Source organism: Salmo salar, chromosome ssa13 (assembly GCF_905237065.1).
Source record: "Salmo salar chromosome ssa13, Ssal_v3.1, whole genome shotgun sequence".
Lineage (NCBI taxonomy): Eukaryota > Metazoa > Chordata > Actinopteri > Salmoniformes > Salmonidae > Salmo > Salmo salar.
In genome coordinates, this window is record NC_059454.1 from 57341242 (window position 1) to 57629599 (window position 288358).

The following is a 288358-nucleotide window of genomic DNA, read 5'->3' on the forward strand; positions in this document are numbered from 1 at the left end:
CTACCTAATACACACATTTCTAAAGGGATGGAATAAGAATATGTACATATAAATATATGGATGAATGATGGCTGAGCGGCATAGGCAAGATGCAATAGATAGTATAGAATATAGTATAGAATACAGTATATACATATGAGATGAGTAATGCAAGATATGTAAACATTATTAAAATGGCATTATTAAAGTAACTAGTGTTCCATTTATTAAAATGGCCAATGATTTCAAGTCTGTATATAGGTAGAAGCCTCTCTGTGCTAGTGATGGCTGTTTAACAGTCTGATGGCCTTGACATAAAAGTGTTTTTTCAGTCTCGGTCCCAGCTTTGATGCACCTGTTCTGACCTCGCCTTCTGGATGATAGTGGGGTGAACAGGCAGTGGCTTGGGGAGTTGTTGTCCATGATGATCTTTTTGGCCTTCCTGTGACATCAGGTGCTGTAGGTGTCCTGGAGGGCAAACCCCGATGCAATGCAAGAAGTGTAAAAAGTTTGGCCATGTGTCAAGTGTTTGCAGATAGAAGGAATATGTTATTGAAGAGTCTGTGAATGTAAAATGTTGCAACTGTGGTGGAGATCATATTTCCGAATTCCCTGAGGGGCCTGTTAGGGTGAAACATGTTGAAGTGTCAAGGATCAGGGCTGTACAGCAAATCTCTTATGTGGAGCAGGTGAAGAGCGTTGAAGTGGCAAGAGGCCACAGTTCTGAAGAAGATATGGTGGTGGATGCACCACAACCAGTTGCCAGTGCAGTGGCAGGTAGCCTAGTGGTTAGAGCATTGGCCCAGCAACCGAAAGGTTGCTGGATCAAATCCCTGAGCTGACAAGGTAAATATCTGTTGTTCTGAGCAAGGCAGTTAACCCACTTTTCTCTGGGCAGCGAAGATGTGGATGTTGATTATGGCAGCCCCCTGCACCTCTCTGATTCAGAGGGGTTGGGTTAAATGCAGAGGATGCATTCAGTTGTACAACTGACCAATGTTATACGTCAATCAAGTGATCTGGATACACTTACTGTGAAGGTGGATATTGTAGTATTTATAGCCACAGTTATTAATTGTTCTGCACAAGTGTCCAAGAAGTCGGACATCATTATATCTGCAGCCGAGAAGTTTTTGGGCCTCCAAGACTTAACGGCAGAGGACTGCAAGGACCACTGTCGCCAGGAAAGGTCCCACCATCACAGGATCCTTCTGAGCCTGTAAAGGGAGCTGATTAAAACAGAAAAGTAGTCGGATTTAGTTTAATTAACATTTCGTTTGTATGGAATTTGTATTTTATTTATTTTTTACCGTGCACATTTTCATTTTTAGATCCTTATTATCCACCTGTTCAGTAGGTGGCGGAATGCACTTATAATTGTTGCGAATGCCATTATACCAAAGAAGAAGACTCACATGGTGAGATTGTAGACTCCTAAATTGATAGTGCAGTTTTTTTAGGTGATTTTACAGCTAACTAACTACTTTACATGCTGATAGTGTCTTTGGTATTATTGTGTGTAGCTCGTTTGCTAGCCAGCTAGCCACCCCATAGAGAGAGCATTGCATTGTGGATTTTGTAGTCGACTTGATCTGCAACAGAAATCTACAATGATTTTCCAACTTTATTATAACACCAAAATAAAACATTTGTTCACAAAAAATATTGTTCTCACATATTAGTGTTATTTAACACTGTAAATTAAAGAAATGAGGGATTTGGGTGGATTTTTCCTTTTAAGTATCAAAAGTAAATGTAATTGCTAAAATATACTTAACTATTAAAACAAACTAAAAGTAAATCATCTCAAATTCCTTATATTAAGCAAACCAGACGGTACGATTTTCTTGTTTTTTTATTTATTGATAGCCAGGAGCACAAAGCATTTGTGTTTAGTGAGTCCAAAAATGAAGAGGCCTTCAACGCTCTTTTAAGGTTGTTACTACTGAATAGTGTCTTTTCCAGGTGCGTAGGAGTCTACATAAGAATACTGGAAGAGATGGAGACCCACACACTGTCGAAAAAAATGAATAAATCCCAGAATAAGGCTTGAATGCAAAATATAAATGTTTATTAAAACATCATGGTGCTCCAAACAAAATTATGGTGCATAAATGAAATGTGAAAACAAAACAAATGTTTTGGCCTCAGGCCATTATCAGTATGAATGTCGGCACACACACTCCTTGCTTCTATTTCAAGGATAATTGCATGTCCCATGATCAAGCAATAAAACACATCAGAAAATCTAGGAATCAGTGCCTAGTAGAATAGAACGCATGATCTAGATTATATACAAAATATATAAAAGTGGATAGAGAAATATCAATTATTACTTTTACAAAAACCATGTGAACATTTCCTCAGAATAAATAACACAGGATTGTAAGAATAGGGAGCTAGAGATACCACTAGATGGAGTGCCTGATGGGTGAATAATTTTTAAATAGAACATCCACCTGCATTCTGTCTGGAGAAGACTAAGTTCAAGATTACCACCCCTATGTAAATGTTTTATCTGCTGTATAGCCCAGAAGAACATGGAATGTGCAATAGGGATTTTAGGGTCATTTCTCCTTATAGCACTCTTGTGTTCTATAATATGTGTTCTCATCTGTCTACTGGTTTTGCCCACATATTGCTTATTGCATGGACAGGAGAGAAGGTACAGTTGAAGTCGGAAGTTTACATACACTTAGGTTGGAGTCATTAAAACTCGTTTTTCAACCACTCCACAAATTTCTTGTTAATTAACAAACTATAGTTTTGGCAAGTCGGTTAGGACATCTACTTTGTGCATGACACAAGTAATTTTTCCAACAATTGTTTAATGACAGATTATTTCACTTATAATTCACTGTATCACAAATCCAGTGGGCCAGGAGTTTACATACACTAAGTTGACTGTGCCTTTAAACAGCTTGGAAAATTCCAGAAAATGTTGTCATGGCTTTAGAAGCTTCTGATAGGCTAATTGACATCATTTGAGTCAATTGGAGATGTACCTGTGGATGTATTTCAAGACCTACCGTCAAACTCAGTGCCTCTTTGCTTGACATCATGGGAAAATCTAAAGAAATCAGCCAAGACCTCAGAAAAAAATGGTAGACCTCCACAAGTCTAGTTCATACTTGGAAGCAATTTCCAAACGCCTGAAGGTACCACGTTCATCTGTACAAATAATAGTACGCAAGTATAAACACCATGGGACCACGCAGCTGTCATACCGCTCAGGAAGGAGATGCGTTCTGTCTCCTAGAGATGAATGTTCTTTGGTGCGAAAAGTGCAAATCAATCCCAGAACAACAGCAAAGGACCTTGTGAAGATGCTGGAGGAAACAGGTACAAAAGTATCTATATCCACAGTAAAACAAGTCCTATATCGACATAACATGAAAGGCTGCTCAGCAAGGAAGAAGCCACTGCTCCAAAACCGCCATTAAAAAAGCCAGACTACGGTGTGCAACTGCACATGGGGACAAAGATTGTACTTTTTGGAGAAATGTCCTCTGGTCTGATGAAACAAAAATAGAACTGTTTGGCCATAATGACCATCATTATGTTTGGAGGAAAAAGGGGGAGGCTTGCAAGCCGAAGAACACCATCCCAACCGTGAAGCACAGGGGTGGCAACATCATGTTGTGGGGGTGCTTTGCTGCAGGAGGGACTGGTGCACTTCACAAAATAGATGGCCTCATGAGGAAGGAAAATTATGTGAATATATTGAAGCAACATCTCAAGACATCAGTCAGGATGTTAAAGCTTGGTCGCAAATGGGTCTTCCAAATGGACAATGACCCCAAGCATACTTCCAAAGTTGTGGCAAAATGGCTTAAGGACAACAAAGTCAAGGTATTGGAGTGGCCATCACAAAGCCCTGACCTCAACCCTATAGAAAAGTTGTTGGCAGAACTGAAAAAGTGTGTGCGAGCAAGGAGACCTATAAACCTGACTCAGTTACACCAGCTCTGTCAGGAGGAATGGGCCAAAATTCACCCAACTTATTGTGGGAAGTTTGTTGAAGGTTACCTGAAACGTTTGACTCAAGTTAAACAATTTAAAGTCAAAGCTACCAAATACTTATTGAGTGTATGTAAACTTCTGACCCACTGGGAATGTGATGAAAAATAAATAATTCTCTCTACTATTATTCTGACATTTCACACTCTAAAAATAAAGTGGTGATCCTAGCTGACCTAAGACAGGGAATTTTTACCAGGATAAAATGTCAGGAATTGTGAAAAACTGAGTTTAAATGTATTTGGCTAAGGTGTATGTAAACTTCCGATTTCAACTGTATGTATGCCATATCGCTGCCCACCTGCCCTGTAATCTCTGTTCTAGATGCTCCTACTGATCTCTCCCTTGAACCTGTATCTCCCTGGACCTGGACCACACTCACTGCCTCAGCATATGACACCCTTCTCTCCACTCTCACTTGTTGCACCTCCACTGCCTGCTTCAATGCCTCACACCCACTATATGCCACACTATGAGCACCCTCACAGCTGCAGCACTTTGGTTGTACACCATCCCCACACTTCCCATACTCATTCTCTTTACAGGCTGTTGCTACATGCCCAAACTTCTGGCAGTTATAACATCTTAAATGCTTCGGTACATATGCCCTCACATAATAACTCATATATCCTATGGTTACTTTATTTGGCAGTAGCCGGTCCTTGCAGTGTAACAGAATAGATGGGCTATCTACTCTAACTCCACACCTTGTTGCTTGCAATCTTTGACCATTCACTAGAACGACTCCTCTCCAGTTGTCTCTTACCTCTTTAGTGCTAACACTCACAGGCACTCCTGTTATGACCCCTTTAATCCACTGCTTCCCTGTTTGATCAGTCCAGCTGCTCAACACCACCTTACACTTCCCTATTTGCTTCACTCTGAAAGCTTTTTCCCTCTGCTCCATATCCTTACAGAACACCAACAATCTCCAATCTCTTACACTTTAGCATTGACAACTTCCCCAACCAACTATTTTATCACAGCCGTCAACCTTATCGGACTCATAGCCCCAGCTCCCCCTTCCTCCCTAAATTTCAGAATCACTTTATCCTCCTCCTCACCTCCATGCTCCCCTTGCGACTTATCTTGCCCTCTCTACCTCCAAACAGTCTCTAGTTTTGGAAACTGTTTGCTCACCTCAAACGTATTTTTCGGCCTTCATAGACCCCTCGCTCGCCTTCAAACCCCGACTCTCTTTCTTTTCTCTTTCTTACCCACTCCTTTATTTGTACCACTATGCTCCATACCTGCTTCACTTTCTTCTCCATAACTATCTCTCACCCAGTCACAGCACAGCCGTGCCGCCGACACACCGAGTAAAGTTTGATTGTTTGTTTATCAACGATAAACAGCCACAGCTTTCAGCCTCTCCCTCACTTCCGTCCTTTTTCGCCGATTGTGGTTTATTTTGTGTATATATTTATTATTTATACATCAGCTCCATTCAAGCAAGACAGCAAAACGGTCACAGATGCTGTCATGAAGGGCGCCGAGTGACGGAAAATCCTATCGCCTGAAATCCAATTTGTAGCAAACAATACTAGGCTCTCCCAACAACGGGCCTGCAGCCCAATTCAATGCCGTGTTTAAGACATCTCGGAATCTCCGAGTTACAATTAGTGTCAATTTTTTTTGCCTAGAGCTTCCTATTCCTGCCTAAGGCACGAAACAGAAGATCCATTTTGACACACTCCAGCATGTCACGTTTTTTTGTTGTTTCGCCCACCAAGCAAGGACTTGTGTATGGAGGTCAATGAGCGTTGAATTTGGTCAACCAAAAAATGAATGGCTTATTTGCTACGTGAGGTTTATTTGATCGAATAGAAGATGCATAATGCTTAAGTTGTTGAGTGTACTTGTGTAAGTATAACATGTGACATCCCAGCAACTTGAAGAAAAAACACTTTATATTGGATATGTCTTGAGATGGCTATGCATATTCATGATATGAGGAAAGTAGCATAGCATCAATCTCCAGTGAATACTGGCAGTTGACGTCAACAACCACCACTGAATATTCAAAAAGGATTACAATAATAAGATATATCCACCAATCTAAAGAAAGGATAGGAGGGAGCTAGACAGCCTGCCGCTTTGTGGATGACTCCCATTGTTAGGGTGGAGAGACATGTACGTCTTGTCAGTATATCCATAATCTTTGTTGTAGATGATGTCCCACAAGCCATCTTGTCACTTTTCAAAGTGTGTTGCATTATTATATAACAATTGTCTGACTTGCGTCTACATGTCGACCACATGAAGTTCGATCAAAGGTCATGGAGTTTTGACTGCAATTTTCTGCAGTTGCTCTTCACCAACTTCATCCTGCAGCCATCACCTGCATTGTGGGAGGCTCTATTGTCAACCAATCATGGTGTTTTTGTTTGACCCACAAGAACGTGACCAAAAAAGTGCCTGAAACAGGAACCAACTTTGACGCAGTTCTACAATGGATATGTACAACGTAATGTGATATGAATCTCGCTCACCAATTGATTGTACAATATTGGAGACATGTTTATTTCTACATAATAAAGACAAACTTTTTTAAACAATGGCAACACTGCTATTTTGCACTGAGCCTTGCTGTTGGAAAACCCCATCAGTGTCCGGTTGTCGCAGAAGCACCTCCCCCAATTTCACTCCTCAACTTTTGTCTTGTCTGTTGTTTTCGCCTTACCACGCAAACGAGCCCAATACCAAACCAATCAGGTGGGTGTTCGACGAAACGAATCTTCGGACGTCATTAATCACGTGCTTCTGATAAAGCGATACAGGCATCTGCACACTGCTTTGAAGTAAACTGCTGAGCGATTTCGACGAAAGCATCCGAGGTCCGGTATCAAACGTAACGTCTCTAGAAAATAGATGTTGTGGTAGGGGCCAATGACGTCACCAGACCGGGGCTTTTGCGAATGATTTTGTCTCAGCCATAAATGTGAACTCATGGCTGTCAACGATTGTGTGACACCTTCATATTATGGTATTCCAGTAAAAGAAGAACTTACAAATTTAGGCATAACCATTACAAAGGATCAGAAGACTAGAGGCTTACTCAATTTTAACCCTCTTATTTAAAAAAAAACAGAAGAAGCTAAATCAATGGCTACAGAGGGACTTATATTTAAAAGGAAGAGTCCTAATAACCAAGGCTGAAGGTATCTCTAAACTAACATATGGCGCTCTATCTTTATATCTTGACAGTAAAATAAGCAAGGAGATAGACCAGATGCTTTTCAACTTTCTGTGGAGAAACCGTACCCATTACATTAGGAAAACTATTGTAATGAACACTTATGAGAATGGTGGGCTGAATTTTCTGGACTTTACTACCTTAAATAATACTATTAAGATAATTGGATAAAACAATTCCTAAGAAGACCCACTTCTATGTGGAATTTTATTCCTCATCATGTCTATTCCACTTTTGGTGGCCTTAACTTCATGTTGGTTTGCAATTATAATATTGACAAAGTTCCAGTGAACCTTTCTGCTTTCCATCGGTAGGTTTTCTTGTCATGGTCCTTAATTTATAAGCATAATTTTTCTCCGCACAGATATTATATATGGAATAATCAGGATATATTGTATAAAAATACTTCTTTGTTTTTAGAATATTGGTTCCGAAAGAATATCCTATTGGTGAGCCAACTGGTAAATAATATCCTATTGGTGAGCCAACTGGTAAATAATATCCTATTATTGAGCCAACTGGTAAATGCAGAGGGTCTTTTACTCAGTTATAAGGAATTCTTATCACTTTACAAGGTCCCTGTAACACCTAAAGATTTTGCAATTGTTTTAGATGCCATTCCCTCAGGTGGTGCTTTATTATTCAGGAACCTGACCCTCAGAGCCTACCTTCCGTTGACCTTGTTGACTCATCAGTAGGAAAGATTTGTTTCTCTTTTGGTCCATTCAACAACAGAGCGATACGAACCTTGTTTCAGCAGGATGTTGTATCTATATCTTATGTCATGCCTTATTGGAATGGATTTATTGATAATATCTGTTGGAAAAAAGTTTGGATGTTGCCACACACATACCTACTTGTTAACAAAATTAAGGAAGTTTCCTTTAAAATGATTCATAAATATTATCCTGCCAACCACTATATGAAGAAGTTTAAGGAAAACATCAACTCAAATTGCTCCTTTTGTAATGACCACCCAGAAACAGTGTTGTATCTTTTTTGGCATTGTATTCATGTAAGAAAACTGTGGCAAGACATCAGTAGATTTATAATTGAACACATTTATAAAGATCTTACACTATTGTGGAGAGATGTACTGCTTGGATTCTTTACCTACGATAGAAATAAGCTGAAATGTTTTTATGTAATTAATTTCATTATTATTTTGGCAAAATTTCATATTCACAAATGTAAATTTACAAACAAAAAAACACATTTTCTTACCTTACAAAAAGAAATTGAACTATATTTTAAGACAATTAAATACTCTACTAACAAAAAAGCTGTTAGAATAATAAGTGTATGTATGTCCCTTAAGGTCCTTGAGTAATGTGATATTGTACCCCCTAGCCCAATTGTCCATTGTATATTATTCATATATACTTGTGTTCCCACATGTATTGTATTGATTTGTTGTTAATAAAAAAATAAAAGATTTTGTCTCAGCCCCGAATGATATTGTCTCTCAGCCCCGAGTCTTTTGCCCTGCTGAGATGATGCAAAACAAACTAGCCTAAACTGCATTACACTGACTACTCCAATCATGAACCCTGTTCTTCCTGGCCTTTTTAGTGCTGCCTCAAACCAGCATTTATGTGCACGGTGGCACTTTAGGAGACAGAGTCAAAGTGGTTTTCCAACGTCATTTTTGATTCGTCCAAAGAAATTATATTTCGCCGCACACTGGCGACTATTCAATCTCTGAGGGAGAGATTGCTTTGCCGTTTGATGAGTTCATGTGTACATTGCAGGTTAATATTACTCACAGAGAATATATGAAGGTTTGCAAAGCAATTCCACTTCCTTTACTTGGACTTATTAAGAACACTGTGTTATATTATGAGCTTATTCCCTCTTTTCCAAATTTCCAAATTAATAACTTGAATCTTGAATAAAAAATTCAACAATATGTGGATACGGTTGGTGATTATAATTCAATATATTGCTATGGAAGTGACCAACCCATGCTATGGTCAAACACGACTACCTTTTACCTTAATTGTCCAGTTATCCCTAAGGTAAAGAAACACATTTTAAAATTTTTTTTTTACATCTACCCTGTTAATGATTGTGTTTTTTGTTCCTCTGATTCAGAATCTATAGAGCATATCTTTTTTTTAATGCTGCCATTCTAGTAAACTATGGATTGAAATTCATGGTTGTGTATAAAATCTCCAGAATTACCTATGTTTACCTTTGATGATGTAAAATGGCATTATACTTATCGTTGTAATTCCAATCCTAACTATTTTATTAACATTATTATTCTCTTGGCCAGATATTATATTCACAAATGCAAATGCAGTTAGGGACTAACGTTACCCAGTTTAGCTAGGAGTGCTGTTAACATTAGCTACCTAGTACATATTATGAGCAGGGGTTTGACAGTAATTTATGAGCTATCTAGACACTGAACTCTGTTCTCCATCCACAAGTATCACTAACTAACCAATTACTGTCTAATCAAGTAACGTCACTGTCCAAATATGTTAGAGTAAGTCAATAGATTTTGTGTGTGTGTTTACAATACAATTATTTAGCATCTAGCTACATAGATGGGTTGGCTGACAACATCACGAAAATGATGTGCACGCTTCCATGAGGCAGAAGTCACCCTGTTGTGATTCTGGATTGCCAGGTTGCTAGCAAGAATGATTAACTGCCATGTGAGGAATCTTAAATGGCTAATTTCAGCATGTTTCATCGTTATTGATACCATGTCTTGTTTTGACTGATTTCATGTCAATGTAAATATGGCTAAAATGTGCTAGCTAACCAACAACTGTAATTATGTATTTGAGACAAGTGGTCATAATGCAAATGTATTTGTTTGCAATAAACATAGGAGATGAAATATAGTTACATGTTGTCAACTATCTAAACCAACCTCATCTGTTTTGCCCCATGGTTGAACGCATGTCGATTTTGTTGCTAAAGCAACAGAGAGAACATGGGTATCGTTGTTAGTGAAGGGTGAGACAGTTTAGTTTAAATCAGGCTTAATATTGAGTGAACTGCTAATATCATTAATTTGGGGGTATTGTCGGACGGGGCCACAGTGTCTCCCAACCCCTCCTGTCTCAGCCTCCGGTATTTATGCTGCAGTAGTTTATGTGTCGGGGGGCTAGGGTCAGTCTTATATCTGGAGTATTTCTCCTGTCTTATCCGATGTCCTGTGTGAATTTAAGTATACTCTCTCTAATTATCTTTCTCTCTTTTCCCCTCTTTCTTTCTTTCTTTCTTTCTTTCTTTCTTTCTTTCTTTCTTTCTTTCTTTCTTTCTTTCTTTCTTTCTTTCTTTCTTTCTTTCTTTCTTTCTTTCTTTCTCTCGGAGGACCTGAGCCCTAGGATCATGCCTCAGGACTACCTGGCCTGATGACTCCTTGCTGTCCCCAGTCCACCTGGCCGTGCTGCTGCTCCAGTTTCAACTGTTCTGCCTGCGGCTATGGAACCCTGACCTGTTCACCGGACGTGCTACCTGTCCCAGACTGCTGTTTTCAACTCTCTAGAGACAGCAGGAGCGGTAGAGATACTCTGAATGATCTGCTATGAAAAGCCAACTGACATTTACTCCTGTGGTGCTGACCTGTTGCACCCTCGACAATCACTGTGATTATTATTATTTGACCCTGCTGGTAATCTATGAACACTTGAACATCTTGGCCATGTTCTGCTATAATCTCCACCTGGCACAGCCAGAGGACTGGCCACCCCTCATAGCCTGGTTCCTCTCTAGGTTTCTTCCTAGGTTCTGGCCTTTCTAGGGAGTTTTTCCTAGCCACCGTGCTTCTACACCTGCATTGCTTGCTGTTTGGGGTTTTAAGCTGGGTTTCTGTACAGCACTTTGTGACATCAGCTGATGTAAGAAGGGCTTTATAAATACATTTGATTTGATTTGATTAAAGAATAGAAATTATCCCAGATTTGACCTTTAGCTCAATTCAGGTAAACATTATTTGCCTGTTGCTCAAATCAAATTGTATTAGTCACATGTGCCGAATATGCTGAATGCAGTTAAATGCAGTTAAAAAAATACAGATAAGAAAAATAAATAAAAGTAACAAGTAATTAAAGAGCAGCAGTAAAATAACAATAGCGAGACTATATACAGGGGGGTACCAGTACAGAGTCAATGTGCGGGAGCACCGGTTAGTTGAGGTAATATGTACATGTTGCGTGTGTGTGTATGCCCATATTGCTTCTGTGTGTTTTTGTCTCTTCAGAATACTCCATATTGCTACGGCACTGATACTATGCCATCTCTGTAATAATATAGGAGATCCAGGAAAGCAGAACTTCAGACAGCAAGGAAGAGAGAGGAGCAGACAGGACAGAGAGAACACAGGCGAGGGGAGGCCCACACAAGACAAACATGTTATATTCCTCTCCAGCCAGAAGAAGTAGTTCTTGCTAAACATTACCTCTCAAAAAAAGAAAGATGCCACTTCTGACATGTCCTGTGTGTATAAACAGTTAGACCCTGAAACATTTGTGTCACTGTCCCTCCCCTAACCCGAACGACGCTGGCCCAATTGTGCGCCACCTAATGGGACACCCGCCTAATAGGACTCCCGATCGCGTCCGGTTGTGATACAGCCCGTGATCGAACCAGGGTCTGTAGTGACGCCTCTAGCACTGTGATGCAGTGCCTTAGACCGCTGCGCCACTCGGGAGCCTAAAATCCTAGTACTGTGTAATATAACTCGCAAACATTGTTACTATTTAGTTGGAGAAAGAATTGTATGCTGGTATGTACATGTGTAAAATTGTGAAGTGTTGTTACTCGCGGGGGGTTGGAGGAGGTGTTTTTGTGTAATTAAATAGGTAGAATTATTGTCCTGTAGCTAATTGACCTTGGAATCTGTGATTTATTACCACAAATATAATAAAATAATTATTTCCAAGCGCGTTTGGTGCCTGCATTTGTAAATATCTGCAAAGGTGATCTGCCCCACTCCCCCTACAGTTATAATACAAGCCTACTGCTAATGTGAGTATATGCAGTTCCAACATAATCCAAAAAAATGGCAACCTAAAATCCCAATCCCAACAACTAGAACATTATTTCATGCGAAACATTAATTTGTGGTCTAGGCTGCCATCCTTTGGATTGTTTTGGAACTGCACAGGGCGCGCAGCATGACAAACTCACATTATTAATTAGCAGTAATGTGACCAACATCAACATGCGGTAGGTACACAGAACGCACCGCAGCCTTTCAAAAAAACAAAAAAGGTTAAATTGATAGACACCTTCATAGAGTTAGGATCCCCACAGGGCATATTTCCTGTTACAGCTCTTGTTTTCTTGAAGACAGAGTGGACTACCTGTGCTAATTACCTATCTATGTCTCCAAACACCTGTGTGGAAATGGAAGATAGACGCCACAAACGTGTTGTCACTGAAAAGTACTGTGGCTGCAACTGTGTTAAAACACAGTACAGTAAGTGTGAATTTTGCATTTGTGAAATTATTATTATTTTGACCTTTATTTAACTAGGCAAGTCAGTTAAGAACAAATTCTTATTTTTCAATCACGGCCTAGGAACAGTGGGTTAACTGCCTTGTGATATGAAAGTAGAGGGATATGATGTTTTAGGTACTATGAAAGTAGGGGGATTTAGAACCGTACCGCAATTGAGAATAAATTCACGTACAGACCCTGGTTCAATCACGGGCTGTATCACAACCGGACGCGAACGGGAGTCCCATTAGGCGGGTGTCCCATTAGGTGGAGCACAATTGGGCCAGCGTCGTTCGGGTTAGGGGAGGGACAGTGACAGAAACATTTCAGGGTCTAACCGTTTGGCTTCGAGCCAATTCACCCTTTGAACAGAACATGTAGGTTAGTCCAAGGTCCTTGGACTAACGAGTAAGGTTAGGCTCCTTTAGTCCAATATTAGGTTATATTTTCCCAGGCTGTTGGCCTGTTGTAAGATTAGATAGGGTCAAATAGTAGACTGGGGTGGTGGGTTTGATGACCGTAGAACTAGATGACAAGGTATATTTTTGTTTTGTGTTGTATCAAAAAGTGATTTATAATCCAGTCCAGTTGGTGGCGGTAATGCAACGTTAATATTGGATGCCAACCACTGTTAAACCCCACTGAAGAAGAAGTAGCTCAGCCACTGATTTATCAATGAGCCAGATTTTTTACCGGATGTATAAATCTGAAGCCTCCGGTTGGCATTTCCACTCGCCGACAAATATGGTGATAAAAGGAAGCCCAGTGGGAGAAGATGGAACGAGATGGATTTTGGTCGACAGTCTTCACATTGATGAAACATTTGATCTCAATAGAGTTTTCTTTTCCCAAAACTATAATCGTGTTACGAACAGAGTGGACTAAGTTTTGTAGACATTACCCTTTGCCAAAGTTGCGTTGTCTAGGAGCGCAATGTCGAATGAGTTATTGCACACGCGCACTTCACAGAATAGGCGTTCGCTCCTGGAAATATGCAAATACATGCTAGAGCGCGCCAATAGGATCTCGGTAGCTCGTGCTTGCCTCTCCCCTTCAAACTTGCTTGTTCTGCCCACTATGATTAATTTGATCCCATTGGAAACGACAGGCTGTGGTCTATCTTGGGTTAGTTATCTTTGGATAAATTGCAATATGGCGACGCCCATGCACATAGTTATTGCTCGTCGGCAAGCGTAAGTTTGGTTATTGCTAACATGCTTAGGTCTTTTGGTATACTTACTTGATTCAGCGTATTTAGTGATCACGGTGTTAAGACCGAGTTCCGAATAGCTAGCTAACAATACTGGCCTGACGTAACGCTATCTAGCTAACGTTACTTGGCTACAACATTTTTCATTTGTTTGAGATTATGTAGGCAATAATGACGTACCAAGTTAACAAACAAAATAATTACATTTCATATAGTATACATTTATTTGTCTAACAAGCATGCATTTCCTCCATCTGCATGTTTTATAGCCGCTACATAAGTTAGCTAGCGCTAGGTAACTATCTAACTTAACGTTACTACTGAATTGTAACTGCGTCTGGGGAACAGGCACAGTGCTTGAGCCAGCAACTACTAGTGCCACATTCTCTATATTTCTTAACAGGCCGTAGACACTCAGATCCAGTCAGGGAGGTTACTCTATTCCGAAAAAGTATAATGTGCACTTAACCCAATATGACCACGGTAACCATTTGCCCAAGAAACAGCTGGCATTATCCAGCTATTTCAGTATTGATACTCATGTCAATGTCTTTTTCCCCTGTTCAATTTATTTATTTAACCAGGAAAAGCCCATTGTGACCCAGCGTCTCTTTTTCAAGGGAGACCTGGCCAAGAAGGCAGCAACAATCAATACATTTACAGAATCAAAACGTAGAACAACATGATCCAGTCTAAGAACAGTCTCCCATCAATATTTTAAATAAATTCAGTGGCACTAACATTTCCTGCAATTCTATCCATTTTGTATATTTAAACAATGTATTCTCAACATAGATCTTTCTAATATTTCTACTACTGTACATTGCATTTTAGTTACACTGTTTATGCACACCACATATGTATATACTGGATTCTTGACATAGCTCACTAATATAACTACTGTTGTACATATCATTCTTAGTATATCTTGTGTAAAGTCATCCGGTGTCAAATGTGTAGATTGAATTTAGATTACTGTTAGTGTTCTTTTATTTTTTTTTAATTGGATTCGTTCAGACATTTCTTGATTTCTTATTTAAATTGTTTGATTATTGTGCACTGTTTGACATTTTACTGTGTTGTTAGGAGTGAGTAAAAAAGCAATTCGCTGCACCTGGCACATCTGCTAAACTGTACGAAATTTGATTTTCATATAGGGAGGCAAATAAACAACATGTTCGGTGTCAGAAATGTTTGGAGTTTGGACACTGGACATATGAGTGCATTGGTAAACGAAAATACCTTCACAGGCCATCAAGGACAACAGAAATGAAAAAGAAACTGAAAGAAAATGAAAATAAACAGGTCAATACCACAGGGTAAGTCAACCATAAAGTATTTATTTGTTTTGGGTGAGTGCTGTATAGCGAAGTCAGCTTGACAGTGGATCACTTTTTTGTTCTGAGGATGTTTTAAACACTGGAAAGTCACCTGGATCGTGTCCAATAGAGGGAGGTGCGGAGGATGATGTTGCTGGGTGGGGGGGGGTACTATGTACTGCAATAGCCTTGCAAGCCACCCTGTTCTCGCAAGCATACAGGAATGGTTCGCTGCATGGATACAGTGGTAATCGGTTTGGAATTTATGAGGCTAGTACTGTAATCCAACCTCATAATTGTCTAGCACTGCCATCAAGAGGTGTTACAGTAGAACTCATCAATGGGAGGCCATATCCTCTGTAAAGTGGTATTAATGTGTTGCCAAGTTCCTTTTCACTTTTAATTCCCCCTGGTTGGTTTTGAATAATCTTTGGAATTTTCTCAGCCATGACATGTTACTATTTTCATCTGTATTCAGACCAGGAAAGGAGGACTCCAGTGAGAAAAAAATTAAGAAGAAAAGGTAACTGTCACAGGTTACTTTTCAGCTCTAACCCCATAAAATGGTTCTAACATTGGTGGTTGCAGATATAACTTAAGTGGGTAGAGCGAAGTACTTTTTATTATTAGAGATCTAGGCTGTGCCTGACATTGCCTGCACTATGCCTTCTGCAATGTACTCACTTATTCTGCCTATGCAATGGTTTTGTATGTTGTGCTACTTGCTTTCAGGTCAAAGGATTCAAGTGGTAGTAGCAGCAGTGATTCTGACAGCTCTTCCAGTGACTCATCGTCTGACAGTAGTGACTCCTCAAGCTCTTCGTCGGATGACAGTGATGACAGTTCTAGCTCCTCTTCCTCTAGCAGCTCAAGCAGCTCGGGTTCCGATTCATCTGAAGGCAGTGACTCGGATCAAGGTCCTCCCAAGAAGAAAAAGAAGAAGAAATGAAGACTGAGCTGTATTGTGTTCCACCATGACATTAACCTGAGCTAAACTCTGAACCTGTATCTGTTAAGGAGCTGTCTTAAAAATGATATGGTGTAAATTGTAATCAACAAGCAGTGAGGCATTTTGTATTTAGCATTTGTCAGAATGTGTTTTCTCTCCCCTGCATTAAACCCCCCTGTACAGTCAGTGGAAAGGTGTGGCCATATCTCAAGTTGGTCTCTCAACAAGTTAGGAAATTAATCTAGATTAAAATTGAGGAATGCGTGTGCTTTTTACATGCTGTAGTTCCTCACTTTCTACTAATGTTTTTGAGTGACTCCATACATGTACAGCTATGTGTCTACTGTTATGACTTTTGCTACTGAAAGATATGTAATAAATATTTTTGGGGTGGGGCTGCTGCAGCTGTGGACACATTTACCCATTCATTTTTCTTTTCATATTCTTTCCAGTACGATTCCAGAAACATTACCAGCCCAGTATAGCTTGGCTTTGGTTGTAGTGTGAATTGTGAAGCGTGTTATTGATTTTGGCATTCTTTTGATATGTTGTTATTGACTGTTGATAAACTGCCATTTTAAGGACATTTGTATGGTCTCTGTTTTGTTAGGCACAGCCCAAATGTGATCATGCCAATGTATCTGCCTGCCTGTAAGTTGGTTATGCTTTAAACTTTTTTTTTAACCTAGTGTCACAGCATTGAATCATTTAAGAATAAAAGTCAGTTGCAAGTGTATTTACCTGTTGGTGTTTTTCTTTACTTTTTCTGTCCAGATGGAACAAAGTCAACCATTATAGCACTTGAGTACCTTGAAAGTGTAGCAAATTGTATGCGTTGGTGTTAAGTGGGGTGGAACTACTGTGAGGCCATCGAAGGTGTGCCTGGGCGTGGTGCTTGAGATAGAGAAGTGTTTTAGGGGTGTGCTTCCCGATGGAAGGTCCAGGTAGTGTAGAGGGTAGAAAATGGATCTCTTGGCGTAACGGCTAAGGTGTTGGGTTGATAGTCGATGGGCCTGAGTTCAAGTCCCAGTTGAAGCTACCCCCAAATTTGCTACAATACAGTGCATTCGGAAAGTATTCAGACCCTTTTACTTTCTCCACATTTTGTTACGTTACAGCCTTATTCTAAAATTGATGAAATAATTGTTTTTCCTCGTCAATCTACACACAATAACCCATAATTACAAAATTGAGCTCAGGTGCATCCTGTTTCCATTGATCATCCTTGAGCTGTTTCTACAACTTGATTGGAGTCCACCTGTGGTAAACTCAATTGATTGGACATGATTTGGAATGGCACACACCTGTCTATATAAGGTCCCACAGTTGACAGTGCATGTCAGCAAAACCAAGCCATGAGGTTGAAGCACTTCAAATCAAACCTTATTTGGCACATCCACCGAATACAATAAGTGTAGACCTTAACCAACAGTGCGATTCAAGAAGAGTTAAGGAAATATTTACCAAATAAACTAGAAGCTGTTATGGAGCTTTTCAGTCCTAGACTTGTCCGTACAGCTCCGAGACAGGATTGTGTCGAGGCACAGATCTGGGGAAGGGTACCAAAGCAATTATGCAGAATTGATGGTCCCAAAGAAAACAGTACCTCCATTATTCTCAAATGGAAGAATTTTGGAACCACCAAGACTTCCTAGAGCTGGCTGCCTGGCCAAACTGAGCAATTGGGGGGTAAGGTTCCTTGGTCAGGGAGGTGACCAAGAACCCGATGGTCACTCTGACAGAGATCCGCTGTGGCGATGGGAGAACCTTCCAGAAGGACGACCATCTCTGCAACACTCCACCAATCAGGCCTTTTTGGTAGAATGGCCAGACGGAAGCCACACCACAGTAAAAAGCACATGACTGCCCGCTTGGAGTTTTCCAAAAGGCACCTAAAGGACTCAGACCATGAGAAACAAGATTGAACTCTTTGGCCTGAATGCCAAGCATCACGTCTGGAGGAAACCTGGCACCATCCTTACGGTGAAGCATGGTTGTGGCAGCATCATGCTGTGGGGATATTTTTCAGCGGCAGGGACTGGGAGACTAGTCGGGATCGAGGGAAAGATGAACAGAGCAAAGTACAGAGAGATCCTTGATGAAAACCTGCTCAGGACCTCAGACTGGGGTGAAGGTTCACCTTCCAACAGGACAATGACCCTATGCACACAGCCAAGACAACTTAGGAGTGGCTTTGGGGAAAGTCTCAATGTCCTCGAGTGGCCCAGCCAGAGCCTGGACTTGAACTAGATAGAACATCTCTGGAGAGATGCTCCCCATCCAACCTGACAGAGCTTGAGAGGATCTGTAGAGAACAGGGAGAAACTCCCCAAATACAGGTGTGCCAAGCTTGTAGCGTCATACCCAAGAAGACTTGGGGCTGTAATCGCTGTCAAAGGGAATTCAGCAAAGTACTGAGTAAAGGGTCTGAATACTTAGGTAAATGTTTTTTGTTCTTTAAAAAAATATACATTTCCAGAAACCTTTTTATTTGTATATATTTATCATTATAGATTGTTACGTTACAGCCTTATTATCAATGTGGAAAAAGTCAAGGGGTCTGAATACTTTCCGACTGCACTGTATATTGCAGCCTTAGCACAATACCTTGCAACCTTTTTTCAAGGGGGTCAGACCTCAATAAAATGGCTACAGTGCTATAAGGTGTTGGTTGCAGGGACCTGGGCAAAGCTACTTAATCTGTGTCCTGTGTTTGAGTCCTGATCATGCCATCCCAGGCCCAGTTTTCTAAAGGTTATCTATCAGGATTTTGCCTATTGGAGAGGATTAAATGAATAGGAATAGAACCAGAGTCCCCATTCAAGTCAATTTATTAGCAGTGGGGGCCAAAAGGTCAGAAAAACAGGCGTCAACATAATGAAGTTTATGACCTGGGTCAAATTATGAAATTCCTTGAATGCATTCAGAATAACTTCCTTTTAACAATTTTATTGCAAAATGTCACATTTCTGTATTTAAATACACAACAAAATATTACTTTCCAAGATACTGTAGGATTCATGATCGGAACCTTAAGAATACACGTGATCAAGTTTAGGGAACCGAAGTCATCACAGCTGCTTTCTTGCATGTATCCACTCATCTCTGCCTAGCTAGCCACCTTGCTAGCTTTGTTGTAAAATGATAGAGAAAATAATGACGAATAATTTTCTGCTGTCACAGCTATACTTGATAGAGAGGATGTAGTCTTTTCATGCTTGAAGTATTTTAACTATTATTGTAACATTTTTGTCGGGTCCATTTTTTTTTTTTTTAACTGGAAAGTGGAAAAGACAAAGAGAAAGGGCTTTCCAATAGCTAGAATGGTTTGGGCCTAAAAAGAAGAGAAGAGGTAAGTGGATTTAACAAAATGTTAACTAAAATCTTTATTGTTATGTAGCTACTAGTTAGCGGTTATGGTAACAATTCCTGTGCATTGTAATTTAGCTATTTATCGTGTGTATATTAAAGATAGATGGCCAGTAATATCGAGCAAGTGGTAGTTAGACTAGTTGGCAACGGAATAACTAGTTAACATTGTACGTTAGGCAATGCTAGCTATCTAGCTAGCTATCCATGGTGACACCCCATTGAAAGTTTCCGTACCGTCGACAATTTGTTATTAAATTAACGTTAGTTGACAGAATTAAGTCGTTTGCCGACCTTGGCTTAGTGGAAAAGTTAGCTGATAGGTCAGTTAGCATGGAAGCTTGGGTGGCTAACTAGCTGGCGACCTGTATCATGAGTAGTCTCAGCCAAAATCTCTGGTCATACTGAACACTATCACAGGTGCTTATTTGGAAGTCGTTGAACATGTGATTTTTACAAAATAACAAGTTTGGCAGCAATGTATCCGAAATACATGGGTACTGTAGCAAGCTAGCTTGCGTCTTATTTTTTGTGGGACTGTTTACAACAGGGGTTTTCAAACTGGGGTCCGCGGCCCCCTATGGGTCCGCGGAGGTATTACAGTGGGCCCTTGAATTATTCTTTTTTTTTGGGGGGGGGGCTGTATTTTAATAATTATTTTATACCGTCGTGGATACCATTTTTGTGTTGTTGTGTCCAGTATGACGGAAGTTCTCGGTAGTTTCACGAGTCAATGCTAACTAGCATTAGCGCAATGACTGGGAGTCTTCAGGAACAGTTGGCATGCTGGCATGCTATCTGTTCCTGTTCATCCGACTGGGGAATTAAATAAAGGGTTTCATCGTCACACTATCCCTTTTAATATGGAGGAAATTAGCCATTGGAGATGATTCGTTTTTTTTCTGTATTGAAAATTCTTAGGCGGGCCAATGTCTTTTTATTTTAATTAACCTTTATTTAACTAGGCAAGTCAGTTAATAATTTGTTCTAATTTACAAGGACGGCCTACCAAAAGGCCTCCTGCGGGGCTGGGATTAAAAATATAGGACAAAACGCACCACAACGAGAGACCTAAGACAACAATAGCATGGCAGCAACACACGATAACACAGCATGGAAGAACAATTTGTCAACTTAAACTACCAAAACCAGATGAAAAGCAAGCAGAAAAGATATTGAACTATATATATATATTTTTTTTAATAATGCCATCTTTGAGAACTAACAATCAAATAAAAGCTAGACAGTCCGGGAGAATAGCAAATTCAGAAAACCGGGCATTCAGGACACATGCCCATTTCATGTTTGAGCAGAGGAATACAGTATTATCCATGGAAAGTACATAGAATTGCAGGAAATTTGCTTGAAACCCTTAATTCTCTCTGTGCTAAACTGTGACATTTCTGGAAATTTGCTTAAATTATACCACCAAGATGCTTTTCTAGCTGCTAGACTTAGAATTTCCTCTTCCAATGAACTGTGGGATGGTCAAGCTAATGAAACAGTCTACCAAATCTATTCATTTTAAAATGTTGATTATTTATATTTGCCATTACCATTCACCTTTGTTGCTAAAATATGATGTGGGTCCTGGAGTCACCGGTTTGCCTGGGCGGGGTTCTCTGGGCAAGAAAAGTTTGAAACCCCTGGTGACATCTAATGCTTTGACTCTGTCGTTGCAACCTAGGCTCAAAAAACCTAGCACTCATCATTAGCCTACTTATTTTGGCCTGTAAAAACAAACCGCAGCCAGAAGGAAATCTGAAATTGCCCAGGTTCAGAACCCTCTGTCTTAATTAACCTCTGGGTGTTGATACACACTAATTGTCTTTGAGGATATTTTTCTAAAATGTTATATCAAACCAGACCAATGTATGACGGCATGCATCCCATAGTAGTCAAGTGTTTATTTATTTATACTGAACAAAAAAATATTACCGCAACAATTTCAGATTTTACTGAGTTACATTTCATAGAAGGGAATCAGTCAATTTGAAATAAATAAATGAGGTCCTAATCTATGGATTTCACATAACAGGGCAGGGGCCCACCCACTTGGGAGCCAGGCCCAGCCAATCAGAATGAGGTTTTTACCCACAAAAAATCTTTATTACAGATATAAATACTCATCAGAACATTAGCTGTGTTGGACAGTTGCATGCTCTGTCAGCTTGAGACATCAATGGAATTGTGTTGAGTGACACAACTGCACATTTTAGTGGCCTTTTATTGTCCCCAGCACAAGGTGCACCTGTGTAATGATCATCCTGTTTTTTTTCAGGTTCTTGATATACCACACCTGTCAGGTGGGTAGATTATCTTGGCAAAGGAGAAATGCTCACTAACAGGGATGTAAACACATTTTTAAGAGAAATAATATTTTTGTACATATGGGAAAATTCTGGCATCTTTTATTTCAGCTCATGAAACATGGGAACAACACTTTACATGTTGTTTTTATTTTTGTTCCGTATAGTTAGCCCTAGTAGTATTTTTTTTTTTTGATAGCGTTAAGTTGGTGCCCTTTACATGAGCACTACTGTAACAATAAGCATGTTAGAATTTCTTCGGCGTGAACACCATTGTCTTCCCTTATGTCCCATTTTTTAATAAAAAATACTAAATAGAGCTAAATAGCTGTATTTTTCTCCATCCACAGTTGACTTGCTGGGTCTAGGACTCCATTTTAGGTGCTACAGTGAGGAAGGGGCAGCTCAAGTCTTGGTACTTGCTACATAACTACCAATTTCTCTGAGGCATGGCCTCTGCTGGCAAGCATAATAAGTGCTACAGTACAGACATATGCCTCTGTGTGAAGTCTTCCCAACTTCCTGTTTAGGTTTCTCTATGGCTTCAGCTAGCCTAACTGTTTCCTCCAAGGCCAACTGCTCAAGAATGTGGTTTTACAGCCGAGTTATGACATAAATATTTAGGCTATTGTTTAATGTGGTGGTGATGCAAGGATTATGCAATCTTAGTACAGTTTTTGTTTTTACAAATGTACAAGCAATGAATGTAGCCTAAATGTGGTTATTTGCGTCTTGCAAGACAATGCAGTGGACAATTTATTCATCCAAGATGGCAAAAACTAGTCTACCATAAATGTAGCCTTTTTTTCTTTATTTTTTTACAATGCTGTAAGTGGTGGGTTTCAGGTTGTAAATAAGCTATTGCACACAAGGATTGATGAAACCCCTGTCTCTAAAGCAGTCTGACTAGACTAGTAGTTAAACACTTGTTTTTGAATACCAGTTGTTCCTGCCAAAACCAGCACCTGGACGCACTGCTGTGCACACGGTTTATTTTTAGTCAGACTAGATCTCTGTAAGTGTTCGTATTTATTTCGCTAACACAATCTAGCCTGGTCAATTGTTTTTTTACCGCATACTGTAGTCATAGGAGGGTAGTTTAAGGCCCTTACATCGCTTATGGCAAGCTCTTGATGAAACTAATAAGCCATCAGCTGCTTCCTCAGGGCTCTTGGGTCAAAGCAAAAATATATGCTGCGCACCAGCCCGTTGCAGCATTTGTTCCTTTTTGACTCTGGATACAATTATCTTGTATGACAGCATATCATGCAGGCTATTTTATTGAATGCATAGCCTTCTACAACATGGGTCTCCAACCCTCTTCCTGGAGAGCTATCCTCCTCTAGGTTTTTGCTTCAAACCCAGTTGTAACTAACCTGGTTCAGTTTTATCAACCAGCTAGTTATTAGAATCAGGTGTGCCAGATTAGGGTTGGAGTGAACCTACAGGACGGTAGCTCGCCCAGAACAAGGTCGGAGAGCCCTCGTCTACATCATATAGCCTAGTAGGCCTACAACTTTGTTCTAATGTGACACTGTCCTTTTTGTTTTTATTTGGCAAAACAAGAAATTAGATGTTTATAGGCTGACAGAGGAGTGAAAGTGTCTGTTTTTAATGTCTAAATACCATAGAGGTACAGTACTAGGCTTGGTGAGCCTTATTTAGGTTTCTATTTGTAGTTCAAGTCCAATAGATATGCAAGTGTTCCAAATATAGCCTCTTCAACGGGTTGGTGAGTAAGTAGTCTATGTCTGATGGGACAGGGAAACTGCCTACTGAATTATCCAGGAATTTCCATGTTGTCTCTGGCTAGATGAGGCTTGTTTGAGCTGTTGGTTCTTGTCATTTCACTAAACAATAAAACACACATTTTGTAAAGACTCCTGCTTAGTTTGTTCATCCAATAACATGTTTGGTGTGAAGCCTGTAATTTCTTCAAAATGTATTTTAAAGCGAAAATGGGTACATTAGCCAAACTTATCCTTGCCTTAGGCCTAATAATAAAACAAATTACTATTATGATTTAACGCTAGGAAGTTACAGCTAAAATGAGACTGCATATTTGACTTAACTAGGCTAGCCTTTATCATTATGTTAGCGAGAAGGAGCTTGACCATGTGACACATAGGCAAGGGGTTATTTGAAAGGTTAAAAAGTTAGCTTACTTTTGTTCCTCTAACCGTTATTCGATATAGACTAGGCCTACTTTTTATTCCTTGAATGTAAAGGCCAATTGACTCCCCAAACTCCTGACGGTTCACCTTCATTTTCACATATTTAAAGCATCTGAAATAATATTTCCCAAGCTGTCTTAATGGATTTGCTCATGTCATAAAAGTCCATTTAGGGCTAGTGTTTCCATATGAAGAGTGGCACACATCCTGCTGCTCACAGCTGTTGTCATCGCTAACGTCACTAACAAAATGCTGTTCTGGGAATTTCTTTTTTTATGGGGCCTTGACGATGAGCAATGGAGTTGGCAAGAGCACAAACAGATCTGGGATCAGGCCAAAGTGGACTAGGTGTCGGCTATAGGCCTAAACTCACATTGCATTCAATTGGCCTACTGCTCTATTGACAAGTCTTTGAATCTTGTATGGTAGACTACTCATTCAGTGGTGTTTAATTCAGCTATTTTGTTAGGGTTTGGTTTCTGCCACTGCCATTCAAGTAGTTGGGCTATACCACTTCTGGGCAATAGACTATGTCATCATATTGCTGATAAAAAAATATCTGTCTGGGAAATGCCTTTAGTGACTTGAGTAGGGCTTCCCCTGTTCCCATCTCTAGTAGAAAACAGGCTCTGTCCCTTTAAAGAAATTGCTGCTAGTTTACCCAGTGCTCCAGGGCATAGTGGGGGAGGGAGGTTGTTGACGGGGAGACAGGCTCTGGTTGGCTCTGGCGTCCTCAGAGTGGCTCATGACATCACAAGGAGGAGAGGCTCAGTGGCATAAAATAACATCTCCTTTTATGGAACTAGGTGGACTATTCCATTTTCCGGAAGAGGTTGCTATTCTCTTTATTGTAGACACTTTTTCCTTATTTTTCTTCTCTAAAGTGTGAGACAGTAAGTTTATTGTTCCACTATTTTAGGCCCGGGCCTGTTTTTCTCCTGCCTATTCATATTCCTTCTATTCATATTCCCTTTATTGTCTTTTTACTCTACTGATCTTGTTTAGATTAATTTGTTTAGAGAAGGCTTTGTGATGTAAAGGGTACTTGCCCAAGCACAGTGATAGAATAGAATGTCTCTTGTTCACTTTGAAAATGATGTCCTAATTACCACTGTTCCAAAGATCCTTAAGCTCCTGTCAGTACTATTTTGCCTTGCGGCAGTACAACGGGTTTGTTCCAATTATAATATCTCACCTCCAAGAGTGTACGACACATTGTGCACTCATGCGTGCAACCCCCTATCACACACACAAAGAGCCTCCTCTCAACTTCACCTATTGTCCCCTGCCTTTAGCACACCCGCTGTTCGGCAGGGTGGTATCTCCCGTGAACGAACAGTAACCTCCCCTCCCTGAGTCAAATGTATCTCTACTCCAAGGAAATAATGTAATGTCGATGCTGTAGATCAGGAAACCCAGTTTTGACAACGCCTGTCATCATTAAAGGAGTACTACCAGAGAGCAGGCCGGCAGAGTATGACAACCCTTCTGAATCCCATGGAGTTTCACTGAATCCCCTTTCCAATGTTTAAGTGCTTTGGGCCATGGCCTCTCTGTCAGGGTAAGCAACACAACTACTTGGTTTCTCTTGTTGGTGTTCTGGCTACGTTTCCTGTGAATAGCGTTAGCCTAACTGTCGTACTAGTCAGACTGTCACCAAACTTCATTAACAAATCGTGGTAGTTGGGGTTATGATGGAAGTGTGGAAATGTATTTTTCCCAAAGAAGCAAGGTCCTACTTTCATGGTGTTCAGACACTTATATCTACCTCTTCAGTTTTTTCTTAGTCTTTTCTTAGTCTATCTGTTAGTCATATAAAAGTGAGGTCAGGAAGCCTTGATTACCAGTTCAGTATGGCTCTCTCCCCCCCGTCCCCTCACCAGTTAACATTTAAACTCCCTAGACTCAGACTTTGCACTCTTTAGTAATAGAGAGCAATGGTAATGGCGGATCTTTGTAAGTACTAACTCCGCCATGGCTCGTCGGCCAAAGCCTTTGGGGAAATTCATGTTTTTTGGGATAAACACCGAAAAGAATCTCCGTGGTAAAGACAGGCTTAGAAGATCTTGTGTTTTGTTCTGAGATGATCTTCATCAGCTCAAGTAATTTTTAAAAACTTTGAAGCATTTATGTAATCAAAACAAGCACATAACCTTTATGAACTATGAAGCCTTTATGTTAACTGACTGTTATCTTATAGCAGAAAACGTATAAGATCTCCTAAGCCTGTGTTAACCTCAGACCTTATTTTTGGTGCTTATCCCAAAACCCCATTTCCTCCATAGGAATGGCTGAATGAACTTGAGGTAACTGATTTCCGTTTTCTTAGGACTACAAGCTGGCGATCTCTATTTGCACAGTTAGGTACTAAGGTTGGTATGAAAACACATTGCTTGACTGGTAGCCTTGCCCGCAACCGTTCTTTTCTCCAAATTTGTTTGGTAGTACAGTTTATCTTTGTACCAGTGCTAAAATGTGAGTCAGTGACCATTTCAAGATAAAACACAATTGGGCAGGTATGGTGTTTTATATTTCATAGTTGGGTGATTCTCACGAAACGGGCGCTAGACCAAAACATTTATCTTGGATCACTTTCCATAATCCTCTTGGATCACTAAGATTAGGACCTGTTAAAAAACTGTACTAAGCTCTATTAGAGATTCAGTAACCAAATGCATCAAACTGTCATTTGTTAATCCCAGAATACCCCTTATTTTAGTATAAGTACTGTAATTATGTGAATGCATTTAAGTCAAAAGTGGATTTATTGGAAAATTCCTCCCAAAAACTATCTTTTGGTATTAGTTACATTAGTCCATTGTTGATATAGTCAACAATGGACTAATGAAACAAATACCAAAAGAGAGTTTTTAGGTGCAGTCTTCCATCCGATTTGGACCAAACATGAGGAATCCAAAGAAGTGGTCAAAAGCCACCCTAACCCCACGCCAATCCCACACCAATATCGAGTCTATAGTATCAGTTCCCTACGTTTGACAAGTAGTATGGAGCTGCGGCTCTGAGTATTGTTTCTTTATCTTATGTAAGGTATTCTCAGTGAATTTGGTGACATTTTTTTCCAGTTCAGAGAATTAGTAATTGTAGTTGTTGGGTTTATGTCCCGTCCTACATCTTGATATTAACAGGTTCTGACCACTAGATGGCACTATTCCTGCTATTAGGATACTTTTTTTAAGAACTCCCCCATTGTTAACCAATATTTAATTTGGCTGAACTGTCCCTTTAGCAATGTGGGGAGGATTCTTTATAAAATAATCCCCTAATAGCAGGAACAGTACCATCTAGTGGTCAGAACCTGATAATATCAGAATGTAGGATGGGACATTCATCCAACAACTTCAATTACTAATTTCTCAGAAATTGTGGGGGGGAAATTCAATGAGAATACATTACATAGGATGAAGAAACTATACTCGAGTCGCAGCTCCATACTAATTGTCAAACATAGAAAACTAATACTATATAGGGTAAGCAAACCCTTTAAGCCCACTTCCATCTTTGGATTCAAATGAAAAACTACACTGAACAAAAATATAAATGAAACATGCAACAATTTCAAAGATACAGTTCATGTAAGGAAATCAGTCAATTGTGATCTGGTGTGATCATTTGCCTCATGCAATGCGACACATCTCCTTTGATTGTGGCCTGTGGAATTGTCCCACTCCTCTTCAATAGCGGTGCGACGTTGCTGGATATTGGTGGGAACTGGAACACGAGGTCGTACACGTCGATCCAGAGCTTCCCAAACATGCTCAATGGGTGACATGTCTGAGTATGCAGGCCATGGAAGAACTGGAACATTTTCAGCTTCTAAAAATTTTGTACAGATCCTTGCGACATGGAGCCGTGCATTATCATGCTGAAACATGAAGTGATGGCGGCGGCAGTTCAATGGCACGACAATGGGACTCGTCACGGTATCTCTGTGCCTTCAAATTGCCATCGGAAAATGCAGTTGTTCGTTGTCTGTAGCTTATGCCTGCCCATACCATAACCCCACCGCCACCATGGGGCACTGTTCACAAAGTTGACATCAGCAAACCGCTCGCCCACACAACACCATAGACGCTATCTGCTTGGGTTTCATCCGTGAAGAGCACACCTCTCCAGTGTGGCAGTGGCCATCGAAGGTGATTATTTGCCGACTGAAGTCGGTTACGATGACAAACTGTATCAAGACCCCGGTGAGGATGACGAGCATGCAGATGAGCTTCCCTGAGATGCTTTCTAACAGTTTGTGCAGAAATTTTGGTTGTGCAAACCCAAGTTTTTGTCAGTTGTCCGGGTCGCTGATGTGACGATCCCATAGGTGAAGAAGCCGGATGTGGAGGTCCTGGGTTAAACGTGGTCTGCGGTTGTGAGGCCGGTTGGACGTACTGCCAAATTCTCTAAAACGACGTTGGAGACGGCTTATGGTAGAGATGAACATTCAATTATCAGGCAACAGCTCTGGTGAACATTCCTGCAGTTAGCGTGCCCATTGCACGCTCCCTCAACTTGAGACATCTGTGGCATTGTGTTGTGTGACAACTGCACATTTTAGTGTCCTTTTATTGTCCCCAGCACAAGGTGCAACTGTGTAACGATCATGCTGTTTAATCAGCTTCTTGATATGCCACACCTGTCGGGTGGATGGATTACCTTGGCAAAAGAGGAATGTTCACGAACAGGAATGTGAACAAATGTGTGCACAAAATGTAAGAGAAATAAGGTTTTTGTGCACAAGGAAAATTTTGGGGATCTTTTTATTTCAGCTCATGAAACCTGGGGCGTTGCGTTTTATTTTTGTTCAGTATAAATAAAAACTAAACCTTTTCTGTTAATCAGATTTTGTATTACGTTATTGACAATTATGTGTAAGTGCCCACTAATGGCCAATTTTCAAAGCTGCAAAAAAATGTTGGTGTTGAGGCTACCCTACACATTTTTCCAGCTATTTTTTTTGTACCTTCTCAGGTAAGTGATCAAACTTCATCTAAAATGAAGAGATGAATGTGCTGATATGTGCACATGCTATTTCATGAGCTTTCATTACTATTTCTTGCCAATTGAAAATATGACGTTTTCATGCTAGCAGTTATGCTTGCATGTCAGTCTCATAGTAACAATAACTTGGTGAACTATAACCAGATAATAGATTTCAGACATTCACAGATTACATTTTTGAATGGATTCTTATTTTACTGTTAAATTAACCTTGCATTGCTATACATGCCATTTTTGTAAATTTGACTGTCTCAGTTGGGCTTAAAGGGTACAGTGTCACAAAAAGCACTCCCTCTACAGAATGTAAATGACAACAAGCAATGTTGTTCAATATGATCCGTACTATCTTGTAGTCTATAGTGTATATTCATACCCTAAACCATTGGTTTCCAAATATTTTACAAGTAGACTGTTCTATTCTCTTTTTCACTATAAATCCCTGTTCCAATTAAGCCCAGTATGCTCCTATTAAGCCCCGTTTGCGTTGAAACACATGGGGATAGTATGTTGAGATCCCTAATATTCAATGAACATGAGCATGAATGTTATTTTTCTTCAGATTTTAAGTTGATTAAAACACACAAACTACAGTTATGCATATTGTGCATCTAGCCATGGTGGCTTTACCAACATTAGGAACAGTTAGAAACCTCTGTACTCTAGGACATTTGGAGTGGACAGGTAGTCGTTGATGCAGAGAGAGAGAAAAATAAGGTCAGGGTTGAAGGATGTCAGGGATGGAAGACCTACAAGTGGTGGATAAAAATGGAAACCAATGAGGGACAAGAAGATGACTATTGGGTGACTACTCATGGACTTTTGTGTGGGGGCATTGTCATCTTGTCGTTCAATCATCCAGGTGATTCTGTTTGTTGGTCCACCACCTGTACATTTTTAATACACAGTACACGGGGAGATTTGAAACTGTCTTCAGATAGGCTTAAAGGAAGACTAGTTGAATTAACCAAAATAGCAGTGCGACAAATGTGAATAATCTTTCAGATAATTCATTGAATCTGTGTGTTATGGTCTTTGTTGCATGGCTTCTTATCCTCAGAGGGCCGTTGTGTTCTAACCAAGCAATAACACACCTGATTCAACTAATCATGTCTTGATTGAAGTCTATGATTTAGTTGAATCCGGTGTGTACTGGTCGGCAAGAACAAAAGCCTAAATCCACATTGATCTCTGTGCATATAATTGGACACCCCTTTGTTGTAATATAATTTTAAGAAATGTCAGTTTTGAACATTTTGGAAATAAATGTAAAATGATTATTTAAGAGGTGGGCTTATTTGGAACACCCATGGGCTTAAAAGGGTACATCCTGAACCCATTATGTCCAGTCTGGACTTTTATTTGATCAAATATGTTTTTTCTTATTAAAACGCAGGTAAAGTCATAACTTCACATGAGATTAATCTTTAATTTTATATCCACTATTCTTACATAAATTAGGACAGTATGTGTTCAGAATGTCTAAACTTTGGTGGGCTTAATAGGCACACCCTATTCATTGTTAGGGTGGGATTGGCGTGGGAGGTTCAGTTGGGTGGCATTTAACCATTTCTTTAGATTCCTTGTGTCTAACTCATTGTTAGCAAATAGTTTGGTCCAAATCGGATGTTAGTTACTATAATTATTCAATATTATATGAATTCTCTAAATAAAAATGGCCAATTTGGGTGCACTCAATTATCTGAAATTGTATTTAAACAAAATGAATGTTGCAGGAATGCTAATCTTATCTGTTTCTAACAATTTCATAGCAATCTAAGATGGTGGGTGTTGAATCCTTTTTCTTGTTTTTGAGGTGGAACGACCCAAAAGGGACGTTCTTATAAAAATAATATATTTTTTCCCAAGGTCTTTACAGGTAGTATTGGGATGTGGATATGTGTGGTTCTAAAGTATTTAAGATGCATTTCTAAATTGAATGGGATCCTATGGACAAATGGCATAACATGATATGCCTATAAAGTATCAAAATGTTATGGACATGGACCAAAAACTGTCTTGGGATATCAAACAGTATAGGTAAGTGCTAAAACATGTCAAAATGGGGATTATCTTCATTTTAAGCAGTGGAAAACACAAACTCCAGATTGCGGATTTAAGTAAATGAAATGGGGTTTTTACACCCTGTATTTCTTGACAAATCCTACTTAATCAAATAACAGATGTTAAAAAAAAAAATACCAATGCAGTGGGTGTAAGCAGTGGTCCTAGTGAATAATTTGAGTCACCAGAGCAGCACACCCATTGACTATACGTTAGAATTAGTTTATCATTACTGAAACGGACCTAACACTATGGTAATGGGACGTGTGATTAGGTAATGAGGCCATTAGCTCAATCTGTAGACAGCCATTATGATTTAGCAAACAATTGACCATATCTACAAAGCCCATTCATGCCTCTGTGTTGGTAAATTAATGGTTCTCTGGGTTTTTCCTAATTTGAGTTTTTTTGTCATTATAGTAATGAGAAGGTCAAGTGTGGAAAAGTGGGAGTTTTGAGAAAAAATATCCTGATTCAGAAGGCATGTAAGTGATGAAATTAAATGAACTTGTGGTCATGTAAGGATTACTCCTCTAGATGATGCATCATGCATGGCTGAATAACTTTGTTTAAAAAATGATTGGAGATGTTACAGGAACTTGAAAGTGTTACGTGATGAGAAATGTCCACAGGGTTTTTACATAATAAATAATATAGTTTAATGTGAACTTCAACTAGTTAAATGATGTCAATCTTTGTCTTATTGTGAATATGTACCCATAAAACATTGATAGACGATGCTATTGGCCCCTATTGGCCAACCATTTTTTTTGTAAAACATTTTTGTGGAAAAAGTAAGAAACTGCTAAAACGGCACTTAGGCTATAGTGCGAAATCGAATGCAACTGGACGAATCATAACCAATGATAGTGTTAGTGTTGCAGGCAAATCTTTTCCAATATTCCTTTCTGGCTGAGGAGCTTCAGCATGGAGCAGGTTGGTGTCTTTGTGGCTCGCTGTGATGGAGCAGTGACCGTTTGAGGAACGGGCTGTCTTACCGTAGTGACATCTACCGTCTTCAGAACGGGATACATTTTTTTAAATTAGCCTTATAATGTAATGTAAAAATAAATAATATTGTTGGTTTTGACTATCATTAAGCTGTGATTGAAAATAGCCTATACCTAGGCTTAAGCTCGGTCTGTCTGGGAGTGGTCTAAGTGGGGAGGGGAAAACTGAAAACTAGCTGTTATTGGCAGAGAGGTTTGGAACGCTCTTTCTTATTGGTTTATTAATAACTCATTTACCTCATGGTGATATCACCATGGAAGGCCAATACTCCATCCCATGAAAATGGGCCTACATTTCAGGCGGTCTTTGTAAACTGCTCTTACACTAAAAGGGCGTTATCATTTTCACAATATTATTCCGACATCATAGTGTGGAAATATATGTAAAACAGGAAAATCACATTGTTGACTGCACTGAGAGCTTTTATGATAGGCGAGAGGGGTGTTCTCCAATGGTGGAATGGGGACCGAGTGAAAAAGTTTGTCCCCCACTGGGCTAAACCATCATCTGCCCTAGATTTGTATGCTTTATAGACAAACTAGAGCAACGTATTTTGTCTTATTCAAATAAGTGAGTTTTTATTTGAAGTATAATTGTATAAAATAACCCGAGAATATAATCCGGACGCATTTTGGTAATGAGAATATGGGGGTGGAAATGTTTAATTATTTAAAATAAGACACTTTGGCATAATGTAGCAGAAAAATGATACTGGATTGTTGCAGATGCACCATGGCTTTCTAACTAAATTTCTACTGCCATGGTTAAAACTTGTTTCATGAGAATCACCCAGTTGTTTGGTAGCATTGTCTTCAGCTTTAGTAATGTAGATCAGAGCCAGCTGGTAGGGCATATGGCTACAGTGCCTTGTTCACAGCATAGGCCCAGTTTCAATTTATGCATGGTTGAGTCAGTTATTGCTAGGCCTCATTCTAGTTTCACATATTTTGTTAAATGGCTCGGTAGCGGTGCGTAGTCTACTGTTAACACTTGACTACCGGTATGTATGCACAGGTGCCATTGACACTCATAATAGAGTTGTTGTTGATGCTCTTCTGATTTTCTCTAAAGGCGTCCACATGCTTCCCATCTGAAACAGTTCGGAACAGTTTGCACATCTTATAACGATATATTGTGACCTGTTTTTTTACATTTTTGTATTCAAGTTTTTTTGGAGCTGTTCATGCGCATACATTTTTTTTTTCTTGAGGCAAGCCAAAGTTGGTATCAGAATAATACGCCCCTTCGTCAGTGGTCAGTAGTAGGGATTATTCAATAAAGTCTTTGTTGTCATTAAACGAGACAACTCGTTTTCAAGCAATATTTTTAATTGAGAAATACTGCACCAAACATCTTAGATGTAAAATTAAGCGAACTAAGATCTCCTCAGCAAAAACGTCAATTAATGACAGATTTCTTGAGTGATCTTAAATGAATTCTGACTATTTTGAGGAAGTATATACTTGCTACGGCATCTCAAAATGCTTTTTTCCCCCCTCATTTTTGAAGCGTAGCTCTTTTAAGGGAGTATGCGAGCACACCCATTCGGTTCGCCTAACCGCTAGTCGAACTGAAGTATGCTGACGCCTTAAGCCCCCACTTGCCTCATAATACACAGCGGTGATTAGAACGGATTAATGATTAATGGTGAGGGGAGCGTTTAGAGGGCCAGGACATAAACAAAGCTGAGTGATCAAATCTATTGACTAAATAGCCCATTCACACATTTACTCAAGGCCCATCCCGCTCATTTGCATCTACAAATTCAAATGACAGCCCTCCCTCACCATCAGTTTCTGAACTATTTTAGTTAGGTTTGCCTACTTGTTATGTGAAGGTCTTTTGTAGGATTTCTTGTTTTCCTACAATTTGCCAATCTCCTATTTCTCACTATTCAAACCGTATGCTGAAAGGCCACGTGATGGGGTCGAATGTGTTAATAAGCGTGAGCGGTGTAAATGGAGTTGTAATGGTGGCCACATTAAAAAAAAAAAATTCAGTTAAATGACCGTATCATACCAGTTGTGACTGGCATTTCCTGTTCCTGGTTAATGGAAGGTAGAAAACCATCTGCTTTCAGTGATGACTCAACCCTGTAGCTTATAGTGTATTCAGCAGTCAGGGATTTGCCATATGCCCTATATAGCCTAGTCTAATCAGGAAACAGTTAAACAGCACACATGTGCTGTGCCCTGTGTTGAGGGAAGGTCGGGGGACAGGCCAGGTTAATTTTACTCTTTCAACACACCTTAACTTGTTGTTATACCTTTAATAGCAACAGAGAGGGGTAGGCCTGTATGTCAAAGTGCTGGCTTATTTTTGAGGAACTACCACCTAACCTTTCACTTCATGGAGATCTCCATTAATAGAACCCACTTTTCAGGTGACCTCTTATGACATTGAGCACATTTCCCTCTTAGTACATATGCCTAGTTTTGTTTAAAAAAATCTTGTTGACAGTTCACTGTGAACAGTAGTTAGACCTATTCTCAATCGCTGTTCACTCTACAACATGGATGCCAATCACTAGAGATGGAATACAAGGGCAATGGCTTTGTTTTTGAAGCCACAATAATAGAACTCATGATTAGAAGGACACACGGTACCAGTCAAAAGTGTGGGCACACCTAATCAATCCAGGGTTTTTCTTTTCTTTTTACTACATTGTAGAATAATAGTGAAGACATCAAACTATGAAATAACACATATGGAATCATGTAGTAACCAAATAAGTTAAACATCTATATTTTCTATTTACGATTCTTCAAAGTAGCCACCCTTTGCCTTGATGACCGCTTTGCACACTCTTGGCATTCTCTCAACCAGCTTCATGAGGTAGTCACCTGGAATGTATTTCAATGAACAGGTGTGCCTTGTTAAGTTAATTTGTGGAATTTCTTTCCTTCTTAATGCTTTTGAGCCAATCAGTTGTGTTGTGACAAGGTAGGGGTGGTATACAGAAGACAGACCTATTTGGTAAAATACCATGTCCATATTATGGCAAGAACAACTCAAATAAGGAAAGACAAAACGACAGTCCATAATTTAAGACCTGAAGGTCAGTCAATCCGGAAAATTTCAATAACTTATAAAGTTTCTTCAAGTGCAGCTGCTAAAACCATCAAGCGCTATGATGAAAATGGCTTTCATGAGGACCACCACAGGAAAGAGAGACCCAGAGTTACCTCTGCTGCAGAGGATAAGTTCATTAGTTAAATGCACCTCAGATTGCAGCCCAAATAAATGCTTCACAGAGTTCAAGTAACAGACACATCTCAACATCAACTGTTCAGAGGAGACTGCGTGAATCAGGCCTTCATGGTCGAATTGCTGCAAAGAAACCACTACTAAAGGACACCAATAAGAAGAAGAGACTTGCTTGGGCCAAGAAACACGAGCAATAGATATTAGACCGGTGGGAATCTGTCCTTTGGTCTGATGAGTCTAATTTGAGATTTCTGGCTTCAACCACCGTGTCTTTGTGAGACGCAGAGTAGGTGAAGGGATGATCTCAGCATGTGTGGTTCCCACCATGAAGCATGAAGGTGACGCTGTGGTGGTGCTTTGCTGGTGACACTGTGATTTATTCAAGGCACACTTAACCAGCATGGCTGCCACAGCATTCTGCAGCGATACGCCATCCCATCTGGTTTGTGCTTAGTGGGACTATCGTTTGTTTTTCAACAGGACAATGACCCAAAACACACCTCCAGGCTGGCTAAGGACTATTTAACCAAGGAGAGTGATGGAGTGCTGCATCAGATGACCTGGCCTCCACAATCACCTGACCTCAACCCAATTGAAATGGTTTAGGATGAGTTGGACCTTAGAATGAAGGAAAAGCAGCCAGCAAGTGCTCAGCATATGTGGGAACTCCTTCAAGACTGTTGGAAAAGCATCCCTCATGAAGCTGGCTGAGAGAATGCCAGGAGGGTGTAAAGCTGTCAAGGCAAAGGGTGGCAACTACTAAAAATGATTTATCAAAATAGTTGAACCTGCTTTTTTTTGTAATCACTGTTCTGGCTTTCCAAGTTTGTCTATAAAAATGCATTTTTCGTTATAAATTTAACCAGAACCATGCTTAATGCACATTCATGTCGCAGGAGTTATAGAAAATGAACACGGGTCTCATAAACACGGGTCTCATAAACACGGGTCTCATAAACAATCTCTCAAGTACAAGCCCATATGCTAGTGAGTAGCCAACTAATCTTTATAGGAATCTTTATATTTCAAGTTTAGCGAACTTGGATCTATTTGCTAGCTAACAAGGCAGAACAGTTGAATTGTTTTGAACAAACCTTTGTGTCCGTCTCCAACTGTTTGAACAGCGTGCTAGCCTGTCCACTTTGTTCAGATGTTGAAATCAAGTGGCCTACCTTATTTCTCGGAATGAGAACATGTAGCCAAAGCCTAATATAATTGTGTTTTATGCTTATTGCAAATGTTTAAAACAGACTAGACAGCTAGTATAAGTCTTTGGCTAAAATGCTGCTAGCGGTACCTGGTACCACAATGCTGCGCGTGACAAACTGAGCATACATTTTCCGGAATCAATGTTTGTTGATAATCCTATTTTAGGAGTGTCTGCTCTGCAGGCAATTTGAGCAGTTGAGACATTAATAGGGTATTATTATAAAGATTAACTTCTCTTTTACAATAAAATGTCTCAATGTGTTTCGGTGTCCATATGACCGATTCTGTTGGACCAAAACTCAAATGCTAATAGTGAGTTGGAACCGCTTGTCAGGGAAGAAGTGATCTCTCATCTTTGTGGCACGGGGAGGTGTGTGTGTAAACCAAGAGGAAGATGCGATGTGAGAGGTTTTGATGTGTTTCAATGGGCTTATTTTTTTACCTAAGCTTGTCGCCTGCCTTCCCTCCTTTGGGACAATAACTCCCTTTTGTTAGAGCTGAGACATGAGCATCTCATCATTATATACAGATCTCTGTTGTAAATGGGAAGGCACACACAGCATAGGAGCATCAAAGGAGACAAGACCAAAAAGACAACACGAGAACAAGCAAACATGAACGCTCATAAAAACAAGAAGAAAAGAAACATTTTGTTACGTGATTTTTACTATACAAGCATTTGGTATATCGTGCAAAAACGTACATTTGAATTAATATAATTCATTCTATATGTCGCCCAGCCCTACTTGCAGTGATTCTTTAGAGGGTGTTAATTTATACTATGTTGATGGTCCTGTTGGCAGATTGCCTCCGGTCCACATAGCGCCTAAAAGCTTGTCACATGCCATCAGAAATATTAGCGACTATATTACAATAAATGACACACTGTATTCATTAGATGGAGAAAAAAAAACATGAAATTACGATTTGTGGTCTTGTTATTGGCTTGATAATTTTGAGGGTGGGATATGTTCTGTAGAAAAGTGGGTAGTTAGAAGGCAGTGAATAGGCCTACCTATTACTAGATATCCTAGCTGTTCATATGCTAATTTCATTTATTCCATTGACTTAACTGTGCTATCTCTGTCCCACAGTTTTTCCAGGCATAGGCCTACAATCAGTAGCTTTTGATCACCCATTCATTATAACGCTTTAGACTTGCGGGGGTGTGTAGATGTTCTTGTCCCTCCCCTTTTAAGCCATTGAAAAATGCCCTCCTCCTAAGTTGTTTTTATCTTTTTTTGTGTACTCTGCAGTATCACTTGGTGTTTTTTAATGTAGACCGAAGTATTTGGAAGCTGCTATTTTCTCTTCTCCACGCTTAGTGACTGTGTCTCTGTTGTTAGCAACATGAACCGTGAAGACCGGAATGTGCTCCGTATGAAAGAAAGAGAAAGGCGAAATCAAGAAATCCAGCAGGGAGGAGAGGCCTTTCCAGCTCACTCCCCTCTCTTTCCTGAACCTTATAAAGTTGTAAGTTTATTTTGTTATTCATTTTGTTTTGCTTCTGTCATTAAGTTACCTCTTAGAGTTTATACTTGCTTCTCCAATAAGTATTCCCATTATGCTATGATTGATTTGCAGGATTCATTGATAACTATTTTTAAACCCAGAGAACTGCTTACGTGTTTTTATATCTGAACAGTGGCAGGGAGAGTTGGAGGTAAGTGCACTGTTTAGAGGAATTGCATTAGCTGCAGTTAATGTGGGCTCAGGTCTGTTGCTGGCTGCTCAGGAGGAATTTAGGCCCCGGGCCTCGCTATCTGAGGCTTCATGCCCACCCTGTCCTCGCTGCAGATTGTCTCCTCTGTCCCTTTAGCTTATCTGGTCCTTCCTTAGTCCTTCTCACAATGAGCCTGAGGTAAGTGCATAACCGCTAGTCATTTTGTCCCATCAAATTGCTATATCATTGTGGGCAGTAAACAGCCCACAGCTAAAGGGGACCTGCATTCATATGCAGTCTTGACAACTTTAGGATGCTTGTATGGCACTCTCCCCTATCATAGATAGCGGTTGAGTAGTAGACCTAACCCTTACTGATGTTGATGCTTACCAGGCCTCTGTAGTCAACTAAACAACAGAAAGTAGTTGGTTTAGGGATGCACATTTTCTATGAGCACTGATGTGGGCAAGAGCCAGATCTCCCATCCCACCAACTCGATTATAAGGATTTCAGCCCTTGGCTCAGTCTAATCTTTGCCACTAACCAGATATAAGCAGAGGTAAGTGGCTCCTCTCTTAGCTTATCAATCAACGGATGATTTTGAACGTGTCCAGACATGTAGCGAATGAAAAGGGGTGAGAGGTGAGTTCTACATGGAAAGCCAAGTTGTCTCTTGCCCCCACAGAGTGAAAGGTAATCAGGGGGCTTTGATAAAGAATAGGACCCAGGGAAGTCGCCCTCCCACCACCAGCCATGGCAGCCATGTTGTGTTCCGCAGCTCTCAGAGCCCTGAGTCCACTGTGTGTTTTTAGAGAAGCCACCGTTTGTTTACTCATGCAGTTACAAAATGGGTCATGTAATGTAGAAATGTGAAACATCAACTGGATAACTAAAACTCAATCTTCTCATGTAGGCAGTAGAATGCCTCTTTGTGATTGGTTTCCAGAGAGTTATGTAACATCAGTCCTGACCAATAGTATTCATAGTCCAATAACATTTGTTTACTATGTCTTCCTGTAAATTCCACGGCTGTTTATTTAAAAGCGCCACTAAACAAAGCTGCTACTGAACTTTTACTATTATAGCAGCGTAGTAACATTGGTACACGGGTTCCACAGATGCAGTTCATCTTTCCCCAGGCAGAAAAATGCTGATCTTAAATGGCTTTTGTAGTATAATGACTCCAATATGCACTTCATGTATTTTTATGGCGTTTCCATTTTTTTAGTATTGCTCTCCACTTTACTGTGTATTATATCATTTTGAAGTTCTCTCCTGATAACATTGTAAATGTAGTTTAAAACTGGTGCATGAATTGTGAAAGATGGGGTTAGGCGTTACCTTTTTTGCTCAATTTGCTACCGAGAGCCCTTCTATCAAAGTGTAGGCCTTGCATGGCGGCACACTTATGCATTGTACACACACAACACAACATATTGCAAGACAAACCCAATTACTAGAGTGAATGGGCTCTGATGGATTTTCTCTGCTTTCCATCCAGACCAGCAAAGCTTTGTATGGCACATATTCTACATTTCCTGCTACAGATAACAGATGGTTCCCCACCCCACGCGGGTATCTGTCAGAAAGAATCGGTTTGGGGGCCCCCATGTGAAATTGGATAGGCTACACACACTGTGGTTTACCTCTTGTCATCTGTAGCGGGAGCCCCTCCGAGTGATTGATTTAACCTCTTTAGTGGAGCCATGGAAGGCCCTTATCACCCCATGCAGATGGCCTCACTGGTCAGGAGGGGAGTTTGAATAAGCCAATCGTCTCTCTTGTGTGATTAGTTGAGGGGGCCGCCCTCTCAATATTGTTTCAACTTTAAGCTTCATATCAGAGGGCTAATAGTATCATTTTTCTAACAAAAATACATTGTCAATGTTTCTTTAATGTTATAAGAAACATTCAAGTCTCTTCTTTTTTTAAAATATATTTCAGGAATTTTCACCAGAATAAATACAAAGTTTGTGTAGCATATTTAATTAATGTATTAGAGTAAAAGCAATTAATTCAAGTGCTTAACTGCTGTCCTGAAGGTGACCCTCTGTTTCTTTCTTTCTCACTCTCTCTTTGTCTGTGCAGTCCAGCAAAGAAGATAAACTGTCCAGTCGTATCCAGAGTATGCTTGGAAACTACGACGAGATGAAGGAACCTATTGGAGACACAATTCCAAAACTCGGTGGCAAACCCTCAGGCTCGTCGTCCTCCGAGGAGAAGTCTGGCCAGTCTCTGTTTGGGGACCAGCGTGGCGGTGGCAGTGGCCAGAACAGTAAATGGACTCCAGTAGGCCCAGCGGCCAGCACCTCGTCCTCCCAGTCCTCTAAGAGATCCAGCCTCCAGGGCAGCCACAGCGGTAGCAGGAGTAGCGGTAGCAGCAGCAGTAGCCAAAGACACGAGCGGGAACACAAGAAGTCCAGCAAGCATGGCTCAGAACACTCCAAGTCCCACACGTCTAGCCCAGCCAAGGGTTCCCTGAGCTCCAGTCACTCCCGGTCACTGGGTGCTGAGCACCACGGCAAGGAGCGCTATCGCTCCAAGTCCCCACGTGAGCGCGAGGCCAATTGGGACTCCCCGTCGCGTGTGCACACATCTTTCACCAGCGGCCCGCATTCCAGCCAGGCCTTCCCCCCTTCGCTCATGTCCAAGCCCAGCTCCATGCTACAGAAGCCTACAGCCTACGTGCGCCCCATGGATGGCCAGGAGACGGTGGAGCCCAAGACCTCGTCAGCGATGTACAGTGGCCAGTCCCACAGCAGCACCATGGGGGAGATGAAGTCCAACGGCAAGGCGTCGCTCTCCAAGCTCAAGATCCCTTCGCAGCCTGTTGAGGTAAAACCACAGAACTAGAATGAGTTCAACGGAATCTCAATTCTAGAGATTCTATAGAATAAAACTTAGTGACTTAGTCACTAACAAGATGAAATATGACACACTAACGTTTGTTGTTTATGAGCCTTTTTTTCTTCTTCTAACAATGGTACAATCGTTAATGTTTGTAGGGTCCCATGACTGGGGATGCGAATTGTGTTGATGAGATTTTAAAGGTAAGATTTCTTATTTTTTTTTCAGAGGATATCATGTACTGTAAGCTGAGTAAGAAATGTATTTTTTCTTCCAGTCATTGAGGTCTTACTCAACTTCACTTTTTCCATTTTTCCCTCCAGGAAATGACTCAGTCCTGGCCTCCTCCGTTGACAGCCATTCACACCCCCTGCAAAACAGAGCCTTCAAAGTTTCCATTCCCCTCCAAGGTCAGACAGCAGAGCATGCCTTAGTGACGTACAGAGGCTGAGGATAGAAATTGTCATATTTTACTATCTCTTGCAAAGTCATCTGTTCAGCCGGCACAATTTTTAGACGAGTCATTGGTACAATAAGATACAATTTTTTTATTTTTATGGATGTCTGAATAGCATTTGTTAGGCCTACATAAACAGTACCAGTCAAAAGTTTGGACACATCTACTCATTCCAGGGTTTTTCTTTTTTCTTATTATTTTCTACGTTGTAGAATAATAGTGAAGACATAACTATGAAATAACACATATGGAATCATGTAGTAGCTAAAAAAGTGTTAAACAAATCAAAACATATTTATTCTTTAGTCACCCTTTGCCTTGATGAGCCAAGCAGTTGTGTTGTGACAAGGTAGGGGTGGTATACAGAAGATAGCCCTATTTGGTAAAAGACCAAGTCCGTATTATGGGAAGAACAGCTCAAATAAGCAAAGACAAATGACAGTCCATCATTATTTAAGACAGGAAGGTCAGTCAATCTGGCATCTCAACATCAACTGTTCAGAGGAGACTGTGTGAATCAGGCCTTCATGGTTGAATTGCTGCAAAGAAACCACTACTAAAGGACACCAATAAGAAGAAGAGACTTGCTTGGGCCAAGACACATGAGCAATGGACATTAGACCGGTGGAAATCTGTCCTTTGGTCTGATGAGGCCAAATTTGAGATTTTTCTGGTTCCAACCACCGTGTCTTTGTGAGACGCAGAGTAGGTAAACGGATGATCTCAGCATGTGTGGTTCCCACCGTGAAGCATGGAGGAGGAGGTGTGGGGGTGCTTTGCTGGTGACCCTGTCTATGATTTATTTAGAATTGAAGGCACACTTAACCAGCATGGCTTCCACAGCATTCTGCAGCAATACGCTATCCCATCTGGTTTGTGCTTAGTGGGACTATCATTTGTTTCTCAAACAGGAAAATGACCCAAAACACACCTCCAGGCTGGCTAAGGGCTATTTAACCAAGGAGAGTGATGGAGTGCTGCATCAGATGACCTGGCCTCCACAATCACCTGAATTCAACCCAATTGAGATGGTTTAGGATGAGTTAGACCGCAGATTGAAGGAAAAGGAGACAACAAGTGCTCAGCATATATGGGAACTCTTTCAAAACTGTTGACAATGCATTCCTCATGAAGCTGGTTGAGAGAATGCCAAGAGTGTTCAAAGCTGTCATCAAGGCAGCTTGGTTTCTTGGTTTCTACAGGATTCCATATGTGTTATTTCATAGTTTTGATGTCTTCACTATTATTCTACAATGTAGAAAATAGTAAGAATAAAGAAAAACCCTGGAATGAGTAGGTGTGTCCAAACTTTTGAATGGTACTGTTTATGTAGGCCTAACAAATGCTATTCAGACATCCATAAAAACAAATGTGTATCTTATTGTACCAATGACTAGTCAAAAAATTGTTCCAGCTGAACAGATGACTTTGCAAGAGAGAGTGTGAATAGTACAACAAAGCAATATGTATTTTCAGTGAAATATTGGAATAAAGAAAATGCCATATAGTTGAACACTACCACAATCAAAAAGTAGCTGTTTTGTAATAATGAGCAGTGTGGTTGAATTTATAAGGGCATGTAATGTCTCTGTATAAACAAAAAATATCTTGACTATCTTTTTAGGACACTCAGCACGCAAGTTTTCCTGGTGCACACAGTAAGTATTTCCCAGCACTTTACATTCAAGTCTCACACATTTTCAACCTCTGGATGCAGGTTGATTTCACCATTGTCATAATGGTAATGAGTTCTCTTCTCACCCTTCCTCACCTCCAGAGAGACCAACCAAGACGTCGAGCAGTCACCAGTCCAAGGCAGCGCCGTGCGATGGAGATCAGGCCAAGTGAGTGTCCCTTCACCCTGTAAATCTCTAAGAACGTTATTGCTAGCTGCTTAATGATCGTGACACAGTTGACAGAGTATCCACAAACGTTGAGGGACACAGGATAGGAGCCATATTGCTTAGTTCTCCCTGTAGTTGTTTGTGTGGTAATGAAGCCATATGTGTTGTTAATGTGTAACTTCCACGGCCTTGTAATGTTCCAGTAATGTTTTGCTGGAAGATGACCTGAAGCTCAGCAGTGATGAGGACAGTGATGGAGAACAGGACTCGGCCAAAAACGCCTCCAGAAACGCATCAGCAAGGTAGTGGCCTTACTGGTCTCTCAGACTGCGACTCATTGGAGCTCAAGTTCTTGATACGATTCACCCCCCTCAGAACTGAAAATAAATGCTATAAGAATAGCTAGCTATTTCCATGTGTAACTACTAACTCAGGATGCCTTCACATGAACGGCCCTGGCCTACTGTCCACTAACATACTGCTTATCCCTGTCTCTTTCCCACAGTAACAACAGTAATAACAGCGAGGGAGCGGTGCACTCGCGGGACGACTCCAGCAGTCACAGTGGCTCAGAGAGCAGTTCAGGGTCGGACAGCGAGAGCGAGAGCAGCTCCACGGATAGCGAGGCCAATGAGCCCCCTCGCCCGGCATCACCAGAGGTAGGCCTAGTTTTCCTTTTGATCTACCATCTTCTGGACCAGTTATTACATTATTGTATTATAACCAAGGGTTGTCACTTGTCAGTACCGCTTACCTTCTTGCACCTGACCTGATAAGGCATGCAGAATATGATGTCATAGATCCCAGTCCCAATTTCTACACTTCTCCCCACAGCCTGAACCAGCCACAGCCAATAAATGGCAGTTGGACAACTGGTTTAAGAAAGCCAAGCAGTTCTCCCCGGCCTCCCCAGTGGACAGTAATGTACCCACCAAGTACAAGAAGGAGGGGCGGGACCAGAGCTCAGGCCGTGGCTACAGTGGGCAGGGTGGGTCTAAAGACTCAGGGGCGCCCACGCCTAGCAGGGACCTGAGGGCAGCACAGAAGGGCTCAGAGAGCGGCCGTGGCCGGCAGAAATCTCCCGCTCAAAGCGAGGGTGGCCCGGGCCAGCGCAGAACAGTGGGTAAAAAACAGCCGAAAAAGTCTGAGAAGCCCCCGGTGGTGGAGGAGCCAAAGGGGGGGCTGAGGGTTGAGAGTGAACCCGCTCCTGAGATCCCTCCCCATCGGCCCAAGGCCGCCACCAAGGGCTCCCGCAAACCAAACATCAAGAAGGAGCCCAAGTCCTCACCCAGACCGGCTGTGGACAAGCGAAAGAGCAAGGCGCCCACCAAGACTTCCCAGAAGTCTCGGGAGTTTGTGGACACGGACTCTTCCTCCTCAGAATCAGAGGAGAACGACAGCATCCCCTCGTCGTCTCAGACCCCCAAGTACACAGAGAGCATCAGGACTCCAGTGTGTGTGTTCTCTCCTATGGAAGAGAAGGAATTGCTCTCTCCTCTCAGCGATCCGGATGACCGCTTTCCCATCAGGCAGCAGCAGGTGCTCATGGTGAAGATCGACCTGAGCTTGCTCTCCCGCGTTCCTGGACGGCCCTACAAAGACCTGCTAGAGCCCAAAGTAGAGAGGGACTGCTCCCTGGACAGAGACAAGGACTTCCAGAAGCAGCCCTCTGAGAAGAGCTCCGGTAAGGGCAAGAGGAAACACAAGGTATGGCCTGCCACAGCACACTGCTATTCATGCCATGTTAGGACTTCTCTATTCACATTGGTGAAAAAGATTGTTATGACAAGGTCTGTTACATTTTCAATCCAGCAGTTTTTATCTCAATATCAAATAATTTCACAAAGTCCCTCTTTAACGAGGACCGATATCTGTACTTTTAAAGCGAACTCTGGGGTAAAAAAGAAATTGCAAAAGAACTCAGTTCTTTGTATTCACACTGCCCTTGCATTTGAATGTGGACTCAATGCTTTTGCCAGTTCACTATTTCACCTATTTCGTGGTCTGAGTATGGTTTGCATTGACATTGCTGTGTTTAGAAAGGAACCAATATCTTTTTCCAACATTCACGCAATGCACTCTGGGTTTTTACAAAGTGCAGGACAAGCCCTTCCATCAGAATGTGTTATCAGACAGCTAGATATACCTACATACATATTGTGCACGGTGGGGGCATTGTCATGCTGAAACAGGAAAGGGCCTTCCCCAAACTGTTGTGACAAAGTTGGAAGCACAGAATTGTCTAGAATGTCATTATATACATAGGGGCAGGTAGCGTTCTCCTGGCATCCGCCAAACCCAGATTCATCCATCGGACTGGCAGATGGTGAAGCGTCACTCCAGAGAACGCGTTTCTTCTGCTCCAAAGTCCAATGGCGGTGAGCTTTACGCCACTCCAGCCAACGCTTGGCATTGCACATGGTGATCTTAGACTTGTGTTCGGCTGCTCGGCCATGGAAAACCATTTCATGAAGCTCCAGACTAACAGTTCTTGTGCTGATGTTGCTTCCAGAGGCAGTTAGGAACTCTGTACTGAGTGTTGCAACCAAGGACAGACAATTTTTACACGCTTCAGCAGTTGGCGGTCCCGTTCTGTGAGCTTGTGTGGCCTACCACTTTGCGGCTGAGCTGTTGTTGCTCTTAGACGTTTCCACTTCACAATAACAGCACTTACAGTTGACCTGGGCAGCCCTAGCAGGGAAGAAATTTGACCAACTGACTTGTTGGAAAGGTGGCATCCTATGACAATGCCACGTTGAAAGTCACTGAGCTCTTCAGTAAGGCCATTATACTGCCAATTTTTGTCTATGAAGATTGCATGGCTGTGTGCTTGATTTTATACACCTGTTAGCAACGGGTGTATAGCCGGATCAACTAACTTGAAGGGGTGTCCACATCATTTTGTGTGTGCATATATAGTGTAGATTGCATTTAGTAAAAGTGACATTTCACAATTTTTCTACTTCATAGTCATCTCCAGCACCACCCTAACTAACATCAACATACGTGAAAATGGCGCATTTCTATGTTTTCTAGTAAAAAAAGAGAGGAGGATTCCAATCAGTGTGCATCATGTTATTTTAACCAATTATGAGTAGGAATTGCCTACTAATTGTCTATTAATTGGTTGATGATGTCACAGGAAGATAAGTGTTTCCGATATCTTTTTTACTACAAAACATAAAAATGTGCCATTTTCACACGTTGGGGTGATGCTGGATATGAGGTTGAATTATTTATTTGATATCCTTTAAAGCGGTAATATGTAACCTTTTGGGCGACCCTACCAAATTCACATACAAATGTGAGTTATAGATCTGCCATTCTCGTTTGAAAGCAAGTCTAAGTCGCAGTAGATCTTTTCTATGTGCAGTATTTCTATGCTTCCCGTAATGTTTCGTTTTTGAGTCTTTTACTTTTGGTTTTCTACACCAGCTTCAAACAGCTGAAAATCATTGGTAACAGAATAAATAGCAGATTAAATAATGCTTTAATTGAATGTAGGTTTGTGGTTAGTGCTATCCGGGCTCCTTCGGACGTCCATACCTTATATCCTAACCTTAACCCTTACCTAATCTTAACTCTTACCTTAACATTTACAATGGTTAACTTCAATAGGATAACGTCAGAGTTGGGATGTCCCAAGGATTCCGGATTGCAAGGACCTTGATTTTGTACCCTATGTTGTGATTCTCACCAAATGTTGTCGTCTCAAAGTATTCAAATCAGATAAACTGTTTATGAAGCTCTCTTAACCTATAGATCACATATTGCAACAAATAATCTGAACATTGTACCAGTACAAAACATATTTTTGCATTTCTGTGCGTCCTTGAAAATCGCTCATCTTTATCCAAAAACGCCACGTTCTTTTTCTCCATGAACCTGCACATCATCTCTCTTTTGTGGCACAATGTCAGGGGTTATGGCAGGGGAAAAGGTGTTGCAGTAGTCAAGTGTGTGGTGCAGGAATAATGACAAGGGAACCTGGTGAGCTTTGTGATCACATTGCCCTAAAAAAGGGAACCGGACTGCAGTCAAGCGAGTCAAACTCAGACCACCTCTCAAGATGGTCTCAGTTTGCTTCGGGGGCTCTTTTGAGGGGTCTGAGTTACTTTGCAGTGTTCACACTGCACAAAAAATTAAGCGAACTGCACTGAGTTCACAAATTAGCTGAAAGGGACCAAGTATAAAAACACCCATAGGTACCTTACTCTTACTGTTTAATTTTACCATTTTAATTGAAAGCAAAAATAGTTTCTTAGCAAAGACCAACTTCTTAAGCAATAATTTTGCCAGGACTGTTTGGGAGTGGTCTGAGTGGGAAAAGGAAAACTGAAAATTAGCCTAATTGGCAGAGGTTTGGAACTCGATCTTATTGATCTAACTAACTAACCGCATGGTGATGTCACCATGTAAGGCCAAAACCAGTCAAATAATATATGGAGACTGTTTAGTGACACAAATAAGTGATTTAAATACATGTAATAAAAATGAGATCAGGATTTCTTTATCTCTGATATTGGATAGACACTTCGGAACAAACTTCTAGTGAATCTGTTATTCAATGTGTTTGTATGGGCTAATGGCAGTAAGGCCAAATAATTTTTATACTTATATATTTTTATACGTTATACAAGGGATCTTACAATTCCAAAACAATCCCCCTCCCCGGCTTAGAGTCTTATGGGTTAAGCTTGAATGTCAATACGTTTTGGCCATCTTCCGAATGTTTATGAGCTATAGAATAGAATGTGATATTTCATGTTCAGTTGATACCCAGTCAAATACCAAGGACCCCATTCCTTACAAGCCTTTCAAATGCACCCACAATAAATCATCCTTTTCCCTCCCCTGTTATTCACTTTAGAATGATGACGAGAGCGCCAAGCCTGATAGCAAGAAGTCCAGACTTGAAGACAAATCCTCATCTCATCACAAGAACAGCAGCAAAGAGTGAGTGACTTTTTATTCAAACCATACCATCACATGCTTAACTTCTGCAACCCAACATGAACATTGAATGTTAACATTTGAAAACCACCCACACCAGGTCTAAGAGGGCAATGGAAGCCAAGGTGAAGGAAGAGCCGGTACCCTCTCCCTCCATATCAGGGTCAGGAGGGCTGCAGAGAACACCCAAGGCAGAGCACCAGAGCCGCAAGCGGACGGTCAGCCAGTCTTCCACCTCCCTGTCCAGCGGAGCCAGCAGCGGCAAGGAGGGAGGCCACAGCACCAAGAGCAGCTCCACCTCCAAACACAGGAAGGGCGAGGACAAGCAGGGCAGGAGCAGCCGGGAGGGCAAGGTATGTGGCTGTGTCAGTCTAGTCTGCCTGTCCGTCTATGTGGGCTGCACACCGTCATGCTCTACTTATGACACCATTATATCCAAACACACACACACACACACTACTAGGGTGCCCTTTACCAGCTGCACTGAGCATTATTCTGGCTCAAGTGTCACACAAAATGTCCACCGACTGCAAATACATTTGGGAAGGACACACATATAACATTTGTAGCTCACCATTTTCACCACTGCATGATTTGTTATTCCCATCATATCGTCACATAAAATAGCCCACATAGGAATAGGATTATAAACGTTGTCTCTCCGCAGGAGAAATCCTCAAAGGGCTCTGATAACAAGCTTGCTGTGCCACGGCTCTCCTCGGACGGCTCAAAGTCCCTGAGATCAAAACTGCTGTTTGAGGACAGGTAAGAAGAGCCTCGTCTCCACTGTGGATAACCCACTGCCAGTCAGCATGTAGAGCTGCAGGGATAGGGTTGCCTGGGATATGGGGAATTGGTGTGCCAGTGTAAAACAGAGATGCCATACATTACCAGTTTAAAAGCTCAGTGGGAAGGGTCCGTCCACTTGCTGTGGCGAAGAAACCTCGCGCATATTTTGGAGAGTATTGGGAACATTTGTATGTTATTTTTCTAAGTTTGGGCGTACAGGAAATGAATGCAAAAACTGACTGGTGAACCTGTTCTTTTTCAGGGTTCACTCCGCGGATCACTACTTACAACAGGCCAAGAAACTGAAACACAATGCAGATGCACTGGTAAGAAACGGTTGTGTTAGCTCTGTGAAACCAAGAGCATGTAGAGGTGAAAATGCTCTTCGGTTGATGAAATGTAATTTCCTTATTTTATAATATCAATTTTACCAAGACAAATATGACTATTCACGTTCTGAATTGTTCAGTGGGTTCTTTCTCTAACTCAGCGTTATATCCAAAAAGTCGAATTTCGTAACCTAATACATCCGATAATAAGCACCGAGCTCTGACATAGCGGTGCGGGTTTCTTGTAACAACTTTTGAAGGTTTTGCAATTTGTGGTCGTCATCTTCAACATTGTTTCTGTTGGTCGCAAAAAGCAAAATTAGCATGACACGAGCTGAATTAAATGTGAAAGGCTTTGAAAATAAAAAGCTTGGTAAACGCTCAGTGGTCCGTTGACATTTCAGAGAGATGCATGTTTTTGTGAGAAATTTTCAAACAGGAATGTCGAATTAATATTAAAAGTGTGTATACTAAAATATGATGACTCAAAATCGATATCCATCTTACCTCTATATTGTTTTCTGTCCTACGAATTCGAGAAGAAAGCTGACGAGTTAAACGGGAAAGCCTGTCAGGTAGCCCAGAATCCAGCCTAGCTGACACGATGCAATTTTCCTGATTTTTATTTTATTTTTAAATAATTTTTAATAATTTTTTACCACTTTTTTTTCACTGTAATTCTGGCCATCCTATAAGGTTAAACACTCCAATAGCTTTTGAATGGATTATGATAGAGACATGAAGTTGGGACCATTGGTTTTCCTTGAGGATTATCGACACGATTAACATAATTGACCCATTGATCAAAAGATGCGTTTTTCTTTGGACACCTTAGAGCAGGGGCATTCAACTCTTAACCTACAAGGTCCGGAGCCTGCTGGTTTTTGTTCTACCTGATAAGTAATTGCACCCACCTGGTGTCCCAGGTCCAAGTCAGTCCCTGATTAGAGGGAAAAAAGCAAAGGGAACTGGCTTTGAGATCCAGAGTTGAATATGAGGGCCTAGAGTATGACAACTGTTTTGCACGAAAAGCTAGGGAATTTAGTCATTTATTTTGGACACACTCGCTGAACAGCTTAATGGTTTTACTGTTCAGTGCTTTTGCATCATCTTTTTGGGTCCTCTGGCTACGGAAAGTGGAGCAGCTAGATGAGCTATAATTGTCCACACTTGGTATCAATAATTCACCTGGGGATTATCATCAGATACACTTAGGTATCTCACTGTTCTTATTGGGAGACTGGATCCTGTCTAGCCCTATTCTAAAGTATCCAGGGAAACCATCAAATATTTGTATTAGAAATCTACATAATACTCATGACATTTTAAGTCTGCCATGTTTATTACAACATTGCTTTCACCACAAGCATTGGTCATGAAGCGTTCCCCTTGCTACTAACTGTCTACTCGATTAGTGAGAGAGAATCAGTTGCATAAGAACCGGTTTTCCTAATGTGTGTTGCTGCTGTGTGCAGATGGACCGGTTTGAGAAGGCTGTGTACTACCTGGATGCTGTGGTGTCCTTTATTGAGTGTGGAAACGCACTGGAGAAGAGTGCTCAGGAGGCTAAGTCTCCCTTCCCCATGTATGCCGAGACCGTGGAGCTCATCAAGTAAGAACAAATGGCTGTATTTCTCGACAACTTCTTTACGACATGTTTTAACATATTTTCAACATGATATCGCTGACAGATATGGCAGCTCTGCTTCTAGCTCCAAAGCAACTTTCCATTATTTTGTTTTACAAGCATTCCACTACATCTGCAATAACATCTGCTAAATATGTGTATGTGACCAATACAATTTGATATCAAATAGAAATGATCTTCATTGTAGCAATTACCTTTCATAAAGACACCATAGACCCAAAATTGCACAAATGGACAAATAATTAACTGAATTGACAGTATACCATAATATTATGAAACCTCTTGAGTGCTTGTGTGCCTACTGAGAACCAGTCATTAGTCTCTCACTCTCTTTCTCTCCATCTCTGTCTCCGTCTGTGTGTATGTCTTAGGTACACTATGAAGTTAAAGAGCTACATGGCCCCAGACGCTACGTCAGCAGACAAACGGCTAGCCGTGTTGTGGTAGGTGTCCTGACTCATCACTCAATAGATTCCATTTAGAGCGTGTATGGACTTTAGTGTCATTGTGCCACTGCTCATTGAGTCACTCTGCTAAAGTTCATTCATCCCTCCCTCCCACTCCAGCCTGCGATGCCAGTCCCTCCTCTACCTGCGACTGTTCAAGCTGAGGAAGGAGAGTGCACTGAAATACTCTAAAACACTCACGGAGCACCTGAAGGTAATTTATTTTCCTCGGTACAAGTTCATAGTTGTGATATTTTTGTTTAAGTGTGCATTCCTTTAATTTATTGTTGTATGGATCAGAAAAATGACAGACATTCATGTTACATTGCTTATGTTTATTTGTTTATAGCAAATTGCTCGTGTTTATTCTGCATTTCAATTTGCGTTTTTCAGAATTCCTTGAGTAACACCCAAGCGCCCTCTCCTGGAATGGGAAAGTAAGACATTTTTGTTGTTGCATGCTGTCTTGAGACCAACAGTCTTCTTAAATGTATTTCACGTGTGAGGAAGTGAGAGTCATAAATTAATGGTCCAGATGTAATGCTCAATCATGGTGGAAAAATCTCGTTTTGAGTAGTTGTGATTCTCCTCTTACCATCCATCTGCATCTCCCTTTGTCTTTCAGTAAAGCGGCTGGCATGCCCTCTCCAGTCTCTCCCAAGCTGTCCCCAGGTAGTGCCGGTAGCTACTCATCAGGCACATCCAGCGGCAGCTCCTCGGTCACCATTCCCCAACGCATCCACCAGATGGCTGCCAGCTACGTCCAGGTCACCTCCAACTTCCTCTACGCCACCGAGGTGTGGGACCAAGCAGAGCAGCTGGCCAAAGAACAGAAAGGTACCTGACTCACTCTCTCTTATCAGCTTCATCAGCACAACAAGAAACTTGACGGGGGGGCTCCTATATAGAATGCATATGGCAGTGTTAGCCCAACTTCCAAGGTATCAATATCCTATCAAGTGCTTGTTTTAAGACATTAGATCAAAAAATGGAATACTACTATTAGATTTGAAACTAACTCTTAAGTGTTGAGCTAGCAAGCCATTCCTAGGCAAGAGGTCTCTGACTGTTAAGGGTTTACCTTGTCTTATCCTTGCTGTGACCTGTCTATTTTGCAGAGTTCTTCACGGAGCTGGACAAGGTGATGGGCCCTCTGATCTTCAACACCAGCAGCATGACTGAACTGGTGCGCTTCACACGGCAGGGCCTACACTGGTTGCGGCTGGACGCTAAGCTGATTCCCTGAAGGATGCTATAACCCCCCCATCCCCGCTGCCCCTCCATGCACACATGAACTATAACACTGTGTCCATTTTTCTACACCAGCTTGCCAAAAACACTGAGCGATATTGAGCATCTTAGACCTACAACTATCCCACGGGGGAGGAGGATTAAGCTATCTGTACATACTAGCAAATCCACTATTAGTGGTCTTTGTCATATCTTTGGGTTGTGCAAAAGAAAGTCATTGTTCTATTTGGCACAAGGCTTTTGCAGAATTATTTTAGATGAAATACACAGTTCTATAGGCTATAAGCACATTATTCACATTTGGCTTTTATTTATATAGAGAATTTTTTTTTTTTTACCAAAGTACTTCCTTCAAACCAAAGGTGCTTTAAAACTAAGGTTTGTCTCTTATCTTTTTTTGTGCCTTGTATCTGATCTACAGGAAACTAGAATATACCATGTGTTGAAATGCAGATCCAGCAAAGTTGGTGGGGATTTAAATGGTTTGATCAAATCAAATGTTTCAAATCAAATTTGGAGACATTTTAAAGAGTTATTTCAGGCTTCCAAACGTGACTTTTTGGAATAGTACTGGACGCTAGCTGTGATCAGTGGGTTGAAGGCAGTCTTAATGGTGTGTGAAGTGACCGAGAGCTTGGTTTGCCTGACAGATATCACTGACGCATGCACACATTACTCTTAACAGTTGCCATTTGAAGGGGAGGTAGCGCACAGATGACCACATTTGGCGTTCGCCTGTGATACATCATTCAATTGATTTTGTTTAAGTTACTTTCATCGTTCTGAAGCACCATTTCCTATTTGTCAATGAGTTCTTCCTATGAAATCTAATTTGACTGTAGTTGGAAGGTTTTTTTTGTTGATGAATTGCCCAGAGAGATCATTCATTTCTAAACAAGGTGTTATTGTTCTATTTGATTACTTATAGGTTTGTACCGGAAAGGGTTGCTGTATTTTTCTAAGGCGCAGCAGGGTGTGGTTGGTATTGCAAATGTTATCCTTGAAACACAATGTAATTATTTGTATAGTTTCTTCAAAAATTGCCTGGTGAAAGCAGATACTTACTGCAAGGAAGGACATGAATGCACTTGCATTTTAAAACTACAATTCTTTTTATAGGTTATATAGCATACACATTGGTGGTGCTTATTAGCCATACATAGATCGAATTGTAAGTACGTGAGTGTTATATTCCAGTCACAAAGTACATGGCCAATATATATTTTATTTATGTACCAAGCAGTTGCTCTGTTCAAAGTTGTTCACTTTCAGATTGTTAGGCTTGAAATGCAAAGTATTTGTATTGAATATGAAACTGTCATACTTAATTTAATGTTTAAAAGTGGTTCCTGGGTTCTCTACATAGCATAATAGTAATTTGTGTATTACAAAATATAGAAATGTAATCTATGGTCTATATTTATGGTACAGGTTAGATTGAGCTACTATAATGGTAAACTGCCCTAATATTTATGTCATTTTGTATTGTCATTAGTTTTGCAACAAGGCAACAGAAAAGTGAACTTGATGCATAAGTGGTATTGTATGATGAAGGGTTTTTTCCTATTAGCCCATGTATAATATACACATGCTGGAAACACTAGTACCTTTTTCTCATTGGCACCCTGGTCTTTAATTTTGGGAAAACTGTTATTTCTTCTTGCACTCAGAGTAATGGAAGATGTTTTATCTATGCAGGATTTTTAAAGTAAAATCTTTGTAAATCATTTTTTTGGCTTTTAGTTTCAAATCAGGAATTTCCACTTTTTAATTGTTGGCCAAAACCTATTTTGTTTGACACAAATGTCCAATGCTTTTAGCTTATGCTTCATGCTTGTCCACTGATTTACTGGTATACATCTGTTTTTGTAACCAAACATGGATGGCTTAAGCCATTTTATACCTTAAGCTGGAGGCCACTTTTCTCAGATATTTCTCTGTGTGTGTGTTCATGTAGCCATGTCTTCATACACTGGTAAACTTTTAAGTACAGCTGCAAGGCTTGTGTTCCATCCTATTCAGATGTACAAAAGATGATGAGGATAATTTTAACACTTCTCACAAGGCTTTCACTCATATCTATTTGTTTTTTTGCCACTTTAGCTTGTCAACCATTTTTTTTTCTCTCTTTGTTTGGCTTTTACTGAATATTATTTTGTGTTTGGAAGATATTGTGTGGGTTGTTTGATACCATATTTCAATGTAAGTATAGTTAGTTATAACTTGAATAAATCCAGGGTAAAATGAAATGTTCTGACCTTCAATAGAAAGACTTAACACTTGCATGTCTCTATTTAAATACAAATATGTACAAATTGTATATAAAATATTTCTTTTAGGGTAAATTTCTACTACAGTTTAACATTTGTATTGAAATTAAGTTGTAAATACAATTTGAGATTATATGCACATTTTCTGAGCTTTTTTCTTCAAAAAATGTTAGATGACACTTGAGTCTCTGAACACTGTATATCAATATGTTTATTAATCATTTTTGTTACTGTATTGTATGCCTTGTCTCCTGCTTCACCAATGTCTGTCATTATCATTGTCATAAGCATTATCATCATTGATGTCTTTAGATCAAGTGCTAATATTATATTTTCTGTATTTGATATGGAGACATTTAAATCCATGCAATGTATATTGTTGTTCAGATTGAATGGATGGATGTTGGTGTGAGATGTACAGTTGATCATAAGAAAACCATCTCAGTTTCTACTTCACGTGAGAAAGCTCTAGCCCTTTTGAAATTGATCCGAGATGTCTTTTGAGATATTTCTGTATGTTAAGCAGTTGTAGAAGTTTATACAGTATGTTGTACTTATTTTTAACTGTCTCATCAGCATACAAAGTACAGTAGTTTTAATTGGGTTAGTTTTAAACTATTGATAACAGATGTATTATGGATGCAATATTAAGTAAAGGTACTCTTATGAGTTTGTTATTCAAACTTGGAATAACATGTAATTTAAAATCTCTTGTGAAGTATTACTTGTTACTAATGAGATTTCTGAGTCTGTCCTGAATATAATTTGTATTTTGCTGTATTGAGAATAAAATATATATGGTTATGTTTAATTTACCTGTGGTTTCCAATACATTGTACCATTATGTCAATACACTTGGCTGTAGATGTATATAAGAATGTGATTTTTGTTGATTGTGGAAACCTCATTCATTGAACACATCACATTTTAAGACCGAGCTCTTAAATGGCTGCTGGCTTCTCTTAAGAAACCCCACATATCTGGAAATTCCCCCCCTTTATTGCAAAGGCTAGTCATACTGGCCCTTGTACCTGTTGTTCCAAGGCCTGAATTGCCACCCTGTGGACATGAATTGTAATGGCACTATATTGACTGTTTACCTTGGAACCAGTCTTGGAAACATTTTAAAATGCCAAGTGGGGCTTTCTGATCTGCCTGACAAGGTCCCCTGGTCATCTGAGGGGAAGTATCCCAAAACCGATCAACAGTAAAAAGAGCTGTATTCTGGAGTGACCATGCATCTGCATGGTTACTTTCTCTGTAAGTGGTGTAACAACATTGTTGGGTCCCCGGCAATAGAGCATGTGCTTAACGATGCTAGACCGTGCATTACTGAAACAAAGTAGTTTGTATAGCTCTAGTATGCAAAGGCTCTTAAAAATGATTAGCTACTTTCAACCCACATTGCACTGCTTGGGGAACATTAACCCTTTTGTGCCAAGGGAATAGACACCGATGTTCAGATTATATGCACACTTATTTCTAAAGGGCTTCCCTATTAAATAAAGGTAATGTCTTACAATTAAAGACAAGAACAGACTGTAGTTGGCCTTTTGTTATGGTGTGTAAGAAACTTAGTTGCTTATTGTACAAACATTCCACAGGCATTTCTTAACCTGTCTGGTGACCTTCAGCTTGTATAACCTAGTTATATGGGTTGGAGATGAATAACATTTAAACTCCCCTTTATGCTTGAATAAATAATTTGAAATAAGATAGGGGTTCAAATCCAAGTCATTCTTAATGACTTGCAATCAATTTCTAAGGGGAGTATTTCATAGAAGGGCTAGTATTCGGAAAGCTCCGCCCACTCATCTGCCCATTGGTTGGGCTGGAATGCTATGCAAGTCTATTACCTTTCAGACTTTTCTTTCCTGTGTGGCCAAGGTAGCCATACGGGAAGCGTATTAGCTGTGTTCTTTCTCAAATGCCATTTGTTAAATATTTTCAATCAGGTGAAAGTTTTTATTCAGTTTGAGTAAAAAATAAGCTTAATCTCACCTGAGCGACGCAAGGATTCGCAGATACTTTCAACGTCGAGCACCCAGGTATGTTTATTATTATGACGTTTAGCAGGTGTATCGGTATCGTACTCTCCACCAACCTGTTACAGTTTCGGTCCTCCTGGCCAGGAATAGTTTAGCCATTTAGGCTACTGACTATAAATCTGTAGGCGAGAGTGGGGTAAATTGAGCCAAAGGGTTCAATTCAGCCACCATGGTTTCTAGGAAACCATACGCAACATTAATCATTTGACCAAATATTTAAGATGAGGTCATCATTTCAAGGAGTCTGTGAAGGAAGAAACCACACGGAGAAAGTGGCAAACAAGTTAGGTTCAAAAAACAAATTTTCACCAAGTCAAATTAATTTATTGTGTTAGAGGGTTCATGATACTTATATCTAAACCAAAGTAGATCATTTTAAATGTGCAATATGCAGAAATCACTCTGCAGTTTCCTGGTTGCAAAAATTTGAATAATTCGCCTAATTTCAGTTTGTGAGAAAACAAGCATAGTGTAGAGAATCATTGTACCATCTAAACCTCTGTCAAATATATTTTCAATAACCAATGATATTGTATTTTCAACTGTTTGAAGCTGGTGTAGAAAACCGAAAGTAAAAGGACCAAAAATTAAACTTCATTATGGAAAGCATAGAAATAGTGCACATAGAACATATCTATCACTTCTTAGACTTGCTTTCATTGAAAATGACAGATCTGTAACTAACATTTCTATGTGAATTTGGTATGGTTGCCCCCAAAATTACATATTGCAGCTATTAGATTGTTCTATAAATCATTTGGGGTCTCTAAGCTTCATTATGAGGTCCTAAACCTAGCGTAAGTGTATCCTTATCATCAAAATGTTTGCCTTGGGTAAGTTGAGCCAATGGCCATGGGGTAAGCCCATGGAAAGTTTAGCAAATTTAAGTGTTTTCTTCCCAGGAATAATTCAAGGCATTATCATTGGAATATGAGGTAACAACAGGTCTTGGCCTATGTTTCAATTATCTATTTTTAAGTACAAGGCGTTTGTTAGGTGTTAAGCCGGTGTTGAATTGTGCTTAAAAGACAAAAAAGCAATTGTGATTGTGTTGAATTGTGTTTGGGAAGTAAAGATAGACATGGTTTTAAAAAGGTAGTGGTAATATTTTATTCAGTACAGAAATGTGTAGGTTAACTTACCCTGTCCCATTGGCTCAACTTAACCCATAAGTTGTGCCAAGAGAATACTTTTTTTGGGACAAGCTGTGTTTTCAAAAGTATAATATTTACATTAATTCTAACTATTTCCAGGGATACACAACATCCTGAAATATATCTAGATACAGCATCTTTGTTAGAAACAATACAATATTTTCCTTGACGGAGTCATGCTTAATGTAAAGAGACCCTATCGTTTGATAATAATGATCAAAATTGCACTTTTTATTGTATCATTGTTTTCAAAATGCTTTATTTACTGAAAATATTTCCCTAACTGTATCTACATAGGTATAATGAAGTATTTTTGCTATTGTGATGTATATTAAATAGTAAAATTACATAACTACATAGTAATTGTAACCATCCAAGTACAACGTTTTGCTTTACACCTAGGCAGTTGACTTAAAGTATTTTCAGATCTGCTAATGTGTCTGCTAATTGGACTGAGATTATAGCCTAATTGATCATGCTAAGGAAGTTGAGGTCGATAATTGATTTCGCAAAGGAATTTCTCAAGAGGCGTATTTGTAAACCATCCCTAAGCAATATATTGATCTCCTTCACTATACCATTTAATAATTCTATGTATTATTAGTGTATAATACATTTATTGTATTTTCATGAGGCTATAACTAATATAATTGAACTATAGTGTAGACTAGTTCTGTAGTGATGGGCCAGTCTATCAACATATCATGTCTCAAATTGAAGGAATGCTGTCACTTTAGATCTGGTTGAATAATGCAAGGAGGGCCTTTTAGGCTAATGACTTTTGTATGTTTAATTTAAAGTGGGAACAAAAATGACACCCATTGTTCTGTGTTGTTTTGGGGGAAACCAGACACTGGGGTTTTGTCCTGTTGCTGAAACTAAATCACTCATGCGTGGTGAACACTGCCTCTCTGTGTCCTGTCCGGTCTGGCACGCTCAGCAGTGGTCAGGACACAACTCTGCACCCACAGGTCTGCCAGGGAATGCGTTTGCATACACACTTGCATTCAACACACACACTCATAGGCGAAACACACGCAGCATACTTCTCGTCCCCCACGCTATCTCTGGCACTTATTTTCTGTCGCATTCTCCCTGACGTTGTCCGTCTCACCACTACATACCTACATTATGCAGCAGCTCATCTTTCAAGTACAGTATTCTGTACTGTTGAGTAGGCCTATCATCTGAAAAGGCTGATCACCCTGGGTCAGTCAGTCAGTATTATGTCACAGTAGACTGCATCTCCTGGAAGTACCTGAGAATTTCCAACTTGTTGGACTTCACAGACTCAGTATGATGTGTTCTGTATTAGGATTCATTAGGGATGTGCATCTTTCCTTTTCAAATGAAATAACATTTTCTTTGTTACATGTGCCAAATACAACAGATGTAGACCTTATTGCGAAGTGCTTACGAGCCCTTAACCAACAATGCAGAGTTTTTAAAAAGTAAATAAGAAAAATGTGCTAAATAAACTAACGGAAAAATAGTAACACAATAAAATAACAATAACGACGCTACAGTATATACAAGGGGCACCGGTACTGAGTCAATGTGCAGGGGTACGGGTTAGTCGAGGTAAATTGAGGTAATATGTACATGTAGGTAGGGGTAAAGTGGGTATGCATAGATAATAAACAGAGTAGCAGCAGCAGCCTGTGAAGGAATGTGAGTGACTGTGTGTGTGTCGGTGTAGTATGTGTGAGTGTGTGTTTAGAGTCCAGTGAGTGTACATCGAACCTGTGCAAAACAGTCAGTGCAAAGAAGAATAAAACAAGGGGGGGTCCGGGTAGCCATTTGGTTAACTGTTCAGCAGTCTTATGGCTTGGGGGTAGAAGCTGTTAAGGAGCCTTTTGGTGCCAGACTTGCCGCTCTCGTACCACTTGCACTGTACGCACTACCTTCTGTAGCGCCTTGTGGTCGAATGTCGAGCAATTGCCATACCAAGCGATGATGCAACCAGTCAAGATGCTCTTGACGGTGCAGCAGTAGAAGTTTTTGAGGACCTGATGTCCCATGCCAAATCTTTTCAGCCTCCTGAGGGGGAATAGGTGTTGTCGTGCCCTCTTCATAATTGTGTTGGTGTGTTTGGACCATGATATGCCCTTAGTGATGTGGACACCAAGGAACTTGGAAGCTCTCAACCCGCTCTCAAGACGATTCGATATGTACCTAGATACATGGGCTCCCTCTAACGTTTGTTGCATAAACACATTCATTTTCCATTCTAAATTCAAATCTGCTCCTGATGGAGCTCATGAGCAGGATCTGTCTGAGCTGACTTCTCTCTCTGTGTGTTTGTGTGTGTGAGTGATGTACATGTCAGTGATGTATGTAGGCACCTGAGCTGAGCCATAAGGGAAACTGGGCATCTACCATCCCACTCTCAGCTAAGGGACCAATGTTTGCTTTTTGTCCCCCCACCTTTGATCTGAATTCACCATCATAGTGTTTGAGCTATTCATGTATCAATATAAATATATATTTTTAAATTAGCTATGACATGGCCAATGAATATATAGGACAACTTTGGATTTCACCCCATCTCAAAATCAAATGGTTTAGACCGTTTGTACATTTTTACAGAGAACTTTTCTATCCTTGTTATGAAATTGTAAACTTTACCCTGTATATCTAAAAATGACCACCACCTGAATATTCAAAATAAAATCAAATGTAGCCTAAGCCCCGATCAGCAGATAGGCTATATATATAGCCAGATGTTTCGTTTCTCAGGCGGTAGCTTAGGCTATTTTATTCCGGTAAAACACAATTTTCAACAGCACATTTGATAACAATAACCTAGCGAATTACATTGGTTGTCACTCACCTAATAAAGCCTAATATTACGCAAGCCATTTTACAAACATTTGACTGCTGAAGGTGACATGTGGCCTAACTCTCATTGGTCAGCACGCAAAGCAGGGCACAGTGCACAGTTTCAGTAGGCTACTGATATTGCCTGGGTTGTTCGGCATGCAAAATGACTTGTTGATCATAGACTCAACATAGTTGCATGCTTAGTTCAACACTGAAGGAGAAGATGCATCAGTTGTCACACAAGATGAGGTATTTTCTGAAAGTAGAAAGAAAGTAGGCTAATATAAAAAATAAAAACCTTTTAATCAATTTTATGGCTGATTCCTGCTACATTTGGATTGGTTTGGGGTCCCATGGACCGATGCACTCACATCTTACAGGCTGACTACACCGTTCGTGTTGCAAAATAAATTTAGAAGTCTATGTTATACAATTATTGCACCCACACTGCTCGCGTGCGCCAACGAGCGTCTGCGTTGTCAAGGGCTAAAATAGAAGTCAGTTCTATTTCTGACGCAGATCGTGCTGCAAGTCCTGCCTCTCCCATCTCCTCATTGGTTTATAGAAGCAGGTACCCACGTGCTATCTCCTCATTGGTTATACCCACTTGGGTGACTGAAAGACGACCGAGGTCATTGGCGGCAATGCACCTAATTTATGAAAGTTGCCAATCGCAATATAAAGTCAAGAGAATAAAAGGCCTGGAAGGAAGAGAGATGACTAGAAACGATTCGGTTGACCGTTTTATGTGTTAATTAATTGGCGGAGTAGAGGACATTGTGCATTTCAGGTAAAATAACAACTCAATGTTTATATCCCATGACAAATTAGCTAGCAACAGCAAGCTAGTAAGTACAAGCTAACTAGCTAAATTGGCATAAATGTTTAATGCTTTTCGACCTGTCCCCAAATTAATGTAATTGGTTCAGAGTTTGTTTTGATATTTTAACCTACATGTCGTGATCGCGTTTGGTGTGGGGGGACAAAATAAATGTATGCACGATGGCGCACGTGCGCATCCGGTTTGGGTTCCGTGTTAGAGCGTTGTCACGTCTTAGAGCGTTTTCATCTTAGAGCATTTTTTGAGCTCTAATTCAAATCAGAGTTAGATTATTTGTTACATAGTGTCCATGCAAGTAATTTGTTTATTGTCCAAAAATGCTCACATTAAATCCATTTATGATTATCATGGAGCACCACTTGTGTGCAGTGGCGATTTTAGCATGTAAATCTTGGAGAGGCAAAAAAATAAACATTTACATTTACGTAATTTAGCAGACGCTCTTATCCAGAGCGACTTAGAAGGATTACTTAATCCTATCCCAGGTATTCCTTAAAGAGGTGGGGTTTCAGGTGTCTCCGGAAGGTGGTGATTGACTCCGCTGTCCTGGCGTCGTGAGGGAGCTTGTTCCACCATTGGGGTGCCAGAGCAGCGAACAGTTTTGACTGGGCTGAGCGGGAACTGTGCTTCCGCAGAGGTAGGGAGGCGAGCAGGCCAGAGGTGGATGAACGCAGTGCCCTTCTTTGGGTGTAGGGACTGATCAGAGCCTGAAGGTACGGAGGTGCCATTCCCCTCACAGCTCCGTAGGCAAGCACCATGGTCTTGTAGCAGATGCGAGCTTCAACTGGAAGCCAGTGGAGTGTGCGAAGGAGCGGGGTGACGTGAGAGAACGTTGGAAGGTTGAACACCAGACGGGCTGCGGCGTTCTGGATGAGTTGTAGGGGTTTGATGGCACAGGCAGGGAGCCCCGCCAACAGCGATCCAGACGGGAGATGACAAGTGCCTGGATTAGGACCTGCGCCGCTTCCTGTGTGAGGCAGGGTCGTACTCTGCGAATGTTGTAGAGCATGAACCTGCAGGATCGGGTCACCGCCTTGATGTTAGCGGAGAACGACAGGGTGTTGTCCAGGGTCACGCCAAGGCTCTTAGCACTCTGGGAGGAGGACACAATGGAGTTGTCAACCGTGATGGCGAGATCATGGAACGGGCAGTCCTTCCCCGGGAGGAAGAGCAGCTCCGTCTTGCCGAGGTTCAGCTTGAGGTGGTGATCCGTCATCCACACTGATATGTCTGCCAGACATGCAGAGATTCGATTCACCACCTGGTTATCAGAAGGGGCAAAGGAGAAGATTAATTGTGTGTCGTCTGCGTTGCAATGATAGGAGAGACCATGTGACCAAAGTGGGATGCATGCCAGCAAAGACACTACACTACACAACACTAACAATACATTAATTGCACTATAACGGTGACGAATGGTGCCCACAAACTGTTAGGGCCTACATAAAGCTGTCCCAACAGCAGCCCAAACATCTAACCACTGCTACACCTGGCTATCAGCGGAGCCTTGTCTGGCAGCGAAACCGTTCATTCAGCCTCATTTACTGCCTTTTAAAAAAACATGGCTGACTTGCTTAAACAAATGTGGTTTCTAATGACAATTTAGATCTACAAACTATGGCGTAAGGGGACGACAAGCGGATAAGATTTCGATTAAGACATTAATGAGCGAGCTAGGACGGATGTAGTCAATATAACTATTTGTTTAGCACTTTTAAAATGTACACCTAAAGAATTCAGAACATGGGCCACTCTTACAGTGTTCTACCTCTACACCAAGTCAGAACCGTAGGATAAATAAAGGGGGCATATATCAGACAATGAAAGCTCTTACAATATTCAATGATTACATTTATCTAAAAAAGGTTATAGACTACATGTGCACCACCAAGTCAGAACAGTAGGTGAAATTAAGAGGGGAAAATAGACCAAATTATTAGCGTGAGGCACATGGGCTACTAACATCTTACTACACAACATACACGTATGTATACTGTAGCTAAGAAAGTAATACTATCTCCCTGACATATTACATAATTTATGCAGCAGCATACATTACATTTTTGGACTCACCTTGTTGTGCTGTGCTCACTTGGACAGGTGGTCCTTCGTGGGCAAATTTTGTCATCATAGTCTGGCATTCTCTGGATTGATGGTGCTTTCAAAACAACTGGGAACTCGGAAAAAAGCATGGTCGAATCATGATGACGTCATTGATCTTCAGGTCGTAGCTCTAGAAAGAGGCTGGATTTACAATTCCAAGTTGGATGATCATTCAAAGCGTATTTTCCCAGTCAGAGGTCATTTATTCCTGAATTCCCAGTTAACTTGACTTCAGTGAGTTCAAGACTTCTCAGTTCCGAGTTAAGTTGTTTTGAGGGTTGCACAAATCATGCTTAGTTGACAGCACGGCCAATGTTGAATGTTTATCATTTTAAACTTGGTAAATAGCCCCTTATTCTGAAATTTGGGACCACACAGGCACTCCACTGAATAGCAAGCTAGTGATTGCGTTGCAATGCATCCAGTTAACCACTGTCACTGATTCCTTCCAAACCATTCATTGTGGAATTTGCAATTTCCAAATGACTGTGTAATGTTTATGTCCAATGGCCGATGAGCACCAATATGTTTTATCTATAATTTATCTTAATTATTTCTCTTCGTATGACAAGGATTAAAAAGGATTGGCCAATAGATTTTCGACTTGATTCATGATGATGACTGCTAGCTAAGATTTTGCATGTATGTTGACATGATCCGTTCAATCAAAGCTACTGCATATATAACGTGATTTGACATAATTTTATCTGTGGCCAATGACCTTAAGCCTTCTTGGATGGGCACTTCTAATGTAACTCTATGGCAGCACCAAAGGGGCTTGAATTTTCTAGCTCTACCCTTAGACTTGGCGGTGACGTCATGTCCCCATGAGTGACAGAACATTGAGCCAATCACGGCGCAATGCTCCATATTGTTTGCTGGCATGCCCCACCACCACAGAACGCACTGAGCTTGGCTGAAACACCTGCATTTTGGAGCTGCCTTACTCAAGAAAACAAAAAAGAGACCATGTTTGTATGCAGCTTTATTAACTCATGTATATATATATTTTTTAATTGTTTGCAAACTGAAATGTGATATGTATTAATGCAAAAAGAACATGCAAAACAGGCAAGCCCACAAATGTTTTGATTTATTATTTTGTGTGTCCCAATCTTCATATTACTTTTGCTTTGGTCTTCCAACAACATGCTGGAGGAAATAGCTGCTCTAACTGCTTCGTGAATAGGCTATGTCCCCAATCCGATAATCTGCGTCGGATGCGCGCATAAATACGCTGCTACTCACAGAATGTTTCAGACATATCAAGTTATGATGTTGTGTGCATTTCATCAAATGTGTGACTCTTGGTTTTCTCCTGTGTTTGGTCTGGACTGCCTTCTTACCTGAAGCGAACCGCACCACTGTACAAATTGAATCGGACCGAGACCACCCTTTTTGAGCAAACCACAGTGTGTTGTTTAGTGCGGATAGTGTTCACACCAATCCAAGCGAACCGAACTAAGGGGGTAAACGCACCAGAGTTTGGAAAAACTGCACCAAACCAATTTGGTGTGAAAACCTCCCTAAACCATCCTTCTGCTGCCAAATCCACTACACAATTTGCAGCCAAACCAGTAAGTCATGGCAAATGCCACGGCAAATGCCCCAACAAAAGTCACTAAACCAACATAATTAGATGTACAAACACTGAGCGTCGCCTGGAGTACTTTTCCACTGTTGAACAGGGACCAGCCTCCATGTAAAATAGATCAGCTATTGTTCTGCAGGCCATAACAGCAGAGGCACGATTCATTTCAGTGCATCAAGAGTTCGTATTTCATCATCCGACATCAGTTTACCTATAACAGTTTACCTATAACACATGGCTCTACTCAAATTGTATAACCTACTCTAACCCTTCCCATTGTCCCTCTGTGAAAGAGTTAATGAAGTCACCGACACACATCTGTCACCGCTATCTTCTCCTATTAACTCATGACAGGGTGCAGTGTGCAATCAGAATGACAGGAAACAGAAAACAAACAGAATGGTTAACAATGGACACTGTCGTTTGGTTATCCAGGCTGTGGTGCATGCGAGTTACAGTTCGAGGGAGCAAAGATCAGCTATTGGCAATAGAGAGGAATGTAGATGGCTGCTTGTCTGTTAATCCTGTCCCATGTATAATGGCCCAGGGTCCAGGGCTTTGATGACACGGCTGACACAATATTGATGTACTCATGGTATCACCTGACTGGCATAAGGAGGAAAACAAAAGATAAGACAGTTTCAATAGTCCATTGGCAGAATTGTTTATGACAGTTGTTAAGAGTGCTCCTAGAATTGGAAGTGGGATTTTTATTCATTTACATTTGAGTCTTTTAGCAGACGCTGTTATCAATATCTCATGTCTCATTCGCAGTCAGTCGATTTGGGATGAACTCCTAAAACGATAGGTGAATAAATGTATTTGTAACTGATATCCTGAATCCTCTCACTTTCATGACCCATCACTGCAGGAATATGACAGACCCTAACAGTAGCTCCTGCTGATTGGCTTTGACAAGGTGCAGTATGGGGGGGATCCCTCCAGAGTGCCGTGTCGAGTGTATCTCCCTGAGAGAGATTGGGACTGACAGAGGCCCGCTGGAGGAGACCAGAATGTCTGACATTCCATACACACTTGGCTGTGCGCATTAAGGCTTACTCCTGGGAGACGGGAGAAAGTCTGCCACCACCTACAGTGCTCAGGCAGCACTGTGCTGCTCGAAAGGGTCAGTGTCTCATTGAAGAACCCCCCCCCCCCTTTCTCTTCTCTCCTTTCCCCACCTTTAAGTTCCTCTTTGCAGTTGCAGTAGGGCCCAGGCCCTCATCCGGAGGAAAGCCATTGTATCTAGACCTGGCAATCAGTCAGTGACTGTGAGTTATTGTCTGATCCCTTTTGTGAGAGAAATAAAAAAGGGTTCTTAGGTCTTGTTGAATAGATCTAGATGGAGGAAACAAAGTTATCAGTGGTCAATACGAGACCTGGGGTGATGGACATGGGTCTATTTAGTGTATTGTGTACCCAAAGGACCCTCCGTGATCTGCATGGTCAAGCTTCTTGTGTGTCCACAGTGAAGGTCTGTATCTCATTTCACTGCTATGCAGCCCTCCTAGGACCTTGCTAATGGAGCCTGTAAAGCCTTCAACTGCCTCACTAACAGGTTCTACTCTTTGCCCACAACTAAACCAACTGAAATGGTCCGGACTTTGTTGATTTTTTTCTCCCTTTTACTACAAAGCCCATGTCTCAGCCATTGTAATGTATTGAGAGGGCCGTGAGGTGTGAGCCAGAGTACTTCCCTACATGCTGGCAGTGGGGCCGCCAGGGGGAAGGTAAGTTTTCATAGGCTGTGATGAAAAGGCGTCCCTGAAGGCCTGTCACCAGGACTTTTGATAACTGAGGCTGAAATAATATGGTTGTCATATTAGCTCATAAAAGAGGCCTATTCTCTCTTTCCCTATTTTTTTTTTTCTAAACTCATCACTTTCTTCTCTGTTTTTCTCGCCTCTCTCTTGTGCTTTCTTTCATTCATTCCAAGTTACAAAGTTCAGGCAGTGTTGCACTGTGGCAATGCTGCAGGGTGAAGTTTAATCTCTGTGTGTTTTGTTTCCTAGCCTTCTCCCTCTAATTGGCTCCGCTCTGTATGAAGGAAATTGCTCTAATGGCCTTTGTGATCAGCCAAAATTAGCCACGCAAGGAGACTGCACACAATGGAGATTACAAATCACTTGACTCCTCAGAATGGTTATTCCGTTTATGTATTTTTTAAAGCAGCCATTATGTGGCTTGCAAGAATTTAATTTAATCATGTGATGGTTTTACAATGGGAATCAATTGAGAATTTAGGACTATGGTTGGAGGTGGAACTATAATTAAAGGGACAACGTTTACATTCTTTCAGGCCTCTGATTTGCTTTATCGCTATGGAATAAGTACTGTTGAAACAGAAGCCAACTGAGAGCATCAGAATCCCTGCTTATAGGCCTGGTCACAGACCCGTGACGAGTCGCTGACATTAGCAGGAATTCTGCTTCTGAAGCAAAGCAGACTGACAATGTAAAAACAGCCTATCAATATGTTTAGCGGTAGGGTTCATTAAAGTTGACCCCATTTTTGTCATCCGTTAGTGATCCATTATCAGAGGAGTTTCAGCCATAATTGGGCCGAGGGGAAGTACTTTTGAACGGTCCTCTTTTTTTCCTGGTTGCTGCCTTGTTTTGCAATTCAAATCTGATGCAACGCTAGGCAAATTATGCTGACCTGCCGCTGTGAACAGGTCAGTGTGACAGGTTGCCTTATTGTGTATTCATGTTCAAAAGCATTATTCATTCATACATTTAAAGGAGAGATTCCGTATCCTCTGGCCCAGTTAAGCAACATATCGGTAATGTCCCATTTTCTCTTGACTCCTTTTTCTGTTTTGACTGGACATTACTTCAGCAGCATGTATCCATGCATGTCCCTCTGTATTTTTTCATTGACTTTGAACATGCTAGCTAAGCATTGTCCCACACCACACACAGAGTACATGAGGTAATGTGTTTAGTTGCTCAGATAAGTAGGGAACGCAGTCAGCAGATGTTGATGATAATTCAAAAATGATTCATAGCCCTCTGTCGGAACTATGGGACTGTAAGAAAACACACTGTGTTGTACAGTATCATATTTGGCGTAGTTCCCTAGGGATTTCTCTCTAATTCTGTAAGAAAAGCCATGCATTTTGGTCAGGTGTGTTTTGATCGTTTGAGCCAACTAACTCAGCCTGAATCAGAATGGAACTGAGAGGAATTCACTTGTTTTATTTGGTGGTGCCCATAAAATTGATCAGAACTTCAGAATTAGGAGAGCCCACTCGAAATGTGATGTGCTGTACTCGTATAGTATATTGTTCCAAACAATATGTCTTAAAAATGTACAAAATAAAAAGGGTACTTTTTAAGATGTTAATATGTTTTATGTTGAATAAATTAGGATTGTTTACATATTTGACATTTATATCTAAAAGCATAATTGAGAAATACTTAATCAAAGCTGGCATATTTATGACATTTTGGCCTTACTCAGGCCTCCTTTAAGACTCCGGAATGTTTCATCTGTAGGTGCTACAAAGCAAAACAAAAAGTCATATGAAGCTTTATCAAAATTATATCAAAGTTCCAGAGTGGGGTCAATGCTAGTTTTAAAGTTATTGCCCATTTTATACAGAGAAATTGGCATATTAGGCAATGTAACCAATCACAGCACTCCTTTTACATATGACAACATGTTTTGCTTTGTAGCATCTACAGATAACACTATCAGGCCTGGGTAAGGCCAAAATGTCATAAATATGCCAAATGTAATTATTATAAATGATTTCTCAATTATGCTTTTAGATAGAAATATATGTCAACAATCCTTCCTTCAAAGGACTATTCCATTTTGTGATAATGCCCCAAATCATGTTTTTTTTTGTTGCCTGGGTTTCGTGAGGTAACACTCCACAGGGGCTATTGGGAATGGCACTATTTGGGATCCAATCTCAGATTTTTTTTTTAAGCCTCTCAGTAATCGGACGGCGTCAGGGGCAGTCATTAATTTCTCACTTCTTCCCTTGTATAGTTTTATTTGAGTGAATCTGGCCTTAGCCCTCAGGTCTGTCCGAACCTGTTTTCCTATCTAAAAGGTAGAGCGGGGAATGTTTGGAACCCAAGCCAGTATTTGTATTCCCATCTACCAGTGGAGATAAGATGCTAGATAGAGACGTTACGTAATACAACCTGTGCCAGTAGAGCCTATTTGCTTTACCTGAATCAACCTTATCAAGCACATTCCTTTCCTTCTGTACAGTAATTGCCACTGTGCCAGTGCTCCTGAGTAAAGTGTCCGTGATACGGCTTGGGTGAGAGTGCCATGTTGGCATGAATGCAGTAATGCACATTACATTCCACGCTAACGAAAAACACCATGCCTGACAACCACCATACTGGAGGTTTGGGTTTCCATTGTCCACTGGGATTCAGTGACTCAGGAGGACACAGTTGAGTGGAAATCCTCTAATCTCCCTTGAGGACCCTCATACACAATGTTGTACACAATGTAACTGTTGTTATTCCATCCTTCAAAAGCACATGATTTTTTTCCATGTTTTACATAACTTTCCTTTACCTCCTCCTGAGAGAGAAGGAGAGATTGTTATCCTGAGCCTAAGAGTGTGGTAAAATGGCTGTCTGAATACAGGTTATTGGAGGGAGCTAGACATCTGACCGTGATCCTCCAGGCGCTACACCAAGGTGTGAACATCCTGGTAATAAGGGCACTTAGTCTCCCACCTCTGATGACAAAGGAAAATGTCAAAGCCCAAACGTGGTGTAGGCCTGCTATTGTGAAACTAATTACGGCGAATGTGCCAGTTTTGATAAGGCTACAGAGAATGCTCCTACTTTACTTTTGGTGTTTTATATATATATATAACAAAGGGAGGACGGTTATAACAAAAAAGAAATTGGTTGGCTCACTTATAATTGATTGCTGTCTGTCTAGAACTGGTGAGAAACATAATACATGTAAAGAACAGAAAGGCCCTCACACTGTGTATGCTCCCAATTACCACCTTTATTGACAACGTTTCGATCCACAAGGATCTTTGTCAGATCAAACTGTTATTTTCCAGTATACTTAATTAGCCTATGTAGCACGTACATTTTAAGGATGTGCGTATGACCACAAACTTAAGTACAAGTAACCATGAGAATTAGGCCTTTGTCAATCCCATGGCTGTAGGTGGTGTTAATATATACTGAAAAAAATATAAACGCAACATGTAAAGTGTTGGTCCCATGTTTCATGAGCTGAATTAAAAGATCCCAGAAATGTTCCATATGCACAAAAACCTTATTTCTCTCAAATTTTGTGCACAAATGTATTTACATCCCTGTTCGTGAGCATTTCTCCTTTGCCAAGGTAATCCATCCACCTGACAGGTGTGGCATATCAAGAAGCTGATTAAACAGCATGATCATTACACAGGTGCACCTTGTGCTGGGGACAATAAAAGGCAACTCTAAAACGTGCAGTTTTGTCACACAACACAATGCCACAGATGTCTCAAGTTTTGAGGGAGCGTGCTGCAATTGGCATGCTGACCCATGGCTGCGCCCCTGCCCAGTCATGTCAAATCCATAGATTAGGGAGTAATGAATTTATTTCTATTGACTGATTTCCTTAATGAACTGTAACTCTGTAAAATATTTGAAATTGTTGCATGTTGTGTTTAGAATTTTGTTCGGTATACATGCTTTCCCAGTCCTGCATTGGCATTATTCATTTGCCCTCCTACTTTTGCTTAAACTCAAGACATTGCATATTACAACTGAAAAAACATTGTTTCTAATGGGCAATAAGAATACTGTTTTATGGGGAAAATATTGTACATTGTGAGCTAGTTACAGAAAGCTCACCTAATGTGTGATAATATTATGAGCACTGACGGGGGCCTCTGTCTTGTTTTTGTGTGTTGGCGTAACATATGTTCTATCTAGGAGTAGCCTATTCACTGACTATCTGGGAAGTCAGGCACACTGCGGCAGGTACAATGGCAGGGTCTGGGGCCATCGGGGACATTTGTGTCTCCATGGCCAGGCCAGACAGACTACACTGACTTATGTACCTGCTCAGAGACCACTATAGAGAGAGGACTCTCCTAGTTTCTGAATTGGACTGATTCTGCTGCCTGGTCTCAGATCTGTAGATGCTTTAGCCAATTAATATAGGATATGGCACAACTAAAATGTTTATAGGTGTGGTTTGGGGAAGGACAGGATTGCTGTGAGGTGTTGCGAAAAAGACAAGCCAGAAGAGGCAACATTCCTAGACCTACATCAGCCTCCTTTCAGGAAGTGGCTCAATTGATTGCTGTTTGTCTTCCACATCCTGCCATACTTTCTCTCCTTTCACACATTCCATTACCCGCTTCTTTCACTGCTGTATCACCATAGTTCTTGAATAAGGTGATGCTCAATGTTGATGCTGTCATTGTTTTATCCTCTGTTGAACTGTGCATGATCTGACCTTGTAGCCCAGGGTTTTCCGCGAGACGCCATTCCCCCAAGATGGCCTAATTCTGTGTTGCTGTCTGACACGAGGTCTATGGGGCTAGCTGAAAATGGCTAGATAAACACACTAAATGTGGCTGCCCTGCAGCTTCACATTGTTTGTCCTGAGTACAAGCAATACCTAGGTTTACCCCCTTGGTAGTGTCTTATTGCTATTTTTCTGCCTCAGGAGACTCTTAATACAAAAGTAATTGTCTTTTTCTGTGCCCACTTGAAGGTAATAAGATGTCATAAGTAATAACCCTGCTCGTTTTTTTCATCCATACGCTCTGGGAGATGATGCTTTACTGGTTAATGTTTGACCAGCTTCAGCTTTGGGAAGATTCAGAATGCTTAACTGTGGTATTTTTATGGAGCAGAATGTTTGAACTTGCTCTCCGTGTGCTAAAAAGGTTAAATATCAACTGGTACTGGTTACTCATACCAGTGTGTGCAGAAACCGTCCAACAATGTCACGCTGATGTCCCCTTCATGCTCGGTGGACACATTGCAATATTAATCTGTGAAAATGTGATGCTTATTAGAGCCTGTCACTGTCACCCAGGGTCTGAGATGTTAAGTGGACTGCCTAGTGCATTTCACACTGTATATTTAGTTTTGGAGAAAAGATTTGCCTTCTGTAAATTTAAGAAACATTGCCTTGTGCCTTATAATTCCATTACCAAAAACCACTTATCTTAAAAATGTTCTCCTTCACGAGGGAGTTTAATGAAAGTTCACAGAAGTAACAAGTAAAGGTAGACCTTCCAATTAGTTAGTGTTTTTACTGATATCAATTTTTGTTTATAAATCATTAAGTGCTTAAAACTCGTAGTTCTGTTACCAAATCAGAATTACCAAAAAATCAGTAACGGAATTACTGCAATTTAATTTGCTACAGTGGTAGAAATAGGGCTGGCACAATTACCATGTAACCAAGGGTTTTGGATGAAGACCATCATGAAAGTAAAATGTTTTTTTGGTGTGTGGAACGAACAGCTGACTGAAGACGGGACTGACAGGGATTTTGTGCGTTTGAGTCCGTTTTGGCAGTAACATGGACTCTTAATGACGTGATGAAACTTTGTTACTCCCACAGAATTTGTTGCTCCTTGCTGAAAGGTCATGGCTAGAATGGATAAGCAGATTTTGTTGTTGTTGCATTTCAGCTAACCCTAACCCTTTTCTTAATCTTAATCTAATTCTCCTAACCTGCTACATTAATTCTCCTAACCTTCTGCGTAAATTCTCCTAACATGCTTCGAAAAGTCAGATCTGACAAAAACTGCATCCCATCTAGTCAAAACCTTGCTGAAACAAGCAAATTTTAGTCTTTGGTTGCCTAGGCAATGGCCCCCACAATGTAGCAGCAGCACACAGGTTGCGGTCCAAACGCAAAGTAGTCAGCCCTCAACTCTTAAATTACGTTTTACATCTTAAATGTCACTTGTCCAAGAGAGGGAGAGTGAGGCGACGTCCTTGGTGGAAATCTTGGAAGTTGAGCCTAAAAACAACCAACCTAAAGCTAGTGATGTTCCTAGAAAGCTAATGTAGCTAGCCCTCCTGTCAAGTAATGTTAGCTAGCTACGGTTACCATTAGCTGGTTTAGTAGTTTGGTCATTTATCCAATAAATTTCAGAATAACCCCAATTAATATGTTTAGCTAGCTACGTTTTATAGGGTCATCACTATGAGTCTGAGCCACTTTGAGTATTATATTCCTATTAGCCACCGCTAAAATCAATGTCATCAATATACAGTACCAGTCAAAAGTTTGGACACACCTACTCATTCAAGAGTTTTTCTTTATTTGTACTATTTTCTACATTGTAGAATAATGGCGAAGACATCAAAACAATGAAATAACACACATGGAATCATGTAGTAACCAAAAAAGTGTTCAACAAATCAAAATATATTTTATAGTAGCCATCCTTTGCCTCGATGACCGCTTTGCACACTCTTGGCATTCTCTTAACCAGCTTCATGAGGTAGTCACCTGGAATGCATTTCAATTAATTCAAAGTGAAAGAGGACCGGATCCTTGTCCTGCTGGTGGAGATTATGCGGAAGTGCCCAGAGGAGCGTTCTGAGTCGGAGGTGTTGCTGGTTCACAACATGCTGAGCTCTGTGAGCATGTTTCGTCGCTACAGTGGAACCCTGCAACTCCTTCTGGCTAGGGTGGTTCGCTATCAGAGGTTAGAGGTCAATCCCCTGTCAATCAATTGCAAGAAAATGAGCTTTAAAACTGCAAAATGTTCTTTTCACCCCATGACAAAATGTGCAGAGTTGCAGGAAATAAGCTTTAACCCTGAAAAATTCTCTCCACCAACAAGAGGGGTGTGAACAGTTTGTGTCATGAACAGTGCTTGTGCCCATAGAAATAGATGCAACATGCACAACGAGGCGCCGGATGTTCCCCAATGCTGGAAAGGGGATACCTAGTCAGTTGTACAACTGAATACCTTCAACTGAAATGTGTCTTCCGCATGGTCTTCCCTGTGGCTCAGTTGGTAGAGCATGGTGTTTGCAACGCCAGCATGGTGTGTGCAACGACAGGGTTGTGGGTTCGATTCCCACGGGGGGCCAGTACAAAAACAAAATGCATGAAATGAAATGTATGTATTGACTACTGTAAGTCGCTCTGGATAAGAGCGTCTGCTAAATGACTAAAATGTAAATGTAATTAACAGGTGTGACTTGTTAATTTGTGGTTAAAACACATTAAAAAGGAAATAAATTCCAATCAGTTGTGTTGTGACAAGGTAGGGGTGGTATACAGAAGATAGCCCTATTTGGTAAAAGACCAAGTCCATATTATGGCAAGAACAGCTCAAATAAGCAAAGAGAAACGACAGTCCATGACTTTAAGACATGAAGGTCAGTCAATCCGGAAAATTTCAAGAACTTTGAACTAGAGGTCCACCGATTAATCAGCGTGGCCGATTAATTAGGGCCGATTTCAAGTTTACATAACAATCGGTAATCGGTATTTTTGGATGCCGATTATTGTCGATTACATTGCAATCCACAAGGAGACCATGTGGCAGGCTGACCACCTGTTACGCGAGTGCAGCATCAAAAGGACCTTGTGGTTGCAAGGAGCTAAGGTAGGTTGCTAGCTAGCATCAAACTTATCTTATAAAAAACAATCTTCACATAATCACTAGTTAACTACACATGGTTGATGATATTACTAGTTTAACTAGCTTGTCTTGCATTCCATATAATCAATGCGGTGCCTGTTAATTTATCATCGAATCACAGCCTACTTCAACTTCGCCAAACGGGTGATGATTTAACGAAAGACCATTCGTGAAAAAAGCACAATTGTTGCACAAATGTCCCTAACCATAAACATCAATGCCTTTCTTAAAATCAATACACAAGTATATATTTTTAAACCTGCATATTTAGTTAAGAAATTCATGTTAATAGGCAATATTAACTAGGGAAATTGTGTCACTTTTCTTGCGTTCAGTGCAAGCAGAGTCATGGTATATGCAGCAGTTTAGGCCGCCTGGCTCGTTGTGAACTGTGTGAAGACCATTTATTCCTAACAAAGACCGTAATTAATTTGCCAGAATTTTACATAGTTATGACATAACATTGAAGGTTGTGCAATGTAACAGCAATATTTAGAGTTAGGGTTGCCTCCCGTTCGATAAAATACAGAACGGTTCCGTATTTCACTGAAAGAATAAACATTTTGTTTTCGAAATGATAGTTTCCGGATTTGACCATATTAATGACCTAAGGCTCGTATTTCTGTGTGTTTATTATAATTAAGTCTGATTTGATATTTGATAGAGCAGTCTGACTGAGTGGTGGTAGGCAGCAGCACGCTCGTAAGCATTCATTCAAACAGCACTTTCCTGCTTTTGCTAGCAGCTCTTAGCAATACTTGAAGCATAGTGCTATTTATGACTTCAAGCCCATCAGCTCCCGAGATTAGGCTGGCAATACTATAGTGCCTATAAGAATATCCAATAGTCAAAGGTATATGAAATACAAATGGTATAGAGAAATAGTCCTATAATTCCTATAATAACTGCAACCTAAAACGTCTTAACTGGGAATATTGAAGACTCATGTTAAAAGGAGCCACCAGCTTTCATATGTTCTCATGTTCTGAGCAAGGAACTTAAACGTTAGCTTTTTTACATGGCACATATTGCACTTTTACTTTCTTCTCCAACACTGTGTTTTTGCATTGTTTAAACCGAATTGAACATCTTTCATTATTTATTTTAGACTAAATTGATTTTATTTATGTATTATATTAAGTTAAAACAAAAGTGTTCATTGTTCATTCAGTATTGTTGTAATTGACATTGTTACAAATATATATTTGTAATAATGGCTATATATATATATATAATATAAATTAATAATAATGTGTGTGTGTGTATATATATATACTTCAACTGTATATATATATATATATATATATATATATATACAGTTGAAGTCGGAAGTTTACGTACACTTAGGTTGGTGTCATTAAAACTTGTTTTTCAACCACTCCACAAATTTCTTGTTAACAAACTATAGTTCAATTTCTTGTTAACAAACTATAGTTTTGGCAAGTCGTTTAGGACATCTACTTTGTGCATGACACAAGTCATTTTTGCAACAATTGTTTACAGACAGATTATTTCACTTATTATTCACTGTATCACAATTCCAGTGGGTCAGAAGTTTACATACACTAAGTTGACTGTGCCTTTAGCCTCTTACATCTAGACGTTCCGCTAGCGGAACACCTGCTCCAATATCCAATGATAGGCGTGGAGCGAATTACAAATTCCTCAAAAATACAAAAACTTCAATTTTTCAAACATATGACTATTTCACAGCATTTTAAAGACAAGACTCTCCTTTATCTAACCACACTGTCCGATTTCAAAAAGGCTTTACAGCGAAAACAAAACATTAGATTATGTCAGCAGAGTACCAAGCCAGAAATAATCAGACACCCATTTTTCAAGCTAGCATATAATGTCACAAAAAACAAAACCACAGCTAAATGCAGCACTAACCTTTGATGATCTTCATCAGATGACAACCCTAGGACATTATGTTATACAATGCATGCATGTTTTGTTCAATCAAGTTCATATTTATATCAAAAACCAGCTTTTTACATTAGCATGTGACGTTCAGAACTAGCATACCCCCCGCAAACATCCGGTGAATTTACTAAATTACTCACGATAAACGTTCACAAAAAACATAACAATTATTTTAAGAATTATAGATACAGAACTCCGATTTTAAAATAGCTTTTCGGTGAAAGCACATTTTGCAATATTCTCAGTAGATTTAGACACCGACCAAGTTTAGCCCTGATCAAACTCCGATTTACTATTACAAAAGTTTCATTACCTTTGTTGTCTTCGTCAGAATGCACTCCCAGGACTGCTACTTCAATAACAAATGTTGGTTTGGTCCAAAATAATCCATCGTTATATCCGAATAGCGGCGTTTTGTTCGTGCGTTCCAGACACTATCCGAAATTGTAAAGAAGGGTCGCGCGCATGGCGCAATTCATGACAAAAAAATTCTAAATATTCCATTACCGTACTTCGAAGCATGTCAACCGCTGTTTAAAATCAATTTTTATGCCATTTTTCTCGTAGAAAAGCGATAATATTCCGACCGGGAATCTCCTTTTCGGCAAACAGAGGAAAAAATCACAAAGACGGGGGCGGCCAGGTCACGCGCCTAAGCCCACAGTCCCTTGATCGGCCACTTGAGAAAGGCGATAATGTGTTTCAGCCTGGGGCTGGGATGACGACATTCAGGTTTTTCCCGGGCTCTGAGCGCCCATGGACGACGTAGGAAGTGTCACGTTAGAGCAGAGATCCTTAGTAAAAGATAGAGATGACAAAGAAGTTCCAGAAATGGTCAGACAGGCCACTTCCTGTAAAGGAATCTCTCAGGTTTTGACCTGCCATTTGAGTTCTGTTATACTCACAGACACCATTCAAACAGTTTTAGAAACTTTAGGGTGTTTTCTATCCATATATAATAAGTATATGCATATTCTAGTTACTGGGTAGGATTAGTAACCAGATTAAATCGGGTACGTTTTTTATCCAGCCGTGAAAATACTGCCCCCTATCCATAAGAGGTTAAACAGCTTGGAAAATCCCAGAAAATGTCATGGCTTTAGAAGCTTCTGATAGGCTAATTGACATAATTTGAGTCAATTGGAGGTCTACCTGTGGATGTATTTCAAGGCCTACCTTCAAACTCAGTGCCTCTTTGCTTGACATCATGGGAAAATCAAAAGAAATCAGCCAAGACCTCAGAAAAATATTGTAGACCTCCACAAGTCTGGTTCATCTGTACAAACAATAGTACACAAGTATAAACACCATGGGACCACGCAGCCGTCATACCGCTCAGGAAGGAGACACGTTCTGTTTCCTAGAGATGAACGTACTTTGGTGCGAAAAGTACAAATCAATCCCAGAACAACAGCAAAGGACCTTGTGAAGATGCTGGAGGAAACCGGTACAAAAGTATCTATATCCACAGTAAAACAAGTCCTATATCGACACAACCTGAAAGGCCGCTCAGCAAGGAAGAAGCCACTGCTCCAAAACCGCCATAAAAAAGCCAGACTACGATTTGCAACTGCACATTGGGACAAAGATAGTACTTTTTGGAGAAATGTCCTCTGGTCTGATGAAACAAAAATAGAACTGTTTGGCCATAATGACCATCATTATGTTTGAAGGAAAAAGGGGGAATCTTGCAGGCACGGGGGTGGCAGCATCATGAAGCACGGGGGTGGCAGCATCATGTTGTGCGTGTGCTTTGCTGCAGGAGGGACTGGTGCATTTCACAAAATAGATGGCATCATGAGGGCGGAAAATGATGTGAATATATTGAAGCAACATCTCAAGACATCAGTCAGGAAGTTAAAGCTTGGTCGAAATGGGTCTTCCAAATGGACAATGACCCCAAGCATACTTCCAAAGTTGTGGTAAAATGACTTAAGGACAACAAAGTCAAGGTATTGGAGTGGCCATCACAAAGCCCTGACCTCAGTCCTATAGAAAATTTGTGGGCAAAACTGAAAAAGTGTGTGCGAGCAAGGTCCTACAAACCTGAGCCAGTTACACCAGCCCTGTCAGGAGGAATGGGCCAAAATTCACCCAACTTATTGTGGGAAGCTTGTGGAAGGCTACCCGAAACGTTTCACCCAAGTTAAACAGTTTAAAGGCAATGCTACCAAATACTAATGGAGTGTATGTGTAATGCGTGCGTACTGTCAGCAGAGAAGTCAGGCGCAGGAGAGCAAAGACTGTGTTACAACGGTGCAGTTTAATAATAAAAATCACCGTGAACAAAAACAAACAAATACAATGGGACGAAACCCTTTGCACGCCAGATATAACGTGCACAAACTCTTACAATCAACAATACCGGACAAGGACATGTGGGGAACAGAGGGTTAAATACACAACATGTAATTGATGGGATTGAAACCAGATGTGTGGGAAGACAAGACAAAAAAAATGGAAAATTAAAGGTGGATCGGCGATGGCTAGAAGACCGGTGGCGTCGACCGCCAAACGTCGCCCGAACAAGGAGAGGGACCGACTCGCTCAGTACCCCGGAGGGCGAGGCACAGGGCGATCCGGATGAAGACGGTGGAACTCCTGCAGCATTGAAGGGTCCAACACGTCCTTGACCGGAACCCAGCACCTCTCCTCCGGACTGTACCCCTCCCACTCCACGAGATACTGAAGGCCCCTCACCCGACGCCTTGAATCCAGTATGGAGCGAACGGAGTACGCCGGGGCCCCCCGAATGTCCAGAGGGGGCGGAGGAACCTCCTGCACCTCAGACTCCTGGAGCGGACCAGCCACCACCGGCCTGAGGAGAGACACATGGTACGAGGGGTTAATACGGTAATCGGGTGGAAGTTGTAACCTATAACAAACCTTGTTCACTCTCCTCAGGACTTTAAATGGCCTCACAAACCAAGGACCAAGCTTCCGGGCAGGGCAGGCGGAGGGGCAGGTTTCGGGTCGAGAGCCAGACCCGGTCCACTGCGGTGGCGATCTGCGTTCTCCTTTTGGCGCGTCACGGCCTGCTGAAGGTGAACACGGACAGCCTCCCATGTCTCCTCTGCGAGCCTGAACCAATCGTCCACCGCAGGAACCTCGGTCTGACTCTGATGCCAAGGCGCCAGAACCGGCTGGTACCCCAGTACGCACTGGAAGGGAGAGAGGTTAGTGGAGGAGTGGCGAAGCGAGTTCTGTGCCATCTCAGCCCAGGGCACGAACGCCGCCCACTCCCCTGGCCGGTCCAGGCAATAGGACCGCAAAAACCTGCCCACATCCTGGTTTACTCTCTCCACCTGCCCATTACTCTCGGGGTGAAACCCTGAAGTAAGGCTGATCGAGACCCCCAGAAGTTCCATGAACGCCTTCCAGACCCTAGACGTGAACTGGGGACCTCGATCAGACACTATATCCTCAGGCACCCCGCTGTGCCGGAAGACGTGTGTAAACAAGGCCTCCGCAGTCTGTAGGGCCGTAGGGAGACCGGGCAGAGGGAGGAGACGATAGGACTTAGAGAAACGATCCACAACGAGAGTGGAAGATTGGTCAGAAAATCCACCAACAGGTGTGATCAAGGCCTTAGTGGAACGGGTAAGGGGTGTAGCTGGGCAGGTGCCTAGGAGCCTTACACTGGGCGCACACCGAGCAGGAGGAAACATAAACCCTCACGTCCTTAGCCAAGGTAGGTCACCAGTACCTCTCGCTCAAACAGCGCACTGTCTGACCGATCCCAGGATGACCAGAGGAGGGTGACGTGTGGGCCCAATAGATCAACCGGTCACGAACAGCAGACAGGACGTACAGACGCCCAGCGGGACACTGAACGGGAGCGTGCTCTGCACGTAATGCCTGCTCAATGTCCGTGTTCAGCTCCCACACCACCGGCGCCACCAGGCAGGAGGCGGGGAGTATGGGAGTGGGATCCATGGGCCGCTCCTCTGTGTCATACAGCCGAGACAATGCGTCTGCCATCACGTTCTGGGAGCCTGGTCTGTAGGAAAGGGTAAACACAAAATGGTAAAAAACATGGCCCACCTTGCCTGGCGAGGGTTCAGTCTCCTCGCCGCCCGGATGTACTCCAGATTACGGTGGTCAGTCCAGATGAGAAAAGGTTGTCTAGCCCTCTCAAGCCAATGTCTCCACGCCTTCAAAGCCTTGACGACAGCCAACTGCTCCCGGTCCCCCACGTCATAGTTTCGCTCCGCCGGGCTGAGCCACTTCGAGAAGAAGGCACAGGGGCGGAGCTTTAGGGGCGTACCCGAGCGCTGAGAGAGCACAGCTCCTATCCCACAGCTCCTATCCACCTCCACTATGAACGCCAAAGAGGGATCCAGAAGGGCCAGCATGGGAGCCGAGGTAATCAGAGCCCTCAGGTGACTAAAAGCCCTGTCCACCTCAGCTGACCACTGCAAGTGTACCGGGCCCCCCTTCAGCAGTGAGGTAATGGGAACCTGACCAAAACCCTGGATAAACCTCCGGTAGTAGTTGGCAAACCCTAAGAACCGCTGCAACTCCTTTACCGTGGTGGGAGTCGGCCAATTACGCACGGCTGAAATGCGGTCACTCTCCATCTCCACCCCTGAGGTGGAAATGCGATACCCTAGGAAGGAGACGGACTGCTGGAAGAACAGGCATTTCTCAGCCTTGACGTGCAGGTCATGCTCCAACAGGCGACCAAGCACCCTGCGCACCAGGAACACATGCTCGGCGCGTGCAGCGGAGTATATCAAAATGTCATCAATATACACCCTGCCTGTGCAGGTCCCTGAAAATCTCGTCTACAAAGGCTTGGAAGACTGAGGCATTCATCAACCCGTACGGCATGACGAGGTACTCATAGTGCCCTGAGGTGGTAGTGAAGGCCGTCTTCCACTCGTCTCCTTCCCGGATACGCACCAGGCTGTAAGCGCTCCTGAGATCTAGTTTGGTGAAGAAGTGCGCCCCGTGCATTGACTCAATCGCTGTGGCTATGAGCGGTAGCGGGTAACTATACCTCACAGTGATCTGGTTCAGACCCCGATAGTCAATACACGGGCGCAGACCTCCCTCTTTCTTCTTCACAAAAAATAAACTTGAGGAGGCGGGTGAAGTGGAGGACCGGATGTACCCCTGACGTTGAAGGGTGACCTCTTCTTCATGACTGCCACTGCGTAGTCTGGGTAAATGCAAATATTCTGGTGGTCGAGGGTGATGGGAGCCGCTCGCGCTGCCTTACGGAAGACATCCTCCTTCTCCTGAAGGTAGTGGAATTGAACTACTATGGGTCTGGGCGGCTCCCCATTCTTCGATGTGGACTGTATGTTTCTGTGCGCACAGTCAAGGGTGGGGGCGTAATCGAGGCCTAGAATTTCCTGTTGAACAACCTATTTTTGCTTAAAACAATTCAAGAATCCCCTAGACTGTGGCTCATACTGCCCTATAAGCCTTTTGTGCTGTGATTATAAAGAAGTGAGTTTGACGACATCTGATGATAGCCGGGTGACTTGCTCTTTCAGTGTCAACATTTTGTCGGGGTAAATATTTGCGCCATCTTCCAGGCTATTCAGACGGGTGTCATGTCTCGCCAAGTCTTCGTTAACGGAGTCGATCTTTATGTTGACCTCGGTGGCGAGAATAGCTATTTGTGCAGATAGGTCAGTGGATAATGACTCCGCCTTAGCCAGCACAGTCTGTTCAGATTTAATGATAGCCGCCATTACCATGGCTAGGTCGGGGGGATCAGATGAGCCCAAGGCTTCAGGAGAAGCCTGCTCCTTTGTGGCCCGCGGCTGTTGTTGTCTTGACATTTTACAATTAAAAGGCCAACATTTTCAGAAATAAATGCCAGATTAGTAAAATTAAATGTTACAAAATGAACACGGTGGGGGAGGTGTTGGTCAAGTATTAATAGTAAATTGTTCGCCCTGGATCAGAGCACAGAGAAAACGCGTCCTCACATGTTGCTGCTCACCCGTAGTCCCCTTTTACCGTAATTCTGTCACCAAACTGCGTCTGCACAGTTCTTCCAGTAAATGTGTTTTTGTTCAATTTTATGTGTAAATTGTTCAACATAGTGCTTGTGCATAGTGTTGTATGGTTTTGTTTGGCATACATTTTAAAACATAAAATCAGCGTAATTCAGTTGGACCATGGAATTACCCCTATGCAATTACCCCTATCCAAAACCTCTCCACCTTTTCAAAAAGCTCTTCCTCTTAATGTTTGTTTGATCAGTCTCAACAGTGAAATTCTCTCTTACCCTGGGACCTTGAGAAAAGTCCTAGAACTGGGTTTTAACAGGACGGAAAAGTCTGCGTTCCACTATCCATTTCTCTATCTTTCTGTGTCTCTTGCCGTGTCATTCATTTTCTGTTTCCACCCAATTCTGAGGCCACAGTTGTTGGGCCCATCCTCGACCTAGGCCTATAAGCTTTCAAAACAAGTTAAAGTAGCTTCAACTGACAGACACCTCAGGCTGTAGTCAGATGTTTTGTTTGTGTCGGTGGAGCAAAACTCTCTTTACTTGCTTGTGTAATCTGGTGCTCCATGTGCCCCTCGGCTGGAGAGGGCATGTGCAAATTTAGAGCCCAGAAGCCTTCCAACTTCTGTTCTTTGGCTTGCAGAAGTAACCTGAGCTGAGTTGAAGCAGCCTACATGCCATATAGATGCTTGGATCCTCAGGGTGTCTCCAATTACATAGCATAGACCTATAGGACTGCCTTACATTTGAAAATCACCCTGTAATTCACACGATCTGGTCCCGTTAGGACATCTTATCGGTCAGCAGCAGTTCATCCAGTCATCCTCAGGTGTCGCATCACTGGAGTCAATACTAGTGCACTTAGCTGTCTTCGATGACATCAGCCTGGTAGAGAGTGCATGCCGAGCTCCTGGTGGTCTGGTCTCGTGGCATTAAAATTGAGGTCACGCTGGAAGAATAAGTACCTATGAAAGCCTGAAATACACTGGTGGAATTCCGCCCTGCTCGGCCTAGCAATCAAATCTTCTTACTGAGATTTTAACCCTGGCACCTCCCAACTAAGTATTTTAAAACAATGACTTTAAACTCTTGCTTTCTCTTTCTCTCTTTTCCCTTATTGAATGCCTGTATATGATTGGGGAAAATGGAGATTAGTTGCCAGGTAGAAAATTGTTTGTTACCATGTTAGGCTAAATCTGTTCTTAATGATGCCACATATGGTATAGCTGACATATCAGGCACATCAAGTCAATGTACGGTCTTAAACGACTGCATCGCTTAAGCTTGCCCTTCACGTGTCCATTTTGTATGGGTGTCAATAGTCAATACAATTAGTCATGTGCACAAATATACAAAAACAACATGTAGATGTTGGATTCAGCACTGTGGCTCAGTGGGGAGTGTCCGAGTGGTGTTAAGAATAGCCCTTCTCTCCTGTGTTGCTTGCCCATCTCTAAGCACTTTGTGACTCATTCAGTGGGCTGGCAGGTGGGAATGGCAGCAGGTCAAAGATTTGACATTAACAACAGAGCACCTAACACCTCAGACCAGACGCTTCCAGCATGAACCAGCCCATAACATAAAGCACAATGGCCAAGTGATCATCAGGGAAATACAGGTCTATACTGTATCTTACAGGAAAACACCACTACAGGTGAAACAGGCCTAGTAGTCGGGCAATTCCAGTCAGGGGCAATTCCATGGTAACGGAATTATTCTTTGACAATTTTTTTTTACTTTCAAATGTATGCCAAACAAAAATATTGTTTCCAAAGTGTAACATACCATACAAATCTAAGCACTACCTTTAACAATTTGCACTGAACATTTTACACAAACTAATTTAGTGAAAGAACTGCGCAGATGCAAACTTTGGTAACGGAATTCCGGTAAAATCTCTCTCAGGTTTTTATGTGACAATTTTTTCCAAACACTCTGTTAAATATCTGCGCCTAATTAAGATTCAAAGATTTCTACAGAAAGAATGGGGGTGTCAACTATGACATGACACCTTGAGTTTGAAAAATCTCTTTTGGTTATTGAACTACAGTAAGTGGATCTGAATGTCATTCTCATGTTTCACAAGTTTGGACATCACAGCACACCACATCAGAGCACAGTAGAGTTCAGTGCAGTAGAGTAAAGTACAGTCAAGTACAATATACTGTACTGTGTTATACTTTACCTTTCTTTATTGTACTGTATTGTAATGTATGGACTGTACTCACTGTACTGTATTTTACTGTACTCTACTGTGCCACTCGCTGTTCTGTACTATACAAACTTGTGGAACATACGTCTATGATATGGTCCGGTCCGTCTGTGGACGTTAACATCAACATCAAGGCCAGCTGAACATAACAGTATGCCAGTGGAAAGGAGGACAGTAACAGGTGACCCAACTGTGGTTTGTGACTACTATGATTTCCCATTGTAGCCAACATTAATTCTGTTACGGATGTTTTGGTAATTCCGTTACCAATTTCGTAACGGATTTACAAGTTTTAATCACTTAATAATTCATAAACAAAATTGATATCCGTAAAATCACTATAACTAATTGGTAGGTCAATCGTTACTTGTAACTTCTGTGAACTTTCATTATCCTCCCTCACGAGAGAGAGAAATTAGAAAATATCTTAAAGATATGTGGGTTTTTGGTAACGGAATTTGATGGCACAAGGCAATATTTCTTAAACTTACAGATGGTAAAAATGTTCTCCCCCCCAAAATATGTGTTCATATTAGTTGGCAGGGGTCTTTACGTCCAACATTGTGTTTTGATGTATTTCTGATATACTTTTTCTGGTAGAGGCTTTCCAAGACCCCTTTTTCATCCATTTATTCAGAAATCAAAGCCTTACATTTTTTTGGGATGGAAAATGGTTGAAAAATGTATCAATGCTTTCATTTCCCAAACATCTAGACTCTTAGCTTTCATTTGACACCCAATTTGACATGCTCCTATGAACTTCACTTTGGTGCTCATGGGTTCTTTTACATGGAAATGCCCTCAGGCACTATGCCTTAAGCCAATCAAACATAATGTCTTTGTTGTGAAATGTCATAACATCTCCATGACCTTAGTCTGTTTTTTAAAGAAGTCAACATAATGAGATTGGAGTAAAATGGAATGTCCTGCACTGAAACAAGTGAGACACAACTACCTTCTTGGCCCAAGGTTTTGGAAATGAAGACCAATGTTTGGGTAGTTGGGGCCTGCAGTAGAGGGGCGAGGAGGGAAAAGGTGGGGTCCCTGGCTTGTCCGTCTTTGTGAGTGTTTAGGGTTGAGAGCAGCACCCACCCCTGCTGCTTGGCTGCTCTCCATGTGCCGAGGACCCTGGGAATGAATGGTGCCCGGGCACTGTCTTTCTTTGAAGCCAGCCAGGAATGCGAGGCCCTTTTTTTCCTTTTTTTTTACGGCACTAACTATCTGCGGTGCTCATTGTTCATCAGCTAGGCGGACGGACGTCACAGGCATGCAATAGCCGCCTCCTGTCTTGGTCTTGGGGGAGAAGGACTCACTGGAACTTTACATTTCCTCCTGGTAACTTGTTTTGGTCCTTCTTTCACCAATAGATTCACCAGTAGATTACTACTAAAGCTATCTGAATTGTATCTTAAAGTCAAGTGCTAACTTGGAAATATTTTTTTTTTTTTAATTTCATGTGGAATCAAAAGTGTGAGCTCTCATACCAACAACTTTGTCAAAGGATTTGGTAAGTTGCTGCTTACAAGTTTCCTTGTGGTACTCTTAAAAATGTATTCCACTTAGGCCTGTTGGTATGAGTTGATTTGACTCTAATAGTAGTCACTAGCCTATGTGATGGTTTATCCAGCCAACCAGTTCAGTTTTCTGGTGTAGTTTGCTGTAATAATGGTGTGAGTGTATTTGTCTGGGAATTTCTCTCTCTGTTCTCTGTACATTTTGCCACTGACTGGCTTCCCCATCACTTCCAAATGAGCACTCCCCTGTAGTTCCCCTGTTAGTGTGCTCTAGCTAGCAGTTCAATGATAGAAGCCTGGCAGCCGCTGCACATGGAGAATCAGGTGTACCTTTACAACACATGAAAAAAAAAACTTTTAACATCACTAACTAGACCTGGGACGTCAGTGTGCATGGTAGCTGGAGGTTTTCATATTTTCATCAGCTCCCAACCAGGGGACAAGGGGGAGATCTGTAACACTTGGTTGTTGAAGGTCTCAGAATGGTCACTGTAGTTTCTGGTACAATGCGGCTTGGAACAGAGCTACCTCAGCCATCTTAAATGGTTGGTATTTGACCAATTTGTTTGTGTATGTCTGTGTTGGCCCACGAGAGAGTGAAACCTGTTCGGCATCAAGGACTGTGGAGCTCATTGGCTTGTCTTTGTGTTGGCTACACTGATCTGTGTGTATGCGTGACAGGTATGCACCTCCTGGAGGGAAACTAATCACCAGAGGCCTGCTTTCAGCTTTCTTCTTAAAATCTACTATCACCCACCATTACAGCTTCCTGTTGATGGACTTCGTATCATATTTTGATGTTGGGTAAAACTGTATTCTAAACACCAATTTTGGCAGAAAGACAAGTTTCACTGTACTAAACCTAGTTAAATCAGACTCCCTCTTCCGTTACAAACAAGGTCCGCATGAAATTATTAATTCAAGTTGTTATTGAAGATGACGATTCAACCATGACATATAAACCACAATATTTACATTTTAAAGCTTTTCTTTTAACAAACACCAAACAAACACCCAACATATGATATAATGTTGGATTAAGATGGCGCCGGAAGAAATGGCTGCCGTTTTACGGGTGCCTAACCAATTGTGCTATTATGCGGTGTTTGGTGTTTAGAACCTTAGATCAGACCTAAATGAAACATACTATTTGTCAAGTCATTCAAACACATTCAGTGTATGTGCCTGGTTGGTTTCCTGATGAGTTAAGCCAACACACAGTGCTACATTCAGTGTTCCAGTGCTGGATAATCCATTAAAAAAAAGTTAGCACATGACTAATCCTCAAATATGTCTGCAAAATGTATATGGAATTCCGGGCATTTTTGGAGCAGTGCAACGTGCACCTCAAGGTTCTAATTAAGGGGTCTGGTTCCACAGGCACCTCTAACAGGTGTTCCATGCTGTATGTAGGTTTTCCATTAAACCCATAGATGTTGTTCCAAATGTTTTATTTGATACTTTTTTACACATTTCCTTACAATTATACTTGCAATACATTTTGTTTTCCTGTGAAAAACATTTGCAATAGGAAAAAATATGCAGTCAATATCTTTGCATTGCAAAAAAAGCAGTAGAACTGTTCTTTTGTTAGCCTCTTGTGCTTAATTGCTGATATTTAAATTCCCAGCCCTCCATTTCCGTGATTAGCCAAGAAAAGGCCTATTCTCCTCTGAGGCTGAGCCCTCCTAACTCAGGCCTTAGTGCCATTAGAGACCTTAATAGTTGAAGTCATGGACAATTCTACAGTAGCAGAATTGTGTTGACTCAGATTTTTCACATAAAGTGTATGCCGAATTAAGAGTCAAAGATGTCTGCAGAAAGAATGGGGTGTCAGCTATAACATGACACCTCGCGTTTGAATGTATACTGAACAAAAAAAGAAACGCAACATGTAAAGTGGTCCCATGTTTCATAAGCTGAAATAAAAGATCCCAGAAATGTTCCATACGCACAAAAAGCTTATTTCTTTCAAGTTTTGTGCACTATGCCAGTGGAAGGGAGAAATGTAGCAGGTGACCCAACTGTTTGTAACTACTATGATTTCCCATTGTAGCCAATTCAGTTGCAGAAATTGTCTTACTGATTTTTCTGAAATTCTGTCACCGATTTGGTAACATAATTTTGAGTTTGAATCACTTAATAATTCCTAAACAAAATTGATATTAGTAAAAACACTAACTAATTGGTAGGTCTACCTTTACTTGTTACTTCTGTGAACTTTCATTATCCTCCCTCCTCATGAGGGAGATATCTTTAAGACATTTTCTCATTTATGTGGGTTTTTGGTAACAGTATTTCAAGTCAATGTTTCTTAAACTTAGAGAATGCAGAAAAAAATCTCCTAAACTAAATGTAAGTGTTGATATTAGCTGGCAGGGGTCTTTCTTCATTATTATTGTGTTTTAATGTATATCTTCTGTAATACCTTTTTTAAGACTTTTTCTGGTAAATGTTTTATAAGACAGATTTTATATCTGTCTGACAATAAATCAAAGCCTTTGCTTATTACATTTTTAGGATGGAAAACAATTGAAAAATGTATATATGCCTTAATTGATCAAACATATGGACTCATAGCTTTCATTTGACACCCAATTTGCCACCCCATTCGATAACCAATGCTCCTATGAACTTCACATGTTGGTGCTCATGGGTCCTTTTACATGGAAATGCCCTCGACCTGACAGTGGACCAGTGTGGGCAGTGGGCAAGTCTTTCTCGTGAGAAATTCCAGATCAATGGAGTGAACGGTGAAATCACATTTATATTATTACAGATACCCCCCAGTACATTAGCACTTGGAAAGGACACATTTTTGTCAGGTGTGGAACTTAGATTTCCACCTCTCACTAACCAGAGAGGTCATGCAGCATTGCAGATGTCAGAAATTCCAAAAATCTATTTAGAGAGAAATAGTTGTAAGAATACTCTGAGAATTTCTTAATTGCATTTAGCTGAAAGGTTCCGTGGCTGTACCTTTGATCTAGTAGGTCGGTGTTGAGTGTTGTTGTCCAAGTAGACATGCCATGATGATAATCTAACACAAACATAGTATTAATAGTCAACGCAGTCAGCTATACTCGCTGAGAAAGCAGCACATGCTGCATGCCCCATTTCCTATACATTTTCATTGGCAGGAAAAAGCTACAGCATATTTAGGTTGGGTTTTTGACTCCCAGCTCTAGGAGGAGAAAATGGAGCATGATAAATACATTTTATCTCTATTAATATAACCAATGTGTTTTGTTTTTTCATATTTTTTAGGAGTTATTGAAAAAGCAGACTACTGAAGAAGCTTAGAAAAGAAGGCAGAAAATGACCTGAATTCTCAGAAGTGAAAGATTAAGCTAAATGTGTCCGTATCACTCCCATTTCACCTGGGTCCACGCTTCAGTTTCCACTGCCAGATGGATTCCTATAATTTCCACTTTGAGAGAATGAGCAACCTGGACCTGCACCCTCTGAGCCTACCATTGAGTCGGCTCTCCCCAGCCAAGTCCACCAGCAGCATCGACCAGATCACCCACCAGCACGGCAAGGGAGACTCAGCCTACAGCTCCTTCTCTGGGGGCTCCAGTGCCCCGGAATATCCGTCCCCCCTCCTTTCAGACGACCTCCAGCACCACAGCCTGCACTACACAGACCTGAAGTATGTGAAGGCCATCTACCACCCCAACGTCCTCGACTCTGACGCCAAGAGCATGGATCAGCTCTACCGCTCGGTGGAAGCCATCTCAAACCAGTACCGCCACAACGATGGCTGCCTGAATGCTTCACAGTACTGTAATCAGAATCAGGAAACGCTACCGCCCCCTCCTCCCCTGCCGCCTCCACCCCCCGCCCGCCTGGACAGCTTCATAGCCACCAGGAACTTGGAGAACTGCAGGGCACAGCATGGCCCCGAGGGCCAGCTGGCAGACAGGCCACCTCCACAGCCCCAGACAAATAATTCTGATGCTGCCTGTCTCAAGCCTGACCTAGTCTATGGCCGCCGGGCCTCACAGCCCTATCACAGGGACCCAGTGGACCCTGACCACACAGTTAATAACACTGAGCAACAAAAGTCAGCAAACATCTTAAGCCGATCACCCCCTCGCACGAGTCAGCCTGAGCACCCCAAACAGCAGTCTGGTAGCGGCGATGGCGGGCACTTGGAGGGTCAGCGCAAGAGGGCGCACTTGGCCCACGGCTCCCTCATGCCGGAGCAGCAGCGGTCCGCCAGCCCCTGGCATGTGGCACAGAACATGGTCAACAGCAGCATCCAGCACCATGGCCAGTTCTACTTCGTTACAGGTGTTTGTAAGTCCAGTGTGAAGCATGGCTCTCTGTGTGTGCCAGAGGTGGGCAGTGAGAGCCCTGTGCCAGTGCCAGTGGAGACCCACAGGCTGGTGGAGAGGGAGAGTTCACACAACACCATGGACAACATGTTCAGGAACACCCAACTGATGCACCACAGCACCCATGACACCGCAACAACCAACGACAGGGAGTTTTACACCAAGAGTCAAGATGAGGAGAAACTGATTCAGAGTAGAATTTCATACGGCCCCTCTCACATTTCAAACCAGGGCTCGTGCAGTTTCGATGCCTTAGAGCAAAGTCACAAGGTCCAGAGCAGAGAGATCGGCAGGCATCACAGCCCCAACCACCACATCTTCTACTGCGGCCCAGAGGAGAACTGTCCTCCATTATCAAACTTCCATAACCTGGTAGTCCCTCCTCCAATCAGCATGGAGCAGGCCAACCACCACAAGAGAGACAAACAGGTCAAGAGAGGGAGGAGGCAGCCGTTAGGAGACGTTGCCAGCAAAAAAATCAACAAGGAAACCACCCCGCTTCTGTACCACCTCACTGGAGCCAACAGGGTGGCGCTGAGTTTGCACAAGCCCAAAAAGGACATTGAGGTCAGTGTGAAAGATGCAGGCCTGAACACAACCCCCATTAACTGTAGTGATACGACACCACAGGGTGAAACATCCAAGGAAGAGAGAGTGGAGGCTACCTCCCACCCCAGCAACACCCTGGATGACTCCTTCAAGAAGTACTACAAGGAGAAACTGAAGGACGCCCAGTCTAAGGTGCTCAGGGAGACCTCCTTTAAGAGGAGGGACCTGCAGCTGTCCTGGCCCCACAGAGTGAGGCAGAGGCCTGAGCTCAGGCCCACAGTACTTCACACTGTCTCCTCTTCACAGGACTCTGAGACCTCAACAGACACACTCACCCCCTCCCCAACACATTCTGAGGGGACAGATGAGGAGAACATAAAGGAAACGGTGAAGGAGGTTGAGAAAGTGAAAGAGAGCCTGGTGGTAAAGGACAGTGAAAAGGAAAACGGGAGACCAGCGAACGTTGCCCAACCTCAGGTGGCTCGAATCAGGGGAAGGAAGCGCCTGACTCCAGAGCAGAAGAAGCTGTGCTACTCCGAGCCGGAGAATCTGAACCAGCTGGGTGACACACCCTCCCACCACACAGCCTGCCGTTCCCTGGGCAACGAAAGTGAAGGAGGCCTGCTAGTGCTCTCAAGCGAGGAGGGGGAGCTGGGAGAACAGGGCCTGGTGGCAGCTAGGAGACAGATGTTTGAAACCAGAGGCAGGGCCATGTCTGCCTCCAGCCTCTCCAAGACATCCCTGAAGAACCTCCAGCACAAGGCCCTGGTGGCCTACATGGAGCGCAAGACGGGACACAAGGTGGCTGAGTCCCAGCAGCCCACCCCTCAAGTCTCTCAAGTCCCCAGCCAGAGGCACTCCACGGCTGGGAAGCCTTTTGACTGGGATCCCAGGCCTCAGTCTGGGAATAAAGAAGGCCCCAAGAAGAAGCTGCACAGGCCCCACTCCGCTGGCCGCATCCTAGACTCAACCTCCAGCTCGATAAGGTACTCACAGTTCAGCTCCAACTCCACCCAGGCCCGAGGTTATTCCCAACAGGCCAGCTGGAGAGAGTCACCCAGCCCCTCTCAGGGGAAGTCTGCCTCTGTGGAAAGTCTTCTGGACCAGCCTGAACCACCTGAGTTCTTCAGAAATCGTTCCACCTCAACGCCCCACGCATTTCAGGTAAGCCTCATCATCATCAGAACACTAGCCTCACTCACCAGGCTTTAATGGTATTTGTAGAATTTCATAGAATTTTATAGAGGCCCGTGTCACTTTTCTGAATGTACCACAATAAATGTTCAAAGAGTGTTATTAATGTTGATTATTGGTATGGGTTTGGCTACAGGGTCACAACTACATGAATGATCCCTCACCAGTTAATACTTTGGACACTTCCAGGTATGTTGCCCTCACTAGCTTATTGGGAATGTGGGAGTATCTGTGCCTGTAATATTTACTGTAAACCGTGTGTTGTACACGGATGCTTGCTCAAACTTGATTTACTGCGGAAAAACACATACAGTGCCTTCAGAAAGTATTCACACCCCTTGACTTTTTCCACATTTTGTTGTTACAGCCTGAATTTAAAATTGATTCAATTGAGATATTGTGTTTCACTGGCCTACGCACAATACCCCATAATGTCGAAGTGGAATTGTTTTTAGAAATGTTTACAAATTAATTAAAAATGAAAAGATGAAATGTCTTGAGTCAATAAGTATTCAACCCCTTTGTTATGGCAAGCCTAAATACAATGTGGACACCCCTTAAAATGAGTGGATTCAGCTTTTGCAGCCACACCCGCAATCTCCATAGATAAACATTGGCAGTAGAATGGCCCGTACTGACGAGCTCAGTGACTTTCAACGTGGCACTGTCATAGGATACCACCTTTCCAACAAGTCAGTTCATCAAATTTCTGCCCTGCTAGAGCTGCCCTTGTCAACTGTAAGTGCTGTTATTGTGAAGTGGAAATGTCTAGGAGCAAGAACGGCTCAGCCGCGAAGTGTTAGGCCACACAAGTTCACAGAATGGGAGCGCCAAGTGCTGTAGCGCATAAAAATCGTCTGTCCTCGGTTGCAACACTCACTACAGAGTTCCAATCTGCATCTGGAAGCAACATCAGCAGAAAAACTGTTCGTCTGGAGCTCCATGAAATGGGTTTCAATGGCCGAGCAGCCGCACACAAGCCTTAGATCACCATGTTCAATGCCAAGCGCCGGCTGGAGTGGAGTAAAGCTCGCCGCCATTGGACTTTGGAGCAGTGGAAACACGCTCTCTAGATTGATGAATCACGCTTCACCAATCTGGGTTTGGCGGATTCCAGGAGAACGCTACCTGCCCGAATGCATAGTGCCAACTGTAAAGATTGGTGATGAGGAATATTGGTCTGGGGCTGTTTTTCATGGTTCGGGCTAGGCCCCTTAGTTCCAGTAAAGGGAAATCTTAACGCTGCGGTATACAATGACATTCTAGACGATTCTGTGCTTCCAACTTTGTGGCAACAGTTTGGGGGAAGGCCATTTCCTGTTTCAGCATGACAATGCCCCCGTGCTCAAAGCGAGGTCCGTACAGAAATGGTTTGTCGAGATCAGTGTGGAATAACTTTACTTGCCTGCACAGAGCCTTGACCTCATCCCCATCGAACACCTTTGGGATGAATTGGAATGCCGACTGCGAGCCAGGCTTAATTGCCCAACATCAGTGCCCGACCTCACTAATGCTCTTGTGGCTGAATGGAAGCAAGTCCACACAGCAATGTTCCAACATCTAGTGGAAAGCTTTCCCAGGAGAGTGCAGGATGTTATAGCCGCAAAGGGAGGACCAACTCCATATTAATGCCCATGATTTTGGAATGAGATGTCCACATACTTTTGGCTATGTAGTGTAAGTTCAAGTCATATAATAAGTTGCATGGATGACTACCTAATCTCTGTACCCCACACATACAATTATCTGTAAGGTCCATCAGTTGAGCAGTGCATTTCATACACAAATTTGACCACAAAGACCAGGGAGGTTTTCCAATGCCTCGCAAAGAAGGAAACTTATTGGTAGATGGGTAAAAAAACAGACATTGAATATCCATTTGAGCATGGTGAAGTTATTAATTACACTTTGGATGGTGTATCAATACACCCAGCCACTACAAAGATACAGGCGTTCTTCCTAACTCAGTTGCCGAGGATGCATCAACAACATTGTAGTTACTCCACAATACTAACCTGAGTGAAAAGAAAGCCTGTACAGATTAAAAAATATTCCAAAACATGCATCCTGTTTGCAATAAGGCACGAAAGTAGAACTGCAAAGAAATTAACTTTTGTCCTAAATAGAAAGTGTTATGTTTTGGGCAAATCCAACACATCACTAAGTACCACTCTTCATATTTTCAAGCATGGTGGTGGCTGCATCATGTTATGTGTATGCTTGTCATCGGCAAGGACTAGGGTGTTTTTAGGATAAAAAGAAACTGAATAGAGCTAACCACAGGCAAAATCCTTGAGGAAAACCTGGTTCAGTCTGCCTTCCAACAGACACTTGGAGACAAATTCACCTTTCAGCAGGACAATAACCTAAAACACAAGACAAAATGTACACTGGATTTGCTTACAAAGATGGCATTGAATGTTCCTGAGAGGCCTAGTTACAGTTTTGAAAATCTATGGCAAGACTTGAAAATGGCTGTCTAACAATGATCAACAACCAACTTAACAGAACTTGAAGAATTAAAAATATAATAACGTGCAAATATTGCACAATCCAGGTGTGCAAAGGTCATAGATACTTACCCTGAAAGGCACACAGCTGTAATCGCTGTCAAAGGTGATTCTAACATGTATTAACTCAGGGGTATGAATACTTACAGTGCCTACGGAAAGTATTCAGACCCCTTGACTTTTTCGACATTTTGTTAAGTTACAGCCTTATTCTAAAATGTATTAAGTCGTTTTTTTCCCCTCATCAATATACACACAAAACCCCATAATGACAAAGCAAAAACAGTTTTTTGGAAATCTTTGCAAATGTATTAAAAATAAAATAATACAAATATCACATTTTACATGCAGTAATCAAAAGTTTGGACACACCTACTAATTTCAGGGTTTTTCTTTATTTTTACTATTTTCTATATTGTAGAATAATAGTGAAGACATCACAAGTATGAAATAACACATATGGAATCATGTAGTAACCAAAAAAGTGTTCAACAAATCAAAATATATTTTGTACTCTTCAAAGTAGCCACCCTTTGCCTTGATGAAGGCTTTGCACAATTTTTTTGTTGTTGTGCCGCGACACAATCCTGTCTCGGAGCTCTACGGACAATTCCTTCGGCCTCATGGCTTGGTTTTTGCTCTGACATGCGCTGTCAACTGTGGGACCTTTATATAGACAGGTGTGTGCCTTTCCAAATCATGTCCAATCAATTGAATTTACCACAGGTGGACTTCAATCAAGTTGTAGAAACATCTCAAGGATGATCAATGGAAACAGGATGCATTTTACCTTAATTTTGTGTCTTATTGCAAAGGGTCTGAATATTTATGTAAATAAGGTATTTCTGTTTTTTATTTTTAATACATTTGCAGAAGATTCTAATAACCTGTTTTCGCTTTTTCATTATGGGGTATTGTGTGTAGATTGCTGAAGATTTTTATGTAATCAATTTTAGAATATGGTTGTAACGTATCAAAATGTGGAAAAAGTCAAGTGGTCTGAATACTTTCCGAAGGCACTGTATGTAAATTAGATATTTCAGTATTTAATTTCAATAAAATAAAAAAATGTGTCTAAAAACATGTTTTCACTTTGTCATTATGGGGTATTGTGTGTAGATGGGTGAGAAAAAAATATATTGAATGAATTTTGAATTCAGGCTGTAACACAACATATTGTGGAATAAGTCAAGGGGTATGAATATTTTCTGAAGGCACTGTATACCATACCAACATTCCATTCTGAGAAGTATATAGACATAACATCAAGATAGAAGCATTAAACCTACATTACAACTATATTCAGGGAGTCTTTTTCTAAACTAGTGTTTTTTAATAAGCTATGATTTGGGTAAGATAAGAACATACCATATCTGAAAGGAAACTGACACGTCAGTCTCCAAAGCATCTGAATATCATCACAATCTCTGTCTTATTTTTCAGTGCTCAGACTCCGAGGCCATTAGATGAGGAGACGGTGGTAATGAGGAGAGGCCAGGCCATGTCGGTCCCTGAGGGTCAGCGGGTCCGGGTGGTGGCCCAGCGGGGGAAGTCCATGGAGGAGCTGGGTATGTCCCAGGTCAGCCGCTCCCTGGTCCTTAATAAGAGCTCTGAGCAGCTGGACCAGCTCTGCAGTAGGCAGATGGGCCCAGGACCAGGCCAGGAGAAGAGGATCGTCTCATTCTTCGGCGAGGGCCAGGAGAAAGCCCAGAGGCAGACCAAGAGGAAGCCCCTCTTCAAGCAAGAATCTGCACCACAGCTGGGCAGCGAGGAAGACAAAGAGGAGATGACTAAAAGCACCAGGGAGTCTAGTGAGTCTGTCTCCCCGGCATGGAGAACCTCGTCTCGGGTCAGGACTCGCTCAGATGGCTCCCCCAGATCATATGACTTTGGCCCCCTCGTTAAAGATGAGATCGAGACCACTATGCGACCGTTATGCGACGTCCCACTCCCACCGTCCCATAACGGTCAGGAGTCCAGTGAGAGAGCGGTCAAGTCTACCTCAACTTCTCCCTCCATACCCATCAATCCTAGGGGCACTAGCGAGAGCAAGACTGGCTCCAGGTAGGTGACCATATAATGATAAAGTGACCCTCACTCCGCATACGACATTCTCATCATTTAAATCAATGTTACTGTATAAATGGCTATTTATCACTGTTGATATTATTTGAATAATTCAATTTTCGAATGTCTTTCTCATTCCAGCAGAGTGAAGACCACCCGTCCTTTACACCACTCTGTGGTGAGAGAGCAGTCAGTGGACGAGCCCAGTGTGAGTCCCAAGTCCCCTCAAGAAGTCTCCCTGAGCTGTGGAGTCACCACAGACCCCACTCTGTGGATCATACCACCTGAACCAGGGAGCAAAGACAAGGGCGAGGACTCAGCACTTTCTGATTATCTGGCCAAGGGAGAAACTCCAAATCTAGCCCCTGCTCCGGCAGCTTGTGAGCCCCTTACAATTTCCTCCACCACACCAGTCCCTGACACTGACACTTCCCAGAGTGGGGAGGGCGAGCAACCAGAGGAAGAAAAGGAAACCGGTGCGGTGGAGGAGGAGACCCCAGCAGGCGAGACAGAGAGCCCAGAAAAGACACCAACCACAGAGGAGTCAAAGTGGGAGGAGCTGGTGGAGGAGGTGGTCACAGCGGACCAATCGCTGGCTCGGGTGCTGCACCCGTTGACCAATCGTAAGACGGCGCTGATGCTAATGGAGCATCTACTGTCGGAGGACACTCTGCTGATGGAGGAGCACTATAAGAAGAAGCAGGAGCAGAGAGATGCTGCAGACAGGTGACTATCTCATCATTAGACACATTATACTGCACCGGTTCAGGTGTCTGATGGCCAGACCCTCGATCAGCAGGTGCCATGTTACCTGCTGTTACGTCAACGCGCCTAGATATCTGCTTACAAATTGCAGTTAGATTAAGAGACACGTGTAAAAGACAATCTCATGGCTAAAGACCGATGAGCATCTTTTCAAGGTTAATCTCATCCATATACATCACTATCATCAGTATCATGCGTGTGTCTTTTTCCGCTCTCTCTCTACCTGAAGCTCTGAAACAGTGGATGATGCTGAAGCACCTCCCACATCTCCTGATGATGATGATCAAATCCAACCCCAACCAGAGCCACTGAGCAAGGCGGATGTCACGGAGAAGAAGGTCATTATTGCTTTTCAGCTCTGCATTATGTTTTTTTTTTGTAATAGAAGTGGATTTACTTTATCTCTGCCAGTTGATGATGTCATCTTAATATCATCTGGATGTAGTTTATTAACTAAGTAGGTTTGGCATCACCTGATGAAGTCTGCCCTGATTATTGAGATGCCAGATAAGAGTCTGACAGTTTATCTTATGTCCTGTTTGTTTTGAGCTGACCACAAAGAGCCCAAAAGCACAATGTCATGTATAATGTTCTCTCTCAAACTCACCAATTCCCTCCCCTTCCTACAGAGGCTGCTGGTGGCGTGTATTGAGGAGCGCCTGCGGGCCCTGGAGGAGCCCTGTGGTGCCCTGCAGGTGGAGATGCGTGAGAATGGGGTGTGGGGCGAGGCCGTGGAGGCCCTGGTTCGGGAGCGATGTACGCCCGTGGAGCTGGAGCGCTACAGCCTGTTCATCGGAGACCTGGAACGCGTGGTCAGCCTGCTGCTGTGTCTGTCCTCTCGGCTGGCCCGCGTGCAGAACGCCCTGAGTACCGTGGACCAGCACACAGACGAAGAGGAGAAGGTGAGAGAGACTGAAACTGTAGTGATGCGATCATGCTTTCAACCACTCATAGGCCTGATGTTTACTTGGGATCAAACATGCAACGTGCAAACATGCTGGTTGAAAAAAGCACCTTATCTGAGCAATTGTGAGACATTAAGAGGGATTGTTGATGTTGTTTATTTGATTTATTGCCTTTAATAGGTTTTGTAATGAACATGCTGACAGTGTTTCTCAGATGGATATGTACTTTTCAGTCAATTCCTAATAAGATATTATGATTAGACTGCAATGTATATCACCCGATGTCATGTGATTCCCCTCTGATTATCTCCACTGTAGTTTCTTGCTAAATGTTCTAGTTTTGTGTGCTTCAAATTTGCTTAAGTGCCCATGCTAAATTCTGATGTTTTATTGTTTCCCTGGATCTTCATATTTGTATTCAATGGGCTCATAGTTGAAATATTTCTATGAATTTCACATTGACTGCCCTTCGTATTGAGCGTGTTTTAGTGGCTTGTGTTTTCTGCTGCTATCAGCAGTGCTGGTATTTACAATGAATCACCCAAACTCCAAACCAGTTTCGATGCAAATTTCTATCTGTCCTGCCCTCTGTTGACAAAAAGAAATACTGCATCACTTTACTGTGAAACTGCAACATGAGCTTACTTGACTGGCAGTTTCTCCATAACAGCTGACCACAAAATGCCTTTCCATAAACACTACTAGTACACATTGGATAATGATGAAACATTTAGGGAATGTCGTGATTCATTTAATCCAACCTTTTTTAATCCCTTGGCAGGATTCTCTGGACAACCGTCACCGTCTGCTGTGCAAGCAGTGGGAGGACGCCAAAGACCTGAAGGACAACCTGGACAGACGGGAGAGGATGGTGTCTAACTTCCTGTCTCGCTGCCTGACGGCCGAGCAGCTACAGGACTACCAGCACTTCGTCCAGACCAAGGCCTCGCTCCTCATCAGGATGAAGGACCTGGACGAGAGGCAACGTCTGGGGGAAGAGCAGCTGGAGTCCCTGCTCAACACCCTTCCTCCCTGGGGACCACCATTAGGCCCCCATCCTAGTCTCTCATCTCCCCCAGATGTCCATCAACTCTCTGGGCTTATAGAGCCCTGAATCGCCTCTACTTCATCCATCCTGGGCTGTCACCAGCCAGCAAAATTACATGGATGTCTGTAAAACAACAAAGGAGTCCCTCAGACTCCATCTGTCCATATGTATGTATAAGGAATATCTGTGTGCCTTTAGAGGGGTGTAGAAGTTAGGACTACAGTGTGGAATGTTCAGTATATCTATTATCACTATAATTTTATGTCCTTTTCACCTCCGCCTTTGACTATGAAAAACAATATAAGCTTTAAGATTGTATTCTGGCCTGGAAGTAGTCTTGTTGATCAATCATACTGTACTGTATGTGTCTGTCTGAAGCCTGGTGAGTGAGGATAGCCTGATAAGGTTGCTAAAATACTGTATATCTCAGTCAAAGTAGGTGGTAGATTTAATCTTGTGTTTTTTTTACGCATTTAAAATGAAGGCACTATAGATGAAAACCAAAAAGGTGAATGAAAAAAGCACTTTGATATGTAACTGCACATTTCTGTTTTCTTTTGAAAACACTAAGTTCAAAAGCTAAGCCTTACTCCATCCAATGTTGTTTTTTCAACTGATTTATATAGGAAGTTTAGGAAGTTGGTGGCACCTTAATTGGGGAGAACAGGCTCGTGGTAATGGTCGGAGTGGTTTCCATGTGTTTGATGCCATTCCATTCGCTCCATTTCGGCCATTATTATGAGCCGTCCTCCCCTCAGCAGCCTCCACTGGTGGTATGTATGACATTCAACGATGCCAATTATGTACAGGATAACCCACTGCAATTCAGGCTACAGATGGTATGTCTTATGGTTTCACGCTGACAAAGTTCCACCAGAGAGGTGAACCTCTTAAAAAGATATTAAGCATTTCCATTCCAGATATTTGTTTTGAAATATCCTTTGTATCTGACAAACTACGCTGACTTGAAATTATACAAAAAAATGTATGTCCAAGAACTTAAAACTCTCTTTCCTTTACCTCCTTCCACTAGACTGTTTATTAGGCTCTCTCACAGTACTCTGTTCTCGCTCTAGTAATAGTTTTAATGGAATCCTTGTGGTGGCCTTCAATGTCAACATTCCCCAGGAAAAGCCTTCATGAGGCATGCCTATTTATTTGTTTTGACTTATGTGGAAATGCACAACCACAAATCTTCATTTTTGACATTTTTTTTGGCATAATAATGCAAAAAAATTATGAATGCATAATAATGTTTGCTTTGTGTTCTTTGGTCCTTGTGTGATGTTGATTTCTGTTTTGCTATGATCAATATTGTTTGAATAATTTGACCAAGTGAAAGCACAGTTGTTATGATCCTGTGCTAAATGATGATCCAGCAGAGCTTACTTACATCACTGCTTCCCTCTGATTGATACTGTATGTGTTCATTGTGAGGGGATTAGGATGAGAGAAACCTTTTCCTGTTTAAGTAACAGTACCGTGTGTTTGCTTTGTGTTCTTTGGTCCTTGTTTGTTTTCCCAATCCTATTAATTCACAGATGAATATTTTATTATTGCTCCCATACATGTGCTCATGTACTATATAACGTTCACCCACGAGTGGATCTTCTGTTTGAGGACTTCCTCAGGCATTGATGGTTTCAGAACTGAAAGAAAGAAAAAAATCAATGTACTTTTCATCGGCAGAATGGATTATTTTGTGAAATAATTAGGGAGAACACAAACAATATACATTTCCACAAAATATTCTAATGTACACTGCTCAACTCTCTCACTCTAAACATTTCTCTGGAGATTTACGGCGATGTCCATTTCAGTTTGCTAAACAAATGTGTGTTTGTTTTGGCCTTTGTATAGAGGACAGCCACAAAGGTTAAGTGGGACTCTGCCTCAGAGCCTCGTTGTTTATATGGCCTGAAGGAATTCCTGAGACATGCGAAAGATCTGTCCCTGGAAACCGAGGCAGAGTATCACCAACAGAAAGGACATTCTTGCTTTCAACAGACCCATGCTATTTCCTGTTATGTATATAAACATGTATTATTGTTAGTAACTTATCACTTATTTTTACCCATTTGTCAAAAAGTGTTTTGTTAATAAATATCCCACAACAGGACTGATGTTTTTAAGCAGGTATTGCTTGTTTAGTGGGTGTAGGGTTTTGCAATCCGGAAAGAGATCCAATTAGAAATAATAATCACAACGAATGACACGTTTATTGGTTTTCAATGAATCCCAGTCTTGGGATGACAGTATGGACCTTTGTATTTCCTCTGGCTGTCTTCATTGTGTCTGACTCACTGTCACCTCCCTGTGTTGTGTTTTGTTTGCCTTGTGGAAAGATTTCTTAATTTGTTGCTTGAAATTTTCATGACATTTGTGATATTGTGAATAAATTAAACATTCTCCTTCCACCAAACCGTTCGCTATCTCTGAATAAAAATGGCCTGAGGTACATCTAACTAATTTTATGCTTCTTGAAACATCTTTTGAAACAACAGATTCATAATGTTAACAGCTGTTAATGTCTTCAGTAATATGGTATGTGTTATATGGAGAGGCTGATATGGTATGTGTTATATGGAGAGGCTGATATGGTATGTGTTATATGGAAAGGCTGATATGGTATGTGTTATGTGGAGAGGCTGATATGGTATGTGTTATATGGAGAGGCGGAAATGGTATGTGTTATATGGAGAGGCTGAAATGGTATGTGTTATATGGAGAGGCTGATGAGCTCTAATTCAGTGGGATTCGATCGGCTTGTTGAAGGGAGGCATCTCCCCATGTCCTCTGGCCTCGTTAGCAGCTCTGATGGAATGCTGCCCAGTTTGTTTGTGAACAACAACAAACGCCTATTATGAGGCATTGAATGTTTGAGAAAAAAACAGGATTTTTTTTGGCACATCCCTCCAGAAACCAAGAGCGAGATGCCAGAATACAGCATTAACTAACTTCCAATAGCAAAGTACCTTTCGTCGGACTCCCAAGGTTACTAGAGAAGGTCAAGCTAAGCATATGCATACTGTAGCAAACAGGACATAAAACTAAATTGGATTTTACAATAAACTGATTGAGAGACATTTGCAATATACAAGGATAGCAAAACCTCTCATATGCAAGCTACTGTAGTGTGGGTAGTGGTCCAGTGAATATTCAGGCTACTGTAGTGTGGGTAGTGGTCCAGTGAATATTCAGGCTACAGTAGTGTGGGTAGTGGTCCAGTGTATATTCAGGCTACAGTAGTGTGGGTAGTGGTCCAGTGTATATTCAGGCTACAGTAGTGTGGGTAGTGGTCCAGTGTATATTCAGGCTACAGTAGTGTGGGTAGTGGTCCAGTGAATATTCAGGCTACTGTAGTGTGGGTAGTGGTCCAGTGAATATTCAGGCTACTGTAGTGTGGGTAGTGGTCCAGTGAATATTCAGGCTACAGTAGTGTGGGACTGTGGGTAGTGATCCAAAAAGTGTTGTGTAATAAAAAACAGTGACGAGTCATTCGTGTGACTGTGTCCTCGCCCCTGGCCCTGCTGCAGTGGGAACATTTGTTCCAGCCCTGGGGTGAGAATTGGCTTGACGCAGATATTTCAATGCGAAGGAGGTGACATCATGAGAGGGGCAGAGACACAGCTTGAGTAAGCCTGTTCACTTCTCATCTCTTCAGCCTTGGGGGCCCAGGCTGACATTAGCACATGCTCAGTTAGCTGAATCACAATCTCATGCTGCCTATATGAAGCCACAAAACCAACAAACAGAGAGATGTTTCACATGCTGATATTTGGGATGCCAGAGTTCAGTAGATGGTTTTATCTTCATGAAATATAGTTTTTTTCCTAACACTGGCAAATGACATATAATTATTAGTAAAGTATGTATTGTATGAGAGCAATGACACAGATTAAAGACAAAAGGCATATGATTTGAAAATCATACTAGAGATTTCATAAGCATGTCTTTGCATTTTACCAACTCAACCCTTAAACAGTTTATCACTATTCACTCACCATAACACATTCATACTACAGGAATCTTGAACAGTTAGGCCACATACTATTGTTCATTTTCACAATTATTCAGTACTACAGCCTCTTCCCACAAATGTATTTCTTAGAAAGAAAATCAATCAAAAATGACCTATAATATATTTCACAGTTCGACGACTATACAGGGAAATGATTATAAAAATGGAAATCACCAACACAGAGAGTGAAGGCACTATAAATGTCCAGGCATGAAACCATATCCATACCCTATTCTCCTCTTAATCACATGTTTAATACAGGAACACAATCATGTTTAAATGGATTCTTAATCTGTTGTTGAAATGGTCATGTACAGATTTAGTTTGACAAGGATCTGCTGAAATGGACGTTGAATCCCATTAGTATGTCATGCATTACTAATTCAATATGAAATAAAACATGTGACACACCATTAGATACACTAAGAATTCAATGTGCATGACACAACAGAGAGTACCACATTTTACAAGTTACTTACTATACCTCCTATCCTGATAATATGTTTTCTTGAGGTTTGATTGCTAAAAAGGGAGAGGACTGGAATCATATGCTGGTTGCTCTTGTTGATTTATGAAAACTAAGTTCAACACAACTGAATAAAACCCTTATGTACATACTGTACCCCCATATGTTCCTTCCTCTTATATCCCTATATTGTCATCTCTAAATCAGAGTAAAAACCCTCAAAAGCATACATGATTAAATAGATTTCATGCAAAATATAATAGCATATTATTGCAGTTCATATCAGACTCATGTCACTTAAATACATCGGAGGCGACTCTGTGCTTGGATGAACTTTCATCTCTCTCGTCCCTCGGGTCGTCACTCAGCGAATAAAAAGTGGGTCTTTGCTTGTGCTTTTTCTTTTGAAGATGCAAGCCTTTGGAGAGTTCTGGGAAGATATCTAGCTCCTCCCTTTCCAGTTGGATAACTTCCTGGGGCTGGACCTTAGGTTCACCAAGTAGCTCCCTCACCTCAGCAGAAATCCCTTTGTGTAGGTAGTGATATGGCTTCTTCCTACAATTGTCTCTTATATTCACATCTGCTCCGTATTCACGCACCAGCATGGCCAACACAAACTCCTGGTTATGCAATGCACAGTGGCGGTTCTAGACCATTTCAACTGGGGGGGCCAAGATGGGGCCAGTTGTAATGTTAGAGGGGCCAGTTAAATTAGACGTTATTGTTGTCATGTCGTTTTCTTCACTGCATTGCAGGCATTAGCAGGCAAAAGACCATGTTCGGCATTGCCACTGTCTAATAACGGATGTAAAAAAAGAACCATAGCAAAAATTTGTTATGCAAAAATTATTTCATACTCCACATTTAGGGGGGCCACAAGGGGGCTAAGGGGGTCCCAAGGGGGTCCCACCAAAGTACGTTCATCTCTAGGAGACAGAACGCGTCTCCTTCCTGAGTGGTATAACGGCTGCGTGTTGCCATGGTGTTTATACTTGTGTACTATTGTTTGTACAGATGAACAGATGAAATCTTGGCTGATTTCTTTTGATTTTCCCATGATTTCAAGCAAAGAGGCACTGAGTTTGAAGGTAGGCCTTGAAATACATCCACAGGTACACCTCCAATTGACTCAAATGATGTCAATTAGCCTATCAGAAGCTTCTAAAGCCATGACATCATTTTCTGAAATTATCCAAGGTGTTTAAAGGCACAGTCAACTTATTGTATGTAAACTTCTGACCCACTGGAATTGTGATACAGTGAGTTATAAGTAAAATAATCTGTCTGTAAACAATTGTAGAAAAAATGTATTGTGTCATGCACGAAGTAAATGTCCTAACCGACTTGCCAAAATTATAGTTTGTTAACAAGAAATTTGTGGAGTGGTTGAAAAACGAGTTTTAATGACTCCAACCTAAGTGTATGTAAACTTCCGACTTCAACTGTACCTACCTGCAGTTTCCGGGGACACATGGAAATCATTTGAATAATATGCTGACTTGTCTTGGGAGGTGGGCTCAGCTAGCCTGTAGTCGTCAGCACATTATATAAATGTTAGCCTACTCCAACATTATTCAACGGTTAGCCAACAAAAAGTTTGAAGAAAATACCGAAAACACTCAGGAGTATCTGACCATTCACATATCTATTTCACACATGCATAGAATGATGAGCATTGATACATTTAAGTATTACAATATTTTAGGCAAAGGTGATGCAATGTTTCAAAAACAGTAGAAATGCCAGGCAACACTGTTTCAATACCAAAGACAAGGGGTGTATTCATTACGCCGATTCTGTTGCAAAACATTTAATCTGTTGCAAAAGTAACCTTTTACTCCAAACGGAAAACGTTTTGCAATGAAAACAAGAAGAGTTTTGGACAAATTCAGGTTGGTCCCTCAGATTGACGGTCCCTCCCCGTTTCATTCTGTTTGTTCTGTTTGCTTCTGTTTGGGTCTTAAAAAGGCCCAGTGCAGTCAACAACGTGATTTTCCTGTGTTTCAAATATATTTCTACTCTTTGAGGTTTAAACAATACTGTGAAATTGTGAAGATGATGATAATGCCCTTTTAATGTAATAGCTGTTTTAAAAAGACCACCTGCAATACCAGCCTGTTTTGATGGGATGGAGTTTTGGCCTGCCTGGTGATAGACTAATAGGAAAGAGAGTTCCAAATCTCTCTGCCAATAACATCTAGTTTTCCGTTTCCCCCTCCCCACTCAGAACACTCCAAGACCAATAAGATATTTACAGCAGAAAATGTTTTGTCTTTGTAAGAGGGACATATCCATAGATTTTTGTTGTTGATGTAACTACACTCAAGCTGGGCGATGTTTGTACAACGTCCACATATAACCTACACCTGAAGGGATATTCCTTTAAAAAGATTGCAGTTTTGAAACTGCAGTAAAAGTGCAATAACTGCAGTCGACTGTGGAATTTTGGACGCAGTAATTGCAGAAAAACTGCAGTGTACTACACGGTAACTGCAATTATACTGCAGCTACACTGCAAAATTACTGCAGTTTAAAAAAACGGTGTTATTTTGGATGCAGTATTTGCAGCATACTGTAGTTATACTGCACTCTAACTGCAATCTTTAATCGTAAGGGATTAGTTCTGGGATTTGTCTCCCAGGAAAGATCTAACAGTGGACATAAGGAGAGATGAGACAAAACTAGCCAATTATAGAATACTGTGTTGAAGGACAGCTGAGCTGACTGAAGACCACTTAGGCTTGTTGATATTGTTTCCATGGTAACATATATTGACATGACATGATGAGACGTTGAAAATAAGTTGCAAGCTACTTTCGTAGCAAGGCGTAAAACAAGTGTCTTATGAAACACTTTCCAGACACTGGGTCTTGCTATCTTGCCATAACTGACTTGACAGAGAAATATTAGCTAGATAGGATAGCCAAGAACTGAAGAACAAGGACATTGAAAATCAAAATCTAGCTTTTTTTTATGCATTGGCAGAACAGAATGGCAGCGTCTCGTAAACGCATGGGGGGGGTCTCTTTGTTAACCTCTCTAGGGTAGGTGGCACCAAATCGTCCCACCTACGTAACAGCCAGTGTAATCCCGTGGCGCGTTATTCAAAAACCTCAAAAATGCAAAAACTTCAATTTTTCAAACATATGACTATTTTACACCATTTTAAAGACAAGACTCTCGTTAATCTAACCACACTGTCCGATTTCAAAAAGGCTTTACAACGAAAGCAAAACATTAGATTATGTCAGCAGAGTACCCAGCCAGAAATAATCAGACACCCATTTTTCAAGCTAGCATATAATGTCACATAAACCCAAACCACAGCTAAATGCAGCACTAACCTTTGATGATCTTCATCAGATGACAACCCTAGGACATTATGTTATACAATACATGCATGTTTTGTTCAATCAAGTTCATATTTATATCAAAAACCAGCTTTTTACATTAGCATGTGACTAGCATGTGACTAGCATTCCCACCGAACACTGCCGGTGAATTTACTAAATTACTCATGATAAACGTTCACAAAAAACATAATTATTTTAAGAATTATAGATACAGAACTCCTCTATGCACTCGATATGTCCGATTTTAAAATAGCTTTTTGGTGAAAGCACATTTTGCAATATTCTCAGTAGATAGCCCGGCATCACAGGGCTAGCTATTTAGACACCCAGCAAGTTTAGCACTCACCAAAGTCAGATTTACTATAAGAAAAATGTTATTACCTTTGCTGTTCTTCGTCAGAATGCACTCCCAGGACTTCTACTTCAATAACAAATGTTGGTTTGGTTCAAAATAATCCATAGTTATATCCAAACAGCAGCGTTTTGTTCGTGCGTTCAAGACACTATCCGAAAGGGTAAATAAGGGTGACGAGCATGGCGCAATTCATGACAAAAAAAATCGAAATATTCCATTACCGTACTTCGAAGCATGTCAACCGCTGTTTAAAATCAATTTTTATGCCATTTTTCTCATAAAAAAGCAATAATATTCCGACCGGGAATCTGCGTTTAGGTAAACAGACGAAAGAAAATAAAGCATTCGGTCGACTCGGGCACGCGCCTAGGCCCATAGTACTCTGATCGGCCACTTGTCAAACGCGATAAAGTGTTTCAGCCAGAGGCTGCCTCGATATCGTTCAGCTTTTTCCCGGGCTCTGAGAGCCTATGGGAGCCGTAGGAAGTGTCACGTTATTGCAAAGCTCCTCAGTCTTCAATAAAAAGAGCCAAGATGAAACACAACTTGTCAGACAGGCCACTTCCTGCATGGAATCTTCTCAGGTTTTGGCCTGCCATATGAGTTCTGTTATACTCACAGACACCATTCAAACAGTTTTAGAAACTTTAGGGTGTTTTCTATCCAAAGACAATAATTACATGCATATTCTAGTTACTGGACAGGAGTAGTAACCAGATTAAATCGGGTACGTTTTTTATCCGGCCGTGTCAATACTGCCCCCTAGCCCTAACAGGTTAATGATGGAGGATTGGTTGATTTTCCGTTTTAAGTATAACTTTTTTCAAGATGATTGACGAGAAAAGTATTGTCCAACCCATCAGGTACACTATCTCACTGCACCCTTATATGCCATGTCTTCAAATATGCAGACAGACATATTAAAAGTACATTTACATTTTAATACTTCTGACAGCCAACTTTCTAACTCGGCCCATAACTTTTGGACTTTATAGCATTCCCAGAAGGCATGGATTATTGAGTCATTGTACATTTTACACTTAAGACATGACTCTGTCATTCTGCTGTATAATTTGTGAATTTTGTCTCTTATGTAGTACATTTTATACATTAAGCATTTTCTATAACTGTAAGTTCAATAGTTATGTTCAAACATTCCCTCCATCTTGTGCCAATATCAGTTATATATTTTAAGTCTTGCTTCCAGTAGTTTATATTTTTTTTCTAAGAGATTGTCAGTTGGACAGGCTCTCTGCAAGGTTTTGTATATCTTACCGATCATATAAATATCATTTTCTGACTAAAATAGGGTTCCTACAAGATTGCTCTGTCCAAAAGATTTCAAATTGAAATTTGTTGATATGAAACTTTTACGTTGCATGTATTTGAAAATATCTACATTGGTCAGTCCAAAACTGCTTTTTAATTAGGTCATAGAAATAAATGTATTTCCTATCACCAAGTAATTTATGTTTTTTATGCCTTTAGTTTTCCATGTAGACTAACTTATCATTGAATACTGAAAAGCTATTCAAGGATTGTTCCACAGGGTTGTGTTTTTAGGCACTGTAGTGATATTTGTTCTTGTAGAATACATTTTATTTTCTTCTATATTGTTAGTGTTCTTAACTATGAAGTTGCTGATGTTCTTAGCTTTATCCTTAGAAAATAGACACGTAAAAATATTCTGGGGATGAGCATGCTCGTCTTCAGTATGTACACATTATTCATCTTTAGTGCATTTAACATATGTCGCAAGTAAAAGCCCTGGGTGGCAAATTGATACAATTGCAAGTCTGGAAGGTTAAAACCACCCTCTGATTTAGGAAGATGTAGAACTTTCATTTTTATTCTATGAGTTGTATTTGCCCATATAAAGTCTTTTATGACCTAGTATACTTTTTAAAAGAATGTCTTCCTTGTGGTCATGGGAATTACCAAGAATAAATAAAAACTTTGGGAGCCATGCCATTCTACCTGTAAGAATTATGGGAAGATTGTTCATTTTAATTAGATCTGTTTACGTATTGTTGAGTACTGGGATAAAGTTATCTTTATATATTTGTTGTTTGTTGTCACTTATTAAGCTTCCTAAGTATTTTATATGTTTTTGTGGTCCACTTAAAGGGTTGCTGTAGAGATCAAGAGTTGTTCTTTTCCCTATTTTATATAGAGAGAATTTTGAGTATTCTGAACATATTTTTTGCAAGAGGGGCATTGAGTTTTCAATATTGGTCTGGAATATCAGGAACTATTCTGCAAATAAGTTTAGTTTATATTCATGTCTACCAATACTGATACCTGTTAGGTTTGGGTCCTGTAGTATAACTGCAGTTATAAAGTGCAGTATAACTGCAGTATGTGGCAAATAATGCATTCAGATTAACACCGTTTTTTTACTGCAGTAATTTTGCAGTGTAATTGCATTTAGAGTGCAGTATACTGCAGTTGTTTTGCAATTACTGCATCCAAAATACAACAGTTGACTGCAGTTAATGCACTTTTACGACAGTTTCAAAACGGCAATCTTTTTTATAAGGGCAGTGCAAACAGGAGGTGGGAGAGAGGTCATCCCTGTCTTGTGCCCCTTTCTAAAGCGATTCATCAGTTAATGCATTGTTTGTGTGTATATCAGTACATTTGTAACAGCCTAAACATAACGAGATTTATATTCGATCAAATAAGCCTCACGTAATTCGACACTCTATCATAGACCTCCATACAAAATCTGTCTCATTCGGACAGATTTTGGGCGGAGTAAAATCCTCTCGCTTCGCCTCTTACTCTCTTGCGTTGATGAAAAAAGAGGCCAAATCAGGAAGTGCAGTCAAAGCTCTCCAAACTACAAATCCCGTGAACGACCTGCACGGCAAAAGCTTATCGATGGCTTTTCATAATCATCAGCGCTTGGAACGTCAATGATACAATGTTACAAATGTTTCTTCATCTGCAAAGATAATAACAACCGTTCCAATTGTTCAGCGCGCTGTCCTGTCGTCGCTTGCATACCTCCGACAGCATTCCTAAACCAAATGGGAGTTTCCAGGAAGTGGCCATATTGGAAGCAATACCAAGCTCGTTTCCCTGTGTCAGTTTACGGAGAGAGTGAGACGAGGGCAGTTAGTTCCTTTTTGCCTAGCTCGGCATTAAAACATATACATTCCGCACCATGGCTGCTACGGATGTAGACATATTTTCCGTAAGTACACTAATGCAGTTTTCTGCCTATCAGCGTATCGCAATATGCATCTATGGAAGGGAATTTGCAATTATTCGTGGAAGTGTGGGCTATGTGGACTAACCGTAGTGAGCAGAGATGGTGGAAGTGATTTCTCTCAATAAGTGTTCACGTTGGATTGTCCTGATGGTGTTGCGCTCAGGACATGGCTCATTAATTATTTGCGAGTTTCGTAATGAGTTGACTACATAAAGAGGCATATCGTTATTGCTGTATTGATAGTAGCCTATACCGGTAGTATGTGCATTGGTGTAATTCCTCATTGAGTTACACCAGCTGATAGCTGCTCATACCACGGTATGGTACCTACAGGAAATTGTAGTGACCCCAAATCTCCCTTGACAAGCATTTAGCCTACCCCATATTAGCTACAATGTAGCAACATTGTTTACTAATCATTGGTTGGTTTTATCTAATCATTGATTTGACCTACTTGCTTTGAGAAAATGTGGTTACATTGGAACTTCCTGTTTAAGCAGGCTAGAATTATGCTTAGGCTAGCCTACATACTCATTATTTAATGTTGTGATGGAGATTGAATTGCCTTTTTGAAGGGAAGATGGGCATCTTGTTCAGTAGCCTAATTCATATCTCAGGAATCTTTTTTTTTTTTTTTACTATTTTTATATATATATTTTTCCAGCACTTCATTGTTTCCGAGCACTATTAAACAGATTTTTTTATTTAACCTTTATTTAACTAGGCAAATCAGTTAAAAACAAATTCATATTTTACAATGACGGCCAAACCCTCCCCTAACCCGGATGATGCTGGGCCAATTGTGTGCCGCCCTATGGGACTCCCGATCACGGCCGGTTGTGATACAGCCCGGGATCTAACCAGGGTCTGTAGTGACGCCTCTAGTACTGAGAAGCAGTGCCTTAGACCGCTGCACAACTTGGGAGCCGTGATGTACTAGTTCTTTCTGTTTGAATGCAACCCAAAACCTATCCTGAAGATACAATGTTGAATTGCATTGGATTCAACGTTTCTTCTCATAACCTCTAAAAGCCAGGATGTTGAATTAAAAACATATTTTAACTTACTTTACCAGTTGTCTGTACGGTTGGTCCTTTTGCAGGTAGGAATGTGATACAATATAGCCAAAGGAAAGTATAATTACATTAACTTTTCAAAGTGCTTGTACGGAGTTCAGATTTCTATGATCTGAAACATGCGCAGAACCACGTTCGCATGCTTCCGGTGATGGACATCTGAACGCACGACCAGCGCTTTGAAAAGTTGATGTAATTAAATCAAATAAAATCAATAATTGTCACATGCTTCGTATCAACCGGTGTAGACTAACAGTGAAATGCTTACTTACGGGCCCTTCCCAACAATGGAGAGAGAGAGGAAAAATATAAATAATAGAAAAATAATAACAAGGAATAAATACACAATGAGTAACAATAACTTGCCTATATTCACAGGGTACCAGTACCGAGTCTATGTTCAAGGTAATTGAGGTTGATATGTACATATAGGTGGGGATAAAGTGACTAGGGAACAGGATACATAGATAGATAAACAGTAGCAGCAGCGTATGTGATGAGTCAAAAGTTATTGCAAATAGGGTCAATGCACATAGTCCGGGTAGCAATTGGTTAACTAATTATACTTTTCTATGGATACAGTCTCGCACTCCAACTTGCAAAACGACCAACCACATGAACAACCGGTAAAGTAGGTTAAAACATATTTTCTTCAACATTCTGTCTTTTAGAGGTTGTGAGATGAAACTTTCCTGATCCAAACGCTCATTTATGCCCATCGTAGAATTCAATGTAATTCAACGTCTGGTCTTCAGGGCAGTGTTCATTTTGGCAGCTATTTTAGATTGTCTAGTTTTAGTCTTAATATACCTTTTTAGTTTTATCCATGTTAAAGTAATTTCATCCTTCGTTAGTTTTAGTTATCAGTCGACTAAAACTCTAGACAATTTGTTTAGTTTTAGTCACAGCCATTTTAGTCACAAGTCAGTGCATTTTTTTATATTAAATGATGAATATTTAGGCACATTCAGATAGCCATGTCCAACTAGGCCTACTATTCCTTCGTATACCTTAGCTGGCAACATTGATATTGTGGCAGATTTTAACCAATGCCAGCCATAATTAACTCTACAGGCTATAGAGCTTTGACTACAGGTTAAACAATTTACAGTTCTGCTTTTCTCCACATCATAATCAATGGGGGCAAATAACAGGGTCATTCAAAAATGCCAGAAGTGTTACTATACTTCTAAAATGTAACATTGAGTTTTTTTCCCAGGTGTCTCGTTATTGTCATAGTTTTAGTCAGGAAAAATGGGTAATTGACAAGTATTTTTCGTTATAGTTATTGTTGACGAAATTAACACTGCTTCAGGCTACCCAAAAACTAAACCTGGATTATGGTTACATGTAATCAAAAAACTTATGCAAAATATGAATAGTGTGTGTGAGGCACGAGGCTACAAAGACACCACACAAGATGGTGTGATAAGCTTTTTTTGGTACAGGTCCACAGTGTTGATTTAACTTTTAGCCAATCCATAAGCACATTCCTTGAGTTGTTGAATTAGACAGTAAGCACTAAATTGCTGGGATAAGTAGATTAACAGAGGAGCCACTCCTTCCTCAACTTGTCACATTTGATTTAGCGAAGGGAGATTTTTCACCCTAAAGAGAGAACACTTCCCAAATTGCAGATTGCATGCAGATACAGTACTCCCCATAGGTTCCATTGTATTGCCCAGTAGGGGCACTGATTACCGAATGATTAGATTTGAGTATAGGGAATGCAGTGAAATTAGTGTGAGGAACCACGGTCATTCCTATTGACTACCCAAGTTTTATGTTGTAGCCTACGTTGCAAGCAAGACGATTTGTTTGAAGGGCACTGTTAATTATGACTGGTTATTGATGGGGAGGATGTATGGTTGATTGCATTGATAGGTTGAACAAAGTAGGGTGCACAAAGCTATGTGAAACAATCAGTGTCAAAACAATAAAACAAGAGTTGTAGGGGAGCATTGATCGTATTGTACAACAGCGATTTATTTTAGCCCTGATTTATATAATGAATTGCCCGTAGCGGCTGTAGAATGTTTGATGCTTACTGACCCCTAAGAACATCAGATGTGTTATGATGCCAACATAATGCATAGCATTGGGCCACGCACATTGCCTTGAGATGGAAGGTATGCTAATGAGTTTTTAACACTGTTTTTTATTTTTAAGAATGACTTTTTCTTGTTGAAGCTTATTAGTAATCCTAAAGTAGATGTGCATCTGGTGCTTGCAAACCAGTAGTGTTATTTTCTTGGATATCCACTTTTTCTTTGACTGTCTTTTATTCCCATCAGTGGAGGCTGCTCAAAGGAGGAAGGGGAGGAGGACCGTCCACAGTGAATTTCATAAAAATAAAAATAGTGAAATTAAAAAAGTGATCATATATTCACGTGGCCAAATAATTGATTAAAACACACTGTGTTGCAATGGAAGTCTACAGTAGCCTCAATAGCACTCTGTAGGGTAGCACCACGGTGTAGCCGGAGGACAGCTAGTTTCCATCCTCTTGGTACATTGACTTCAATAAAAACCTAGGAGGCTCTTGGTTCTCACCCACTTCAATAGACTTACACAGTAATTATGACAACTTCCGGAGGACGTCCTCCAACCTATCAGAGATCTTGCAGCATGAACTGACATGTTGTCCTCCCAATCAAAGGATCAGAGAATTAATCTTGTACTGAAAGCATAAGCTACAGCTAGCTAGCACTGCAGTACATAACATGTGAGTAGTTGACTCGGAGAGAAAGACAATACTTGACCATTTTTCAACCATTTTTTTATGAATATGTGTGTGTGAGAGATTTTGTATTTTTTCCCCCACTTTCAGTTTCACTTACTTAGCAGCAAATGCAGCTAGTTAGTTTAGTCTACTCAAACACCCGGCTCAAACAGTGGAATGCCATGTTAGCTAGCTGACTAACTATCCAACACAACACTGGAACTCTTCCAAGTCAAGGTAAGCTTTTGGTTTTATTAATTTATTGCCACCGGGGCCCACCGGTGTAAATGCGGAACTGCTTAATTGACTATACACTTCAACGTTACTGCATGATTGCAGCGGGTTTACTAACGCATTATTTACATTTACATTTAAGTCATTTAGCAGACGCTCTTATCCAGAGCGACTTACAAATTGGTGCATTCACCTTATGATATCCAGTGGAACAACCACTTTACAATAGTGCATCTAAATCTTTTAAGGGGGGGGGGGTTAGAAGGATTACTTTATCCTATCCTAGGTATTCCTTAAAGAGGTGGGGTTTCAGGTGTCTCCGGAAGGTGGTGATTGACTCCGCTGTCCTGGCGTCGTGAGGGAGCTTGTTCCACCATTGGGGTGCCAGAGCAGCGAACAGTTTTGACTGGGCTGAGCGGGAACTGTGCTTCCTCAGAGGTAGGGGGCCAGCAGGCCAGTGGTGGATGAACGCAGTGCCCTTGTTTGGGTGTAGGGCCTGATCAGAGCCTGAAGGTATGGAGGTGCCGTTCCCTTCACAGCTCCGTAGGCAATCACCATGGTCTTGTAGCGGATGCGAGCTTCAACTGGAAGCCAGTGGAGAGAGCGGAGGAGCGGGGTGACGTGAGAGAACTTGGGAAGGTTGAACACCAGACGGGCTGCGGCGTTCTGGATGAGTTGTAGGGGTTTAATGGCACAGGCAGGGAGCCCAGACAACAGCGAGTTGCAGTAATCCAGACGGGAGATGACAAGTGCCTGGATTAGGACCTGCGCCGCTTCCTGTGTGAGGCAGGGTCGTACTCTGCGAATGTTGTAGAGCATGAACCTACAGGATCGGGTCACCGCCTTGATGTTAGTGGAGAACGACAGGGTGTTGTCCAGGATCACGCCAAAGTTCTTAGCACTCTGGGAGGAGGACACAAGGGAGTTGTCAACCGTGATGGCGAGATCATGGAACGGGCAGTCCTTCCCCGGGAGGAAGAGCAGCTCCGTCTTGCCGAGGTTCAGCTTGAGGTGGTGATCCGTCATCCACACTGATATGTCTGACAGACATGCAGAGATGCGATTCGCCGCCTGGTTATCAGAAGGGGGAAAGGAGAAGATTAATTGTGTGTCGTCTGCATAGCAATGATAGGAGAGACCATGTGAGGATATGACAGAGCCAAGTGACTTGGTGTATAGCGAGAATAGGAGAGGGCCTAGAACAGAGCCCTGGGGGACACCAGTGGTGAGAGCGCATGGTGCGGAGACAGATTCTCGCCACGCCACCTGGTAGGAGCGACCTGTCAGGTAGGACGCAATCCAAGCGTGGGCCGCGCCGGAGATGCCCAACTCGGAGAGGGTGGAGAGGAGGATCTGATGGTTCACAGTATCAAAGGCAGCAGATAGGTCTAGAAGGATGAGAGCAGAGGAGAGAGAGTTAGCTTTAGCAGTGCGGAGAGCCTCCGTGACACAGAGAAGAGCAGTCTCAGTTGAATGACCAGTCTTGAAACCTGACTGATTAGGATCAAGAAGGTAATTCTGAGAGAGATAGCAGGAGAGCTGGCCAAGGACGGCACGTTCAAGAGTTTTGGAGAGAAAAGAAAGAAGGGATACTGGTCTGTAGTTGTTGACATCGGAGGGATCGAGTGTAGGTTTTTTCAGAAGGGGTGCAACTCTCGCTCTCTTGAAGACGGAAGGGACGTAGCCAGCGGTCAAGGATGAGTTGATGAGCGAGGTGAGAAAGGGGAGAAGGTCTCCGGAAATGGTCTGGAGAAGAGAGGAGGGGATAGGGTCAAGTGGGCAGGTTGTTGGGCGGCCGGCCGTCACAAGACGCGAGATTTCATCTGGAGAGAGAGGGGAGAAAGAGGTCAAAGCACAGGGTAGGGCAGTGTGAGCAGGACCAGCGGTGTCGTTTGACTTAGCAAACGAGGATCGGATATCGTCAACCTTCTTTTCAAAATGGTTGACGAAGTCATCCGCAGAGAGGGAGGAGGGGAGGGGGAGGAGGATTCAGGAGGGAGGAGAAGGTAGCAAAGAGCTTCCTAGGGTTAGAGGCAGATGCTTGGAATTTAGAGTGGTAGAACGTGGCTTTAGCAGCAGAGACAGAAGAGGAGAATGTAGAGAGGAGGGAGTGAAAGGATGCCAGGTCCGCAGGGAGGCGAGTTTTCCTCCATTTCCGCTCGGCTGCCCGGAGCCCTGTTCTGTGAGCTCGTAGTGAGTCGTCGAGCCACGGAGCAGGAGGGGAGGACCGAGCCGGCCTGGAGGATAGGGGACAGAGAAAATCAAAGGATGCAGAAAGGGAGGAGAGGAGGGTTGAGGAGGCAGAATCAGGAGATAGGTTGGAGAAGGTTTGAGCAGAGGGAAGAGATGATAGGATGGAAGAGGAGAGAGTAGCGGGAGAGAGAGAGCGAAGGTTGGGACGGCGCAATACCATCCGAGTAGGGGCAGAGTGAGAAGTGTTGGATGAGAGCAAGAGGGAAAAGGATACAAGGTAGTGGTCGGAGATTTGGAGGGGAGTTGCAATGAGATTAGTGGAAGAACAGCATCTAGTAAAGATGAGGTCAAGCGTATTGCCTGCCTTGTGAGTAGGGGGGAAGGTGAGAGGGTGAGGTCAAAAGAGGAGAGGAGTGGAAAGAAGGAGGCAGAGAGGAATGAGTCAAAGGTAGACGTGGGGAGGTTAAAGTCACCCAGAACTGTGAGCGGTGAGCCATCCTCAGGAAAGGAACTTATCAAGGCGTCAAGCTCATTGATGAACTCTCCAAGGGAACCTGGAGGGCGATAAATGATAAGGATGTTAAGCTTGAAAGGGCTGGTAACTGTGACAGCATGGAATTCAAATGAGGAGATAAACAGATGGGTCAGGGGAGAAAGAGAGAATGTCCACTTGGGAGAGATGAGGATTCCAGTGCCACCACCCCGCTGGCTCGATGCTCTAGGGGTATGCGAGAACACGTGGGCAGACGAAGAGAGAGCAGTAGGAGTAGCAGTGTTATCTGTGGTAATCCATGTTTCCGTCAGCGCCAGGAAGTCTAGGGACTGGAGGGTAGCATAGGCTGAGATGAACTCAGCCTTGTTGGCTGCAGACCGGCATTTCCAGAGGCTGCCGGAGACCTGGAACTCCACGTGGGTCGTGCGTGCTGGGACCACCAGGTTAGAGTGGCAGCGGCCACGCGGTGTGAAGCGTTTCTATGGCCTGTGCAGAGGGGAGAGAACAGGGATAGACAGACACATAGTTGACAAGCTACAGAAGTGTTGTTTCTTGTATTATTGTCTCTTGTGTCTTTAGAGAACTGTTTCACTTTGATATCCTTTTTCTTCTGTCCTGATTTTCTCTTTATTTTCTTCTGTTAACTAGATATTCTTTGTTGTTCTTTGTTAGCTAGCTAGCTTCAAGTTAGTTAGTTCTATTAGTTCTATTAGCTATGTTGACTAGGATGTTACTTTAGCTAATATGGTGATGACGATGTAGGCTGTGTGCACCGCTTATGACATGGTTTATCTTGGAAAGGTTTTTTCGCCTGGTCACATACAGCTGATGTGTTGTGCATTGAAGTCCACAAACGAAGGGAAAAGGTGAGAGAAGGAATACAACGTAGCTGCTATGAAAGTGAACTGTTTTTACACTTGATCAGGGGTGTATTCATTCTGTTGAAAAACGTTTCTAAACAGAAGCAAATGAAACTGGCATAAAAGTACATGAAATTGTCTAATAGATAGTACAACAGTTACAAATGAGACTAATGATTACACCCTAGATGAGCTAGATGCAGGCAAGTGTGTGCAAGGCGGTATTGAATGTGTCACTGTCTGTCATCTTAAAATTCTCTTCACCTGTGTGCCCCTACGTTGTAAACTTTCATTCATAGGCTAGGTTGTAGCAACCTCATGATGGGTTAAGGGAACATTTGAGTATCATGTAGTAGCCTAAACCTATTGATGCTTCATTGAACTGGGTGAATGGAATATGAATGACAGTCATCCAATATGCTGTAAAAGAATTAAGGCCATGCTGTGGAACATTTTTTTGACCCCCCTCATCATAAACGGCACTGACCGCCACTGATCCCCATGATAATGAAGATTGTAACATTCTCTGTAGAACGATTTAGGACAGGTTCTTGTAACCTGAGTGTTGCATAATCTGTTTTTATATTGACCATACAACACAGGACAGCCTGGAGCCTGGGCTGTCACATCCACTGTTGAAAAACACTGATTAGCTTAGGCTGTGTGGGGAGTCGATTATCCATGTTATTTAGAGTCCTATATCTCACCATCTGATGTCATGTATATGCACAAACCTATGAAACTGTGCTTTGTGACTCGCATTCTAATACTCTCGATTTGGCTGTAACTAAATGTATTTCCTGACACCCACAGATTGGTATGCTCCTGTCTATCTCGTAAAATGGCCTCTGCTGTCTCCCCTCTCCTCTGTGTTGTTTTCTGTCTTTCCTTTTGGACATAGGCGTGTGACGGGAGAGACGGAGGAGTTTCTGCCAGACAGGCAGCTCTGTGTATGAGTGTGTTTATTAAAGAAAATATAGACTTTCTTTTTCCTTGGATGCCTGGTGCCATGCGATGACCAAATCTCCACCATCTGCGTACTGTAGACCTGTGCAGCCTTGTGTTAATGTTTCTCCGTTATACTCTGTGTAGTGCCAGTAGCAGCAGTTGTGTGTCAGTTCACTAAAGTGGGACCAACTTCAGGTGGGGATGAAAATTCTACTGGAGGTCTCTGTCAGTCTGTCTGGGAATAAATCGTCCCAAGATCCATGTTTTGCCCTAAGGCTTAATGTTAGCATTAAGCATTTGTTTAAGTACTTTGTCATTTGTAATGTATTGTCACAGATAAAGCAAGGGACTGTACAAAGAGCTTTCAATTTTTGTCAAGGTTTACTAGCCTACCGGCAATTACATGGAAATGGAATTACGCAGAGACTCTGATTTTTCACTAAAATGTACAGTCGTGGCCAAAAGTTTTGAGAATGACACAAATATTAATTTCCACGAAGTTTGCTACTTCAGTGTCTTTAGATATTTTTGTCAATGTTACTATGGAATACTGAAGTATAATTTCAAGCATTTCATAAGTGGCAAAGGCTTTTATTGACAATTATATGAAGTTGATGCAAAGAGTCAATATTTGCAGTGTTGACCCTTCTTTTTCAAGACCTCTGCAATCTGCCCTGGCATGCTGTCAATTAACTTCTGGGCCACATCCTGACTGATGGCAGCCCATTCTTGCATAATCAATGCTTGGAGTTTGTCAGAATTTGTGGGTTTTTGTATGTCCACCCGCCTCTTGAGGATTGACCACAAGTTCTCAATGGGATTAAGGTGTGGGGAGTTTCCTGGCCATGGACTCAAAATATCGATGTTTTGTTCCCCGAGCCACTTAGTTATCACTTTTGCCTTATGGCAAGGTACTCCATGCTGGAAAAAGCATTGTTCGTCACCAAACTGTTCCTGGATGGTAGGGAGAAGTTGCTCTCGGAGGAAGTGTTGGTACCATTCTTTATTCATGGCTGTGTTCTTAGGCAAAATTGTGAGTGAGCCCACTCCCTTGGCTGAGAAGCAACCCCACACATGAATGGTCTCAGGATGCTTTACTGTTGGCATGACACAGAACTGATGGTAGCACTCACCCTGTCTTCTCCGGTCCATCTTTTTTCCGGATGCCCCAAACAATCGGAAAGGGGATTCATCAGAGAAAATGACTTTACCCTAGTCCTCAGCAGTCCAATCCCTATACCTTTTGCAGAATATCAGTCTGTCCCTGTTGTTTTTCCTGGAGAGAAGTGGCTTCTTTGCTGCCCTTGACTCCAAAAGTCTTCGCCTAACTGTGCATGCAGATGCACTCACACCTGCCTGCTGCCATTCCTGAGCAAGCTCTGTACTGGTGGTGCCCCAATCCCGCAGCTGAATCAACTTTAGGACACTGTCCTGGCGCGTGCTGGACTTCCTTGGGCGCCCTGAAGCCTTCTTCACAACAATTGAATCGCTCTCCTTGAAGTTCTTGATGATCCGATAAATGGTTGATTTAGGTGCAATCTTACAATATCCTTGCCTGTGAAGCTCTTTTTGCGCAAAGCAATGATGACGGCACATGTTTCCTTGTAGGTAACCATGGTTGACAGAGGAAGAACAATGATTCCAAGCAACACTCTCCTTTTGAAGCTTCCAGTCTGTTATTCAAACTCCGTCAGCATGACAGAGTGATCTCCAGCCTTGACCTCGTCAACACTCACACCTGTGTTAACAAGAGAATCACTGACATGATGTCAGCTAGTCCTTTTTGTGGCAGGGCTGAAATGCATTGGAAATGTTTTTGGGGATTCAGTTCATTTGCATGGCAAAGAGGGACTTTGCAGTTAATTGCAAATCATCTGATCACTCTTCATAACATTCTGGAGAATATGCAAATTGCCATCATACAAACTGAGGCTGCAGACTTTATGAAAATTAATATTTGTGTCATTCTCAACTTTTGGCCACGACTGTATACCAAAAAAAACAACAACATTGATTTCAAAGTGTAACAAACCATAGGACTCTATGCACACGGATTACTTTTAATAATTTCCACTGAACTTTTTACAAAAACACATTTAACGGGAGAACTGTGCAGATACAAAGTTTTGTAACAGAATAACATTGAGGGAGATTTTACTGTGATTCAGTTACCAAACTTTGCATCTGTACATTTTTTTTACTTTTTAAATTGTTCAAAGTAGTCATTGTGCATAGAGTTTTATGGTTTGTTAACATTGATTTTCAAAGTTTTTGGTTGGCATACATCTCAGCGTAGTTCTGGCACTTTGGAATCCACCCTACATATTTCTGAGCTCAGCCGTTTCCCATGCAAATCACTGGCTCAAGAGGAAGTGTGGTGTTTACTTTCCTAGGAACTTTTAACCAGAGTCTCTCTCTGAAAGGCACCATCTCATGATTCTTCTTATACTATTACTTTGCACTCCTATACGGACTCCATTCCCTGACTAGTGTGAAGGATGGATGCCTCTCAGCTTGTGTGACGTGTGCGTTCAGTCAGAGTTCGTCTCTGGGGAGTTTGTGTCCACATCCGCAGTTCTGTATGATCCTTGAGAAAACACACTGGAGCAGGTTTTGTGTTTGTTTGCATTCCCTTTGTGGCCCTCAGTCGATTCCAGTTGCACACAGGCCTGCCTGCACTGCTCAGCTCTTAGGCTGTGTCCGGTGACATCACCCCTCCAAATATGCAGCCTTAGTAGGAAACGCCAAGCCAAACACATGTGGATGAGCCCATTGATTTCAAGATGGTCTCTCTGCTATCCCTGCACAACGGAGATGAGCAAGATAAGGAACTACATTATTGTTTACCCCCCCAATGGCTCATCATTAGAGATTAGCTGTTGTTCACTGAGGTGGGAGTAGGCTCACTCGCTAACCGTTGCAGTTGCTAGATTTATTTTGTGTGACCTCAATTAATCCCACTTGATTTTTGGGATCTCTAGTCTCTTCTCTGTGTAGAGATGCCACCTCCTGTTTAAAGGATTACTCCAGCTCCCTCCTCAGCACTCTCCAGAGTGCTCATCTCATTATTTAAGCTTTAAGGCACATTATGATGAGCTACATGTCCTGTATAATGTATTATCAGAAAATGGCATATGCATAGGGAACAAATGGAATGTGGTGGTGGTATTTCGTATTGTTTATTTCCTCGATTCACAGTAATACATTTTCTCTCAGTGCTTTCACCCCCTCGCATATCTCTAGCCCTGCCATCATTGTTCATTTATTTAATACTTTCTTTTTGCAGAATGAAGAAAAGCGTAACCTCAGTTTGGGCGGCCATGTTGGTTTTGACAGCCTTCCCGATCAGCTGGTCAGTAAATCGGTGACGCAGGGTTTCTGCTTCAACATCCTCTGTGTAGGTAAGTATCAAACCACATGGTAGTGATACTGTTACTGCATTATCTCAGGGCACCCTATTCCCTATATAGTGCACTACTTTTGACCAGGGCCTATAGGGCTCTGGACAAAAGTAGTGCACTATATAGGGAATCGGGTGCCATTCGGTATGCAGCCAGGGTTGTTTCTGTCCTTGACATGAACGATAATTAAGACTTCTGCTGCGAAGAGGCTGAGAGAAGAATGTCCCCCCTGAGAGTTACTGAGGCCTAACAACTCTTTTCCCTCTCTTGCCTCCTAGGGGAAACGGGTATTGGCAAGTCGACGTTAATGAATACACTTTTTAACACAATGTTTGAGAACGAGGAGGCCAGCCACTACCAGAATGGCGTGTGTATGCGGCCCAGAACATACGACCTCCAGGAGAGCAACGTCCACCTAAAGCTGACTATCGTGGACACTGTGGGGTTCGGGGACCAGATCAACAAAGAGGAGAGGTCAGCAGAAGATGCTTAGCATCCTACTTTCAGCTGTTCACTAATTCAAGCATTGCCATTGAGTCTCTTTTATCCTTTTCATACTCTCACAGTGAATGATAACATGCCGTCTTTTAGAGTAAATTGCTTACATTGCCTGGAATGTAGACAAGACAAGCACAGTCTGTCATTTTTCAGGACATTCCCCCCCGAATGGAGCTGGGTTTAGAATGATGATGAGGATGACATTCTTGGTTTGAACTACAGCTGTGGGACTGAGTGTTTGTGTGATCTCCGCAGCAAGAGGGCTCACACGCCCCTGAATGATACAGTGGGAGGAACAGGCCATAACTCATGTTGTTTGGGAAAACGCTGCAGCAATAATACGTCCCAAATAGTCTTTAAAGGTCATCAGTGACACGTTCTGGGAAAATTGCTTAGAGATGTTAAAGTCAAGGTTAAACATTGTGTATATATGTTCTTGGCAAGCCTTTAGATCACTTATTTACCCTACAAGCTACAGTATAATGATGGACACAGGGATGTGACTAGTACTTTTAGTCCTTGATTTCACAAGCTAACCAGGGTTTAACAGTGACTTTATGTGATTATTGTTTTTGGCTCACTTCCTCAGAATGCTAGACTAAACACACTGGCATATTAGATGTTCACCTCTGTGACCTCTTAAATATATATTTTTACATGAGTAGATGCTGGATACTTGAATAAAGATAATTTCTGTACACAGACGTGATATCCCCACTGGCAACTTTGAAAGAAACAAAGAAAGCACATGGGATAGTGGGATCAAAAGGAACCAAAGTGAAACTTTGTTTTACACACCGTAAAACTACATTGCGTTTCCTTTTGCAGTTATAAACCGATAGTGGACTATATCGACACACAGTTTGAAAACTACCTTCAGGAAGAGCTGAAAATCAAGCGCTCCCTCTTCAACTACCACGACGGGAGGATCCACATCTGTCTGTACTTCATCGCTCCCACTGGGCATTCACTGAAGTCCTTGGATTTAGTTACCATGAAGAAACTGGACAGCAAGGTAAAGGATCACTACCACCAATGCCTTGTGGGCAAAAACAGACTGCATCCTATTGTTTCACTTAGAAATATTTCACTTTGACTGGTATGAATTTCACACAGTTGTAGAATAGTCAGATATTCATGTAGGGCTGGGGACCCACAATGTCCTAGAAAAGGAAGCGACAGACATTCCACATAACATTTTATTGGATAGGATTTCCTGAGGTTTATATCATACCCTAGTGTATTGGTCAGAATTATTAAGCAAGTATGATGCTGTAGCTTCTTACTTCTATGAAGATCTTTTTTCCTTCATGGTTTCGCGTGAGTAACTGGGTATTGGGCAGCAGACCCATATTTTAGAACAATACATTGATTTCAGCCTATTGGAAACATGAATGGTCGGTGCCTCGATTAGTGAACTTGTGGAATTCATCACTATTGCAGTTGAAGCGTGGGTGAGGGAGAGAGTGTCACAACTAGCTACTTAAAAAAAAATAAAAAAAATACCCAAAAGGGGCGGGTGAAATGTGTGAAACACTCAGGCTGAGACAGACCTGACGATGCATACAGTACTCAAACTCCTATTAGCGACAACCCTACAGAGCTTGTATATCAGGCCGGTTGTACGGCCTATGAAGCGGTTCTAGGAGTGGTGGGGAGGAAATTACAGGCTTGTTTGTATCTGGTAATGCAATGACGCATATCAAACCGATAGTGTGGTTATGAGCAAAGCATAGTAGCTTACTTTAGCCAATACTCTCCTCCAGCATGGCTCTCTGAGCTGTCAGAAATGAACCTTTTCACAGGAGGCAAAGAGCAGGCTATAAATCAGCTTATATTTTATTTAAAGGTCTATGACTTAAAGCAGAGACAGGCAATGGTGTTTGACTTACACTTCCAGAAAGGCTATTAAGCCAGAACGGTGACAGTTAAAAAGGTGGTCTGGTCTAGGGACTGTAGAGATGGGTGTCTGCTCTTTTACCTCAATAGACTTTTTGTAAAGGATGGAAGAAATTATGTAAAACAACAATCACATCCGTTTTGTAGCAAAATTATTGTGAACTGTCACATCGAATAAGGCCTCCTTTTGACCTTAACAAACTATAGCCTGGAGGTGATTAGACGTCGGTGACTAAATCTATGTCGTCCCAGTAATCCGAGGAGCCAAGGAAAAACTGTCACAATGTGTTTATTTTCCCATCTGTTTTAGAGCAGAGATGGGACACCATTCAGTTTGTTTTCTTAATTGCGGTTTGGTTTATTTTTCTGTGTGGGTTTGACTGAGCTCAACCCATCGTGGTTGCATAGTGCCTCTTTTGCGACATTGAGTAATTTGTATTTGTTGATGATACTGTGGCAAAAAATTCAGATGCTCTGACTCATTTATTTTCAGCATCTTATCTAATCATGCTTTGTTTTATAATTTTACGACACACCCGCCTTGAAAACCTTCCAAACCTTTGCAGAATATCTGAAGATATTCAATTCGAAGGAATAACCTCAAAGTAAACCAAGTGGAGTTGATCTTAAGGCCAGAAATATAATTTTTTTATCCTTTAGGTGAATATAATCCCCATCATCGCTAAAGCTGACACAATCTCCAAGAGCGAGCTCCATAAATTCAAGATCAAGATCATGAGCGAGCTGGTGAGCAACGGAGTGCAGATCTACCAGTTCCCCACAGACGATGATGCAGTCACCGAGATCAACTCCTCCATGAATGTGAGTCTCTCTGTCTTTGTACACTCACTCAGTGTTAACCTCACTGTATAGGAATGTATGGTTTTAATAGCTGCACATAGTTTCCTCCCTTTGAAACTGCCTCCGTTTGTACTATTTTCCAACTGTAGAGAACTGTGAAGAACTGCACGAAGTGTTCTCTGTGCCAGCTATTTCCTATTATGTAAATCAGGGATGGGCAACTGGCAGCTCGCAGATAAAAAAAAAAAAATAATTGTGTGAATGTAATACATACGTACATACATACAGTTGAAGTCGGAAGTTTTACATACAGTTAGGTTGGAGTCATTAAAACTCGTTTCTCAACCACTCCACAAATTTCTTGTTAACAAACTAGTTTTGGCAAGTCGGTTAGGACATCTACTTCGGTTAGGACTACGATCTACTTTGTGCATGACACAAGTAATTTTTCCAACAATTGTTTACAGACAGATTATTTCACTTATAATTCACTGTATCACAATTCCAGTGGGTAAGAAGTTTACATACACTAAGTTGACTGTGCCTTTAAACAGCTTGGAAAATTCTTGGAAACAGCTTGGGGAAAAAATGATGTCATGGCTTTAGAAGCTTCTGATAGGCTAATTGACATCATTTGAGTCAATTGAAGGTGTACCTGTGGCTATATTTCAAGGCCTACCTTCAAACTCAGTGCCTCTTTGCTTGACATCATGGGAAAATCAAAAGAAATAAGTCAAGACCTCAGAAGCCTCCACCTCCACGAGTCTGGTTCATCTTTTGGGAGCAATTTCCAAACGCCTGAAGGTACCACGTTCTTCTGTAAGAACAATAGTACGCAAGTATAAACACCATGGGACCACGCGGCCCTTATACCGCTCAGGAAGGAGACGCATTCCGTCTCCTAGAGATGAACGTACTTTGGTGCGACATGTGCAAATCAATCCCAGAACAACAGCAAAGGACATTGTGAAGATGCTAGAGGAAACCGGTACAAAAGTATCTATATCCACAGTAAATTCCTATATCGACAAAACCTAAAAGGCCGCTCGGCAAGGTAGAAGCCACTGCTCTAAAACCGCCATAAAATAGCCAGACTACGGTTTGCAACTGCACATGGGGACAAAGATCGTACTTTTTGGAGTAATGTCCTCTGGTCTGATGAAACAAAAATAGAACTGTTTGGCCATAATGACCATCATTATGTTTGAAGGAAAAAGGGGGAGGCTTGAAAGCCGAAGAACACCGTCCCAACCGTGAAGCACGGGGGTGGCAGCGTCATGTTGTGGGGATGCTTTGCTGCAGGAGGGACTGGTGCACTTCACAAAATAGATGGCTTCATGAGGCAGGAAAATTGTGGATATATTGAAGCAACATCTCAAGACATCAGTCAGGAAGTTAAAGCTTGGTCGCAAATGGGTCTTCCAAATGGACAATGACCCCAAGCATACTTCCAAAGTTGTGGCAAAATGGCTTAAGGACAACACGGTCAAGGTATTGGAGTGGCCATCACAAAGCCCTGACCTCAATCCTACGGAAAATTTCTGTGCATAACTGAAAATGCATGTGTGAACAAGGAGTCCTACAAACCTGACTCAGTTACACCAACTCTGTCAGGAGGATTTGGCCAAAATTCACCCAACTTATTGTGGGAAGCTTGTGGAAGGCTTCACGTAACGTTTGACCCAAGTTAAACAAGTTATAGGCAATACACTCAATTAGTATTTGGTAGCATGTAAACTTCTGACCCACTGTGAATGTGATGAATGAAATAAAGGCTGAAATAAATCATTCTCTCCACTATTACAGTGGGGGGGGGGGAAGTATTTGATCCACTGCTGATTTTTGTACGTTTGCCCACTTACAAAGAAATTATCAGTCTATAATTTTAATAGTAGGTTTATTTGAACAGTGAGAGACAGAATAACAACAAAATCCAGAAAAACGCATGTCAAAAATGTTAAATGATTTGCATTTTAATGAGGGAAATAAGTATTTGACCCCTCTGCAAAACATGACTTAGTACAAAACCCTTGTTGGCAATCAGAGGTCAGACGTTTCTTGTAGTTGGCCACTAGGTTTGCACACATCTCAGGAGGGATTTTGTCCCACTCCCCTTTGCAGACCTTCTCCAAGTCATTAAGATTTCGAGGCTGACGTTTGGCAACTCGAACCTTCAGCTCCCTCCACAGATTTTCTATGGGATTAAGGTCTGGAGACTGGCTAGGCCACTCCAGGACCTTAATGTGCTTCTTCTTGAGCCACTCCTTTGTTGCCTTGGCCGTGTGTTTTGGGTCATTTTCATGCTGGAATACCCATCTACGACCCATTTTCAATGCCCTGGCTGAGGGAAGGAGGTTCTCACCCAAGATTTGACGGTACATGGCCCCGTCCATCGTCCCTTTGATGCGGTGAAGTTGTCCTGTCCCCTTAGCAGAAAAACACCCCCAAAGCATAATTTTTCGACCTCCATATTTGACGGTGGAGATGGTGTTCTTGGGGTCATAGGCAGCATTCCTCCTCCTCCAAACACGGCGAGTTCAGTTGATGTCAAAGAGCTCCATTTTGGTCTCATCTGACCACAACACTTTCACCAGTTGTCCTCTGAATCATTCAGATGTTCATTGGCAAACTTCAGACGGGCATGTATATGTATTCTTGAGCAGGGGGACCTTGCGGGCGCTGCAGGATTTCAGTCCTTCACGGCGTAGTGTGTTACCAATTGTTTTCTTGGTGACTATGGTCCCAGCTGCCTTGAAATCATTGACAAGATCCTCCCGTGTAGTTCAGGGCTGATTCCTCACCGTTCTCATGATCATTGCAACTCCACGAGGTGAGGTCTTGCATGGAGCCCCAGGCCGAGGGATATTGACAGTTCTTTTGTGTTTCTTCCATTTGCAAATAATCACACCAAATGTTGTCACCTTCTCACCAAGCTGCTTGGCGACGGTCTTGTAGCCCATTCCAGCCTTGTGTAGGTCTACAATCTTGTCCCTGACATCCTTGGAGAGCTCTTTGGTCTTGTCCATGGTGGAGAGTTTGGAATCTGATTTGACTGATTGCTTCTGTGGACAGGTGTCTTTTTTACAGGTAACAAACTGAGATTAGGAGCACTCCATTTAAGAGTGTGCTCCTAATCTCAGCTCGTTACCTGTATAAAAGACAGCTGGGAGCCAGAAATCTTTCTGATTGAGAGGGGGTCAAATACTTATTTCCCTCCATTAAAATGCAAATCTATTTATAACATTTCTGACATGTGTTTTTCTGGATTTTTTTGTTATTCTGTCTCTCACTGTTCAAATTAATCTACCATTAAAATTATAGACTGATAATTTCTTTAAGTGGGCAAACGTACAAAATCAGCAGGGGATCAAATACTTTTTTCCCCCCCACTGTATTTTGACATTCTTAAAATAGTGGTGATCCTAAGACAAGGAATTTTTACTAAGATTAAATGAAGGGAATTGTGAAACTGAGTTTAAATGTATTTGGCTAAGGTGTATGTAGACTTCCGACTTCAACTGTATACTCAGCATGAAAAGAAAAGTCCCTTTTTCAGTACCCTGTCTTTCAAATATAATTTGTTAAAATCCAATTTAAGTTCACAGATCTTAATTGTAAAGGGTTTAAACACTGTTTCCCATGCTTGTTCAATGAACCATAAACAATTAATGAACATACACCCGTGGAACGGTCGTTAAGACACGAGTGTTCAATCGTACAGACGGTAGGCAATTAAGGTCACAGTTATGAAAACGTAGGACATTAGAGGCCTTTCTACTGACTCTGGAAAAACACCAAAAGAAAGATGCCCAGGGTCCCTGCTCATCTGCGTGAACGTGCCTTAGGCATGCTGCAAGGAGGCATGAGGACTGCAGATGTGGCCAGGGCAATAAATTGCAATGTCTGTTCTGTGAGACACCTAAGACAGCGCTACAGGGAGACAGGACGAAAAGCTGATCGTCCTCGCAGTGGCAGACCACGTGTAACAACACCTGCGCAGGATTGGTACATCCGAACATCACACCTGCGGGACAGGTACAACAACAACAAGTGCACGAGTTACACCAGGAACGCACAATCCCTCCATCAGTGCTCAGACTGTCCGCAATAGGCTGGACTGAGGGCTTGTAGGCCTGTTGTAAGGCAGGTCCTCACCAGACATCACCGGCAACGACGTCGCCTATGGGACAAACCCAGCGTTGCTGGACCAGTCAGGACTGGCAAAAAGTGCTCTTCACTGAGAATCGCGGTTTTATCTCACCAGGGGTGATGGTCGGATTTGCGTTTATCGTCGAAGGAATGAGCGTTCCACCGAGGCCAGTACTCTGGAACGGGATCGATTTGGAGGTGGAGGGTCCATCATGGTCTGGGCCGGTGTGTCACAACATCATCGGACTGAGTTTGTTGTCATTGCAGGCTATCTCAATGCTGTGCGTTACAGGGAAGACATCCTCCTCCCTCATGTGGTACCCTTCCTGCAGGCTCATCCTGACATGACCCTCCTGTATGATAATGCCACTAGCCATACTGCTCGTTCTGTGCATGATTTCCTGCAAGACAGGAATGTCAGTGTTCTGCCATGGCCAGCGAAGGGCCCGGAACTCAATCCCATTGAGCGTGTCTGGGACCTGTTAGATCAGAGGGTGAGGGCTAGGGGCATTCCCCCCCCAGAAACGTCTGGGAACTTGCAGGTGTCTTGGTGGAAGAGTGGGGTAACATCTCACAGCAAGAACTGGCAAATCTGGTGCAGTCCATGAGGAGGAGATGCACTGCAGTACTTAGTATCTGATGTGGCCACCAGCTGCATTGACTTACTTTTGATTTTGACCCCCCCCCCCCTTGTTCAGGGACACATTATTCCATCTCTGTTAGTCACATGTCTGCGGAACTTGTTCAGTTTGTCTCAGTTGTTGAATATTGTTATGTTCATACAGATATTTACACATGTTAAGTTTGCGGAAAATCTACGCAGTTGACAGTGAGAGGATGTTTTTTTGTATATCACGTACATATTACCGTTAAATTTTGGGTCACTTAGAAATGTCCTTGTTTTTGTCCATTTTAAAACATCAAATTGATCAGAAAATACAGTGTAGACATTGTTAATGTTGTAAATGACTAATGTAGCTGGAAACGGCTGATAAAAAAAAAAATGTAGATTTAAAAAAAAAATTTGAATATCTACATAGGTGTAGAGGCCCATTATCAGCAACCATCACTCCTGTGTTCCAATGGCACGTTGTGTTAGCTAATCCAAGTTTATCACTTTAAAAGGCTAACTGATCATTAGAAAACCCTTTTGCAATTATGTTAGCACAGCTGAAAACTGTAGTCCTGATTTAAAGAAGCAATTTAACTGGCCTTCTTTAGACTAGTTGAGTATCTAGAGTATCAGCATTTGTGGGTTTGATTACAGGCTCAAAATGGCCAGAAACAAATAACTTTCTTCTGGAACTCGGGAGTCATTCTTGTTCTGAGAAATGAAGGCTATTCCATGTGAGAAATTGCCAAGAAACTGAAGATCAAGGAAGAGTTCCTCTGTCCAGTGTCTGTTCTTTTACCCATCTTAATCTTTTTTGGTTGAGGTCGGGAGATTGTGGAGGCCAGGTCACCTGATGCAGAACTCCATCACTCTCCTTCTTTGTAGAATAACCCAGCCTGGAGGTGTGTTGGGTCATTGTCCTGTTGAAAACAAATTATAGTCCCACTAAGCCCAAACCAGATGGGATGGAGTATCGCTTCTAAATAAATCACACAGTGTCACTAGCAAAGCACCCCCAAACCATAACGCCGCCTCCTCCATGCTTCACGTTGGCTAATACACATGCGGAGATCATCCGTTCACCCACACCGCGTCTCACAAAGACACGGCAGTTGGAACTAAAAATCTCCAATTTGGACTCCAGGCCAAAGGACAGATTTCCACCGGTCTAATGTCCATTGCTCGTGTTTCTTTGCCCAAGCAGTTTCTTCTTATTGGTGTCCTTTAGTAGTAGTTTCTTTGCAGCAATTTGACCATGAATGCCTGATTCACACAGTCTCCTCTGAACTGTTGATGTTGAAATGTGTCTGTTACTTGAACTCTGTGAAGCATTTATTTGGGCTGCAATCTGAGGTGCCGTTAACTCTAATGAACTTATCCTCTGCAGCAGAGGTAACTCTGGGTCTTCCTTTCCTGTGGCGGTCCTCATGAGAGCATTCCTCATGAAGCTAGTTGAGAGAATGCCAAGAGTGTAGAAAGTTGTCATCAAGGCAAAGGGTGGCTTTTTTGATACTACATGATTTCATGTGTTATTTCATAGGTTTGATTTCTTCACTATTATTCTACAATGTAGAAAATAGTAAAAATTAAGAAAAATCCTTGAATGAGTAGGTGTGTCAAATTTTGACTGGTACTATATTTCACAGCGGTTTAGATGGTACAACGATTCTCGACATCAGGGAGGGGCTACTTTTGATGGGGTCCACATAAAAACAGAACTCACCATGAGGGCCCACAGTGGCTCGTGGGCCCCACCATTGTTGGTAATTCGACCATGCTTAATTCAAGTTTAAATAGCAGGCCACTAGACTAACTTACCGATCAAATAGAAAATGGGCTAATTGAGTGACTGCTGATACACAGCTACATTTTGAAATTGCACCTTGTTCATTCTATTATTCTTTCGCAACAGTAAATTAAGACCCTGACTGAGTTTAAAAACATTTTTAGATTTTTTTGTTGTGAAATTGGGCTGAGGGCTTAAAAAAGGGGGCCGCCAGTTACCCATCCCTGCTCTACGCTATACTTTTTTGTTTTGTCACACTGTGAAATTAGGCAAACTATTCGAATTTTAGCAACCAGGAAATGACAAAGCCCTTTCTGCATAGTGTATCTTTTAAGAAAAGTTTTCAATCGTGCCAGCCTTCTCTTAATTTCTATTCGGTGTCTGAACTGTGCATTAAGTCGTTTTTAATTCTTATTAAGTCTATTGACGCATCTGTGCGTAATACAAATGTCCCCATCAAAATCTGTCAGTTTAAGCTAGAGATCAGGTTTTTAGCATGGTCTCCATCTCAATCCGCCTATGTCGGCCTTCCGCATCTGCGGTGGAAGGTTGCCGAGCTATAGAGGTGTTTGTCAGACCATGAGACATCCCGAAAATCGGTCTTGGAACAAAAAACGCTTGTAATGTCCAAACGGTTTGGTCCAAAAACACTCAATGGAAAGGGGAGATTCATGAACACTATGGTGTTCTCCGTTTTGCTCTACGAGCCCCACAAGTGTCACTCGTCTGAAAGTAACCCATACAAAGAAATGGAGGTAGTTTTGTGCCAACAAAAATAAGGGGTTAAATGTGTCCAAAAAACTCATATCCTGAGCTTTCTCCTAGATATAGGACAGACACTTTAAAACCTTATTTTTTTGCCTGTCTTTTTTGCAATTCATGAATGTGTTGTTCAATGTGTTTCTATGGGCTATAGTATTAAATGCCAAATTCAATATCTTATCCCCACAGAAAAATATACCTAAAGGGATCCTAAAATTATAAATCAAATAACTAAATGATCCATGGTATGACCATCTTAAAATAATTCCATATGTTAGCTTAGTGTGTTAGCTCTCCCTGCCCCCAACAGCTTAGACTTTGAGGTTGACTGCACAAATAGATTGATTGCACAAATCAGTTCTGCGTGTGTGTGTATGGATGTGGGCGTGCAGACCCGCGAGCCACTGCGGCCCCTACCCCCATTAAAGTTGCCCATCCCTGATGTAAATTAATTGGCCGCCTGGCATTGGTAGAGCAGTTGATCGGACAGAACAGGAGTTGTGGTTCTGTCCTGTCTATTGATGCATCCCAAATGGCGCCCTATTACCTATATACTATAGTGCACTACTTTTGACCAGAGCCCTATGGGCCCTGGTCAAATATAGTGCACTAAATCGGGATTAGGGTGCCATTTGGGATGTACCCTATAGCTCTGTGTTCAGGCTCGATGACCTCAGTGCCTGGGCCCTAGCCAGTTTTGGCTTGCCACTTAACTCCTGAGGTTCCTTTTGGTGAACATGTTTTCCTCATGATGGCTCACTGGCTAGGGTCATTCAGGGAGCAATAAAGAACCATGGGCCAATTGCACCAACATTGGTCACTAGATTATCGCCAAGGGATCTCTCGTTATGCCCTTACACGCGTGGAAATGTACCTATATGTACAGGGCCAAATTGAAATGTTTCTAACAGAAGAACTATAAAAAGCATGGTAGCAATTGAAAGTGACCACTGGAGATTATGGGGAAATGATCACACCAAAGGTGAGGACACAACAGTTCACTTGACGCAAGAATGAATCCAAACATTACAATGTTGATTTGATGTGCATTTTACCTTTACTGTACTTTTCACAGCATTTGTCAATAAGGAAAGCTGAAAATATGTTCAGCAACAAAAGTATATTCTTTGAAATGTGGGAGTCGGTGCAAGATAAAAAAAATATTACAAGGGTTTGAGGGAGAAGCTTCCAAGTGGTCTCACATCTCTCCAAACTGTGCCTACCATCAGACAATTACTGTTTCACGCAATCCAAAAACGGTCCATTATAAATCGCAATCTGGGTCAGGTGGGAATCCTTTGAAAGCTTATTCTATTGCTGACATGGCTTGCTACAGTAAGTTATAAAATACGATTTTACAGTGTTGGGCTTTCGAAGGCACTTCAGACAAACCGACTGTAATTTTGGTGCACATAGAATGGAGTCATGAGTGCATTCAAGTGTGTGTTCCATGGCAAATTTTCTTCACAATACGACAAACGGGCTCATTGTGTTCAGGACAACCCAGGGTATAACGCATGCCGTCATTGTAACTGTGGATCAAACATGGCGATCATAAACATTGATACTGTAAATTACATGAGTTTTCAAATATGGAAATGTGAAGTTCACATTTGGGACTCATGGGTGTGTGGTTTGCTTGTATGACATCAAAGCTGTATTTATTATAATCCTCAACGTCTCAACTTTCTGAAACACGTTGAACACACTCGGATAACAGATATGAAAAGGTAGCTTAATTAGCAGAAGGGGATCTTTTTGTGGTGCGCAGTGCTCAAGTTTATAACTGCTGACAGTCAAAACCATACAGTGTAGTGGAGAACCTGAACTCAGTATAGCGTGTTACTGTACAGCCACTGTGATCCAATTTAGGCGCTTATCAATGACGAACTCTGCCATTTTCAACTCGTATACGGAATGACACGTGCTTTGAGTGGAAAGGGCTACACCATCATTACGTGCTAAAATCAACCACACATCTGATCTCAATTACAACAATCATCCGCCACTGATTTTACCGCTCCATAACGCGGATGTCATTAGCTTTAATCCGGATTACATTTTTCAAGATGATTTCGTCCTCTGGTGGGTATTATCATTGGAACATTTTGATCTTCCGGTTTATGTATTTGGCCAATCATTCTGTACAACTGAAATAAGGTATTTCATTTACTCGTTTATCACAGCAAATCTGCTATGGCAATGTAGCCTACCCTGCACATTTTATGAATGGGAAAGATCATGGTGTTGGATAAAAAATGTTTGTTTACTATTTATGTAATCCATTAATGGTTTAATTGTCTGAATCGGATATGTCCATTTCTTATCAAGAGGGGAAATATAAATATTCCTGAACTGTAAGCTACACATTTGACATTTGAAACTAACTTGTGATTGTGTTGTATTTTGAATCAAATTATATTGTATTCTAATATTGTGCAGACAGCGGAGATTATTTATTTGTAGAATGTGATAACAGTCATTAATGAACCTGTATCATTTCTTACAGTGCTACATTAATTAGGCAGTGGGCCCACTGTGGCATATTGTACTTTATTGAAGAAACAATGTCTGTCACACATGTTGCTGCAATCCATATAACTTTAATGAATTAATATAAAGTTGGTCTTCAATAACTTTATTTTCGCAAAGTTATAATCATTGTAATTAACAGGCTACATTTCCAGTCAAATAATTTTATTTCAGTTGTAATATGTCACATTCTTCTCTTATCTTTTTCATATTTATATTTCGTTGTTCCTGATAGAATGTTTTCTCCACTAGGGTGGGAGTAGTAAACGCAGACTATTGCCATTTCCACTGTCTAGTATCAAGCCGGCTTGACACCGTAACAGCGTCAGATCAGCTGGTCTTCTAGTTTTATTTCCCCATCTTTTTTTTCATTGCAGCCAGAGTTATTTTAGCTTGGAGCTCTGTGTAATCTCCTGGTAGTAGTGTTGAGAAATCCAGCTTCCGCATCTCTGTTGCAATCGGGCCCGTATGTTTAATCAGACCAACAAGACATGCCCCTAAATACAGCTGGCTAGATGTTAAACACAGCACCTGAAGTAACTGATATCTCAACACTGTTTAGAGTTACTCTTGTGTGGTCTATGGCAACGTTGGTACAGCCAAAGTTTATCGCCTGTCTGCTTTTTGTCTCTCTTCCATGGACATCTGTCTAAGCAGTTAGACCTGTCCAGTAAAAATGTTGGCTATGCTGTGAGGAAGGAAGTGTAACCTGTGTGAGAGTGATGGGTGTTGTGGAAGCTGCTTCTGGTCAAATCTGTAACCTGACTAACCTCTTGACCTATGAACTCTTTCAGGCTCACCTCCCCTTCGCTGTGGTGGGGAGCATCGAGGAGGTCAAAGTGGGGAACAAAACGGTGCGGGCCAGGCAGTATCCCTGGGGAGTAGTGCAAGGTGAGTACCTCTCCTTCTGTACCACTTTGCTTCTTTCCATTTCAGGAGAGAACCACTGCTCAGGAAGTCAGTCCCTGGTGTCTTTGGAAAATGGCAGAGACCGATGAATGCACTATTGGTAGTATTACTACATGGACACTGCTACATCTATTGGGAGTATTACTACAGGGACACTGCTACATTGTTTGCTTTGTTTGCAGACGTTAGCTGTGGTCGACAGGGATGGCTAAACGCTGTAATTTGATCTTGTCACTGAGCACTGTTGTGAGAATATTTGAACCCAGCTGGGAGTTTGATTCAGAACGCTCTCTCCATTATCCTGTGCCTGTTGTTTCCATTCCACAATCCTTCAAGGACTGTGGTTTAGGTTTATTTATAAAGCCTGCCTCATAGGTTAGAGTGTAGGAGAGGATTTCCATCAGTCAATAGGGTGATAAATAATAGGCTAGATAGAAAATGATTAAGTCAGGGGTTCCCAAACTTTTTGGGCCAGTGACCCCATTTTGATACACAAAAATGTCTGACCCCCACCATCTGTTAAAAAAAACAAAGTGCTGTAAACAACTGCCAGTTTTTGCTTTTTGAATTGGGGCTATGACGGCCTATTACAAATCAGTCTGACAGTACTTTTGAACGCATTTCAAATCTGAAGGAAGTACGGTTTGAAGTGACTGAAATACATCAGAAAGGTATTGGGAAGTTCAGAAGATCATCAGGCAATCATTTTGTATTATCTTCTGTCTAGAAAAGAACATCATTGCTGTTATTTTTCCCCTCGTCTGATTTGGTGCCTGGTCTTGTCCACTCTGTTCTAATGAGTCCTGCGTGGCTTGTGGGCATTGTAGAGGGAGACAGAAGACTCATATACGTGTTCCTGAGAGTCTTATCTTTCAGTGAATGGGTCATAAAAAAAACTATTTTGAAATTGTTTGGGAAACTGGATTAAGTGACTCATATTGTGTTCACTTGATTTGAATCTCCCTCGCTTATAGCAGCAACTGTCTCAATCAAAACAGGTTTCCTATGTCATAAATGGGCTATGATAAATGAGAAACATAAAGTCTTGTGGGGGGGGTGGGGAATATTTTGAGGGCTTTTTTTAATCTCACCTCAGGATATATCTCTTGTTATCTTTGAACCCCAGACAACTATGACAGATGGCAGACGCTGGTATTTCTTCCCTCCCAAATATTTCTGTGCAGAGTGTGTAATGTGTTTCTCCCCTGCCCTGGCAAGTCTGGGTTTCCCGGGGTCAGCAAATTGCACCCCGGATCTCAGCGGGGAGAGTTTACCAGTGTTGTTGTTAGATGCCAGATGTCAGCCATTTTCTTCCCCATTTCTCTTCTCCGAAGACTTCAAAGTGGAGGTCATTTGTCTGTGTATGTAATTTCTCTCATAAAGTATTTTCACGTTTTCTGTATACTGAAGGTGTAGAGACTTTCATGTCGAAAGCAATCATGTTCCACACTAAACGCTGTGCTAATTGGCACTTTTTTTTACCACATCCTTACATCCAGCACAGCGCTCACAGCTGGGGTTGATACAGTATTTATTTCCACTATATCCTGCAGTATACCACTGTAGCCATGGAGTCCATGACCTTCCTCTGGGCAAATCCTCCCCCACTTATGTCACTGTGAAAAGCAGGAAAGGCTTCCTGCTCCAGTCCTCACACGATTGGATGCCTGAGAACTCTTTGACTCTGAGAGATAGTGGACCATAAAAAAAGGACAAAGTCCAGAGGTTTTCTAATTAATGTACACTACTCTTTTGCCAAATATCCCCAAGTTTTCCCCTCAATCGTACTGTGCTTTCCTCAGCTGATGTGATGCTACTCCTACTCTGAGAGGAGAGTGATCTTACAGCACCTAGTTTATCATGAATCAATTGCAGGAGCCTCACAACGTGGACCCATTGAACTTGTATATCATTCATGTAGATTCATTGACCGTGGTTGAGGGTGGTGCCTGTGACCTCAGATGTTAGTAACATAGTCTCGTTGACATTGCATTGTCTCTGCTGTCCCGTCCAGTGGAGAACGAGAGCCACTGTGACTTTGTGAAGCTGCGTGAGATGCTGATCAGGGTGAACATGGAGGATCTGAGGGAGCAGACTCACACTCGCCACTACGAGCTCTACCGCCGCTGCAAACTGGAGGAGATGGGATTCAAAGATACAGACCCTGACTGTCAGCCGTTCAGGTGAGGCAGCAAGGCTGATCACAGAACACACAAACACTGAAATGAATAGTTTAGTCATATGTTATAGGAAAGCAGACCAATGAATCCCAGAGTTCAGCATGTAAAGATGCGCTGTGAGTGATTTTTAAAAACTGTAATTCCTTTGTGAGTTAGTCCAAGCTGTAGTTAGTCTGATATGTAGTAAGCCACTTCTTTGTTTGTCCTGTCCACAGCCTCCAGGAGACCTACGAAGCCAAGAGGAAAGAGTTCATGGGAGACCTGCAGAAGAAGGAGGAGGAGATGAGACAGATGTTTGTTAACAAAGTGAAGGAGACTGAGGCAGAGCTGAAAGAGAAGGAGAGAGAGGTGAGGGTGTGGCTGCTGGCTGGGAAAGAGGAGGAAGGTGGGGAGGTGAAGGAAATTAGTTTGAGTTCTTATGGAGGATTCAGTTGTTGCACATACAGTACCTGTCAAAAGTTTGGACACCTACTCATTCAAGTGTTTTTCTTAATTTATTGAAGACATCACAACTATGAAATAACACATGGAATCATGTAGTAACCAATAAAGTGTTATTTTATTTTAGATTCTTCAAAGTAGCCACCCTTTGTCTTGATGACAGCTTTGAACACTCATTGGCATTCTCTCAACTAGCTTTTGCTTTTCCAACAGTCTTGAAGGAGTTCCCACATATATGCTGAGCACTTGTTGGCTGCTTTTCCTTCACTCTGCAGTCCAACTCATCAATTGGGTTGATGTCGGATGATTGTGGATGCCAGGTCATCTGATGCAGCACAATCACTCTCCTTTTTGGTCAAATAGCCCTTACACAGCCTGGAGGTGTGTTGGGTCATTGTCCTGTTGAAAAATAAATTATAGTCCTATTAAGCGCAAACCAGATGGGATGGCAGCGGTAGCCATGCTGGTTAAGTGTGCCTTGAATTCTAAATAAACCACATAGAGTGTCACCAGCAAAGCACCCCCACACCATAACACCACCACCTCCATGCTTCACGGTGTGAACTACACATGCGGAGATCATCCGTTCACCTTCTCTGAGTCTCAAAGACACGGCGATTGGAACCTAAAATTTAAAATTTGGACTCATCAGACCAAAGGACAGATTTCCACCGGTCTAATGTACATTGCTTGTGTTTCTTCGCCCAAGCAAGTCTCTTTTTATGGGTGTCCTTTAGTAGTGGTTTCTTTGCAGCAATTAGACAATGAAGGCCTGATTCACAGTTGATTTTGAGATGTCTGTTACTTGAACTCTTTGAAGCATTTATTTAGGCTGCAATTTCTGAGGCAGGTAACTCTAATGAACTTATCCTCTGCAGCAGAGGTAACTCTGGGTCTTCTTTTCCTGTGGCGGTCATCATGAGAGCCAGTTTTATCATAGCGCTTGATGGTTTTAGCAACTGCACTTGAATAAACTTTAAAAGTTATTTAAATTTTCCGCATTGACAGACCTTTCATGTCTGGAAAGAAATTACACAAATTAACTTTTAACAAGGCACACATGTTAATTGAAATGCATTCCAGGTGACTACCTCATGAAGCTGGTTTAGAGAATGCCAAGAGGGTGCAAATCTGTCAAGGCAAAGGGTGGCTACTTTGAAGAATCTCAAATGTAAAATATAGTTTCACATTTTATTTGTCACATACACATGGTTAGCAGATGTTAATGCGAGTGTAGTGAAATGCTTGTGCTTCTAGTTCCGACAATGGAGTAATATCCAACGAGTAATCTAACCTAACAATTTCACAACAATTACCTTATACACACAAGTGTAAAGGAATGAATAAGAATATGTACATAAAAAAAATATATGAATGAGTGATGGTATAGAACGGCATAGGCAAGATGCAGTGGATGGTATAGAGTACAGTATATACATATGAGTAATGTAGGATATGTAAACATATAAAAGTGGCATTGTTTAAAGTGGCTAGTGATACATTACATCAAGATGGCAAGATGCAGTAGATGGTATAGAGTACATTATATACATATGAGATGAGTAATGTAGGATATGTAAACATATAAAAGTGGCATTGTTTAAAGTGGCTAGTGATACATTTATTACACACATTTTTCCATTATTAAAGTGGCTGGAGTTGAGTCAGTATGTTGGCAGCAGCCACTCAATGCTAGTGATGGTTGTTTAACCTGTTAGGGCTAGGGGGCAGTATTGACACGGCTGGATAAAAAACGTACCCGATTTAATCTGGTTACTACTCCTGCCCAGTAACTAGAATATGCATATAATTATTGGCTTTGGATAGAAAACACCCTAAAGTTTCTAAAACTGTTTGAATGGTGTCTGTGAGTATAACATAACTCAAATGGCAGGTCAAAACCTGAGAAGATTCTGTACAGGAAGTACCCTGCCTGACCATTTCTTGGCCTTCTTTGTCATCTCTATCCATTACAAAGGATCTCTGCTGTTACTTGACACTTCCTACGGCTCACATGGTCTCTCAGAAGGCGGCAAAGAGCTGAATCGTGGCTTTGCAGGCTCTGGCTGAAAAAAAGTAGCGCGTTTGGGTAGTGGCTGGTTACAGTACTGTGAGACTCAGGCGCGTTCCCGAATGCTTTGTTTTCTTTCCTCTGTTTACCTAAACGGAGATTCCCGGTCGGAATATTATCGCTTTTTTTACGAGAAAAATGGCATAAAAATGGATTTTAAACAGCGGTTGACATGCTTCGAAGTACGGTAATGGAATATTTAGAATTTTTTTGTCACGAATTGCGCCATGCTCGTAACCCTGATTTACCATTTCGGATAGTGTCTGGAACGCACGAACAAAACGCCGCTATTTGGATATAACGATGGATTATTTTGGACCAAACCAACATTTGTTATTGAAGTAGCAGTCCTGGGAGTGCATTCTGACGAAGACAACAAAGGTAATCAAACTTTTGTAATAGTAAATCTGACTTTGGTGAAGGCTAAACTTGCTGGGTGTCTAAATAGCTAGCCCTGTGATGCCGGGCTATCTACTGAGAATATTGCAAAATGTGCTTTCACCGAAAAGCTATTTTAAAATCGGACACCTCGATTGCACAAAGGAGTTCTGTATCTATAATTCTTAAAATAATTGATGTTTTTTTGTGAACGTTTATCGTGAGTAATTTAGTAAATTGTTAGTAAATTCCCCGGAAGTTTGCAGGTTCTGAACGTCACGTGCTAATGTAAAAAGCTGGTTTTTGATATAAATATGAACTTGATTGAACAAAACATGCATGTATTGTATAACATAATGTCCTAGGTGTGTCATCTGATGAAGATCATCAAAGGTTAGTGCTGCATTTAGCTGTCTTCTGGGTTTTTGTGACATTATATGCAAGCTTGAAAAATGGGTTTCTGATTATTTCTGGCTGGGTACTCTGCTGACATAATCTAATGTTTTGCTTTCGTTGTAAAGCCTTTTTGAAATCGGACAGTGTGGTTAGATTAACGAGAGTCTTGTCTTTAAAATGCTGTAAAATAGTCATATGTTTGAGAAATTGAAGTAATAGCATTTCTAAGGTATTTGAAAATCGCGCCACGGGATTCAACTGGCTGTTGCGTAGGTGGGACGAATTCGTCCCGCCTAGCCCAGAGAGGTTAACAGTCTGATGGCCTAGAGATAGAAGCTGTTTTTTCAGTCTCTCGGTCCCTGCTTTGATGCACCTGTACTGACCTCGCCTTCTGGATGATAGCGGGGTGAACAGGCAGTGGCTCGGGTGGTTGTTGTCCTTGATGATCTTTTTGGCTTTCCTGTGACATCGGGTGGTGTAGGTGTCCTGGAGGGCAGGTAGTTTGCCTCCGGTGATGCGTTGTGCAGACCTCACTACCCTCTGGAGAGCCTTACTGTTATGGGCGGAGCAGTTACTGTACCAGGCGGTGATACATCCCGACAGGATGCTCTCGATTGTGCATCTGTAAAAGTTTGTGTGTTTTTGGTGACAAGCCGAATTTCTTCAGCCTCCTGAGGTTGAAGAGGCGCTGCTGCACCTTCTTCACCATGCTGTCTGTGTGGTTGGACCATTTCAGTTTGTGTGATGTGTACGCCGAGGAACTTAAATTTCTACTCTCTCCGCTACTGTCCCGTCGATGTGGATAGGGGGGTGCTCCCTCTGCTGTTTCCTGAAGTCCACGATCATCTCCTTTGTTTTATTGACATTGAGTGTAAGGTTATTTTCCTGACACCATACTCCGAGGGCCCTCACCTCCTCCCTGTAGGCCGTCTCGTCGTTGTTGGTAATCAAGCCTACCACTGTAGTGTCATCTGCAAACTTGATCATTGAGTTGGAGGTGTGCATGGCCATGCAGTCGAGGGTGAACAGGGACAGGAGAGGGCTGAGAACGCACACTTGTGGGGCCCCAGTGTTGAGGATCAGCGGGGTGGAGATGTTACCTACCCTCACCACCTGGGGGTGGCCTGTCAGGAAGTCCAGGACCCAGTTGCACAGGGCAGGGTCGAGACCCAGGGTCTCGAGCTTGATGACGAGTTTGGAGGGTACTATGGTGTTAACCTCTATGGGCTAGGTGGGACACTTGCGTCCCACCTACTCAACAGCCAGTGTAATCCCGTGGCACGTTATTCAAATACCTCAAATGCAAAAACTTCAATTTTTCTAACATATGACTATTTTAAAGACAAGACTCTCGTTAATCTAACCACACTGTCCGATTTCAAAAAGGCTTTACAACGAAAGCAAAACATTAGATTATGTCAGCAGAGTACCCAGCCAGAAATAATCAGACACCCATTTTTCAAGCTAGCATATAATGTCACATAAACCCAAACCACAGCTAAATGCAGCACTAACCTTTGATCTTCATCAGATGACAACCCTAGGACATTGTTATACAATACATGCATGTTTTGTTCAATCAAGTTCATATTTATATCAAAAAACAGCTTTTTACATTAGCATGTGACTAGCATGTGACTAGCATTCCCACCGAACACTGCCGCTGAATTTACTAAATTACTCACGATAAACGTTCACAAAAAAACATAACAATTATTTTAAGAATTATAGATACAGAACTCCTCTATGCACTCGATATGTCCGATTTTAAAATAGCTTTTCGGTGAAAGCACATTTTGCAATATTCTCAGTAGATAGCCCGGCATCACAGGGCTAGCTATTTAGACACCCAGCAAGTTTAGCCTTCACCAAACTCCGATTTACTATTAGAAAAGTTTGATTACCTTTGTTCTTCGTCAGAATGCACTCCCAGGACTGCTACTTCAATAACAAATGTTGGTTTGGTCCCAAATAATCCATTGTTATATCCAAACAGCAGTGTCTTGAACGCGCGAACAAAACGCCATCCGAAAGGGTAAATAAGGGTGGCGAGCATGGCGCATTCCGTGACACAAAATGTCTAAATATTCCATTACCGTACTTCGAAGCATGTCAACCGCTGTTTAAAATCTATTTTTATGCAATTTTTCTCGTAAAAAAGCGATACTATTCCGACCGGGAAAGCCTGTATACGTACAAAGAGAGAGAAAATAAATACATCTCGTGCCCTCGTGCACGAGCGTGAGTCTCAGAGTACTCTGACCAGCCACTATCCAAACGCGATAATGTGTTGCAGCCAGAGACTGCCTCGATATCATTCAGCTTTTTCCCGGGTTCTGAGAGCCTATGGGAGCCGTAGAAAATGTCATGTTACGGCAAAGATCCTCAGTCTTCAATAAAAAGAGCCAAGATGAACAACAACTTGTCAGAGAGGGCGCTTCCTGTTTGGAATCTTCTCAGGTTTTTGCCTGCCATATGAGTTCTGTTATACTCACAGACACCATTCAAACAGTTTTAGAAACTTTAGGGTGTTTTCTATCCAAAGCCAATAATTATATGCATATTCTAGTTACTGGGCAGGAGTAGTAACCAGATTAAATCGCGTACGTTTTTTATCCGGCCGTGTCAATACTGCCCCCTAGCCCTAACAGGTTAAATGCTGAGCTGTAGTCGATGAACAGCGTTCTCACATAGGTATTTCTCTTGTCCAGATGGGTTAGGGCAGTGTGATTGTGTCGTTTGTGGACCTATTGGTGTGGGTCTAGGGTGTCAGGTAGGGTGGTATGGTCCTTGACTAGTCTCTCAAAGCACTTCATGATGAAGGAAGCGAGTGCTACGGGGCGGTAGTCATTTAGCTCAGTTACCTTAGCTTTCTTGGGAACAGGAACAATGGTGGCCCTCTTGAAGCATGTGGGAACAGCAGACTGGGATAAGGATTGATTGAATATGTCCGTAAACACACCAGCCAGCTGGTCTGCGCATGCTCTGAGGACGCGGCCGGGGATGCCATCTGGGCCTGCAGCCTTGTGAGGGTTGACACGTTTAAATGTTTTGCTCACGTCGGCTGCAGTGAAGGAGAGCCCGCAGGTTTTGGTAGCTGGCCCTGTCAGTGGCACTGTATTGTCCTCAAAGCGAGCAAAGAAGTTGTTTAGTCTGTCTGGGAGCAAGATATCCTGGTCCACGACGGGGCTGGTTTTCCTTTTATAGTCCGTGATTGACTGTAGACCCTGCCACATACCTCTCGTGTCTGAGCTGTTGAATGGCAACTCTACTTTGTCTCTATACTGATGCTTAGCTTGTTTGATTGCCTTGTGGAGGGAATAGCTACACTGTTTGTATTCGGTCATGTTTCTGGTCACCTTGCCCTGATTTAAAAGCAGTGGTTCGTGCTTTCAGTTTTGCGCGAATGCTGCCATCAATCCACGGTTTCTAGTTTGGGAATGTTTTAATAGACGCTGTGGGTACGACATCGGCGATGCACTTGCTAATAAACCCACTCACCGAATCAGCGTATTCATCAATGTTGTTCGCCGCAATGCAGAACATATCCCACATGATCGAAGCAATCTTGAAGCGTGGAATCCGATTGGTCGGACCAGCGTTGAACAGACCTGTGCGCGGGAGCTTCCTGTTTTAGTTTCTGTCTATAGGCTGGAAGCAACAAAATGGAGTCGTGGTCAGCTTTTCCGAAAGGAGGGCGGGGGAGGGCCTTGTATGCGTCGCGGAAGTTAGAATAACAATGATCTAGGGTTTTGCCAGCCCTCGTAGCGCAAACGATATGCTGATAGAATTTAGGGAGCCTTGTTTTCAGATTAGCCTTAAAATCCCCAGCTACAATAAATGCAGCCTCAGGATATGTGGTTTCCAGTTTACATAGAGTCAAATTAATTTCGTTCAGGGCCATCGACGTCTGCTTGGGGCGGGATATATGCGGCTGTGATTTATAATCGAAGAGAATTCTCTAGGTAGATAATGCGGTCGGCATTTGATTGTGAGGAATTCTAAGTCACATGAACTCAAGTCCTTCTGTTCACCTATGTTGTTATGATCACACCACGTCTCGTTAATTATAAGGCATACACCCCCTTCGTCTTACCAGAAAGATGCTTGTTTCTGTCGGCGCGATGCGTGAAGAAACCAGCTGGCTGTACCGACTCCGATGGCGTGTCTCGAGTGAGCCATGTTTCCGTGAAACAAAGAACGTTAGTCTCTGATGTCTCTCTGGAAGGCTACCCTTGCACGGATTTCGTCTACCTTGTTGATTTGTTTAACACTTTTTTGGTTACTACATGATTCCATATGTGTTATTTCATAGTTGTGATGACTTCAGTATTAATATACAATGTAGAAAATAGTCAAAATAAAGAAACACTTGAATGAGTAGGTGCGTCCAAACTTTTGACTGGTACTGAATGTTGACATTGACACCTACATACCAACAAATGTAACTATGCATATTTATACCTGTGCTGACCTTTTGATATATATTTGGATCGTGGATAATCAAGTTTTATCTCTTGGCCTGACGTCTTATCTATCTGCCACAATCAGTTGCACAACAAATTTGAGCAGCTGAAGCATATGCACCAGGAGGAGAAGAGGAAGGTGGAGGAGAAGAGGCGGGAACTGGAGGAGGAAATGAACGCCTTCAACCGCAGGAAGGTGGCAGCTGAGACGTTGTCCTTAGCCCAGCCACTCAAGAAGGACAAGGACAAGAAAAAGTAAGCAAGTTCCTGTCCTCTTCCACTCGCTCTCCCTTTATTCCTCCCAAACCTTCTCTTACCCTAGGTTTAGCTTCAAAGTCCCTTTGTCCTCCTTTTCCCCAAAGGATTGAATTGAGATCACAGATAACAGTGGATTGACTTAGTTTATACCCTGATCAGGAGGGGCCTTCCCCGCCATCCCCCCCAAATTCCATGCCAGGGTGTTGTATTTATTGTACACTGAAATAGTTATATGAGCAGACAGACTTATGGAAAATACCTGACCTTAGCAGCTCCTAGTTGGAGAGAGACAGGTTCTCTAAGGCAGTCCCAGAAACTTTTTTTTTAGCTTCTAAAGTCTCCATCTAGTGGATAATATGTCCATTATTAGTGAAACCGTTCATCCATTTTGTGGTTAGTCTGACAGATTTCATAGTTCCTGAGGTAGTGCTTGGGTTTTCACTACATTAGGGATTGTACGTTATTTATGAGGGATACCTGGAGAAAATCGTAACTCTCTGAAATTAACATGGATGGTCCTTTCCTCAGTAAAATATATTTTTACCCGACCCTCCCTGAGCGCTTGAAATAACTTCCCTCCCAAAAAATGTGGCACTGAGCAAATTTCAGGTCTGCTGAGTGCAAACATGAATGTTGTAAAATTCGGTGAAACTTCCATCGCGCGTTTACTATGACCACTGAGGCCGTACCCGCTTTAATTATTTAATTAAATTGCTTTGCTATTGTGCAGATGCCCGTCGGTCAGAGGCGTGACCACTTTAAGCGGGCCAAGTCCAACATAACAGGAACAGCCACAGACATCTCTACCAGGGGTTTCTAAAACGGCTTTCCTCAACAGTCTTGTATGACACACTTGAACTCGCCCTACTATCCGAGTACCACCACTAGTGCATATGCAGACAAACTGATCCATCGCATGAACCTTATCACACCAACAAGATCTAGGATCCACATTTTTTGTGTGTCTGCCTTGATGTTCATAAAACTCCACGGACCCCCTTGTGCAGTGAAACTTACAATGATTCGTGACCACTGCTATCCAGTCAGCACCACGGTTCGAAGGGTACTCAAATTACCCCTCATAAAGATGTTGCCTACATCTGATAGACCTACTCATCACTTATTATTTTATACAACGGGTGGGTTTAATCCAGAATGGTGATTAAACGGTTAAAACCGCATTCCAGCCGGTGTCTATTCCACAAGCTACCACCGGCTAAATCTATGATGTTAAAATGTCTATTTACTATGTTCCATCGGACTGTGCAATCGACTGTCTAGTCAGCCCAGCCAGGCAATTTATAAACTTTATCTCCATTATAAAAAGCATCTAGACATTCTCTCATTTCTTTTAGACTAACATGGAGATTTGTATAAACCTTGTTGTCTGTCTCTCCGACATTTGCAGCCTTGTTTCAATATTCAAATTCGATCTTCAGCTGTCGCATAGTAATGAATGTGTTGGGATGAGACAGGCAGGCAGCTTTTCTCAACCAGTCGAAATCATGAATTGGCATACATTTTCAAGGATATATACAAAGAAATGTCAATAGAAAACAGGTAAAATGAAACTAAGTGCAGCTAGTTTGCAGTCTTTCAAGCTTCTATGAAGTGTGACTGTGTTATTGTTAGCTCCGTTGAGCATCGGTGTCCTGCGAGAGAGCACATTTTCTATGCCAGTTGAAATTGCGCATCATTAGCTCATTGTTATGGATGTATCCAAATAGAGACAGGTTCTATGTGAGGCAGTCACAGAACCATTTTTTAGCTTCTACAGTCTCCATCTAGTGGATAATATGATAACACCGGCCCTCGACACCCGTGTTAACCTCTCTTGGGCAGGTGGGACGCTAGCGTCCCACCCACGGTTCACACTATTCAACAGCCAGTGAAAAATCAGAGCGCCAAATTCAAATCAACAAAATGTCATAATTCAAAGTTCTCAAACATACGACTATTTTACACCATTTTAAAGGTACACTTCTCCTTAATGTAACCACATTGTCCGATTTCAAAAAGGCTTTACGGCGAAAGCATAAAGTTAGATTATGTTAGGACAGGTACAACACAATAAAAACCACACAGCCATTTTCCAAGCAGGAGAGGGGTCACAAATACCAGAAATTCAGCTAAAATTAAGCACTAACCTTTGACGATCTTCATCAGATGACATTCCTAGGACTCAATGTTAGACAATACATGTATGTTTTGTTCGATAAAGTTCATATTTATATCCAAAAACAGCATTTTACTTTGGCGCGTGATGTTCAGAAAATATTTTGCCTCCAATACTGCCGGTGAATCAGCACAACAATTTACAAAAATACTCATCGTAAACGTTGATAAAATATTAAACTGTTATTCAAAGAATTTTAGATAACCATCTCCTTTATGCAACCGCTGTGACAGATTTTTTAAAAAGCTTCACGGAGAAAGCACACTTTGCAATAATCTGAGTACGGCGCTCAGAAACATACACTAGGCAATACAGATACCCGCCATTTTTGGAGTCACCTAAAATCATAAATAGCATTATAAATATTCACTTACCTTTGATCTTCATCAGAAGGCACTTCCAGGAATCCCAGGTCCACAATAAATGTTGTTTTGTTCGATAAAGTCCATAATTTATGTCCAAATACCTCCTTGTTGTTTGCGCGTTCAGTAAGCTACTCCAAATGTAGGAAGCGCACCCAAAATTTCACGACAAAGTCAAAAAAAAGTTATATTTACGTTCGTTGAAACATGTCAAACGTTGTATAGCATCAATCTTTAGGGCCTTTTTAACATAGAACTTCAATAATATTCCAACCGGACGATTCCAATGTCTTGAAAAATGTTTTGGAACACAGCTACCTCATCACGTGAATGCGCGCCAATGAACTCATGTCCTTCCCTGAGTCACCAACTCCCCGGCCTTCTTGTTCGCTCTCTGTTCACTGCAAAAGCCTGAAACTAGGTTCTAAAGACTGTTGACATTTAGTGGAAGCCTTAGGAAGTGCAAAATGAACCCTAAGTCACTGTGTGTTGGATAGGCAATGACTTGAAAAGACTACAAGCTCCAGATTTCCCACTTCCGGGTTAGATTTTTCTGCCGTATTTTTTCTGCAGGTTTTTGCCTGCCCTATGAATTCTGTTATACTCACAGACACCATTCAAACAGATTTAGAAACTTCAGTGTTTTCTATCCAAATCTACTAATATGCACATTCTAGTTCCTAGGCCCGAGTAGTAGGCCGTTTAATTTGGGTACGTTTTTCATCCGGCTGTGAAAATACTGCCCCCTACCCAAGAGAGGTTAATATATCCTCCAAACACCGGCTTCTCGGGCATTTTCATTTAAATATTCAATCTGTGGGTACAAACTTTGATCTGAGAAATGATTGTCGGTGAATTATTTATTTTGCTCTCACCTAAAAAAAAAAAAGAACACTACACCACTGCTTCTCGGCTATAGAAAATTGTAGCGCTCCCTCTGAATGTCAGTCAATGAATGGGAACGCCAATCCATTGCAGTGTAGCCTAGTCATTTATATATATATATATATATACTGCTCAAAAAAATAAAGGGAACACTTAAACAACACAATGTAACTCCAAGTCAATCACACTTCTGTGAAATCAAACTCTCCACTTAGGAAGCAACACTGATTGACAATAAATTTCACATGCTATTGAGCAAATGGAATAGACATGTGGAAATTATAGGCAATAAGCAAGACACCCCCAATAAAGGAGTGGTTCTGCAGGTGGGGACCACAGACCACTTCTCAGTTCCTATGCTTCCTGGCTGATGTTTTGGTCACTTTTGAATGCTGGCGGTGCTTTCACTCTAGTGGTAGCATGAGACGGAGTCTACAACCCACACAAGTGGCTCAGGTAGTGCAGCTCATCCAGGATGGCACATCAAATGCGGGTTGTGGCAAGAAGGTTTGCTGTGTCTGTCAGCGTAGTGTCCAGAGCATGGAGGCGCTACCAGGAGACAAGCCAGTACATCAGGAGATGTGGAGGAGGCCGTAGGAGGGCAACAACCCAGCAGCAGGACCGCTACCTCCGCCTTTGTGCAAGGAGGAGCAGGAGAAGCACTGCCAGAGCCCTGCAAAATGACCTCCAGCAGGCCACAAATGTGCATGTGTCTGCTCAAACGGTCAGAAACAGACTCCATGAGGGTGGTATGAGGGCCCGACGTCCACAGGTGGGGGTTGTGCTTACAGCCCAACACCGTGCAGGACGTTTGGCATTTGCCAGAGAACACCAAGATTGGCAAATTCGCCACTGGCGCCCTGTGCTCTTCACAGATGAAAGCAGGTTCACACTGAGCACGTGACAGACGTGACAGAGTCTGGAGACGCCGTGGAGAACGTTCTGCTGCCTGCAACATCCTCCAGCATGACCGGTTTGGCGGTTGGTCAGTCATGGTGTGGGGTGGCATTTCTTTGGGGGGCCGCACAGCCCTGCATGTGCTCGCCAGAGGTAGCCTGACTGCCATTAGGTACCGAGATGAGATCCTCAGACCCCTTGTGAGACCATATGCTGGTGCGGTTGGCCCTGGGTTCCTCATGTGGCTGGAGTGTGTCAGCAGTTCCTGCAAGAGGAAGGCATTGATTCTATGGACTGGCCCGCTTGTTCCCCAGACCTGAATCCAATTGAGCACATCTGGGACATCATGTCTCGCTCCATCCACCAACGCCACGTTGCACCACAGACTGTCCAGGAGTTGGCGGATGCTTTAGTCCAGGTCTGTGAGGAGATCCCTCAGGAGACCATCCGCCACCTCATCAGGAGCATGCCCAGGCGTTGTAGGGAGGTCATACAGCCACGTGGAGGCCACACACACTACTGAGCCTCATTTTGACTTGTTTTAAGGACATTACATCAAAGTTGGATATTCCTGTAGTGTGGTTTTCCACTTTAATTTTGAGTGGGACTCCATTTCCAAACCTCCATGGGTTGATAAATTGGATTTCCATTGATTATTTTTGTGTGATTTTGTTGTCAGCACATTCAACTATGTAAAGAAAAAAGTATTTAATAAGATTATTTCTTTCATTCAGATCTAGGATGTGTTGTTTAAGTGTTCCCTTTATTTTTTTGAGCAGTATATTTTTTATATATATACACACACACACAGACACCATCCCAGCAGTGCAAAAACTCAAAGTACATTTTCTTAAAAATATAACTTTTCCCTGTGCTTCTCCCAGCATGCTTGTTGTATAGCCTAGGCCATGGATCATTTGATTGAGACCACACTAGGCACACTAGATATTGTGCACCCAGCAGGGAATCGGGGAGGAGGGGCCGTTTCGGGCACATATGATATACTATATTAAGCAACTAATTCTCCAACCCTGAGCATATGACATTTCATCGATTTACAAATTACATGACCCTCCCCTGGACTAAATAAAAAACATATTAAACCTTCCCCCTGACTGAAATTGAAAAAACATGACCCTCCCCCATTTTCCTCCCAGTAACTATTATGTACATTTCGATCTCTTCATGACAGTTTTGTTAGAACTTTACATTTACGCTGGCATTTTTCATGAGTGGTCTTCAAAATGGAGTTGAAGGGCTCCCTCCCCTGACAGCTCTGAGAATTATCACTCATTCATGAATTATTCTGTACTGACATTATAATGATTCTCTGAGGCACAATCTACACATTTTCTGACCTTTTTTTCTTCTTTTTTCTGTCTATTCTCTTTCACCTTCATTATACTTTATCTTAATGAAGTCATACATTTTTCTGAAAAAATGTGAATGTGGAATGTATATGATTTGCATTATTTCACTCCAGTGTGTTTCCATTCACTTTGTTTTGTCATTTGTGGTCATTTTCTTTGTCATTTTCTTTCAGTTAATGTATGGGCCCAGTATGCCAAGCCGACCATGGATTTGTCTTCCATCATCATTGTGACGTCAACGTTTTGTTTTATGACATTCCTTCATGACATTGTACACATGGACCAAAGACCCTGATGGGACAGGAGACCGAGAGAGCTAACTTGCTGACAGTGGCCATTCCCTTCTCTAGGATCATTAATGTTATAATTTGGAACATGTTTTTTATACATTTTGTTCTTTTTCTAGCTTGAGACTTACTGATGTGTTTTGCTCACCATCACTGATTTATAACAGAAGGCACAACAAATCATGGACTTTCAACTTCACAGTTTTTTGGTACTAACTTGTGTTGTTACCTTGTTCTCCCATATTGTCAGTTAATGTAATGTTTAATGGATAAGCATTTACTGGTAGTGTAGGTGAACTCGACTCCTCACCAGCCAAACACCATTGTCTTACATCAGGTGGCGTCACTCCTACGTGACATTCAACAGACAGTGTAGACATTTCGTTACGCTATCTGACATAAGACAATGGCCGTACACCTCATAGAGTGGGTTCTGAATTCTGAGCCAAACTAGGCCAGACCTTAATCATGCATAGCAATAACGTAACTAAGTACAGTACCTGTATATTTATATTTTTGCAAACCGGTATATGTAAGTACCATCAAGTATATACTAGTACTAAATATTAAAAATATGCAATCAATTCTGGTGCTGTTTTGTTAATCCAGAAACCTGTATGTGAATATTTTCAGAATTTACTTGGCTTTATTAAAATGCAGATATGCAAAATGGATATGATAAAGCACACAATACTGTATGTTGTCTAATTGTGATGTACCGTACGCCATTGATATGAGTGATGTCAGTTTACACAGCCCATATACAATGCAGCAACTAATGGAGGCCTCAACTCACAATAGAAATGTTTACGTCGAAAGACTAGAAGTACTCGTTCTCATTGGAAATAAATGCAACCATCGCATTGGATGTCTCCCTATCCCATGATTGATTTTATAAACTTGGGGGTTCGAGCCCTGAAAGCTGTGGCATATCAGACCGTATACCATGGGTATGACAAAACATTTATTTTTACTGCTCTAATTACGTTTAACCAGTTTATAATGTACAGATGTCGGATCTTAATATGACCCATTTCGTCGTAGGAGGAAAATAATCTTGCAGCATGAGGATTTGAATGTCTATTTAGAATTGACGCTACGAGTCAGCTGGTAGCTGTGTTTGTAGTCTACACAATAATTTAGACTGCAGATCCACTGGGTGTCAGTACAAGTAGCCTATGTATGCTACGTGCAAGCGACAGTGCGTCTTGTGCGAATTCTTATGTGGATTATAATAAATGGACAATATTTGTAGGGGATAATGTATTCTTCGTTAGGGAAAATCTGTTTCTTTAGATCAGTTGTTTTATTCTATGTTCAAGGCAACCAATAGGCAAAATAAATGAATGGTTATTTCAGTTCCTTCCATGAACCAGTGGGTACAGCCGCTGACAATGGCACATATGCCTGAGTAAGCATGAGTTTGAATCTGGTCCACTAATGCCCTTAATATTTTTGGAGGAACTAGTTCTTTTCTAGTTACTCTCTGTAATTTCTGGAGGAAGTAACTGACTTTTTACTAAGTTTCAATTGACCAAATCCCTTTCGTTACATATACTGGAAAAATATGTAAAATGCAACATTCAATAATTTCTTAGATGTTGCAGCCTTACAGTTCATAAGGAAATCAGTCAATTGAAATAAATTCATTAGGCTCTAATCTATGGATTTCACACGACTGGGCAGCCAAGCCCACCAATAAAAATGAGTTTTTTCCGGTGAAGAAACCGGACGTGGAGCTCCTGAGCTGGCGTGGTTACTCGTGGTCTGCGGTTTTGAGGCCAGTTGGACGTACAAACAACGTTGGAGGGGGCTTATGGTAGATTATAACTAAATTCTCTGGCAACAGCGCTGCTGGACATTTCTGCAGTCAGCATGCCAATTGCACGCGCCCTCAACTTGAGACATCTGTGGCATTGTGTTGTGAGACAAAACTGGACATTTTAGTGGCCTTTTTATTGTCCCCAGCAAGGCGCACCTGTGTAATGATCATGCTGTTTAATCAGCTTTTTGATGCGCCACACCAGTTGGGTGGATGGATTATCTTGGCAAAGGATAAAATGCTCACTAACATGGATGTAAACCAATTTGTGCACAAAATCTGAGCGAAATAAGCATTTTGTGTGTATGGAAAATTTCTGGGATCTTATTTCAGTTCATGAAACATGGGACCAGCACTTTACGTTGCATTTATATTTTTTGTCAGTGTAGATTTATTATATTATTGCTGACAGACACAAACCTCCCAACCAAACTTGATTAAAAAAATATTTACATGAATTGATACTATTGGTTCCCCTTTAAGTCTGTATGACTATTGAAGTGAAGCAGTTATCTTCATATTTTTGTTCTTGGGTTCTTAGCCAGACGCGATCAGAGGTAAGTTGCACTTTACCTTCAGCCTTTTAGTAATATATTTCTGGAGTAAGATTGCTATTTCTAAGATATTCTAATTCTAATTGTGTTTTGAGGACAAGTACAAATCAAATGGCTACTTAGCTAGCTTTGGCAAACCCAGAATCTGGCAAAAAGTTGAATCTCCTGTTTTTAGCTCATATGAACTCAGTTAGTTGGCCAACTAGCCACCTTGTCATTGGCACAAAGCTTGAATAGATTAATCAGATGTGTGTGGCAGTAGCTAACTATCATATTAGGTTGCCACTAAATAAACTGTCTAAGCTAGTTAGCTGTGTCAACCATGTAGGTAGCTAATGTTAGCTGGATCAACGGGTCAGTTTCAGCTCAGCATCCTCCCACGCATTTCTCACTCTTGCTCTCTCAAGAAAAGAAAATACCCCTCAGTGGAAAGGAGATGTTCGGAAGATGAGGATACATTTCATAGCAGGTTAGGAGGAGTAGGTTAGGAAAAGGCAACAAAAAAACACGACATCAATCTCATTCCATGGTGAAAATGTCTAATTTGCATACTGGTAACGTAAATGGTGAAAATTCGGTATTGACTGTTGTAACACTTACCTGTTCATTCTGAGTGAAACATTTTACATCACACTTGGTGTAAATCTTTTTAGTATGCATTCACCATCACATACTTCAAATGATATTGTGAAATGTATTTATTCCAATGTCTGGAGTACCATTATGAAATTGTGCACATTGATTAAGTCAATACTGAATTATCATAATTGAAACTGTACAGCCTACAGACTTTGTTTAATGTTAGTCTTCATGGAAGAGTACCTGTGCTGGGGGACATCTGCAAGATGGTGCTGTCAGGCTTTAACGATAGTGCAATTGATTTGACATTAATCTAAGTTGTCCTTTTGGTTTGCTGTCACAGTTTACCATGAAGTGTAAAAAAAAAATAACCGAACTCATGCAACTAGTAGTTTTTATTTAACTAGGCAAGTCAGTTAAGAACAAAGTCTTATTTTCAGTGACAGCCTAGGAACAATGGGTTAACTGCCTTGTTCAGGGGCAGAACAACAGTTTTACCTTGTCAGCTCGGGGATTCAATCTTGCAACCTTTCAGTTACTAGTCCAACGCTCTAACCACTAGGCTACCTGCCGCCCCCTAGTTAAGTCGTTTTCTGACCCGATACTTTTTACTGTTACTTGAGTAGTTTAAGTAGTCAAATTTTACTTGAGCAAATTACAATTAAGTGACAGTACTTTTACTTAAGTACAGATTTTCAGTACTCTACCCACCTATGCAAATTATACATAGTCTAACTATAAAACGTGGGCGAGCAGCCGCATATTAAACACATTGGGCTTATTTTGGTGAGAGTGAGCCCTCTCACTTCGCCTCTTCCTCTCTGCCTTAGTCCTGCTTGCAACCAAAGTCGTTCAAGTGGAAACGTCTAGGAGCAACAACGGCTCAGCCACAAAGTGGTAGGCCATACAAGCTGACAGGACAGGACCACCGAGTGCTGAAGTCTAAAAATTGTCTCTCCTCGATTTCAACACTCACTGAGTTCCAAACTGCCTCTGGAAGCAATGTTAGTACAAGAACCCATGAAATTGGTTTCCATGGCCGAGCAGCCACACTAAGATCACCATGGTTCGGGCTAGGCCCCTTAGATCCAGTGAAGGGAAATCTTAACACTACAGCATACAATGACATTCTAGACGATTCTGTGCCAACAAGATCATCAACGGCCTCAGCCACGGCCTATTCACCCAGCTATCATCCAGAAGGCAAGGTCAGTACAGGTGCATCAACGCTTGGATAGAGAGACAGAAGCTGTTTTTATATCTCAAGACCAGACAATTTTTTTCTCTTTTCTTTACCCCATTTTCTCCTCAATGTTGTGGTAGCCAATTGGTAATTACATCATGTCACTGAGTACTGCCCCTATATATAGGACCTTCCACCCCCACCTGGGATATGGATGCTGATGAAGACCTAAGGATTGAAACGTTGTTAATAAATATCACCTGGGAGCATGAGCAGCAGTGTGTGGCATTTTCCTTTATGTTTTACCCATTTCATATGTACAGTGTATTCAGACCCCTTCACTTTTCCCACATTTTGTTATGTTACATACAGCCTTATTCTAAAATGGATTAAATTGTTTTTTTTCCCCACTCATCAATCTACACACAATACCCCATAATGACAAAACAAAAACAGGTTTTAGACATTTTTGCAAATGTATTAAAAATAATACTATCACATTTACAGTTGAAGTTGGAAGTTTACATACACCTTAGCCAAATACATTTAAATGTAGTTTTTCACAATTCCTGACATTTAATCCTAGTAAAAATTCCCTGTTTTTAGGTCAGTTAGGATCACCACTTTATTTAATAAATGTGAAATGTCAATAATAGTAGAGAGAATGATTTATTTCAGCTTTTATTTCTTTCATCATGTTCCCAGTGGGTCAGAAGTTTACATACACTCAATTAGTATTTGGTAGCATTGCCTTTAAAATTGTTTAACTTGGGTCAAATGTTTCGGGTAGCCATCCACAAGCTTCCCACAATAAGTTGGGTGAACATTGGCCCATTCCTCCTGACAGAGCTCGTGTAAATGAGTCAGGTTTGTTGGCCTCCTTGCTCGCACACACTTTCTCAGTTCTGCCCACAAATTTTCTATAGGATTGAGGTCAGGGCTTTGTGATGTCCACTCCAATACCTTGACTTTGTTGTCCTTAAGCCATTTTGCTACAACTTTCGAAGTATGCTTGGGGTCATTGTCAATTTGCAACCAAGCTTTATCTTCCTGACTGATGTCTTGAGATGTTGCTTCAATATATACACATAATTTTTTTCTGCCTCACGATGCTATCTATTTTGTGACGTGCACCAGTTCTTCCTGCAGTAAAGCACCCCCACAACATGATGCTGCCACCCCGGTGCTTCACAGTTGGGATGGTGTTCTTCTGCTTGCAAGCCTCCCCCTTTTTCCTCCAAACATAACGATGGTCATTATGGCCAAACAGTTCTATTTTAGTTTCATCAGACCAGAGGACATTTCTCCAAAAAGTACAATCTTTGTCCCAATGTGCAGTTGCAAACCGTAGTCTGGCTTTTTAATGGCGGTTTTGGAGCAGTGGCTTCTTCCTTGCTGAGCGGCCTTTCAGGTTATGCCAATAAATGATATGTGGATATAGATACTTTCATACCCGTTTCCTCCAGCATCTTAACAAGGTCCTTTGCTGTTGTTCTGGGATTGATTTGCATTTTTCGCACCAAAGTACGTTCATCTCTAGGAGACAGAATGCGTCTCCTTCCTGAGCGGTATGACGGCTGCATGGTCCCATGATGTTTATACTTGCGTGCTATTGTTTGTACAGATAAATGTGGTACCTTCAGGCATTTGGAAATTGCTCCCAAGGCTGAATCAGACTTGTGGAGGTCTACAATTTTTTTTCTGAGGTCTTGGCTGATTTCTTTTGATTTTCCCATGATGTCAAGCAAAGAGGTACTGAGTTTGAAGGTAGGCCTTGAAATACATCCACAGGTACACATCCAATTGACTCAAACAATGTCAATTAGCCTATCAGAAGCTTCTAAAGCCATGACATAATTTTCTGGAATTTTCCAAGCTGTTTTCCAAACTTCTGACACACTGGAATTGTGATACAGTGAGTTATAAGTGAAATAATCTGTATGTAAACAATTGCTGGAAAAATTACTTGTCATGCACAAAGTACATGTCCTAACCGACTTGCCAAAACTATAGTTTGTTAACAAGAAATTTGTGGTGTGGTAGAGAAACGAGTTTTAATGACTCCAACCTAAGTGTATGTACACTTCCGACTTCAAACGTATTCAGACCCTTTACTCAGTACTTTGTTGAAGCACCTTTGGCAGTGATTCTTTTTGGGTATGACTACAAGCTTGGCACATCTGTATTTGGGGAGATTTTCCCATTCTTCTCTGCAGATCCTCTCAAGCTCTGTCAGGTTGGATGGGGAGCGTCGCTGCACAGCTATTTTCAGGTCTCTCCAGAGATGTTCTTTCGGGTTCAAGTCTGGGCTCTGGCTGGGTCATTCAAGAACATTCAGAGACATGTCCCGAAGCCATTCCTGTGTTGTCTTGGCTGTGTGCTTAGGGTTGTTGTCCTGTTGGAAGGTGAACCTTAGCCCCAGTCTGAGGTCCTGAGCACTCTGGAGCAGGTTTTCATCAAGGATCTCTCTGTACTTTGCTCCCGTTCATCTTTCCCTTGATCTTGACGATTCTCCCAGTCCTTGCCGGTGATGCTGCCACCACCATGCTTCACCGTAGGGATGGTATTGGCCAGGTAATGAGCGGTGCCTGGTTTCCTCCAGACGTGACGCTTGGCATTCAGACCAAAGAGTTTAATCTTGGTTTCATCATGATCTGAGTCTTTTAGGTGCCTTTTGGCAAACTCCAAGTGGGCTGTCATGTGCCTTTTACTGAGGAGTGGCTTCCGTCTGCCCACTCTCCCATAAAGGCCTGATTTGGTGGAGTGCTGCAGAGATGGTTGTCCTTTATGACCAAGGCCGATCTCCCCCGATTGCTCAGTTTGGCCGGGCAGTCAGCTCTAGGAAGAGTCTTGGTGGTTCCAAACTTCTTCCATTTAAGAATGATGGAGGCCACTGTGTTCTTGGGGACCTTCAATACTGCAGACATTTTTTGGTACCCTTCCCCAGATCTGTGCCTCGACACAATCCTGCCTCTGAGCTCTATGGACAATTGTTTCGACCTCATGGCTTAGTTTTTGCTCTGACATGCACTGTCAACTGTGGGACCTTACATAGACAGGTGTGTGCCTTCCCAAATAATGTATAATCAATTGAATTGACCACAGGTGGACTCCAATCAAGTTGTAGAAACATCTGAAGGATGATCAATGGAAACCGGATGCACCTGAGCTCGATTTTGAGTCTCTTAGCAAAGTGTCTGAATACTTATGTAAATAAGGTATTTATGTTTTTGAAGGTTTTCTCTTGTCGTTATGGGGTATTGTGTGAAGGTTGAGGAGGAAAAAATTATAATTAAATCAATTTTAGAACAAAGCTGTAACGTAACTGTGGAAAAAGTGAAGGGGTCTGAATACTTTCTGAATGAATATATATCCAGTAAAAAGTTTGGACACACCTACTCATTCAAGGGTTTTTCTTTATTTTGACTATTTTCTACATTGCAGAATAGTAGTGAAGACATCAACACTATGATGTAACACATATGGAATCATGTAGTAACCAAAAAAGTGTCAAACAAATCAAAATACATTTGATATTCTTCAAAGTAGCCGCCCTTTGCCTTGATGACAGCTATGCACACTCTTGGCATTCTCACAACCAGCTTCATTTCAATTAACAGGTGTGCTTTGTTAAAAGTTAATTTGTGGAATTTATTTTCTTAATGTGTTTGAGCAAATTAGTTGTGTTGTGACAAGGTAGGGGTGGTATACAGAAGATTGCCGTATTTGGTAAAAGTCCATATTATGGCAAGAACAGCTCAAACATTCAAAGAGAAACAACAGGCCATCATTACTTTAAGACATGAAGGTCAGTCAATGCGGAACATTTCAAGAACTTTGAAAGTTTCTTCAAGTGCAGTCACAAAAACCATCAAGCGCTATGATGAAAATGGCTTTCATGAGGACCACCACAGGACAGGAAGACCCAGAGTTACCTCTGCTGCAGAGGATAGGATAAAGTAATCCTTCTAACCCCCCCCCCCCCCCAAAAAAAAGATATAGATGTATCAATTTGTAAGTCACTCTGGATAAGAGCGTCTACTAAATGACGTAAATGTAAATGTAAATAAATTAATTTGAGTTAACTGCACCTCAGATTGCAGCCCAAATAAATGCTTCACAGAGTTCAAGTACCAGACACATCTCAACATCAACTGTTCAGAGGAGACTGTGTGAATCAAGCCTTCATGGTCGAATTGCTGCAAAGGAACTACTACTGAAGGACACCAATAAGAAAAAGAGACTTGCTTGGGCCAAGAAATACAAGCAATGGACATTAGACCAATGGACATTTTTCCTTTGGTCTGTAGTCCAAATTTGAGATTTTTGGTTCCAACCGCTGTCTTTGTGAGACGTGTGTGGGTGAACGGATGATCTCCGCATGTGTATTTCCCACCGTAAAAAACATGGAGGAGGGAGGCGTAAGGGTGCGGGGGTGCTTTGCTGGTGACACTGTCTGTGATTTATTTAGAAGCGATACGCCATCCCATCTGGTTTGGGCTTAGTGGGACTATCATTTGTTTTTCAACAGGACAATGTCCTTACACATCTCCAGGCTGTGTAAGGGCTATTTTACAAAGGAGAGTGCTGCATCGGATGACCTGTCCTCCACAATCCCCCGACCTCAACCAAATTGAGATGATTTGGGATGAGTCGGACCGCAGAGTGAAGGAAAAGCAGCCAACAAGTGGTCAGCATATGTGGGAACTCCTTCAAGACTGTTTGAAAAGCATTCCAGGTGAAGCTGGTTGAGAGAATGCCAAGTGTGCAACGCTGTCATCAAGTAAAAGGGTGGCTACTTTGAAGAATCTGAAATATAAAATATATTTGTGATTTGTTTAACACGTTTTTGGTGGCTACATGATTCCATATGTGTTATTTCATAGTTTTGATGTCTTCACTATTATTCTACAATGTATAAAATAGTAAAAATAAAAACAAACCCTTGAATAAGTAGGTGTTCTAAAACTTTTGACTGGTAGTTTATGTGGGAACTCCTTCAAGACTGTTGGAAAAGCATTCCTCGTGAAGCTGGTTGAGAGAATGCCAAGAGTGTGCAAAACTGTCATCAAGGTGAAGGGTGGCTACTTTGAAGAATATAAAATATATTAGTGATTAACACTTTTTTGGTTACTACATGTTTCCATATGTGTTATTTCATAGTTTTGATGTCTTCACTGTTATTCTACATTGTAGAAAATAGTCAAAATAAAGGATAACTCTTGAATGAGTAGGTGTGTCCAAACTTTTGACTGGTACTGTATTTCTACTACGGACTACTTGCTCCTCTTAATATTTCTATATTTTCTTAATTTAACTTTTTAGATTTGATATTACTGCACTGTTGGAGCAAGGAACACAAGCATTTCGTTACACATGCAATAACATCTGCTAAACGTTTATGCAACCAATAAAATGTGATTTGATTTTAACTTTGTGGCAACAGTTTGGAGAAGGCCCTTTCCAGTTCCAGTATGACAATGCTCCCGCCGTGCACAAAGCGAAGTCCAAACAGAAATGGTTTGTCGATCGGTGTGGAAGAAGTTGACTGGCCTCCACAGAGCCCTGACCTCAAGCCTGTTGGACATCTTTGGGAGGAATTAGAATGCCAACTGCGAGCCAGTCCTAATTTCCCAACATCAGTGCCCGACCTCACTCATGCTCTTGTGGCTGAATGGAAGCAAGTCCCCGCAGCAATGTTCCAACATTTAGTGGAAAGCCTTCCCAGAAGAGTGAAGGCTGTTATAGCAGGAAAGGGGGGGACCAACGCCATATTAATGCCCATGATTTTGGAATATGTTTGACAAGCAGGTGTCCACATACTGTTGGCCATGTAGTGTATGTGAAAACACCCTAAGATAGCGAGCCATGATCCCAAGGACTTTGACTGCCTCCGAATGGAGAAAGAGAACTGCTCATTTTTAGCCAATCACAAGGCTCATTTGAATTTCCTGATGCATCAGAAAAATTCTCTGCAAGGAGAGTGATTTAAGTTAAGATCTGGCATCTGTACACTAATTATATAAGTTGTAGACCAATAGAGCAAAATGGAGAGAGCCCATCTTATCCCTACAGTAAAAAGTATAACCCTCTGCTATTAAGAAGTAAACAACAGTGAAAGAGGAAGTTGCTGTGTGAGTTCTCCCCCACCACATGATTTACAACAAAAAAAGTTTACAAAAGGCTTGTACATTGTGGTCTTGAACCAACTCGAAGTAGAACAGAGAGCTGTCATCCATTTACCATGAACAATTGAAACAGCAGACTTAATAGAATGTGTGTATAGAATACATTATTTTTTCCAAAGTGTCTACATAACCTTCAAGTTTTATGATGGGTAGAAAGGGATGGATACATGTGGACAGCTTATTGAAAAGTCACAGATCTTGTTATTGTTTCAGTTACAAAGAAGAGATAGTGGTCATGAAACTGAATGTTTGTCATAGCTTTTATTCTGGAGATAACATAACAGTAACATAGCTGCCTTTTCTGACAACCAATGACATAAGAAATTAACACTTTTCACTTTGGAAAACAGTGTAACATCAACGACGGAACATGATTTACATTATAACTTGACAACAAAAAAAACATGTATTTCACAGTTGAAAGCACTACAATACTCCACTGTATCCCAAACATAACTTGTAAATGTTTAGCTATAATACTTCAGTTCAATGTGGTAAGTAAAGAGGCACGTTATAACAGTTCCACACATTGGGATGTGACTAACTTTAAATGAAAGAATACATGTCTTTGCAGCACTGTTATTTGTAATCAAAGCATTTTGTAAAAATAGCTATAGTGATTAACTTGTTTGAAAGATCAACAGAACAAACATGTTTTAGTACAACAAAGTAAAAACAAAAGATGAGTCTTGAAAAATATAATTATAAAATTATATGTATATAAAAAGCTCCTCTAAATATCAAAGTGCTGAATAGGTCATGGAAGAGGCAATACCAAGTTCCTGACAAGGTATTCTTGGTCCTCAACAAAATAAAAACAATCCCCAACACATGCAGACAAGTTCAGTCCAACAGGATATTAGCTCACAGCAGGGTGGAGAGGTGGGCAGGGGGACACATTCTTCTGGTGGGCCTCATGGAGGATTTTAGTATCACTGTCCCCGTCGACCTCCAGAGCCAACCCCTCGTTGTATAGGCACCTAAAACCATCGTAGAACTTGTCTGTATCCCCCTCCCCCTGGCTTCCCTTTCCCCTCCTGGTCTGCCCGAGACCCGGTCTGCCCGCAGGCTCCCAGGACACCTCATTCTGAAGCTTGGTCATCTTGGTGCTGTCAAATATGTACACTGCATTGGCTGGTAGGGAGAACTCCAGGCTGGTGAGGTATTCGTCCACCATCTCCTTGCAGTGGATGAACTCCGTGCTCTGAATCTGGAGCAGAAAAACAAAACACTGAGTGATTTCCTCATACATGGCAAACGGGTTTAGTAAAAATGAAAACACCTCATGACAGTTGTCGATTGTGTGGGATCCATTGTTTTTAACTCAACAGTAATAAAAAAATAAGATTGAAATATAGAAAAATGTTATGGACAGCAATGTTTTTCTAACCAGGAACGTACAAATACAAAGACCAAATACAAAAGAAAAGTGAGAAAAAAAGTGTTATTGTGAACTGAAAGAAAGATTTATAGTATCTGTCAAAAGTTTGGACACACCTACTCATTCCAGGGTTTCTTTATTTTTACTATATTTCTACATTGTAGAATAATAGTGAAGACATCAAAACTATGAAATAACACATATAGAATCATGTGGTAACCAAAAAAAGTGTTAAACAAATGAAAATATATTTGAGATTCTTCAAAGTAACCACCGTTTGCCTTGACAGCTTTGCACACTTTTGGCATTCTCCCAACCAGCTTCATGAGGTAGTCACCTGGAATGCATTTCAATTAACAGGTGTGCTTTATTAAAAGTTAATTTGTGGAATTTCTTTCCTTAATGGATTTGAGTCAATCAGTTGTGTTGTGAAAAGATAGGGGTGGTATACAGAAGATAGCTCTATTTGGTAAAAGTCCATATTATGGCAAGAACAGCTCAAATAAGCAAAGAGAAACGACAGCTCATCATTACTTTAAGACATGAAGGTCAGTCAATACAGAACATTTCAAGAACTTTGAACGTTTCTTCAAGTGCAGTTGCAAAAACCATCAAGCGCTATGATGAAACTGGCTCTCATGAGGATTGCCACAGGAAAGAAAGACCCAGAGTTACCTCTGCTGCAGAGGATAAGTTCATTAGAGTTACCAGCCTCAGATTGCAGCCCAAATACATGCTTCACAGAGTTCAAGTAGACACATCTCAACATCAACTGTTCAGAGGAGACTCAGGCCTTCATGGTTGAATTGCTGCAAAGAAACCACCACTAAAGGACACCAATAATAAGAAGAGACTTGCTTGGGCCAAGAAACATGAGCAATGGACATTAGACCGGTGGAAATCTGTCCTTTGATCTGATGAGTCCAAATGTAATATTTTTGGTTCCAACTGCTGTGTCTTTGTGAGATGCAGAGTAGGTGAATGAATTATCTCTGCATGTGTGGCTCCCACCGTGAAGCATGGAGGTGTGATGGTGCTTTGCTGGTGACATTATCTTTGATTTATTTAGAATTCAAGGCACACTTAACCAGCATGGCTACCACAGCATTCTGCAGCGATATGCCATCCAATCTGGTTTGCGCTTAGTGGCACTATCATTTGTTTTTCAACAGGACAATGACCCAACACACCTTCAGGCTGTGTAACAGCTATTTGACCAAGGAGAGTGATGGTGCTGCATCAGATGACCTGGCCTCCACAATCACCAGACTTCAACCCAATTGAGATGGTTTGGGATGAGTTGGATCGCAGAGTGAAGGAAAAACAGCCAACAAGTCCTCAGCATATGTGGGAACTCCTTCAAGACTGTTGGAAAAGCATTCCAGGTGAAGCTGGTTGAGAGAATGCCAAGAGTGTGTACAGCTGTCAAAGGCTACTTTGAAGAATCTCACAAAATATTTTTAGATTTTTTTTAACACTTTTGGTTACTACATGATTCCATGTGTTATTTCACAGTTTTGATGTCTTCACTATTATTCTACAATGTAGAAAATATTACAATCAAAGAAAAACCCTGGGATGAGTAGGTGTGTCAACTTTTGACTTGTAATATGGTCCAACATACTTCCCTAATGTTTACTGACATGAGAACCAACTTGGTTGCAAACACAAAAGCATGACAGCAAACAGCCAAGTGTTTTTAACAGTGTGAGGGGTGGTAGCTCCAATGGGAGATGTTGCGTGTCTTACCTGTGCTTTCTTCAGCAGATCGGTGAAGACTGAGAACCAGTCTGGGGTGAGTCTCTCCAACTCCAAGGTAATGATGGCCAAGGCTAGTGTGGAGCCCTTGAACTGTGATAGCTGGTGGCAGGCCATACAGTGCTGCACCTGCCTAGTCCACAATGCCACCTGGAGGCAAGGCCTCTTCTGAGAATGAGCACCCACAGACGAAAGGTGGGGATGGCCAGAGATCAACAGGGCATGGAACTGCAATAATCACAAAATACAGAAGATGGAGACCATCATTAATACATATCCACTGTTTCATTCATTCATTCGTCACAATCATATCGATCATGGACAACTTTCCACATCTTCTCTTTAACAGCCATTCCCATAGTACATTATCTTCTTAGTAACCCCCCCATCTGCCCCCTTTCCTTGCCTGGGGTGTGATGCCCTCTTTGCTGTGTGCAGTGCTAGTCTGTCTCCCTGTTTTAAGACTGTTAGTGTAAAACCAACATGGGGGGCTACATTTGTAATGCCCAAACCTTTTTTCTTCTTCTCTTTGTCACAAAATTGTGAATGCATTTGCATGTCTCCACTCTTTAACAAATAGTCAGCCATGTTGTTTGCGCAAAGAAAAACTTTAGAATTTCAGGTTGTCGTTTAACAGATATAATGGAAATGTTGAAAGAGCTCATCTTTGAATCCACAGCTCAATCATACAACTGTGTTATGGTGGAAAGTATGTGACAATATTCCTGTAGTACCCATTGTTGTTTGAAAGACAATGGAGATATGACCACTATTTTGGTTGCTGAATGCAAAGTACATTTTCAGGGGAATGTAATTGTTGGAAAGTTTATTTGAAAAGTATTAGAGAATTTATTTTTATTTAACTAGATTTTTTTTGTATTTTTGTAATAAACCTATTGTGAGCTAGGACAATATGGAATAGTTCTTATGGATTAAACTATAATCTACACACAACTAACTGGTGAGACATTCATCGATCTCTGAAATGTTTCAATATTCAGAACAATCTTATGTTAAAATTTGAAGAAATTCTCACATTGGCTCTGGTGTGAAACAATGAAACCGCCCTAAACGTTTTACTTCACACCAATAGAATTCTGTTCAAGGATGTTGGCCAATGGCTGTGGTCTGCCATGGTAACATTGCAGAGACGTCTACTACTAGACTTGAGGATGAAATATGTCTGGTAATAGTTAGTGTTTGAGGCTTATTTGACTTCCAGTTTGTGGTGTGTAGTATAAAGTATGGATCTTTCCAAGATGTCAAACTCCAGTGTGCCATAAACAATCTATACAGCATGGCATTTTTTATGACAGTAAATATGCATACATGACAGCACGGTACTATTCCAATTAATCTAATTTTATTTAACCTTTTAACTAGGCAAGTCTAGGCAAATTGTTATTTATGTTAAGATTGTACTTGAAAGTGGGTTAGGGTTGGACAAATGCTATCTTAAAAGCCTCTCCCCTTGTTAAATAACAGTGTTCTACTTTCTGCTTTACTGCTGGAGGTAAATCAGATAAGTGCCTTGGCTTGATCTATGCTCTAAATTGCACTTAATCACTAAGTTTTAGATGACCGCTTGTCAATGGTGTCAGGTGTGGACAGAGACATATCACAGGTGGACACAAGTCAAATCAATGCACAATTTCTAGGACCAATACTCTATCGGGGAGAAGTTAACATTGGCCATCTTTGACAAGATGAAGTGTGTGTTCCCTTGTGCTTTTGTACTGTGTTTGAGCCTGTCAAAGCAGTGAGGACGTATTAACTGCTACTTACGATGTGAATGAAGTCGATTGGCGTTGCGATATACAGGTCCCAGTTCAGCTTATCTAGTATGATCCTCTCCATGCGAAGAATCTCCGCTGTTGAAAAGTTGCATCCGCTCTGCACAACAAGGCCCTTGACTGATCCAATCACCTGTTTCAACAGACATCAGCAAGGGAGCTAATAAACATATTGTATTAAACTAGCGTTGTGTTTTATTTTGATTATAAGAAAGAATAAACTTATGGTCACTATGTTCAATTATGTTTTCATAAACTTCCAAGAGATAAAAATCCCACCTCATCTTCCTCATTGATTTTTGCTGAGAGAATCAGAGAGGTGAAGGCGATACACTTCAGGTATTTGGGCGGGGCCTGAAACAGAAGACAGAAGGTGATTTAGCACCTCTATAATTTAGCAGAATGTGAGCTGTGAATTATTTTCAAGAACAGAAGATTTCCATACCTTCACTGTTGCTAGAAGTCTATTCAGAACACAGCCTCCAAGAGCAAATGTTTCTTGACAGAAGTTGAACAGTCTGCACATTTCACCCAGCCACAGGATCACATCTTGCAGTTGGAATGGGGTAATGTCAGTACCCTGTGTGCAATGGAAAGAATCAAGAGGTCAGAACTTTGCAGGGGTGTGTGGTGAATGTGTCAGACTGTGTCAAACATTAGGCTCAGTCAAGATGGTAGCCCATATACCTGAATGCAGCTGTTCTTGAAGACTGGCACTTTCCAGAGGCGATTCTCCCTGCCCAGTGCATCCTCCAATAACGCCACCAACCGTTGGTTCTCTGCAGCTCCTGGGTTCTTCATTGTGACCTTGGTGCCGGCCAGAGTTCCCCACCACCTAAGAAGGACACACCGTGTAGTGTTACAGGCCATGCCATTTACAGTGGGAGAATGAAATGGATCACATTACAGCTAAACACAACTTCATAGGTTACATTGAAAGTCAAAGTCATAGATACTTTGCAACGAAACCTTTTCTGAAATGTCCAATCAATAGCCCAAGGTTCTCCTTTCTTCTTCACAAAGGGTTAATGTAATGTCACTTTCCCCAGGCTAGAAATGTCTAATTTGGATAGTCTAATTCTAAACAACTGATTTCTGAGCAAAATGTGTCAACCAGTGGAGTAAAGTACTTAAGTAGTACTTTAAAGTATTTTTCACTTAATATGTTTTTTGAGGTATCTGTACTTCACTACATTCCTAAAGAAAACATTGTACTTTTTACTTCATACATTTTCCCTGACAACCCAAAGTACTAGTTATATATTGAATGCTTAGCAGGACAGGAAAATTGTGAAATTCACACTTATCAAGAGAACACGTGGTCATCCCAACTGCCTATGTTCTGGCAGACTCACTAAACACAAATGCATCTTTTGTAAATAATGTGAGTGTTGGAGTGTGCCCCTGGCTATCTGGAAATTTGCTTTGCTTAATATAAGGAATATGAAATTATTTAGACTTTTACTTTTGATACTTAAGTATATCTTCGCAATTAAGTATCAAAAGTAAATGTAAGTATATTTAAAACTTTTAGTTAAAATACTTTTAGACTTTTACTCAAGTAGTATTTTACTGGGTGACTTTCACTTTTACTTGACTAACTTTCTATTAAGGTACTTTTACTCAAGTATGACGATTGGGTACTTTTTCCACCACTGGTGTCAACCTAATCGGCCTGGTCGTCTCATAGACTAGACTTAACATAGACACTCATTAGTATATGTTAGGTTTGGAATGGTTACATAAAACAGAAGGTTACTTAAAGCTGGGACCCTACAAAATTAACATAGAAATGTGACTTATAGTCATTCTAGTCGAACGTAAGTCTAGGCGGTAGATCTGTTCTATGTGTACTATTTCTATGCTTCCCATTATTAAGTTTCATTTTTGCGTCTTTTACTTTCGGTGTTGTACACCAGTTTCAAACAGATGAAAATACAATGATTTTGGTTATGGATGGGTAGGTGTGTAACTCAAAGGTTGCGTATTCGAATCTTATCACGGACAACTTTAGCAACTACTTAACATGTTACGTAACCCTTCCTAACCACCTAGCTAATGTTAGCCACAACAAATTGGAATTCCTAAAATATCAAACATATTGCAAATTCTTAATATATTGTACCAATTGCAATTCGTAAAATATACGAATTGTAATTCGTGACATATAATACGAAATGGATGACGGACGGACGACATCCACAAATGAATACATACGAAACCTAACATATTCTAAATGGAGGGCAATATCTTTACATTTACTATGTTAAGTCTACCCCTGAGTCAGGTTGCAGCAATGGATTGTACATAAGCACCGAAGAGATTTTTCAACAGTGTACAAAAGCATACAGCGCTCCATTGATAGATTGACTAGGCAGGAAATCATGAAATAAGCGTTACATTCTTGTTAAGGCACGCCATTTTTTGATTTTCGTATGCTGTGTGCAACGATTTTGCACATTCATAAGTTATTCACTTTTGCTTGTGCATAAAAACAAGACATATGGGCGGGATAGTGAACAGCTGCAGCTGAAGTCAATTGCTTTTGTTTTGCATCTCAGATGCTGCCGTGATATCTTTCTACCCTTTATTTCTTCAATTAGTCTTCTTACCTTTCGAAATGCAGATATGTTCTTCGACAACAGGCGCATTTATATTCCGGTTTTAATCGTCCATGTTTACCAAAGCAAGATTATGCAATCAAACAAGATGGAATTTGTCAGTAACAATAGTACAGGATTTCCTCGCAATCTAGTTCACAACCAAATAAAAGACACATACTTAATTTCATACAGTCTTATACGGATGTATAAACACTACATAAAAATGATTAAAAAAAATAAAGACTGCACATAAGAGAGAAACAACATCTAGCCCAGCAGCGACTGTTTTGAATGCCCCTGACTCCGCCTATCTTTTCATCATGTCCGTAATAAAACATTGTGTTAGTGGGGCAAACATACGGGATCCGTTACACAAAATGGTCGAGCCTCCACCGAAAATGTCCCTACAACATGTACTATAAAATACTATTAAGTAATATTATTTGGGCTAGGCTACTTTTATCATGTGCATGAAACGAATCGTCTGATTTTGGGCATTGTGTTTCAAACAATGAAACCTTATCGGGTTGTTTTCCTTCTGCAGCACTCTCTGAGCCAGAGACAAAGGAGACATAACATTATGAGGGCCCCCAGCCCCTATAACAGTGGTCGGATGTTATGGGTAGACTAAGCTTGCCGGTTGTTCTCCCTCAAGCACTAGGCCTTCTTTTCATAAATTACCACAATTCTAGATATTTTTTTAAGGAACAAGAACACAACACAAAAACAACTGTAAGCATAGATGTTGTTAGGCTACTGCATAGAGGATGGAAAGAATATGACCATCTACGGACATTACATAAATCAGTTACTACAAAACAAGTAGGCATAATACCGCTGTTGCAGAAATGCATATTTGCCATAGATAACATTTCTGGTGAAGGGTGCACTTGCGGCCTGCAATTCGGGACGTTCCTACATCTATACTTCTATTGGTAAATGTTTAAGCTAGGACAGGCGGGAGGCGAGGGCAATCCAATACATTAGGTGGCGTTAATGCACAACGTTATTGTGCATTAACGCCACCTAATGTATTGGATTGCCCTCGCCTCCCGCCTGTCCTAGCTTAAACATTTACCAACGGATACCAGCCGCCGATAAACACCACTGAAGAAGAGGCTAGTAACTAGCCGTACACCATTAGACAGTGTCCTTTGTTCCCGCCTGTCGAGCATTGTTTTCTGCAGTTCCGTAAACGACGGCAGGGGGCATGTGTTCAGCAGGCGGTAGCGAAGGACACTGTGTGCTAGCTTAGCCAGCTAGTCCGGTACACAGCAGGCGGGAGGCGGTGGCGACCCCGTGAACTAGCATGCTAGCTATAGCTTCAATGATTTTTGCAGTTCGTTCCAGTCATTGGCAGCAGAGAACTGGAAGGAAAAGCGGCCAAAGGAGGAATTGGCTTTGGGGGTGACCAGTGAGATATACCTGCTGGAGCGCGTGCTACGGGTGGGTGCTCCTATGGTGACCAGTGAGCTGAGATAAGGCGGGGCTTTACATAGTAAAGACTTGTAGATGACCTAGAGCCAGTGGGTTTGGCGACGAGTATGAAGCGATGGCCAGCTAACGAGAGCGTACAGGTCGCAGTGGTGGGTAATATATGGGGCTTTGGTTACAAAACAGATGGCACTGTGATAGACTGCATCCAATTTGTTGAGTAGAGTGTTGGAGGCTATTTTATAAATGACATCGCAGAAGTCGAGGATCGGTAGGATGGTCAGTTTTACGAGGGTATGTTTGGCAGCATGAGTGAAGGATGCTAGTTTGCGAAATAGGAATTGGATTGGAGATGCTTAATGTGAGTCTGGAAGGAGAGTTTACAGTCTAGCCAGACACCTAGTTATTTGTAGTTGTCCACATATTCTAAGTCAGAACCGTCCAGAGTAGTGATGCTGGAGGGGCGGGCAGGTGCGGGCAGCGATCGGTTGAAGAGCATGCATTTAGTTTTACTTGCATTTAAGAGCAGTTAGAGGCCACGGAAGGAGAGTTGAATAGCATTGAAGCTCGTCTGGAGGTTAGTTAACACAGTGTCCAAAGAAGGGCCAGAAGTATACAGAATGGTGTCGTCTGCGTAGAGGTGGATCAGAGAATCACCAGCAGCGAGAGCGACATCATTGAGGTTTACAGAGGAGAAAGTCGACCCAAGAATTGAACCCTGTGGGACCCCCATAGACACTGCTAGAGGTCCGGACAACAGGCCCTCCAATTTGACACACTGAACTCTATCAGAGAAGTAGTTGGTGAACCAGGCGAGGCAATCATTTGAGAAACCAAGGCTGTTGAGTCTGCCAATAAGAATGTGGTGATTGACAGAGTCGAAAGCCTTGGCCAGGTCGATAAATACGGCTGCACAGTAATGTCTCTTATCGATGGCGGTTATGATATCGTTTAGGACCTTGAGCGTGGCTGAGGTGCACCCATGACCAGCTCTGAAACCAGATTGCATAGCGGAGAAGGTAAGGTGGGATTCGAAATGGTTGGTAATCTGTTTGTTAACTTGGCATTCAAAGACCTTAGAAAAGCAGGGTAGGATAGATATAGGTCTGTAGCAATTTGGGTCAAGAGTGTCTCCCCCTTTGAAGAGGGGGATGACCGCGGCAGCTTTCCAATCTTTGGGAATCTCAGACGATACGAAAGAGAGGTTGAACAGGCTATTAATAGGGGTTGCAACAATTTCGGCAGATCATTTTAAAAAGAGAGGGTCCAGATTGTCTAGCCCGGCTGATTTGTAGAGGTCCAGATTTTGCAGCTCTTTCAGAACATCAGATATCTGGATTTTGGTGAAGGAGAAGTGGGGGAGGTTTGGGCGAGTTGCTGTGAGGAGTGCAGGGCTGTTGGCCGGGGTAGGGTTAGCCAGGTGGAAAGCATGGCCAGCCGTAGAAAAATGCTTATTGAAATTCTCAATTATAGTGGATTTATCGGTGGTGACAGTGTTTCCTAGCCTCAGTGCAGTGGGCAGCTAGGAGGAGGTGCTCTTATTCTCCGTGGACTTTACATTGTCCCAGAACATTTTTGAGTTTGTGCTACAGGATGCAAATTTCTGCTTGAAAATTCTAGCCTTAGCTTTCCTAACTGCCTGTGTATATTGGTTCCTAACTTCCGTGAAAAGTTGCATATCACGGGGGCTATTCGATGCTAACGCAGAATGCCACAGGATGTGTTTGTGCTGGTCAATGGCAGTCAGGTCTGGAGAGAACCAAGGGCTATATCTGTTCCTGGTTAAAAAAAATGAAAGGGGCATGCTTATTTAAAATGGTGAGGAAGGCACTTTTAAAGAATGACCAGGAATCCTCTACTGATGGGATGTGGTCAATATCCTTCCAGGATACCTGGGCCAGGTCGATTAGAAAGGCCTGCTCGCTGAAGTGTTTTAGGGAGCGTTTGGTAGTGATGAGGGGTGGTCATTTGACCGCAGACCCGTTATGGATGCAGGCAATGAGGCAGTGATTGCTGAGATCTTGGTTGAAAACAGCAGAGGTATATTTGGAGGGTAAATTGGCTAGGATGATATCTATGAGGGTGCCCGTCTTTACGGATTTGGGGTTGTACCTGGTGGGTTCATTGATAATTTGTGAGAGATTGAGGGCATCAAGCCTAGATTGTAGGATGGCCGGGGTGTTAAGGATGTCCCAGTTTAGGTCACCTAGCAGCACGAGCTCTGAAGATAGATGGGGGGCAATCAGTTCCATATGGTATCCAGGGCACAGCTGCGGGCAGAGGGTGGTCTATTGCAAGTGGCAACGGTGAGAGACTTGTTTCTGGAAAGGTGGATTTTTAAAAGTAGAAGCTCAAATTGTTTGGGTACAGACCTGGATAGTAAGACAAAACTCTGCAGGCTATCGCTGCAGTAGGTTGCAACACCGCCCCCTTTGACAGTTCTATCTTGTCGGAAAATGTTATAGTTAGGGATGGAAATTTCAGGGGTTTTGGTGGTCTTCCTGAGCCAGGATTCAGACACGGCTAGGACATCCGGGTTGGCAGAGTGTGCCTAGGCAGTGGATAAAACAAACTTAGGGAGGAGACTTCTAATGTTAACATGCATGAAACCAAGGCTTTTACGGTTACAGAAGTCAACAAATGATAGCACCTGGGGAATGGAGCTACTCCTCCAGAGGAACATTGGAGGAGTAGGATAAGGGTACGGCTAAAGGCTAAAATATCTGGTCATCTAGTACGTTCAGAACAGAGAGTAAAAGGAGCAGATTTCTGGGCACGGCAGAATAGATTCAAGGCATAATGTACAGACAAAGGTATGGTAGGATGTGAATACAGTGAGGGTAAAGCTGTGCATAGAGTGACGATGAAAGAGATATTGTCTCTAGAAATATCATTTAAACCAGGTGATGTCACCGCATACTTGAGGGGGGGTGGGAGTTCTGCAGGAATGCCCACATGCAGGAACGCCCTGAATTACAGGCTGCACAGTATTGACGTTTTGGACGACCAAAAATACTTTTGGTTATGGAAAATATATTTCCCTGCTGTTTAGATGGTGATTCTATACACTATACTGGTTTGTTTTGTCACATAAACTGAAATTATGTGAACTATTAGAATTTTAGCAACCAGGAAATGATGAAGCGATTTCTCCATAGTGCATCTTTATTGACATAAAAGTCAGTGCAGCGCAATGCTTTCACAACTGTGTTGGTGTGTTTGGACCATGATAGGTCCTTAGTGATGTGGGCATCGAGGAACTTGAAGCTCTTGACCCGCTCCACTACAGTCCCATCGATGTGAATGGGGACGTGCTCGGCCCTCCATTTCCTGTCGTCCACGATAAGCTCCTTTGCCTTGCTGACGTTGAGGGAGAGGTTGTTGTCCTGACAACACACTGTCAGGTCTCTGACCTCCTTAATGATGGTGTTGGAGTCGTGCGTGGCCAAGCTGTTGTTGGTAAATAGGGAGCACAGGAGGGGAAGAAGAACGCACCCCTGAGTGTAGGCGACAAAACATCCACCATGCTGACCCTCACCACCTGGGAGTATCCTGTCAGGAAGTCCAGGATCCAATTGCAAAGGGAGGTGTTCGGTCCTAGGGTCCTTAGTTTTGTGATGAGCTTGGAGGGCACTATGGGGTTGACCGCTGAGCTGTAGTCAATGAACAGCCTTCTTACGTAGGTGTTCCTTTTGTCTAGGTGGGAAAGGGCTGTGTGGAGTGCAATAGAAATTGCGTCATCTGTGGATCTGTTTGGGCAGTATGCGAATTGGAGTGGGTCCAGGGTGTCTGGGATGATGGTGTTGATGTGAGCCATAACCAACCTTTCAAAGCATTTTATGGCCACAGATGTGAGTGCTAGGGGGTGATAATCATTTAGACAGGTTACCTTGGCATTCTTGGGCACATGGACTATGGTGGTCTGCTGGAAACAGATATTACAGACTAGGTCAGGGACCAGTTGAAAATGTCAGTGAAGGCACTTGCCAGCTTGTCAGCGCATGCTCTGAGTACACATCCTGGTAATCCATTTGGCCCTGCGACCTTGTGAATGTTAACGTATTTAAAGGTCTTTCATCGGCTATGGAGAGTGAGATCACACAGTTGTCCAAAACAGCGGGTGCTCTCATGCATGGTTCAGTGTTGCTAGCCTCGAAGCGAGCATATAAGGTATTTAGCTCATTTGGTAGGGTGCAGCTGGGCAGCTTGCAGCTGGGTTTCCCTTTGTAATCCGTGATAGTTTGCAAGCCTGACACATCTGACGAGTGTCATAGCCGGAGTAGTCGGATTCGATCTTAGTCCTGTATTGACACTTTTCCTGTTTGATTGTTCGTCGGAGGGCATAGTGGGATTTCTTATAAGCGTTCGGATTAGTGTCTCACTCCTTGAAAGTGGCAGCTCTAGCCTTTAGTTCAGGGCAGATGTTGCCTTTAATCCATGGCTTCTAGTTGGGATATGTAGGTACGGTCACTGTGGGGACGATGTCGTCGATGCACTTATTAAAACCTGTTGGGGCAAGGGGGCAGTATTTTCACGGCCGGATAAAAAACGTACCCGATTTAAACTGGTTACTACTCTTTCCCAGAAACGAAAATATGCATATAATAGTAGGATTTGATAGAAGACACTCTAAAGTTTCTAAAACTGTTTGAAAGGTGTCTGTGAGTATAACATAACTCATATGGCAGGCCAAAACCTGAGAAGATTCCATGCAGGAAGTGCCCTTTCTGACAATTTGTTGTCCTTCTGTTGCATCTCTATCGAAATTACAGCATCTGTGCTGTTACGTGACACTTTCTAAGGCTTCCATTGGCTCTCTAAAGCCATCAGAAAGCAGAATGACGCATCTCCTGTCTCTGGGCAAAGTACAGCAGCAGAGTTTGTAAGTGGCCTGCCTGGGGACAGTGACACTGGAGATGCACGTTCACGAGACTTCGCCATTTTTTTCTTTCTCTCTTTGAATGAATACAACGTTGTCCGGTTGGAATATTATCGCTATTTTACGAGAAAAATAGCATAAAAATTGATTTTAAACAGCGTTTGACATGCTTCTAAGTACGGTAATGGAATATTTAGAATTCTGTTGTCACGAAATGCGCTTGCGCGTTACCCTTCGGATAGTGACCTGAACGCACGAACAAAATGAAGGTATTTGGATATAACTATGGATTATTTGGAACCAAAACAACATTTGTTGTTGAAGTAGAAGTCCTGGGAGTGCATTCTGACGAAGAACAGAAAAGGTAATCCAATTTTTCTAATATTAATTCTGAGTTTAGGTTGTCCCAAACTTGGTGGGTGTCAAATTAGCTAGCCTGTGATGGCCGAGCTATGTACTCAGAATATTGCAAAATGTGCTTTCGCCGAAAAGCTATTTTAAAATCTGACATAGCGTTTGCATAAAGGAGTTCTGTATCTATAATTCTTAAAAGAATTGTTATGTATTTTGTCAACGTTTATCGTGAGTAATTTAGTAAATTCACCGGAAGTTTTCGGTGTGTATGCTAGTTCTGAACATCACATGCTAATGTAAAAAGCTGTTTTTTGATATAAATATGAACTTGATTGAACAAAACATGCATGTATTGTATAACATACTGTCCTAGGAGTGTCATCTGATGAAGATCATCAAAGGTTAGTGCTGCATTTAGCTGTGGTTTTGGTTTTTGTGACATATATGCTTGCTTTGAAAATGGCTGTGTGATTATTTCTGGCAGGGTACTCTCCTGACATAATCTAATGTTTTGCTTTCGCTGTAAAGCCTTTTTGAAATCGGACAACGTGGTTGGATTAACGAGAGTCTTATCTTTCAAATGGTGTAAAATAGTCATATGTTTGAGAAATTGAAGTTATAGCATTTTTTAGGTATTTGTATTTCGCGCCACGCGATTCCACTGGCTGTTGAATAAGGTGGGGCGCTAACGTCCCACTGGCCCAGAGAGCTTAATGAAGCCAGTGACTGATGTGGTAAACTCCTCAATGTCATCGGATGAATCCCAGAACATATTCTAGTCTGTGCTAGCAAAACAGTCCTGTAGCTTAGCATCCGCTTCATCAGAACACTTACATATTGTGCGCGTCACTGGTACTTCCTGTTTGAGTTTTTGCTTGTAAGCAGGAACCAGGAGGATAAAGTTATGGTAATATTTGCCAAATGGAGGGTGAGGGAGAGCTTTGAAAGATCCCTTTGTGTGGAGTTAAGGTGATCTAGAGTTTTTTTCCCCTCTAGTTGCATTTCTACATGCTGATAGAAACGATGTAAGACGGATTTGCATTAAAATCACCAGCCACTAGGACCGTTGCCTCTGGGTAAGCATTTTCTTGTTTGCTTCTGGCCATATACAGCTCATTGAGTGCAGTTTTAGTGCCAGCATCGGTTTGTGGTGGTAAGTAGACAGCTACGAAAAATATAGATGAAAACTCTTTTGGTAAATATTATGGTCTACAGCGTATCATGAGGTATTCTAACTCAGGCAAGCAGAACCTTGAGACTTCCTTAATATTAGAGATTGCGCACCAGCTGTTGTTAACAAAGCGACACACCACACCCCCTGAGTTTACACAACGCCGACGTTCTGTCCTGCCGATGTATAGAAAACAGCTACATTTGTATTTTCCATGTCATTTGTATTTTCCATGTCAGCCACGACTCGGAGAAACATATTACAGTTCGATCACGTTGGAAGGATAGTTTCGAACGGAGCTCGTCCAGTTTATTCTCCAGTAATTGCACGTTCGCCAGTAGAATGGAGGGTAGAAGCGCTTTACGATGTAGTCTTGTCAGGTATCCCGCATGCCGGCCTCTATTTAGATGCACTATTGTAAAGTGGTTGTTCCACTGGATATTATAAGGTGAATGCACCAATTTGTAAGTCGCTCTGGATAAGAGCGTCTGCTAAATGACTTAAATGTAAATGTATAATGCCCCCTCTTCCTTCTTCGAGTGTCCGGGATTTGGGCCTGGACCGGGATGAGCAGTATGTAATTCGCATCCTATTCACACATCAAGTAGAAATTCTCATCCAAATTGAGGTTAGTGATTGCTGTTCTGACGTCCAGAAGCACTTTTCGGTCAAAGGAAATTATGGCGGAAACATTATGCACAAAAAAGTTAAGATCAGCTAAAAAAAAACACAAAATTGCACAATTGGTCAGAAGCCCGTAAAACGGTTTTGGAAACCTTTGGAACTTAACTTTCATATAAGAGAGAAATAATCTTTAAAATACAAAAGATACACTTACTGTGCAGTTTAGCAAAGTTGCACCCGGCTGTTTTCACACACCGCCTCGGCTATTACACATCCTCTCACCTTGAGCTAGCTTTCCATTGGACCATTCTATTCCACATTTCCAGCTGGTTCGCATATGTCTCTCACAATACGGATATCATTGCTTGCGCGATAGAACAGCAGAGTACAATTTTTTTTTTTTATTACGTTGCTGGATGCTCCTTTTCAAAAAACGAAACAAAAACAATAACAAATGAGCCTGGGGCGACCAGTGGCACTGTTTTACCTTTTGCCATTAAGAGTTTTTGTAGGAAACAGGGCCGGCCCAAGCCTTTTGGGGCAATTATATAACTCATTTAATGCAATTCTACTAATTTTGCCATGGGGTTGAGAGGAACAGTTGCAGTTTTACAGCTAATTCCCTGCAATTTTACACATTTTGCCATGGAGTTGAGAGAAATGTTTGTAGTTTTAAAGCTAATTCCATGCAATTCTACACGTTTTGCTATGGGGTGGAGAGAAATGTTTGCAGTTTTAAAGTTAATTTCCTGAAATTCTAGACATTTTGCCATGACTTATGCCATATTAATATGATATCTGGGTGAGAGTGACTAACAAAATCAATGGAGGCCCCCTGGAGGTCAGGACCCCTGGGCACATGCCCTTGGTGCCCAGTCTGTCACACCCTGATCAGTTTCACCTGTCCTAGTTATTGTCTCCACCCCCTCCAGGTGTCGCTTATTTTCCCCAGTGTATTTATCCCTGTGTTTCCTGTCTCTCTGTGCCAGTTCGTCTTGTATGTTAGTCAAGTCAACCAGCGTATTTTTCCCATACTCCTTTTGCTATTATCTTTTTGCTAGTCCTCCCAGTTTGACCCCTGCCTGACTCTGGACTTCTTTCCCGCATGCCTGATCATCCTGCCTGGCCTGACCCTGATTCTGCCTGCCCTTCGGTACCTTTTGGACTCTGAACTGGTTTTGACCCTTTTGCCCGTCCACGACCATTCTCTTGCCCTCCCCTATTGGATTAATAAATATTGTAAGACTCCAACCATCTGCCTCCTGTGTCTGCATCTGGGTCTCACCTTGTGTCATGATACAGTCAGTAATTTGTCCATGATTACTACAGGTTTAGATAGCTGGCTAGACTAATTTACCAATCTAAAATATATATTATAATTTTTAGGAGTCAGGGGCTCCGGCTAAGTGACCACTGATGTTGCTTATGCCCAGGGCCGGCCTTGGAGGAAACATCACATTAAGGTAATCAAATACATTTGACACATTTGATAGGTCAGTGGTGACTTCTGGCTCTAAATCATTTACTCACAGGCTGGTAGGTATTTAGACCTCCCCCAGGGCCAATACACCTCATAAATCACCCTTAACCATGAAACTGAAACAAGTTATACCGCAACCACAATTTGTGGCACACTTCTCGCTCTGCTGGCATTTGATCTCTTTGGTTCTCCCCAAATAAATAGTGTTTTTCTTTAACGACTCCAGGCATTTCCTAATCCATGTTGCAGTTCCTCAACAAAAGTCTCTAAACAGCTTTCGATGTGGCATAGTTTTTTGCTACCTTCTGAAGTTGTCCTAGTAGAAAACTGTGACATCAACCTTTGTTATTAGACCCTCAATAAAAGATACCAGTATAGCAAAAACACAGATTTTTAAATATATTTTGACATAATGATATAAAATAATGGTGCACTGCCATTAATGCTGTTACAACAAATACATTTTAACATTTTGGTCATTTAGCAGACACTCTTATCCAGAGCGACTTACAGTACAGGAGCATTTAGGGTTTAGTGCCTTGCTCGAGAGCACATCATCAACAGATTTTTCACTTAGTTGATTCAAACCAGCGACCTTTCGGTTACTGGCCCAACTTTCTTAACCACGAGGCTACCTGCCGCCCATATACATTATTTAGCTGTGAGTAGAGACCGTTTCAAAGTGCATTGGAGAACATTCAGTAGGCCTGCTTGTGGTGATGAGCAAGATGTACTTTTTCATTGTGAATATAGAGTACACAAAAAAAGATATATTTTCTTTATTTTTATTTAAAGAGGTTAATGGAAGCCCGAGGTCTGATTCAGACCAAGTCTGACGTTAGTGGGATTTAGTAGTTGAATCCAGCTGCTTTAATATCACGTTTTCCATCACTCCATCACTCCTCAGCAAGCATAGCACTAATGCATCTGCTGCTGTGCTGTCTACCTTCAAGATACCCAGAGGAAGAAGGATCATTCAGTGGAATATTTTTTTTTACCTGTGCAGGCAGTCATCGATTTTCCTGAAAGTTGGTACAAATAGATGATCATTTGCAATGTGTATCTTTTGTCTTTACAATTGTCATGCGGCAGGTCTACGGGTGGATGTATTGTGTGTATTAATACTTTGAATTAGTAAGATTACCAGACGCTTACAGAACAGCAGGAAAACAGATAAGAGCATTCCAGGATAGCAGATGTCTCCTCGTCACCTAAGTATGCTGCATATTCTGTTGTTTCTTGGTGATTGGCAGGCAGTCTAAGAGGGAAGTTGTCCCCTGAGGTTGGAAACATAGAAGGAAGTTTTTAAGAGCTGCTCACTTGTTCACTCTACTGCACGTTCACGCAGGCTGTTCCGCTTGAAGTGACTCCGTAAATGCTCACTGCCATGTCAGATAGGGTGCTGAGCGTGAAATGTCACTTATTAATAATTGAAACATTAGTCTTGTGTGTACAGAGCTGGAAAAACATGCAAGTTGGCATGTTGACCTGCATATAGAAGGCCTACTGTAGATCCAGCTGGCATGTCCAGCTGGCATGTCAAAACTGTTTTTGCTCATTGTCAAGCTTCTTTGGTTAAGGACTTTCTGTCATGTAGACATACTGATTATTTGATGAAGAATGTATTATTTCTGACAACGTTTAGTAGTAGTACATGCAACCAACCACTGGAGGGAGACATAAACCAGACAATACATACCAGGTGGTAACTTTTCAACAGTATCCATAAATCTTTACTTGGGTTTCCAAAAATGTTATTAATCACACATTTGACTCTAGGGGCCATTTAATTTCGTGATGGTCCATTTGCCATGCATAAGGATATCGTCTACATTGGTAGTGGAGGGCGCCACGCTCCATTTAGCATTTGTTGAAGATCATGACTGGTGTCACATTTAGCCAATTTTCCCTCAGTGAAGCATATGTAAATGTAGCCTTGGAGCGAGGCTTAGAAATGTGCTTAATCCACTAACTCTGGAAGATCTTTCATCAAAATGGTTTGTCATTGTGCCATTAATGAGGAGTTTTTCAACGACTGACTCATCCTTTCCTGTTTCCATTGTTGTTTATTTTTAAATAAATTAAACACTGTCTACTCTATATTACATTTTATACCCCTCACCACTACACCATGGCTGTAAAATAAATGCCGATCGGAATGAGTCTTTCTGCAGAGGAGTTTAAGGGTGGTAGTGCAAATAAACCCCCCCACTGGGCATACACTGGTTGAATCAACGTTGTTTCAACTTAATTTGTCAATGTATTGTGACTTGGAATCACCGTGGAATATACATTTGATTAGAAAAATATAATCAAGCAGTACTGTTTTCATCTCATTACCACCAGAGTGGTAAACATTGAAATTAGGATAAAACTTAAATAAATTGACCTAATCTGACGAACAGGGTATTACATCAATCTAATTTCAAAATAATCATCATGTATATGTTGAAATTGACGAGCTGCCCAGCTCTCAGTGCAGGTATAACTCACACTGAAAGTATTCTGTAGGCTTTTTACTGCTACCTTTTCCCTCCACAAGCTTATTGAATTAGTCCACTACCCCTTTTTGGTTGGCTGTTATGGTAATTGGAGTCAATGGAGCTTGGACGTTTAGGTATTTAGGTTCTAATTTACTTTCTACAGTGACTCATCTGTGCTGGGTGGATGCGTTTTTTAAAGCTATGCACATGGATCGTTTTAAACAATAGTAGGGGAGAGTGGGGTAAATTGTGCCAAAAGGTTAGTTGAGCCACCCCATGTTTCTAGGAAACCATATACAAAATTAATCATGTGACCAAATATTTAGGAAGAGGTCATCCTTTCATGGAGTCTGGTAGTTCTAATAGTTTACCTAATTTCAGTTTTTTTTTTACATCAGTTGGGGTATCTATAAGCTACAATATGAGGTCCTTAAAGGTCAACTGTTTTAAACAGCCTATGTGGCATTGATATGAGACAGAAACTTTAATTCTAGTATAAAAATTTACTACAAAGTGTAAATAGGATCATTTTGGTCATAAAGTCAGTCTCGTCCAAAACAGAGTTTTGTAACTGAGTTCATCACAACTTACTGGAAGGTTAGTATGGATTGTGATCATGCCCACTTTCCCAATGCCCACTAACATGACAGAAGTAGCTGTGGTGATTGCGCTCTATCAGCTGCGTGCGTTCCGTCCAATCATAGCAGCCAGAACCTCCAGACAATGAGATAGACCTGCCCATTACACAGCGCCTCAGACTTGCTTACATAAGACTTGCTGATGTGTTTAATAGTGTCAGTCAGTTGAGAATTGAGATGATCAGAGCACACTTGTATCCAAACTGCAACTTGTCAATATTCCAAAACCCATTCACAAGCATCTTGTGTCCACAACGACCTGTTTTGTAACATGATTTCATATGAAACACTGCCAAACAGATGCACACTCTGGTAATAGATAGTGAGAAAGTTGACTCGATCATCGGATTGTGGCCTGGCTGCTCAATGTGCTTGTTAGCTACTACTTGTTAGTGTCATTGACAAACACAGAGTTGGAACTTAGCTAGCAAGTGATTTTGAGCACTGATTAACAACATGTAGCTTGTGTTTTATTTATTTACGATATCTGTCGTCTTACGACGGAACTTTTAACCCTCTCCACTGAGGCCCAGTCTGTGTGCTCCCTCTTCTGTCTCCTCTAGTGCACGATAAGCTCCTTTGTTTTTTTTTTACATTGAGTGAGGGGAACCTCTCCTGGAACCTCTCCGCCAGGGCTCTAACCTCCTCCCTGTAGATTGTCTCGTTGCTGTTGGTAATCAGGCCTACCACTGTCGTGTCATCAGCAAACTTGATGATTGAATTGGAGTCATGCGTGAACAAGGCGTACAGGAGGGGGCTGAGCACACACCCCTGTTGGGGGGTGGGGTGCCTGTTTTGCATGTTAATTTATCATTAATACGTGTCACATATCAGTTTGAAAACAATGGGAAAAAACAAAAAAATACCATTGAGTTAATAAAAACTGCTTTCTTGAGTAAGTCAGCACCAAAATCCAGGTGTTTCAGCTTAGCTCAGAGCTTTCTGTGGTGGTGAGGCGGCCAGCGGAAAATACAGAGCATTTTGCCACAACTTTGGAAGTATGCTTGGGGTCATTGTCCATTTGGAAGACTCATTTGTGACCAAGCTTTAACTTCCTGACTGATGTTGCTTCAATATATCCACATAATTTTCCTCCCTCATGATGCCATCTATTCTGTGAAGTGCACCAGTTCCTCCTGCAGAAAAGCACCCCCACAACATGATGCTGCCACCCCCATGCTTCACGGTTGGGATGGTGTTCTTTGGCTTGCAAGCCTCACCCTTTTTCCTCCAAACATAACGATGGTCATTATGGCCAAACAGTTCTATTTTTGTTTCATCAGACCAGAGGACATTTCTCCAAAAAGTACGATCTTTGTCCCAATGTGCAGTTGCAAACCGTAGTCTGGCTTTTTTATGGCGGTTTTGGAGCAGTGGCTTCTTCCTTGCTGAGCGGCCTTTCAGGGTATGCCGATATAGGACTCGTTTTACTGTGGATATAGATACTTTTGTCCCTGTTTCCTCCAGCATCATTACAAGGTCCTTTGCTGTTGTTCTGGGATTGATTTGCACTTTTCGCACCAAAGTATGTTCAAGTCTAGGAGACAGAACGTGTCTCCTTCCTGAGTGGTATGACGGCTGCGTGGTCCCATGGTGTTTATACTTGCGTGCTATTGTTTGTACAGATGAGCGTGGTACCTTCAGGCGTTTGGAAATTGCTCCCAAGGATGAACCAGACTCGTGGAGGTCAACAATTTTTTTTCTGAGGTCTTGGCTGATTTATTTTGATTTTCCCATGATGTCCTAAACGACTTGCCAAAACGATAGTTTGTTAACAAGACATTTGTGGTGTGGTTGAAAAACGAGTTTTAATGACTCCAACCTAAGTGTATGTAAACTTCCAACTTCAACTGTATATATAAAAACATATCCTGAAAGCCCTGATTGCTAAGGGATATATTTACATCAATGGATTGGTAGAGACTTCAGCTTTCTCATCCTTTCATGTAAGGCATGGCACATTGCACAAGCCCTGTGCTTTTAATATGTCTGTGTTCCTATGGGAATTTGTGCATGTTTAGAGCACAACCATCGGGTAAAAGATCTGCATATTTTTTTGTTTGTTTAAAAAAAATACATTTTGGAACAGTAATTTGTGACAGTAATTGGTGATATTTTATTTCAACCCTAGACATTCAAATCTCCTGTTCCCTAACATGGGGACAACAAATACAATACTAATAAAAAAACTGTACATTTCAGGGGTTTTGGCCTACTGTATCTTGGGCTCTGTAGTAGTCACATTGATCAGAACCCCACAGTTCTTACCTTTCTAACAGTACTAAGCATGTGTTTGTAGAACTTATAGTTTTGAAACAGAAATGTACTTCATGAGGGTATTATACAATATTATGTGTCGTTTAGAAAAGGCTACCAGAGGGTATCAGAGTTTGAGGTTAAAAGGGTGTATAAAATAAGTACACGATACATGCATTATTCAGATATATGGGCTAAATTGGATCTCATGTCAGTGCAGACAGTGCAACATTTCCTGCTTACATTTTGTTGGATGATTTATTTAACTGTAGTTGTGGTATATGCACATTAGAAATAATCTGGCACATGAAATCCTGGAAAATGTGGCTGTGGTTGTAAATGTGACAAAGTGTGCTACTACTACTCGCAAAATGTAAATGCACTGTGAGGTTAGAAGCTATTTAAACTCTGCCTTTTTTTATATGCTGTGACAAAGTTAACTGAACTTGTTGCCATTTGTCTGTGTTCTCGTAATAAAACTGTTGCGTAAATAAGGCCAGACATTTTGTTTGGGGTGTTTGATGTCCAGATGTTATCTAATTACAGTGCCTTCAGAAAGTATTCATAAAATGTCTAAAAACATAATTCCACTATGACATTATAGGGTCCCAAGCCTGCATATGACTGGCAAGTAATCATCAATGTTCCTTATTCAAGACACCTACAGAGCCAACCACATCATTCCCATGCTTCTGGTTGCCAGTGTTCAGAAATGGTCTGGCAGTGCATATCCTTTTCACTTGCCAGAGATGGTCCACAACACGGTTTTACTGCCATCTCTATGGCCCCTAAGTGGCAGCTGAGAATCACTGTTATTTTGAAAAGTGATCTGGGAGTATTTGTGTTGATGGAATACTTCACTATCCTTTTATATAGAAACAGGCTCTAATAATCAGCCACATGAAACAGGACATTCACTTCTTTCAATTATAAATATGGGTTACCAACACTATTTAAATAGCATTTTCTGCCAGATGATTGTATTAGTGGCGCAGCTGGTGCTGCATTGTTTTGCCAGTCCTCTCAGATTGTTGTTTATATACTCACTCTTGCCAATCTGTATTCAGCCGATGTATTTGCTTGGTGTTAAATTAATTTGCTATTGTATTCAGCTGATTGTTTACCACTGGCAGAGATGGGCAGTATATCTGTTGTATTTGAAATACGTATTTTAATTATTTCTGAGTATTTTGTAATTTGAATTACACTGGGTTGAAATACATTCCAATGTATTTAGATTTTTCAAAATACTGTAATTTGTATTTTCAAAATACTAAATACTTTTCTATACCATTTTAATACCGGTTCACATTTTGTGGCCCCCCTTTCACCCTGCATTGGTATCAGAAGTCTGATGGCACTACGGGGTGATAAAAGCGTCTGCTAAATTAACTAAATATAAATGTATATGTAAAAATGAACAATAGCAAAGCATGGTGAGTATCATTTTAAGGAGCTTCGCCCCGAAAAACATACACAGTGTGCTTTGCCATTCATTTTGGTATGTTAATTTTCACATATATATTTACATTTTGGTCATTTAGCAGACACTCTTATCCAGAGTGACCTGCTCAACTGAGGTAGATAAAAAACATTATAAACTGGGTGGTTTGAGCCCTGAATGCTGATTGGCTGACAGCCGTATACCACAGGTATGACAAAACATGTATTTTTACTGCTCTAATTATGTTGGTAACCAGTTTATAATAGCAATAAGGCACCTCCGGTGGTTGTGGTATATGGCCACTATACCATGACTAAGGGCTGTATCTAGGCACTCTGTGTTGCGTCGTGCATAGGAACATCCCTTAACCATGGTATATTGGCCATATACCACACCCCCTCGTGCCTTATTCCTTAAACATTTCACAGTCATAGCAAGTCAAACAAAATTGTAACCTTTACTGAGACTGTTGTTGCTGTTCAGTCCAGCTACTTGTAAATCTATTTTTGTGTTTTAAAATACAAAATACATTTTATTTTATTTTGATACATTGATCTTTATGTTATTTTATATCTGTATTTTGTATTTTTTTTTCCTAATTTTTTATATTCCCTGAACACCCCAAGGATTTTTAAAATGTATAGAATTTCCATAATATTCAACAAAGATATTGCCCAACATCCGATTTGGACCAAACTTCTTCCTACCATTGAGTAAGACATGAGGAATCCAATAAAACGATCAAAAGCCACCTTTGAACACCCCCTGCCCCCCACACACACACATACCGCACACCAATCCCACCCCAACAACTGGTATACAGAATCAGTGCTCTACTATAAATTAGTGTGGTTTTGCCCATTAGATGCCACTGTTCCTGCTACTGCCGTTTCACCCTTTTATCAATTTTTCTGGTCTCGTGTTTATTTAATGGATCACAACAATTTATTTGCAACTTTGGAAGGAAAAACAATAGTTTTTGCTCATGATGAAAATACATTGTTTGGTCGATTGTGTGGTCAAGTCAGTCTTCAAAGAAATCAATTCAGTTTCTCCTTCTCTTAGCAACCTAATGCTTCAACTCAACTCTCCTTGAATAGTCCAACAAATGGCAGCTCTCTGAGAGTGCTATCCGTATGGTGCAATTTTCATATGAAACCCCTCCAAAAAATAATACAATTATTATTTGTCTTTTTTCACCCAACTTTTAACCTAAATCCAATGAGAAATGTTTGGCTGATTTTAAGTTGAATTCACATTAGTTGTCAACTCAACCAAATGGGAATCAAAACTAGACGTTGAAGCAATATTGGTGCCAAGTGGGACATGTTTAGTGACATTTACCGTTAAACCCAACCCAACCCAATACCATTGCAAAACACTATACAGTGTGTGTTTAGAAATTTTACCATTGAAGACCATTAGAGCCCATAACATTGAAAACATTAGAACTGCTGTAGCCTAATGTTTTGTTTGTTTGCCAGTAATGGTCTAACTCATTCCATGGGTGGCTTTTAATAATTGTATTGGATTCCTCATGTCTTAATCATTGTTAGGAAGACCACATGGAAAAAGTGGTAAGCAAGTTAGGTAAAAAAAAAAAAAAATGGTTTTAAAAAGGTAGTGGTGATATTTCATCCAGTACAGAAATGTATAGGCGGCTTAACTTAACCTGTAAATTGTGCCAAGAGACCCCTTTTTTGGGCAAGTTGTGTTTTCAAAACTGTAATGTTTACATGAATTCAGATTATTTCCAGGGATACACAAATATAATGTAGTTATCTTTGTTAGAAAGATTACTCTATATCCCTTGACGCAGTGATGCTGAATGTAAAAAATGACTAAACTTCCCCCAATCTGACGATTATATTTATTTAAGTTTGTATGAATCCTATAAATTAAAATAGCCTATTTGGGTGCAATCAATTAGCTTAATTTCTTAGAGATAAAAATTCTATTTCAACAAAATAATGTTTCAGGAATGCTAATATGATCTGTTTCTAGCTACAGAAACTATTTCAGAACAATCTGGGATGGTGGCTGTTGAAATCCTCCTTGTGCTCTTTGATGTGGAATGACTCCAGAGAGAAGGAACCTCTCCTCTCCTACTCTCTACTCTCCCCTGACAGGTTTATCCTCCCGCTTTATCAATTAAGCATCATGCTGTATCTCCTGGCCCAGCCAGACGGGGAATGATCAGAAACGCCAACCTTTCATATGATAATCACACAGGCTGGCTGTGCTGTGACAGTCTAAGACAGAGCCCTGCCTGGGAGATCAAAGTGGAGACTGTGCAGCACCTCTAAAGCCCAGGCAGGAAGGCAACACACAGAGGCAGCAAACAGATTCTGAGCCCCACATGGCACCCTATTCCCTATTAAGTACAATACTTTTGACCATGTCCCATAAGGCTCTGGTAAAAAGTAACATACTATAGGAAACAGGGTGCCTTTTGAGACACGGCCAGTGTCCTGCTGATGGCTCTTTCAGTGTTGGACCTGGGCTCTGCTGGAGCTGCCTTGAAGATAATCTGCCTGCCTGTCAGACTCCCACCTGCACCGCTGGGTCAGAGATGCACTGTCTGGCAAACACAGACAAGTAGCTAGTCGAAATGCCCCAGATGTTCCCTGGTCCTTTCCTGCCTCCCACCCTCACCCCTCTTCCATCACCACCCTCCCCCTCCTCAATTACGCACAGACAGTGTGTGATTATGGGAAAGAGATGGGGCTAAAATGGATATGAGTGAGTCTCTCAGGTGGTGTTTGTGGGAAGATGAGCTCTGAGTTCTTTGAACATCTCTAACAAAGTTTTCTTTCAAGGCATCTCTGAGGCCCAATCCTATTCTGTATGCTAGTCATGCTGTATTCTCTACTCACTCGTTTTTGACACCGTTGTATTATCCACTGGGCCTTTTAATAGAATGAATAGGTAGGTGAAGTTTAGGTGGAGGGAGGGATTCATTTCCACAGATCTCATTAAAAACGGCTTATTACCCTAGAGGGCCAAATAAGAACAACTGTGTTATTACACAAATAGAGGGAGAAAGATTGTGTTTGTACAGTAGGCTAAGTCATTTAAATTATTATTCTTGATGGCTCAACACCTGACAGCTTGACAGTAGGGACGTACCTGAACTTGTACAATAAGAAACTCTCGTTTTCATTGCAAAACGTTTTCCTACGTTTTGCTATGATTTGCTATGATGTGCAAGAATACACCCCAAGTGGATCACATGACACCTAAAAACAAATAAATGATTAAACATTTCTTAACATTTCTTTCTAACACAAAACGTAATATTATGTCACTGATATTTCAGAATGAAATATGCTAGTACAGTAGGTGGTGGAAATGCACCATAACAGGGCTTGCTTCAATGAGCAATGGCGGAAGTGGAAGCACTATTTCAGTTTGATGACGCATCGAGTGGAGATGGTAGAAATGAATGGAAGAAAGTGACAAAGAAGAATGATGAAAAAGGGCTAAAGTCAGAAATGAAAATCAGTTTGTTGTTGGATTGCGATTCGTCAACAATTATGCTTTTTTGTGAGATCCGTTTAATGTCATGAATATGCTAAAGGACACATTAGGAAAGGTGAAGTCGGTCAAAGTGACCAGGAGTAGTTTTGTTTTGATTTCCTGTGTATCAGAAGAACAGAAGGAGAAGGCATTATGGCTCAACAAGTTAACTATGTGAATCAGTGTCATATAAAGTGGAGAGCATGGATTTTCAGAGCAGGGTGCTGGTTAAAGGTGATATCGCTGGCGTTCCGTTGGATATTGGGGCTGTTGCTCGGTTGGAGAAATTCCAGGAGTGGTGGATGCACGTCCTTTGACCCGTGTGGTGGATGGGAAAAGGGAGGAAAGCCTATCAGTTTTACAGTTGTTTGAGGAAGAGCTCCCGACGCATGTAAAGTTGGGGTATATAAGATATTCTTTGAAAGCGTTTGTGTACAAGCCACTGCAATGCCAGAATTGTAAAAAATGTGGACACACGTCAATTGTGTGCAGGCTGAAGAAATATGTTGTTGAAGAGTCAGAGTGTGTACGATGCTGCAATTGTGGTGGGAATCACATTCCGAGTCCTTGAGTACCCTTTCAGGGTGAAGGAGGTTGATGTAGCGAGGATCAGGGCTGTCCAGCAAGTCTTCTATACAGAGGCAGTGGAAAAAGTTTAAGCAGGAAATGGAGATGAGGAGGACATGACGTGGTTAAAATGTTATCAACGAAACAATGTTTTTAACTTAATGACTAATTAAGATTAATGACTAATATTCCAAGAGTCCTTAAACATTAAAATACAATTATAATACAATCACATTTTCACATATAACCCACTGTTAGAAACAACACTGGCATATTGACCAGATAAATATTATAACAGTCTGAAAAGATAGTGTGAAAAGATAGTGTGATGGAAAATGTTATGTTTGTGCTTTTCTAAAAACCAATTTCTATGTTCATGCAAGTGACTGATTGAACGTGCCTGGGAGAAATCCTCACTATCAGTATCTGCAATTTGGCAGCACGCCCAGAACCTTGTTTTGAGAACAAAAGGGATATCACAGTTTCAAGATCTCAGCTTGGAGAGAAGAAGCCTCGTGAGGTAATGGTCGGTCACATGCATGAACCAAACGTTAATGATTAATTAATTATGAATGATGAATAAGCTAAATCATGCAAATATAACTTGTCTGTGTAAGCAGTATATACCGTAAGAGAACTAACAGGACTGCCCTCTGGGGGAGCTCACTTCAGACCGGTACTTTATGCATCTAAGTTTGACTGTGACCTCTCCAGCTTGCTGTTAATAATCAATGACTCATTTAAGATTGACTTTGAGTGTCCCTATGTAGATTTTCCACGACAATAGATTGATACCATAGCAGATAATAAGAAAAGATAATCAGTATTTACCTGGTTAAAAGAGAAGGAATATAATATCTATTATTTACAGGAAACTCATTCAACAATTTTAGATGAAGTTGTGTGGAAAAAGGACTGGGGGAGTGAAATATACTTCTCCCATGGGAAAGGAAACTCAAAAGGGGTGATGATATTAATTAATAATAATTTTGATATGGAGCCCTGCAGATCCATCACAACTGGACTACAAACGTAATCTGCCCGAGGGGTTTTTTCAACAGGCTCCTCCATTGTGACGTCCCCTGAATGCCCATCTGCTAGCCTGCTAGCCGCGGTCCGCTAGCTTTCTAGAGCATATCGGACTGTTAGCTGAATTTCTTGGGCCACTATACCTATTTTGCCAATTGGCCTGGACCCCTTTTACTACACATAGCCCTGCTGATCCATCACGACTGGTCTGCCGACGTAACTGCACGAGGGGGTTACAACAGACTTCTTCCATCGCAACGTCCCTCTAAGGCCCCTCTGCTAGCTTACTAGCCCCGGCCCACTAGCTGTCTGAATCGCCGTGTCTCCAGCCCACCTAGCTACTTACTGGACCCCTATGATCACTCGGCCAGGCATGCCTCTCCCTAATGTAAATATGCCTTGTCCATTGCTGTTTTGTCTTATTTCACTGTAGATCCTCTAGCCCTGCTCAATATGCCTTAGCTAACCCTTTAGTTCCACCTCCCAAACATGCGGGGACCTCAACTGGTTTAAATTATGTTTCTAGAGACAATATCTCTCTCATCGTCACTCAATGCCTAGGTTTACCTCCACTGTATTCACATCCTACCATACCTTTGTCTGTACATTATGCCTTGAATCTATTCTACCGTGCCTAGAAACCTGTTCCTTTTACTCTCTGTTTCAAACGTACCAGACAACCAGTTCTTATAGCCTTTAGCCGTACTTTTATCCTACTCCTCCTCTGTGCCTCTAGTGATGTAGAGGTTAATCCAGGCCCTGCAGTGCCTAGCTCCACTCCCATTCCCCAGGCGCTCTCATTTATTGACTTCTATAACCGTAAAAGCCTTGGTTTCATGCATGTTAACATTAGAAGCCTCCTACCTAAGTTTGTTTTATTCACTGCTTTAGCACACTCTGCCAACCCGGATGTCCTAGCCATGTCTAAATCCTGGCTTAGGAAGACCACCAAAAACCCTGAAATTTCCATCCCTAACTATAACATTTTCCAACAAGATAGAACTGACAAAGGGGGTGGAGTTGCAATCTACTGCAGAGATAGCCTGCAGAGTTCTGTCTTACTATTCAGGTCTGTGCCCAAATATTTTGATCTTCTACTTTTAAAAATCCACCTTTCCAGAAACAAGTCTCTCACCGTTGCCGCTTGCTATAGACCACCTTCTGCCCCCAGCTGTGCCCTGGACACCATGTGTGAATTGATTGCCCCCCATCTATCTTCAGAGCTTGTGCTGTTAGGTGACCTAAACTGGGACATGATTAACACTCCGGCCATCCTACAATCTAAGCTTGATGTCCTCAATCTCACACAAATTATCAATGAACCTACCAGGTACAACCCCAAATCCGTTAACATGGGCTCCCTCATAGATATCATCCTAACCAATTTGCCCTCCAAATACACCTCTGCTGTCTTCAACCAGGATCTCAGCGATCACTGCCTCATTGCCTGCGTCCGTAATGGGTCTGCGGTCAAACGACCACCCCTCATCACTGTCAAACGCTCCCTAAAACACTTCAGCGAGCAGGCCTTTCTAATCAACCTGGCCTGGGTTTCCTGGAAGGATATTGACCTCATTTCGTCAGTAGAAGATGTCACGGTAGTCGTAGAGATTAGACCAAGGCGCAGCGGGTTGCGTGCTCATCATTATTTTATTTAAACGTGAACACGAAAAAAACAAGAAAACAAAGAAGTCACAGAATGACAGTTTCGCAGGCTAAACTAACAGCAGTGCAAAGACAACTACCCACAAAGGGACAGGTTAAAAACAAGCTCCTTAAGTATGACTCTCAATCAGAAACAACGATGTACAGCTGTTCCTGATTGAGAGCCACACCAGGCAAACAAAGAAATACACAACATAGACTACCTAGAATACAAAACAAGAACATAAACCAAAAACCCCGGACACATAAATACAACACCCCTCTAAGTATACACACACCACGAACCACATAAAACTAATACCCCCTGCCACGTCCTGACCAAACTACAATAACCAATAACCCCTTATACTGGTCAGGACGTGACAGAAGATGCCTGGTTATTCTTTAAAAGTGCCTTCCTCACCATCTTAAATAAGCATGCCCCATTCATTTTTTTTAACCAGGAACAGATATAGCCCTTGGTTCACTCCAGACCTGACTGCCCTTGACCAGCACAAAAACATCCTGTGGCGTTCTGCATTAGCATCAAATAGCCCCCTTGATATGCAACTTTTCAGGGAAGTTAGGAACCAATATACACAGGCAGTTAGGAAAGCAAAGGCTAGCTTTTTCAAGCAGAAATATGCATCCTGTAGCACAAACTCCAAAAAGTTCTGGGACACTGTAAAGTCCATGGAGAATAAGAGCACCTCCTCCCAGTTGCCCACTGCACTAAGGCTAGGAAACACTGTCACCACCGATAAATCCACAATTGAGAATTTCAATAAGCATGTCTCTACGGCTGGCCATGCTTTCCACCTGGCTACCCCTACCCCGGTCAACAGCCCTGCACCCCCTACAGCAACTTGCCCAAGCCTCCCCCATTTCTCCTTCACCCAAATCCAGATAGCTGATGTTCTGAAATAGCTGCAAAATCTGTACCCCTACAAATCAGCCGGGCTAGACAATCTGGACCCTCTCTTTCTAAAACTATCCGAAATTGTTGCAACCCCTATTACTAGCCTGTTCAACCTCTCTTTCGTATAGTCTTAGATCCCAAAAGATTGGAAAGCTGCCACGGCCATACCCCTCTTCAAAGGGGGTGACACTCTAGACCCAAACTGCTACAGACCTATATCTATTCTACCCTGCCTTTCTAAGGTCTTCGAAAGCCAAGTTAATAAACACATCACCGACCATTTCAAATCCCACCGTACCTTCTCTGCTACGAAATCTGGTTTCCGAGCTAGTCATGGGTGCACCTCAGCCTAAAGGTCCTAAACGATATCATAACCACCATCGATAAGAGACAATACTGTGCAGCTGTATTCATCGACCTGGCCAAGGCTTCGACTCTGTCAATCACCACATTCTTATTGGCAGACTCAACAGCCTTGGTTTCTCAAATGACTGCCTCACCTGGTTCACCACCTACTTCTCATACAGAGTTAAGTGTGTCCGGACCTCTGGCAGTCTCTATGGGGGTGCCACAGGGTTCAATTCTTGGGCCGACTCTCTTCTCTGTATACATCAATGATGTCGCTCTTGCTGCTGGTGATTCTCTGATCCACCTCTACGCAGACGACACCATTCTGTATACTTCTGGCCCTTCTTTGGACACTGTGTTAACTCACCTCCAGACAAGCTTCAATGCCATACAACTCTCCTTCCATGGTCTCCAACTGCTCTTAAATGCAAGTAAAACTAAATGCATGCTCTTCAACCGATCGCTCCTGCACCTGCCCGCCAGTCCAGCATCACTACTCTGGACGGTTCTGACTTAGAATATGTGGACAACTACAAATACCTAGGTGTCTGGCTAGACTGTAAACTCTCCTTCCAGACTCACATTAAGCATCTCCAATCAAAAAATACATTTAGAATCGGCTTCCTATTCCGCAACAAAGCATCCTTCACTCATGCTGCCAAACATACCCTCGTAAAACTGACTATCCTACCGATCCTTGACTTCGGCGATGTAATTTACAAAATAGCCTCCAACACTCTACTTGGCAAATTGGATGCAGTTTATCACAGTGCCATCCGTTTTGTCACCAAAGCCCCATATACTACCCACCACTGCGACCTGTATGCTCTCGTTGGCTGGCCCTCGCTTCATATTTGTCGCCAAACCCACTGGCTCCAGGTCATCTATAAATCTTTGCTAGGTTAAGCCCCGCCTCATCTCAGCTCACTGGTCACCATAGCAGCACCCACCCGTTGCACGCACTCCAGCAGGTATATTTCACTGGTCACCCCTAAAGTCAATTCCTCCTTTGGCCTCCTTTCCTTCCAGGACTCTGCTGCTAATGACTGAAACGAACTGCCAAAATCACTGAAGCTGGAGACTCATCTCTCCCTCATTAACTTTAAGCACCAGCTGTCAGAGCAGCTCACAGATCACTGCACCTGTACATAGCCCATCTGTAAATAGCCCATCCAACTGCCTCATCCCCATACTGTTATTTATTTATTTTGCTCCTTTGCACCCCAGTATCTCTACTTGCACATTCATCTTCTGCACATCTATCACTCCAGTGTTTAATTGGTATATTGTAATTATTTCGCCAATATGGCCTATTTATTGGCTTACCTCCGTTTTTTCCAGCATCAAACTACACACAATAATCTGTAATGACAAAGCTAAAACCGTTTTTAAGAAATGTTTGCACATAAAAAAACTGAAAAATGACATTTATGTATGCATTCAAACCTTTCGCTTTGAGACTTGAAATTGACCTCAGGTGCATCCTGTTTCCATTGATCATCCTTGAGATGTTTCTACAACTTTGTTGCTGTCCACCTGTCATAAATTCAATTGATTGGACATTATTTGGTAACGTAAGGTAAAGGTACACAAAGCTATGAGGTCAAAGGAATTGTCTGTAGAGCTCCGAGACAAGATTATGTTGAGGCACAGATCTGGGGAAGGGTACCAAAACATTTCTACAGCATTGAAGTTCCCCAAGAACACAGTGGCCTCAAACTGAGCAATCAGGGGAGAAGTGCCTTGGTCGGGGAGGTGACCAAGAACCTGACGGTCACTCTGACAGAGCTCCAGAGTTCCTCTGTAGAGATGGGAGAACCTTCCAGAAGGACAACCATCTCTTCAGCACTCCACCAATCAGGTCTTTACGGTAGAGTGGCCAGACGGAAGCAACTCCTCAGTAAAAGGCACATGACAGCCCGCTTGGAGTTTGCCAAAAGGCACCTAAAGAACTCTCAGACCATGAGAAATAAGATTATCTGGTCTGATGATACCAAGATTGAACTATTTGGCCTGAATGCCAAGCGTCACGTCTGGAGGAAATCTGGCACCATCCCTATGGTAAAGCATGGTGGTGGGAGCATCATGCTGTGGGGATGTTTTCAGCGGCAGGGACTGTGAGACTGGTCAGGATCGAGGGAAAGATGAAGGGAGCAAAGTGCAGAGAGATCAATGATGAAAACTTGCTCCAGAACACTCTGAACCTCAGACTTGGGTGAAGGTTCACCTTCCAATAGGTCAACGACCCTAAGCCCATAGTCAAGACAAGACAGCAGTGGCTTTGGGACAAGTCTCTGAATGTCGTTGAGTGGCCCAGCCAGAGCCTGGACTTGAACCCAATCGAACATCTCTGCAGAGACCTTAAAATAGCTGTGCAGCGATGCTCCCCATCCAACCTGACAGAGCTTGAGAGGATCTGCAGAGAAGAACGGGAGAAACTCCCCAAATACAGGTTTGCCAAGCTTGAAGCTTCATACCAAGAAGACTTGAGGCTGTAATCGCTCCCAAATATTTCTCATCAAAGTACTGGGTAAAGAGTATGAATACTTATGTAAATGTGATATTTCAGTTTTTATTTTTAATACATTTGCAAAAAATGTATAAAAACCTGTTTTTGCTTTGTCATTATGGGGTATTGTGTGTAGATTGGTGAGGAAAGAAAATGTCTTGAGATGTTACAATTTACAGCTATTGTTTTTTCAGCGTAGCTATGTATTTATTTTTCATGGGTTTAAATGGAGGTGTTAAGTCTCTGCTTTCCAAAAAATGGGATGAATTCACAAGACATTGATGGGCTCAACCAAACTGGCCTCTTTTCACCTAATGTGTTAAATGTGTTCGTTATACTGCCAGAGCCAATGGGGGTCACCTTAGAGACCGCTGCCTTATGTACATAGTCATTGAACACTGGTCACTTTAATAACCTAGACTACTGCTGTACACATATTTTCTATTCATAAAGATGAAGTCAGAAGTTTACATACACTTAGGTTGGAGTCATTAAAACTTGTTTTTCAACCACTCCACAAATGTCTTGTTAACAAACTATAGTTTTGGCAAGTCGGTTAGGACATCTACTTTGTGCATGACACAAGTAATTTTACCAACAATTGTTTATAGACAGATTATTTCACTTATCATTCACTGTATCACAATTCCAGTGTGTCAGAAGTTTACATACAATAAGTTGACTGTGCCTTTAAACAGCTTGGAAAATTCCAGAAATTTATGAAATATCTTTAGAGGCCTCTGATAGGCTAATTGACACCATTTCAGTCAATTGGAGGTGTACCTGTGGATGTATTTCAAGGCCTACCTTCAAACTCAGTGCCTCTTTGCTTGACATCATGGTAAAATCAAAAGTAGTAGACCTCCACAAGTCTGATTCATCCTTGGGAGCAATTTCCAAACGCCTGAAAGTACCACATTCATCTTTACAAACAATGGTACGCAAGTATAAACACCATGGGACCACGCAGCGTCATACCGCTCAGGAAGGAGACGCGTTCTGTCTCCTAGAGATGAACGTACTTTGGTGTGAAAAGTGCAAATCACTCCCAGAACAACAGCAAAGGTACAAAAGTATCTATATCCACAGTAAAACTAGTCCTATATCGACATAACCTGAAAGGCCGCTCAGCAAGGAAGAAGCCAATGCTCCAAAACCGCCATAAAAAACCCAGACTATGGTTTACAACTGCACATTGGGGACAAAGATCGCACTTTTTGGAGTAATGTCCTCTGGTCTGATGAAACAAAAATAGAACTGTTTGGCCATAATGACCATCGTTATGTTTGGAGGAAAAAGGGGGAGGCTTGCAAGCCGAAGAACACCATCCCAACCGTGAAGCACGGGGGTGGCAGCATCATGTTGTGTGGGTGCTTTGCTGCAGGAGGGACTGGTGCACTTCACAAAATAGATGGCTTCATGAGGGAGGAAAATTATGTGGATATATTGAAGCAACATCTCAAGACATCAGTCAGGAAGTTAAAGCTTGGTCGCAAATGGGTCTTCCAAATGGACAATGACCCCAAGCATACTTCCAAAGTTGTGGCAAAATGGCTTAAGGACAACACAGTCAAGGTACTGGAGTGGCCATCACAAAGCCCTGACCTCAATCCTATAGAAAATTTGTGGGCAGAACTGAAAAAGCGTGTGCAAGCAAGGAGGCCTACAAACCTGACTCAGTTACACCAGCTCTGACAGGAGGAATGGGCCAAAATTCACCCAACTTATTGTGGGAAGCTTGTGGAAGGTTACCCAAAACATTTGACCCAAGTAAAAAAATGTAAAGGCAATGTTACCAAATATTAATTGAGTGTATGTAAACTTCTGACCCACTGGGAATGTGATGATAGAAATAAAAGCTGAAATAAATAATTCTCTCTACTATTATTCTGACATTTCACATTCTTAAAATAAAGTGGCAATCCTAACTGACCTAAGACAGGGAATTTTTACTAGGATAAAATTTCAGGAATTGTGAAAAACTGAGTTTAAATGTATTTGGTTAAGGTGTATGTAAACTTCCGACTTGAACTGTATTTTGTCCATAAAACGTAACACACCATCATATACATATATACAGTGGGAAGAAAAAGTATGTGAAGCCTTTAGAATTACCTGGATATCTGCATAAATTGGTCATAAAAATTGTATCTGATCTTCATCTAAGTAACAACAATCGACAAACACAGTCTGCTTATAACACACAAACAATTATAATTTGTAACGTCTTTATTGAACACACCGTGTAAACACTGATACGTTCAGACAAGAGTGCTCTGAAATCCGTGTAGATAGTAGGCTGGACACATTACATTTTTAACAACGTTTTAACAACGTTCTTTTCTGATAAAAACGAGTTCTTTGCATCAGCCGTGGAGCCCAGTTTCATAATTTGACCATATTTCCCAGCTGCTTGTGGTCGTTTTGAAGTAATTGCGAAATAACAGGCCTTTATTTTAGTGCATTTTACACCATGCCAGCTCCTATTAGTTCTATTGACCACAATGGTACCAACTCGCCTTCCGAACATTCTATTCCCAGCTTTTTGTTCAACGTCACAATGCCTGCTTCGCTATTGTTGGCAATGAGACCTGCTCACATTGTTGTATAGTTACATTTTAAACAACTAAAATATTATTGGAACTCTGCGGTCTTCCCATTGTTTCCTATGTTGGAAATATGGGCATGTCTGCTAATTTCGCCAAATATCTCGCAATGTGTATATTTTGATTTTTTTCAAGTCAGGTGTAACCGATGTAAAATGGCTAGCTAGTCAGCGGGGTGCGCGCTAATAGCGTTTCGATTGAGACCTTTGAGACCTTTTATTTTTTATTTATTTATTTCACCATTATTTAACCAGGTAGGCAAGTTGAGAACAAGTTCTCATTTACAACTGCGACCTGGCCAAGATAAAGCAAAGCAGTTCGACACATATAACAACACAGAGTTACACATGGAGTAAAACAAACATACAGTCAATAATACAGTAGAAAAATAAGTCTATATACAATGTGAGCAAATGAGGTGAGATACATTTACATTTTAGTCATTTAGCAGACGCTCTTATCCAGAGCGACTTACAGAGATAAGGGAGGTAAAGGCAATAAATAGGCCATGGTGGCGAAGTAAATACAATATAGCAATTAAAACACTGGAATGGTAGATTTGACAGTAGATGAGTGTGCAAAGTAGAAATACTGGGGTGCAAAGGAGCTAAATAAATATATACAGTAGGGGAAGGTGTAGTTGTTTGGGCTATTTATAGATGGGATATGTACAAGTGCAGTGATCTGTGAGCTGCTCTGACAGCTGGTGCTTAAAGCTAGTGTGGGAGATAAGTGTTTCCAGTTTCAGATATTTTTGTAGTTCGTTCCAGTCATTGGCAGCAGAGAACTGGAAGGAGTGGTGGCCAAAGGAGGAATTGGCTACCTTGAATTTCTACCTTGAAGTAGAGCCGTGGCTTTCGTGGAGCGATGGGTAATACTGCTTCGAGGGTGGCTGTTGTCAATGTGTGCAGAGGGTCCCTGGGGCGAGGAGAGGGACGGAAGCAAACCATTTTAATCAGGAGAATCTCCTCTTTGTAATCATGTAAGTCTGGGCAGCGAGCTCGCTAGATCAGAAATAGTCTGAAGTTTTTTTATTTTTTCCCTAATTTTTCATTACGCAGACATAAGCACAGTTGACACAATCGAGGTGCGGATGTTTACTTTCTACACAAGTTTTTTTTCTTCCAGTTTCGTCCGACGAACAGATTGTAGTGGTAAAATAAAAAGGGATACATTTTTTTATGGAATTCTAAGCATCACTCCAGTCAAAACAGGCTCTGCGAACGTTCGATTCCATTAATTTGCTATGGGCTCGCGCTAGTGTTCCAGTTTAGCCAACGTTCTTAAGCCGTTTTTCAGCCTCGGTGAATTTTGACTCGTTGCTGGACAATTTATGAAAGCACCCGAATGTCCATTGAGAAAGCACAACGACTATACCATTTAGCTAAGCATGACAAGAATAATCAAGTCAATAAACATTGGGTAGTTAGATAGCCTATAGTTAATATACTGGCCAGTTTGATGTATAACTACTGTTAGGTAGCTAGCTAACATACCAGTACATACTGCTGTAATGATATGCTATGTGGTTCGTAAGGACAGCGTAGCTAACAAATTGCCAGCCAACATAAAATGTAAGGTAAGTTATTTGAAAAGTCATTACTTTTTTACATTGAGTAGCAAGCTACCCCTTGGTCTTTAGGGCAAATCTGGTCTAGGAGGGGGGTTTTCACACCTAGCTCGGCTAGTAGACTATTCATTAGTGAAGGTTGAATAGTCTATTGTTCAGCTATTAGCCCCCCTCCACGCGTCATCATTCTGCTCCTGAGTGGCTCGCTTGTGGGTGTGCTGGCAGGATATGGCAGCAATTTTGGTTGTGCGTCAATAATTCTGCATACAGTAGCACGTTTGCAGAATTGTTACATGCTGTGGAGGTACATTTGTGTCTTTTTGTCGAGAGCAAAACTTTTTTTTTTTAAATCAAAAATAATTGTTCTGAAAGTAACTTTTTTCCGACACAAAGGAAGTCAAAGCGGACACCTACGAGATGGCATCTCTAAGCAGCACTGGGCTGTATTGACATATCCTAAAAATGACTTCTGCTGCTTTAGATTGAACGGTCATATTTCAGGTATTGTTTTCATATCTATAAAAATAAGCTGTTTTCTTTACTTTCAGAGAGCGAGCTGATCAAGGGGTCGAAAATGTAGATATTGCCAGATGTTCACTGTCCGAGGATCAGGCCGTGGAAGCTTTTTTGCTGGCAAAGTGTCCATAACCAGAGGTAATTAAACTGTTCTGTGTTCTTTTTCTCCATCTTTGCCTGTCTTGTTGTACATGGAATCTGTCTCACATGCATTAATTAAAAAACCCTTAAGATGTCAGCTGCTAATTTTCAGATTTACACCACATAAACACAGCCATTTTCACTGGACTATCTGTTGTTATCTGTTGCTGCCAAGTCATGATTTCCCTGGGGGTTAGCCTTGCAATAATCATGTGGTGAGACACATAGCCCTCTATATTTAAATGTTCCAGGTACACTCCGATAGGTGTCTGCATCACATACAGTATCTTCTATTGACATTATCTTCTTTTATTTGTCCTCATGTGTCCGTTTTCAGTATAAAGTACTCTGTAGCCACTTAGTGTGGACACCAGGTGAGACCACACACAATAACAGTCTCTCTTCTTCACTTCATCCCTCTCCCCCTTCTCCCTAAATCCTCTAGGTTATACCAGCTGTTTTGGTGAACCCCTCCCGCCTCTGAACTGGCTGACACAGAGGCCACAGCATGTCACTTGGTCAGGTCAACAGGAAGCATTATTAAAGAGATGCTTTACATTGAAATACAGACAGAGATGTAGTAGTCCCAGAGTGACTGACCTTGTTAGAATAAAACAAAACAAGGCTTAGTCATGCACTCTCTCTATCCATCAGTCACTCGTCTGCAGGTATGTTTTGATGTGAGAGAGGAAGCCAGTCCCATCATCGCCACCTCACCCGCTCTTAAGATAACCTTCGGGCCAACTGGGGGCCCAAGGCTGGTTAGGAGACACAGCTGAGAGAATATTAGGGTAGCACTGTAATTCATTAATCATATGCTGTCTGCTGCTGTTCTAACCTCTTTCCCTTTCTGTCTTCTACACCTTTCTCCCCACCTCATCTTTCTTCCTCATTTTATAATGTGCATTGAAGTACAGATTGAACTTGTATTTATAATACTACAATTATCATAATTATAATGCATTTATTATGTATTTATAACACTTGGATAATGAACCTCTTTCAATAAAGTGTTTCACATTCTCCACTGGTTGAAAATAAGTATCTTATTGAAATACTATCCGGTGTCCTCAGATTAATGCAGATGAAGGGAGTTAGATATGCATAGTTTTTTTTCTGTATATATGATTTACAAATCAATCATGTTTCTAGTCTATAGCATAGTTACAATGTGTAATCATTGATGTCCCAGGAGCAGTAAACACTGTTGAAGTGTATAATTGTAATACATACATGCAGACACAGCATCATTCAAATAATGGAGTTTGATATGACTGAAAAAGAATGTCTCAGAGATTCATACCTGAACCTCACCTTTATTTGCCAAGGAAGAGTACATGATTAGTGATTATATTCAATGTACAGGCTACAATGTAGGAATCTCATCCGTGGAAATAACTACACTACATGTATATAGGACTTGCATCCTTGGCACAATAAAGTTATTATATTCAACTCTATCCATATGTAACAGTAAAGCTTCCCTCCCTCTCCTCGCCCCTACCTGGGTTCGAACCAGGGACCTTCTGCACACATCAAAAACAGCCACCCTCGAAGTATCGTTACCCATCGCTCCACAAAAGGTGAGGCTTTTGCAGAGCAAGGGGAACAACTACTACAAGGTCTCAGAGCGAGTGACGTCACTGATTGAAACGCTATTAGCGATCACCCCGCGAACTAGCTAGCCATTTCACACCGGTTACACATAGGCTTCATTAATGCCATTCAGACTTGAAGTTAATACAACAACTATGATAGCTGAGGTTCATAGATTGGTATGAATATTAGTCCAGAACCTAACGTTTTAGGGTCCATACACAGATCGGCTACATACTGTAGCTAGCTACACATCCATAGGCATACAGTTATTTTCATCCTCCACTACACAATGGGCAAGTAAATAGTTACCTATGTTACTTCAGCTGCATTGCAAAGAAAGCTTACACAATTGTACATTCAATTTGCAGTAAATGTTTTAGCTAGCTAGATTCTTTACATCCACTGTTTCACAAGACAACAGCCTGATTTTCTGGTTTTTCTGGAGTCCCTAAAACATTAAACAACACGAATTACAAATTCATTCTCCCAACACTAGCTAGCTGGCAAACGTTAGGTAGTCAGATAACTTTCTAAATTGCGATTTTCCTAAATGAACTTTATGACAAAAAATATGCACAAACGTTTTTCTCTACATTAACTAACATATTCCTCTCAATTGTACATTTTGTCAGCCATCTGCACCCAGGGACGGGTGACTCGCGTTAAAATTCGTCATTGGAACCACACATTATGATTGGTCATATAAAACTTTTGGACCCAAATGCATAATGAGTGCTCTAACCCCCCCTTGTGGTGGTCTGGAGGGTTGAATCCGTGACGATGGGTACCGCTATGTCCCGCGGTGCAAGCTCGCAACTTTTAGAGGAGGAACCACTGTACATGACCAATACATTTGATTTGATTTAGAACACAGTTTAAAGGACTCCACTCCTGCTTCATAAAACAAACAAAGACTGACTGCAGAGCAGATGAATGCCGGTAAGATCAGGGAGGAGATCCTCCTATCGCTGAGTGCTTTTAAATGGGCCCAGCTAACATTGCGTTCCGCTAACATGCCAGAGGCGTCGGGCAGCTAGTGGCTGGCCAGGTGAGAGAGGCGACCGCATGGGGAGCGGGCAGCGGTGGGCACCAGTGGGTAGCGGCGATCACTGCGCCGGACCAGCAAGGGGGTAGGAGTGCGGACCAATTAGGAGGTCACCTGTTGGGCTTGTCTAAAAGCACTACCTCCCAGCCAGGCACTGCTGTGCCACTGAGCTCTAATCATGGCTGCGGGCCCAGCAGATGGTGGCGGGGGAGAAATGGATCGGGAAGTGAGGGGGAGTGAGAGGGCAAACGTGGTGTCTATTTTGTTTACCGCCTGACTTTAATTGTGACGCTGATGTGAGCTGGCGGCGGCATGCCGCGACTGCATGTACATGTATGCTAATAGGTGACAGCATTCCGAACCTGTTTACGTCTGCCTGCCCTGGAAAACAATTATCTGGTTTGGATTGCATTGGAATTCCTGCTGTTGCCCATCAGCTGTGTAATGGGTGAAATATACAGTATGTGCAAACATCTAATGCAATGTATTTTCTGAATTTCAGGTAATGGTAGGCTTATATACATGCGGTTAATGTAAAGAACAAATGGAATCACTTTGTCATCATCGTCTAGTCATTACATGATCTAAATGAAGACAGAAAGGAGACTCTTTCTCCATAAAGCTCTAGTCAACTCAGAATTTCTTGTTTACATCCCAGGAGGTATCTTCTGTTTTTTGCCCATCAGAGAGGCACCAGAAAGTAAAGCCAAAGTAAACTGTCCAAGGCCAGAACAAAGAGGGGCTGTGGGTTAGTGTGAAACAACCTTCTCTAGAGATCAGTGAGTCGAAACTCCTGCCTTCTGGACCAGAAGAGCTCCCAGAAGCTTGTTTGTAATTGACTGAAAGAACCCTATAGCCCTCCCTGTTACTTACTGACGACTTATATAACAGACTTGAGCCATAATAAGGGTTTTACCCTGTTTTACTGATCTTCTCAAAGGGGAATTCAAAGTTTCAATATTAACACGAACATCTGCCGGCCCTTGAGTGGGTGGAGGAAAATTAGGTTTGTTTTTCATAATTTGATTGAGTCCAACGTTGCTTGGTGTACACTGTGGCTGCTGAAAAAGGCCTGTTGCCAGGTTACTGAATATTACTTATGTGCCACATAGTCATAATACAACTTATGATGTATATACTGTATTCAATTTATTTGGTCTCTATAATTGTGCATGTGCACTCGAACTCGGAATGCAAATCAAATAACTCTGTAGTTAAAGTCCAGTGAGTGTATTAAGAAAACACTTATCTGTTGAATAGGTGGGTGGGTATGTAATTACTGTTTTGTTGTAAGGAGACTAGTGAGTTGGGGATATTACAGTGAGAGGATATTACAGTGAGGGAAAAAAGTATTTGAACCCCTGCTGATTTTGTACGTTTGCCCACTGACAAAGAAATGATCAGTCTATAATTTTAATGGTAGGTTTATTTGAACAGTGAGAGAAAGAATAACAACAACAAAAAATCCAGAAAAACACATGTCAAAAATGTTCTAAATTGATTTGCAATTTAATGAGGGAAATAAGTATTTGACCCCCTCTCAATCAGAAAGATTTCTGGCTCCCAGGTGTCTTTTATACAAGTAACGAGCTGAGATTAGGAGCACACTCTTAAAGGGAGTGCTCCTAATCTCAGCTTGTTACCTGTATAAAAGACACCTGTCCACAGAAGCAATCAATAAATCAGATTCCAAACTCTCCACCATGGCCAAGACCAAAGAGCTCTCCAAGGATGTCAGGGACAAGATTGTAGACCTACACAAGGCTGGAATGGGCTACAAGACCATCGTCAAGCAGCTTGGTGAGAAGGTAACAACAGTTGGTGCGATTATTCGCAAATGGAAGAAACACAAAAGAACTGTCAATCTCCCTCGGCCTGGGGCTCCATGCAAGATTTCACCTCGTGGAGTTGCAATGATAATGAGAACGTTGAGGAATCAGCCCAGAACTACACAGGAGGATCTTGTCAATGATCTCAAGGCAGCTGGGACCATAGTCACCAAGAAAACAATTGGTAACACACTACGCCATGAAGGACTGAAATACTGCAGTGCCCACAAGGTCCCCCTGCTCAAGAAAGCACATATACATGCCCTTCTGAAGTTTGCCAATGAACATCTGAATGATTCAGAGGACAACTGGGTGAAAGTGTTGTGGTCAGATGAGACCAAAATGGAGCTCTTTGGCATCAACTCAACTCGCCGTGTTTGGAGGAGGAGGAATGCTGCCTATGACCCCAAGAACACCCTCCCCACCGTCAAACATGGAGGTGGAAACATTATGCTTTGGGGGTGTTTTTCTGCTAAGGGGACAGGACAACTTCACCGCATCAAAGGGACGATGGATGGGGCCATGTACCGTCAAATCTTGGGTGAGAACCTCCTTCCCTCAGCCAGGGCATTGAAAATGGGTCGTGGATGGGTATTCCAGTATGACAATGACCCAAAACACACGGCCAAGGCAACAAAGGAGTGGCTCAGAAGAAGCACATTAAGGTCCTGGAGTGGCCTAGCCAGTCTCCAGACCTTAATCCCATAGAAAATCTGTGGAGGGAGCTGAAGGTTTGAGTTGCCAAACGTCAGTCTCGAAACCTTAATGACTTGGAGAAGATCTGCAAAGAGGAGTGGGACAAAATCCCTCCTGAGATGTGTGCAAACCTGGTGGCCAACTACAAGAAACGTCTGACCTCTGTGATTGCCAACAAGGGTTTTGCCACCAAGTACTAAGTCATGTTTTGCAGAGGGGTCAAATACTTATTTCCCTCATTAAAATGCAAATCAATTTATAACATTTTTGACACGCGTTTTTCTAGATTTTTTTGTTGTTATTCTGTCTCTCACTGTTCAAATAAACCTACCATTAAAATTATAGACTGATCATTTCTTTGTCAGTGTGGAAATGTACAAAATCAGCAGGGGATCATATATTTTTTCCCCTCACTGTATTAGGTTCGGCTGCGTCCTGATTAAAACCTATCCCCCCCTCCAATTGTTAGGATCGTATAGAGATAGTACCAAATGCCCACTTCTTACATTCCACAGATAACAGAGGAAATTAGTTTACCCTGAAAGCCATCTGAATTCCGGATACTCACATCTCCTGTATAATGGATATCATAATCAACATTTAGCTTAGCTTTGTTTCAGTACTACTATCACTTACTAATTTTCTCTGAAACCGGATACCCAATACCTTTATACCAACTCAGGATAGCACATCTTTCATAACGATCGATCAGAATAGTTGCCTGACAACTCACACTGAATTCTTCTGCTGCTCTATTGATCGCTACATACTTCATTCTGAATCTGCCATCCTTTTTTTCTCTCTCATCTTATTCAATTGTTACCATGCACTTGCAACAAAGATAGCTCAGATGTGCGATTGACTTCTGTATTTTTAATCCGCCATCATTAAAAGTTTTTTGTGGTGACGTCGTGTGTGGTGAAAACAAAGTCATCAGCGATTGGATCGTCTTTAACCAAGCGGAGTATCAAAGCCAATTACGTACTTTGAAAACGCTGCTTCACCCACGTGTGTTCTGGCTCTGGCCCAACCCATCTGTTTCTGGGACCAATCAGACAGTCCGAATTTCTTTGCATTCTAGAAGAGTCAGGGAGGGAGTCAAATCCAGACTCTTGGTGTGACGTTTGGCTGGAGCAATGAGTCTGGGTAGCCAGGAAATCAGAATAGTGTATTCTGTTGACATCTAGTATCTCAGGAGGGTTGTGTCTCAGTGATGCAGATCTGGCCTATCTAGTCTCTGTCTCGCTCCTGCTTGCCTCTGGGGTCTTCATCACTCATCCAGAATCCAAGAACCTCCTGACAAGGTTATTGAAGGGTGCTACCCAAAGATTAAGCAGCTCCATCTATTCATCCATCCATTCCAAGAGTTCACCTAGAGGGAGTCATTATCATATCAGATTGCCATGCCAGAAATCAGAATGAATACATAACGGATATATGCTTCCAGAGATCTCTCATTTTCAGCTCTTTCTTTCCAGCCGCTCCAAACACAGCTGCCCAGTCTGGCAGACAGACATCCTCCTATCTGAATACGTATGGCCTCATACTCTGGGAGTAATGAAGTGGTCTAGCCAGAATCCAGGGAACTCTTTGTTCACTCAGACTTTTTGTTCTTCTAACTCCCTTTGCTTTGTCGAGGCGGGTTATAAAACCAAAAGTCTGATAGCAAGGCAAGGCAAGGTAGCCTAACCTTAAGAAGAGAGGACTGTTGCAACTTTGTAATGTAGAACAAATGGGAGAAAATGTGTTTTTCTGCGTTATTCGTCAGAGCAGAGGGGGTGCGGATAGCTAGGCATAGATTCATGGGATTAGCATGAGCGTCACTGCAGGTCAAGAGCACTGGCTTTTGTTTTGTGGCCGTCTTTCAAGTTGAGCAAAATCATGGCGCTCTCTAATGAAACATCTCCAGCCGAGGCTGACAGTAATGTAAAATTAAACAAAAGGGGTTTGGCACTTATCCCCATCCCTCCATCATCCTCTCATCCTTTCTTCATCCCTCAATCCCCCTCCCATCAACTCTCCACTCTCTCCATCCCTTAGTCTTTTACTTTCCTCTCTCCGTCCCTTTTCCCCATGAGCCCTAGACATATTTAGTCTGCAATTAAGGTGTGAATTGATGACAGGGAGTGAGTGTGTGGCTTTCTGTCTGTCCTGGACGTCCAGAGGGTGGGGTGGGGGTGGCGGGAGGGCCCTGCTCTGATGCAGTTGGCGGGTGCCCGGAGGGGCACAGATAAACACATCACACACTGCTTCTAATTGGCAGAAGACAGCTGCTGTCAACCAGAAAAACCAATCTGAAATCATCACGCCTTGCTTCCGGGCAGCCATGCCACACTTCACAATTACCCCTCATCATCACAAATGTGGAGAACATGAATTTTCTTTCCAAATTATAATATATTTTTTTTTACAACTGAGCTCCGCTCGATTGTGTGACAGATACTACTCCCCGATATCATTAGTGTATTATCACTACTATTATTAGGGGAGAGTGGGGTAAGTTGAGCCATTTGTTACATTCACGACGTCAAGGGAAATATTGTATTCTTTCTAACAAAGATATCTACATATATTTCAGGATGTTGTTTATCCCTGGAAAATAAAATCTGAATTCATGTAGATATAACACTTTTGAAAACATAGCTTGTCCAAAAAAGTGGTATTTTGGTACATCTTACCCTGAGTATGGGGTAATTTGAGCATAGGGACATGTTCGTTTTCTATTTTGTCAGTAACCATGTTTCCAGCCACAGTTGTTATGGGAGTAAAGTCATACCATATGAAACAAAATCACGACAGCTGTGATGGAAACAGTAAGATTTGATACAATTTCTTATCAGGCAACAGATTATTTGTTCAAATGGTGAGATCTTTTTGTGTCAGTAAAAATATTTGTGCTGGAAATGGCGCAAATATTGATATGATAACCATCATATCAAAGTAAACTTGGAATCACGTGATGATATGGTGTGTGGTCCTCCCACTACAACTCGGGAAACCATGCAATTTATTAGGCTACAGATTAAATAAGTTATGATGAACTTCACAGGTTGGTGAAAGTGCACGGTGATGAGCTTGATGCTCCTTTCCAATGAATATTGAGGGTCTTATTCTTGTGACATGATGATCGATGCTTGACTGCCGTTTGACCCAAAAAATATTCTCGCTCTTATCCATAATAATCTCATCATGTAGACTATCCTACCTGCACAGCCTACACGCACTGTATCCTCGAGCTGTTGGCTACTTAGCTAGAGCGAATATGCCAAGACCAGAGTAGGCACATTTGCTATTTAATGCAACAGTTTTGTCTCAAAACTATCGATAGAGTTGAAAATGTGAAGGAAACACACTGAAATGTAGATTTGTTTGATGGAAATGCAGCACTGGTGGGAAAATGTGCGTATTTTCTTTATGCATATTTTAGAATATTGAGATTAACATCTTTTTCCAATTTTATGGAAACCTAGCTACAGTAACTCTTGATTGTCATTCAGTCAAAAAAATGTTATCCCTTGCTGCTGCTCGAATTGACTTATTCTCTTCTCTCACTTCCTTGGCTGCTTTCTCAAGACCCTCAAGGGGGGCTTGTTTTCCGCTTGCATACACATGGCATGATGCTGTTTGCTTTGTAACAATAAAAATGCACTTGAGTTCATTGCAAAAATACTATGCGTATTATGCATTTAACTGACAAAATGTAATCATAATTTGTATGTTGGACATTGGCTCAACTTATCCCAAGGCAAACATTTTGACTATTAGCCCACACAGTTACAATGATGCACTTTAATGCTATGTTTAGGACATCACATTTTAGCTTATACAGACCCCAACTGATGTATAAAACAATCTTAAAAATATTTACTTCGGTTTCGATACAAGCATCATGAAACCTATAACACAATAAATTCATTAGACTTTTTGAAAATCTGTATATTCTTTTTACCTAACTTGCTTACCATTCTTTTCATGTGGTTTCTTCCTTCACAGACTGTTCCTAAATATGTGGTTAAGTGATTCAATTTGTGTATGTTTTCCTAAAAACAAGGGGTGGCTCAACTAACCCTTTGGCTGAACTTACCCCACGCTCCCCTACTGGTGCAGTTATATGTTGGGAGGCCAGGGGAGGGAGGAGCTGGCAGGCAGGAAGCAGTGGAGCTAGGACTGACTTGGCCCTGGGCAGGGAATATGATGTTTGTTTAACATGAGCTTGGCCATAATGAGGGCAGTCGTTTTATGAGTTGTCTGACTTCCACAATACCCTCTGAGCGGAGTGTCTAAGCATGACCACTGGATGGCAGCAGAGTCACACACACACGCCCGCACGCCCGCCCGCACGCACGCACGCACACACACACACACACACACACACACACACACACACACACACACACACACACACACACACACTGTCCCACTGTTTAAGTGGCAGAGCCATTCCCTGCTCTGTCTCTCTCTATCTCTGTCTTCATGCGGCAACTAGGCAGGCAGCAGGCACTGACTGGGTGCCTTTCAACTGTCTTCAAACAAACTCTATAAAGTGGAATGAAATGTTGAGTTCCTTGCAGGGGCGCCTTGTGAGTGCTTCATTTCAGACTGACAGATACAGGTGTCTGTACCGAGCGACCCTACTAATCTGACAGAAAAAAACAACTATCAAGAGAAGGAAAAGCCTATAGTGGTCAGAAAGTGCTATATGTCTGACTATAGTCTGGCATTTAAATGTGTCCACTCCTGAGGCAGAAGTGGACAAATTGAATAAAAAGAGAGAAAGTTGGCTTTGCACACTCATGACGGTAGTGAGTAGCGCGTCTTTACCTCATTGCCTTGTCTTCTTCTGTGAAAAGGTTGTCCCTTTATTCCCCTTTAAGGTTGGGATGTAAAGCTGTGCGGATGTAGCACTACCTCTATCTTTCACTCTTTCTCCCCCCCCTGTTCTCTGGTTCTGCCTCTCTAATTCCTGGCTACGTGAACGGGGGATTAGATCAACCCGTAGAAATCAATGGCTGACAAAAAAAGGATAGGAAAGCAATAAGCAGGCGGTCACGTTTTAATCAGGGGTTGTTGAGGGTTGTTGGGGGGATTGAATGTAGAAGGGTAGCTGGAGGGAGGAGAGGGGGGAGTGAATAATCCCATGTCAAGGCAATCATGTTGAGGAAGGCAACGGGATGGTTGTGGGAGAGGGCCAACCCTGTGGCTCTCATGGAAGGACTGACTGACACACCAATCCTGGACCTGGCTGATCTGCAGAGGAGGACGTCACGTGTCTCTGGAATAGATTAGTGCGCTTGCACACCTCATTTTAAGCACTGAATGTCCTGCCATAAGGCCAGCTCTGCCAACAGTATTCCTATGGGGGGTGACCAAGCTGAGCTGCTGCTACTGCTGCGGCACAATTAGCCCACAGTGTCGTTCATATAAAATGTGTTTTTATTTTATGCAAACCTTTACCCAGCACAGTCCCTGAGTACATAGCACCCCCAGACAGCTTGGTATTGGAACGGTGCTTCTTCTTCTTCAAGTTGTAGTCACCATGAAGAGGATAGAAGATGGACACAGTGACATTACATTACATTACATTTAAGTCATTTAGCAGACGCTCTTATCCAGAGCGACTTACAAAATGGTGCATTCACCTTATGATATCCAGTGGAACAACCACTTTACAATAGTGCATCTAAATCTTTTAAGGGGGGGGGGTTAGAAGGATTACTTTATCCTATCCTAGGTATTCCTTAAAGAGGTGGGGTTTCAGGTGTCTCCGGAAGGTGGTGATTGACTCCGCTGTCCTGGCGTCGTGAGGGAGCTTGTTCCACCATTGGGGTGCCAGAGCAGCGAACAGTTTTGACTGGGCTGAGCGGGAACTGTGCTTCCTCAGAGGTAGGGGGGCCAGCAGGCCAGTGGTGGATGAACGCAGTGCCCTTGTTTGGGTGTAGGGCCTGATCAGAGCCTGAAGGTATGGAGGTGCCGTTCCCTTCACAGCTCCGTAGGCAATCACCATGGTCTTGTAGCGGATGCGAGCTTCAACTGGAAGCCAGTGGAGAGAGCGGAGGAGCGGGGTGACGTGAGAGAACTTGGGAAGGTTGAACACCAGACGGGCTGCGGCGTTCTGGATGAGTTGTAGGGGTTTAATGGCACAGGCAGGGAGCCCAGCCAACAGCGAGTTGCAGTAATCCAGACGGGAGATGACAAGTGCCTGGATTAGGACCTGCGCCGCTTCCTGTGTGAGGCAGGGTCGTACTCTGCGAATGTTGTAGAGCATGAACCTACAGGATCGGGTCACCGCCTTGATGTTAGTGGAGAACGACAGGGTGTTGTCCAGGATCACGCCAAGGTTCTTAGCACTCTGGGAGGAGGACACAAGGGAGTTGTCAACCGTGATGGCGAGATCATGGAACGGGCAGTCCTTCCCCGGGAGGAAGAGCAGCTCCGTCTTGCCGAGGTTCAGCTTGAGCTGGTGATCCGTCATCCACACTGATATGTCTGACAGACATGCAGAGATGCGATTCGCCGCCTGGTTATCAGAAGGGGGAAAGGAGAAGATTAATTGTGTGTCGTCTGCATAGCAATGATAGGAGAGACCATGTGAGGATATGACAGAGCCAAGTGACTTGGTGTATAGCGAGAATAGGAGAGGGCCTAGAACAGAGCCCTGGGGGACACCAGTGGTGAGAGCGCATGGTGCGGAGACAGATTCTTGCCACGCCACCTTGTAGGAGCGACCTGTCAGGTAGGACGCAATCCAAGCGTGGGCCGCGCCGGAGATGCCCAACTCGGAGAGGGTGGAGAGGAGGATCTGATGGTTCACAGTATCAAAGGCAGCAGATAGGTCTAGAAGGATGAGAGCAGAGGAGAGAGAGTTAGCTTTAGCATTGCGGAGAGCCTCCGTGACACAGAGAAGAGCAGTCTCAGTTGAATGCCCAGTCTTGAAACCTGACTGATTAGGATCAAGAAGGTCATTCTGAGAGAGATAGCAGGAGAGCTGGCCAAGGACGGCACGTTCAAGAGTTTTGGAGAGAAAAGAAAGAAGGGATACTGGTCTGCAGTTGTTGACATCGGAGGGATCGAGTGTAGGTTTTTTCAGAAGGGGTGCAACTCTCGCTCTCTTGAAGACGGAAGGGACGTAGCCAGCGGTCAAGGATGAGTTGATGAGCGAGGTGAGGAAGGGGAGAAGGTCTCCGGAAATGCTCTGGAGAAGAGAGGAGGGGATAGGGTCAAGTGGGCAGGTTGTTGGGCGGCCGGCCGTCACAAGACGCGAGATTTCATCTCGAGAGAGAGGGGAGAAAGAGGTCAAAGCACAGGGTAGGGCAGTGTGAGCAGGACCAGCGGTGTCGTTTGACTTAGCAAAAGAGGATCGGATATCGTCAACCTTCTTTTCAAAATGGTTGACGAAGTCATCCGCAGAGAGGGAGGAGGGGGGGAGGGGGAGGAGGATTCAGGAGGGAGGAGAAGGTAGCAAAGAGCTTCCTAGGGTTAGAGGCAGATGCTTGGAATTTAGAGTGGTAGAAAGTGGCTTTAGCAGCAGAGACAGAAGAGGAGAATGTAGAGAGGAGTGAGTGAAAGGATGCCAGGTCCGCAGGGGAGGCGAGTTTTCCTCCATTTCCGCTCGGCTGCCCGGAGCCTTGTTCTGTGAGCTCGTAGTGAGTCGTCGAGCCACGGAGCAGGAGGGGAGGACCGAGCCGGCCTGGAGGATAGGGGACAGAGAAAATCAAAGGATGCAGAAAGGGAGGAGAGGAGGGTTGAGGAGGCAGAATCAGGAGATAGGTTGGAGAAGGTTTGAGCAGAGGGAAGAGATGATAGGATGGAAGAGGAGAGAGTAGCGGGAGAGAGAGAGCGAAGGTTGGGACGGCGCAATACCATCCGAGTAGGGGCAGAGTGAGAAGTGTTGGATGAGAGCAAGAGGGAAAAGGATACAAGGTAGTGGTCGGAGATTTGGAAGGGGAGTTGCAATGAGATTAGTGGAAGAACAGCATCTAGTAAAGATGAGGTCAAGCGTATTGCCTGCCTTGTGAGTAGGGGGGGAAGGTGAGAGGGTGAGGTCAAAAGAGGAGAGGAGTGGAAAGAAGGAGGCAGAGAGGAATGAGTCAAAGGTAGACGTGGGGAGGTTAAAGTCACCCAGAACTGTGAGAGGTGAGCCATCCTCAGGAAAGGAACTTATCAAGGCGTCAAGCTCATTGATGAACTCTCCAAGGGAACCTGGAGGGCGATAAATGATAAGGATGTTAAGCTTGAAAGGGCTGGTAACTGTGACAGCATGGAATTCAAATGAGGAGATAGACAGATGGGTCAGGGGAGAAAGAGAGAATGTCCACTTGGGAGAGATGAGGATTCCAGTGCCACCACCCTGCTGGCTCGATGCTCTAGGGGTATGCGAGAACACGTGGGCAGACGAAGAGAGAGCAGTAGGAGTAGCAGTGTTATCTGTGGTAATCCATGTTTCCGTCAGCGCCAGGAAGTCTAGGGACTGGAGGGTAGCATAGGCTGAGATGAACTCAGCCTTGTTGGCTGCAGACCGGCAGTTCCAGAGGCTGCCGGAGACCTGGAACTCCACGTGGGTCGTGCGCGCTGGGACCACCAGGTTAGAGTGGCAGCGGCCACGCGGTGTGAAGCGTTTGTATGGCCTGTGCAGAGAGGAGAGAACAGGGATAGACAGACACATAGTTGACAAGCTACAGAAGTGTTGTTTCTTGTATTATTGTCTCCTGTGTCTTTAGAGAACTGTTTCACTTTGATATCCTTTTTCTTCTGTCCTGATTTTCTCTTTCTTTTCTTCTGTTAACTAGATATTCTTTGTTGTTCTTCGTTAGCTAGCTAGCTTCTTCCAAAAGAGTCCCTAGCAACTGCTTAGCAACTGGTAAACAATTCAGCTTGCTAAGATAACTACAATTTTATGAAAAATAGTTATTTTTCAAAAGCCTATCTTCTTTGTTTGTTGCTTGTTTTTTCTCTTATTCAGTCTTGCAGTTTTCTTTTGCTTTTTTCCGATGTACTTCACTCTAAAAACCATGTAAATTTCAATATTTGTAGGAGCTCATTTTTCAGCTGCTGCTGCTCAAATTGGAGTTCCGGAACCTAAACATGAACATAAACCATGAGCCTTCTGCTAATGATAATGTTGTGTTTGGGTAGGGAGAGGAAAGTAATACATTAATGGAACAGATAGAAGCTTCTAACATTTTAGGACAAAAAGTTCCTTAAACGTCTAGGTTACATGTCATATTTTTACTCACTGTGAATTTTTACTCTACTCACAGTGACCCTATTACGCTATTACGGTCATTGGAGTTTGTAAATATTTATATATAAATGTCTATAAATATTTATGTATATTCAAACTGTATATGTTTTATGGCTACCAGAACTGCAACAACCAATTCTGTTATTGTGTGCTTTTATTTGCAGACTTTCCAGTCACAACTTTAAGACCACCTTATTGGATTGATTTTCTCTGTTACTGTGGGTTAGTCAATGTTTGTGTCCATAGATGTCCCCAGGTGTGATAAAGTGGACCCAGGAGCAAGGCAAGCGAGGAAGGGGTAGAGAAGGCAGGAGAGGGGCTGTGCTCCGGTTGTACCTTTCTGTCTGTTCTCCGGCTGCCTCTTTACTTAGGACCATGAAAGGGGCCTTGTGCACACACACCCGCCAGCTGTATTCTCGGAGCTGAGGATGGAGCATCAAGAGAGGGGGGGATAGAGAGAGAGAGGAGAGATGGAGGCAGAATGTAAAGAGAGTGAGAAAGAGGGGCAGGGAGAGAGAGGGAGAAGAGAGTTGAGACAGAAAGTAGGAAGGGAAAGAGAGAGAGAGAGAGAGAGAGAGATGAGAGCCTGTGACAAAAGCTGATAGAGTCTCACCAGCATTGGTAAAGTAATGAACAAAAAGTGTCTCTCTCCGTCTCCCCTCCTGGGGGCAGAGAGCGCATAGAGGGTTTGATCAGAAACATCAAAGTCACAGAGAAAGAGATTACACAGCAGCCTGCCTGCCTGAGCACAGTGACTGATAGCTGGCGTAATTGCCCAAGTTTAGTTCAACTGTTTGTGCTTCATCAGTTCCCATGTTCACTTCAGTTCTCCTTCAGTTCTCGTCTCTCCTTGGGAATGTACTGGACTGTGGTAATGTACACCGAAGGCCGCCAAGCTCTCAAACAAGCTGCACATTTCTTTAAACTCCCTGTGAAATGGCAAGTCATGGAGCATGAGTATGATGTTACATTACAGTATGTGTATGTGAATACGTTTATGAAAACAAAGAGACCTTGAAAAGCGATACAGTCAGTGTTTGGCACATCATGTCAATGTCTCTATTGCACTGTGCCTTTGAAAGGAAAGCACCATTTGCCCATGTTCCCAATTATCTGCAAACATTTGACTCAGTACAATCATTTGATCAGTGAAAATATAATTTGATATTTGGGAGATATCCTCTCTCAACAGAAATAATTATTTGTTTCATGTCAACTGTATTTCTCTTCTTTTTCCACCAAAATGTCCATCCCTTTGTCTTCACAAAGACCAATTTGCCATTATCCGCTCCCCCTCTCTTCTTACTATCCCTCTTATAATTGAGAATGCATGGGAGGGCTATTTGAAATGGAAATGGACAGGCGTAATCTGCCTTTGACTCCTGTGACTGTGAGAAAGTGTGTTGTTACTGACAGCCCTCAATCCTCTTCGCAGGATCATTAGGCCCAGGCAGGGACCTGTGAGAGACAGGAGAGACAGGGGAATAGGGAGGCTTCAGTCAGACAGCTCTGTGGGCTGGGGAGAGAGGGTCAGACAGAAAGGATACATGGTGGAAACAGACTGGCTGTGGAGGGCTGATGATAGTGTATGAAGGCTGGTGATAAGGTAGGAAGCCTGGTGATAGTGTAGGAAGTCTGGTGATAGTTTAGGAAGGCTGATGATAGTGTAGGAAGGTTGGTGGGTGAGATAGTAAAGTATTCTCATATTGGGGTGGGTGTGGATGATCAAATCAATCACATTTTATTTGTTACACGCTTCTTAAACAACAGGTGTATACTAACAGTGAAATGCTTACTTCCCAAAAATGTTTTTTTTTAAATAATAGAAACATAGAAATATAACACAAGTATACAATGAGTATCTTGGCTATATACTTGGAGTACTGAGGGGTACTGAGTCTATGTGCAGGGGAGTTAATTGAGGTAGATATGTAGATATGTACATATCTACATATCTATGTACATATAGGTATGAATAAAGTGACTAGGCAACAGGACAGATAATAAACCTTAACAGCAAAGTATGTGATGAGTCAAAAACATTCAATGCAGATATTTCAGGGAGCTGTTTAACTATATAACTAACTATTTAGCAGTCTTATGACTTGGGAATAGAATCTGTTCAGGTTCCTGTTGGTTCTAGACTTGGTGCATCAGTACCACTTGCCGTGCAGTAGCAGAGAGAACAGTCTATGACTTGGGTGTCTGGGGTCTTTGACAATTTGTAGGGCCTTCCTCCGACACTGCCTGGTATAGAGGACCTGGATGGCAGGTAGCTCTGCCCCAGTGATGTACTGGGCCGTACGCACTATCCTCTGTAGCGCCTTGCGGCCAGATGCCAAGCAGTTGCCATACCAAGCGGAGATGCAGCCAGTTAAGATGCTCTCAATGGTGCAGCTATAGAACTTTTTGAGGATCTGAGGGCACATGCCAAATCTTTTCAGCTTCCTGAGGGGGAAGAGGCGTTGTCGTGCACTCTTAACAACTGTGTTGGTGTGTGTGGACCATGATCATTTTATTTATATTTTACCTTTGTTTAACTAATCAAGTCAGTTAAGAACAAATTCTTATTTACAATGACAGCCTAGGAACAGTGGGTTAACTGCCTTGTTCAGGGGCAGAATGACAGAGTTTTACCTTGTCAGCTCGGGGATTCGATCTAGCAACCTTTCGGTTATTGGCCCAATGCTCTGACCACTAGGCTACCTGCCGCCCCAAATTAATTAATTCCTTAGTGATGTGGACACCGAGGAACTTGAAGCTCTGTACCTACTCCACCGCTCCCCATCGATTTGGATGGGAGCGTGCTCGGCCCTCCGTTTCCTGTAGTCCACGATCAGCTCCTTTGTCTTGCTGATGTTGAGGGAGAGGTTGTTGTCCTGGCACCACACTGCCAAGTCTCTGACCTTCTCCCTGTAGGCTGTCTCATTATCGTTGGTACAGGAGGGGACTAATCACGCACCCCTGAGTGTCACCTTGGCGGATGTGTTGTTGCCTACACTCCCCACCTGGGGGCGGCACATCAGGAAGTCCAGGATCCAGTTGCAGAGGGAGGTGTTTACTCCCAGGGTCCTCAGCTTAGTGATGAGCTTGGAAGGCACAATGGTGTTGAGCTGTAGTTAATGAACATCATTATCACGTAGGTGTTCCTTTTGTCCAAGTGGGAAAGGGCAGTGTGGAGTGCAATGGAGATGGCGACATCTGTGGATCTGTTGGGGTGGTAGGCGAATTAGATTGGGTCTAGGGTGTCTGGGATGATGGTCTTAACAGCTGGTGCTCTCATGCATGGTTCAGTGTTACTAGCGTTGAAGTGAGCAAAGAAGATATTTCGCTTGTCTGGGAGGCTCACTGGACAGTTCGCAACTGGGTTTCCCTTTGTAATGGCTTCACTGGAGAGGCTGAAGATGGATGAGGATGGTTTTGGGTATGTATAGTGTGGCATGGCTGTCCCATGATGGTTGAGAATGATTATGAATGGTGTGGGATGCTATAAGATGTTTTTTTTTTTATTTTACCTTTATTTAACTAGGCAAGTCAGTTAAGAACAAATTCTTATTTTCAATGACAGCCTAGGAACAGTGAGTTAACTGCCTTGTTCAGGGGCAGAACGACAGATCTTCACCTTGTCAGCTCAGGGTTTCGATCTTGCAACCTTTCGGTTACTAGTCCAACACTCTAACCACTAGGCTACCTGCCGCCCCAAAGATGTGTCGAGATAGATGTTATAGATGCTTTAGGATGTGTCTGATGCAATTGGATGCCTGTTCTGGAGTGGGTGAGGAGGATGTGCGAGTGTGAGGATAGAAAACTGCCTGGGCACGGTGGCTGGGGTGGACAGTGGGAGGGTCACAATACAGCTGAGTCAAAGATGTCACACTCTATAATGTCATTACACCGCCGGCCAACCTGCAATCAATAACCGCTCCCGTTGCTGAGCGGAATTAAAATCATACACTTCCGCTTCCTTTCTCTTGGCCCCTTAGCACTGGGCCAGTATGCAGCAGATACTGCAGATCCATCGCCTGCCACTCTGCATGCCTCCTGTGAAGGTTAAACTCACGGGGTTAGCGTTTGCAGTTCACTGTTTTTTTACATCTGCATTTTAGTTGTCCCTCGTTCCCCATAACTTCCTCTGTTTACCTCATCAGGGGAGCACTGTCCTCAAAAACAACCCCCTTTGCCCTCACAACACACACAAGCATATTACACACACACACACACACACACACACACACACACACACACACACACACACACACACACACACACACACACACACACACACACACACACACACACACACACACACACACACACACACACACACACACAGTGGGGTGCCAGACTGGCAAGGTCCTGTCCCTTTCAGCAGCTAAAGCAATGTGTGAGTGCTTGAGTTCACACTGAGAGAAGAGCACCTCACCAGGGGAACAGTGACAGCTCCCTGTGTTACCTCTCTTTTGGAAACCCTACAGTTGCAGCTTGTGCATTTCATGCCCTATTTATAACCCGTTTCTTGGGGAAATGTAATAAAAAGTTTTCTACCTGGAACCAAAAAAAGTAATATTGGGACAGCCGAAGAACGCCTATAGGTTCTAGATTTTATAAGAGTGTACACTGCTGGTTCACTGTGGGTTATCATAGCAAATCATGCACTGACTTCCAAAGTGGGAGCATGGCTCGCATGTGAAGTGGAGCCACACACATACACACACACACTGTGACTGTGCAAGCATAATGCATGAAGCAACTAGCGCTCTGGGCTAATTTGACTGTAAAACACTGCTCTACGCTTAGTAGAACCCCATTAGAATATGCAAGGATGGGGATGGCCTGGAATACTACTGTGCACACTATGTATAAACCTCAGACAGATTGAGAATGGCCTGTTTCCTAGAGAAATAAACAACTTTTTAAAAATTTTTGATACGTTTCCGTTAACACCTCGTCATACACTCAATTGCTTCCCGAACTCTGTTATCGTTTTCTAGATGGGGCCAACCCCAGATATGTTATCCCCAGTGCCTCTGAAATCCCCATTAAACAGTACATCATCAGTATCCCTCATCATACAACCACTGTTATTACGACCTCTAAGTATCATAAGGGCAATCCGATAAGGAGATGATAACTGGCCTACTCTGTGTTTGGCTGTGCCTTACACTGTAATCGCCATTCAGTGACAGTGGGGAAATTGAGTAGTTTTTATAGAGAGTACTCTGATCTGCTGAAGAGTGTCCCCCTCTCTGGATGCATCCCAAATCACATGCTATTCCCTTTGTAGTACACTACATTTGACCAGGGCTCATAGGCTAGTGCACTATATAGGGAATAGGTTACCATTTGGGACGCAGCTTCTGTTTGTCCCGTGTCCCAGAGTAGTGCCCCCCCCCCAACTAAAATGTATAAATGGGATGGAAGTGTAGGCTGAACATTCTGATGGCACTTTTATATGCAATTATTGTGCCCTCTCAGCACCTGCCTGGCTGGCTGTCATTAAGGTGTGTAGGGAAGTAGCAGGGGAGAGATGGGGAGGGGATCATGAGCAGAGGTCACCACTATGTCCTTCAGCAACAAAAACGACTTTATCTGATTATCACCTCACCCTCGTCCTGTTGCCGCGCGAACAGCCAATCACGAGACACCTGATTTTTGGAAATTCACAAATAAAGGAACGCTGACATATTGTGATATCGTTGATTTATTGGTTGGCACTTTGATGAATGGTCAAAGCAGGAGAGTCATTAAGATGGATATAGTGTGATATAGAAGGTAGGGAAAACAGGGTGAAGTTCTTATGGATACCCTATATTCAACTTTCCATTCAATTGGTCCTGGAGCGCTATAGAGCCAGGGCAGCCCGGAAATATTTTGGATAGCTCAGATTGAAATGGCAATTTTCTCATATAAACTTCATTGGGAGGAAAGATGTTTGACATGCTTTTTACATTTGTATCACAATTCTTTTTTTTTTTGGGGGGGGATCATGATTAAGGTGGCCATTTTAGGACCATTTTAGACATATTAATGCCTCTTGTAAGACCCCATGATCTGTGAACCTTACATGACACAGACAACATTTTGGTGTCATTATACTCCTTATAGTGTCATCTACAATATGAAGCATGTCTAGATTCAGAAATATTCTTCACATTAATTTCTTCAACAATACACATATTAATATGAATATTTTAAAAAATTACCCTTTTTGAGTTTGCTTATTTTTTAAACATATTGTTTGGAGCAATATACTCTTCAAACACATTTCCATTGTGGGCTCTGGTACTTTTTTAGATATGGCCCATTTTATACATGGAAATTGACATTATAGGTCATTAAACAATCACAGTCCTCCTTTAAGACTGCACATTCAGTAAATCACCAGCAGAGGGAGTTCCCTTTGAATCCATTTTCCCATTCACTGTTTTGGTGGTGGTCATAAAATGTATAAGAACTTCAAAATTAGCAGAGAGCCCACTCTGGAAATTGTATGTACTTGTAGAGTCTATTGTTCTAAACAATATGTCTTAAAATGTACAAAATCAAAATGGGTACTTTTAAGATATTAATATTAAGATTTTTAATGTTGAATAAATTAATGTGAAAATGTGTATTTCAGAATCTAGACATACTACATACAGGTAACTGTCAAAACAAAGGAAACACCAACATAATGTGTCTTAATAGGGTATTGGGCCACCATGAGCCGCCAGAACAGCTTCAATGCACCTTGGCATAGATTCTACAAGTGTCTGGAACTACACTGTAGGGATGCAACACTATTCTTCCATCATTTGGGGTTTTGTTGATGGTAGTGGAAAATGCTTTCTCAAGTGCTACTCCAGAATCTCTCATAAGTGTTGAATTGGGTTGAGATCTGGTGACTGAGACAGACACACACACACACATGCAGGGAAAATGTACGGAGTAAAAAGTACATTATTCTATTTAGGAATGTAGTGAATTAAAGTAAATGTTGTCCAATATATAAATAGTAAAGTAAAGTACAACCCCCCCCCAAAAAAATACTTAAGTAGTACTTTAAAGTATTTTTACTTATGTACCTTACACCACTGAGGAGTAGAATCACACCAATATGTTGTCTGTATCAGGTAGGGTTCACGGATCACAAGGCCTTACTGAAGGCATGTATAGGTCTAAAAAGGGCCTGAAATGACCACTTTCATCATGATTTAAAAAAAAAAAATTGTGATGCAAATGTAAAAGGCATGTCAAACGTCTTTCCTCCCAATTAACTGTCGATGTGAAAATTGCCAGCAGAATCTGAGATACCAAAAATTGCCCCATAACACATGCACAAAAAAACGAGCACAAGTCCATGTGTAGCAACCTATGGGGCCCACAAATGAAACACAGAGAAATGTGGAATCGTGAAAATTATTATCAAACATGTTGCAAATTCTAAGTAGCCTACATGCATGTGTTTGAATGTATGTTTTCAAGCAGACACGCCAGCACGTCCATTTACATTGTTGTAGCTGGTATGCTTAAGAGGCTGTTATCTCACATGAGTGTTCCAAATCAAATTTTATAGGTCGTGTACACATATTTGCAGATGTTGTCGCAGGTGTAGCGAAATGGCTGTATTTCTAGCTCTAACAGTGCGGTAATACTTAGTAATACAAAACAATACACACAAATCACAAACATTTAAAAAAAGAAATGAAGAAATATCAGAAACAGGAAGTCCAGAATACATATACACTGTGTATACAAAACATTAACAACACCTGTTCTTTCCATGACATAGACTGACTAGGTGAATTCAGGTGAACGCTATGATCCCTTATTGATATCACTTTTTAAATCCACTTTAATATGGGCTAGGTGGTTGCGCCATGCGTGGCGCGAAATACAAATACCTCAGAAATGCTATAACTTCAATTTCTCAAACATATGACTATTTTACACCATTTTAAAGACAAGACTCTCATTAATCTAACCACATTGTCCGATTTCAAAAAGGCTTTACAGCGAAGCAAAACATTAGATTATGTCAGGAGAGTACCCTGCCTAAAATAATCACACAGCCATTTTCAAAGCAAGCATATATGTCTCAAAAACCAAAACCACAGCTAAATGCAGCACTAACCTTTGATGATCTTCATCAGATGACACTCCTAGGACATTATGTTATACAATACATGCATGTTTTGTTCAATCAAGTTCATATTTATATCAAAACCCAGCTTTTTACATTAGCATGTGATGTTCAGAACTAGCATACCCACCGCAAACTTCCGGTGAATTTACGAAATTACTCACGATAAACATTCACAAAATACATAACAATTATTTTAAGAATTATAGATACAGAACTCCTTTATGCAATCGCGGTGTCAGATTTTAAAATAGCTTTTCGGCGAAAGCACATTTTGCAATATTCTGAGTAGATAGCTCGGCCATCACAGGCTAGCTAATTTGACACCCACCAAGTTTGGTGCTCACTAAACTCAGAATTACTATTAGAAAAATTGGATTACCTTTGCTATCCTTCGTCAGAATGCACTCCCAGGACTTCTACTTCAACAACAAATGTTGTTTTGTTTTCCAAATAATCCATAGTTATATTCAAATAGCTCTGTTTTGTTTGTGCGTTCAGGTCACTATCCGAAGGATGACGCGTGAGCGCATTTCGTGACATTTAAAAAAAAAAATATTCCATTACTGTACTTCGAAGCATGTCAAACGCGGTTTATAATCAATTTTTATGCTATTTTTCTAGTAAAATAGCGATAATATTACAACCGGGCGACATTGTATTCATTCAAAGGCTGAAAGAAAATAATGGAGAATTCTCATGAACGCGCATCTCCAGTGTCACTGTCCCCAGGCTGACCACTCACAAATTCTCCTGCTGTTCTTCGCCCAGAGACAGCAGACACCCCATTACACTTTCTGGCGCCTTCTGAGAGCCAATGGAAGCCTTAGAAAATGTCACGTTACAGCAGAGATGCTGTATTTTCGATAGAGATGCAACAGAAGGACAACAAATTGTCAGAAAGGGCACTTCCTGTATGGAATCTTCTCAGGTTTTGGCCTGCCATATGAGTTCTGTTATACTCACAGACACCATTCAAACCGTTTTAGAAACTTTAGAGTGTTTTCTATCCAAATCTACTAATTATATGCATATTCTCGTTTCTGGGCAAGAGTAGTAACCAGTTTAAATCGGGTACGTTTTTTATCCGGCCGTGCAAATACTGCCCCCTAGCCCCAACAGGTTAAGTGTAGATGAAGGGAAAGAGACAGGTTAGGATTTTTAAGGCTTGAGACAACTGAGACATGGATTGTGTATGTGTGCCGTTCAGATGGTGAATGAGAAAGACAAAACATGTAAGTGTCTTTGAATCGGTTATGGTAGTAGGTGCCAGGCACACCGGTTTGTGTCAAGAACTGCAACGCTGCTGGCCTTTCCACGTTCTCCAGTTTCCCATGTGTGTATATCAAGCATCCAGGACATCCAGCCAATATGACATAACTGTGGGACACATTGGAGACAACATGGGCCAGCATCCCTGTGGAACGCTTTCGACACCTTGTAGAGTCCATGTCCCGACAAATTGAGGCTGTTCAGATGAAGGTGTTTCTAATGTTTTGTATACTCAGTGTATATACAGTGCATTCAGAAAGTATTCAGACCCATTCCCTTCTTGCACATTTTGTTACATTACAGCCTTATTCTACAGACAATACACCATAATGACAAAGCAAAAACATTTTTTTGAAATGTTTATAAATGTATTACAAATAAAAACTGAAATATCACATTTACATAGTATTCAGACTCTTTACTCAATACTTTGTTGAAGCACCTTCGGCAGCAATTACAGCCTCGAGTTTTCTTGGGTATGATGCTACAAGCTTGGCACACCTGTATTTGGAGACTTTCTCCCGTTCTTCTCTGCAGATCTTCTCAAGCTCTGTCAAGTTGGCTGGGGAGCGTCGCTGCACAGCTATTTTCAGGTCTCTCCAGAGATGTTCTTTCGGGTTTAAGTCTGGGCTCTGGCTGGGCCACTCAAGGACATTCAGAGACTTGTCCCAAAGCCAGTCCTGCGTTGTCTTGACTGTGTGCTTAGGGTCGTTGTCCTGTTGGAAGGTGAAACTTTGCCCCAGTCTGAGGTCCTGAGTGCTCTGGAGTAGGTTGTCATCAAGGATCTCTCTGTACTTTGCTCCATTCATCTTTCCCTTGATCCTGACTAGTCTCCCATTCCTTGCCGCTATTAAACATCCAGTCAGCATGATGCTGCCACCACCATGCTTCACTGTAGGTGATGAGCGGTGCCTGGTTTCCTCCAGACATGACGCTTGGCATTCAGGCCAAAGAGTTCCATCTTGGTTTCATCAGATCAGATAATCTTGTTTGTCATGGCCTGAGAGTCCTTTAGGTGCCATTTTGCAAACTCCAAGTGGGCTGTCGTGCCTTTTACCGAGGAGTGGCTTCTGTTTGGCCACTCCACCATAAAGGTCTGATTGGTGGAGTGCTGCAGATATGGTTGTCCTTCTGGAAGGTTCTTCAATCTCCACAGAGGAATTCTGGAGCTCTGTCAGAGTAACCATTGGGTTCTTGGTCACCTCCCTGATCAAGGCCCTTCTACCCCAATTGCTCAGTTTGGCTGGGAGGCCAGCTCTAGGAAGAGTCTTGGTGGTTTCAAACTTCTTCCATTTAAGAATGATCGAGGCCACTGTGTTCTTCGGGACCTTCAATGATGCAGACATTTTTTGGTACCTTTCCCCAGATCAGTGCCTTGACATAATCCTTACTCGGAGCTCTACGGACAATTCCTTTGACCTCATGGCTTGGTTTTTGCTCTGACATGCACTGTCAACTGTGGGACCTTATATAGACAGGTGTGTGCCTTTCCAAATCATGTCCAATCAATTGAATATACCATAGGTGGACTCCAATCAAGTTGCTTTAACATCTCAAGGATGATCAATGGAAACAATATGCACCTGACCTCAATTTCAAGTCTAATAGCAAAGGGTCTGAATACTTATGTAAAAAAGGTATTTCTGTTTTTTATTTTTAATACATTTGCAAAACGTTTTAAACACCTGTTTTCACTTTGTCATCATGGGGTATTGTGTGTAGATTGATCAGGGGATAAAGTATTTAATCCATTTTAGAATAAGGCTGTAACGTAATTTTTTTTTGGAAAAAGTGAAGGGGTCTAAATATACTGCTCAAAAAAATAAAGGGAACACTTAAACAACACAATGTAACTCCAAGTCAATCACACTTCTGTGAAATCAAACTGTCCACTTAGGAAGCAACACTGATTTACAATATATTTCACATGCTGTTGTGCAAATGGAATAGACAACAGGTGGAAATTATAGGCAATGAGCAAGACATCCCCAATAAAGGAGTGGTTCTGCAGGTGGAGACCACAGACCACTTCTCAGTTCCTATGCTTCCTGGCTGATGTTTTGGTCACTTTTGAATGCTGGCGGTGCTTTCACTCTAGTGGTAGCATGAGACGGAGTCTACAACAATGGCACATCAATGCGAGCTGTGGCAAGAAGGTTTGCTGTGTCTGTCAGCGTAGTGTCCAGAGCATGGAGGCGCTACCAGGAGACAGGCCAGTACATCAGGAGACGTGGAGGAGACCGTAGGAGGGCAACAACCCAGCAGCAGGACCGCTACCTCCACCTTTGTGCAAGGAGGAGCAGGAGGAGCACTGCCAGAGCCCTGCAAAATGACCTCCAGCAGGCCACAAATGTGCATGTGTCTGCTCAAACGGTCAGAAACAGACTCCATGAGGGTGGTATGAGGGCCCGACATCCACAGGTGGGGGTTGTGCTTACAGCCCAACACCGTGCAGGACGTTTGGCATTTGCCAGAGAACAACAAGATTGGCAAATTCGCCACTGGCGCCCTGTGCTCTTCACAGATGAAAGCAGGTTCACACTGAGCACGTGACAGACGTGACAGAGTCTGGAGACGCCGTGGAGAACGTTCTGCTGCCTGCAACATCCTCCAGCATGACCGGTTTGGCGGTGGGTCAGTCATGGTGTGGGGTGGCATTTCTTTGGGGGGCCGCACAGCCCTCCATGTGCTCGCCAGAGGTAGCCTGACTGCCATTAGGTACCGAGATGAGGTCCTCAGACCCCTTGTGAGACCATATGCTGGTGCGGTTGGCCCTGGGTTCCTCCTAATGCAAGACAATGCTAGACCTCATGTGGCTGGAGTGTGTCAGCAGTTCCTGCAAGAGGAAGGCATTGATGCTATGGACTGGCCCGCCCGTTCCCCAGACCTGAGTCCAATTGAGCACATCTGGGACATCATGTCTCGCTCCATCCACCAACGCCACGTTGCACCACAGACTGTCCAGGAGTTGGCGGATGCTTTAGTCCAGGTCTGGTAGGCGTTGCCCAGGCGTTGTAGGGAGGTCATACAGGCACGTGGAGGCCACACACACTACTGAGCCTCATTTTGACTTGTTTTAAGGACATTACATCAAAGTTGGATCAGCCTGTAGTGTGGTTTTCCACTTTAATTTTGAATGTGACTCCAAATCCAGACCTCCATGGGTTGATAAATTGGATTTCCATTGATTATTTTTGTGTGATTTGTTGTCACCACATTCAACTATGTAAAGAAAAAAGTATTTAATAAGATTATTTCTTTTATTCAGATCTAGGATGTGTTGTTTAAGTGTTCCCTTTATTTTTTGAGCAGTGTATTTTCAGAATGCACTGTATACTGAACAAAAATATAAATGCAATATATAAAGTGTTGTCCCATGTTTCATGAGCTGAAATAAAAGATCCTAGAAATGTCCATACGCATAAAAAGATTATTTCTCTCAAATTCTGTGCACAAATTTGTTTACATAATTGTTAGTGAGCATTTCATTGGGCAATGGGTGGGGGTTGGAGGTGCTGAGGAATTTTTATGTCTGCAAAAAAGCCCTTTTGTGGTGAAAAACATATTCTGATTCTCCGTAAAATCTTTGAAATTGTTGCATGTTGCTTTTGTAAAGGCTTTGTTAAGTACAGTTGAAGTCGGAAGTTTACATACATCTTAGCCAAATACATTTAAACTCAGTTTTTCACAATTCCTGACATTTAATCCGAGTAAAAATTCCCTGTCTTTGATCAGTTAGGATCACCACTTTATTTTAAGAACGTGAAATGTCAGAATAATAGTAGAGAGAATGATTTATTTCAGCTTTTATTACTTTCATCACATTCCCAGTGGGTCAGAAGTTTACATACACTCAATTAGTATTTGGTAACATTGCCTTTAAATTGTTTAACTTGGGTCAAACGTTTTGGGTAGCCTTCCACAAGCTTGCCACAATAAATTGGGTGAATTTTGGCCCATTCCTCCTGACAGAGCTGGTGTAACTGAATCAGGTTTGTAGGCCTCCTTGCTTGCACACGCTTTTTCAGTTCTGCCCACAAATTTTCTATAGGATTGAGGTCAGGGCTTAGTGATGACCACTCCAATACCTTGACTTTGTTGTCCTTAAGCCATTTTGCCACAACTTTTGAAGTATGCTTGGGGTCATTGTCCATTTGGAAGACCCATTTGCGACCAAGCTTTAATTTCCTGACTGATGTCTTGAGGTTTTGCTTCAATATATCCACGTAATTTAACTGCATCATGATGCTATCTATTTTGTGAAGTGCACCAGTCCCTCCTGCAGCAAAGCACCCCCACAACATGATGCTGCCACCCCCGTGCTTCACGGTTGAGATGGTGTTCATCGGCTTGCAAGCCTCCCCCTTTTTCTTTCAAACATAAGGATTGTCATTATGGCCAAACAGTTCTATTTTTGTTTCATCAGACCAGAGGACATTTCTCCAAAAAGTACGATCTTTGTCCCCATGTGCAGTTGCAAACCGTAGTCTGGCTTTTTTATGCCGGTTTGGAGCATTGGCTTCTTCCTTGCTGAGCGGCCTTTTAGGTTATGTCGATATAGGAGTCGTTTTACTGTGGATATAGATACTTTCGTACCTGTTTCCTCCAGCATCTTCACAATGTCCTTTGCTGTTGTTCTGGGATTGATTTGCACTTTTCGCACCAAAGTACGTTCATGTCTAGGAGATAGAACGCGACGGCTGCATGGTCCCATGGTGTTGATATTTGAGTCCTATTGTTTGTACAGATGAACGTGGTACCTTCAGGCGTTTGGAAATAGCTCCTAAAGATGAATCAGACTTGTGGAGGTCTACAATTTTTTTTCTGAGGTCTTGGCTGATTTATTTTGATTTTCCCATGATGTCAAGCAAAGAGGCACTGAGTTTTAAGGTAGGCCTTGAAATACATCCACAGGTACACCTTCAGTTGACTCACATGATGTCAATTAGCCTATCAGAAGCTTCTAAAGCCATGACATAATACGCTGCTTAAAGGTACAGTCAACTTAGTGTGTGTAAAGTTCTGACCCACTGCAATTGTGATACAGTGAATTATTATTGAAATAATCTGTCTGTAAACAATTGTTGAAAAAATTACTTGTGTCATGCACAAAGTAGATGTCCTAACCAACTTGCCAAAACTATAGTTGGTTAACAATACATTTGTGGAGTGGTTGAAAGACGAGTTTTAATGACTCCAACCTAAGTGTATGTAAACTTCCGACTTCAACTGTAGATACGAAACGGTCTATCACTCTGTCATACAGTACATGCTTTTATTTTTTGTTGTCTTAAGCTATACTACTGGGCAAAAGTTTACGAACACCTGCTCATTCAAGGGTTTTTCTTTAGTTTGACTATTTTCTACATTGTAGAATAATTGTGAAGACATCAAAACTATGAAATAACTCAAATGGAATCATGTTGTAACCAAAAAAGTGTTAAACAAATCAAAAAATATTTTATATTTCAGATTCTTCAAAGTAACCACCCTTTGCCTTGATGATAGTTTTGCACACTCTTGGCATTCTCTCAAACAGCTTCATGAGGAATGCATTTTAATTAACAGGTGTGCCTTGTTAAAAGTTAATTTGTGGAATTTATTTCCTTCTTAAACCTCTCTAGGCTAGGCGGGACGAATTCGTCCCACCTACGTAACAGCCAGTGTAATCCAGTGGCGCGATTTTCAAAACATTAAAAATCCTATTACTTCAATTTCTCAAACATATGACTATTTTACAGCCATTTAAAGACAAGACTCTCGTTAATCTAACCACACTGTCCGATTTCAAAAAGGCTTTACAACGAAAGCAAAACATTAGATTATGTCAGCAGAGTACCAAGCCAGAAATAATCAGACACCCATTTTTCAAGCCAGCATATAATGTCACCAAAACCCAGAAGACAGCTAAATGCAGCACTCACCTTTGATGATCTTCATCAGATGACAACCCTAGGACATTATGTTATACAATACATGCATGTTTTGTTCAATCAAGTTCATATTTATATCAAAAACCAGCTTTTTACATTAGCATGTGACGTTCAGAACTAGCATACCCCCCGCAAACTTCCGGGGAATTCGCTAACATTTTACTAAATTACTCACGATAAACGTTCACAAAAAGCATAACAATTATTTTAAGAATTATAGATACAGACCTCCTCTATGCACTCGATATGTCCGATTTTAAAATAGCTTTTTGGTGAAAGCACATTTTGCAATATTCTAAGTACATAGCCCAGGCTTCACGGGCTCGCTATTTAGACACCCGGCAAGTTTAGCACTCACCATAATCATATTTACTATTATAAAAGTTTGATTACCTTTTGTTGTCTTCGTCAGAATGCACACCCAGGACTGCTATTTCAATAACAAATGTTGGTTTGGTCCAAAATAATCCATCGTTATATCCGAATAGCGGCGTTTTGTTCGTGCGTTCCAGACACTATCCGAAATAGTAAAGAAGTGTCACGCGCATGGCGCAATTCGTGACAATAAAATTCTAAATATTCCATTACCGTACTTCGAAGCATGTCAACCGCTGTTTAAAATCAATTTTTACGACACTTTTCTTGTAGAAAAGCGATAATATTCCGACAGGGAATCTCCTTTTCGGCAAACAGAGGAAAAAATCCCAAAGGCGGGGGCGGTCGGGGTCACGCGCATAAGCCCGTGTCCCTTGATCTGCCACTTGAGAAAGGCGATAATGTGTTTCAGCCTGGGGCTGGAATGACGACATTCTGTTTTTTCCCGGGCTCTGAGCGCCTATGGACGACGTGGGAAGTGTCACGTTAGAGCAGAGATCCTTAGTAAATGATAGAGATGGAAAAGAAGTTCAACAAATGGTCAGACAGGCCACTTCCTGTAAAGGAATCTCTCAGGTTTTGACCTGCCATTTGAGTTCTGTTACTCACAGACACCATTCAAACAGTTTTAGAAAATTTAGGGTGTTTTCTATCCATATGTAATAAGTATATGCATATTCTAGTTACTGGGTAGGAGTGGTAACCAGATTAAATCGGGTATGTTTTTTATCCAGCCGTGTCAATACTGCCCCCTAGCCCTAACAGGTTAAAAACCTCTTGCATCTAGACGTTCCGCTAGCGGAACGTCTCGCCAAATATCCAATGGAAGAACGTGGCAAGAAATACAAAAACCTCAAAAATGCAATAATTTCAATTTTTCAAACATACGACTATTTTTCACCATTTTAAAGACAACCACATTGTCCGATTTCAAAAAGGCTTTACAGCGAAAGCAAAACATTAGATTATGTTATGAGAGTACATAGCCAAAAACAATCACACAGCCATTTTCCAAGCAAGCATATATGTCACATAAACCCAAAACACAGCTAAATGAAGCACTAACCTTTGATGATCTTCATCAGATGACACTCCTAGGACATTATGTTATACAACACATGCATGTTTTGTTCAATCAAGTTCATATTTATATCAAAAAACAGCTTTTTACATTGGCGTGTGATGTTCAGAAAATGTATCCCCACAGAAAACTTCCAGTGAATTTACTAAATTACTCATCATAAACGTTGACAAAATACATAACAATTATTTTAAGAATTATAGATACAGAACTCCTTTATGCAATCGCTATGTCAGATTTTAAAATAGATTTTCGGCGAAAGCACATTTTGCAATATTCTGAGTACATAGCTTAGCCATCACGGCTAGCTATTTTGACACCCGCCAAGTTTGGAACACACTAAACTCAGAATTACTATTAGAAAAATGTTATTACCTTTGCTGATCTTCGTCAGAATGCACTCACAGGACTGCTACTTCCACAAGAAATGTTGTTTTTGTTCCAAATAATCCATAGTTATGTCCAAATACCTCCGTTTGGTTTGTTCGTTTAGGTCACTATCCAAAGGGTAATGCGCGAGTGCATATCGAGACAAAAAAATTCAAAATGTTCCTTTACCGTACTTAGAAGCATGTCAAACGCTGTTTAAAATCTATTTTTATGGTATTTTTCTCGTAACATAGCGATAATATTCCAACTGGACAATAGTGTATTCATTCAAAGACGAAAAGAAAAAACAGCATGGTCGCGGGACCGCGCATCTCCAATCTCTTAGTCCCCAGGCTGACCACTGACAAACTGAGCTACCATACTCTGCCCAGAGACATGAGACGCCTCAATACGCATTCTGAAGGCTTTAGAGAGCCAATGGAAGCCTTAGAAAGTGCTACGTAACAGCTCAAATACTGTAGTTTCGAAACGGACTAGAAAGAAGAACTACAAATTCACAGAGTGGCCTTTCGGGCTTGGAATCTTCTAAGGTTTTTGCCTGCCATATGAGTTCTGTTATACTCACAGACACCATTCAAACAGTTTTAGAAACTTTAGAGTGTTTTCTATCCAAATCTACTAATAATATGCATATTCTCGTTTCAGGGCAAGAGTAGTAACCAGTTTAAATCGGGTATGTTTTTTTCATCATGCTGCCCCCTAGCCCAAACAGGTTAATGTGTTTGAGTCAACCAGTTGTGTTGTGACAAGGTAGGGTTGGTATACAGAAGACCAAGTCCATATTATGGCAAGAACAGCTCAAATAAGCAAAGAGAAACGACAGACCGTCATTACTCTAAGACATGAAGGTCAATCAATGCAGAACATTTCAAGAACTTTGAATGTTTCTTCAAGTGCAGTTGCAAAAAACGTCAATCGCTATGATGAAATTGGCTCTCATGAGGACCGCCAGAGGAAAGAAAGACCCAGCGTTACCTCTGCCGCAGAGGATAAATTCATTACAGTTCCCAGAAATTGCAGCCCAAATAAATGCTTCACAGAGTTCAAGTAACAGACACGTCTCAAAATCCATTGTCCAGAGGAGACTGCGTGAATCAGGTCTTCATGGTCCAATTGCTGCAATGAAACCATTACTAAAGGACACCAATAATAAGATGAGACTTGCTTGGGCCAAGAAACACGAGCAATGGACATTAGACCGGTGGAAATCTGTCTTTTGGTTTGATGATTCCAAATTTGAGATATTTGGTTCCAACTGCTGTGACTTTGTAAGACGCAGAGTAGGTGAACGAATGATCTCAGCATGTGTAGTTCCCACCGTGAAGCATTGGGGAAGAGGTGTGACGGTGTGGGGGTGCTTTGCTGGTGACATTGTCCGTGATTTATTTAGAATTCAAGGCACACTAAACCAGCATGGCTACCACAGCATTCTGCAGCGATACGCCATCCCATCTGGTTTGCGCTTAGTGGGACTATAATTTTTTTTCTCAACAGGACAATGACCCACCACACCTCCAGGCTGTGTCATGGCTATTTGACCAAGAAGGAGATTGATGGAGTTCTGGATCAGATGACCTGGCTTCCACAATTACCCGACCTCGACCCAATTGAGATGGTTTGGGATGAGTTGGACCGCAGAGTGAAGGAAATGCAGCCAACAAGTGCTTAGCATATGTTGGAACTCCTTCAAGACTGTTGGAAAAGAATTACAGGTGAAGCTGGATGAGAGAATGCCAAGAGTGTGCAAAGCTATCATCAAGGGAAAGGGTGGCTACTTTGAAGAATCTAAAATCTAAAATATATTTTGATTTGTTTAACACTTTCTTGGTTATTACATGATTCCATATGTGTTATTTCAGAGTTTTGATGTCCTCACTATTATTCTTCAATGCAGAAAATAGTAAAAATAAAGAAACATCCCTTGAATGAGTAGGTGTGTCCATAGTTACTGGAATATAATGACAAGATGTGTTAGGGTTTATTTTCAACTCTTATATAAAGTGTTTTTTTATCAAAGTTAACGGGATGTCACATGCATTACACTTCTATCAGAATACTTTAAACAACCTAATCATTACGAAACTTGTATTTGATCAAATAAGCCTTACATATCAAAATTGAAATTCACATTTATCATGACAGAATTTGACACTCTCTCATTGGCCCTACACAAAAACTCCTCACTTGGTCTGCCTCACGCTCATTTTCACGCAAACAGATTTGGACGAAGTCGACCCTCTTGCTTCACCTTTTCCTGTCTGGTGAGGCTGCACTCTCGTATGACCCTTAACCCTAAAAGTGCCAACATATTTTATATCTTGTATCTTTTTTATTTTGTACCCAAAATTGTTAATGATTGAAAAGAGACACTGCCTGTCAAGCATTAACACTTTTTCCCTTTGTAACACAAGTTATTGGTTTTAATTCCCCCAAATAGGCATATATTTATAAAAGTTTTCAAGTCAAATTTGATGTTTAAAGATAGATGTTTTTGTATGTTTTTAATGTTTTGAACAGTTGTTTTTATAAATTGCTTCATGAACATTTATCTGTTATTAATTTAAAGTGTTGCGTTTCTGTGATACTTAGAGGCTGAGAAATTGGCGATTGAACTAATCTGAGGTACCAGTACGACTTTAAATAGCCACCTATATGGGCGCCTTACCATCAGACCTTTATCTCTAACTTTGGAACTCTATGGGCTATCAACTCGGTTCCATTTGCATCTAAAATATGAGACTCTGAACTTGGTAGAGAGACAATGACTAGACTCTAAATAGTTATTCAATTTGTTTTGATATTTCTGAATTATAGTGGCTGCCACGCCCCCCAGGGGCCAAATCTGATGGTGCTCCATATGTACAGTATATCTTTTCAGGGTACATACAAAAGCAATATTATTTTTAATTCCTCCATATTAACACAGAAATAATCAGATTTTTTTTTTTTTTGGTAACTAGTTGCTTGACAAAGTCCTAACATTTGAGAAGGATCTAGAGTAAACACTTACCATTCACACGAGTTACTACTTATCAAAACAACATACTGTCAGTAGGATGTGCTCCAGGTTAGCATTTTAGCTAAATTGCAACTTTTCAACTACTTACTACTTTTTATCTACTTTTCAATTACTTATCATGTTAGCTAACCCTTCCCCTAAACTTAACACTTACTTTAACCCTTTTAGCTAACCCTTCCCCTAGCCCTTTAACCTAACCTCTAAACTTAACCCTAACCCCTAACTCCTAGCCTAGCTAACATTAGCCATTTAGCCACCTGGCTAGAATTCGTAACATATCACGTTTTTAAATTAGGATCATATTGAACGCTTGCAAATTTGTAACATATAATACAAATTGTAATTCGTAACATATCATACAAATTTGGGTGATGGACATCCACAAATTAATACTGTACATACGAAACGTAACATATCAGACTAACTGGAGCGTCTGGAATTTACGTACAGAATAATATGAAATGCTCTGAGACCAGGTTGAAGTCCCAAGTTGAACTGCTGCCCTTGAGATTTATGTACTGTACTGCTCAGTTTCAGTTCAGATCCCATCTCAATGCTAAAGGTAGCATGTTTGAGGTATATAAAGTACACTGTGTGTTTGTGTGCGTGTGCACATAAGGGAGAAGAGTATCGATATTGGAGGCATAAGTTGTGATAGACATTGTTCCTTTTGACAAACCATTCCTGCCGTGCTCGCTCACTGTACAGGGGTTAAAGCGTACTAAGAGCATAAGGGCTTTATTGATTTTCAATTTCCAAGACACACAGACGCGTGCATGCGCCCACACTCACACAGCACAGAGTACTATGTGTTTGGTATCTGCATGTGTCAGATTGTTGTGAGCAGAGCATGAGTTACCTAAGGTGAAGGTAAATGAGGGCTTTCCTGCCCGTGCCATCACATGAAGCAGCATGTGAGTTTGGAGACACGTGGAGGAAAATGCTAATACTCCTTTACAAGTCAGTGACACAGCCCACTTGAGATTTGTGCTCGGCACATGTGTTTGGGCTGGGGGTACTGCTGATTTATTCACTGTGTCTCTGTACATGACATGGCGTAGTAAAGAAACAAGCTTGTCTGTGAGCGAAAAATTATACAGGGGTGCGTTGCAACACAAACAAAGCCTTTGGTTTCACAAATTCGGTTTCTCTCTCTCTCTTTTCATCCTCACCTCCTCCCTTCTTTCTCTCTGTCTCTCTGCAACGTGCCTCTCCCTCTTCTCCCTTGAAGTCTGCAAGGTACTCTGTTTACTCCCCTCCTCTCTCTGTCTTGTGCTGCTTTTCCTGTACAGTCAGGTTGCAAGCCGTGTGAGTGCAGAATTTGTGTGTGTGCACATGCGCGATGGCAACCCACTTTGACTGATCTCATTGTGCTGGTGGGAGAGGGAGGCATGCAGTTCCCAACAACCCTTGTTTTACCCATCGTTACCAACAGGCTGCCTTTCACTCCCTCTACACCTCCTTTCTTTCTTTCTTTCTTTCTTTCTTTCTTTCTTTCTTTCTTTCTTTCTTTCTTTCTTTCTTTCTTTCTTTCTTTCTTTCTTTCTTTCTTTCTTTCTTTCTTTCTTTCTTTCTTTCTTTTTTCCTCCCTCTATCCCCCCATCTCTTCTCTCTGTTGTCTGGTGGTCAGTGTCAGGGGTATGCAAGTGTCCAGAGACCTTGGTCAAAGTGAGAGTGGTCTGCCCCCTCTGCCCGTGACTGACTGTCTACAGTCTCACTTCTAATCGTAGATTAGACACCTGCACACACACACACACACACACACACACACACACACACACACACACACACACACACACACACACACACACACACACACACACACACACACACACACACACACACACACACACACACACACACACACAGAGTGATGGAAACCTCTCTGAGAGCTTAGCATGGTGGTGTGGTACAGTACATTTCCAAAAGTGCATCACATCCACTCCATCATCTGTAGTCCACTCTCAACCAGAGAAGAATATTTGGTATCTCCATCAGAGCTGGCACAATGTCTGCCACAGTAATGTATATCATCGGCCCTAATCGCATTTGACATTTTCCCACAAACCTTTTTTCTCTGCTGGCTTCCACTGTGATTCTATGGTCTCGGACAATGTAATGACAACGTAATGAAAACCCATAAAGCTCTCATTACCTGTTAGTGTCTGAGGACCAGAGAGCTACACACAGAGAGGCCCAGCCTGAAATATGCTCTCACATTCATAGCAGGGTGATTGCAATTGTGATTGATGGCTCCTTAACTGTGATTCGTGGCTGCAATTTAAGCCGATTTACACCTCACTCCCCCCATACATGCGTGCAGAGCAGATGCTGTTGGGAAATATCATCTACATGTATTAATGTATTCAGTATCTGCAAAACGTTTTTTACAAGCAACTGTCAGCACTGATGTGGAACTGAAGCATGCATTCGTGTGAGGTAATTGCTACTTCAGGAAAAAAAGAGATGACAAGCCCCTTTCAGTACGGATATCGTCTCTCTATCCATCGTCGCCCTCAACAAATGCCAAGTGCTTGTCAATAATCCGTATCCCAGTGCACATAGTGCAGAATATGGCTGCATCCCAAATGATACCCCTTTCCCTATATACTGCAGTACTTTTCACTAGGGCCGTTGAATGAAAACCTTCCCCCTAAACCTGTCAAGGTTATGTCTGGAGCTTTGGAGTGTGTGATGGAGAAGAGCGTGCCCCCAGACATACCATTTCATTACGCCCCCTGGGTATTCCTGGAGCCTCTCCAGCCTCTGGGCCACTAACTTCATTCCCCGTCGTCGCGCTGAGTAATATCACTAATACGATTTTCTTTAGGGACAGTGAAAGCTGGGAATAAGAGCAGCGTTAACCTTTGGAGCCTCTGAAAAACGAAAGAGGAGGAAGAGGAGGAAAATAATAAATGGGATTAATAAAAAGAGAGCAAGAAGGGAGACGGGCGGAGAGGGACAGAGAGAGAGATAGCCACTGTGGCACTTTTTTGTATTCAGTTTATTTGGGTGTGTGTGCAAGGACTGAAAATGCAATAAGCTATGAAGCAGGAAGTTGGTTTGGGAGGGACGGGGGCTAAATGAGTGTGGAGGGTTGTAAACAGATTGTACCTGTTTTGATCTCTGCAGACAGAATATAATTACAGCAGGAACGAGACGTGACTGCACAGCTCAAGACAGGGCAACTTCTCCATATAAACAGACTGAATTTTCCCATAATACATGTCCTCAGTGCCAGTATATGAAGCATATATCAAAATGCAGGCACAGCACAGCTAGAGTACAACAAGAAGATGTGCGTAATGTATACAATTTTATCACCATAACATGGTTAGATGAAATGCAAAAGTAAGTTTGTAAAAATTCAAAGATACATCCCTACCAAATCTAGTTAGTAGTTGCTAGCTACTCCCATAGCATTCTCTGCTTGCTGTGAGGTAAATAGAACAACAAAATCACTATTAAATGACATCAAAGCGCCTTGTGCTAAAGTAATAGATACAGTATGTCTCAGTGAGAGATGCACAAATGCTCCAGTCCAAGGTTTCTGTTTGCAGTCACAACAAATGTTTAGGGATGATTCATACTCTGAAGGCTATTTTCTGAGAAAGAGTAATCACAAATATGTTAACATTTCTTAACAGTCATGATCAGGTCAGCCTTTCTGGGCAATTCTACGATAACATTTCTGTTTCCCACCTCTCTCCCGCAGCAATGACTGTACTACATGCACTGCCTACAGAGCAGATTGTCCATGCATGCAAGTTCAGTACTGGAGGCTGTGGTTCGATGGAATCTGTCATTAAAGAGTTATCACAAATACACTAACACTTCTAACCAGTCATTGTCATTGCAAGCCATTCTGGACATTTCTACAATAACATTTTTATTTCCCTTATCTCTCACACAGCATCAAATGTTCTGTATGTACAACAAATGTTCCATGCTTGCAAGGTCAGGAGTAGTGGAGGCAGTGGTTCGATGGAATCTGTATCATTAAAAAGTGAAAAAAACAGTCATGCACTTTCTCTGTAGAACATGTGAATGAACTGTGTGACGCACGGCACCCACGCTTACTGCTGGTAAAGCGGTACAGCTGTACGCTGCAAGAGGTGAGAATATTCCCTCTCCCTCCCCTGTTCCCTAATGTGCATCTGAGGGCCTTCCTCCGGGCGTGAGAATCAGTTCCTGGAAGCGCTGACATACAAGAGATCTTTTTTTTCTTTTTTTCTTCATTTAACCTTTGTTTAACTAGGCAAGTCAGTTAAGAACAAATTCTTACTTACAATGACGGCCTACCAGAAGGCAAAAGGCCTCCTGCGGGGACAGGGATGGGATAAAAGAAAAATTTTATAATAAAAAATAAAAAAATCACATCACGACAAGAGAGACTCCACAACACTACATAAAGAGAGGCCTAAGACAACAACATAGCATGGCAGCAACACATGAAAACACAGCATGGTAGCAACACAACATGACAACAACATGGTAGTAACACAACACGGCAGGAGCACAACATGGTAGCAGCACAAAACATGGTACAAACATTATTGGGCACAGACAACAGCACAAAGGGCAAGAAGGTAGAGACAACAATACATCACATGAAACAGCCACAACTGTCACTAAGAGTGTCCATGATTGAGTCTTTGAATAAAGAGATGGAGATAAAATGGTCCAGTTTGAGTGTTTTTTTTGCAGCTCGTTCCAGTCGCTAGCTGCAGCGAACTGAAAAGAGGAGCAACCTAGGGATGTGTTTGCTTTCGGGACCTTTAACAGACTATGATTGGCAGAACGGGTGTTGTATGTGGAGGATGACGGCTGCAGTAGGTATCTCAGATAGGGGTTTTATAAATAAGCATCAACCAGTGAGTCTTGCGATGGGTATACAGAGATTACCAGTTTACAGAAGAGTATAGAGTGCAGTGACGTGTCCTATAAGGAGCAATCTGATGGCCGAATGGTAAAGAATATCTAGCCGCTCAAAAGCACCCTTACCTGCCGATCTATAAATTATGTCTTCGTAATCTAGCATGGGTAAGATGGTCATCTGAATCAGGGTTAGTTTGGCAGCTGTGGTGAAAGAGGAGCGATTACAATAGAGGAAACCAAGTCTAGATTTAACCTTAGCCTGCAGCTTTGATATGTGCTGAGAGAAGGACAGTGTACCTTCTAGGCATATTCCCAAGTACTTGTATGAGGTGACTACCTCAAGCTCTAAACCCTCAGAGGTAGTAATCACACCGGTGGATAGAGGGACATTCTTTTTACCAAACCACATGACCTTTGTTTTGTAGGTGTTCAGAACAAGGTGAAGGGCAGAGAAAGCTTGTTGGACACTAAGAAAGCTTTGTTGTAGAGCATTTAACACAACATCCACGGAGGGGCCAGCTGAGTTTAAGACTGTATCATCTGCATATAAATGGACGAGAGAGCTTCCTACTGCTTGAGCTATGTTGTTGATGTAAATTGAGAAGAGCGTGGGGCCTAGGATTGAGCCTTGGCATTGTCTGAGACAGAGGATGTTCTGACTTTATACACTGCACTCTTTGAGAGAGGTAGTTAGCAAACCAGGCCAAAGACCCCTCAGAGACACCAATAATCCCGCCCACAAGAATGGAATGGTCTACCGTATCAAAAGCTTTGGCCAAGTCAATAAAAATAGCAGCACAACATTGCTTACAATCAAGGGCAATGGTGACATAATTTAGGACCTTTAAGGTTGCAGTGACACATCCATAACCTGAGTGGAAACCAGCTTTCATACCCGAGAGAATACTATAAACATCAAGAAAGTGTCACGTCCTGACCAGTATTAGGGATTATTTGTAATTGTAGTTTGGTCAGGACGTGGCAGAGGGTATTTGTTCTATGTGGTCCGGGGGTTATGTGTAGGTTAGAGGGGTGTTATATTTATGTGTTCTGGGGTTTGGGTGTATGTTCTGGTTTTTGGTTTTCTAGGGGTTTTCTGGTTTGTGTATTTCTTTGTTGTCTGTGTGGCTCTCGATCAGGAACAGCTGTACTTCGTTGTTCCTGATTGAGAGTCATATATTAGGAGCTTGTTTTCACCTGGGGTTTGGTGGGTAGTTGATTTTGCACTGCTAGTTGTCATAGCCTGCAAAACTGTCTCCTGTCGTGTTTTCTGCATTTCTTGTTTTTTCCGTGTTCAACGTATTTAATAAATATGATGTTGAGCACGCAACCCGCTGCGTATTGGTCCGACAGTGATTTCTCATTATCAGACGACGAAGAGCGTGACAGAAAGCTAGTCAGTCAGTTTTGAAAACATGTCAACTTCCGGTTTGGAGCGAGCAGTCGCACCACGCTTCGCTCCACAGGTAATATTACACTTCACTACATTACAACGGCTTGATTTGTTTGATCTGAGCAATTCTTCTTAGCTAGCTACATAGCAGTCTTTGTATCAAAGATAATTTGTGTAGTTTAGAGTAATTGAGTAATTATCGAGGCTAGCTATCTTCGTCCTCCTAACGTAGTCAACACTGCTAGCTGCTAGCTAGCTAGTCATCACTGCTAGCTAGCCAACTTCTACCGACTAGCAGCACTGCAGAAACTATTACATTACAACGTAACGACTTGATTAGTGTGGTGTTAGTGTTAGTTAGCCAGCTACATAGTTGTCTTTGCTGTCTATGTATCTAAGATAATTGTGTAGTTTGAGTTTGAGTATTATCGAGGTGCGCTAGCCAGCCGCGACGCGGCGCTGACTTAGTCAACACACCTAGTCATCATTAACCCACTGCCAGCTAGCCAACCGTTACCGACTAGCAGCGCTGTAGATACTAATACTTTACAACGGAACGATTTGACTAGTGCAGTGTTACCTAGCTAGCTACTTAGTTGTCTTTGTCATAGCTTGATAATTGTTAGCTAGCCAGCCATCGAGGTTAGCTAGCCAGCTATTTCCGTCCCCCGCGACGCCATTTTTCCTAACCCAGCCAACTATTACCGACGAGCAGCATTGTAGAAACTAAATACATTACAAGGAACGTCTTGATTAGTGTTATGTTAGCTACAAAGTTGCTTTGTATCATGACAAGGTGTAGTACTGAAACTATCGAGGTTACCTAGCCAGCTACACGTTCAAAGTCAACAACGCAGCCACTGCTAGCTAGCCTACTCAACCAGCCAGCAGTACTGTATCATTTTAGTCAATAAGATTTTTGCAACGTAAGCTTAACTTCCTGAACATTCGAGACGTGTAGTCCACTTGTCATTCCAATCTCCTTTGCATTAGCGTAGCCTCTTCTGTAGCTTGTCTACTATGTGTCTGTCTATCCCTGCTCTCTCTCCTCTGCACAGGCCATACAAACGCTCCACACCGCGTGGCCGCTGCCACTCTAACCTGGTGGTCCCAGCGCGCACGACCCACGTGGAGTTCCAGGTCTCCGGCAGCCTCTGGAACTGCCGGTCTGCGGCCAACAAGGCTGAGTTCATCTCAGCCTATGCTACCCTCCAGTCCCTAGACTTCCTGGCGCTGACGGAAACATGGATTACCACAAATAACACTGCTACTCCTACTGCTCTCTCCTCGTCTGACTACGTGTTCTCGCATACCCCTAGAGCATCGAGCCAGCGGGGTGGTGGCACTGGAATCCTCATCACTACTACCTTGTATCCTTTTCCCTCTTGCTCTCATCCAACACTTCTCACTCTGCCCCTACTCGGATGGTATTGCGCCGTCCCAACCTTCGCTCTCTCTCTCCCGCTACTCTCTCCTCTTCCATCCTATCATCTCTTCCCTCTGCTCAAACCTTCTCCAACCTATCTCCTGATTCTGCCTCCTCAACCCTCCTCTCCTCCCTCTCTGCATCCTTTGATTTCCTCTGTCCCCTATCCTCCAGGCCGGCTCGGTCCTCCCCTCCTGCTCCGTGGCTCGACGACTCACTGCGAGCTCACAGAACAGGGCTCCGGGCAGCCGAGCGGAAATGGAGGAAAACTCGCCTCCCCTGCGGACCTGGCATCCTTTCACTCCCTCCTCTCTACATTTTCCTCTTCTGTCTCTGCTGCTAAAGCCACTTTCTACCACTCTAAACTCCAAGCATCTGCCTCTAACCCTAGGAAGCTCTTTGCTACCTTCTCCTCCCTCCTGAATCCTCCTCCCCCTCCCCCCCCTCCTCCCTCTCTGCGGATGACTTCGTCAACCATTTTGAAAAGAAGGTTGACGACATCCGATCCTCGTTTGCTAAGTCAAACGACACTGCTGGTCCTGCTCACACTGCCCTACCCTGTGCTTTGACCTCTTTCTCCCCTCTCTCTCCAGATGAAATCTCGCGTCTTGTGACGGCCGGCCACCCAACAACCTGCCCACTTGACCCTATCCCCTCCTCTCTTCTTGAGTGGTGGAGTAACTCTGCCAGATCATGGTTGATCGAGGAGCTGAACCTGTTTTTAATTCTCTTTTTTTAGGGGTGCATATTTGTTAATGATAACACTGAAAATATATAAAAAAGTGTAAAGATCTATGTGTAGCCGGTGCAGAGGAGTCAGGCGCAGGACAGCAGAGATGAGTAAATAAAAGTAACTTTACTCAGTCATCAAAATACAAGCGAATTACCAAGCCCACAATACGGACCACAATACAACAAACAATAACTCACAAACAAACATGGGGAACAGAGGATTAAATAATAAACAGGTAATTGGGTGAGTGAAACCAGGTGTGTAAGACTAAGACAAAACAAATGGAAAATGAAAAGTGGATCGGCGGTGGCTAGAAAGCCGGCTACGTCGACCGCCGAACGCTGCCCGAAGAAGGAGAGGGACCGACTTTGGCGGAAGTTGTGACAAAAAGTGTATTTGACAGAGGGGATCAAGCTGATTCTATACCAATTTACAGAGGCCAGATCATGAAGGAAGGCCTGCTCATTAAAGTTTTTTAGCAAGCGTCTATGACAACATCAGACTGATACCTATCAGGATTATTTGTAAGGATAACATCAAGGAGAGTAGCCTTTTCTGGGTATTTGGAGTCATACCTTGTGGGATTGGTAATAATCTGAGAAAGATTTAGGGAGTCCCATTGCTTTAGAACTTGGTCAGGTGGTTTAAGCATGTCCCAGTTTAGGTCACCTAGCAGGACCAATTCAGACTTAGTGTAAGGGGTCAGGAGAGAGCTTAGGGCATTTAGGGTTCAGGCCGGTGATGTTGGTAGCCGATAACACCCAGCTACAGTCAACAAAGAGTTCTTTTGAAAGTTTAATGCGTAAAACCAGAAAATAAAATTGTTTGGGGAAAGAATTGGTGGAGACAACCGAGCACTGAAGGTATTCCTTGGTAAAGATTACCACTCCACCACCTTTAGACGATCTGTCTTGCCGAAAAAGGATATAACCAGAAAGGTTAACATCAGTGTTCAAAACACTCTTTCTTAACCACGTCTCGGTAATGACCAAAACATCTGGATTGGAGCTGTGAACCCACACTTTCAATTGATACATTTTAGGTAATAAGCTTCTAGTGTTAACATGCAGAAAACCCAGGCTTTTACGAGAGCAGAAATCAGTGAAGCAGATATCAGAGCACAAATCAGAATTAGGGCTAGCAACATTAGATGGGCCAGGTTGTACATGCACATTTCCAGATGTAATCAGCAGTAATGCAATCAGGGCACGGCAGAGGACAGGGAGAGCTTTGCAGTGTTGATTTTTAACAGTTGGATGTGCATTAGATGGCAACAAGATCATATTGTATAGCCATTTCATCAGGTAACATGAATACAAAGCCGGCGAGAGGTCGTTGGAATAGGATGGGAGGCCAAGGGTCTGTATAACCAATAGAGAGTCAGAGTCCCGAGTGTGGGAACAAACATAGACTGTCCCACGGTTGGGTAAACAAGCAAGTTCAAAGTCAACAAAGCATGCAGGAGTCATGAGGCAAATAGCATAAAGCACAAGCGAAAAATATAACAACTTGGGGCTAGCCATTGTAAGTTCAGAGTCACTCGCCTCAACAGTGCATATGTGCTGGAGGCGAGCGAAAGCTTGGGAGAGAGCGGGGAGTATGGCTGGGGTACCTATACCAGACAGGGGAGACAGGCCAGGGCAGATGGTGATAGATCGCCAGGTGGAATCCAAGCAGCAGTGCAGCAGGCAATGGGAGTAGGTGTCACACCCACTTGGGAGAAGCTTTATTCGGGAGGCAGATTCCTTGTAGAAAATCCCAGCTAGCTAGCTAACGTAGCTAGCAAGTCTCTGTCCATTTTTTCCATGTGGAAAAGGTCGATAGCTAGCTATATCTTTTCAGTATCGGCGAATGGTCCTTTACGACGTTCAAACAAAGTTGTCCTGCGGCTGTTGTATTTTGGGGATTCAGAGGAGGATATCTTCTATGCACAGATGGAGGGGGCTTCAAAGGCCTCTGCATTTGGGTGGGGGGGGGGGGTCTGTGAAATTCTCCTGCTATTGTTAGGCTCAAGAGTTTTCTCACCTCTCATTTCACACTTCAGTGCCAAATTCAGTCAGATTCTTTCCCAGCAGCTTGGTAGCTTAGTAGCCTTATTTATTAAGCTTTATATAAGAAAATTACCAAGAGATTATTGTATTTTACTTTTTGGCTTCAGAAAGTAGGTTTAGACAACATTACTCACTCAATTTTGTTTTGGATGGTATTTACAGGTTCTGCTGTGATTCTTCTGCAGGTCTTGGCTTGTTAGAAGTTTTTTTCTTGATAGTCCTTGGTAGTAATAGTGCATTCAGGTAATTTTGTCCAAAATCAAGGTTTTAGGTATAGAATTGTGAATTGGAATGAAGGTTTTGATGTTGAGGTCAGTATTCTGTATTAGTCCTTGCAAAAAAATCAAGTTTATCTACATTTATCCAACTCTAATTCTATATTTTTGCAGAAGAACTCAGGAGCTGATGCTCTGTGTCTGTTCGCTCTCTCTCCCAGTCAATATGCTCTCTCTCCCAGATCTCAGTGGGAATGGATGGAAGCATCGATTCATGGATCCAAGAGTCTATTTGACTAAATGGTCAATAATCCGTTAATATAAGGAGGTACATCATCTAACTTAATATCCATAATGTTCATGATTTGTCTATAAGCCTGACTGCAAATCAAATCAAATGTTATTTTTTTATGCGCGGAATAGAACAGGTCTACTAGACCTTACTGTGAAATGCTTACTTTCAAGCCCTTAACCAACAATGCAGTTTTATGAAAATAGAGTTAAGAAAATATTTACTAAATGTGACCCGTTTCAGGAAATTAGGTGTATGTCGCAGGTACTTCATAGGAGAGCCATTTGAACATAAACTTTAAAAAAAAAATCTAAATACGTTTTTTGGCAGAAAGGCCTTCTCGAACATGTGAACTTTCATGTGCCTTAATAACAAACTTGTATGGCATCTGTAAATACGAAATTGTTAAAAAATGGTTAAATTACGAGCATAGTTGGTTTAGCCACAGAAAAAGTCAGCAACCTTCCCGCTAGCAATGATTGGTTGAGATGAGTGGGCTGGAAATGCCGAGAGATGAGTTTGGATTGGTCTGCCATATAGCACACTTCTATCTATTTGAGCTGGTCACTATGTCTAGGTAATCCTGTCTAACACATCTTTATTTAATAATAGAGATCGCGCACCAGCTGTTGTTATCAAGTAGCCACACCCCCCCCCTTCAGGTTACCAGACGCAACTGTTCTGTCCTGCCGATGTATAGAAAAAACAGCTATATTTATATTTTCCATGTCCTTGTTCAGCCACGACTCTTGAAAAATAGGATATTACAGTTCTTCAGATCACGTTGATAGGATAGTCTCGAACGAAGCTCATCGAGTTTATTTTCCAGTGATTGCATGTCCGTCAATAGAACGGAGGATAATGTTAATTTATCCACTCACCGTTGCAGTCTTTTTAGATATCGCGCACGCCTACCACTATAGCGCTGCCTCCGCCTCCTCCGAGTGATGGGAATTTGGGCCGGGTTTGGGATGAGCATTATTCTCTTTGCCTCTGATTTGTTGAATTAGAAATCCTCATCCAAATCTAGGTTAGTAATCGTTGTTTTGCACTTCCGCTGTCAAAATCCATGCCATTAATAACTGAATTACCATTAAGATCTACTTTTTGTGGGTCTTAAAACTTACCATTAGCACTGGATCAAATGGTCACTTTTGCGCTTGTTTTTAAGGACACACCTCCAATATTATATAATGTGTTTTAGAGGAAAAGATACTTTCATTGTTGATTAGTTTGCAAGCTTACTTGCTAGTCAGTGGCTACTGTGATACTGATATTAACGGTAAATTTGGAGCTGCAGAGCAACAATGTCACATTGCCAACCACAATGAAAGGTAAGGCAAGGATGTAATGTAAACTGAAAAGTTAATGTACATATTATGTAAATTGAAATCTCATTGCGTTGCCCCACCGTAAATGTATATAGTCCATATAGTTTGGGTGTGTGTAAAACCCTTCATATTCTAAGTTGCCCTGTCCGTATTATACGCCCACGGGGAGCAATTTTGGTGCCTGTAACTGTATTCGGACATAGCCTATTTAAAACAAGTTGTTGCTTTCATTTTTATTGGAATTTGTTTTGAATTATACACTGTCTTTTTCGGCCTTAGTGAATTGAATCTTGCGTATTGACTACGTTTGGCATGTCCATGTCCAGACTACAATTTACAGTAGGCGTAGCCCCTATAGCCTATGTTTAATAATGTATTTCCATATTGAAGCAATGCAATTAGAACAATGTGGACTGCAAACAAGTTCAACATAGTAAATATAGGGCAGGCTATTTAACAAATGAGGCTATAACGGACTAACAATCAAATTGGAGTTGACGACAACACAATACATTAAAGACCGTAAATACACAACTTGAAGCTACCACATATTTAGCCATGGTATCACGTTTCAGGTAAGACCCAGATGCAGACAACGTTGAAATAACAACAGTTTATTAATCCAACAGGGGCAGGCAAAAAGCAGGTCAAGGGCAGGCAGAGGTCGGTAATCCAGATAGGTGGGGCAAAGGTACAGGACAGCATGCAGGCTCACGGTCAGGGCAGGTAAAGATCAGCAATCCAAAAAGGTGGTGCAAAGGAACAGGACGGCAGGCAGGCTCAGACAGAGAACACAGGTATAAATACACAGGGGATCATGGGGAAGATGGGTGACACCTGGAGAGGGGTGGAGACAATCACAAAGACAGGTGAAACAGATCAGGGTGTGACAGTACCCACCCCCAGGGGCGCATACCTGGTTGACCGGGATGTTGGTGTTGGAAATCCGCGATGAGGCCTGGGTCCAGGATGTCCTTGGCGGGGACCCAGCAACTCTCCTCTGGGTCATAACCCTCCCAGTTAACCAGGTTCTGGAACCCCCTGCCCCGAGGTCGAACCTTCAGGATACTCCTCACAGTGTACGCCGGTTGGCCGTCTATGAGACGGGGGAGAGGGGTGGGCCTGGAAACAGGAGACAAAGGGCTGTGAGACATGCGTGTAACTCTGGACACATAAAAGGTAGGATGTATACGAAGGGTACAGGCGGAACAGAAGATGAACAGCAGAGGGGCTAATGCCTTTGGAGATGGGAAACGGGGGAGAGTTTGCGGGATTCCACCCGGGATCAGCCCCTTTCCCATCTCCAAAGGCATTAGCCCCTCAGCCATACCTTCTGCCCTAGCCGATACCGGGGAGCCGGGGTTCGTTGGTGATCTGCTTGTTGTCGGTACCTGGAGGTGCTCTTGAGGCGGGCTGACCGGGCTCTCCTCCAGGTACGACGACAACGGAGGACAAACATCTGGGCAGAAGGTATGCCGACCTATTCTTCCTGCTTGGGGAAGAGCGGGGGCTGATACCCCAGGGAACATTCAAACGGTGATAGGCCCGTGGCAGAGCAGGGAAGTTTGTTGCAGGCGTATGGACACATGGAGCACATTCCGATTGCCCAGTGAGTGGCCAAGCTTCAACACACCCACAATTTGTTTATTCATCGAATCTCAGCCCTTTCGCGCCACCGCCAGCTACTGCTAATTCTGGTTGTGAACCAATAGCGCTACCACCAGCGCAAAACATTTACCATTGCGTTAGGTTTGTTAAAATTGAGCTCTCAGAGTCAAGTTGTGATGATTCCCACTGCCAGTTCAGTGAGACAGAACAACAATTACATACAGTAAGTGTACTTTAACAAAATGGGTCCCTCTGCCCCCAGTGTGCTTGTGAGAACATCATTATTGAAATAGTACAGATTGCTTCTCTCGTCTCTGGCAAGTCCTTATAGTACCTTGATTCATTGTTCATTTTCCCTGCAACTGTCATGCTACATTGTGGTTCCTAGTAGAAAAGGCTTCTTCTGGCCATGGTGTTAATCGATTGCATTTATTAATGGTTTCAATACTGTGTGTTATGTTCTTCTGAGGCTCACAACATGTTCTCTGTGTGACTTTGTTGAAGGTGTTGTTGACTGTGGGAAGGACAGAGAGGTTGACAGTTGGGCTGAAGAGACTGTACTTATACCTCAGACCTGAGGCCAACTTCAAGGGGCTGTCAACCATCCATCACTTCTGTCATTGGCTGTACCAACTACAGACCACAAATACCCAGGGTGGCACTGCAGCAAAACACACTATATCAGAGTACAGGACTAAGAAATATCAATCTTCATGTATGCCTGGATCTGAAATAATCTGATATGATGGAGCTCGACTTTTGAGCAATGTAAGGTAATTGTACTGAAATAAATGTGTAATATTCACAAAACTATAATGATGATCTTGATGATAATGTGTTGACGATAAAGGGCAAAATATTCTAGGTTTTTTACTGTATATCATGAGCAGGATAAATAATAATGAGTATCCAATGTCAGTTGCAGGCAGCAATTACTGTACCCAGGGTAAAACCAGCTCAGAATTGAGAGCACAACAAACACATTATATTTGATAAATTCAGTTTGATGTCCAAGCCTATTTAACCCCCGGTATGTTCTGAAACTGCAACAATAACGTTCATGCCAAAATATCAAACTGACTGTGACTGAAATAGCTTTACAGGAAGGTAAAATAGCCTGCAACAACAGAGCACATGCACACAAAGGAGGGATTTGCCAGAATAGAATGAATAAAAAGGATGAATAAAAAACCTTAAAAATGAGAGTTAATGTAATCCCTGTTGAGAGAAAATAGACTCAAAGGTTTTTGAAAGAAATTGGGGAGTAGCAAGTGGCATTACCTGCTGAGAGGCCATGGGTGGAGAGCATGGGCTTGACAGGGAGCACCCATTCTATGGAGTCTCTCGCGTTGTCTTCTTCAGTACAGAGGTTGTCCCTTGATCCAACTCTCTCTCTCTCTCTCTCGCTCTCTCTCACACACTCACATCTTGCAAATATACATTTCCCTTAAACATTGGTGGCGAGTACATGCTCTGTCCCATCGCATTACTTTTAAAGCTGCGTCCTATTCTGTCTCTCAGTGTTGAGGGTTGTACTCTCTTTTAGTGGGAGAGGGAAGAAGTAAATGTAATGTTTGTGAAGAACTGTATCATGCCCTCTGTGTTCAGAAGTTATATTACAGATAGTCCATTATCAATTTAGAGATTTTGTGTTTAGTTGTAGAGATTTCAAAGGGCCCTGTGGTATCAAAGAGAGAACTTGAGTATGTAAATAAATGTAATGCTCTATTGTAAATAGTCAGTGCTGGTGGACTGTTTCTAAAGTGCTCTGAATCTAGCGATCAATCAATCAAATTTATTTACAAAGCCCTTTTTACATCAGCCGATGTCACAAAGTGCTATACAGAAATCCTGCCTAAAACCCCAAACAGCAAGCAATGCAGATGTAGAAGCACGGGGGCTAGGAAAAACTCCCTAGAAAGGCTGGAACCTAGGAAGAAACCTGGAGAGGAACCAGGATCTGAGGGGTGGCCAGTCCTCTTCTGGCTGTGCCGGGTGGCGATTATAACAGTACATGGCCAAGATGTTAAAATGTTCATAGATGACCAGCAGGGTCAAATAACAATCACAGTGGTTGTAGAGGGTGCAACAGGTCAGCATCTCAGGAGTAAATGTCAGTTGGCTTTTCATAGCCGATCATTCAGAGTTAGAGACAACAGGTGCGGCAGAGAGAGAGTCGAAACAGCAGGTCCGGGACAAGGTAGCATGTCCGGTGAACAGGTCAGGGTTCCATAGCCACATGCAGAACAGTTGAAACTGGAGCAGCAGCACGACCAGGTGGACTGGGGTTAGCAAGGAGTCATCAGGCCAGGTAGTCCTGAGGCATGGTCCTAGGGCTCAGGTTCTCTGAGAGAAGAGAGAGAGAGAGAGAGAGAGAGAGCGAGAGAGAGTGAGAGAGAGAGAGAATTAGAGGGACCATACTTAAATTCACACAGGACACCAGATAAGACAGGAGAAATACTCCAGATGTAACAGACTGACCCTAGTCCCCCAACACATAAACTATTGCAGCAGGGCCAACCAGGCAGGATATAACCCCACCCACTTTGCCAAAGCACAGCCCCCACACCACTAGAGGGATATCTTCAAATCACCAACTTACTACCCTGAGACAAGGCCGAGTATAGCCCACAGACATCTTCCCCACGGCATGAGCCCGAGGTGGGCCTCCAACCCGGACAGGAAGATCACGTCAGTGACTCAACCCACTCAAGTGACACACCCCTCCTAGGGACGGCCTGGAAGTGCACCAGTAAGCTAGTGACTCAGCCCCCGTAATAGGGTAGGGTAGAATCCCAGTGGAGAGATGGGAACCGGCCAAGCAGAGACAGCAAGGGCGGTTTGTTGCTCAGTGCCTTTCCGTTCACCTTCACACCCCAGGGCCAGACTGCATTCAATCATAGAACCTACTGAAGAGATGAGTCTTCAATAAAGACTTAAAGGTCGATACCAAGTCTGAGTCTCTCACATGGATAGGCAGACCATTCCATAAAAATTGAGCTCTCTAGGAGAAAGCCCTGCCTCCAGCTGTTTGCTTAGAAATTCTAGGGACAATAAGGAGGCCTGCGTCTTGTGACCGTAGCGTACGTGTAGGTATGTACGGCAGGACCAAATCGTAAAGATAGGTAGGAGCAAGCCCCTGTAAATCTTTGTAGGTTAGCAGTAAAACCTTGAAATGAGCCCTTGAGTTAACAGGAAGCCAGTATAGAGAGGCTAGCACGGGAGAATATGATCAAATTTTGGGGTTCTAGTCAATATTCTAGCAGCCGTGTTTAGCACTAACTGAAGTTTATTTTGTGCTTTATTCGGGTAGCCGGAAAGTAGAGCATGGCATTAGTCTAATCTAGAAGTGACAAAAGCATGGATTAATTTTTCTGCATCATTTTTGGACAGAAAGTTTCAGGTTTTTGCAATGTTACATAGTTGGAAAAAAGCTGTCCTTGAAACAGTCTTGATATGTTCGTCAAAAGAGAGATAAGGGTTCAGAGTAACGCCAAGGTTCTTCACAGTTTTATTTGAGATGACTGTACAACCATCAACATTAACCTGTTATGGATAGGGGGCAGTATTTTCACGGCCGGATAAAAAACGTACCCGAATTAATCTGATTATTACTCCTGCCCAGAAACTAGAATATGCATATAATTATTAGCTTTGGATAGAAAACACTCCAAAGTTTCTAAAACTGTTTGAATGGTGTCTGTGAGTATAACAGAACTCATTTGGCAGGCCAAAACCTGAGAAGATTCTGTACAGGAAGTACCCTGTCTGACCATTTCTTGGCCTTCTTGATCATCTCTATCCAAAACAAGGGATCTCTGCTGTTACGTGACACTTCCTACGGCTCCCATAGGCTCTCAGAAGGCGGCAAAAAGCTGAATCATGGCTTTGCAGGCCCTGGCTGAAAAACATTAGCGCATTTTGATAGTGGTCGGTCAAGGTACAGAGACTGGTGCGCGCGTGCACGAGGCGACCCCATGTTTTTATTCTTTCGTCTTTGAACGTAAACAACGACTCCCGGTCGGAATATTATCGCTTTTTTACGAGAAAAATAGCATAAAAATTGATTTTAAACAGCGGTTGACATGCTTCGAAGTACGGTAATGGAATATTTAGATTTTTTTTGTCACGAAACGCGTCGGGCGCGTAACCCTTCGTCACCCTTGGATAGTGTCTTGTAACGCACGAACAAAACGCCGCTATTTGGATATAACTATGGATTATTTTGAACCAAACCAACATTTGTTATTGAAGTAGAAGTCCTGGGAGTGCATTCTGATGAAGAACAGGAAAGGTAATCAAACTTTTCTAATAGTAAATCGGAGTTTGGTGAGGGTCAAACTTGGTGGGTGTCAAAATAGCTAGCCGTGATGGCTGGGCTATCTACTCAGAATATTGCAAAATGTGCTTTCACCAAAAAGCTATTTTAAAATCGGACATAGCGAGTGCATAAAGGAGTTCTGTATCTATAATTCTTAAAACAATTGTTATGTTTTTTGTGAACGTTTATCGTGAGTAATTTAGTAAATTCACCGGAAGTGTTCGGTGGGAATGCTAGTTCTGAACGTCACATGCTAATGTAAAAAGATGTTTTTTGATATAAATATGAACTTGATTGAACAAAACATGCATGTATTGTATAACATAATGTCCTAGGCGTGTCATCTGATGAAGATCATCAAAGGTTAGTGCTGCATTTAGCTGTGGTTTTGTTTTTTTGTGACATTATATGCTAGCTTGAAAAATGGGTGTCTGATTATTTCTGGCTGGGTACTCTGCTGACATAATCTAATGTTTTGCTTTCGCTGAAAAGCCTTTTTGAAATCGGACAGTGTGGTTAGATAAAGGAGAGTCTTGTCTTTAACCTCTTACATCTAGACGTTCCGCTAGCGGAACACCTGCTCCAATACCCAATGATAGGCGTGGCGCGAATTACAAATTCCTCAAAAATACAAAAACTTCAATTTTTCAAACATATGACTATTTCACAGCATTTTAAAGACAAGACTCTCCTTTATCTAACCACACTGTCCAATTTCAAAAAGGCTTTACAGCGAGAGCAAAACATTAGATTATGTCAGCAGAGTACCAAGCCAGAAATAATCAGACACCCATTTTTCAAGCTAGCATATAATGTCACAAAAACCCAGAAGACAGCTAAATGCAGCACTAACCTTTGATGATCTTCATCAGATGACACACCTACGACATTATGTTATACAATACATGCATGTTTTGTTCAATCAAGTTCATATTTATATCAAAAAACAGCTTTTTACATTAGCATGTGACGTTCAGAACTAGCATACCCCCCGCAAACTTCCGGAGGAATTTGCTAACAATTTACTAAATTACTCACGATAAACGTTCACAAAAAGCACAACAATTATTTTAAGAATTATAGATACAGAACTCCTCTATGCACTCGATATGTCCGATTTTAAAATAGCTTTTTGGTGAAAGCACATTTTGCAATATTCTAAGTACATAGCCCAGCCATCACGGGCTCGCTATTTAGACACCCGGCAAGTTTAGCACTCACCAATATCAGATTTACTATTATAAAAGTTTGATTACCTTTTGTTGTCTTCGTCAGAATGCACTCCCAGGACTGCCACTTCAATAACAAATGTTGGTTTGGTCCAAAATAATCCATCGTTATATCCGAATAGCGGCGTTTTGTTCGTGCGTCCCAGACACTATCCGAAATGGTAAATAAGGGTCGCGCGCATGGCGCAATTCGCGACAAAAAAATTCTAAATATTCCATTACCGTACTTCGAAGCATGTCAACCGCTGTTTGAAATCAATTTTTATGCCATTTTTCTCGTAGAAAAGCGATAATATTCCGACCGGGAATCTCCTTTTCGGCAAACAGAGGAAAAAAATCACAAAGACGGGGGCGGAAAGGTCACGCGCCTAAGCCCACAGTCCCTTGATCGGCCACTTGAGAAAGGCGATAATGTGTTTCAGCCTGGGGCTGGGATGACGACATTCTTCCTGTAAAGGAATCTCTCAGGTTTTGACCTGCCATTTGAGTTCTGTTATACTCACAGACACCATTCAAACAGTTTTAGAAACTTTAGGGTGTTTTCTATCCATATATAATAAGTATATGCATATTCTAGTTACTGGGTAGGATTAGTAACCAGATTAAATCGGGTACGTTTTTTATCCAGCCGTGAAAATACTGCCCCCTAGCCATAAGAGGTTAAAATGGTGTAAAATAGGAATTTGTCATTCGTGCACATTATGTTATACAATACATGCATGTTTTGTTCAATCAAGTTCATATTTATATCAAAAACCAGCTTTTTACATTAGCATGTGATGTTCAGAACTAGCATACCCACCGAAAACCTCCGGTGAATTTACTAAATTACTCATGATAAACGTTGACAGAATACATAACAATTATTTAAAGAATTATAGATACAGAACTCCTTTATGCAATCGCGGTGTCAGATTTTAAAATAGCTTTTCGGCGAAAGCACATTTTGCAATATTCTGAGTACATAGCTCGGCCATCACGGCTAGCTATTTTGACACCCACCAAGTTTGGGGCTCACTAAACTCAGAATTACTATTGGAAAAATTGGATTACCTTTGCTGTTCTTCGTCAGAATGCACTCCCAGGACTTCTACTTCAACAACAAATGTTGTTTTGGTTCCAAATAATCCATAGTTATATTCAAATAGCTCCGTTTTGTTCATGCGTTCAGGTCACTAGCCGAAGGGTGATGCGTGAGCGCATTTCGTGACAAAACATTTCAAAATATTCATTACCGTACTTAGAAGCATGTCAAACGCTGTTTAAAATCAATTTTTATGCTATTTTTCTCGTAAAATAGCGATAATATTCCAACCGGGCAACGTTGTATTCATTCGAAGGCTGAAAGAAAAAAATGGAGTAGTCTCGTGAACACGCATATCAGTCTCACTGTCCCCAGGCTGACCACTCACAAACTCTGCTGCTGTTCTTTGCCCAGAGACAGCAGACACCCCATTCCACTTTCTGGCGGCTTTAGAGACAATGGAAGCCTTAGAAAATGTCACGTTACAGCACAGATGCTGTATTTTCGATAGAGATGCAACAGAAGGACAACAAATTGTCAGACAGTGCACTTCCTGTATGGAATCTTCTCAGGTTTTGGCCTGCCATATGAGTTCTGTTATACTCACAGACAACATTCAAACAGTTTTAGAAACTTTAGAGTGTTTTCTATCCAAATCTACTAATTATATGCATATTCTTGTTTCTGGGCAAGAGTAGTAACCAGTTTAAATCGGGTACGTTTTTTATCCGGCCGTGCAAATACTGCCCCCTAGCCCCAACAGGTTAAAACAATAGTGGTCCTAAAATGGACCCTTGAGGAACACCGACATTTACAGTTGATTTGTCAGCGGACAATCCATCCACAGAGACAAACACATCTTTCCGACAGATAAGATCTAAACCAGGCCAGAACTTGTTCGTGTAGACCAATTTGGGTTTCCAATCTCCTCAAAATAATGTGGTGATCGATGGTATCAAAAGCAGCACTATGGTCTCAGCGCACGAGGACAGATGCAGATCCTTGGCCTGACACCATTAAAAAGGTAATTTACCACCTTCACGAGTGCGTTCTCAGTGCTATGATGGGTTCTAAAACCAGACTGAAGCGTTTCGTATACATCGTTTGTCTTCAGGAAAGCAGTGAGTTGCTGCACAACATTTTTTAGAGGAATGGAAGATTTGATATAGCCCGATAGTGTTTTATATTTTCTGGGTCAAGGTTTGGCTTTTTCAAGAGAGGCTTTATTACTGCCACTTTCAGTGAGTTTGGTACACATCCGGTGGATAGGGAGCCATTTATTATGTTCAACATAGGAGGACCAAGCACAGGAAGCAGCTCTTTAAGTAGTTTAGATGGAATAGGGTCCAGTATGCAGATTGAAGGTTTAGAGGCCATGACTATTTTCATCATTGTGTCAAGAGATATAGTAATAAAAAACTTGAGTGTCTCTCTTGATCCTAGGTCCTGGCAGTGTTGTGCAGACTCAGGACAACTGAGCTTTGGAGAAATACATAGATTTAAGAGGAGTCCGTAATTTGCTGCAGAGGATAAATTCATTAGAGTTAACTCATTAGAGTTAATAGACACATGTCAACATCAACTGTTCAGAGGAACCTGAGTGAATCAGGCCTTTATGGTCGAATTGCTGCAAAGAAACCACTACTAAAGGACACCAATAAGAAGAAGAGACTTGCTTGGGCCAAGAAACACGACCAATGGGCATTAAACCGGGGAAAATCTGTCCTTTGGTCTGATGAGTCCAAATTTGAGATTTTTGGTTCCAACCGCCGTGTCTTTGTGAGACGCAAGGTAGGTGAATGGATGATCTCTGCATGTGTGATTCCCACCGTGAAGCAAGGAGGAGGAGGTGTGATGGTGTGGGGGTTCTTTGCTGGTGGCACTGTCAGTGATTTATTTAGAATTCAAGGCACACTTAACCAGCATGGCTACCACAGCATTCTGCAGAGATACGCCATCCCATCTGGTTTGTGCTTAGTGGGACTATCATTTGTTTTTCAACAGGACAATGACCCAAAACACACCTTCAGGCTGTGTAAGGGCTAGTTGACCAAGGAGAGTGATGGAGTGCTGCATCAGATGACCTGGCCTCCACAATCACCCGACCTCAACCGAATTGAGATGGTTTGGGATGAGTTGGACCACAGAGTGAAGGAAAAGCAGACAACAAGTGCTCAGCATATGTGGGAACTCCTTCAAGACTGTTGGAAAAGCATTCTAGGTGAAGCTGGTTGAGAAAATGCCAGGAGTGTGTAAAGCTGCCATCAAGGCAAAGGGTGGCTACTTTGAAGAATCTAAAATCTAAAATATATTTAGATTTGTTTAACACTTTTTTTTGTTACTACATTATTATTTTTTTAAATAAAGAAACACCATTGAATGAGTAGGTGTGTACAACCTTTTGACTGATACTGTAGGTATCCTTCAGAGGAGCAGCTTTGTGGAAATGGCTCTTCCTCTATTTGAACCTGGACTGGTTGTGTGATCGGATCAGTGAATGCCACAGATCTGTTATTGGTTAGCGGTGCTTAGATTCAGGATATGTGGTGTCATCACCTTCCCAATTAACAGATACAAAAAGAGACATCCATATTAGACAGAGCAGCGGTAGGAGAGCAATTTGTGATGCCACCAAAATTAATTCTGACATCCCACATGCTAAACAATGGCCTGTAATTTTCATCAGCGATTGCCATTAAAGTTCATTCAAAGGCATCCGTTGAAAATGACTAGACAGAATCTAAATTATGTAAATCTTGTCACGCAAGTTGACAAGATCAGTGCACAGATGCACCATGTTAGGTTTAATTATAAATAATCATAATTTGTCAGATTAATTTGTCACTAGATTCATTCTGATGAGGTGCTTTTGTCAAAATATTCCCTTATTTCATTTAACACTATTATGACAAGCGTCTGGAAGCCTTTACCAACAGTACAACCAGGTCTGTCAATACGAACAGACATTATTTTACCTAAATGTCTTTCATTCCCATATTTCAGATATGCATCATTATTATCCATGTGCAAATGCGTTGGAAGAGAGTTGGAGCAGATGTGATTTAAAGTGCTCTCCTTGTTACAGCGTCATGCTTATACCCTTGTCTCCTCTCTTCTCCTTGTGTCAGAGCAGTCCAACTCACCCTGCTATCCTCATCAGTGGAGGCTCCGAGGAGGAGGAAGGGGAGGACCATCCTCCTTAGTGATGGGACAAGGGAATAAACATGACGCTGAGAGCATTCCTAGTTACTCTTAGAAGAATTAAGTCAGTTTAACTATCAACTTTAAATCACATTTGCTCCAAATCTCTTCCAACGCACTTGCACATCGAAAATGTATTAAAACACAACATTTTGCAAAGAAGATTTACAGTAGCCTCCACAGCACTGTGTAGGGTAACACAGTGGTGTAGCCAGAGGACAGCTAGCTTATGTCCTCCTCTGGGTACATTGACTTAATACAAAACATAGTAGGCTCATGGTACTCAACCCCTTCCATAGACTTACACAGTAATTATGACATCTTCCGGAGCTCTTGCAGCATGAACTGACATGTAGTCCACCCAATCAAAGGATCAGAGAATTAATCTAATACTGAAAGCATAAGCTACAGCTAGCTAGCACTGCTGTGCATAAAATGTGATGAGTTGTTGACTCAAAGAGAGATGAAGACAATATTTGAAGAGTTTCGACAAATTCATTTCTTCAAAAATGAAGAAGAAGCGAGACAGAGACTGTACATTGTAACGTTATAGCAGGTTTACTAACACATTAGTTCTATTAGCTATGCTGACTATGATGTTACTTTAGCAAATATGGTGACAACGATGTAGGCTGTGTGCAGCAGTGTGGCTTGGAAAGGTTTTTTCGCCTGGTCACATAAAGCTGATGTGTTGTGCACTGAAGTCCACAAGTGATGGGAAGAGGTGAGAGGTGGAGAGCGCATATATGTGAGAAGGAATACAACATGGCTACTATGAAAGTGAACTGTGTTGATGCGTGATCAGGGGTGCATTCACTACGCTGATTCTGTTGAAAAACATTTCTTAAATGGAAGCAAACGGAACTAAACAGGGATAAAAGTACCTGCATTTGTCAAATAGAAACTTTCGTTTGCAACTGTTGGACTAATGGTTATACCCTAGATCAGCTAGATGCAGGCAAGAGTGTGCAATGTTACATTAAAATGGGTGAACGGAATATGAATGACAGTCATTCAATATGCTGTAATAGAAATAAGGCCATGCTCATGAAAAACAGATTGTCCTCCCTCATCTTAAACAGCACTGACCGCCACTGGTCCTCATGTGTCACTGACAGCCCAGCAGACAAACACAACATTGCTCAATGTCAAACAACACAGGCAAGGGAGGATAGACTGGCTAGTCACCACTGTTGGCTAGAATGAATAGCAGGAAGCCTGGGCTCATTCATCAGTGTGCATATCATCAGCAAGACCGGGCATGGTCAGCCTTGTTGTTCACCCTCAATAAACCCTTATGAATGTACAAGTGAGGCCAACATAACATCATGAAATTGTGGCCCAATTCCAAATGGACCCCTATGTACCTGTGGAGATCTGAGAGATTTGATTGGTATAAGCAATATGGTGAAACTTCCAACTAGCTAGCCTATCAGAGGGCGAGGTGGCGCTATTACCCTATTGCTTACACCTGTCAAATCCTCTCAGATCACCACAAGTGCGTTTGTGTCAAGAACCACAACGCTTCTGGGTTTCTCACACTCAACAGTTTTCCATGTGTATCAAGAATGGTCCACCACACAAAGGACATCCAGCCAACTTGACACAACTGTGGGAAGCATTGGAGTCGACATGGGCCAGCATCCCTGTGGAACGCTTTCGACACTTTGTAGAGTCCATGCCCTGATGAATTGAGGCTTTTCTGAGGGCAAAGGGGGGAATGCAACACAATATTAGGAAGGTGTTCCTAATGTTTGGTATACTCAGTGAATGTGGTCGTATAAAAATGCAAGCAAGGTTTGAAAGTATTATGTGTTAGTCTAATATTAGATCTGGTTGGGCTTCTTGCGGTCAATTTGCAGTCTAGACATTATTTTAAATATGTTCCGGCCCCCTGACCGCTCGAGAAAAAAATCTAGTGGATGATCCCTGTCGTAGGGTCTAGGGGTTAATTTGCGATTGGGCCTTCCTCTTTATTTTTGGAAACTAGTATGTCAGTTAATAAGGAAAGGATGTTAATGTCCAGTATTCACAAAAAGGCTTGCAACAGGCTTGCAACATAAGATGCCCTCAGAAAGTATTCTCACCCCTTGACTTTTTCCACATTTTGTTGCCTGAATTTAATATAGATTAAATTGAGATGTTTTGTTATTGGCCTACACACAACAACTCATAATCAGGGTTGGGGAGTAATGGATTACAAAAAAAGTTAACTTTAATCCATTAGATTACCAGCTAAAATATTGTAGCCATATTACAGAGACTTTTGAAAAACTAGATGATTACTTTGATGTTTGCAAAAAATAAATATTTGACACTTCTTTGTTTTCTCAATGACATTCAAATCAGCATTGAAAAAAGGCGCAAGTTTAAGTTTGTTCCACCTGAGCGAGTCTGACCACAAGTCAGAGACCACAATGATGCAACACCAAATGTGTTTGATGGATTGCGGGAGAAGAGCAGGAATAGGCTTTTGTAGGCTACAGTCCAAGCTATGTTTTCCAATGGTGCTGTCTGCATCCAAAGATTATCCACCTTGAATAAACGCTTTGAGGTAAGGATGACAGCAGTGGTGTAGTCTACGGCGATTCAGATATCACTTATTATTGATATCTACATAGCGCATTGATGTGAATCACACTGCTGCTCTCTCATTTAGCTATTTGCGCCTTACAGATTGTGGTTGTTGTGGATGGCTGTTCACAAATCTAAATGTGTATTTGAACCCAATAACGGTTGAATTCAAGAATTTTTCACATGTAAATAGCACTTTTCAGTAGTGCTCAAAGCATGCCATTCCATGAGTGCAGCATTTATTTTTCAACTGAAATCGATGAGCCCAATCAGTTCTCCATGACAACAAAATCATAAACAACAGAGTAGGGCTGGCTAATAAATCCTTCGTTTTTGGGTTATGCTCAGGTAAAACAATTTGGCTAATCTATACTTCCATATTTCTGAGTCCGATTCTTGAAGATCAAGGGGTATAACATCTATTGGAATGACTGGAATTCTGATAGACCTTGGTTTTTAATGTAAAGATTTAACTAGTGCATTCAGAAAGTATTCAGACCCCTTGACTTTTTCCACATTTTGTTACGTTACAGGCTTATTCTAAAATTGATTAAATAGATTTTTCTCCTCATCAATCTACACACAATACCCCATAATGACAAAGCGAAAACAGGTTTTTAGAAATGTTTTCAAATATATAATTAGTTTTTTTAAATACCTTGTTTACATAAGTATTCAGACCCTTTACTCAGTACATTGTTGAAGCACCTTTGGCAGTGATTACAGCACCGAGTCTTCTTGGGTATGACGCTACAAGCTTGGCACACCTGTATTTAGGGAGTTTCTCCCATTCTTCTCTGCAGATTCTCTCAAGATCTGTCAGGTTGGATTGGGAGTGTCGCTGCACAGCTATTTTCAGGTCTCTCCAGAGATGTTCGATCTGGTTCAAGTCCAGGCTCGGGCTGGGCCACTCAAGGACATTCAAAAAAATTACTGCTGCGTTGTCTTGGCTGTCTGCTTAGGGTTGTTGTCCTATTGGAAGGTAAACCTTTGCCCCAGTCTGAGGTCCTGAGTGCTTTGGAGCAGGTTTTCATCAAGGATCTCTAGGTAATTTGCTCCGTTCATCTTTCCCTCGATCCTGACTAGTCTCCCGGTCCCTGCCAGTAAAGAAAATCCCCACAGCATGTTGCTGCCACCACCATGCTTCTCCGTAGAGATGGTGCCAGGTTTCCTCCAGACGTGACGCTTGGAATTCAGGGCAAATAGTTAAATCTTGGTATCATCACACCAGAGAATCTTGTTTCTCATGGTCTGAGTCCTTTAGGTGCCTTTTGGCAAACTCCAAGTGGGCTGTCTTGTTCCTTCTACTGAGGAGTGGCTTCTTTCTGGCCACTCGACCATAAAGGCCTGATTGGTGGAGTGCTGCAGAGATGGTTGTCCTTCTGGAAGGTTTTCCAATCTCCACAGAGGAATTCTGGAGCTCTCTCAGAGTGACTTTGGTCACCTCCCTGACCAAGGCCCTTCTCCCCCTATTGCTCAGTTTGGCCGGGCTCTAGTAAGAATCTTGGTGGTTCCAAACTTCTTCCATTTAAGAATGATGGAGGCCACTGTGTTCTTGGGGACCTTGAATGCTGCAGACCTTTTTTGGTAACCTTCCCCAGATCTGTGCCTCGACACAATCCTGTCTCGGAGCTACGGACAATTCCTCTGACCTCATGGCTTGGTTTCTGCTCTGAAGTGCACTGTCAACTGGGGGACCTTATATAGACAGGTGTGTGCCTTTCCAAATCATGTCCAATCAATTGAATTTACCACAGGTGGACTCCAATCAAGTTTTAGAAACATCGCAAGGATGATCAATGGAAACAGGATGCACCTGAGTTCAATTTCAAGTCTCATAGCAAAGGGTCTGAAAACGAATGTAAACAAGGTATTTCAGATTTTTATTTTAAATACATTTGCAAAAATTTCTAAAAACCTGTTTTTGCTTTGTTATCATGGGGTATTGTGTGTAGCTTGATGAGGAAAAAAATGTATGTAATCAATTTTAGAATAAGGCTGTAACATAGCAAAATGTGAAAAAAAGTCAAAGGGTCTGAATATTTTCCAAATGCACTGAATGTAGTACAGTAGAAAGCGATGGGTTAGAAGAAGCCTACATAACCAACCTATAAAGTACAATATAACATCCATCTATGGCCAGCTATGTAAACTTTAACATTGATTTATCCTGCAATAGATGTTGTTCAATTGGTAACATGCTGTACATTTTTGTCTTCTTCTAATGCCTCTAAAGGGGAAAGTCATCTAAAAGTAGCTGAATATGTAATCAGATTACATTACTGATTAGTTCGTTTGGGTAATCCAAAAGTTACGTTACTGATTACAATTTTGGACAGGTAACTAGTAACTGTAATGGATTACATTTTGAAAGTAATCTAACCAACCCTGCCCATAATATCAGTGGACATTGAATATCCCTTTGAGCATGGTGAAGTTATTAATTACACTTTGCATGGTGTATCAATACACCCACTCAGTACAAAGATACAGACGTCCTTCCTAACTCAATTGTCGGAGAGAAACGAAACCACTCAGGGATTTCACGATGAGGCCAATGGTGACTTTAAAACAGTTAGAGTTTAAAGGCTGTGATAGGAGAAAACTGAGGATGGATCAACAACATTGTAGTTACTCCACAATACCAACCTACATGACAGAATGAAAAGAAGGAAGCCTGTACAGAATAAAAATATTCCAAAATATTCAAAAGCATTATTTTTTTTGCAATAAGGCACTGAAGTAAAACTGCAAAAAATGTGGCAAAGAAATGTTATGTCCTGAATATAAAGCATTATGTTTGGGTCAAATCCAAATCCATATTTTCAAGCATGGTGGTGGCTGCATCATGTTATCGGTATGCTTGTCATCGCAAGGACTAGGGTGGTTTTTGGAATAAAAAGAAATCCAACAGACACTGAGAGACAAATTCACCTTTCAGCAGGACAGTAACCTAAAACACAAGGCCAAATATACACTGTAGATGTTTACCAAGACTACATTGAATGTTCTTAAGTGGCCTAGTTACAGTTTTGACTTAAAATCTGCTTGAAAATCTACAGCAAGACTTGAAAATCGCTGTCTAGCAATGATCAACAACCAACTTGACAGAGCTTGAAGAATTAAAAAAGTGTGGAATTATTGTACAATCCAGGTGTGCAAAGTTCTTAGAGATTCACCCAGAAAGGCTCATAGCTATAATCACTGCCAAAGTTTATTCTAACAATAATTGGAACAGGGGTGTGAATACTTATAGTACCAATGAAAAGTTTGGACACACCTACTCATTCCAGGGTTTTTCTTTATTTTCACTATTTTCTACAATGTAATAGTGAAGAGATCAAAACTTTGAAATAACACACACGGAATCATGTAGTAACAAAAAAGTGTCAAACAAATCGAAATATATTTTTATATTTGCTATTTTTCGAAGTAGCCAACCTTTGCCTTGATGATAGCTTTGCACACTCTTGGCATTCTCTCAACCAGCTCCATGAGGTAGTCACCTGGAATGCATTTCTATTAATAGGTGTGCCTTGTTAAAAGTTAATTTGTGGATTTTCTTTCCTTCTTAATGCGTTTGGCCCAATCAGTTGTGTTGTGACAAGGTAGGGTTGGTATACAGAAAATAGCCCTATTTGGTAAAAGAGCAAGTCCATATTATGGCAAAAACAGCTCAAATAAGACAGTCCATCATTACTTTAAGACTTGAAGGTAAGTCAATACGGGAAACTTTAACAATTTGAACGTTTCTTCAAGTGCAGTCACAAAAACCATCATGCGTTATGATGAAACTGTCTCTCATGAGGACCACCACAGGAAAGGAAGACCCAGAGTTACCTCTGCTGCAGAGGATAAGTTCATTAGAGTTACCAGCCTCAGAAATTGCAGCCCAAATAATTGCCTCACAGAGTTCAAGTAACAGACACATCTCAACATCAACTGTTCAGAGGAGACTCTGGGAATCAGGCCTTCGTGGTCGTATTGCGGAAAAGAAACCACTACTTGAGGACGCCAATAGGGAGAAGAGACTTGCTTGGGCCAAGAAACACGAACAATGGACATTAGACCGGTGGAAATCTGTCCTTTGGTCTGATGAGTACAAATTTTAGATTTTTGGTTCCAACCATCATGTCTTTGTGAGACGCAGAGTAGATGAACAGATGATCTCTGCATGTGTGGTTCCCACCGTGAAGCATGGAGGAGGAGATGTGATGGTGTGGGGATGCTTTGCTGGTGACACTGTCTGTGATTTATTTAGAATTCAAGGCACACTTAACCAGCATGGCTACCACATCATTCTGCAGTAAAACGCCACCCCATCTGGTTTGTGCTTAGTGGGACAATCATTTGTTTTTCAACAGGACAATGACCCAACACGCCTCCAGGCTGTGTAAGGGCTATTTGACCAAGAAGGAGAGTAATGGAGTGCTGGATCAGTGAGCTATTTCTGTATTTCATTTTCAATTTAAAAAATAACTTTTTAATTATGGTGTATTGTGTGTAGATGGGTGCGATTTTATTTAATACATTAAACTATTTTGAATTCAGGCTGTAACACAACAAAATGTGGAATACGTCAAGGGGTATAAATAGATTCTGAAGGCACTGTATATGGTGAAGTTTTTATGTAACTGATGCCACACACACAGAAAAACAGTAGCCATTCAGCCGGTCCCAAACTCCTCCGGAGCGCATCTCTTTATCCCAGTCTGAACTTTGTTAAACTTGGTCAATTATTTCCTGTAAATGGAATGTGTATGACAGCTTGGAAAAACACTCCAGCTCCGTTTTAGCAGATAGGATGCATAACCCAATTTGTGCGGCCTCCAGAAGCATCATGAAGATAAAAAGCTCTCGTGAATGGGCTGGGGATGTGTCTGGGCTGCAGCCTGCAGACGCCAGCCAGCGACAGGCAGCACTCAATACTCAGCCACCAGGCTGGAGGAGAATGAGTCTCACACGATGAATAAGGAGGCCCTGAGTGTCTTTCTAAAAGAGGAAGAGTATGGCCAGAGAAGGGACTGACATAAAGACAGGCATGAGCTAGAGGGTTTTTCTTTCTCAAATGTTGTATAGGAATCAAAACTCTTTTATTTTTATTTATTTCATTTCACCTTTATTTAACCAGGTAGGCTAGTTGAGCACAAGTTCTCATTTAAAAATGTGACCTGGCCAAGATAAAGCAAAGCAGTTCGACACACAAAACAACACAGAGTGACACATGGAATAAACAAACGTACAGTCAATAATACAGTAGAACAAGTGTGTGCAAATGAGGTAAGATAAGGGAGGTAAGGCAATAAATAGGCCATGGTGGCGAAGAAATTACAATATAGCAATTAAACACTGGAGTGATAGATGTGCAGAAGATGAATGTCAAAGTAGAGATACTGGTGTGCAAAGGAGCAAGATACATAAATAAATACAGTATGGGGATGAGGTAGTTGGATGGGCTATTTACAGATGGGCTATGTACAGGTGCTGTGATCTGTGAGCTGCTCTGACAGCTGGTGCTTAAAGCTAGTGAGGGAGATATGAGTCTCCACCTTCAGTGATTTATGCAGTTTGTTCCAGTCATTGGCAGCAGAGAACTGGAAGGAGAGGCGGCCAAAGAAGGAATTGGCTTTGGGGGTGACCAGTGAGATATACCTGCTGGAGCACGTGCTACGGGTGGGTGCTGCTATGGTGACCAGTGAGCTGAGATAAGGCAGGGCTTTACCTAGCAAAGACTTGTAGATGACCTGGAGCCAGTGGGTTTGGCAACGAGTATGAAGCGAGGGCCAGCCAACGAGATCGTACAGGTCGCAGCGGTGGGTAGTATATGGGGCTTTGACAAAACGGAATGCACTGTGATAGACTGCATCCAATTTGTTGAGTAGAGTGTTGGAGGCTATTTTGTAGATGACATCGCCGAAGTCGAGGATCGGTAGGATGGTCAGTTTTACAAGGGTATGTTTGGCAGCATGAGTGAAGGATGCTTTGTTGCGAAATAGGAAGCCGATTCTAGATTTAATTCTGGATTGGAGATGCTTAATGTGACTCTGGAAGGAGAGTTTAAAGTCTAGCCAGACACCTAGTTATTTGTAGTTGTCCACATATTCTAAGTCAGAACCGTAATGCTGGATGGGCGGGCAGGTGTGGGCAGCGATCGGTTGAAGAACATGCATTTAGTTTTACTTGCATTTAAGAGCAGTTGGAGACCACAGAAGGAGAGTTGTATGGCATTGAAGCTCGTCTGGAGGTTAGTTAACACAGTGTCCAAAGAAGGGCCAGAAGTATACAGAATGGTGTTGTCTGCCTAGAGGTGGATCAGAGAATCACCAGCAGCAAGAGCGACATCATTGATGTATACAGAGAAGAGAGTCGGCCCGAGAATTGAACCCTGTGGCACCCCCATAGAGACTGCCAGAGGTCCGGACAACAGGCCCTCCCATTTGACACACTGAACTTGTCACGCTCTGACCTAAGAGAGCTGTTTTTTCTCTGTTTAGTTAGGTCAAGGTGTGATGGGGGGGCATTCTATGTGTTTTGGTTCTATGTTTTAGTTTCCAATCAGAGGCAGCTGTCTATCGTTGTCTCTGATTGGAAGCCATACTTAGGCAGCCTTTGTCCCACTTGGTTTTTGTGGGTAGTTGTTTTCTGTTTCGTTAATGTAACCTGACAGAACTGTTGGCTGTCGTTTTGTTTCTTTTGTCAAAGTGTTCGTTTTCATTAAAATACAATTATGAGCACTCAACACGCTGCGCCTTGGTCCCCTCTATACGATGCCCATTACAGAACTCTATCAGAGAAGGAGTTGGTGAACCAGGCGAGGCAGTCATTTGAAAAACCAAGGCTGTTGAGTCTGCCGATCAGAATGTTGTGATTGACAGAGTCGAAAGCCTTGGCCAGGTCGATGAATACGGCTGCACAGTAATGTCTCTTATCGATGGAGGTTATGATATCGTTAAGGACCTTGAGCATGGCTGAGGTGCACCCATGACCAGCTCTAAAACCAGATTGCATAGCGGAGAAGGTATGGTGGGATTTGAAATGGTCAGTAATCTGTTTGTTAACTTGGCTTTCGAAGACCTTAGAAAGACCGGATAGGATAGCTATAGGTCTGTAGCAGTTTGGGTCTAGAGTGTCACCCCCTTTGTAGAGGGGGATGATCGCGGCAGCTTTCTGGGAATCTCTTTGGGAATCTCAGACGATACGGAGGAAAGGTTGATCAGGCTAGTAATAGGGGTTGCAACAATTTCGGCAGATAATTTTAGAAAGCGAGGGTCCAGATTGTCTAGCCCGGCTGGTTTGTAGGGGTCCAGATTTTGCAACTCTTTCAGAATATCAGCTATCTGGATTTGGGTGAAGGAGAGATGGGGAGGCTTGGGCGAGTTGCTGTGGGGGGTGCAGGGCAGTTGACCGGGGTAGGTGTAGCCAGGTGGAAAGCATGGCCAGCCGTAGAAAAATGCTTGTTGAAATTCTCAATTATAGTGGATTCATCAGTGGTGACAATGTTTCCTAGCCTCAGTGCAGTGGGCAACTGAGAGGATGTGCTCTTATTCTCCATGGACTTTACAGTGTCCCAGAACTTTTTGGAGTTTGTGCTACAGTGTCACGATTCCCACCGACGGTGGCACCCCCTCCTGCTCAGGTGGCACTCGGCGGTCGTCGTCACCGGCCTATTAGCTACCACTGATTCCCTTTTTTGATTTCCCCTTTTTTTTGCGTTTTGTGCACCTGTGTTTAGTTTGGGTAATTAGCGGGGCTATTTATTTTAGCTGGTCCGCTTCCATGTTGTGCGGGATTATTTCGGTACTGACGGCTTATGTTCGTGTCGGCGCTATTTTACGCCGTGTGTGTTTTCTCCCCTGTGTTTGGGAATATTTGTTTTATGTGTGAGTGTAAATTAAATACGCCACTACCCTGTGCTCGCTGCTTCCTGTGCCTCATTCCTTCACCACGACTACCAACCCGTTACATACAGGATGCAAATTTCTGTTTGAAAAAGCTAGCCTTAGCTTTCCTAACTGCCTGTGAATATTGGTTCCTAACTTCCCTGAAAAGTTGCATATCATGGGGGCTATTCGATGCTAATGCAGTGCGCCACAGGATGTTTTTGTGCTGGTCAAGGGCAGTCAGGTCTGGAGTGAACCAAGGGCTATATCTATTCCTGGTTCTACATTTTTTGAATGGGGCATGCTTATTTAAAATGGTGAGGAAGGCACTTTTTAAGAATAACCAGGCATCCCCTACTGACGGGATGAGGCCAATATCCTTCCAGGATACTTGGGCCAGGTCGATTAGAAAAGCCTGCTCGCTGAAGTGTTGTAGGGAGCGTTTGACAGTGATGAGGGGTGGTCGTTTGACCGCAGACCCATTATGGATGCAGGCAATGAGGCAGTGATCGCTGAGATCTTGGTTGAAAACAGCAGTGGTGCATTTGGAGGGCAGGTTGGTTAGGATGATATCTATAAGTGTGCCCGTGTTTACGGATTTGGGGTTGTACCTGGTAGGTTCATTGATAATTTGTGTGAGATTGAGGGCATCAAGCTTAGATTGTAGGATGGCCGGGGTGTTAAGCATGTCCCAGTTTAGGTCAGCTAGCAGCACGAGCTCTGAAGATAGATGGGGGGACAATCAATTCACATATGGTGTCCAGGGCACAGCTGGGGGCAGAGAGTGGTCTATAGCAAGCGGCAACGGTGAGAGACTTGTTTCTGGTATGGTGGATTTTTAAAAGTAGAAGCTCGAATTGTTTGGGTACAGACCTGGATAGTAAGACAGAACTCTGCAGGCTCTCTCTGCAGTAGATTGCAACTCCGCCCCTTTGGCAGTTCTATCTTGTCGGAAAATGTTATAGTTAAGGATGGAAATTTCAGGGTTTTTGGTGGTCTTCCTAATCCAGGATTCAGACATGGCTAGGACATCCGGGTTGGCAGAGTGTGCTAAAGCAGTGAATAAAACAAACTTAGGGAGGAGGCTTCTAATGTTAACATGCATGAAACCAAGGCTTTTACGGTTACAGAAGTCAACAAATGAGAGCACCTGGGGAATAGGAGTGGAGCTAGGCACTGCAGGGCCTGGATTAACCTCTATATCACCAGAGGAACAGAGGAGGACTAGGATTAGGGTACGGCTAAAGGCTAAAGGCTATAAGAACTGGTCGTCTAGTACTTTCGGAACAGAGAGTAAATGGAGCAGGTTTCTGGGCATGATAGAATAGGTTCAAGGCATAATGTACAGACAAAGGTATGGTAGGATGTGAATACATTGGAGGTAACCTAGGCATTGTGTGATGATGAGAGAGATATTGTCTCTAGAAACATTTAAACCAGGTGATGTCACCGCACGTGTGGGAGGTGGAACTAAAGGGTTGGCTAAGCCATATTGAGCGAGGGCTAGAGGCTCTACAGTGAAATAAGACAATAATCACTAACCAGAACATCTATGGACATGGCATATTGACATTAGGGCATGCGTAGCCAAGTGATCATAGGAGTCCAGTGATTAATTAGGCTGGCTGGAGACACGGCGATTCAGACAGCTAGCAGGCTGGGGATAGCAAGCTAGCAGAAGGGCCTTAGAGGGACGTCGTAACGGAGGAAGTCTGTTATAGCCTCCTCGTGCAGTTACGTTGAATAGACCAGTCATGATGGAGTAGTAGGGTTCCGTGTAGCAAAGGAGTTCAGTCCAATTTGCAAAATAAGTATAGTGGCCCAAGAAATTGGCCGATGGATCTCTTCAGCTAACAGTCCAATATGCTCAAGACAGCTAGCGGGCCACGGCTAGCAGGCTAGCAGATGGGCATTCAGGGAACGTCACGACGGAAGGGCCTGTTGGAAGAAAAAAAAACTCTCGGGCAGATTACGTCGGTAGTCCAGCCGTGATGGATAAGCAGGGCTTCGTATAGTAAAAGGGGTCCAAGCCAATTGGAAAAATAGGTATAGTGGCCCAAGAAATTGGCCGATGGACCTATTTAGCTAACAGTCCGATATGCTCTAGACAGCTAACGGGCCGCGGCTAGCAGGCTAGCAGATGGGCATTCAGGGGACATTGCGACATAGGAGCCAGTTGAATAACCCCCTCGGGCAGATTACGTCGGTAGTCCAGTCATGAAGTAGCTCTGTACCGGCAGTAAAATGGGTCCAGGCCAATTGGCAGAATAGGTATTGTAGAGTGGCTGATGGACCTCTTCAGCTAGCCGGGAGATGGGCCTAGCATGGGCTAGCTCCAGGCTAATTGGTGCTTGCTTCGGTTAAGAGACGTTAGCCGGGAGTAGCCACTTGGATTGCAGCTAGCTAGCTGCGATGATCCAGGTGAAAAAGGTTCAGAGCTTGCGATAGGAATCTGGGAATATGGAGAGAAAATAGGTCCGGTATGCTCTGGTTTGAATCGCGCTGTGCAAATTGGCGAGAGCTTTCCGAGCTAAAGGTTAGCTGATGACCGCTAGCAGTGGTTAGCTGACTACTAGCTAGTAGATCCACAGCACATTGGGTGAGGCGGGTTTGAGCTAGCGCCCAATAGACTCCTATTCACAACTTGAAGGAGAGTGCTCCTTGTCACAGAATCGCCCAGAATGCATCGTGCGGCCCATTGAAATACTATAGCATGGGTAACGTTTCCCATCTCCTCAAAAGTATATTTGCCGTTGCAAATGTCAGACTTCACTCTGTGAGGCACATAGATCTGCAGGTTGAACATGGTGAGATTGTAGACTCCTAAATTGATAGAGCAGTTTGTTTAGGTGATTTTACAGGTAATTAGCTACTTCACATGCTGATATTGTCTTTGGTATTCTTGTGTGTAGCTAAGTTTGCTAAACTCAGCAAAAAAAGCAATGTCCTCTCCCTGTCAACTGTGTTTATTTTCAGAAAACTTAACATGTGTAAATATTTGTATGAACATAACAAGATTCAACAACTGAGACATAAACTGACAGTGACGTGTCGGGGGGGTCAAAATCAAAAGTAACAGTCAGTATCTGGTGTGGCCACCAGCTGCATTAAGTACTGCAGTGCATCTCCTCCTCATGGATTGCACCAGATTTGCCAGTTCTTGCTGTGAGATGTTACCCCACTCTTCCACCAAGGCACCTGCAAGTTCCCGGACATTTCTGGGAGGAATGGCCATAGCCCTCACCCTCCGATCCAACAGGTCCCAGACATGCCACATCTGCAGTCCTCATGCCTCCTTGCAGCATGTCTAAGGCACGTTCATGCAGATGAGCAGGGACCCTGGGCATCTTTTTTGTGTGTTTTTTCAGAGTCAGTAGAAAGGCCTCTTTAGTGTCCTAAGTTTTCATAACTGTGACCTTAATTGCCTACTGTCTGTAAGCTGTTAGTGTCTTAACGACCGTTCCACAGGTGGATGTTCATTAATTGTTTATGGTTCATTGAACAAGCATGGGAAACAGTGTTTAAACCCTTTACAATGAAGATCTGTGAAGTTATTTGGATTTTTACAAATTATTTTTGAAAGACAGGGTCCTGAAAAAGGGTCATTTATTTTTTTGCTGAGTTTAGATAGCTACCTAGCTTGCCAGTCCATAGAGACATCATTGCATTATGGATTTTGTTGTCGACTTGAGCTGCAACAGATATCCACAATGATTTTCCATTTGCTAACAACCTTATTATAACTCCAAAATGAAACATTTGTTCACCAAAAAATATTTTTCTCGATAGTGTTATTTCACACTGTAAATTAAAGGAATGAGTGGTTTCGGGTGGATTTTTCATTTAATGTCTTCTCCAACTGAGGCATTGTTGTGCTACAGCACTAATGTCACTTAAAAAAATATTTACTTTCGTTTTTTTGTGACCAACCGCCTTGATTAGGTCTTATGTAGCAACATTTGAAATTGTGTTTTTTACATTGGATAAAAGCAGAGACACAGAGCTACAAAATGGTATATCACACACTGCATTTGAGGAACAATGGGAAAGTAATTCTGCTTTGAAAGTTGATAAACTTGTAACCTCACTTTTGAGAAAGTGGCCTTTGAATATTTGGTAACTACTGGAGAGCTCTTCTTTGTCTACATCCATTCAGCATCGTTCACACCCCCTTAAGCTTTAGCTCCCACCCAAACTCTGACCATTTTACTCGCCCTAGCAGAGCTGGTTAGGTTGTTTTCATGTTATCCAGAGCGTTGGTGACTGTAACTTTGCTGCTGGCAACAATTTAATTCCGCTTTTTTGCCTACGTTTACTGACACCAGCCATATTCAACGGGTGTTGAGCATTCGTAAATTCATCAGTTATTCTGCACTCTGGCACACTCAAATGAGAGTGCTCTGAAATCGGAGTAGATGGCTAGCTAGCTTCATGTCTTTTGTTAAGACATGTAGCTAGTTAGCTAGCTAAACAATGAACCATAACTCATGACGTTTCTAACCTGCGTGAATCTGCAGGTAGCTAACCAACCAGGTTCATTGTTAGTTAGCTAACATTAGGCTATAACTAGCCAAGAAAATGGCTCTGAGATACGAATAATAAGATCATACACATAACGTTAGCTAGCGAGCCAGCCAGATAACATTAGCTAGCTAGCTAACAGGACACTAACTTGAAATGAAACCACTTTCTGTCAAAATTAGAAACTTGTAGTATCTGAAAATGTAGCTAGCTAGACTATCTTACCCGTATACATTATGGATGGGCGCGTCTCCTGTCGGATGCCATGGTTGCCCTTAGTTTGAAGATGTAATCCGGAGACAGGTGTTTTCTCCATCTCCTTAGCTATCATATTAAAATTCCGATGATTTCAAATCTTGGTCCTCCAGACAGTGCAGAGTAACACTCATGCAGTTTTACTATGTGAGAACATTTTAACCTCTACGCGATCGGTGTTCCCCCTGCGGGATGGTTGAGCTAACATAAGCTAATGTGATTAGCATGAGGTTGTAAGTAACAAAAACAATTCCCAGGACATAGACATATCTGATATGGGCAGAAAGCTTAAATTATTGTTAATCTAACTGTCAGATTAGAGTTTACAGTAGCTTTTACAGTGAAATAATACCATGCTATTGTTTGATGAGAGTGCACAATTATGAATTTGAAAATGTATTAGTAAACCAATTAGGCACATTTGGGCAGATATGCCAGATATGGGCAGAAAACATTTTGAACAGATATGCAATAGTTCATTGGATCAGTCTAAAACTTTGCACATACACTGCTGCCATCCAGTGGCCAAAATTGAAATTCCACCCTGGCTGGAATAATACATTTTGACCTTTCTCTTGCATTTCAAAGATGATAGTAAAAACAAAAAAAACATGCTTTTTGCTTTGTATTATCTTTTACCAGATCTAATGTGTTATATTCTAGATTAATTTCACATTTCCACAAACTTCAAAGTGTTTCCTTTCAAATTATATCAATAATATGCATATCCTTGCTTCAGGTCCTGAGCTACTAGCAGTCAGATTTGGCTGTCATTTTAGGCGAAAATTGAAAAAAAGGGTCCGGTCCTTATTAAGGAAGTCTGTTAGAATACCTCATGATAAGCTGTAGACCACAGTATTTACCAAGAGGGTTTTCATCTATATATTTGTTGTAGCTGTGTATTTACCACCACAAACCGATGCTGGCACTAAGACCACACTCAACAAGCTGTTTAAGGCCATAAATAAAACATTAAAATGTTCACTCATATGCGGCGCTCATTAGTGGCAGGGGATTTTAATGCAGGGAAACTAAAATCTGTTTTACCTCATTTCTACCAGCATGTCTCCTGTGCAACTACACTGCTCAAAAAAATAAAGGGAACACTTAAACAACACAATGTAACTCCAAGTCAATCACACTTCTGTGAAATCAAACTGTCCACTTAGGAAGCAACACTGATTGACAATACATTTCACATGCTGTTGTGCAAATGGAATAGACAACAGGTGGAAATTATAGGCAATTAGCAAGACACCCCCAATAAAGGAGAGGTTCTGCAGGTGGGGACCACAGACCACTTCTCAGTTCCTATGCTTCCTGGCTGATGTTTTGGTCACTTTCAAATGCTGGCGGTGCTTTCACTCTAGTGGTAGCATGAGACTGAGTCTACAACCCACACAAGTAGCTCAGGTAGTGCAGCTCATCCAGGATGGCACATCAATGCGAGCTGTGGCAAAAAGGTTTGCTGTGTCTGTCAGCATAGTGTCCAGAGCATGGAGGCGCTACCAGGAGACAGGCCAGTACATCAGGAGACGTGGAGGAGGCCGTAGGAGGGCAACAACCCAGCAGCAGGACCGCTACCTCCGCCTTTGTGCAAGGAGGAGCAGGAGAAGCACTGCCAGAGCCCTGCAAAATGACATCCAGCAGGCCACAAATGTGCATGTGTCTGCTCAAACGGTCAGAAACAGACTCCATGAAGGTGGTATGAGGGCCCGACGCCCACAGGTGGGGGTTGTGCTTACAGCCCAACACCGTGCAGGACGTTTTGCATTTGCCAGAGAACACCAAGATTGGCAAATTTGCCACTGGCGCCCTGTGCTCTTCACAGATGAAAGCAGGTTCACACTGAGCACATGTGACAGGCGTGACAGAGTCTGGAGACGCCGTGGAGAACGTTCTGCTGCCTGCAACATCCTCCAGCAGGACCGGTTTGGCGGTGGGTCAGTCATGGTGTGGGGTGGCATTTCATTGGGGGGCCGCACAGCCCTCCATGTGCTCGCCAGAGGTAGCCTGACTGCCATTAGGTACCGAGATGAGATCCTCAGACCCCTTGTGAGACCATATGCTGGTGCGGTTGGCCCTGGGTTCCTTCTAATGCAAGACAATGCTAGACCTCATGTGGCTGGAGTGTGTCAGCAGTTCCTGCAAGAGGAAGGCATTGATGCTATGGACTGGCCCGCCCGTTCCCCAGACCTGAATCCAATTGAGCACATCTGGGACATCATGTCTCGCTCCATCCACCAACGCCACGTTGCACCACAGACTGTCCAGGAGTTGGCGGATGCTTTAGTCCAGGTCTGGGAGGAGATCCCTCAGGAGACCATCCGCCACCTCATCAGGAGCATGCCCAGACGTTGTAGGGAGGTCATACAGGCACGTGGAGGCCACACACACTACTGAGCCTCATTTTGACTTGTTTTAAGGACATTACATCAAAGTTGGATCAGCCTGTAGTGTGGTTTTCCACTTTAATTTTGAGTGTGACTCCAAATCCAGACCTCCATGGGTTGATAAATTGGATTTCCATTGATTATTTTTGTGTGATTTTGTTGTCAGCACATTCAACTATGTAAAGAAAATAGTATTTAATAAGATTATTTCTTTCATTCAGATCTAGGATGTGTTGTTTAAGTGTTCCCTTTATTTTTTAGCAGTATACAATCTTATTAGATCCCCTTTTGGTTCCAGGTAGAACCCTTTTGGTTCCAGGTGAAACCCTTTTGTGTTCCCTGTAGAACCCTTTCACAGAGGGTCCTACATGGAACCCAAAAGAGTTCTACCTGGAACCAAAAAGGGTTCTACGTGGAACCAAAACGTGTTCTCCCATGAGGACAGCCGCAAAACCATTTTGGAACTCTAGATCACCTCTACTCTACACACATAGACGTATACAAAGCTCTCCCTTGCCCTCCATTTGGCAACTCTGAACATAACTCCATCCTCTTAGTGCCTGCTTACAAGCACAAACTCAAACAGGAAGTACCAGTGATGCGCTCAATATGGAAGTGGTCCAATGATGCGGACACTAAGCTACAGGACTGTTTCATTAGCACAGATTGGAATATGTTCCGGGATTCATCTGATGGCATTGAGTAGTTTACCACATCAGTCACCAGCTTCAATAATAAGTGCATCGAAGGCATAGTGCCCACAGTGACCGTACATACATATCCTAACCAGAAGCCATGGATTACAGGCAACATCCACACTGAGCTAAATGCTTTCAAGAAGCGGGACAAAAATGCAGATGCTTATAAAAAATCCCGCTACACCCTCCAATGAACCAGGAGCGGCAGGTAGCCTAGTGGTTAGAGTGTGGGACCGAAAGGTTGCAAGATCAAATCCCTGAGTTGACAAGGTAAAATCTTTTGTTCTGCCCCTGAACAAGACAGTTAACCAACTGTTCCTAGGCCGTCATTGAAAATATGAATTTGTTCTTAACTGACTGAAAATAAAATTTAAAAAACAGGCAAAATGTAAATACAGGACTGAAATTGAATCCTACTACACTGGCTCTGATGCTCATTGGATATGGAAGTTCTTGCAAACTATCACGGATTACAAAGGGAAACACAGCTGTGAGCTGCCCAGTGATTTGTGCCTACCAGATGAGCTAAATTACTTCTATGCTTGCTTCGAGGCAAGCAACACTGAATCATGCAGGAGAGCACCAGCTATTCCTGGACGATTGTGTGATTGCGCTCTCCATAGCCGATGTAAGACCTTTAAACAGGTTAACATTCACAAGGCTGCAGGGCCAGACAGATTACCAGGACAGGTACTCAGAGCATGCACTGACCAGCTAATAATTGTCTTCACTGACATTTTCAACGTCTCCCTGATGCAGTCTGTAATACCCACATGTTTCAAGCAGACCACCATAGTCCCTATTCCCAAGAACACAAAAGATAACCTGTCGAAATGAGAATCGCCCTGTGGCACTCACATCTGTAGCCATGAAATGCTTTGAAAGGCTGGTCATGGCTCACACTCCAGACAACCTGGACTCACTCCAATTCGCATACCGCCCCAATAGATCCACAGATGACGCAATCTCTGTTGAACTCCACAGTGCCCTTTCCCACCTGGTCAAAAGTAACACAAACGTGAGAATGCTGTTCATTGACTACTGCTCAACATCCAACACCATAGTGCCCTTCAAGCTCATCACTAAGCTAAGGACACTGGGATTAAACACCTCCCTCTGCAATTGGATACCGGACTTTGTGACGGGCCACCCCCAGGTTGTTAGGGTAGGCAACAACACATCTGCCACGCTGACCCTCAACACGGAGGCCCCTCAGGGGTGCATGCTTAGCCCCCTCCTGTACTCCCTGTTCACCAATGACTGCGTGGATGCGCATGACTCCTACACCATCATTAAGTTTGCTAACAAGACAGCGGGGGTAGGTCTGATCACCGATGACGATGAGACAGCCCACAGGGAGGAGGTCAGAGACCTGGCAGTATGCTGCCAGGACAACAACCTCTTCCTCAATGTCAGCAAGACAAAGGAGCTGATTGTGGACTATAGGAAACGGAGGGCCGAGCACGCCCCCATTCACATCGTTGGGGCTGTAGTGGAGACCGTCCAAAGTTTCAAGTTCCTCGATGTCCACATCACTAAGGACCTATCATGGTCCACACACACCAGCGCAGTTGTGAAGAAGGCATGACAACACGTCTTTCCCCTCAGGAGGCTTAAAAGATTTGGCATGGGCCCTCAGATCCTCAAAATGTTCTACAGCTGCACCATTGAGAGCATGTTGACTGGCTGCATCACCGCTTGGAATGGCAACTGCACGGCATCCTACTGCAAGGCGCTACAGAGGATAGTGTGTGTGGTCCAGTACATCACTGGGGTCGAGCTCTCTGCCATCCAGGACCTCTATACCAGGCTGTGTCAGAGGAAGGCCCTAAAAATTGTGAAAGACTCCAGCCACCCAAATCACAGTCTGTTCTCTCTGCTACCACACGGCAAGCGGTACCGAGCGCCAAGTCTCAGACAAAAAGGCTCTTGAACAGTTTTTACCCCAAAGCTATAAGACTGCTGAACATGCTGAACAGTTCGTTAAATGACTACCCAGACTTTTTGCTTTTCACCCCCTACCTACATGTACTTCAAACAATCACCTAACCAAACTTACATGTACATATTACCTCAATCACTCACCCCAACCACCTCGTACCCCAGTACACTGGCTCGGTACCGGTTGTCCTTGTATATAGCCTTGTTATTGTTATTTTATTGTGTTATTTAATTGTGTTACTATAAAATGTTTATCTATTTGTATAAAAAAAATACTTTTTAACTACATTTTTGGGAAAGGGCTCGTATTTTCGGCACGTGACACATCAAATCTTATTTGATATTAGCTACAGTCTCGAATATTGCAACCAAACCATATTACACTCTTGAATAATGCAAAAATTCACAGTCATACACGCATTAGCTAAATGTAGCTTGCACGACAATAACACACAGTATTATCGGTAATGGTAGCATAACAGTAGCATATCAAATGTGAATGTTTACCCCTCTCATACGAATATAAAAGTACATGTTCAGTGTACTAAACTTACCTTAGAACAAACCAGGCTTAATTTGATCAATATCACTAAATATCAGGTCATTATATGAGGTAAATGCTAAATTGTAACTGAAACGATGATAATTCCCGTGTTGAGTTGATCAGCTTCTTGCTTCATGCTTCTTGCCTGGATGGTGGCTCAGAGCAGCCAAAGGGGGGAAAACACCCTTTTTTAACGATACAGTGGCAATTTCAGAATGTAACAGGCTGTTACTGCAATTTCAGGTGAAAACTCAGTAAAACAAGCGTCAAATATAATGAAATGTTTTTACATTTCAGCTGTTTAAAAAACGCTGTTAGCATTTTTACTGTATGAATGTTGTGCTCAATGATACAATTCTGTTTACACTGCTCTGCTTAGAGGGGGAAACTGTCAGGTGAGTGGTGAGCGCGACCTCCGGAGGTAGCGTTTGAGATGTGAGAAATACACAAGTTTACATTACAGTAATGTCTCGATAATGATGAATCGATACCTCTTGAGAATCCCTTGAAATTGTCCTTAAATCTCTTCAATGAGAAAAGTCCCAGAGTTATGGATACACAGTACCTACAGATACACAGTACCATATGTTTATATATTCCTCTGTGAAAAGGTGTGGAGTCTTTGGGAGAGAAAATATCCTGCTCTCTATTTCCATTGGCTGCTTTTGTGCATCTATTAATTTATGCCCATCACGTTACACTCCCTAATCGTGTTTGTTCTCATGCATGGGCCTCTGAAATGTTCTCCCTGTTGGCTGCGGCTGGGCCTTGGCATGCTGGTCACTGGTTGACAGAGACACTGTTAGGCTGAATACAGAAAGAGAGCGCTGGCCCTGTGGAAAACTACTTCTCATTTGGATTCAAGTCAGTAGCCTGTCCCTCACACACACAGCTAAACACACACACACAGCTACACACACTCACAAGCAAACTTGGACTTAAACATAAACGCGTGCACACACACACACGTGTGTACAAATCCACCTCCTCCCTACGACCTCCCTGCCCCTTTCTCTTCAATTTCAGCTGCTTCGTGGACGACTGTTCAACACGCAGTCCATAAACATTCAGCACCATGAACAGCCGCTCCCAGTTGTGCCACAGATCAGAGCAAACACTGGACCATGCTGTTGGACTGGGTACTCAGACAATAAACACACGCCTGTACGTAAACACACATACAGACTTTTACTGCATGCTAACTCACAATGGGAAGAGCATGTCCTTGTGCATTCAGCTGTGTCCTACATCCTGTGCATTCTGTCCAGCTCAAAACCCCCAACAAGTAATTTTGAACCTTCCCCTTTTGAAGCCAACTTTCCAGTCTGTATAGGACCACATAAACATAACACTCCTACCTCATAAAAGGATTGAAAAACTACTTTATTCAATGGATCGTTTGGTGGACTTACAAAGTGACTGATGGAAAGTAAAGTAAACAGAACACAGAGAGAGAGTGAGAACGACAGGAGCAGGCTGGGGTATAAGCCAATCTCCTGTCCTTCTCTCCTCTCAGAGTGGAGCTGACATTTCCATGGTGGCCCGTGTGAAATGGAAGGTGGCCAGACACAGTGTCCCCTTACATGAATGTATCCATTGCCAGGGTGAAAGGACCTGAGTCCACCAACACGAATTAAGAGAAATGCAGCACCTCTAATCATATTTGATATATTGAGCAACCCACATACTCTCACTCCTTCCCTGTCCACCATCCCCCACTCCCCTACCACCCTGTTGCCAACTTTCTACATGCACATGGCTGGATAAAAATGTTGATGATTGCATACAGGTAACTGTCAAAATAAAGAAAACACTTGAGTAAATGGGGGATACAAAGTATATTGAAAGCAGGTGCTTTCACACACGTGTGGTTGCTGAGTATATTAAGTAATTAACATCCCATCATGCTTAGGGTCAAGTACAAACTGACCACTTGGCTACTGTGGCTAGAAGAGATCTTAGTGACTTTGAAAGAGGGGTGATTGTTGGGGCATGTTTGGCAGGAGCTTCAGTGAAGAAGACAGCTCAGCTTGCTGATGTTTCATGACGAACACTGGGACCAATTGAACGCTTATGGGAGATTCTGGAGCGATGCTTGAGGCAGCGTTTTCCACCACCATCAAATTATGGAATTTCTCGTGGAAGAATGGTGTCACATCCCTCCAATAGAGTTCCAGACACTTGTAGAATCAATGCCAAGGTGCATTGCAGCTGTTCTGGCGGCTCATGGTGGCCCAACGACACATTAAGACACTCGGTGTTTCCTTTATTTTGGCAGTTATCTGTAGCTTGCCTGCACAGCATACATAAGTAGGAGATGGGGTTGAAGTGTGTGTTTTGCAGACACTGAGGGGAGGCTTGTGTCCCTCCTCAGCTCTAGGACGATGTCTAATAGCATGGCGCATCCTCCATTACACCCAGATTTACTCTTGATTTGAAATGCTTGTCAAGCTCTGGGGGAGCTTTCAAGTCTCCAATGATACCCACCTGCCTGGTGACTGGCGGAAAAGTGGAGCCATTGAGAGTACTAAGCAGGCCGCTGGGGCTCTGGAGCTAGATTCATGAGTGTCTGTTGTTGACAGCCTGCCTCCCTTCAAGTCCTGTCCTCCCTGATGATTCTGGGTAGTATGAGAGGAGGAGGAGAGCAGGAAGGCCTCTGGCATCCTTCTTCTCCGCCACACCCCCGGCTCCTGGAAAACACCATCAAACTGTAATAAACAGACCATTTATGTCCAGCTCACAAGATGAAGCTGCCCTGCAATTTTTTGATGCTGTTACAACCTTTTGAAATATGGAGCTTTGTGGTGGTACAGTACCAGGGCAGCATTTCAAAAGCTGGGCAATCTTCAGACCAATTTGGTCTCAACTGCAGGCCTGATAACATACCAGCCAACTCAGGATTCAAGGAATCATTCTGGCAGACCGCACTGTTAGTGATTTCTTGGAAATCTTACTGCTTTGTTCAAGGTTTTCTTGAAAAATGTGTAAAGGGCAAAGATAAGTTATTTCTCCAAGAATAGGTCCTCTTAGGGGACTAATGTTCTATTCATCTTAAGAGTGCAGTAAGACAATATTCCTATATAATTAATTTAGTGAGGCACAAAGTGTTAGTGTTATGTTGGCTAAAACTACATGTTCAGGTAGTCTCAGAAATCCTACCCATTAGGTACAACAGACCTGCAATTAACATGTTACTGATAGGCTGTAGATAGTGTGTTGTGCATCTAGAGATGGACTATCCAAATAAAGTTTTACCTAACACTGCTATGAATACACTGAAATTGAGTTTCCACCATGAGAGCATTTGCTGTAAATGCCTTTAACATGGGTAGCATGAATGTCAGTGGTGAGATATTCTAAATGTATGGTCTATGACTGTTTTAGATGTATTTATTATAACATGTAAATAAACTATGGAAACCAACCTGTAGTTAATGGCAATGTGTGCCTTGTTGCAATTGTTGTTACCAGTCCTAGCCGGGCTGGCATTTAGCCTAGTGGTTAGAGTGTTGGGCCAGTAACCGAAAGGTTGCTAGATCGACTCCCCAGGCTGACAAGGTAAAAATATGTCGTTCTGCCTCTGAACAAGGCAGTTAACCCACTGTTCCTAGGCCGTCATTGTAAGTAAGAATAATGTTCTTAATTAACTGACTTGCCAGGTTAAATAAAGGTTAAATAAAAATTAGATCAAGATTGTATCAACCCTGGGATTACCTGTGGATTTGATAGTATTGGCATGTGTAGTTACATGTAACAAGGCCACAATTTGGTTTGCGTTATTAACATGTGATTTCACAGGTGACTTTCAAATGTGTAATTACAAAACATTAGCTACATAGTGGAACTAGCAAATGTGTAATAACATTTGTAATTTCACATGTCGAATAACCTTCAGCAAGTGGATTGTGCAATAACTATACAGCTAAACCCTATTACCATGTAATTACATAATAATATACAGTATGTAACTTCATGTTACTATGTTACTTCAGTTATTACTTGTAGTTACATAGTAATAGGGGCAACTTAATATAAAGTGTTACCCATATTTCTTATTAAAAAAAAATCTGTATGAGATGAGAAAGGCTTCTGTAAACACCTCTAGTTCACCAAGACTCATTTTTATGAAAGTCGGCTTCATTTCCCCCTGGTTATTTTGAGACACGCTCAGGTTGGAGTTCAGTGGCTAGTGGAAATATAAAACGCTACCAAGGTTCTCAAAATGTTCTGATGTTGACATCTCTAGGCTATAACTCAAATATTTACGCCTTAGAATATTGGATCATTGGAATAAGATCTAAATTCCCTAATACCCTTACCCCTACCCCTACACTTATCCCAACCCTAACACTAACCCTTACCCTTAACCTTACCCACATTTGTATTAATGTCAATTAGTCCAATTCAGGCTTTCACTGATATTTTAGTACATTGTAGAAAGCTGTTCCATGTCTTTGTGACACTCACCTTAAATCTGCACGGCCTCAAGTGTTTTGCTTTGTCTGTAGGATTTCTCTCTGTCTATACTCAGGCCAATTAATGGGCCATGGACGGTCCTACTTATCCAACTGAGTGCTCTGTGATGTTTGTTAAAGCGTTACAATAATTACTTCTTATTTGCTGACCTCAGTAAAGTGATCACCAATGGTGAGTCGCAGTGGAGAACATCCATGGCTATTAGGAGTTAATCTGTTCACAAAACTATAAATTTTGCTATGTTTGTTTTAGAGTCATATTATATAATAGTCTGCGTCCCTCATACCGCAGAGTTGTCTTGGTGGGGCCTTGATCCACAGTAATACAAAATGAACACAGAAATCCTCTAGAACCAAGATTATTATTTTAATCTTTAAACTTTATTTCAAGATGTGTTGTGATAATTGTGTTGTTTGCTCTATAGCCTGTTTGTTCATATGCCTATACCGTGATGCGTAGGCCTAAAGGCTGAGACAACAAGAAGACACAGTGGAGAATAAATTCAACCACATCTTTGTTTCGTCACAAAACCCGAGAGAAACCTTTGTCTGGTAAAGTCCACAAAGCATATTGCATGTAATAAAGTTAATGTTTGCTGGGTGATTTGATAACTCAGTCAATCGATCAATAATATAATAATACTGTGAGCAAAGGTGTTTACCTTTAATTTACAATCTGTAGAAACTATTAGAACAGAAATGTTCAGAACTTTTGTGAAACGTCACAGCGAAAAAATAAATGGCATCTAGAAATCAAAACTGGAAGGTCTTCAGAGATAGATGGGAGTGGTTGAGGGTAGCTGAAGTGTGTCGAAAAGGGACAGTTACGTCCCTTGTTTTCCTGGAGGTGCTTTCCTTGAGCATGATATGCCGGCATAGGGGTGGAGGGGCAAGACCATGCAGGATCTTAAAGATAAGGCTGTCAAATAATAGTTCTGCAGGAGGGGTGAAGTCAGGCGCAGGAGACTCAGGTACGTGAAACACGTAGATACTTTAATGAAGAAAAACAAGTCCAAAATATCAAGCCTACAAGGCAAGGGAAAAAAATATTCCAACAAAGGAAGACTAACACAGTCTTGGGAATATAACGGGACGCAGCCCAGCAACCCTAAAGCCAAAATGCTAAATATAAAAGGACCAGAAAAGAAATCCCCCCCTCCAACCT

At 42.1% G+C, this 288358-nt stretch overlaps 5 protein-coding genes and 1 long non-coding RNA gene across 15 annotated transcripts; 5 read left to right on the forward strand and 1 right to left on the reverse strand.

Annotated features, from left to right (window-relative positions):
• The first annotated feature begins 12479 nt into the window (after positions 1-12479).
• On the forward strand, positions 12480-16721 carry LOC106567499 (zinc finger CCHC domain-containing protein 10). 4 transcript variants are annotated; one of them, XM_014136796.2, is made up of 4 exons: positions 12480-12638; positions 15027-15188; positions 15667-15711; positions 15921-16721. In XM_014136796.2, the coding sequence occupies exons 2-4, from the start codon at positions 15139-15141 to the stop codon at positions 16135-16137; spliced, it is 312 nt and encodes a 103-aa protein (XP_013992271.1). In that variant the 5' UTR covers positions 12480-12638; positions 15027-15138; the 3' UTR covers positions 16138-16721. The 4 variants fall into 4 exon arrangements, with proteins under 4 accessions (XP_013992271.1, XP_013992270.2, XP_045549353.1 ...); XM_014136795.2 differs by lacking the exon at positions 12480-12638 and adding an exon at positions 13637-13852; XM_014136797.2 differs by lacking the exon at positions 12480-12638 and adding an exon at positions 13736-13784.
• A 2478-nt stretch (positions 16722-19199) lies between these two features.
• Positions 19200-55795, forward strand: aff4 (AF4/FMR2 family, member 4). Of its 4 annotated transcripts, XM_045693398.1 has the most exons (21): positions 25340-25550; positions 31481-31545; positions 37834-37960; positions 40239-40985; positions 41156-41200; positions 41321-41407; positions 43079-43112; positions 43232-43298; positions 43502-43600; positions 43804-43957; positions 44133-45005; positions 48169-48254; positions 48352-48604; positions 48919-49016; positions 49303-49366; positions 50845-50981; positions 51389-51460; positions 51584-51677; positions 51857-51900; positions 52089-52300; positions 52582-55795. In XM_045693398.1, exons 3-21 carry the CDS (start codon positions 37838-37840, stop codon positions 52707-52709), a joined length of 3417 nt encoding a protein of 1138 aa, XP_045549354.1. In that variant the 5' UTR covers positions 25340-25550; positions 31481-31545; positions 37834-37837; the 3' UTR covers positions 52710-55795. The 4 variants fall into 4 exon arrangements, with proteins under 4 accessions (XP_013992274.1, XP_045549355.1, XP_013992273.1 ...); XM_014136799.2 differs by lacking the exons at positions 25340-25550; positions 31481-31545 and adding an exon at positions 19200-19489; XM_045693399.1 differs by lacking the exons at positions 25340-25550; positions 31481-31545 and adding an exon at positions 19209-19489 and having other exon boundaries at positions 37813-37960.
• Positions 55796-56815: 1020 nt separating this feature from the next.
• Positions 56816-102630, forward strand: shroom1 (shroom family member 1). Of its 4 annotated transcripts, XM_014136805.2 has the most exons (9): positions 86075-86604; positions 86739-86776; positions 90051-92836; positions 93003-93055; positions 96820-97440; positions 97585-98169; positions 98438-98546; positions 98838-99110; positions 99895-102630. In XM_014136805.2, exons 3-9 carry the CDS (start codon positions 90194-90196, stop codon positions 100225-100227), a joined length of 4617 nt encoding a protein of 1538 aa, XP_013992280.2. In that variant the 5' UTR covers positions 86075-86604; positions 86739-86776; positions 90051-90193; the 3' UTR covers positions 100228-102630. The 4 variants fall into 4 exon arrangements, with proteins under 4 accessions (XP_013992278.2, XP_045549356.1, XP_013992280.2 ...); XM_014136803.2 differs by lacking the exons at positions 86075-86604; positions 86739-86776 and adding an exon at positions 56816-57032; XM_045693400.1 differs by having other exon boundaries at positions 86058-86776; positions 97588-98169.
• Positions 102631-111222: 8592 nt separating this feature from the next.
• LOC106567502 (septin-8-A) lies at positions 111223-154304 on the forward strand. The gene is made up of 10 exons (XM_014136807.2): positions 111223-111555; positions 123386-123500; positions 123779-123974; positions 124827-125013; positions 126558-126719; positions 137335-137431; positions 139464-139632; positions 139845-139977; positions 147467-147636; positions 153503-154304. The coding sequence occupies exons 1-10, from the start codon at positions 111526-111528 to the stop codon at positions 153504-153506; spliced, it is 1263 nt and encodes a 420-aa protein (XP_013992282.1). The 5' UTR covers positions 111223-111525; the 3' UTR covers positions 153507-154304.
• A 9884-nt stretch (positions 154305-164188) lies between these two features.
• On the reverse strand, positions 164189-171794 carry ccni2 (cyclin I family, member 2). Its single transcript, XM_014136808.2, has 7 exons — positions 171487-171794; positions 169562-169709; positions 169320-169454; positions 169154-169228; positions 168867-169007; positions 167073-167309; positions 164189-165152 (listed from the first exon to the last, which is right to left on the reverse strand). Exons 2-7 carry the CDS (start codon positions 169673-169675, stop codon positions 164802-164804), a joined length of 1053 nt encoding a protein of 350 aa, XP_013992283.1. The 5' UTR covers positions 169676-169709; positions 171487-171794; the 3' UTR covers positions 164189-164801.
• A 30290-nt stretch (positions 171795-202084) lies between these two features.
• On the forward strand, positions 202085-204122 carry LOC106567607 (uncharacterized). The gene is made up of 3 exons (XR_001320108.2): positions 202085-202363; positions 203500-203605; positions 204054-204122. It is a non-coding gene; the product is annotated as an uncharacterized lncRNA (long non-coding RNA).
• Positions 204123-288358: the final 84236 nt, after the last annotated feature.

Bases quoted from the DNA above. Each gene is read 5' to 3' on its own strand.
- LOC106567499 (XM_014136795.2), top strand. From the start codon at position 13,662: ATGCTAGAGCGCGCCAATAGGATCTCGGTAGCTCGTGCTTGCCTCTCC. The intron at 15,189-15,666 runs GTAAGTCAACCA...ATCTGTATTCAG, and splicing joins AAACAGGTCAATACCACAGG to ACCAGGAAAGGAGGACTCCA. The intron at 15,712-15,920 runs GTAACTGTCACA...ACTTGCTTTCAG, and splicing joins AAAAAAATTAAGAAGAAAAG to GTCAAAGGATTCAAGTGGTA.
- shroom1 (XM_014136803.2), top strand. From the start codon at position 90,194: ATGGATTCCTATAATTTCCACTTTGAGAGAATGAGCAACCTGGACCTG. The intron at 92,837-93,002 runs GTAAGCCTCATC...GTTTGGCTACAG, and splicing joins CAACGCCCCACGCATTTCAG to GGTCACAACTACATGAATGA. The intron at 93,056-96,819 runs GTATGTTGCCCT...CTTATTTTTCAG, and splicing joins AATACTTTGGACACTTCCAG to TGCTCAGACTCCGAGGCCAT.
- aff4 (XM_014136798.2), top strand. The intron at 48,255-48,351 runs GTGAGTGACTTT...CACCCACACCAG, and splicing joins CACAAGAACAGCAGCAAAGA to GTCTAAGAGGGCAATGGAAG. The intron at 48,605-48,918 runs GTATGTGGCTGT...GTCTCTCCGCAG, and splicing joins GGAGCAGCCGGGAGGGCAAG to GAGAAATCCTCAAAGGGCTC.
- LOC106567502 (XM_014136807.2), top strand. From the start codon at position 111,526: ATGGCTGCTACGGATGTAGACATATTTTCC. The intron at 139,633-139,844 runs GTGAGGCAGCAA...TCCTGTCCACAG, and splicing joins CCTGACTGTCAGCCGTTCAG to CCTCCAGGAGACCTACGAAG. The intron at 139,978-147,466 runs GTGAGGGTGTGG...TGCCACAATCAG, and splicing joins TGAAAGAGAAGGAGAGAGAG to TTGCACAACAAATTTGAGCA.
- ccni2 (XM_014136808.2), bottom strand. From the start codon at position 169,675: ATGAAGAACCCAGGAGCTGCAGAGAACCAACGGTTGGTGGCGTTATTG. The intron at 169,229-169,319 runs GTATGGAAATCT...CTTCTGTTTCAG, and splicing joins GACTTCTAGCAACAGTGAAG to GCCCCGCCCAAATACCTGAA. The intron at 165,153-167,072 runs GTAAGACACGCA...TTTCTGCTCCAG, and splicing joins ATCTGCTGAAGAAAGCACAG to ATTCAGAGCACGGAGTTCAT.